This window comes from Xiphophorus maculatus, chromosome 7, assembly GCF_002775205.1.
Source record: "Xiphophorus maculatus strain JP 163 A chromosome 7, X_maculatus-5.0-male, whole genome shotgun sequence".
NCBI classification, from domain to species: domain Eukaryota; kingdom Metazoa; phylum Chordata; class Actinopteri; order Cyprinodontiformes; family Poeciliidae; genus Xiphophorus; species Xiphophorus maculatus.
Genome location: NC_036449.1, coordinates 24,461,745 through 24,734,593, shown reverse-complemented (window position 1 = coordinate 24,734,593; position 272,849 = coordinate 24,461,745). Strand labels below are relative to the sequence as shown.

At 36.2% G+C, this 272,849-nt stretch overlaps 1 protein-coding gene across 5 annotated transcripts; it reads right to left on the bottom strand.

Moving 5' to 3' along the window:
- Window positions 1-50,182: 50,182 nt before the first annotated feature.
- On the bottom strand, window positions 50,183-261,551 carry LOC102234947 (partitioning defective 3 homolog B). 5 transcript variants are annotated; one of them, XM_014469594.2, is made up of 27 exons: window positions 261,295-261,551; window positions 260,494-260,583; window positions 248,772-248,873; window positions 218,247-218,400; window positions 213,343-213,437; window positions 204,031-204,101; window positions 196,649-196,732; window positions 195,470-195,595; window positions 192,825-193,080; window positions 191,331-191,439; window positions 190,076-190,215; window positions 189,865-189,993; window positions 178,199-178,390; window positions 175,823-175,981; window positions 171,044-171,197; window positions 163,805-163,913; window positions 163,173-163,291; window positions 160,659-160,703; window positions 150,742-150,954; window positions 146,047-146,275; window positions 131,466-131,576; window positions 130,861-131,244; window positions 110,518-110,638; window positions 76,219-76,295; window positions 53,146-53,361; window positions 52,074-52,218; window positions 50,183-51,970 (listed from the first exon to the last, which is right to left on the bottom strand). In XM_014469594.2, the coding sequence occupies exons 1-26, from the start codon at window positions 261,340-261,342 to the stop codon at window positions 52,104-52,106; spliced, it is 3,648 nt and encodes a 1,215-aa protein (XP_014325080.2). In that variant the 5' UTR covers window positions 261,343-261,551; the 3' UTR covers window positions 50,183-51,970; window positions 52,074-52,103. The 5 variants fall into 5 exon arrangements, with proteins under 5 accessions (XP_014325080.2, XP_023192939.1, XP_023192937.1 ...); XM_023337171.1 differs by having other exon boundaries at window positions 163,200-163,291; XM_023337169.1 differs by having other exon boundaries at window positions 192,831-193,080.
- Between the last annotated feature and the right edge of the window lie 11,298 nt (window positions 261,552-272,849).

The window sequence follows — 272,849 nt, the reverse complement described above, 5'->3', positions numbered from 1 at the left end:
AGGTTTTGATTAGGCCATTTAGATATGTAAATATGCTTTGATCCGAATCATTCCATTGAAGCGTTAGCCTCAGCCTCAGCCTCAGCCTCAGCCTCAAATAGTTTTTCTTCCGAAATTACAATTTATTTAACACCAATCATCTTTGCATCAGCTTTGACCAGCTTTCCTGTACCTTCTTTTAAAAAAAAAGCATCCGCCCAGCACAATGCTGCTTAGTTGTTATTTTGGAGATTAGTAGACTGAACAGTGCCCCAAAAGAAGCTTGGGATATTGTTAAAAATCCTAAGTGTGCTTAAAGCTATATTTTGTTTAGATGTCTCAAAGTAAAGGGGTGGAATTGTGAAATAATTACATTTTTATTTAAGAAGATCACTCCTAATAATCTGTTGCCTCAACTTAAGTGTCTCATTTTGTAGTTTATACATTTTTGAGGAGGTAAGGGAGATTTCAGGCCTGGTAACCAACACTGAACTCCAGCCAAATATCTTCACTTTCCCCACTTTCCTTTTCTAAAGCACTACTTTTTCCCATCACACAAAATCCCAATAAAACATGTAGAAATGCAATGGAAACACTTTTTTTCGCATCACACAAGTCACATGAGCAAAAACCGAATGTTACTACTGGCAGAAACACAAAGAAGAAGACTACGGGAAGTGAAAGGAGGATGATGGCACGATATATTTTTTAATGACTTATCCCATGAACTTATTCACGTGTGATTTTAATCGCAATTTTAAAAATCTTATTTAATGGAAACACCACGATTGTTGAAGTGCTTTTTTCAACATAACCAAATATCGACAACATTTTGCAGACATTTGTAAAAGAAACAGTTTTTGTAGCCAATTATCTATCTTACAAAGTGAGGACATACACACGACTTCTCCTTAGAAGTGACAAATTGACGCAGAACAGTCCCTTATGATGCTAATGTTAGTGTTTAAGGACCATAAAATAAATTGAAATTACAAAACTAAAATCGCTCATTGGAAACATACCAATAAAAAAGAACAACAAATTTTTCAATAAAAAGGTTTTGCACTAGGATGTGGTGGTTGTTCTGCCATGTATTATATACATACATATACAGTATATATCTATTATAAATTTGCCACATTTATAATAGAAACACAACACATGCCAGCAAGGCAAAAAAAGAAAGAAAAAGCTTTCTGCCAAAGGCACATGAGTCGGTGGGAAACAGGATCTGAACAAGAGGTGGAGTAATACACAACGAGTTAAAATAAACTTGGTTTACATAATAAGGTGATGAGATTTGTTTCTTTTACTCAAAAGAGATCCAGAGTTTGCCTCTGTCATTATAGCTGCTCACACACTTGGTTTCCTTCCCACTGCCTGCTCCCGTTTCCTCAGTGGTGTAATGGAGGGAGTCCGTCAGTGGGAGGTGTGTTTTAGCAGCACCAGAGCTCTGCGGTCTGACAAACCCAACCCGCCTCGGCCCTAGCTCTGCCTTCCCAGGGCACACCCTGCTCACATCTATGCGCAGATGTACACACATACAGGCCATAATGACATGGCTGAACTCACCACTGACCACTCAGTAAAACAAAATCAAGACCTGCACCCAGATTTCGTGGGAAGAAAAGCCCTTACAAACTCCTTTATGACAGAGAAGATAATCACAAGATAGCTGATACTGTTTTTATATCGAGTGCTGATTATTTATAGTCTCTTGAACTTTGTGACACAAAATTTTCAGAGTGTGGACCGTGATATGTGATATGGTCCTCACAGTAAGACAGCTGATTTTACCATTACAGGACAACATTACAGTATTAAGAAGGTACAGCTATGTGTGATGTACCAGCCAGGTATTTTCTGGTATCTTGAGGCCCCGGAGCTATTTTTCTTTGACACATTACTGGAGTAGCTGTTAACTCATTCCTTGGGTCTCTCTGCTCCTGTGACCTCTGCAACCAGGCTCTCTCTTACTGTCACCCTTCTTGCTGCCTTCCATCCTGCCTCTTTGCACTGAAACTAAATCCACCAGGTCTGCAGGAATCTGTCAGGTGATGAGAGCACACAGAAGTCACATGATCGACGTAATGTCTGATGTCTCAGTCTCACTTTGAGAAAATGTTTAAAACAAGAGAAGTTTCTTGCTTTTTTAGTTTCTACCTTGAATGGAGTTTTCAGATTTTGAAAATACACAATATTTTCAGTGGCACTGAAATGAAATAATCAAAATTGCCTAAAATTGTTGTTTGGGTGTAGTCCAAAACTGAGCAATTCTACTTTCCACTCCTTTACTCAATGCTGACCTTATAAAACTGCTGCAAAACAAGACTTTCCAGTCATTGACATCTTTTCTGCTTTCCATGCAGTAGTGGGCAGGCTTTCCCAGAATTAACTAGTGAAATCATCAACATCCCAATTAAGGCTATCACACAGAGCTGCTGCTGCCCTTTGCTGTCAGCTCTGTATTTTAGTGAAAAACGCTGGCAGATATGGCTGCTAATATCCAAACTAAATTCTGATTAATGTTTAATGAAACATTAAAATTTTAATACCATTCATTTAGCTTTACAAGTCCAGTTTTCTTTAACTGCTCTTTCATCCTGACTCTTTCTATGGAGCTAAAGGAGGTAAAGCAGCTCTTGTTTTGTTTTCTGTGTGGGATTTTGCATGATGGAGTAACAGAAGAAAGTTCAGAAGGAAAATGATAAATGCTTTTCAAATAAATTTATTTTCTATGCCTCCTACTTTGGTGACCCTAAATGAATCCAGTTCTTGTTAGTTGCCACCTAATTTGGTAAATAGTCAAATTGTGGTATAATACAAACCTGGATGACCTAAGTCCTAAGAAGGTCGTTGAAGAATTTTAGTGAACAAGAAAAACACCAAGAAGGTCAGGTATAAAGTTGTGGAGAGGTTTGGTCATAAAATATCCAAAACGTTTAACTTTTATTAAGCATCAGTCCATCTATCTCTACCATCCCCATTGTGGCAGCATCATGATGTGGAAAAGCTTTTCTTTAGAAAATCTAGCAGCAGAACTTTTGTAGAAAATGTTCTAATTGCACCAATAAAAACATTTGAGTCCGATAGGCAGACAAGTACAGTGTGCTACAAAATTATTAAAACTCCTTACATTTTTATTTACATTTTGTCATATTACAACCACAAACTTCAATGTATACGGACATATGAAACTGTTTATGTTAATGAACAAAAAGCCATTAACACAAACAACTGAAAAAACAGAAACTGACAAAACTAACAATGCATGAAAATGTACTGACAACCAATGAAAATCAGACTTTGCTTTTGACTTAAGGTTCAATAGAATAATTGAAAAAATAAACCAACAAGCCAGACCTGGACAAAAATTATGGCAAGGCACATCAGCTCTATGTATCCGTGTAAAATACAACTTTTGAGAAAGAGTGCATTTTACAGAAAACTGATTAATCCATCACCTAACAATGAAAAGACATATAATACTGGTCAACTATAAAGTGAAAAGTCCAGGAGGTATTAATAGCCCTGCAAGACCCTGTATTTAAACTTTATCTTTTCTGGTTATCTTTACAAAAGGTTTACATCAGTTCAGACTGTGATCAAGATTCTGATTCATCATTACTGTGTTAAAGTTAAGCTAATTTAGCTGAACTTCAACTTTCAGCAAAGGGTGGGGAGAGAAATGAAGCCCTGTGGCATCTTAATGAAAACATGTGAGGGTGTGTTTTTAGCAGAGCTGTGAAACCAGGCGAGAGAAAAGTGATCCCTGCTTTGCGTCAAGGGAAGAACTTCTTGGTTGGCTTTTCATCAACTAAGACCGATTCTGTCCACACCTTAAGGACACTCTGAAGCTATTTGGTTCTCTCTGGTTTGACTCACACGATGAATGATCCCTTGATTTAAAATCTCCATTTTCATAATTTCTGCTTTCAACTCTTCAGTCTGTCTATTGTTGGCTGTGTTGGTTGTCACATTTTCACATTTGATACATTTTATTTATTTTTCTTTAGAGATGAAGACCTGAATGAACATTTCACTTGGGAGTTTAACTGTGGGAAGTAGTTTTAATAGGACGTCAGTGTGTGAACAGTTCCACTTTTTTAAAGTCCCGTTTTCTGTTTTTTCAGAGAAACCAAAATAAACTCCAGCAACATTAGTCCCTTTGAGTGAAACTCAGCACTAATTGCATAAAGTAGAAAAATAAAAGCTTCATTGAAGCTTCTTATTCCATCAAATCTTATGTACATTCTTATGAAATCAAAATGTATAAGCATTCAGAAGTTAAATAAACATTGACAAGAATCTTAGGTAAAACAAGATGACTTCTCTAAGTCTATGACACTGCAGCACAACATTAAGCTTTAGGAATCAGAAAAGGAAAGAAAACCACATGGAGAAGTTTGCAATCTCAGGGGAAACCAGCAGCTCTGCATCCATCATCCTCTCCTCATTTGTGCTTCTGCCTTTGAATAAATGTTTGTGCAGGTGGTTGAGTGTCACAAAGTCAAACAAAATTTCAGGGCATAGTTGGAAGCCGTCAGCGTGTTGGATATGCTTTTTTATTTGGGGGCCAGCGTGCACAGTAACCTGTTGACTTTGTGAGGCTCCAGGGATTCTGCAGATGGTGTTTTTTGGGGTCTTGCTGCCATTCAAAGTGAACACTTTTTGAATCTCTCCCACATAAACTTGTCTTCCGTAGTGGAAGTAAACTATTCTAAATGCAAATATGCACAACACACAATCACACTTTGTGAGGCCTCGTCGATAAGCATTATTACTAAAGCACATTCCACGGGAAACCGCAGGAAATGAGTGTCAATGGTTAACACGGGCTACACTGACATACTCAGAGATAATCGTCTCTGTGCCTGCGTGGGTCTAGAGCTCAGTAGTGATAATAGCAGTCCAGCCTGTGGAGACTGCAGGATGTCAATTCAGCTATTAGCAAGGACACCGAAGTGCCAGGAAAGGACAAATAAATACACAACAGCACACACACACAAGCGCATGTAGTTTGGACACAGTGTTATGGGATCCCAATAGGCTATCAGTGTGTGAGGAAAGTCTCTCTGATTTTAAGACGTAAGATATGCCCATCTTTAACTGGAATTTGTTGTTCGCCTTTTCATAAAAGACAAAACATACCATCTGTAATTGCTACATCTCACATTTTAGCCATTACAGCTTACACTCACACACAGCAGCTGAATTGAGGCTGGGATTAATTCATTCGGCGATGAAGTGAAAAGTAAGAGGGGGGGTTGACTTCAACCCCCTTGATGCCTTAGTTCTTTCACAAAACACAGAGACTGCAAAGAGAGGTCTTAATCCTATTTTGGAGCATTTTTGTGAAAGATGCCATAGTTTGAGATTTATTAATCTTTTATCCTCTTTAAAAATATATATATAAAGCCTTTTGGAATAAGAAACACTTTAAAATTTAACAAAATATGTAGACTGGTCCAACTTCTTCTAGAGAATTCTACAGGTACCTCTCAGTAATTTAAAATATGCTTTCTGATGAGGCTCATTTGTCATATTATATATATATATCTTTCAAAATAACAATCTTTAAGTAGGTATTAAATACACTTTTATTACACCCAAATTTCAGTATTAAAAATGTTATATTTTGTATGTAATAACCTAATGCAATGTTGTGTTTTCATAAGCTATTAGCGGAAAATAATCAGCAAACAATTAAATGTCTTCTGTTTTGCTTGCTTCTCCATCAGCCATTGGAGTGGGTGGAGCTCCACCCAAGTGGAGGTGGTGGCCCCAGGTGAGGGGCTGGACTTGGCTTGGGGTTGCTAGGTAACAAACTGTGACTCAACAATTTAGAGGTTTTTGATACTACTATTTGCAGATCCCAGTAATTTAAATAAATGAAATTTCCTATAATGTTTTTTTTATTTTATTTATTGAGATACACATGTAAACTGAGTTCAGAATCTTTAAAACAATTTGTGAAACCTTTAGTTATTAAAACAATCAAAAAATAAATACTTTTTTTGATAAAATTACCTGTTCAAGATGAATTCTGTCTCTTGTCCAGTGACTGCTAGAGTTAATAATCAGCTCACCCACTGACCCTGCAAGGATAAGCGGGTTTAAGTAAAAAGACTGTTAGATTATGATACATTTTTGCCTCATTCCAGTGAATTCAATGTCAGGTATTAGCTTATCTTGTGAACTAGATGCATCAATAAACCCCTTAGGGTTACAACATCCATTCAAATGGATAAAGAGGTCTGCAGTCCAGGGACACTGCACAATTAGAGTGTTGCATCTTATTGGACCCAAACAAGTATTTACAGTACAGACCAAAAGTTTGGACACACAGTTGTGTCCAAACTTTTGGTCTGTACTGTAGACAGTACGAAACTTTAACATTTCCACTCTTTTCGCAGTCAGTCTCTACCTCTGTTGTAACTGGAGTTAAATCTGTTCAGCTGGAGCAAGATTAAGGGTTATAGTTGGTGACTGAAGGACTCTGTGTGTTACCGCCATGACATAACAGTACCATGTGTGGATGGGCTTTACTTTACTGAAAGATAGCACCAGAGTCTCAGGAGGCACGATCCAACAAGAACTCTGATTTATTTCTGAGCATGAACATGAATAAAATACCCTTCATTTTTAGTCCAAGGATCCCAATTGTGGCATCACTCTAAACAGAGTTCTCTTTGCTCGGTTTTTAATGGCATCGCACAGAGGACAATTAACCCACGGTGCAGCTAATGCCAGTCATCCACATGTGTTGTGGGATGACACGGGGTGTTGGACGGAGTCCAAAACCTGTGTCAAGGTAAAAGGCACAGATGTCATGGTGTCCTAAGCCTGGTACACAATATGATAATTATACATTGGTGTCATTTGTCTTGGGTCACTGGAAATGTTTATGAGATGTGTGGGTACCATTATTTACCAACATCACTGCCGTGACGTCTGTACGCCTCATATACAGGGTAAAACTCCTTTGCTATTCTCATGATCGTGCAAATCAAATCATTCACACCAAATCCAAGGCTTTTTTGGTCAGTGGATGTATATACTTCACTTATGCTTCAGAATTATTTGCGGTCATATCCCAGCAATGGTTAAAATAGATTTGAAAGACCAACATCTTTCAAATGCCAGACCTTGGTGTTTGAAACCAGTGTAACACAATTCTGAATGGAGTTAGACAGATATGAATTATGGATTAACACAGTGCTGCTTGTCATGAGCTGCCCTGAATGTTTTTAAATGTTTCCCTGCCCCAACACACCTGATTCTAATGATTTAATTATCCCCGTAGAGGCTGATGAAGCCCTGTAGAAGTCAGTTAATAGCACATTTATTTAAATCAGATGTGTTGAAGCAGAAAACCTTGTAGACAGGGTCTGCAAAATCCAGTAGTTTTGAACACTGCATGGTGTGTTTCATATGAGACTCATTGCTCAAAGTCTTTTGCATTTTAGTTGATATTCAAATATTCAAATGCTATGAAAGGCAAGTTATTCAAAAGGGAAAATGTTAAAAATCCCTTTTTGAAACTTTTGAGAACTTATGCCTTAAATTACTTACAAATCTAACTTATGTTGTCTTTAAGTTGTTCAGATTTATGATGAGGGTGAAATTTTCACGTATTGCAAAATTCAAAGATACTTTATTTGATTGTCAGTTTATATAAAGAGAGAAAACTACAAGAAGAAAAAGAAGAAGAGACTCTAAAATTGCTAAATTATATGGTGCTGTTGTGATTCCCGAAAACTAAGTCACATCAAAATCCTTCTTGATCATTAAGTGAGAGAACCTTCTGGTAGCTCCACATTGCATTATCCAATTTTAGTTTTGAATGAAATAAATATCTAAAATAGTAATAAATTTAAGGTTTTGTGCTCCGCATTTGCTCTAAGGGGATTTAATTGAAAATTACATGATCCAAAGCTTTGTTTCATAATGCACTGATTGAACGTAGGCAGAGTTGCCTGTTTTCATGTACATGTTGTACATGTGGAGATGAAACTATGATAATAAAGTTAATTATTAAGAAGGATATGCTTTTTGGGTTAACAAGAGAAAGTGGAATATTATTACACTATGCAGACCTTTCCATGCTGACAAAAAAATTGTATAAGACCCATAAAAAATATTGAAATACCAATTCAGACAGATAACGTTTAAACCTTTATGACTTATGGGAGCTAGAGGTCTTTAAACAGGGCTGACTTTTTAATCCTTATATCAAAATCCTATTGTCTATAGTAATTTTTCCACTTTTTCATTAACTTTACTTGACAGCAAGAAGATTCTGAGTTCAAATCCCAGCTGGATAGGCAACTTTTTGAGAGGAGTTTGCATGTTCAAAAGTTAGACTGGAGAATTTAATTACCTCCTGACAGTCATGTGGATGGTTGTTTGACTTGTGTTTCTCACTGTTGGCCCAGTGATAGACTGTACGCTTATCCAGGGTACACAATACCAGTAGTGTCCAAAGTTGGGCCCTCAAGGGACAATGTCTTTCATGTTTTAGATGTCACCCTGGGTCAGCACACCTCAGTCAAATGACTGGTTAATTACCAGGCCTCTGGAAAACGTGAGGAAGTAATTTAGCCATTAGAATCAATAATCAATTATATGGACTGAGCTAGTATATAATGCATTTATTCCAGAAGTCTTGTATAGCACTCCAGATTAAGCTGGACTTTTACTTTTTTCCTTATTTTTCCCAGTGCTGTGGGTCAGGTAGTGCACAATAACACAATAAAATCCTGATTAAAATCTAATGCGTGTTCATTTTGATTCAGTGATTGAGTTTTTTGTTTCCCATTGTAAAATTTGCCAGCTGTTTCCATATTTCAGGTACATAAAGGATGAAAAATTGACATCCAAAACCTTGTATCAACAGATATCACCTGTGCCAACTTCATTATTTACTTTGAGGTTTTGTTGCTGTCTCCCACTCTGAGCTTTCCTGTCCACAACTACCTCGATCTGCAAGCCTCTTTCATCCCACACCACTTCCCTGCCTCCCTCCTTTCAGAACGTGTCATTTACACTGTGTTATTGTAATTTCTTTTTTCATCTTGTCTCTTCATCCATGTCTTCCCTGTTTTTCTCTGTGTGTGCTGATAGATAAGGATGTCCCCTCTTGATGTTTTACTCAGCTGGTAGCACAGCAGCAGCAGTTAGCAGCTTAGTGTTTCACAGTGGGGAAATGACGGGTTCTGCAGCGATGTCAGGCTGACTTTGTAACTACTCACGAGTCTTGTAATTGAAATTTTACGGTGGGTGGGAAATGGTTAATAAAATATTAAAACCCTCCAAAGAGCTGTATAAACATTTCAAACTTTAGACTCAAAACTTAATTTATATTACTGTAGATTGAGATTAAACAGTCAAAGTTGTTAGACAGTTCCAGTCAGAAGTTTACATAAACTTATCGTTGAACTTTGAGCTGCTTTTAGTGCGTTTAGGTGTTGCATAAATAAAATTGATTGATTGATTAATTGTTTAGCAAAAATGCTATATTCATTTTGGGCTTTTTCGTTACAGTAAACCATCTTAATGATTTTCAATTAATTGGGGGGTCTCTGCAAAATAAAAATAATTTGTATAATAAAAATGATTTACTATGCAAAAAAATACGTCAGCTCAATCTGCCTAACTAAAATCTGCAAATACCTAAAAAAAAATTCAAATTCAAAAATATTTTATTGATCCTAGAGGGAAAATAAATGTTTTGTAACTCATGTTAATTCAAATTTGGGCAGGAAATTTGAAGAAGTCTCTGACTAAAGACAGTTTGTTTTTCTATGACAAAAAAGCTATTTTCTCACCAGAAAGGCAGGAATGAAAGATTGGAAAAAGAAAAAAATCTTAATGAATGTACAGAGCTACTCCAAGCCTTCTGAGTAGGGCTATTCTCAAAACCCCCTCTAAAAAGCGGCTTAGAGCTGCCTATTATAATAGTTCAACACCAATTATGCCTTCATATGCATTAATACATATAGTAGAAACCATATTAGTGCTTTGAAATGGTAAGAATACAAGCTTATATGTGCTTTAGGGCTGTATTGATTATAATTAGCATGAATGGGATTTTTTATGGGTGCTAGCATTTAGTTTAGCACTAATATTTTGTTGCATTATTTTAAGATTGCTTGCAATATTTAAAGTTTTCTTATGTGTCAACAGCTTTGTAGTATCTATAAATGGGAACAAGAAAGTTGTTTTCCTTTTGCTGAAATGGTGTTTATATGTTAGCTGAACTGTCCAAAAACATTCAATGAAGCCAAAGAAACAACCTCGGCTGTCTGTGAATAATTATTGAAGTCTGTATATTGCTCATAGCTATGCTTCTGAGAATTACATTTCATTTAAGGCCAAATAATGACACAATTATCATTCCTATTCATTAATGACTCCTTTAAGGTTTATGTAAACAGAGTATTGATTCATCCTTTTCATTTAGGAGTTTTATAGGAGAGTAATTCACAGAAATTTTAGGTCACAGATGATGGCTAAATGTAACGTTCCACGTGTTTAACTCAAACCTCTCTAGACTAGCTGCACTTCATTCAGAGTGCTGCTGCCAAAATCATCTAAATTCTTACATGTACTGTAACTCCACAGGTAATGAAACTAAACTGGCTCCTGTTGTAATTTAAAGAGCATTTCAAGATTCTTGTTCTGACTGTTAGAGCTCGTCATGGACAGGCAGCAGTTTATGTCAGAACACTAAAGCATTCATCTGTCCCCATCAGGTCCTCTGAGGTTCTGTGATCAGGGTCTGCTGACCCTAAAAACAAAAGGAGATATAGTTGGGTTTTTTTGGTGGCTACAGGACTCTGGAGCTGTTTTCCTCGAGGATCAGTGGACTTTATGGCTTCCTTTTAAGCCATCTGAAAACCTTTTTAAATCCACTATTAAATCCACTTTTGTTTCTTTAGAGTTATTTGTGACGCACTTTGTGCTCTTTATCTCCTTAAGGGTGCAATATAAATAAAGTGCTGTTATTTACTTAAATTGCTTGAGCAAAAAACAGGCTAAAATGACTGAAAAAGCGGCCAAACCTCTTAGAACTATTGATAGAAATCATTTTAAGAGATTACTTGAAAGTCTGACTGCTTGGAAGTAAAGTGAGAAAAACAAGTGATGAGTGGAGACTTTCACATTTCTCTTAGGTTCAACTTTTTACAGCTACAGTACACGCTTTTTGGCAGCTGAAGTATCATGTTTACCACCGTCAGTCATTGTCTGACAAGATGGATTGTGAAGGCTGACGGGGTAAGAGTGGGGGGAAACCTTTTACAGTCCACTTTTCCCTTTGAGGCAATCTAGACTGTTCCCTCATCCCATTGTCTCCTATTGTTTTCTTCACCATTTGAAATTTTTAAGGCTCAGATTGGTTCAATGATTCAACCATTTTTCTAATAGTGAGCTAACATGCTGAATTTTAGTATTTGGAGCAAACTGTACTTAAGCGTCCTAGAAACACACACACACACACACACGCGGACACACACAAAAAAAGACTTCACAATCCACTACCCTCAAATTGGAGACAGTACACCCACATCTATACAGCCATTGTTAACAAGAAACAAAGACAGACCTATTTATGTGGAAGTCACCCAACTGTAACACTGGAGTTACAGAACAGCACCCAGAAAGATGCACTTTGAAAAACAGGATGCAAAACGTCTTATCCTTCACTGCCTAATGAACTTATCTCCACCAACAATCTGATGGAAGATACTTGGCTGTGTCACATTGTGTTTAAGGAGTGTATCCCTTTTTTAAAGCGCCCTTGTGTTTTATTTGTGGGTGGGGGCAACGTTTGCCTTAGGCGACACAAGCTGATAGCGTTATCACTTAACGACTTAACACAAAAACCTGCAGAGACAAGGCGGCATCTGATCACGATAAAATGAGGGGTTGGGAAACCCAACACTGATTAAATGGCCTCTAACCTCGCAGAGAACTCATTACACAGACTGTACCAAGGCAAGTGGGCTTGTGTGTCATGTTACAGCATCTGTCCCTTTTTTGAAACCTTTTATTTCATTTTCTGCATGGGTCTTTTGTCTAAATTGTCATTGATACAAACGTGATTTTTCAGATTCTCCCATTCAGTTCCTTCAACTTCCATACATTTCATTTGCTTCTTTTTGCTCTATCTTTTCACAGCAAAAGGAAGAGGAGTAGTTAGTGTGCCACCCCCTTTATCAATGCCCTCTGTATGCTAATCCCGACTGTAATCACACTGAATGGAGCTGACTGTTGTGTAATCTTGTAATCAGGTGAAAACATACAAGCCAACATGATGGAAATTAGGAGTTTGGTTCAAGACATTTTAAAAGTACAAATCTTCATGGTTTGTTTCATGATTCATGTTTTCACCTGCAGAACCTGTAGGTCTTATTACCTCCTTGGACTTTTTCAGATTTTATGTTTCAGACACTAACCACATATTTCTTTGGAAACAGGCCAACAAAATGCAGAGCAAAATTGTGAAGTTGAAATGTTTTTCAAAATGTTTGTACAAGTCAGAATGTCAGTAGTGGAATAACTATTTGTTTTAATGGACATTTCTAACTGATTCGGTCTCTCGCTATTGTGGCATTTGACTTTAATTTAATTTACCTAAGTTTTACGAGAATTCTAACTGATCTAAAAAAAGAGAAGCTTGGTCTGATTTAACTTCAAACAGAAAAAAGAATGTGTATAAAGTGTGTATATACAGTAAATGTCTGGTTTCCACTGTATCTGTTCTCGGTGACTTTATTCCTGACCCCCGATGGGTTCCTCTGTCTTCATAATGTTGTTGGCTTACTAAATTTCTGAGGCTTTCACAGAACTGCTGCAATTATATAAGATTTACTGCTATACTTCTCAGATTTTAATTTGTGTAAGGTTGCTGTCCTAGCATGTAAAATCCCAATGAAACACAAAAAGACCCATCAAAGGGTACAATGAGCTCCATAGGACATATTTTTGAGCAGGCCAGACTGCAACCTGCAGGTCTTATCATACTTGTGCTTGGATGACTCTTGGAGTTCAGATCCAGGGTTTACTGAAGCTCATATACAACACAGATGGCATTTCCATCTCCTACAGATGACTGGAATGAAAAATACTTTGACCTTTATGCAGCCACGAATGTAGGATTCGGGGAAGAGAGTTATAGTCAAAGGAGTAGGGAGAGTAAGAAAGGGGCAGGTTGGCAAAATCAGGAAATGTAGAGAGGCACTAAAACTCTACAAGGCAAGGCCTTGATAGTGCTGGATAAATAAGATGGATATCAGAAAAAGTATTTATCATGCTGGCGAAAAGAACACTTTTGGACTGCATTTAGTTTTAAGATTTATTGGCTGTCAAAACAAACGTCATATAGACTAACAATAAAAATAATAATGCCTCAGGAGAGAGAAAAACATTAAAATCACTCAAGCTGTACACATTGCTGCACGTTCCCAGCTACCTTGCACCAAATCCAGGTCAATTGAGTAATTACCTAGCTCATCCATGAAAATGAGTGTGAAACTTTTTAATTTGCTGTCCTTTATATTGGTGTGCATGTTGTTTCCAGTCTTTCTTTAAAACTATAACTAAATCTTTGATTTGCTGTAACAATGTTAATTTTGTTCTGTTTGTATCCCATCCTGTGTCTTATTCAATCAAGAATATTTTCAATTGTGAAAACTTAATGTTCACAAGTCCAAGTCAAGTCTAATAACTCAATAACTGAAATAGTTTTTCATTGGGAGCATGAAATTTTGTCTGTCCATAACACTGCATCTCTGTGAACTATATTAAGATATAAAAATACTTACATAAGTTATTCTTTTAAACTGGCAACATTTCTGGCCTGAAAAAAGTTGCTTCAAAAAGCTACAAAAGGAATATTACAGGTAAAAAAAAAAAAAAAAGTTACATGTGGTCATTTCAAGTCTTCCAATATAAACCAAACTGCAACAATGAATGAAAACATTGTTTTCTGCACGGAACAAGAAAAAAAAATCTGTGATCCTGTTGCAGACAGGATGTGATGTGTTACTTTAATATGAGCTCCAGCTGATGCTGAACTGCAGCTGCAGATTCTGAACAGCATCTCCATCTACTTTAACCAAAATGTGAAAATAACTAACTTGGGGGATTTCTGCTTTGATGGTGTGAATTACGGAGGGAGTTACCAGTAAACAAATGTATAGATGGGGCTGGATTGCTATTTATAGAGGTGGAAAGGGGGGAGGGAGAAGGAGAAGGGACCAGAAGGAAAGAATTGATATAATAATTGGAGTTACTTCCAAGGAAAATCCTATTTTCGCAGTCTGGCAGAGATAGAGGAATATGTGAGTGGAAGGAAGATTAGGGAGAAATGGAGGAAAACACAAATACTTGCTGAAGAAAATCCCATTTTTTTTCACAGTTTGGTGTAGGATGGATGGATGGATGGATGGATGGATGGATGGATGGATGGATGGATGGATGGATGGATGGATGGATGGATGGATGGATGGATGGATGGATGGATGGATGGATGGATGGATGGGTGGAAGAACTGAAATGCTTCCAGTAAAATCCTAAATTCCCAAAGTTGGCACGTTTAGCCAGCATATTACCATAATAATCCACCATGAGGACATAACCAGATTTAAGAATTAGCCCTTGCTTTTGTGAAAATGTGTGTAAATCTGACATCTCAACTACAAAATGAAGGACATTTTCTGAAAATTATGACCTTTTAGTTTGTAATTTCTTTCCTCTCAAGCCCTCAATAGGTCGTGGTGATCATCTGGTTTAAGATATCTTAAAACAAAGATATTAGGGTTAAATTTACAATAAGTGGCAAAGGTTCCCATCATGCCAGTTCAAATTTGTGAACAGGAAGAACAATTATACAGTTATAGAATGTATCAACAACAACAAAACTGGAAAATGTTTTTTATATTTTTGCGTTGCCTCTTTTATGCTGATATCCCTAAATAAAATTAAGTACAACTAAGAGCCTTTAGAGGTTGGTAAATTAGTCAAGTTTGTGTGCAATTTGCTAACAGGAAACATAAAGGTGACTTTAAAACCATAAGCTTTTATAGATTTAATGAGGGTTTTGTGTTGTAGTCAAACGCAGAAGTGCATTGAGTAAAAATCTGAAAAGTGTGGTAAAAAACCCCAACAATACATGGTTTTCAATGTTTTTACAAAATGAACCCGGAAAAATATGATGTGTATTCATATTAAAGCGCCTTTACACTAATGCTTGTAAATAAAATCCAGTGCAACTATCAGGAAACGTAAGAACTAATTATATACAGGAACGTACAGTTGCCCCCCTGTAAAACTGTCCCTGTGTTTCCTCAACAAAAAAAGAAGAGAAGGTGCAAATAATGGGTTTGCTATCCTGACCCACAAATGTAATTTGTAATTTAGCACTGCTGCTTCATTGAGCTAGTTCACTGCATCATTCACCACCCCCTTCCTCCCACTATAAACACACACACACGCCCACACACACACACACAAATGTTAGTGGACTCTAATTGATGGAGGAGTGTTGGCTGATGGACAGCGTCTGCGATGGGTCTAAGAAACATCAGGGGGGTCACCAGCTGTTTCATTTCCCAGACCCACTAAAATCTGTTAACGGATATCAAAACCAAATTGACACACAGACTGGCATTTGGATTTATAATGCTGTTACACAGGCTTGATTGAACACACACAAAAAAATGACAAACACACACGCACATGTACGACCATGGGAGTGTAACATGTGGCCTTGTCAGGTCACCTTTACATTGTTTACAGGAAGCATGAGTGACTTCTGGGTCGCAAACTCAAGGACCACTAGTTTTATTTTAGCATACAAATCTTTTGACAGAACAAAAGCTCAAAATTAAGAAAAAAACATTTACCAGTATATCTTCTTTAATACTTGAATGTATTGGTACTTTAAACTTAGATGTACAGTCCAAGGTTTACAGATATCAGTCTGCAAGAAATGAAGCGATCATAGCAAATATTTCCAGATATTTATTGAATATTTGTATTTACAGCAGAAAAACAGTGAGAATAACTTTTATTTATACATATTTTAGCAGACACTTGTCCAAACTAAAAAATACATATATCTTAAAGATTTATATGTTATTGCACATAGATGCTAAACTTTGCAGTTACATTTTCGGTATATGACTAGCTTTGACCCTCCAGCCCTTTTTTAAATTTCTTTTACATACTCTGTCCTTGTTTCTGAGATATGTACCCAGGAACGCTACACCTTGATCTGTAATGTGCATAGCTACATTCAGGTGAGGACAATGAGAAAAAATGCTCCAAATTATATTCCAGGCAGTTTATTTGCTAAAAGAAAAAGCTGTTGTAAAATAGAAATGGATCCCAGAAAATCACTCTAGTGTTGCTTTCTGATTGAAATAAAGAGGAAAAAACTGCTGAGTGATTTAAATATTGGCAGAGTAGAATTTTCTCCAGCTAAGCTAAGACACAATTGTGTGAAAAAAATTAGGATAACCCACGAAGTATAACATCCTTTTAAAGGAAATGATCGCATATTTTATTTGTCCCTGGAGAAGAATAGCTTTTAGACAAAATTTAATGCATAATTATATATTAAATAACACCATATTATATTACTCATTAAATAATATTTTATGTTATCTCATTAAATAAGAGCTAACAAAATTTGGTATTATAAAAAAGAAATAAGTCTGTTCTTTCTGCTGTAATTTTAAGGGTTGCTTTTATTTCCAAGTACAACAGGATTCAACAATGTCCTCAACATCTCAATAAGACCAATATTTGGGCTTTGAGTTTCCATTTCTGAAGCCTTTAGCAGATTTATTGGTACATGTTGGGTTGTTGTTGTGATGCAGGGTCCAGTTCTGCTTTAGCTTTAATTTCTTTTACAGAAATTCACATTTTCCTCAAGCACCGCCAATACATGGAAGCATTCATGGTGGATTATGTAATGATTAAGCTGCCTGCAGCAAAGTATCCCCAAACACTTCACGCTCCAAGCTTCTCCATTAATACAAGGCTTTTTTCCTGAAATATTATATTTCATTTATGCCAAACATGTTCTCTGTTGGGCTCTGTAGAAGTTGCTGTGTCTTCTATGAGAACTACAGTATATACACCTTCTGTTCAGAGAACACCTTGAAATTCTCCTCTGGACAACATTAAAAAAAAAAAAAACAACACCTCAGATTTAACAGGACCACTAATAATAAACCAGCATGAAGATGTGGAAGTGAAGTTCATCTAGAATAACTTAAATATTATGTATTTTCTGTTATCCTATCTTTCCATTGGACTTTTTCTGATGTTTATGAATGTAGAACAACACATAAGATGAGAAACAGCAGATTCAGTAAGTAACTCTTTGTTTTTAGGGTTCTTCTCTCACTCCAAAGGGGTTTATGAGGCTGTTATAAAACAGACAACAGACAAATGGTCAGCGCTGAATTGCATCTGCAGGGTCGGTTTAGTTGTCAACAGTCCTTCAGCTGCTTAGTTAACTAGTCAATGAGACGACCATATAGTCAGACAGTAAAAACCAGGTGGCCAGTGCAGTCTCGTCAGTTAAGAGAAAGTTTCCTTTGAACAGCGAGTCAGTTTTAGTGTTTCAGCAGCAAAAGAGGAAAACCATTATGAGCGGATTAAACGATCGTAAACCAGATACAAAACATGCTTCACGCACAAGCGGACAAAGTGTGTTTTCTTAGGCTTAAACAACAGTTAAATGCAGACATTTTAAGTTACAGTTTACCTCTCGCTGTGAACCCCCACTCCTGCTTGTCTACTCCATCAAGCTTAATGAGTTGTGACTATTAAAACACAGACACAGAGAATCAGGGAAACCATCAGGGATACCACTAAACCATCAAGCACAACTATCAACTATCCCCGGGAACTCTTACATTTACATCTTACAAGTCGAACTGATAAGAGTCAGACTGAGGATATGTTTTATTAATCAAAGAAAAGTAAGTGGAACATACAGCAAGAATCCTTTGACCAAACTGCACTTAACTGCAGGAATTCACAGATTTGAATGCGTTTGGTACGTACAAACACATTCAAATCAAGTAGCATAATGTCAAACTAAAATGTTTTCTCAAAATCCACCTTCAACTTGAGTTCATTATTTTAATGGCAGAAAATATATGTTAGGAAATAAATCTTGATCAAATAACCAATGGTGACATGTTTATTAACACAGCATTGTTAATACAGTGTAAAGCAGTGGTTCCCAAAGTGTGGGGCGCGCCACCTTGGGGAGCGCCTTGCCATTGCAGGGGCGCAGGAAGCGGTATGGTGAATGAAAAAAATACAGTTACACAAAAGTGTTTCACTGTAAAGATAGTTTGTAGTGTGTTTTGTTCCAACCTGAAGTGTGAATAAACTTCAGTGAAATTTGAAAACAAAATATGTGTATAGGTTTATGTCTGTTTGAATGATGTGTGTGCCCAGTTGATTTTTTTTTCTCTTTTTTTTCGGGGGCTTATTGTAATCCATAGGGGGGCCCAGAACCACTGGTGTAAAGGGACACCATCTGATCTTCTTCTATTGTATGTTCTGAACCATTATCTTTGACTCAGTGAAAACCCTTTTTTTCCTAAAGGTTCATGATGTCATGCAGTCGAAACAGGTTCCTAAAACTTTTGGAGAAGAAAAACGCCGAAAGCATTGCAAAACCTCTACCATTCTTGATATTTTTTCTTTACTTCCAACCTGATCCACCTGGATAAAGTTGCTGAGTTTGAAAATGAATGCAACAAGATCTGTACACCACACAAACACAAGGCAAACTCTAAATATGCTCAGTCACTGTTGTGGATTTTTACAAATGGCAGGTCTCATTCTTATAACGGAGCCACTCATGACACAACCAGTGACTCGACTCCTTCGCTAATCAATGACCAAAAGTCTGTTGACATTGCTAAAAATGCAACATCAGAAGACTGGAAAACCTTTAGAACCAAGACGAGCCTCACTTAGTAGATGCCATTGGAGAAGGGCCATTAATCTCACATGAAAGTGTCCAAAGCACAGTTGCATTAAACTCAACTTGTTTGCATCTGTCCTGGTAGGATGGAGCAGTTATTTTAAGGCAATAAGTACAAAGTTGCTGCAAAAATCTCAGCATCCTCGTTTTTATGAAATGTCTCTAAAAATGTTGGTAGCTCCAAGAATTATTAAAGCAGGATTTATTTTTTCTGTAGGGATTTATTTTGGGGGCTGCATTGTGGTCCTCGATTCGAAACCCTGCCTGGGTTTCTGCATGGAGTTTGCATGTTCTCCTTGTGCACACATGCCTTCTTCCTTGAGTACTCAGGTTATTTTCTTTTCTAATTGTTCCATTCATTTTTTGTCAGGGCATTGTATTTGGCCGTTTGATTGTTGTTACTGAACTTTATCCTGACTTATGAGTCATACAATAGCAAGAAAAGGCACATAGCTTTAGGAATGAGTCAGTCGCTGGCTCTGGTTTGATATCTCCATGTCTACATATCAGCACATATAATGTACCACTTTCAAAGTACTAGAGATGAGAACTTTCTCAAGACTATCCATGGTTTTTCAATCTTTTTATATTGCTCTAAAAATATTTTTCCATTAAAACAAGAGGTTTAATCTTCCAGGATTTGTCTTGCATCACTTTTCAACACTTTGCATGTTCAATTCTTTTATTAAAAAGGCTTTAGAAAACAGCGTGGAGTCATGTCAAATGTATGCAAAGAAACTTGTGCTTAAGTGTCTGAGCATATGCTTAAATAAAACTTTAAAGGTTGAGAGTTTGCCTTCCAGCATATTCATCATAAGTGAATTTGACATGTGTGGTTTTATAAGAAGGTATACTGCACAGCCAGTCTTACTGGTTGTCATCAAGAAGAGTGGAGTTAATGGTCCCTTTTCAGTCATACACCTGTTTCCATAAATCTGTCAGCAATTTAAGGTGGCGCTCAGTGAAAATGTTCCTTTTCTGTGGCCAGGAAATATGGATGTGTAGAATCACAGTACTCTCAACAGAAAAACGTGTATAACTTTGACATTTCTTCAATAAAACAAGCCCACTGATGGACAATTTAATTTTAAAGGCTTGATTGTACAAAACACTTACCTTTGTGCCACACAAGCCAAGTAATTACTGATACTTGAAAATAACCAAAGAGAAAGCAAATTAAACAAAACTAAGACAAAAACATCCTGGAATCAGTTTTTCAGCTCCAAACTTCTTGTTGTATATCAACCTGTTGCCTTTATTAAATGTTTAAAGGTGCTAAATAAGCATGTGGTGGTACTTAAGGAGAAGCAGCATTCAGTTTATATTTTCCAGTGATCTGGAACAAACTTCCAGAAAACTGCAAAAAAGCCAAAACATAGAGTACCTTTAAATCAAGGCTAAAAATCCACCTGCTTAGCATAGCCTTTGATTAATTATGATTGGAATATTGATTGATATCTTTAATGTATATGTGCATGATGATTTTGATGACAGCATTTGACTAAATGTAATGCTTATTGATATTTACTCATTGGTTACTGTGTTTACGGTGTAGCAAATTTTGAACTGTTTTGTTGCTGAAATGTGCTATGCAAATAAACCTACTTGACTTATGTTACTTATTAAACATCAAGTGATGTTTAAAGTATGATTAATATCCAAAAGGGTTTTCCATGATTCCCAAGCCAGAATGTTTAAGGTTTGATCTTACTGGTAGAATTCAAGATAAAACCCTTTAGAAATCTGCGTTTTCCTAGATTAAACCAGAAGAACTTCTTACCTAAGCACCCTCTGGGTCCTCAAGTTAGAAAATACTCAAAGGTCTTAAGCTCAGAGTTCTCCACAATTAAAAGTCCATGTTTCTGGTAAATTCTGAGCTCCAGGTCATTCCCCGTTGCTCTTTTTCTTCAGTCTGCTCGCTCTCCTACTCTATCACCTATCACCAAACACAACAGCGCTTCCCTCTGTGGATCAACTGCACCCTTTCTGCTGGACTGAAAGTTCACCTCCTCCTGCGCCGCCGTCTCCACAAGCTAATCCTGCCAGAAAACAGATCTTCATTTTAATAAATACAAAAATCCTGATTAGAGTCTGAGTGGTTTTCTCCATGTGGGTCAAAAAACTTAACCCGATCATGACTAGCCGAGTCAAAAAAAACCCCCAAAACTTGCCATTTTTATGCAGTTACAGCAATGCCTAAAATCTTAAATAGCTGGAACTGTGACAAACAAAGCTGGATAAGGACCAAAGTTTATGTCACTGCCTGACTCAGCAAAAAGATTTTTCTGTGCAGCCATAAAGAACACACTTTATCTGGAATAATGTACTTTTGGTCACTTTTTTGGCACTCCAGGTGAGTACAGTAAGAATAAAGTATAAAACCTTGAGCACTTTGTGTTACTCTTGGCTGTATGAAAATTGCTCCTGTAAATAAAACCAGGAGTCTGGTCTGGCAACAGAACACTAAGAAATTGGTCATCTTTTGCTTTTCATCAGGAAACATTAATGATTTCCCCCCAAAATTCTAGCCTTTTCATTTTCTACAAAATATGTATATATTCAATTCTCTGACTAAATTCACTCAAATTAAAGTTTAGATATTTCTAAAAATTTCCAATGTCAGATTATGCATCTGTAATAAAAGATTAATATTAAGACTTTAAACACAAACGTTCCCATTCTAGGAAATAATTGTCCACACTCTGTATTGTAATCAGATAAACTATTTAATTTTAACCTAGGATCGTGATTGTTTTGAGGTTATTTTTTAAATAATAACATATGTAAAACATGTGCCAACAGCAGAACATAATTTTGTGACAGAAGCGAAGCAGCTACAGTAGCAATTTATCATTAAACAAAACATTTTTATTGTAGGATTACAAATCAGCTAAAGTGATAATCATTCCACAGTTCCTGTGGAGAAAACGCAATGAAAGCAAATTAATTCAGTTTGATGTTTTTTTTTTAATCTTGATGCTTGGCAACAGTATTTACTAAGTGTGTAAAAATTTCCCATCAGCACACTTCACTGAGGTAAACTAAAACATGTTTAACATAATTGAACTTATTTGAACGAAATGAATTCATTTGGAATGAAACGACTGAATTGGGACAGGGAGAAACAACAAGTCCTCTGCAGGTGATGAAAAGCGAGTGCCAGTTTTATGTATTGTTAGGGCTGATTTCCCCAACAGCCTCCTGCAGAGACTCGTCGTTTCATTCAAATATCAAACGGCTCTGATGGAAAGCTGTTTAAAAGGTGGTCTAATTGTCGTAATGGTCTGCCCCTCTGTGCCTCCTGTACCCTCTCTCTCATGCTCCTCTCCTTTTACAGCCTCTTTCCTCTCCTTTCACGCTGCATTATAATGACATGTGAGCATCTTTCTTTCAGCTTCCCGCTCCTCGTTCATGGGGACGCAGGTTTGTGATTGACAGTTTAATAAGAAGGGCTTTTCATTTAGACAAAAGAAGAAAATGCATCAATTAACACCCGCTTGCAAACAGTACACACACACACATACACACACCACAAAGTTTTATTCATGCACAAAAGACACTCAATCATGCAAATAAAGCAGTTTTTTTTCTTTTTTCCATCTCAGTGGTGTCACAAAAAATGTACAGCTGAAACCAGATACACTGTACAGTCTAAAGAGGTAAATATATTTTCTGACTTCATATCATTGTAACACATTAAACCAGACTAAACTTTTCCCTTTTTAGGACTGTTAGGATCACCAAACTCACTTTGATTTTGATAAATAACAGAAAAATGTAAGAAACTTTGCCATTTTTTTTAGATTTAACATTTTACCATTTACTTTGGTAGGAATAGCTGTTAAGTTTGGTCAAACTTTGAGAGCTCACCAATTTGTTGTAATTTTGGCCCATTCATTTAATTTTCTTTATTGATTTACAAAGAGCTTTAAAACATGTATATAAAGAGACCAAATTTCTGTTTGCAGAACTGATGGAGTTCAGTTAGATATGTGGGCCACCTTGCTTGAACTTGCTGTTTCAGTTCCACCCACAAATCTTTTGAAATGGGACTGAAATCATGGCTTTGTGACGTCCACTCCAAAACATTGACTTTGATGTCATTTGGCTACTTTGTAACAAATTTGGGGGAATGATTAGGATCATTTTCAAGTTGGAAAATGTCACACCAAGAATGTCTGCATGTTTCAATTGTTATCTTTTTAAGCGATTATCTAGGTTCAGATGTGTATTATAGAGAAATAAGCAAGTATTATGCTAATACTTAGTAATGCTGTGCAGAAATGTAAGAAAAATAAAGCTTGTGTAAAGTTAGACTGCTGTAGTTTTCTCTTTCCTTACAGCTGCTCAAGTTATCAGATGAAAAGCAAAAGGGATATGAGGAACATCTTCTGCTTCCTAAATGCATGATATGCACAGCAAAAAAGGCCTGGTTATGTAATGGAGTCATCATTTTCAGCACAACAGAACAATCCTCTGTGTTTCTGTGTCACCAGTATCAGTAGTAACAAGGCCTCCAAGCCATTGCTTGAGATACCTGCTACATGTGCCAAAAAAAAAAAAATCACTTGAGTGTGCTTGATGAAAGAATAAAGAATGTCGGTTTTTAAGTTTTATGATCCATGATATTGTATTCATCTTTGCACTTTTATTGCAGATCAAACTGACCTGCTGGTCAGGTCAGGGCTTTAGGATGGGAGGGCATGATGAGTGTTGTAAAACAAAATAAGAAGAAAACATGAGCATCACTTAAAGAAAAAATTTTTTTCTGCTGTATCTTAAAGGTAACGTTGCTCATAATGTTGCATCCTAAAAAAGGTGACATTTATATCTGTAATAGGCCATAAACTCAGTATTGTAAAATTACAACTTACGTTTCATTAGAAATTTAACTATGCATTCACTTTTATTGCCAATTATAATTTTACAACATAGTGAAAAAGAAGCAGAGAAAATATCTGTCCTCATAAATAAGCTTCATTAAAAATATAAAATGAAAATGTCTTTTCATTTTATAAATGCATTGATTCTTCTTACAGCATATATAGAGAATTTGTTAAAAAAAATGTCTCTTTTGCACTGTGTGTTTATTTCAGGAACACACCAAGCAGCATTGCCAAGCAACCAGAGGTTACTATAAAAAGAGCTGTACTTTGGAAATTAAACAAAAGAAACCATGCTTGTAATAACACAGAAACAGCATGGTGAATGTTACAAATGATATTCATATGACCTTAGATAATAGAGTTGTCTATAATTACTCGTTTAGATGTCAGAGCTGCATTTGATACAGTCGATCACATTATAGATAAAAATACTCACCCGGAAACTTGCAGTTTGGAGCAGTATTTCAGTTATAATGGAGGTTAAAACAAAAGCAGCAGTACACAGCACTCATATTCTTTGTTGTTTTTTTTTTTTTTTGTTTTAATATACCTTGAGCTAAATGATGTTAAAATAATATTAATTAAAAATCATACAAGCGATTATAGATGTGTAGGTATTCATACCTGTGGAAGCTTTTTGGTCAGTTTCTTTTTATTAAATGAAGATTCGTGTAACACTGAACACTGTTTCTCTTTTATTTTCACATGTTTAGCTCTATAAAAAGTTACTGTACATGGCAATACATGAAACAGTGATGCAGAAAACACAAATGTGTAGGTTGGAGTACTTAACAAAATGCTCAATAAAAGCATTTCAATTATCAATAAGCAAACAGCAAAATTTGTAATTTAAAGGAAAAATCATATGTCTCCAATTTTAGTGTTTTAATTGAATCTGTGATCATTTTAGAATTCCATGTCATTGATATGAAACCCTGAAAATATCCAGGTCTATATCTTTTAAAGAATATAATGTCCTTTACTTTTATACAAGAGTAATTATCTCTCAGACTGTTTGGTTACTCCTAAAGTGGATGAGCAGACAGCTGCTCATCTTCCAGTTAAATAGGGATTATTCATCTACCTTGTTAACATGTGCTAGCACAAAAGGAGGAAGGATTGCATCAAAGTTTCAATTAAATCTTTTGACATTTATGATTATCTAAACCTGTGTCATTATATCAAAGAAGGTGTAACCTTTTGCTCATTTGAGGAGGACACGTGTAGGTGCTAATTAAAATCTCTTTTCTATTTTAAATAACATAAAGTCACACAGATGTGTACGCAGGTTTTCCAGTATGTGGATATAAATACAGAAGGAGCCAAAGCATAAGATAAACAAAACAGATGTAACCAGAAATAGTTCAAAACAGCACAAGACCAAAATAAAGTCCCAGCTCATTTTTCATCTACTCAGTTTCTCTCCAACTGTTTACTTTCAACCACATGGAAGCAGCTAGATCCACAGATGGAGGCGACAGTAAAGGGATGATGGGACTGTGCTGGTAGTTTATATCTCGATGAGCAAATTTAAACAAACAAATGAGCTGCGCCGGGCTTTGCTCACGGACTAAGCTCTATCTAATCTTCCTCCTGTAAGAGAACAAAGTCTCTCACAACTTTGATTCAAAGAAAAACAGCACATCCTGCTAGTAGCTAATGAGGCATCTGCAGTGTGAGAAATCAAATAGTTATCTTCTAAAATTATGGGTCGGTTTTCTTCCACTACCGTCCAGGGAAGAATAAGATGCTTCATCAGCAGCGGGCACCAACACATCAGCCCCTTTAGAAGCCAACGCCTGATCTTTCAACAGCACTGTTTACCCGCGAGTAACAGTGCTTTGAAGAATCACATAAAACAGGTGTTTGTGTTACCATGTATTTAGAACATACTTTTTAATGATCTGAAAGCACAAATATGCAGTGATCAATGTCTGCTTTGATTTTATTCACATTAGTGTGTCAGGGACCAGCTGCAGGGGGTAAGCGTTTCATTTCTTTTATCTTTCCCAATCCATACTTTTTAAGCTTTTTTATGACTATTTGTAATAGGTCTTCTTTTATAATCAAATTTCAGGCAAATCGTGCGCATCAAAAGCAGTTTATTACTCAACAGTCTGGTTCATAATCACAGGACAGTGGGGAAAAATTTACAAGACAACAAATCAAAGTGAACAGTAAGGCTGAATGTGTCAAAACATGTCATTATTCAACTGACTCTGTGTGACACATGAAAACAAGTTCTCCAATATTAAATTAAATATGTTTGCATTAGAGGTCTAATTTTTTAAAGATGTTTTGGTACCTTAAATGTGGTTGTTTACCAACACAAAGGAGTTCATAACTGTGAATTGAGTGGAAAGAAATTTACACATGGCTAAATTTCTTTTTTGCAAGCAAAAATCTGCAAAATGCATTTTGCATTCAGCCCCACTTAGTCCTTTGTAGAACCAAGTCTTTAGAGCTATGTCTTTACAAACAAGTTTATCACAAACTCTTAATTCTATTTATGCCTGGGCTTTGACTGGGATTTTCAGTGTCATTTTACCAGAGCACCTTTACATGCTTACTGTCTTCCCTACACCACTTGTGGAAAACTGCAAATAGGATTTTTTAGGGAATTGTTTGAACAGTGGATTTCTTCTTGTTACTTATCCCCAAAGGCCAGATTTGTGGATTTCTTTGATTAAAGTTCTTGAACTTGTGCTACACGTTTCTCCTGTCCAAAGGACAGTTGAAACCTGGTTTATATTGTTTTATAACCTAACCCTGTTAAATTTCTCCACACCATTATCCATGATGCTGTTTGCTCTCCAATGTTCTTAAGGTAAAACTATGAGGCTTCTACAGAACATAATTATAGTGAGATAAAATGAAACAGGTTGGGTCTATTTTCATATTAGGTGGCTTCTGAAGGCATTTGGTTTCACTTGATTTTATTTAGCATTATCAGAATAATACATTTGTTTCATTTCCCTCGCACAAGTTAAATAATTTAAAAAAACATGACAAGATGTCTCAGATGTCACTGTAAGAAAAACATATGCATGTGGTGTAAGTTTAGGTCTTTCATTTAAAGACATAACATTCCCTTTCAGTTTTGTGGTGCCCACGACTGTCCAGACTCTTTTTGCTCAGATACACAATCTGCTGTTTTTAATTCATGCACAGAATCCAACAGAACTCAGTTATGAATATTTTGTCCACGCACTTTAAGCCACTCCTGTCAACATCCATATGTCCATATTCTGAGTTGAAACTTTTCGGCTTAATTCACTAATGTAACGTATCTTTCCTCCTTCAGTTCATCTGGGCAGTTGGGGTGCACATATGTGTGTCTGACAGACTAACAGTACTGTGAGGGTGCTTTCATTAAGCCACTTCACACCACAGCCGGTCCACGTTGGAGGAAGGACTGAGTGTATGAAAAAAGAAAGAATGAGGCTGTGTGTGTCAGGAGGGTGAGCGACTCTCAAAGAAAACATTCAGACTAGAGCTGGTTTTGGGGTTCTTTACTTTTATTGTTGCTGAGAGGAAGTGAGATAAGAGGCGCCGCTAAAAGCTTCCTTACTCTCATACACTGTGTTGCTTGTTTATCAAACACGGTCGCTGTTTTTGTGCTCACGGTGTCAGATTTGTTTCTGTGTCAATGGAACAGAGTGCAGAGACGACAGTGATGGAGAGGAGAACTGTAGGAGTCACTTCAACATGTCAGCGCGACAGAAACAGGAGGAAGACGATGAGGAAGGAGGGACACCGAGAGCAGGAAATGAAAACAGAGATGAGCAAAGGTCGAGTGTTTGAGAGAGAGAGGAAGCATGGAGTACCGGCAATCCTTGAGCCCTCTTTTTATGCTGCTTCTCTAGAAGAAAAAAACTGTTTGTTTTCTGTCTCCTGTCATGTTGAAAACATTTAAAACTGACAGGAGTTTGTTTTTTTTCTAACATTTTTCTAGAGAGTTACCCCAAAAAATCTCATTGAAGCTGATTAACATTGTTCATAGCATACACATCACAAAAGAATTTAAGATACAATGAAACTAGGGAGGTACCAATCAACAATAACACATCTTGACTAAACTCAACTTCTGATACCCATTGCTGTTGTGCTGTTTCACTTTTAAGAACCGCACAGATGAGACCAAAATTAAACCTTTTAGCCTACATGCAAAACCCACTTTGAAACCTCGCAGCCTCTGCCCTGCCATCTGAATGTCTTTGCTGAAACTGAGAACTGTCAGACCTTTCAAAGGTTTTCCAGTCTGTCATTATCCAATTTTGGTGCGCCTGCATGAGTTGTAACCTTAGTTTCCTAAATTTGGCTAAAAAAAGTGGCACCCAGTGTCGTCTTCTGCTTCAAAGGTACAACCTTTCAAGTTTGGTGTTCTGGAGGCCTTCGTTGCAACAAGTGATTATTTGAGCTACTGATGCCTTTCTATCATAATAAAAATCCAGGTAGATCTGAAACAATCAGATCAGCAGGTCTTGCATCATGCCACATTTTAAATTTCCTTTCTTCCCCATTTGAACATTTGAAGTTGATGTCATGTGAGTTATTCGTGGGTGCAAACCATAAAAGAAGCAACGATGTTAATATCTTTTTCTAAGTTCACAAAGTTCCTCCAGTACCACAAAACTCCAATGCAGCTAGTTTCCAGCAAATAATCTTTCTATTTGAAACTAATAACTTTATAGAGGATTATTCAATAAAAAAAACACTTCTTAATGTCCTTTATTTGTTCATTTTCATAATTATGTTTACTGTATTAATCCCAGAGTTTGATCAACTGTGTATTGTATATAATGTAGTGCAACCTTCATAAAAGAGTGTGAAGAAAGAAAACAAAAGGCACAGATTGCTGTTTATATGTTGTTTCGTCTGTTTTTGTGTTGAGGTGAAAATGTCAAATTCATTTAAATTCTGAATCACTGTTTGGATTTAAGCAAAGTTAATGAATGCTTACTCCAAACTCGATCTCAGCATAGAGTAGAAACAGCTGAGAGAGATTAGCTGGAGTAGCTGGGGAAGAATAGCTCATTACGGTGTGTGTTGTGTGTGTTTATGATTATTATTCATGTAGAGTTGCTATGATACAACCAAGCCAGCTGGGGAGCAAGCAGCGAGCTCAACCTCTGTTGCCCTTCCTCATTTATTAACACAAAGAGAAATGCACGCAATCAAGACCCTGCACATACACACACACAATTCAGTAATCCGCACAAGCAACAACAAACACACAACCTCTTGTAACCTCCATTGTGTTCGCACTTTAAGACTATAGTAGCTGGATTTCCTCTCCAAACATCGAAACACAGAAACAAATCGAAGCAAACAAAAAAAGTGCTTAGATAAATATGGCTCAGATATTTTTTCCACTTCCCTCTGATATTCAATGGATTATTCAGATGAAATGTGTTGTGTTTTATTCTATTTCAACAATGATGACATTTGGCTTTAATATTTTATATTTGGGTGAATAAACAAGTGCTTTTTTTTTTTTTTTGAAAATGTAAGAGCCATAGTATGACACAAAATACATTTATGTATTGTTAAATATTCTAATTCAAGTTTACTTTTACTTTTCAGGAATACTGAAAAGTAAAAGCATTAATAATTTTACTGAAAAGTAAAAGCAAGTAATATTTCTGACCCTAACTGTTTTTATTTTAAAATGTATAATGGACAAAGCTAGAGAAGAGCATGGTTTTAAACATGGCAAACTTTGGTGGTACAAAATAATTGCTTAAAGTTCTTAGGCTTTGGTCTTTCCATAGACACATTTTTTAATATGATTTTTGTAAAAAAATAAAAATATATACAATTTTCAGTTCATTCATTTTTAAATGAAATAATTAAATAAATAAATACATAAATAAATATACATGTGAACCTCTAGGCCTCCAGGGCTCATGTCTTACAACTTTTAGGTTTGTGTCTGCTTGATCACAACTAAATCAAATAACTAAGTCATTAGCAGGACTCAACACAATTTGACACAGTGCTGAGGAGGTAAATTACTCATTTTAATCAGGCCTGTTGAAACAAAGATAAGTTTGAAAGTTGCAAAATACGAGTGCTGAAATGGAGTTTGACACTTCTGGTCCAAAGTTTACATATAGGCACAGCCACTTATCCAACCAATATATGAGGAGGAGGAGCTCTCGATTTCAGAGTAAACTCTCTTTTTAGTTGTTTTTTTTTTTTTTTAAAGTTGCCTTTGTTAATTTTGCATGGTCTAAAAGCCTTTTTATACTTGGTCACATTTTAGTGTAAGCCTTTTTCAGGGAATCAAACAGATTCCAATCAAGCAGGGTCTTTTTAACGAGGCAGTCCATTAGTGTAAGTAGTCCACCAGCCGTCAATCCATCATCAGCAGGACTAGATCCATTAACAACTAACACCTGAAGATCTTTTTGGCAAGAGCAGCAAAAGGCTTCACAAGTAACCTAGCTCTTATTGTCAAATAGCATCGAAGTAGATGGTATATTATCATTGTACCTGGAGAAAATAACTGTTGAAATGTATCATTAAAAATCTAAGATTAATTTGACATTCATGTCTATGATGAATGCATGTAAATGTCTTCTAATGCACTGTTTAGAGGTTGTAGTCTATTTAAGTGTCAGAAACAACCTAGCCCTGGCTTTAAACAAGAAAATATCCAATTTGATTGTCGCTCAGGTTTATAGCAAGAGGTTATATTACTTTTCTGTTTCAAAGCAGAACAATCCACTTCATCATCTCTAATTTCTTTGCAGTTTGAATTTCATATCATGCTGCAATAACTTAATACTGGAGGAAATAAGTGAAAGTTTTAGATTGTTTTTGTTTTTTTACTTTGCTGGTATCTGAAACTTTCATTAGAACTTATATATTTTTATTTATTTTAGAAATGACCAAATAATGTTCAAAACTTAATGTTCATGTCGAATATGTTCAACAACAAAATCAGATTTACTATTTTTGTCAGTCGAGCAAAAATCAGATAAAAGGATTGTCTAAATTGTATCATATTGCCAGTATTAAAATGCATGAAGACTCAATTTGCAACTAGTTCTTTGCTAAGTTCCATCCAAGTTTTAGCATTTGGCAATTAAAATTTCAAATAAATAATAACAAAACATACCAGTCATCATGATAAATATCAACTGATTATAGTATTATTTAGCAGAAGATCGGTTATACCTTCTGACAAAGCGTTGAAAAGAGAAAAAAAAGACAAATCTTGGCATCATCAACCAAATAGAACAGCAGAAAAACAGAAAAACAAATACAAGAATGATCAAAATGACTGCCAGATATTTGCAAAAGGTTCTTCTGAAGGAAAAATATAAAATAAAAAGATCTAACTTTGGACATTTTAAATCAAGTGAAAGATGCAGAAGGAGCTGGAAGGAGAATAGATGCTACAACTTTCTCACAATTTTGCAGTCCTACAAAGGATATGTCAGCTACATGTAACTATGACCCCTGCATGGCCAGCGACTTTAATAATTCCTACTTTGCTACTAAGAGCAATATTGAATAGACGACTATAAGGTATACGTTCAGTTTCAGGCACACTGAGCTGAGTGAGAGCAGAACAATGGTGGGAGACGGACCCTCCACAGGTGTTGATGACTGTCTGGGGAACATCATGGGGTTCGGTAAAGAGCAACAGTCCATGACCTGTCTGGACAAACGTGCACACAAACCCAAAACCCTGCAGTGACACAGCCATGCAGTCAGTGAGGACCTCATTATCACCTGGCTCCGAAACGCACCACTGACCGTCCAGGATCAACACACACACCTGGTGCAGGCGCTGGTGTCGGTTCAGCATAACCGGGCAGGATCTGAACCTCATCTCTGGTGCCCAAAGGGATCAGACTGTGTGGATTTGAGCGCATGTATTTGCAATAGAGTCGAGTGTGTGACGTTTGCTGTGAAGAATGCGTGAGGCTGTGTGTGTCTTCTTGTCTGTTGGGCCAGCCAAAACTGCCTCGGCCGTTGATACTCTCAGCGTCGAACACGCCTGAGTGAGCAGCTACAGGAAAGGGGAAATGAGAGGATTTAGAGTGTGACATGTTGCCTGCATTAAGAGAGACTTGAATGTGTGTGTTTGTGAATGAGTGCAGGCCGTATTTCCCTGTCAGGCTGCAGGGTAGCATGGGTCAAGGAGTGGGGCCGCATGTAGTCTGAGCGAGCGATCAAGCATTCAGTCTTGTCTCCTTGCTCCACTGGAAGTGTCGTGTCTGACAGGGAAGGTTTAGAGTTGTGTGTGAGCAGCAAGGCGCTACAAAAAATAAAAAATAAAAGGGGCAGAGGTAGACTGGATGGAGGAAAGTGCAGTGACAGAATAGTCCTGCAAATCACTTCGGACAAGCTTTGCTCGCCTCAAAATGAGAAAAACAACCAGTGTTGTAAAAAAAAGAAAAAAAAAACTGTTAACTGCTAATATACAGTACATAAGATAAGGAAAGATTTTTTTTCTGTTTTGGGTTGTGACATTTAGTTTATGTGTCAAGACTTCAGGGTGGATTCACACCAGTTTTGTTTAGTCTGCTTTATTCAAACTCCAGTTTGTTTGCCTAGAAAGTCCAGTTTGTTTGGCGAGGTGTGGATGTGCAATCAAACTCTGATGCAGACCAAAAAATCAAACTCTTGTTTGGTTTGAATGCATAATGCAAGCAGACCAGAGACCGCTCCAAAAGCAGTAAGCCGACTATGGTGCAGGGCATTCTGGGTAAATACAACCTCATAGTCCACCGACCTATGAGGTGTGAAAAACCCACATTAGATTCCACGCTATTTTTTAATAAACAAAAAAAAAACTCAACCAAGATGAGCAAAAAAAACAATGAAAAACTTAGTGCACCCTTCCTGCTTTCATTTTGTATAATTGAAAGAAAAGAAATCCAGGTGCTTTTAACATATCACCAGTAATGGTTAACATCTCTATAAAAATAGGAGTTTCGGTAGTTTGTTGGTCTGGAGCAAACAGGTGTGTTAACACAACAGCTGGGAAAAAAGAAATCAGCAATTACTTTAGAAAAGCAATCATTGCTGCTCACCAATTTGATAGGGGTAATATGTGGCAGCCAGCAAAAGAAAATTACAAATGAAAAACGTTTAAAGTAGCTTCTAGTATTTCCAGGAGTCAATGTTGCAAGGCATTTACATCACATTAAGACTGTGGCATTTCCTGATAAACTACAAAATAATTAGAAGCTCCATGTAAGACTCTAGAGAAGTTAGTCAGTGTGGTAAATATTAAAATCAACAATGGAACAACTACAAAATGTTCTCTGAATAAACGTCAAGATTTTAGGAGCAAAGTCCTTCAGACATGAGACCAAATACCAATGATATAAGCCCTCCATACTCACCTTGTTTAGGAAAACAAATATCAGTGGTGGAGGGGTGATCTGGGTTGGTGTTGTCGGTCTAGTGCAATGATTGAGTCAAGCTGAAGCAATTATGCCATCATGTTATGATGGCATCACATGGTGGCATCATCATGTGAAAGGTTGATGTCAAGAGGACAGTGACAACTTTGAGTTATTGCTGCTAAAGGTGCTTCTACAAGCTGTTGAATCATGGTGTGTACCTACTCACATAGCTTTTCCGTTTTGTTAACAAATGAAAGCGTGAAATTCACATAAAGTTAGATTAAGACAATTTTAGATCTGATTGTTTTTAAGATGCTATGACATAACTCTGGATTTAAAGAAGGCAAGGTGTATAGTAGAGACTCTGTGTTTGCGGGACTTAACAACCACAGTTGTCTACAAATAGCTGAGATCTGTTAATACTTTAGGCCTCATTTAAAAATGCTTATACCTGTCTAGTTTAACAACTCAAACACTGAAGATAACTTAATATGCGTTAATGCACAAGTGGAAACCATCTTTGCACTACTGTAGAAGCTAAGCTGGATTGGCCAATCAACAGCATATCAACTAGTATTACAACTATGTAGTTCAGTTTCCTAATCTGTATTTTCTTTTGAATATTTTGGATATGCTCCATAGGAAAATACATGCATAGGCACATTTTTTGTGAATAATTTAGAGTTAACGTTCACAGAAAAATCTGCAAATACTAAGCTGCGAGTAGGCAGGGGTCCACTGTACTTCATTTTTCCCATGACTGTTGCTGAAATGATCCAAAACATTGCATGTCAGGAGCAAAAAAAATGAAAAATGTCTCCCATCCCCTGTTGATTTTAGGTTTTGAGAAAGTTATTCTTTTAAACCGTATTTGCTTTAAACTTCCATCATGAGTGAAAATTTCTTCCTAAACAAGAGAGTTCCACTGTTTAAATGGAGTTTTCAGCAAAGCAAACATATCTAATCAATCACAATTGTAATGATCCTCCATTTGTCATCAGTGTAATCCATAGCTAGGGGAGCTTCAGGTGGAAATAAGAATGATAAAGAGGAAAAAGTGAAAATTGGAAGAAGGTCTGGAGCCAGATGAAGGAAAAAGAGAAACAAAGAAAAAGAGTTTAAGGTTCTTTGACGAATTGGTGGAGGCCGAGAGTAGAGAGCCTGAGGGAGCTGCAGAAACAAACGACACTGAAGCATTTATTTTCACTCTGCTTCTCAATTAAAGCAAACAGGCCACTTTAACGATGCTGACATTTCCAACAGCATAATGACACACAGAAGCTGAGGGTCCCTCTGAAGGATGGTAACTCCGCGTGTGTGTCTGCGTGTTTAGATGCACAGTCATATAAATGTGAAAATGAAAACACACTGGGTGATTTACACTTGCATTGTTTAAGGCCGCTCTCTGAATGCTGAATGTCAGTTGGTGCGGTCGCATTTTGCTGTGTGGCATCGGCGCTCCATCCCTCACCTCCGCAGCTCCTGCGTGGCAACGTTTGTCTAAACAGAACAATCTGGAAAGCCTCAGCGGGTCTGGCCCAGGAATGTTAACAGGCTGCATCGTAACATTACACCTACAGGGGCGCGTGGGTGTGTGAGCAGAGCACACTGAGTGGAGAAGTGAAAAAGGCAATAAAAGAGAGAGTCCAGGGAAGATAGCTGGTGGAGACAGAGTGGAAAGAAGCTGGAAAATCCCTCTCTGTGGTAACATTTAAAGCAAAAAATAAACTGCAGCCTAAGTGATTAAGCTATCCTCACCATTTGAAAATCTTTTCTTTTTAAGAAATGAGTAAAACCATAGGTTCAACTCCCTTATTGTGTGTCAGTGTGCTCATTTAATATCTGGAGACATGGTCTGTTTATGTGTCTTTGTGTGGAGAATGTCTTCATGAAGATGTCTGGATAAAAGGAGGTTACTCAGAGGGATTCCTGAGAGGCTGCATGTTTCATGTTTGAACAAGGAGCAGAACAAGTGTTGAAAAGAACCATTACATGTACATCAGCACACATTCAGTAAGATGTAAGAGCATTTGAACTGCACCCTTAATTGAACACATGGAATCTGTTTCTTCGTCGGTGAACAGCCGCCCTGCAGATGGAGGCAGAATGTATGCAAAGGGTGATTATGTATTTCAGTGCAACAAGGTCATAAATGGCTTTACTCCACTTTACTCTGGAAATTTTACATCTTTACTACTTTCATCACAAAATACCCATTACAGCATATATTAAACATATTATAAAATAAGCAAAATGCATTATAAATAAAGAAAACATAGGGTTATATCTTGATTATGTATTGTTTAAAGAGGACACACTTTACAAATTTGCACATTTTTGTAATTCCATGTGGGTCTCAAATGCTACTAAAAACAGCTCAAGTTCTTTAAAGAGCCACCCATCTTCTGGTGATAAGTTAATGTTTTCTTTTACTTATTTATTAAGTTAAATAATAAATAACAGCTCATTCTCCATTTTTGAGACAGAAAATGAGCCATTTCAAAACCCTACCAATTGTTGAGTCACAATCTGGTGATTGAGTCACAATCAGCCTGTCACTTAGCAACCCCAACGGAGCTACAGCACGTTTAGTCAGCTGGCTTTACCACTGTATTTGCTGTACAATGGCTGCTGGAAATTCTAAGTATTTTGTTGTTGGCTTACCATCCAGAAACCACTTGCTGCACATTCTTGTTGGTTGTGCAGGAGGCTCCACTTCTGCTTTTTAAGAAGCCCTAAAACACCTGATTTTGATAGGAGCTCAAAATAGTCAGAACTGACCAGACTAAAATCTCATTATCCAAGAATGGTTTTGTGCAAAAATGTAATGAACATGTTTTGTATAGCCTGCAAACCTGTGCTAATCTGTTCAAAGAAGCAAAATAGGTCACATTTAATAACATATCAGCCAATAAGAGATCGACTAACATGTAACCTTTGGGTGGCAGTGGGTAGCTAAGTCTGATGAAAACCAGATATTACCTGCTGCAGAGAGATGCGGATAATTTGTCTTCATCCATCTCACATGAATCTGTCTGTCTGTCTGTCTTTATCAGTTAGATAAGCAGTTGTTTTAGGAAATGGCTACAATTCTGAAATTCAATACATGACTTCCCTATGAATGGGATGTTCTCTTGACTTTCCTAGTTTTAAAACGTACTAATAAAAAAAATTTTTTTTTACTTCAGATGAATTGTTAAAGCTGTCAGTAACTGAACTAAAACATTTCTGAATTAAACAGTACAAGTTTATGATGATGCAAAAAAAAAAAAAAAAAACCAAAAAAACCCAAAACATTTATTTTCAGGTTTTTCCCAAACTTTGTCTGAGTGCCAATAAGTGTTTCGGGTCCTGCACTCAATCTCTGCTGTGTTTATTGTAGCAGTCCCGAAAGTTTCCATTTCCTAGATCCACATTCTGACCATGGTCCCATGTGTGAACCAAAGGCAAAAAAGCTATTCAGAGGATATCACGTCTTCTAAAAGTCAAAGCAGAGACAAGTCTGAGGAAGAAAATAGATCTTGAGTTTACAGGAGAAAGGTTGGTGTTAGCATACCTGTCAGGCCTGTTTACGTTTCCCCTGTCACCCTTTGCTTTCTGGACTCTGTCTTTTTAATACATGAGAGTAAATGTACGTCAAGAGTTTGTGCTGAGAGTCCGTGAGAAGTCTCAAATGTACATCAACAAACTCCAGGACACACATTAAACGTGTCCTTCAGAGAGACAGATGACACAAACGTCTTGATTTCTTGGAGATTTCACAGACATTTTGTCATCAGCGGTGAAACAAGTCTAGATTCTCCAGAATAATCTGGAAAAGCTCAGTGGGGTTCTCCTCTCCAGCTTGGTATGGCAAGTATTTAATGAAATAATAATAATAAATCTCTTGCACAGAATTTGTGTTCTGCATCTTTAAAAATATATAGATATTTTTAATTGTATCTATACAGTTTTCTTTTGTTCCTGGGTTCTCTTAAAGTATCTAGTTTGTGTGCAGCATTTACCTATATGGGTCAAAAAATGTTCCCTGCTAAGGAAGACCTGACAATCAGATATTAATGGACATACTGTTTATTAATCAATGACAAATGATAAGGGTAATCATTATTTAATGATTTCATTAAGTAGTGATTACACAAGTACAATAAATAAATTTTTCCATAGAGAATCCAGTTTGATCCGAATTCAGTTCAAATTAGTCCAATTATCTCTAATCCATTTGTATAGATATGTTTACATCCAAGTATGTACTGTATAGTTAATTCTTAAGTAGAATAAAGTTAAACAAGTCAGTTTATCATAAAGTGGTAAAAAGCAAAACAACAAAACCAAAAATATATTCTGCATCAGTTCTTCATCCTAAGAAAGCCTTGACCCCTACTATTTTGTACATTAAAATGTAAAAAGATATTTTCATAAACTTAAGGGAAAAGCCACCAATTTTTGGAAACATTTTTAGAGAAATGAAAAAAAGAAACATGTGTAACCATAATTATCATTGTGTGTATTTGGAGGAGGAAACTTGCAAACCTGAGAACAAATCCCACCTGTGAAGAACAGGGATGGAGTCATGCAGTCAGGATGTTTTGCTGTAGGAGGGACTGGTGCGCTTCAAGGAAATAGATAAAGAGGAATGGAAAAAGTTTCAGTTCAGTATTATAAAAAGAAAAAAAACTTTTGGAAAGTTGCCCAAAACATCTGAGGAAGTTATTTAGCTTAGAAGGCAATCCTTATAATAACTGAATCATTTCCTACTAATCATTCAGTTTCTGTATGAAATGTTTATTTTAGAAGGAAGATAGAAGTAGCTAAAGATTTGCCACCCAATCAGATTTAAAAAGGGAACCAGTGATTAACATGAAGAAAACAAACTACACATCAGAACATGATCCCAGCAGCAGTGAATGTATCCATGGTAGCTCTAGTTAGTAAATACAAGAGAAAATGAGACAGAAAAATACAAGAAAAACTGTCTACTTATTATTGGACAGACAATTTTAACATAATTCAGGAAGTTTCTGAATTATATTTTCCTTCCGTCTTACAGAACAATATAGCCACTACCATATTTGCCTGTAAGAACTCTAATAATGATATTGTGTTTAGTTAGTATGAGGTTTTCAAGGCTTGTAGCTTTGAACATTGCAGCTGAATTATACAGTTTGCTATCAGATGTGAGGATTTTGCCTCTTGTGATTTAAGAATCCTTCTTGGCAATGCTCCAGTGTGGATCTGCCAAAAGCTGAGGAGCTCTTCTCAAAGATTTTCTATGTGAAAGACGCCAAGGAAATCATTTCATTATGAAATTAAAATAGCTATGTTTTTAGACATACTTACACTGTATTTTATAAAATTAATTTTTTTATCAAATAAAAAATAAATCCAAATGTTTTCTTTTGGAGGGGTTGTTGTTTTCTATCATACCGGATTTATGTCACATTACAGTTTTCAGCTAAGCAAATATTGTAAAGACAAAATATAAGCTTGCAATGGATGTCAAATCCTAGAAAACTAATTAGATCCCTGTTGACTATGAAAACGGTTTCTTATTTGATAAGTGTTCCTAAATGATTAGTGAAAATCTAGTGCTATTAATTCACTTGTGGCTGATGTGTAACATGTTTCAGCATGGAAATAGCGCTCTGAGTGTACACAAGTGTCAAGAACTGTTGAAAGTTATAACTAAAATGGATTCTCAAGCTCTCTTGGTTTCAAACTCTTTATGGGCCCATTTTCTGAGACTCAGTTCCTAAGAGCAAAAAGTTGCAGCCTCTACAAACACATCTTTTATGTTGGAACTCCAAAAGCGTAGTTTGCTATAAATCAAGAGGCTCTAGTGCTGGTGTTAGTCAAATGTACCAAACCCTGCCTTTTTACCATAGAATACACTCAGGGCTTAAAGTTACATCACAACAACAAAATCAACATCCCTCACCTTAAACAACACTTTGGGAGATGATGCTAAAACCTGACTATATCTGTTTTTAAAGCTATAAAAAAAGATTGACTGAGTTTGTCCTCAACAAATACCAAAACAGTACAACATTTAGAATATATTATAATACAAATGTCTTCAGCAATCATGATTTATAGCTACTGTTTCTTTGCTTAGAATCACAGAAAATGCAAACTTTTCCTGGTGAAATGCTTCACTGCGGTCTATTTTCTGTTGAAATTAATGAGAGGTCGGTGGGAAACAACGGGGTCCTTATTCAATAATTTAAACAGCTCTGTTTACAAAATATGCTCTTTGCAATTTACAAATGGACAAAAGGACCTTGTTTGTTCCACTTGCTAAATGAGGTGACAGTTTCTCAGCCTGTTAGCTTCAAATTAAAGATCTGAGCTTTATACTGCAAGAACAGGCACAGAGCTCGTCAGCTCCCAGTGGAAATGGTTAGTATTTTCTGAGTATTACTGTATGATGTTAACGTTTCTCTGAATAGAAGGGACTTTTAATCATAGAAATAATACCGTTTTCTATTTTGTGCAGAATTTCAAAACTTGCAGCTGTTAATGAAAAAAGTGGCAGCAAATGTTCTGCATGTAGCCTACCTCTTTCACCTAATACATGAAAACAGATCTTTGATTTTACTTTTACATCCTCTGAATGCTGGATGTGGTCTTCCACCAGAGATGGTTTAGGAGGTTACGATGCTTACTGTCCTGACTGTCATTTACTCAGAGTTTGCTCAGAGTTGCACTTGTTCTGTCAGGAGGAACGGGTGCAATGGGTGAGGAAATGTATGTAAACTTCTGACTTTGAAGACTTTAATAAATAAATCTCTTCCAGATTCTTTTTCTCATTATTGTGAAATTTAGCACATAAAAATAAATTTGGTGATTCTAACTGACCTAAAAAATGAGATGTTTGGTCTGATTTAACGTCGAGAAAAGGTTTGTGGTTTCAACTGTAAATAATCATCTAATGAAGAAGAATTTATAAAGCTGTACATGAATGAACTGATAATTTTTTTTTTTTACAAGGAAAAATTCTGCCTTGATCCTACAGTCACTCTGACCAGGCTTTAGTTTGACTCCAAGTTTTATACAAATCACTTTCTCTCCAAACTGACATTGATTAGAAAAGCTTTTCCAGTGGAAAGATGCTGACAAGTGCTAAAATTTACAGAACCGCGCCTCAAACCAGAACCTGAACTCTCACTTTAGAGAGAGGGAACAAAGCAGAGCAAGAGGAAAACATCAAACTGATCATAATCCTGTAACACTCTGCATCCTTTTAACTCTATCAGTAGTCAAGCCTTTCCTTCATCCCTCATCCTGCATCCAAAGCACATCTTAGGCAACAGAGGTATTTATCACAAGACCCTAATACACTCTGGATATACAGAAAATCCAAGTATTTTGCAAAGAATTACTGTCCTGTAAGAAGAAAAAAAAATGGACAATTGTAGAGAGAATGACAAATGGACAGATGGAGGGAAGAAAGAGGAGGACAGTTGGAGGGTCCTGACCTGATAAGAACCCCTCACTTGGTCCATCCATCTCCTCCACTCTGTCCTTTACAGCCTTCCAGAGGATAACACAGGATCTGGGTGAGAATCTGTCCACCGTTTCCTGGTGCCAGCACATGGCACTCGTCAGTGTTGTGAGAAGATCAACTTTTGGCTCCAGTATCACACTGGTATCGACTCAATCCTGTACCCGAAGATGGACCGGCCATCTGGAGAGCTGGGAGAGTTAAAGGGATGAAATTGGATCTTCTAAACTTTCAACCTCAATCTGAACTTAGCGGTGACTACAGTCAAGATGGAAAACTTAGAGATTTTAGTTCCTCCAATTAGAGAAATTGTTCCTTTTTAGACATTAGAATCAACTTTGTACTTTTAGACAAAATGTAATTTCTTTCATTTTGCTTGGGGATGAATTTCAGCTTTTCAGACTGCTTATTTCAGCATTTAATATTATTATGTCTATATTTTAAAATACCAGTTGTATGTACTTGGCCAAAATTATTAAGAGAAACTTAGAAGCACTAGAGCTGTAGGTTTATCACATAAAATCTAACGTTTGTGGTTGTAATATGAAAATTTTGAACTTATTCAAGGGATGTAACTTCACAATTCTTAATTTTGGAAAAGTAAAGAGATACAAACAGAATAAGTTGCTAAAACAGAGAAGGGAGTTACACACCTGGTTTCAGGTGCAATGTAGCAAACCAGATTCTTTTGATGTCAGACTAGGCATCAAACTAAATTCACTCTAGGATTTATCATCTCTTGCTGCATGAATTCTTAATAAAACTAATGAAGGTTTAGGAGATAATGGATCTGTGGCCCATCTGTGTGCAATATCCTTTTCCTGCCATTCCTGTCCATCTACCCTCACTGCTCACTCTTCACACCTTTTCCCTTGTATCTCCACTCATTTCAGTTGTTTTCAGGATCTGGTTTTGCAGTAAAACTTGACATTGCTCTTGGAGAGAATGTAACGCAATGGTTTAACAACCAGTCAAAGATAACAGATGCAGAGTTTTCTTTCTTTTTTTTTTTTTTACTCAGAACTAAATCTTTACAAGAATCTTTTAGTCCATATATGTTTATACCCTCTTTGACTCTTTTCTTATTTTTTTGCCTCCAGCCAGTAGAGCACAACTCTTCAGCCACACTGTATAAACTCGGATATGGACTGAATAAAGAGCCAGATGTATTTTGGGCTGATTTTAATTGCTCATGTCATGCTGGTCCCTTTGCTCTGGCAGGCTGTTTCAGAATTGGAGGAGCCTATAGGCTCATGGCTGTGTCTGTGTGAAAGACAGAAGCAGCGGTGATCCTCAGAGGAAAGCTTTAAATTTAGTCCTTCCCAAAGAACCTTTTAACTAATCCAGAAAGTTTATTCACAGACTGGTTCATGCGGCATATTAAGGCCCTCAACTAATTCTACAACTTCGGTAAACCCCACAAATTTCAGACCATGATTATGTGATTGATGGATGGGATGTTTGTTTGTGTGTAATTTAGGAACTAATTTCAGGGTAATCAAGTCCACAAACCTCGTTTAGTGCAGCACAAAGTGACATCAAATTACTTTCATTAACGTCTCCCTTTGAACACGCATTAAGACGGATAAATCACACTTTGTTTAAGGAGTTGTAGTTGTAGAAGGAGGTCTACTGGAGCTCAGAAGTGTTTGTTAAAACAACAGTGATGTCATTTGACAAGCTAAATGTATACCCAGAAGGTTAGATGAAAATATTTTGCAGAATCTATACTTCAAGTCATCCCTCATTTGTTTAGATTTTGCTTCCAAGCTGCCAGACTGACAGATGAACTTTCTTGTTATATTTGAACGTGGTTGTGCTCAATACATCTTCAAGTTTCCTGGAAAGTCAATCTAAATTTTAATATATATATATATATATATATATATATATATATATATATATATATATATATATATATATATATATATATATATATATATATAGTTTGTGTTCTTTGGTTACTAGCCATCTAACTCTGGCATATAAATCTCAGTTTTTTGTACCCAACATCTTGCAAAGGTACCCAAGTGTTCCCACTATATTTTAATCAATACCAAAGATAGCAGGAGGCATGAAATAGGATTTTAGCCCCAACAAGGTGATTCTCAAAGAACTATTAGCTGAAAACAGCAGATGATTAACTGGAGAATGAGGCTTCTCTCAGGTCATGTACCAAGTCTTTGTTGTATTTCTCCAACTTAAATAATTAACTTGAAAAAATGTTCTTTGTTGATTGTTTTATTTCACACTCCATCACTAATGATTTCTATCTGGGCCATACTACTCTTAGGAAATCTGAGAATTTATGGCTCTTCATCCAACAAAAGTAACAGAGTTATATCCTCACTGGTGAAAACTGGCACAGCCAAACATTTTACATCATATATTAATACATTTATGTTCAATAGGAGTCCTCAGGCGCTGGTGTCCTACAAGTTTTTAATGTGTCCCTGACTCACCACACTTCAATCAAATGAATGAAATCTGAAATATTCAGGAGGTAATTTAGCTTTTTAAATCAACCAAGAGGCATTTATTCTGTCAATGTTGATCACTGAATATGGACCAGGTGTGAGGCTAGTGTCTCAGTGCAGTTGTAAGGGAACTAATGGGAACCGGTGAGAAGGAACGGCTGAAATCAACAAAAAAAAAAAAAAACATCCTGAAAATACAAAAAAACAGCACATGACTGACAGCAAACTGCTGTTTTTAATTAAAAACTTCTGTTTCACCCCATAATTCTGTGAAGGAACATTTCTTCAAGCTGGTCAAAGTTGACTGGAGAAGGAATGGAGTATATAAAAGACTTGAGACTGGCAACAGGAAATTGGCCCTAAACATACAGCCAGAGTTATAATGGGGTAACTTAGGTCAAACTATGTTCATGTTAGAATGTTCAAGTCAAAGTCCAGACCAAAATACAGTCTAGAATCTGTTAAAACTGGTGTTCACAAATGCTCTCAGACCAATCTGTCTGATCTTTAACTAAGATACAAAAAACAGGAGGAAATTCAGTTTTCTTAATGCATAAAGTTGAAAAAAATTTCAATTTAATTAAGTTCAGTTTATTCATTTAGCATCGATTCACAACAAATGTTAACTGCACACTGCAAAAAAAGGTTGAAGTTCATGCAATTTATACAAGTAAATGTATAAACAATCTAATCGTATGGGGAGATATACATTTATTTAAATAAATCACTGCCGTTAACTTCAGTCTATTTTGCCAATTGCTAAAAAGTTTTGGTCTCAGGAAACTGAGGCAGTTGCATCAAGTCATTGAATTTGCAGCAATCGCTCCTCCTGAGTAAACATCTAGCAACAGAGGACAGTTCAAAGCATTGAGGTTAATACTGGAGCAAATACAATCTAAATCTATAACAGGAGTGAAAAATGGTTCTGAATACAAAAGCACGTCTCACTGTTCTGATTTTTCATAGTAGAAATCGTTTATAAACACATTGTGTTTTAATAAAATAAGTTAAAGTTAGTGCGCGTATGGTGACAAAGTTTAACAAGTGGGAGTCCTTTTAAATGCCACTGTGCATGAAGAAACCCCCTCAACGTGGATCAATGGATCAAAAACAAATATAAGTCTCTCGCCTTCACTCTCCCCTCAGCCTGATGGGTGCAAGCGACGAAGACATGGAGAGGATGAGAGCGAGCGAGATGCCTCAAGGTTAACACCGGAGGAGATGCGTCTCTGTTTTTCTGGTGGTAGTGGGGGGGCAGAAGGGAAACAGCTGCCAGAGGAGTTTACCACCAGTCATTACTGTGCACAGGGGACAGAGGAAATGTAATTTTTACACACAGGCACTTAATAGGACGGGCTCAGTGTTCGTAATGCACTGTCCGTGACCCTGTCAGGATGTGAATCTGAGGACTGACACGGACACAAAAACAGAATTTACTGTCAGCAGTGCTTCACCTCTGTTCTCCAGGATGTTTCTGACACATTCATGAACTTATTCACACATTTTCCCAGTGTGTGAAGTGGAAGTGCTGTGACCACAATGGTTAAATTTCATCAAAAGTTGAGTTAGAACACAGATGAAACTTATTTTCCTCTGTCATTTTATAGCTATTTGCTATACATAAATATTACACTGAAATACAGAAGCTAAAAGAAATACTGTGAGCTAATATTGCTTTGAAAAGTGTATCCTAAAACTGAAGTTTTGTTGGGTAGTGAGAAGGGTGAGAGCGACCAATTCTCATAAGAAAGATTGTAGGCTTCATGTCTTGATGCTTGATTTTATATATCTACAGCCATTGAAGTGATTGGAAAATCGAATTTTAGTGATTTTGTGCGGTGTGCCAGTAATTTTACCATGATATTATAGAAATTAAAAAAAAGTTTATGGAAGAACATGTTTTATGCATACGAATCTCCTAGCAAGCCTCCTTTACCATATAATGTTTTTTTCTGCAGAAAACCAAAGTGCAAATGTAACTGAGCTCTGTTTTCAATTTACTTTTACTCTCAACAGAGTTGATATTTCACTCTGTTCTCACCGTTGATATTTCATAATTTGTTCAAACAACCCAGCGTGCAACATGTACCAACTTCAGCAATTCCTTTAATTTCCTCCAATACAAAAAACATTTGCTGAGTATAGATATGAATTCTGATGACTTTATGGAAATCTGACACTCTGCCTTGTGTTTCACTTCTGCATATCTACTGATTTATGTCGAACAAGGTCACAATCAGTCAAAGTGTTCATCTGAACTTTGGAACCCCTAAAAGCTCCAATCCCATCGTCGGGAGAAAGAATTTACATTAAAACTGTTGTTCTAAGAGATGAGAGTTCAACCAAATGTGAACCCTGCTTGTCTCTTCTTATTCCTGAGTCCACATTATGAAGACGACAGGGCTGTGTGTTGACACTAATTAAGGAGGGCTGAAGGTCTGGCTCTTCTAAGGACAGCCTTCAAACACAATGTGTACATGCAAAACAATCAGAAGTCAAAGGAACAAAAGGCAGCTGCCAGGCTTCCAGTAATAACCGTGACTGAACAATACCTTCCCAAAGAGACACAAACTGGCAGCTACTCATAATAGGAAATCCTAATTACAGAGGTTTACAATGCTTATTAAAATTACTAATAATAACTGCTAATAATTACAGCATGCCAGACCTGCCTTTGTAACAATTACACACCCAGTCAGTCAGTGACTCCTTCTTACAGTCAGTCAACCAGGCTCTTTGACAGTCTGTCAAATATAGTAAAGAGAATTTACAAGCACAAGGTCGCCGCAGATTCTGCCTGCACCATCTGCAGCCTCAGCAGAAAGCAAGACTGACCAGACGAAGATCTCCAGTCTCCAACCGAGCAGATTCAAGCTAATTCTAATCTTATTCGAGGGGAGCGGACTCTGACATGGTGCTCGGTTGGAGACTGGAGTCTTTAGAGATGTTTTCCTGGTCACTAAGTGTAGCTAAAGGAGACACACCAGATTATTGTCACTTTCTAAATGAAAATGTAAGCAAAAGTAATAAAAGATTTGAGAACAAACGACATGTAATCCTGCTTTCACATTGAAAATGTGTGCTCTCGAATTATGGCAGAAAAAAATCCCCAGTTCTCCAGTTTCCTGACCTGCTGAGACCGTGTTTAGATTATATTATATTAAAAGCACAGCATAAATGTTTTTCTCTCTCTATCCTTCCACCAGCTTTTGTTTGTCACGTACACTCGAAGCAGGGGCAATGTCACACTGTGTGTAAAAGAGCAATCACTGTAAAACAGGTCTGGCTGTCATTTAGACAGTTAAACCCTGTCTAAATGGGTGACAAAACATTTTAAATGAGAGAAAAAACAAAACGACACAACAGAAAAAAGCAGCCAGAGCTCAGATTAAAACTTTGAAACATCTTTGAAAAGCTGGAAGAGCTGTTGATCAGGACTAGTTTTCAAGACTTTTGTAGAAACAGCCCCTGAGGTCCAGACAAAACAAAAATCACAATCAGAACACTAAATGGCACACACACAGTTTATAGATCAACATTAGACCTTGGCAGGGACACAGGAGAATTTAATTACTTCCTCACTGTATCCCCATTGGCCAGGAAGTGTGGGATATGCTAATTAAGTGTTGGCAGATAAAAAGCTTCTTCTGCCTCTGTGTCTTATTATTGCAAACTCCTGAGACTGCAGGAAAAGCACCTTTAGTGTCTGACTAATAGGACAGCACCTACAGGTCCATTCAGCTGAAGAGAATGACCTAATAGTAACACAACTTTATGCTCAAAAAAAAAAAAGAAAAGAAAAACTTTCAGCTGCAATCAGCCTTTTCCATCTTCTGTTTCTAATTGATAATTAGTCTTCCATTAATTTGGGGCTAACATCCATCTCTTATCACAAAGGTACAATTTATCAGCAGCTTAAATGATGGACTAAATTAGGTTGGCAATGTTAATGAGTCACCTTGCAGCGTATGGGGGACATAAGGGAAATAATTTCTCCTGACTCATTAAATTAACTTCAGCAGATGTGCTGGGCATGCATTGCAGCTTAAAGAGCAAATGTTAACCATTAGTTGTTTTGTTTTTTTCCAAAAGGATGACACAAGTCTTTAATAAAGCATATTTTATTGCAAAAAGATGATATGCACATAAATATAAAAATGCTGATAAAACAGAAATTAAGTTGTTACAACATTATAAAATGAGATTTGAGATTTTTAGATACAAAGCAGTGTAATAAAAATTGTTATACTTCTAAGACAAAGAGGTTATTAAAACGGTTCCTTCATGCACCAGTCCCTGTAAAGGCAAAACCAGCAGTACCAGAACCCTTCACAATAAAAAACTGAAGCTAGTACCTTCAACTTGTGCAACTCATGTTTTCAAGAGCCAGACAGGATGCTTGACCTGTTCTTGCAAACTCCTTGTTTGGTTTTGTGCATTACTCGATGCAATAATTGAACTTTTGACTTTTGGTGTTAAACTCAACACAGCATGAACTGAGTTTGCAGCACATCTTGATTTAACAGCATTACCCAAACAGCCTGTGGCTCTGCTTGAATCCATGAACATTCAATATCATGACATAGAAATAATAGAAATAAAATGCTTGTGAAGAGTTACATATATGTGAAGTGTGTGATAGTATAAAATGAACAGAAATACACTTTAATATCTCATCTGGATTCACTAAAGTCCACAAAGTTAATTAGGCAGTTAGAGCTGAGGAAACCGTTATTTTTCTGTCTTATGCTCAATCTATTGGACAGTTTTTGTACATTGTACATTTTAAAACAACAGATTCACCTTAGAGTGTGTTGAGAGGTTTTATCATAAGTATATTCCAGAAATGATGAAGTAACATTAGGCTGAAGTTGATTTCTGCGTTGATTGTGTTTGTAACAGGCTGTTTTACAATGATTTTCTCATCTGAACTTACTTACTTCAAAATCTTTAATGACTACACGTTATAAATCTAGATGGCTTCCTGAGAATGCATTTATTTATGGGATCCCAGCCATAAAGTGGAAAACTGAAACTACAATATGGCAAAGGAAATTTAAACTGAAGTTGTGATGTGGCAAGTTAGAAATTAATAGAGTTAAATATAAATCAATGAAAAACAACATAAAGTTACTTTTTTAACTTCTTGCAGACAATGTACTGAGCAATAAAGTTTAGGATAGGAAACATTTTTCCTTTCTTAGTTGACTTTATGTCCAATTTTATCCTGGTGTGGAAAATAATTCCCAAATTTTCCAAAACTACATTATGAACATGTTTGCTTCGACGGCCTATCAGGTTAGACAATAACAGTTTAATCTACAGAAGGAGTATTATTTTAAGTTGAAGTAACAGTAGGTGCTGCTTAAATGTTAAAACTGAAAGAAAAAAACAATAGTCTCACAAAAATATTTCAGTATTTTGTTGTCTTCCTCAGAAAAAACCTGTAACTTTACCCTAAAAGCTAGAACAAAAATTTCACTGCTGTTCTTTCAACAAAATACTAACAATTTTACTTTTAGGATGTTTTTTTTTTACTTTTGTCAAAGTTGAAAGAAAAACAAAACAAGCGATTTCTTCACACAAAATGTCTACCTTCGAACTGCAGAACCTCACTTCTGCAACACATCTTCTTCAGAAAAATGTTTGTTTTCATTCATTATCCCACAACTTCCTTTCTTTGTAGAGACTCTGGGTCAAAACGCCTCTTCAACAACTCACAAACCCATTTTGTACCAACATGTTGTATTCCTAACCAGTAAACAAAACATTTTGCAGTCGTGCATTTTACCACAGCATGTCAGTTTGTTTAGTCAAGGTACTAGTTAAGTATTTTGATGAATCATGAGGATAAATAACCATAAAAATAATCAAGTCGCACATATGATTTAACTGAATATTATTTACTTTATATTTTTTGATCACACTCTACGTTTATTGATTGTGGTTTCTGTGAACTCCACTGAAATAGAGCTTACTAAGTCACAATAACACGGAGGGGCTTATTTGGGAACAAAAATGGAGAGAAAAACCCCCAGCAAAAGTACAAAATGACGAGTGTGTGAGATGACCTTTGACTTAATTCTGTCTTTCTAACATCACTTCTATTTCTCACTTTTCAGTTTTTACTCATTAGTTTCCAAAAATCCCTTTACCTCTTCCTTTCCTTCTTTCACACTTTCTTTCTATCTTTCTCTCTTACTCTAAACCTTATACGTCTGACAAACATGTATCCAAAAAAATTAATTAAATCTATATTTGGATGAAAAAATTCATTATTTTTCAAGATTTATAGTAACCTTCTCAGAACATTCACTGTATTGAGATTTAATCCTCAGTCTAAAACATAATCCAACATATATAAAAACATTTAGTATCAATTGCAGTTAATACTGCTGAGTCGAGTAGTGTGAAACAAAAATGTTTCTCTTGACTAACTCTCAGTAAATCAACAGGTCAGTGTAACTAAGAGAGGTAATAGCTCTGCATCAGCTCCGTAAAAAAACCCTACAAACAGGGTTGGCTTGATCTTAATGCAGTTGCTGAATGCAGATATTTGGAAGCAGGTGTGAAATGAAACTAAAGCAGTTTGTCCTGCAGTTTTACCACCAGACTGTACATGCAAGACAAGAGATACTGATAGTAAAAACATCAGAGTCCATCATACATTCAAGTAAGAGTTGGTTTAAATAAAGTTAGTGAAGGTCCAGATCAGCTAATATCATCAGAGGTTGATGCAAATGTCAAATTTGAGATTTAGCTGATTATTAATATTTTTATCTGATGTGAAATATTACTAAGTTTACCACTGAGCTGGAGTCATAAAGTTGGATCTTATCTAAATCTGTGCTAGAAAAGTAATTAAACTCAAGTTGACTGACAGAAATATCATTATTAAAAATGAAAAAGTGCAATGTTATTAAAAGCATATCATTACACAGGGACAGATTTCATACAGCTCTTTACTGTGATGTAACTTCAGGAGTCATAAAGAAAATCAAAAGGAATTAAAAAATTGAACGTCGAGTTAAGGAAATGGCTCAATGGCAAAAAAAAAAAAACATTTAACACTCTGGCAGCGCCCACACACAAAAACAATTTTTTTGAAGATGCTTTCGGCTTTCCTTGACTGTCAATATAGCCATATGAAAAACTAAGTACACTTTAAGAGGATTTAGTAGAAATTATCACTAATGATCAAATACACTTGATTACTTGATCATCAGAAAAATTAATGCTTTGACAGTTAAGGCAATGCCAATGTGAAAAGACATTTATTGAAGAAACTGAATCAATCTGGAAAGGGCTCTAAGCCTAAATTTTAAAAAGTTCATCATTCTACACTTAGGTTATTTACAAGTGTAAAAATATTTAAGGCAGCTGCCAGTCTTCCCCGTAGTGGACATTCCAACAAATTAAACTCATGTAAGGCCCTACAATGCTGCAAAAGAATTGCAAAAATCCACAAATTGGGATACTTAATGTAATATTACAAAAGATTGAAAAAGTATGGATGTCTGTAATGGTTTCCAAAGGCACCGTTTCTGTTCCATAAAAGTAATTGGCAGCTTGACTTAAGTTTGCAAAGTTGCATATGGTTGGACAACACAGCTTCTCAAATATTGGTCTTTGCATACAGTAAAATGCGAGTACAAATTGGCAATATTAATGTGTCACATTGCACAATTAGGTCCCAAGCACTGGAGTATAACTACAAGAGAATGGCTCAAAAAGTAAGGAATTCAAAATGCCATTATGGCCCAGTCAAAGTCCAGACCTCAATCTAATCTAAATGCTGTGAAGGGACCCTTAAAGAGCGCTGCGATGGACCCTGTCCAGGGTGTACCTTACCTCTGGCCTGTTGATTGCTGGCGATAAGTGACCCCACTAGGCATAAGCATATTGGATAATAGATGGATGGGACATTAATACATGTATTAAAAATAATCTTGCACAGAAGACCAGACGTCTCCGCCACAAGAAAAGAGACTGAAGTGGTCACACAAAAAATAACTACTGAGGTGTTCCTATAAATTATTGTATGGAGGGATGCACTTAGTTTTTGCCATGGCTGTATGTAATGCGCGGATTTATTTAGATTTTCAAAATTAATAGCAATTATTAATGGGATAAAGCTTTAAAGTGATTTTCATTGATGTATCAACAATTTTTTGAACCATTTTCTTCCATTTTCCATAATGTACGTACAGTATATCCTCATCACAGTGAATCAAATACTTCCAGTCACATTCAAAAGAACAGAAGTGGTTTTATGCACAGATCTAATAACACTGAAGAGTCTATTCTGTGTTAATCATCGTATACAAGATTCATTGTACTGTTTTTGTTTTCACTAATCTGTCATTTGAGTTACTTTGGAGAAGCACAGGAACCATCAGGACCAGTAGAGATTTAAACTGATCTTGTTACTTTTATATCTTTGATTGACTTAGACCTTTACATTTTAATATGTACGAAGTATAAAGTAATCATTTAACATGCAATCTTTTTGAAGCAATTTAAAATACCAAGCAGCCCCACCACAGACATTTGCTGGTTTTCATCAAGGTATTAATAGTAGAAAAAGGTGCAAAATGTTTGGTAGGTTTTGCACGTTTCAGTCTGTGGACCTTGTGGTGAAAGCAATCCTCTGTTTGGAGTTGGTTTGGCGTTGCGCTCCTTCTACATCCCCAGTATAACCATACTGGTCAGTGCTAGGTTCCATTTGGTGCCTGAAACCAATTAAAAACTCAAATTAAACAAGATCAGAGTCATTGTTATATTAATTAGTACTGAAGTGATTTATAAAAGGGAAAAAAATACTGCAAAAATTACCTGGACTTGTCATCGTCCATGTATGATCTCCTACCTGTACCCCCCACCCACAGTTCCACGTGCCATAGTGTCATACCGTGGTGCCCGCAGTGGAGGAGTGGGAGATGGCGGCACGTCCTGCCGCAAAGGTCCTCTCTGCTGGGAACTGAGAGCAGGAAATCATGGAAATTATGCAAAGAAAGATCCAACTGTCAAAATAAAGAAATGTACAATGCTGCTCACTCTGCTTTTACTCAGTCAGGAAAAAAACTTATATAAAAAATTACAAGTTCCAGAGTTGTTGTCACTGCTAACGATGCATTTAAAATGAATGTAAACAAACCATTTTTTAATGTAAGCTTTATATGTTAAGTTGATCAGTGTTGAAGAACTTCTAGTTATCCATTATTTTTTTCTCTTTGGTTTAACAAGAAAACAAAAAGTCATGAATTATAATGGTAGAATGGACCCCCAGTATTAATTGAGACCTCCTCTGAAACTCTAATAACTGCCTATTTTAAATGTTCAAACACTAAATGCACCTTAATATGTATTAATACACACAATGAAACAATCTTGACAAAACTGATTTCTAAAGTCTTTCTCACCTCCACTCTTGGGGGTTCAGCCAATCAACACCAAAGACCATAAAAGGCACAACTGGATTGGCTGCATTGCCTACTAAAGCTCACAGCAAGTCAAGTAGCATTGTTCCTAGGTATTGGAGCTTTCCAAGTTGCATTTTATTATGAATTTTTTACAAAACAAAAACTTTATGAAAAAAATTCCAAAAGGTGAAGCTATTTGGAATTGCGTTCTACAAAACAAATCCACAAGTAGGCAAATTTGCGAACAGGTGTGGGTTCATTGTATTCCACCTCTGAAAATGGGAAAGACAAGACAACATGTTCTTAAAATAAAGAAGATCTGTGTTGATCATACCAATTCAAATGGTTACAAGACAACTTGTCCAAATTTGGTCATTTTTACAGTGAGAGCAAAAATTAAAAAGCTAAAAGAGTTGAAACTGTGACCAACAAAGCAACTTGAGGACCTAAGTGTATGTTGTCACTCTATGTCTGTAAGATCTAACCTGGGGTGAGGGTAGTAACCAGGTTCAATCCCTCGAGGGTCTCTTGGCTGTTGATAAGGCTGGCCAGGCAGGAAGTTGGAGAATGACGGAGCAGACTGGGAGTTGATGTTAGAGTAAGTTGGTGACTGGGGGTACCCTGACTGGGCTTGTGGAGGTCCGGGGTAATGACCCGACCACGACTGCATTGGGTAGTCAGCAGGATCCATTGGCCCTCGTCTATAAAAAGAGAGTTGATGATTTTCTGATTATTTGGGTACTTTGCTTAGAGATTTTAGTCTTTCTACTGTTTCAAGTTTTAGTATTAGTTATTATTTCTCCTTTTGGATCTTCATTCCTGTTTATTTTGGTCATCTGTTCCTGAGAATTTTGTCACATATGGTCTTGTAATCCTAGCCACTCCAGTGTTTGTCTATTTTCCCAGTCTTTTTATTCAGCAATTTCCTTTCAGGTCTTGCCATCTCCCTGATTTACACATAGGTCTCACCTAATATTCCCAAATACCTCTAAGTTTTGCCAAAACTTATCCAGATACATTCAGCTGGGCTGTTCAACTGTAACCTTGTGTACTGTTTTATCCACTTGTTCTCTAGGTTTTTTTGTTTATGTTTGATTAAAACCTCAATTACAGTGTTCCTGCCTAGGTCTTGCTGGAGTTAGTTCAATTCAAAAAGCACAACTCATGCATTCATTGCACACAAAACAGTATTTCCAAGCATGCCTCTCTGTTAAGCAACAGTTCAGTCTTTTTTCTTTTTAGCACAGATTTGGTTAGGTTGAAACAAATATGGAAATTACCCTATATACATCTTTATGTGGTGACTCTTGAAGTACTGATATCCATCCATGCATCCACCCACCCACCCACTCACCCACGATATTTTCTAGTTTAATTCTTCTGTTTTTCCTAATCTATAGGCTCTTATACAGTGTATAACTTAGTTATACAAACTTCAAACAGTTTTACAGAAGATGAAAGTTATATAAACATGGTTCAAAGTAAGTGAGCTGTGTTAATTAACTTAGATTTACTCCTACCTGAGTGAAATCTGCAAAAATGACAAGGTTATGAAAGCCAATCAGAGAAATAAACAGGATTGACCTACATGACTCCACCAACTTGAACCCCCTGCTCAGCCTGAAAAATCACCGGCAATAACACAAATAATCAACCTACTGCTGGCACCATGAACGCCGCATTTTCTGCTTTTGTTTCTTTCATGATGTACCTTTCCACAAATTTTTATCAAGAAACAACCAGCAAATGGTAATAGTTCTCCTGTTGCCAATCTGCTGACTGTAAGGCTGAAATATTCATGAAAAGCTGCTGGAAGTGGTCTGCTGCGGACTGGGGAGGCAAGCGGCAGGCACCCTGACAAGCCAAGAGCCTGTTGCAGCCAAAGATCACATAGCAACAGAATATAAGTGACATGTGACAGTTTTAAGTGGGATAGGGCTCAGTTAACGCACGCAAAGACACCCCTTCACACACGTAGCTGTGGTAAACCAGTCTGGACTTGTTAATAGATATTAATGTCTTGTGCCCTGTGGAAAGCAAGTACACAAACATGTGCTCAGCACATAGCAAACATTATGAGGTATTAGGTTTTATCCCCCATCTTTCTGTCTCTCTCACTTAACGCCATTTGCCTCATTCTTTCTGGATCTACTCATCTGTCTCGTTTACCTCTCACTTTAAATTGCCTTGCGTGTGCGCTTGTATTTCTGAATAAATTAGAGAAGAACTAAATTTGCTTTGGCAAAATTGTAACTTTGAGTTAGATTACAATCATAAATTTCCAGAATTAACTTGAGCTATGGGTAATTACATTTCCTTGTAAGATGTACAACATGAACACATTTTTTAAATCAATTTTTGAGCGTTTTGAATTGATTCAGAATTCCTAGGACTAGAAATTGCAATTCTTTATAGAATGGCTTTTTTATGAAGTGGGAACTTCTAACCAAACACAGAAATGATCTACTGGCTGTTGCCTGGAGATATATTGTTAATCTGATCATGAAGGAGACTAAACAAAACAGATTTATACATAAATAGTTGCTGGTGGTCTCCATGCTGATGCCTGCGTGAGCCAATCTGGGTGGTCAGCTGGAGAAAGTGTCTAACTGCATGCCCTTCATGTTTCGGATGTCTTCTTCTGCCCCTCCTGGCTCCACATCCACTGTTAGCATACTTATGTGTCCATGAGCACACACACACGCACACACACCTTACATTTCTGCTGCTAAGTCAATTCATCTGTCCGCCTATTCGTCACCTGTCATCTGGTATCTGGCTTATTCTGCTCTACTTATTGGAACTCACTCCGGGTCAGCGTATCAGCTGGACGTCTCAAATTTCACTCCTCTCACAATCTGCAGCCATTTTGTCTACTCTTTAGCTGGAAAGTACCCCAACTTGTGACAGTCAGTTTTGCCGTCTTCAAATGTGTCCGTTTAGTTCTCTGTCGTAATTTTCTTTTAGATGTCTTATGCTGGCAAGTCTATCAGAGGCATATATGCCTGTGCTTATGTTGGTCAGGCAGACTGTCATTTAGCATTTTTTCTTCTAGACATGATAATGTCATTTAAGCAGAGATAAGAGCAGTGTAGATGTGATGAGGTGGTGAAGAGGGCAGGGAAGAGAGTGATAAAGAGGGAGTAGATTAGGGGAAGTAAGGAAAAAAATCAATTCAAATAGATCTTGTATAAATTTAATCAGTCTATAATCCCAATTGTATGAGATGTAAATATTTCTGGATGCGAATAACAATTAGTTAGATTTTTTGTAAGTTGACAGCTTTTTAAGAAACTGCCAATAAGTTTTTTCCCAATGTGTGATGATGATTAAAACACGATTAAGAAAATTGGGACAACTGCTTCTTTATTCAGTCCAGTTTGTTACAGAGTATCTTCATTTTATTGAATCTGCCTTGTACAACATGGAAGGTATAAGCTAATTATAAAGCATACCTTAAAATAATTATGTTTTTCTTCTTTAAATAGCTGTGTTTCCTGATTTGTAAATGCTCATGCAGAGTTAACATTTAAATAGCTTTGATGTGTGAAGTGTTTTGTTTCACCACAAACTGGTAGATCACAACACACGACTCTACTAGAGAAGAAATAAAAGCATGTTCAAGAATTGTGTAGAACATTTGGGCATGCTTGAAGAATACAATCTATTGAGATGAGACCAAAGTTTGGTTCGTTGAATGCCTTTGCACACACCATGTTTAAAGGAGAAACTGAACAAGACTTTCAAAAACACAATATGAAGGAGAGCTATGAAGTGGTACCATCATGATGTCTGTGGTGGTGTTTTTCAGCAGATGGCCTTGGCCATATTCACATAGTTAAATGACAGATTAATAAATGATCAAAAATAATGTCAATATCACAAAATAAAACCTGAGCAATGCATATGACTTTTTTTACCCAAGAAACATTAGAGTTATCAGTTCCAGACAATTTCATTTTATTAAGAATGACAAAAACTTTCTATAAGCATATTCACTTGCCCTTTCCCTGTTTTATTTATGATTTTTAGATTTCTTGGGTTAATTTCTGGATTTCCTAGCTTGTAACAAATGTCACATGTAAATTTTTTACTAATAACTTAATTTGAAATGGATTTGTAGTTGACATATTCAATCATAAATTTCCTGTTGTTGATGTTACCCAGAAAAACAGAAATAAAAACACTGATTGGTTAAAACTGTTTGATTTGACTCAGGCTCTAAGCATCTCCTCTCCTTCTTATGGAAACAGCAGGGTTTTTTTTCCAGACTGGAAGAATAAATGATTAATTTCATAAAACATTTGTCAGCATGAAAATGAAAACAACCATTGAAACCCCAGCGTGGCATGAAATGTTAAAGAAATCCAGTGGTAATCTTCAGAGAATCCACTGTAAATCCGGTGGCAAGTTTGGAATTCCTCCTCCAGGAACCCAGTCAGCACTGCACAGCAGCTGGGGATTACGAAGTAATGTGGATGGAACCCAGTACTCACATGCACGCACACACACACATACATACACAGATAAAGACGAGTATCGAAGAAGGAAAAAACACTTACGCAGACGCAGAGACTTAGAAAAACCTTTTCACAAAAACAAACACGCATTCTCACAGAGTTTCCGTTCAGGACGAGTTGCTAATCGTCCCCCTCTCAAACCCCCTACAGTCTGGAGGAGGCAAATTGGAGCACAGCTGGAGGGGAGTTTAGACCCAATGAGGAGGCTGTTAGCCTGTTGGTGTTCATGCGTGCATATGTGTATGCGTTTGGGAAAGACGTAGAGAGGAAGACCGAACGAGGGAAACAGATGTAATGAGTGAGAACAGCTTTCTGGCATATGCAACAAGTAGTTTAACGTAATTGAGAGAGTCATCAAACCAAAAAAGAAAAAGAAAAAAAAAAAATCGGCAAATTGAAAACAGTCCAAACAGAACAGAAAAGACATTGATGACTCAGTTTGAAGTGAAATTTAACTATGTAATACCTGTTTAAGGATGACTTCCTCACTGCCATTATTACACAGATACTGCTCTCATAAATCAGGTCAGATATTCGAGAGGATAATTGGGGGGAATTTCTCTTTAGGTCTGACAGTAATTGAGAGTAATGTGAGCTGCTCTAATTCCATGGTATTAGGAAGATTTTTGATGGATTTCAGAGGAAACAACGACTCGCTATGTTCAGTGCACCTGCCCCTCTCCCTCACAAACACATAGACACACTTTTGGAGCCCTGCACACAGCTGCTACACAACTGAAAAACACACAAGCTCACCCACACAATGTAACGCCATTACAGGGCTATTAAAAAAGTATTTACTTCCTAATGCTTTTAGTTTGGTCACAATTCAATTTTTCAGATCAAACTCTTTTCAAAATCAGAAAAAATAGCGGTTTAATAGAAAAATAACTGTTATTTAACTGATTTTCTTGGTTCAAATTCACTACACCCAGCCCTCTTTACTGTCAGAATTGTAGAATCAATAAATCACATAAGCAGAACAAGATGAAGTAGGTTACAACAAAGAAAGTGTTGCAGTATATCCAGGTCTAAAAAAAAATCAACAAAAAAAAAAGCAGCATTTAAAAAGTTACAAAGTCATTTGTAAGTGTTTGGGATTCCAGTCAGCAACAATGAGAGCCATTATCCACAAATGGAGAAAACATGCAACCCTACCAGGAGTGGCCGGGTCAAGCAAAATTACTCCAAGAGCGCATCAACAAAAGTAAGAACACAAACCATCAATTCAACATAAAGTAAACATTTTACAAATAAGAGAGAGAAGGTTGTTTAATGAGAAAACAAAAAGATGAAGTAATGATTTATTCAGAGAGTGGAGACAAGAGAAAGAAAAGTAAATAACTGTTGTGGGTGTAATTAGGTTATTTCTTTATTAGTCTGTACAGAACACAAAATAAAACCCGTGTTGTATTATGTTGTCAGATTTTCTGCCAGACAGAGTCACAACAATTTGAGGGATATGGTAATAAAACAGATTAATCACAACAATTATGTCATGATAATTCATTATGTATAATGATAATGAAGGTGCAGCAATCTAAAGTTATTGAAGCTAAACTAACTTTAACTATGTTTCATTGTCCTAATGCGATACTTAATTATAAAACTTTAATCAGAGAGATGGAAAGTCCAAAATGCAAAGCAATAAAACCTGATAGGAAAACAATGAGGGGGTTGAAGTAACATTATAATTACAATCCTATTTGTTGGTAAAAAAAATGTAAGATTTCCAGAGTAAAATTGATTGTTTCTATATGTTTAAATGTTGAGCAAGACCATCCAATCTATTTCTAAGTGCATTTTACTCCATAGACAAAGAATGGAAATCTTTTGGCTAATTAGCTTTTGTAAGGTAAAAGAATATTTGCCTCGCTGTAATACCAGACTGCAGTTTCTCATAGCAGACAGATCCATATATATGGTGCACTTTTATTTTGACTAAGTTTTAATGCTTAAAGTTTGTGGCTAATTTGGTTATTTTTCTAAGTGTAGTCGACACTTCTGAAAAGAAAAATCAAAACAAAATAAATCAAATTCAGCAAGTAAACTTTAATTTGCAACCAAATACTAACCAAATCCAGTTTTTCTTTTTTACTATTATTCTGATAATTTGTGAATATTCATTGCACACTCTGTGTTGTCCACAGGTAAAAGAATCAGTATATACTTTTATAAATAACTATACATTTTCAGAGTCTTTTTACCCTACTTTTCCTAATGACCTTCAGGGGCTAAGTAAATATGGTGTGCACAGATTAGCATTAAATAACATACATTTTCAAAATTTCAAAAAAACAAGTGTCTCTATTACTCAATATGTGGTCTTCAAAATCATCTCTGATTTTCTTTTCTTTTCTGAAATGTTGTAACTTCCCTTGGCCTGTCCTCCCAGCGGACAGATCAAATTCGTCCTACTTATGTGCTTCAGTTGGAACAGAAGCCAACTTTCAGAGCACAAAAGCCTTATACAATGTTCTTGGAGCGAATGTTGTAGACATTTTATGTTACAAACATAACATTTGCACCTTATAATTGTTAGGTTCGGTTAAAAACATATTAAAATTTTAGAAATAACAAGCAGAGCCTAAAATATCCAGAAAGAACCAGTTGTATAAAAAGACTGAAAAGTTTTTTGAACAGTAAAAAGTAGCAGAGCACCTGCTTTTCTACTTTTCACCAAAATAAAAAAAGAAACAAAACACTTGACATCTGGGAAACTTAATGAACGACGGCACTTCAGATTGGCACGCACACATGGAGTTTCTACATGGATGGATTAAATGTCCTGATATCCTTGCCAAAAGTCAAAGTTCTTGTCTGTACATGTTGGAGAAGGAGTAAAAAATTACTTTTTCTGTCAGCCTACTATCATATAAGGGACACTAAAGCCCACAAAAAGACCTCTTGGAGGGGTAAAAAAAAAAAAAAAACTTTTTACATGAAAATAAAATGATAAAAAAATCTCAAACTATTCCGAAAGTGTTTCACTAATTAGGTGACCTTTGACATAGTTTTATATAGTGATATTAGAGAAAAGGTTCCTGTGCCCAAATTCACACCATGCTCTTTAGATATTCATTTGTGATTCTACATCAGAATTATGTAACTCTGTGTCGTTTTACCACTTAAAATCCCAATAACACATACTGCAAGTAGTGTAGTGGCTACAAGGTAAATAAAAAATATATATATTAGAGTGAAAGGATGATATTACATTTTCTTTAATCTCAGAATTATGACTTTCCCCCCCTGAGAATTCAGACTTTAATGCAGATGGGCACCTAGCAGAAACAAACAAGCTTTCTGGAGGAGCATGTCAGATTTACTTGACCAATTAAAGTTAGATTATTATTATGATTTTTTTAAAGTCAAAATTCTGAGATTAAATCCAAAGTCAGGAGTCTTCTTCCTTTTTCAAGCTCTTTCAAGCCAATGTGTACAAATGAAAGAAAACACATGTGGAGCTCTAACTGCAGAGTCAGAACATCAGGGTTCTTCTTAATGGCATCTAGAAAATTTATAACTGTGAGGAGGAAGAGAAATGTAGACTACTGTGACAGATCAGAGCCAAATCATTAGGAGTGACACCCCAGAAACCAATGAGGCTCTAAGCTGTTTTTTATTTTTTTTATCAGTAAGCGGTTATACACTGTCTGGGTGTATTTGTTTATCATTCTGTTGGTTCAGCTGCTAATGTGGTTTCCATTGGTGAAAGTGTGTGTGTGTTTTCTTGGCCCCTGGTTTTAAAATCTCTCTTAACTTTTGACCTCATGGAAGTCACATGAAACTCCATTGGTTCCCACCTCACATTTAGAAGAAGAGGTTAAAGGCTAAGCTAGGGTCTTATCAACCTGGATTAGAAAACAAAGATAAAACATTCAAATGTTCAGCATCATTTGCTAGAGACTACGAGGTTTCAGTCAAACGCAGTCATAGGTTATTAGGAAATTTGACACAACTTGGACAATTTACCCTTAAAAGTTGACCTATTAAATCTAGCTGCAAAGAATTTCTCAAAAATTAAGATTCAACCTCTTCTTTTATTGTCTGTTAAGTTTTGGTTCAGTGTGTGAAACTAATAAGCAGTTTGCAGACAAAAAGTTGATCACTAACAAGTCAAAGACAAAGGAATGAGGACACAGGATTCTGAGTGGGGGCGAGAAAAGAGAATGAAACAGAAGAGAGCTAGAGAGACTAAATTTATTTAAATGCCTTGGCCCAAACTACTTAGCCCTACACCCATATGATCAACAAATGGTTTTATGAGTTGATTTTAAATTTGTAGGATAACTTGGCTCAAAAGATGTTGATTCAATGCTTTGACAACTACATTACTGTGGTGCAGTCAGTTTGATGTATATGTCAGATGTGCTCCTGCTTTAACACTTGCAGTTTAAATGGGTGAAACACCTTTTCTGCATATCATTAAGGTCTGTAGGAGTCTGCTACGAAACATTTTCATTCAAATATGTTAGACCTAATAAACATATGAAACCCATACAAAAAGCCCTCACTGGTAAAATAGATTATGTGCAGAAATGTGAGACTTTCAGCTGCTTCCATTCATTACTGCTGATGTCCAAATAAAGCAGGCTTTTGTTGTGTGATTCAGAATCTGAATCCAAGCAAAAATCATAATACCTACTTTAATGATGACATAACTTTACTTTTTTGAATTACAATATTTTTCACAAGTGGCCATTTGTCACTGATACAGTACAGGCAGACTGAAGCTCACCAAGCAGCATATTTAAATCTCTGGGTAGCTTGCTAGTCTGTTCCAGGTGAATGATTTTAAAAAATTCTCATGATTTCCTCCTCCTCATCACAAAAAACAATCACTGCTTTTTCTCCTGAAAGGAGGTGTTTTGTCTGGAACATTATCAAACTTTGGCAACTTTTGCTGGATCATGCTCGCTTTTTTAAACATTTCCCAATTTCGGCCATGGGACTAAACACAACTGAAAATCAAAAGTTGTAAAAATGATAATATAGTTACCATTTAAAGTAAAATAAAGCAAAGCAAAGGCCAGTATGTCTTATTTCCACAAAGAAACAACATTATATTTTAACTGCAACCACTTTGATTTATTGACCAAGAAAACATGAAAGATCTAAGTGGATATTACACAAACAATATTATGAAAGATATCAAAAATATAGTAACAGCTGATAAGCAGTACAGAAAACGCTTTGAGTAAAATAAAATAAAAATCAAAGAATAAGACAGAGCAAAAAGAATAGAGGAGTTTAGGTCTAAAAACTGAAGAGAAAAGGATGGTGGCTGCAAGCGAAGAGAAATTCAGCCTCATATGAACACCTACTGAAATTGATAGAAATGAAAGGACACAGATAAAGTGGATGAAAATGAAAAAGGAGAATACAAAAAGTAACAAAGAAGAGGGGGTTAGTGATTGAGAAGAGAAGAAAAAGGAAAACACAAAGTGTTGCCCTCCATAGAGCAAGCATGCTGAAGGTCAGCATCTGCTGAGAATAATGGGCACTACTTTGGAGGAGTCCACATGTGTGCAGACGCCTGGGTACTTACTTGTTCACATTTCAATGAAACTAAACTCCGTTCAGAGGCTCCTATCTGTCTTTGTCAATAAAGCTCTGTCAGGTAGGATTAATTCAGTAGTATATCATGCAGGAATTACTGGTAAAGGAAACCAACTTGATTACATTCCCCTGTGTACATAAGTGTTTATGCACCAGGTCTCAAGAAATGCCATCTTTGAATGTTTGATGATGCATAATTCAAACTAAAGCTGTGCTTTGTGGAGAAATGAGAACAAATGTTCTGAGCATATGCAAATGTGCAGAGAATGGGAAGAAATGGGGGAAGAGCAAATGAAAGAAGTGCACTACAGCAAGTGGTTAAACTTGAATGTATGATAAAGAGAGTAAAAAAAAGAGACAGTTCAAATTAGAGCACCAAAAAGGTAAAATATGAGGTGTCAGTAACACAAAAAAATAAGAAAAAAAAACACCCTAAAAGAAATGTAAAATCAAGGCAGGAGAGGAACCCATTAGAGGGAAATAAGAGGAACTGAAGGATGAGGGCCTTCCAGATGGTAAGAGACTGTTGCCTCGGAAACACAGAGAGGGCAGAACAATGGGGATTTGGAGTGGCGTTTTGTATCCCATCATAATATGGCCATGCCATTTGGAAACTGAGCAGAGAAGCTGCAGCTTGCACATTTACTGTGGGCACATTATTATGATCAACTCCTATAGGAAGATAAAAAACCAACATGCAACAGTTTCCTTTCAGTAGTGATTTTTAGTACATGTTAAAATTTGTAAATAAATTCATGCATTCATTTTGGATGTGTACCAATAAAAATATTTATGTTTCCAAAAAACATACAACAAAATTAACTTATCTGAAATGCACGTATAGCTCAGCTAAGGCTGCGAATTGCATGTAAAAATGAACCATAACCATCCATAGAAGCAACAATGAATCAAATTAGGGTTGACATTCAGTTATGCGAACGCCATACATTCCCAATTATGAGTGGAATAGCTGGTGGGTTCCTGAGATATAGTAAAATACAACACTAATTACACCATATCCTATTGAAACAGCAATCATTATTTCACATCTTGAGACCCTTATGCTTAATAGCTGCAGGCTGGGGACATTTTGGTCTGTCTGGGACTAAAGGATACAAATTGCAGCCTAAATTCTGATCTGTAAAACACTCTTAACCTGGAACATGAAGAGCACGGGGTGCATACTTGAAACTAGAATTTTACAACCCAAAGAAATGATGATAAAAAGATAAGTACTGTTATGGATTATGGTATTCACATGGATAGAATTAGGTGCCAGAAAAATATACTGCAGGTAAAATATTGAACACATCAACATTTATCTCAGTTTAAATACTTCTAGTAGGGCCGTTGACATAAAATGTGCACCAGATGTTGGCAACAATCCCAGCAATCCACACATATAAAGAAATCAAAGCACATTTGTCATGAAATGAAGTTATAGGGGAAACATTTAATAACACTGAAATTATGTATTGTACCAATAAAGAAAAGAAAGTGCTAAAAGAGACAAGAAAGAAGTAAGATGAGTATTCAAAAAGCATTTCTAGTGAATGGTTATCAGCTGGTAGAAATGATAAAACAGTTCTCTCCTGGCTAAAGAGTGATATGGTTGGTAAAAATGGACAAAAGAAAGTCTTACTGTTACACATTACATACAAAACATTACTTATCAATGCCATTTAAAATGTCTGAAAGATCTACTGAGTGAAAATCTTGAAGTGGATAAATTGACTGCTGATGTAAAAAGAAAATTCATGACAGGAGAGAAAGTCAATGATTATTCGAACAGTGGCCTCTTATGCACAATAACTGCACAAGTCTCCACTGCTGAAGAAAAATCATCTCAAAGATTGTTTCAAGTCTTCTGCAGAAAATTGGATAAACCAGCAAAAAACTGAGTATAGACTGGAGAAACAAGGTCAAACCTGAACTCTGTGGATCTCATGGCATACAACATCTTTGATAGTAGAAAGGTTCTGCATGTTACTCCAAAGTCACCACACCAAAAATGAAGTTTGCAGATGGGAACATCATGTTGTGCAATGTACTACAGTATATGGTACTGGCAGACTCCATATAATAAAATGAAACATGACCAGAAAATGTACTGAGACATTCTTGGAAAGAATGTGAAAATGAAATGAGTGTCAATTTCCAAGGAAGACAACAGTTCCAAACCCACAGTCAAAGAAACTCTTAGGTGGTTTAAGAAAAAAAGTAAAATGGCTAGAATGACTAAGTCATTCACTTGATTGTTTACAGCTGAACTCAAGGTTAGAAGACATGAACCAATTTATGCACTGTTCAGGTACATACATGAACAATGTATGCACCTTGTACACAGGAAATGAAACTACTTCATCTCCTGTAGTTTCCCATACAGGAGATGTCTTTAAGTTGTCACCACCCAAAAAAACTTTTCTATAAAGTATTTAATACATTTCTGTAAGTGTGTTCAATATCTCTTCTTAGTGTTTTTCCAATGTTCCACCCATAACTTAATCTGAGAACTAATACTAGTATGTCTGGATTACTTGAGTAGCTGACATCATTTTATGCCAATATAAATATGTACTGAGAGAAAACATGCTTTTAATACTTACTATGCTACTGTATACACAGAGAAATACCTCTATATTCACAGAGGTATATTTATTAATATAGTCAAGTTCGATAAATTATAGATTTTATTTCAGTAACCCAATATATTGAATGAAACACAATAATTTACACAAATCTCTATTTCTACTAATTACGATAATTTTCTGCTTACTGCTAATGAAAACTCAACATCTGAGATAAGACTATAATAAGACCAAATAAAAATTATTTTAAATACAGAAATGTGGGCCAAAAAAGACGTGTAATACCTGCTTATTGATTATTGTCACAAACTAATTTTAAATTAACAAACAAACCTCATCGGGACACATAGTATAATTTACTGAAATGTATTAGTCATATATTTAGCCATTGCAGCATGTTACTTTTCACAATGTAACAAAAGTGTAATTGGAGTTTTAAAAATGAATCTATAAGAGACACTTAACAAGCTTCATTTCTACTCCAACTGCTTTATTTTGTGTTTAAAAGCCGACTGCTGCAGAGTCGTAAAAGTACTTCATGCATTTTATTAACTACAAACTTTTGGAGGTGTTGAAGACTTTTTTTTTTGCTTCTGATATAGGTATGTCCTGAAGTTATGATTGTAATGCATAAAATGTTATCTGCATGCTCAAACACATTTAATTATCTAACTATACAATATAGCTTTGAAACAAGGACATTTCTTCTGCAGCTCTGAAACAACAGATGGTCATTAAACTGTTGCCAGATGTTAGCATTTTGCAGCTGCAACTGTTGAAATGTCTGAGGTGCAGCCTATTTCTATCGACACAAAATAAACAGGAGTGTGAGCACTAGAGTGTGCTCATATTCACACGTTAATAAACTTCTGTAAAAGAATCAAACTACTTTCTATACTGACGAAATGATAAAGAAATAACAATCTCTGACTTTCACAAAAAGGGTGATTTAATATTTTATGCTTTTATTGCCAAATACTGTTATCTGTAGACTTACTTCACCACAATGGATATTTGCTGTGCCAATTTTCCAACTATGTCAACCTTCATTATCCATGAGCAAAGTATCACGTAACATCAGTCCAGCTCCAAATCCACTAAAATGCCGTTAAACACTTTCCACCTGGGACCCTTAAAAACGTGTTTCCTCCCTCACCCCAGGGTCCTAGCATATCATACCCACTAGTCATGCACACCTGCTGGTCCTGCAACACATTATGGGTTGTAACCCAACATTTTAGAGACTATGATCAGATCAAAGCTCTAACCAAAATGCTTTAAAACAATACTGAGTGAACACGAGAACATCAAGAACATGATGGGGTCAATACCAGAAAAAATGGAGGATGGTGGTAGGGAAGCTGTCCAGAGCTGTGCTATATAGTTGTCAACTGATCCTGACTTTAACCTCTGCAATTGAACAGAGCGGAAAGAAAAGACTACAAGAACAGGGGAAACATCTGGGTTTAGAGCTATGCAAATGTTTAATCTGCTTTCAGTCCCAAATGAAATGACTCTGAAGAACTTGTGGCCATGTACTCATAGTACACTTTGATCAAGGTTGACAGTAACCAAAGAACACAGGGGAAAAAAAAGAGTTTGTAACTATTATTTCACAAGTTTGTATAGATCTAATTGAATATCATTTAATATAGCTTTATTTTACCCTCTCTTTTTTTTTTAAAGAAGTAGCTCCTGAGAGGGAGCGAAACAAGAATAACCCTGGAATTATTTTACTGTTGTAGACAAAGGAAATAAAGCAACATTTTAAATGGCTTTTTAGCTACTAACGCAACACTCAAGTTCTACAATAAAAGAAAAACATGAACAATTCTAAATACAAAAGCAACAAATACATGAGAAATGATCTAATGCCCAACTTGTTACAAAAATGATAGACTCTAAACATGATCTGCAGTTATAGAGTACATTTTAAAAACTTTATTAGGTTTTCATGTATTTTTTCATGTATCTCTCATTTGCATATTGCTGTTATACAGGTTAACATATAAGTAACGCATAAATCAAGATACTGTTGACTAACATGCTGAACTCAAGGTTTTTAAAAAAATTAACATCATTGTGATTATGTACCTTCATCACAAAAATTACAATTCACTTATTTTCTCAAGATTTTAGATAATTATCTTGTAGAGTCTAAAAACTAAACATTTTCCACAATATGTTTTCTTCTCCTCCTGCATGTAGCCTGAAAAATACTTAACTTTTCTTCTTTTTTATGTTTTACAATTACCCTGTATTGCACATGCTTATGGTTTAAACGGAAAGAGCTGATTTATGCTCTCCAAAAAGAAACACATTAAAGTGTGAACCAACTGAGGAAAAGCTGTTCCCATTCCTCATATAAAATATAACTTTCTCTGAAGCAAAAATTTCCCCTCGAGAAGTTCAGCTTTTGTTTAGAGAACTTCATATCAATCAACTTCCTTTTTTATTGTCATACTTCAACATGCAAATAAGAAAAAGACTGTGAGGAATAATTCTATGGATCCCTTGGATAACTAACAAACAATCAGGGTCTCAATGATTCCAGAGAAACACGGAAAAACAACCTAACAATGGGCTGGATTGTGCAGCAGTAGTAAAGTGGTCTGGGAAACTCTCAGGCCTGGATGGGAGGTCTTCTCAAGAGAGCAAGAGACTTTCTCATTTCATTTCTCTCCATTGGCAGGCCGAAATGATTTGAAAATGTCCTTTTCACCCCAAGTTCAGCAAGAATGAAAATGAGACATCAAGAGGCACAGGGAGCAACAGGAAAGAAAAGGAGTGATGTGAAGGAGACGGGCAGAAAATGGTGCCATGTGAAACAGAAGACTCAGCTTAAACAGCTGCAGCAATTAAAAAAGCCTGAATTAAAATTATAATAAGGAAGTGACAGTTTCTCCAGACCCCTAGAAGACAATTCTGACTGGGTCTTTTAATCTAATAAAAGCTATAACCAGAGCAAATTGAAAAAGGATGTCTTCCTAATCAAATTGGATCAGGAATGTATCTTGAGCTGCTAAATTATGTTATTGATATAAATCTACATGGAATGATAATGACTTCAGCTGAAGTTTAGTCAGTTTAGTGTACGGGAAAAATCTAATATTTTAGAGGGAGAAAACCTAAAAATATTGAAATTACTTAAATAAGTAATTTTTAAAGCCCTAAATGAAAACAAATAATAATTTCTTTTTAAGAAAACATATATATCATATACATCTACCAGGTGTATTATCTGGAACAATAGGGTCTGAAGAGATATCTTGAGCAATAACATGTTTTCTTTTGCTTTTTGTGTTTCCTCTGCCAGTTCAGATCATGTTAAAGCTGTAAGAGCTCTTTCCAAATGATCATTCTCCATGTTTGCTTACATGGAGGATGATGGTTATGACAGCTACATTACTATATTATAGTTCAATCTTCATGAGTACAAGATTTAGTGATTATGTCAAGAAAAAGTTTGATTTAAACAACACCTGCATGGTTCATGAATATAACGTGGACTATTTTGGTGGCAAAAAGATGATGCTGTGGCATTCCTGTACACCTCAGAGCAACAATGCCAGTCAGAAGTGGAGCAGAAATTTCATTCATTTTTAATGTGTTGCAAATTGCAGGGTTTGTCACAAGTGGTGATTTGTCATTGTGGAGAATTACAGAAAGACTGGGCATGTGATAGAGCACTTTTAAATCTCCCTATAAAGTGCTAGTTTGTTAAATCTCTACTACTTTCATAGAACATTTCTACTGACGCCTTCATCTTAGTTGGATAAATCTTCAGTATCAAACTAATTTACTAATAACTTATTTTATAAATCGTTTTCAAACAAAGTGCTGAACAATTATAAGGAGATAAAAAAACAACAAAATAAAAAAATACAATTTAAAAACATATGAAATAAGAGAAAAGCTGGAGACTGCTCTCTCTACCTACTTTCATATCTTGTGAGTAATTTTTTCTTTCACACTTTTTTACATGTTTCTTTTGAATGTCTCTTGGGCTTCTATTGATCAGGTCGTCAAACCTTTTAATGGAAATTGACATGTTATTACAAGAAAAAATGCAACCAGCAGAAAAAGCCCTTGAGGACAGATTTCACTTTGCAGACTGAAAACATGTGAGCTGATTCCTCTTTTTTCCTTCATTGTTTCGTTCTTGACGAAATCTTCAGAGTCAATATTTTTATGAGTATGCCTTTAAATAGTTAAGATCTGCCTGTTGTGAAATCTGTCAACTCCTGACCTTTGTCTGTTTATGTCGCTTTGTTCCCCCCTTTCTCTCTGCATTGCTATGTAATGAAAACAATAATGAGTGTGTGTGTTCGACACACACAGAGAAAGAATGTGCAAATGGGTCATGAATGAGGCACACATGGGGCATAACCTGCTAATGTTAGCCATACACAAACTGTGATAGCCATCTACTGACCCCAGAATAATTGAAATGAAACAGTGCACGCCTACACACACACAAACACACACGCAGATTCTGATGCTCATTATCAACATGTCCATTCCTGGTCAATGAGGTTATTTCAAACAAATGTACATTCACTGAAACACATTCAAAGTTCCTGAAGTTTAAATAATGGTTTTCTTTCTCATTAGTTCAATCTTTGCAGACTTGTTTAACCAGCTATTTAATTTATTGTGAATGACGGAACAAATATTCACAGCTCCTCAGAAAAATAAGGTTTATTGTTGAATAAGTAACGTATTTGGTGCAAGATTCTTAATGGTTTTGATGGAGATTAGTGAGATCTGTATTATGTTATGGAGGAGGATTTTTAAGGAGGAGTAGCTACATGGTTGAAAGAGATGAAGTGCTTTGCTGTTCAAGCAACATGGAGCAAAATATTTTAATCGTGGTTTAGTTTTTTTCCCTTAAAGTCACAGTATTGGAAATATGAGCAGTGCAGGACAAGTTTCTGGGAGTAGAACAGTGCAGCAGTGGGCGAAGAACAGATATTGATTGATATAGCTGTAATTAATAGTTCAGATTTATTTTTGTGTGCTGTACTCTGTGCGTTGCCCCTTTTGGCCAAGCTTCCATTGAAATCTGGACAACCTGACTTCATTTCAGAAAGATAGAATCTGCAGTTGAAACCAGTGATTGAAAAGACACACTATGTGAAGTTAAATCAGATCAAAATGTTCTTGTTTTAGCTTAATTACCAAAATAATTTGCTTCTGGTCAGTATTCTGTTTTCTGGCATATGCTAAACACAACAAAACAACTTTTTAAAGAATTTTGTTTCTGTAACTCTCCTTGAATTTAAAAGTTTACATACATTTGGTCAGTGTTTGGGTTAATTGTCTTTTGAACTGTATGACATGTGAAAGTTTTTGGTTTGGAGCCAATTTCAAACAGGTATTCTGTTTTTCTTTAGACCAGTAGCCTGCAACCTGATAATCTGGAAGCACGTTTCCGAAAAACCTTGCGGCTCTTAATGTATATGGCCAAAAATTATATACTGTGTTTTAAATATAAACGCAATAAGAATGAAAAGATTTCAGCATTTTTTTTTACCCCTCCCAGGGGTCTTTTTGTGGGCTCTAGTGTCCCTTATATGACAGTGGGCTGACAGGAAACGCGGAAGGAGAGGGGAGAAGACATGCGGCAAATGTCGTCGGGTCCGGGAGTCGAACCCGTGACGGCCGCGTCGAGGACTCAAGGCCTCCAAATATGGGTCGCGCTAACCGCTACGCCACCACGGCACGCCCGATTTTAGCATTTTTTTATAGTATCTTTAAGAAATATTTGCAATTATTTCCTCAGCAGAATGACTAATGCCAGAATTATTATTGTTCTTTTGTTTACATTGAGCAACAATCTATGTGCTTTTACTTTTAGATTTTCTGTACATCTTAAACATTTCTTTGAAGAAACATGCCAATTATCTTGTTGAGGCTTAGGGTAATTCTGGTTTAACACCTGGAAATCTAAACAGAAAAGCATTGTATATCTGTTTGGTTAGAATAAGCTGCATTAGGATGTAGCTTGGCAATAAAACTCTATGTTATTAGTAACTTACTTCTAAACAAACAATTGCAAATGACTTTAAATGTTTCTGGCAGTCACATAGGCAAAGGTATAACGTGGCAATAACTCTCCATTGGTTCCTTTGTTTCTAGATAAGGAACTCTGAGAGCAGGTACAATGGAACAAATGGGAAAATGGTGGAAAACATGGATGTATTGGTGAAGAAGATGGAGAGGTAATTTCATTTAAAGGCAGCGAAAGAAGATTGTGGTGGTTGACAGGTGAAGAGTCATGTCATTATCCCCATTGTTTTCATATATAACATGAAAATCTACTGTACATCTTTTAACTTTTACGTGAAATGGACTGACGTAAATCCATTTTGCGTAAAATGGAGCTTTCCTAGCTGCATTTTGTTTTGACTATTTTAGGTCTGCTCTATGACAAATCATGTGAATAGACAAATTTTCCATAAACAATTTGAAGTTACGTTTCACAGAAAATCTGCAAATAGGTCAATCCACAAATTACAAACAGACGCTCGTCTACTGTTTACATTTCTGTATATGAATTGGCTCTGTTTATCTTGTACAGTCCTTTGAGATGACGTGTTGTGAGTTAAAGTTATGTAAATAACCTGTGTTGAATTAACTCTAATGATGTATTTTAACTACCTTCAAGAAAGAAACTAAGTAGATTTGGGAATCATTACACTCACCACTAACTGTGTTTCAGTGTGTTTGAATTATTTGTTTTGCTCAATGTCCAATCATATCTTTCTAATTACAAACAGAAGAAAAATCAGAAATTCTGCAGCACTCTGTGCATGATTTAATAAGACACAAACACCAATGAGAGGGGAAAAAACAAGACAAAATAAAAAACAATCACATAATACTTTCATCTATTTAAATTCATATCCAGTTTTGATGTTTGTGGGAAGCATGGGGAGAATATATTCAACTTGAAGTAAGAAAATTTCAACTTATGGATAGAAAACAAACAAGGAATAAAACAATTAAGTACTTTTTCACAAGAAAAAAGTACTTAATTTGCAAGAATTGTTAGAGTGGTCTTAGTTACTAACACCACTCTAACTCAAACCATCAACAGTGAGGTATTCAGAAACTACTTTTTGTAATAAAATATATTCTGTAATAACATTTTATTGATTCATCTTTTTAATTTTAGCACTAAGCAATTTGGTTGCTTTACTCAAACATGTTTTTGAACATATTAATGCATTAATCTTAAAAACACTATGAGACAGAGTTGAGTTTTGTGTCTTCATTTTCTGAATGTGAATTCAGTAATAAAATAGTGAACAGTTTTATGAGGCAGCAAAATATTCACTTTACCCTGAAACAGACCACCTATCTATTTCAAGCAGTGACATTTGCTGACAGTTTATGTGGTGAAGCGCTGGCGCTTTGGGCAGGGAAACTTCATCCACAGTAGGGTCATGTTTTAATTTTAGAGCCATCAAAACCTTGTCTCCTATACACCCCCACACACGCCTACACACAGATAAATTCACACCAACTCAGCTTATGTATTCCATACTGAATTTAACTGATGTTGAGTCAAAAGCGCAGTGTCTGATTAAGTAACCCAAAAATGATTTATGTACCATCTTGGAAATAATAGAAATGCTCAAAACAGAAACTGTGGAACATGGCTTAGGAGTCACTCATGAAGTATACCGGTAGACATGCAGGCGCTAGATACACATAGCCTTCCAGCTATTTCTACTGTAGTCAGGTGGAAAAATAATATATTTTTATGAGGTCAACACCCTGGATGTAGTTACAAAACATGACTTACTATCTTGGAAGATGGAATAATTAATGTGTTAATTAACAGAGGAAAAAAGAAACTTTTGTTAGGATATGTCTTTATCAGATTTATCTAATTACTTCACTCACACAGAATGTAGAGCGTCTCTAAGCATAAACTTTATGTCTGGCCACAAATTCTTAATTAAATTTAGGTCTGACTTTGTCTAGGCCATTCTAAGATAACATTGATATTAGAAAATTTTAATTATTTATCAATTACATTTCACTTACTTCTGTATAAATACTATCAACTCAAAAATACAAAGTACAATATTTTATCAGCAAGTTCAACAATATTGAGCAATCCCTAAATAATCTCCAATGGAAATCCTTGTTTTTAACTGCCATGTATTTCATGACGTGTGTATGCCATGAATTGAGGCACACATACATAATTAAATCGATAGTTTTTCTTAAAGTTGAAATTCTTAAAACCAATTAAATGTTATTAATTGTCAATTTTTAACATATTTCTTAAAGTAGGTAATTAAATTTAAGTAAATTTAAGTGTGTGGAGCTCTTGATTGCTTCCCGGATTAATGCTAGAAGTTAAGCACAGTGGAGTGATTAGCTGTTTTTTGTTGTTGCTGCAGGTTGCCACTTCGCCTTGCTCAACTGGAGGGCGAAGTTGAGCAAGGTGCTACTGCACACCTCCGACTCATCCGCTTATCAGTGGTAGGCTAAAAGGAGCTAGCTGATGGTCACTGATCACCCAAGTGTTAACCTCAGTGCTGCTGCTAACTCTCTTTTATTTTACATGTGCTCCATGCTAGCGCTAATGTTTTTTTCCCTAGGATAACCCTGAAAGATACCTCCAATCTGTAAACATTCCTCTGTGTAGCTTTTGTGATTCCTCGGTCAGTCTCCTCAGGACAAGAACTTCCTGGATAACCACAACCATGACCAGAAACTCCAATGCTTCTCTCCACCACCATCCTCCAAACCAAACCTGTCCGCTATGTGCAGCTTTGTAATATAAATCAGACGTGTTTATGTGAACAGTGTCCTAAAAAGGCATTTTCAGAATTCATGTGTAAGTATGTTTTTCATGTTGAAAAACATACTTATACATGAATTCTGTGCAATAAAGTTATGTCCATACAGTTATCTAAAGAATAAGTAATAAATAGTTTTTTAGCGTTATCACAACAGTACTAAAAATATCGTAATAAAATTCTAAGTCTATATCATCCACCAATGGTTTTTATGCGCTTTCAACATTCTGCATATACATATTGAATTAAATAATTAGTTATTGCTTTTATGCCAGTGTGGTCATTGTGGAGAAAGATATAAAAGTGCAACGCTTGCAAAAAGCATCTGGCATCTGTGACTTGGCAGCAAAGACACCATAAGACCGTTTTCTGTTTTAAGTGTTGAACCAATTTCAAGACTTTTTTCTTTTAAATTAATCATTTAGCATATATTCATGGGCAAGGTCTCTCTTTAGTCAGATCTGGATCATAATGTATGATCAGACATCCGTGTGGATTTGGCTGAGTGTGTAGAAAAAGCAGCCCAAGTTTCTAAGTGGAAACAGAAATGCAGGACCTCTAAAGTATGCCAGCGTGTGCAAATGTGTCCAATTTCCCGAGGCTTTTCAGATACCAAAGCCAGACCTCAAAACTATCATCACTGCTCCCACCCCCATCTGCCAAAGCCATCACCCATGCAGAGACACCCTCCCTCTTTATATTGGACACACACACACACGCCCACAAACACTGACAAAAGAGGTGTGAAATACCCATCCCTCACTATTTTAACAGGGTTGGGAACTTGGCAATAAACTTTTTAATGTTCTAAAGTTCTGTTCTTCAGCTGAACTTGCCAACTCATTCTTACTGACAGACACAAACAACGACTAACATCTGTTAGTCTGCAGAGGTGTTGGTAGTTACCAGCAAGTACAACAAAATGAAAAGAAGCTAGAAGCAGCATTATTCTTTCTGTTGAAGTTCCTTTCTCCCCTGCTTGCAACGTGCTTTGGATACAGTAACTTTAAGTCTAGTAAGGAGTTGTTTAAATGCATTACTGCATCTGCCTTAAGTATGGCAAAAAAGGAAATGTGCAGCAAAGTAAGATATCACTTTGGTGAGGAGCAAACAAAGAAGAAGAAAGGAGTTGAAGAAAATAAAAAAAATGAAAATTCTAGCTTTGAGAAAGAAAGAAAAAAGTAGCAAATTGGGGGAAAAGAGTGACTGAAGGCTTTTTGTATGGTAATGTGAGACTGTCTTCATCATTAAACTGTTTGCATGCAGTTTTGAATACAGAAGAAGAAATAGAAAAAGAAGATAAATAAAAAAAGTTTAAAACTAGTTTCCATTTACAAAAACAGACCGTAAAAAGATAACATAGAATTTAGGCCAAACAAGATCTTTGAATGGACTTCTATCGATTTGTACCCTTCTGTACAACTGATTTCTAAAATCAAAAAGAAAGTTCGTAATCAAACTTCATAATTGTATTAATTTTTATCTCAAAGTTAAAAGATAAAACTTTGAGATAAGTTTTATCTTTTGATTCTTTTAAATGATTCTTCTGATTTAAAAGAATCATTGATTCTTTTAAATCAGAATCAATGATTTTGATTTAAAAGACAAGCATACAATCTACAAAATAAAGCTCAAGAAAACAAGAAAATAAAAGTTAGTTGTCTGTGCAAAAGCATAAAGTACCAAAATTAACTTTATAGACCATATCATAATGTCCTTGCTGTTGCAGATCATGTTCACACCATAATGACTTAACATCATCATATCTTAGATCTGTTATTACTGCTGACCACAACTATTAGACTAATGACTAAAAGCTACAAATGGCTCATTGTTTTCTACAATTCAGTAAGCTAGAATTGAGCTCATTTGCCAAGACAAAAATAATTAAAAAAGGCATTCAACAGGTTTGAAAAGAGTAGAGAAGGCTCCAGTGGTGGAGGTGTGGCAGGTTCCAGTGTGTGGGAAATTTAGGAAGAAAGGTTGTAAACAAAGATTAAATTAGAGGAAGAAAAATAAACAGAAAGGATTTGGAGTTTATCACAGATGGAGGGAGACAATTGTACCTTGGTAAGGAGGCATACTGGCGTTCCACCTCTTCGTATCGTGGAGTCAGACGGGGATCAGCGCCTCTGCCTGGTACCTGGTGGACAAAATGAACATTAGTTTGGAGCAGTAGAAACAGGAGCAGTAGATACCTAAAGTTGTGGCATCTTACTAGTACAGAATCTTGTATCAAACTCTATATTAAAGGAAGAACAAACTTTAAAGCTGGGAGCAGAAGCTTGTGGGATGCACAGTCATAAGCCCCTCATTTTCTCGATGTTTGGGTGTTTGTGATACTCTGGTAATTTAGGACCAAAAAAGAGCTCATTTTTAGGGATTTAGGTCTTCTGAGGTTTGTTGGGGTGGGGATAGGAAGGGTCTCCATCCAAGATTAGGTTACTTCAAAATATTATGTCTCTCTCTTTCTTTCACAAACACACACACACACACAGTTTCACATGAAGCGAACTGCACCTCATCTCCATACTGAAAGGAAAAGAGCAGAGATTAATCCAAACTGCTGACAGTTCAATCTGTCCTACCTCCTCTTCTCACTGGTTCTCACTTTAACCCTCATCATCTTGTTTTCTCCTTCTTCACATATTCCTGTTTTTTTTTACCCTCTCTCTTTCATTGAAGCACAATATTTCCCTCTGAGAATATTCCGGTCTATTCAGCGGGGAAATTCCAGCTTCGCTCTGCTTTCAAATGAAGTCGACTAAAGACCAAAACATCAACATACTTTATCTGGGCAAACACACACAGCCATACACAAAAAATGTTTTTGGTGCTCGTTAAATGCATTTTAATTTCACATTTGTCACAGTAAAACAGTGCTTTCACCCAAAATTTATATGAATAAGATTGTGTAAAATTTCCAAGTTGGACTTCATTTCCATCCTGTGTCAGAAATTGTAACAGTAATGTAACAATAGAAAAAGTAATTAGTTAGATTACTCATTAATGAAAAGAGTAACCGTTTATTTTAACATTTTATTTTAACCGTTTATTCTTATCACTGATTAACTAATCTTCCAATCTGAGCTGTGGATTTCTGCAGCTCTTCTAGAGTTACCATCGGCCTCTAGCCTGCTTCTCTGACTTTTGCTGTACTGGCATGTGACCTATATTTAGGTGTTGTTTGGTTTCCAGTAGAAGTGGGCAATGATTGTATCGTTTAGCATTTATCGCAATACATTTCTGATCACAATACATTTTAAATTATTGTTGTCACAATAAATTCCAATTCCTGTTGTTTCAAGCCCCACAAAATGGTTCCTAATATTCGTATAGTTATCACAATAGTATCACAAAATATCGTGACAAAATTTGAAATCCATGTCACCCACCTCTGGTTTCCAGAGTGAAAAGTTCTCTGAGAAATATTCAGAGCTTTTTCACCGTTTTCTTCCTGACCTATCATGTTCTTTGATCTTCCTGATGCCCTAAGCTCACCAATGTTTTCTCATAAACCTCTGAGACCTTCACAGTTGGATTTATGATGAAACAAAGTCATATCAACATAGATTCCTGAAAAAATATAGTTGTACGGATTACATTTAGGTGTATCAGAGTCAAGGGGTAAATATACATAAGCATGCCACACATTTCAAATTGAAAACAATGTTCTACTGTATTTACATTTCAATTATAATTTACTTTGTGTTGCTCACACAAAATCCATTAAAGTTTGAGGTTGGAATCCCAGCTCCAGAAAGAAGGACAGAGGGAAATAAATTCAAAACTACACAATATGAGGTGAGGTGTGTTGGAGACAAAAGACTGGAGCTATCGAAGAAAGCTCAGTGCTTTCTCCTTCACAACATGCTGAGATTTTGATATCAAAGAGCACAGCTATTTGCTCTCCCTCTTTGCCTTTCCTCTTCTATCTGTATTCAGGGGAACGACGCCAGGAGGCATATAAATCAGATTTGCTGGTCCTGCTTTCTTTTGAACACCTGTCTTTATAGCTTCAATATCTCAGGTAAAGAAACTGCGGGATATTAAGAGCGAATAGAGTTTGGAAGCTAAGGAATGAAAAGGCATTAAATGGTGAAGAACGGAGGAAAGAGAGCTGGAGCGAATGAGACCAGAGTAAAATGACTTACAGAGGAGGAGGGAAATTATGAAGTTGTTGAGGAGGGGCAAAGGGAGAGAAAGGAGATGAGAGGTGACTTATAAAACAAGAGAGCGAATGAGGTGAAGACAAGGGCGGCAGAGTGGGGAGGTGGAAAAGATATTAACGGCACAATTTAAACAAGATGTTAAAGGGGGAACTTGAGATGGGGAGAGACGAGAGGCTGAATGAGTTGCATCACGCGGTGGAGGCTACGAGAAACGATGAGTTGGTGAAGCAAAAGCTGAAAATACACGAAAAGTACAACAAAAAGTGATGTGAGAAAGATATATTTAACAAAAACCTGTTTTCATCTAGAAAACACCCATCAATTAAACACGTCAACACAAAACGTTCTCACAAATGTAAAACCCAGCAAATAAATTAGAAAAATTATATGGCTTTCTAACTTTTTCACAATGTTAAAAGAGTTGAGTGAATTTGTATTCAGCCCCCAAGATTCAGTACAAACGTTTACATCAATTTTTCCAAGTCTTTTCTCTGTCACTAAATCAATTTCAGGTCTAGACCAAAATAACAAGTGATGTTTTGGCTGCTTATTGATTAGCATACTTCTATGACGGATTAAGCAGGAAAACATTAAAATTTTAAAGGTAAGGATGTTGTTTTATAACTCAAAAAATATTAAAGTACACACACAGGCCACTTCCACTTTCTAACTAGATAACATCTGCAACAGGACTCTATTAAAGGATATGAATGTAAAAGAGGATTAATACAAAAGCATGCTACACTTTTAAGACATGTATTTACAAAAAGAAAATCATGTATTATCAGTCCTACTCTGTGTTTGACCAAAAATATGAAAACATTCAAGGAACTGTACAAAAAAGCACACCTTTCCCATCACATGCAGCCACACACACACAAGGCTACATACTGGTAGCTGTACACAACTCATCTTTACCACAGATTGAAAAAAAACAAAATCATAATCTTTCTGTTTCAAGTGCAGCTACACAAACACACAGCATTCCCTCTCTCCAGGCAAACACACACACACCTTAACACACTCCCTTTCACTCACAGAGTCCTGTGGCAGCACAGTAGTGCCCTGGTAGGGGTAATGGTCTAGTGAAAAACCATTTCACGGCATAGTGAGCAGAGGAGAAGCAGGGAGGAGAGCACAGAAATCAAGCAGAAGAGACTGATGCTGAGGGAGAGCACGCACACACACGCCTACACACACAGGCACACACACTGTAAGAGGGGCTCATCTCTCTCCTTTTAACAGACCCTTCAATTTACCCATAAAATACACCACCCATCACTTTCAGCACTGACACACTCCTACTGTTTCTCTCTCTGTCTCTCTTTTTTTCCACAGATACAATGAAACACAGACATGAAAGATCCAGAGTCCAGTCCCTTTCACTTGAGCTGTTTCAAGGATGTATCAAAGAACCTTAGATGGGCACAGAACATTTTGTAGATGTATACAGCTTAAATTAGAGTACTTTGTCCAAACTCTGAACTGAGTCTTCCTTTTCTTTGTGATTCTGTTTCTGGCACCCCTTCATTGTTTTCTTCTTTTTCTCCCCAACCGTCTGTGCTTACACCTCTCCCAGAGCAGACTTAATCATTTCTCTTCATTAACCAACCTCGCTCCAGCTAAATAAAGGGTTCTTAGGAGTGCTGTGAAATCGCTTCCTTCAACTCAGCTTATTTAAAATCTCTATCCTTCCTCCTGCTTCTTACTCAAACTCCTCTCCTGTCTCAAAATGAAGAAAGGAGCCCAGCAGACTTTACTCAGTAGTCCCCTGGCTTAGGAAAACTACTTTACTGAGCTATGAAGACAACCAAAAAGAGCTGCAAAAGCAGGAAGTCAAAACAAATTTCTTTCACATAAGGTTGTATAAATTAGGCCAAATTGTCTAAACTCAGAATGAGCTTTTTTAGGACCTCCTGTCACTTTAAATCCAAATAAACTGCTGCTGGCCATGCCTCCCCAAAATCAACGTTTACACTTGCACATGAAAACATATGCGCAATTATACAACTGTACATCTTTGAAAAGCAGAAATAAAGCCCAATGCACAACCAACAAGAATGCAGCAAGTGGTTTCTGGATGGCAAGTCATCAACAAAACATTTGTCTTTTACAGCAGCCATTGTACAGCGCATACAGCCGTAAAACCAGCTAACCAAACACTGGGGCTTAGCTTGGGTTGCTAGGTGATATTCTGGACTCAGCTGAGGTTGCTAGGTAACGGTGCAATTGTGACTCAACAATCTGAGAGGTTTTTGAAACTACTCATTTGCAAAACACCAAAAACCATAAAGAACTGTGGTATTTGAGCCTGCAGATTTGAATTTGGTGAAAAGATTGGCCAAAATAAACTCAAACATACTGCAAATTATTTTGTTCTAAACTCAATGAATTTATCACCTAGTAAATACAAATTGGAAAAACATATAGAGTAGAATAAAGTATTACAAGACCCAAATTAATCTCACATTCAAGCCCATGACGGGTGTATAAAAACCTTTACTCAAAATGTGTGAACTAAGGAATAAAACTAAATACCAGCCATATGTGATGAACTGTAAATTAGGATCAGTGTTGGGAACACACCAGAATAATAACACAACAATGACAGTTTCATCTCTCAACCAATCTTATCTGAGCAGTTACTATCCTGCTAATGTGTATCCATCTATCAAATTTAACTTAAATCATTTCAACCACATCTGCATCTCACTTTTAGATACCGATCTTTTAAATTCATTGTCCTTTTCTCCTTCTGTAAATCAAAAAAGATTTTATCCCTCTTCGTCCTTTCCCCCTGCTCTGTCTCTCACCCTCAGAGAGATCAATGAATAAGGGCTGTCTTGGTCTAATCTTTATTTATCAGTCACATCTTTCTGCTCTGCCAGTACTTTGGGCTGACTTAATTACACACTACTACCTTACTGTTGCTTTGTGCATGTGTCATGTCCTCTGTCATGTATTTAATGCCTTTGCTTTTGCACATTCAATAACTATTGGCATGCATATTGGCGTAGAAAGGAAAAGGTCACCCCAGTCTAATGAACTACAATATGTAATTTTAAGACAAAAAAGGGTACACCGCTTAACTACAAATTAACTCAAATGAGACAAAATGATTATTCCCTTGCTAATTACAGACACGTAATCAAAAATGTGTCTTTTCAGTACAGTATTTTTCATATTGCACAAAACATTTGAAAACATTAATGTCCATAAAGGGCTTTGAGATATGAGATAAATATACCTGTAAATTGACAAAACATTCAGCTTTATACTAAATTCAGAAACAGTAAGTTAAAGTCCATCCTTACTGTACAGGAACTAAAAGTAGCTATATTCTGATCAAATCTAAAGTACAGTGTGTAGGCATGAGCTGGTTATTGGTACTAATGTACAATTAAGCCCAAAATTATTCAAATCCTTGGCAGATTTAGAAAAATTAAAATAAAATGAGTTTACTTCAAACAACAAATTTATTTCCAATATTAAAGGGGACATGCATCTCTCAAAATATAGAAATAACACCAGTTTAGTTTAATTTTTTTTAAGTGATATGCCAAAAATTATAGATATTTTTCCTAGCATGACAACAGTCTAACTCTTCCTATAGTTGCTGACCAGCTTTTTGCATATCTCCAATAGTATTTTGTCAATTTACTTGCAGCAACCTACTGTATCTTCTTAGGAAGGCCTCCTAACTATCACCCTAATCTTGACCTTTTTCCAGAGAAGTCTGGATTCTGGCTGAGCTTCTCCAAAATGCTGGTATTATTTCCAGTCAGAAGAAACATGGTCAAATTAAAACCTAAATATTTCAGGGGGTATGAATAATCTGAGCTTCATTGTATATCAAAGTTTTGTAATGTCATAATTTCCAAACCACCAAATCTTTCTGTCACACTTTTTAAACAACAAATTTACCAAGGCATTTTATTTGATTAGCAGACAATAATAATAATAAAAATTAAGAAACAGCATAGGACTGACTATCTACAGAGCTATGAAATATACACTTGAAACTCACTTTACTAATTATGCCATACATATGATTTTATATCAGCAAGTGCCTTATCTTTAATGTCTCAGACTGGCATCAAGGGCTGAAAATCTTGACAAAGACATTTCTAAGTATAAGGGCATCAGGATGTCATTTACTGAACACGATCAACAGATCATTAGCCAAACTCTGCGAAGGATTCAGCTGCTGGTTAACACAATCCCAAAGGGGAAAAGACATCAGCAAGTATTTCAGAGGCAACTCTCAGCGTTCATCAATCAGGTTGTCTGATAAGGCCACTGAAAAACAGTTTGGAGTATGAAAGATCACTCATAAGTGAAAAAAAACATTAGAGGCAGTTGCCAAACATTGAAGGATTGGATGCCTCTGCAAATGTGGTTACTATTTTAAAGCTTAAAGTGCACAGCAGTGCAATCAGAAAGGTTGGAAAAGTTGCCAAGTAAAAGGCACTACTTTCAAAAACAAAACAGCAAAAGAAAGAAAACATGACACAATGCTTTAAAAGTGATGTTTTGCAAAGTTAAATCCAAACTCAAAGTCACAGACAGGTTTGGCCACACTGCAGCAAAAAACAAATCATATTAATAAAATACCTAGCACAAAGTGTCAGGTAAATATTTGAGCCTACTTAGCAGATAGAGGACTTAGACTACTTGGAGTCATTGATAAATGTCTTCTGTATAATGTATTGAAATATTTCAGTCTAATAGAAGGTAATCTGACACCTAAAGCTTGACTGAAAATGAGTCTATAAACAAGCTAAGGATTGAGAACAAAAAAGCTACGACGGAAAGTCCAAATACTCTCAATCTCCACCTGATTAAATGCTGTGGCAGGATCTTTAACGAGCTGTGGAAGAATAAACTCCAGCAAAGTGAATAGAAGTAAAAGTGTAATGAGACTGTAAATGCCAAGATTGCCTTTACAAGTTTTCCATATTTAGGGTCTTGGGCAAAACTCCTCATTCATATTGAAACCCATGCAGATTAATGACCTTATCTAAAACTAGTTTTTAATAATTCACAGGAATGGAAACAATCTGACATCTTTGTTCACAGTTCTGAAAATCCATATGATGGCTTAATTCTTGCTTTTATTAAAACCTTTATGTCAGCAGAAGAAAATAGTGATATTTAATCTATTTTTCAAGAGAGTCCTGGACAAGACAGACAAATGGAATCAGTTATAATTATCAAAGCCTGCATACACAATTAGCATTTATGTCAAAATAAATCAAGCAAATTTGTCAAAACTTTTCATACTGACAACAAGAGGTCATTATGGAACTGTACACTATAACCAACTGAACTTCTCACATAAATGTAGGCCTAAAGATATTAAGCAGCCCAAAGTGGCCATATAATTATAATAGATTAATGTTAGACCACAGAGATTTTGAATTGGAAAGTTTCCTTCCTGTTTGTGTTTAAAACAAGTTTAAAGCCTTAAAATGTGATTGAGCAGCAATAAAAGTGAGAACCATTTTGAGTGTTGAACAATACATTGCCTTTTCATCTGTGTAAATATGTAAGTTTTAAGTGTTAATGTTAGGGTCAACATTATTGATGAAGAGGATGACAAGTAGTGGTTCTAAGACAGAATGTTGTTGGTCTAACACATGATAATTAATGCCAACTGGGTGCCTAGAGAGAATAAAATGTCCTGTGTAAGAGGTCAGTAATAATTTAACTATTTACTGATCAGGACAGCCAAACAGGAAAAATATAGAATGACTTTATTATTATTGATTATGTAGAAAGAAAAGTAAAATCCAAGCCTTTGGAATTTTGTCCTTTTTTGACAAGTTTGCATGTTCTTTTTACACACCTCTCACAATGATAAGCATCCACAGACAATTGTTTTCATTTATTCACTAATGTCCTCCATCCACAGCCAACACAGTCGTTATTTATCCTCCCCTGTTCATCTAATACAGTACACCACTCTTTCCTCCATCCATTTATCCATTCAATCCTGCTACAGAAAGCAGTAATTGCAGCTGCTGGTGAAAAGCCCTCCATTTTCTCAGCTAATTACTTCAGCCTCTTAACAAAGTAGCACTAAAGCAAAGAGACTCGACAAGTGCCCTTACAAGAACATGCTTATTCACATTCACACACAAGTTCACCTATGCACACGCTAACAGCTATTCAAATTAGCTCTTTCCATAGTTCATCAGTCTTCTAATGAATCTGTTTTGACCAAACGGGTGAGAGTCACTCCACCATCTGCAGTCTTAACAAGTAGACCCTTGCTTATGTTGATAAGAAAGAGGCTTAGTTTTTTTTTAATGACCATCAGTTTGTGTCATTTTAAACCTAAAACACTATGTCTCAGCCATATAAAGAATATTTTTGAAAATATGCTTGTTTATTTTGTATCTAATAGAAAGATCAGTAGATTGGTCCCAGTTGGTGCTAGTTGGTTTCAAGAAACTGTTGAAAGGTTCATTAATTAGGTATGCATTATTTGGAAATCAATGTTACCTAATGTACACAGTAAACAAACAATCAGCAACTTCTAGTTTCTGACTGATAAAGTTATTTAAATGCTTCTTTGCAAGATCTGTACTGCAGTGAAAGCCAGTCCATCACGTTATGCCTTTTCTCATCTTACTATGAACCGAACTCTCTCAATACTGTATGCAAGGCAGAGAAAGACACTGAAAGACTCAAACAATGGGAACAAATGTGCTTATTTATTCAAAGTGCCAAAGAATCACCAATCATCTTTCCTGCAAAGCTGCCTCCTACTGAAATGTCAGCAAAGCACTAGAATAAAACGCTAAGAATTAACACTGGAGCACAGTTAAATGTCACGGCGGTGTTGAGCCTCTAGTACAATTAAGACCACAGAAGGTCAATTTTCCCCAAAGCATGCAGCTTAGAGCGTCCCTGGTGATTAGCGCCATTAATACTATTTAATGCAAAGCATATCCCGTTCATTTACTAGACGTGTGTAAGTAAATGGAAGCATGGCTAATAAATTTCTGTGTGTGTTCACATACAGATCAGAAAATACAACCAGTAATCAAATTAAATCAGCTTTTGTTAAGTGGGATTTGAAAGCTATTTGTTTGATGGCATCCCAAGCTTTCAGCAATCACTTTTGCTGAACTACGAAGGATAAACACTAAACATGCATCCAAAGCACTTTTAAGGATCTTAATGTTTTTCTAATATTTATATTAATAATCTTCTCAACTATAGAACTATAGATTAAGATTATCTATCAGGTGCTGTTTAAGTTTCTGAAATGGAACGGGAACCCAAAAGCCCTGAAAATTCAGTATGGTTGTTGCATTTAAAACATAATGAAAGTGGCAATAATGCTCAATAATAATTAATAATAATAAATAATAATTTGTTTGCTAATGTAAAATATGCAAATGTCAGAGTTTACTACAACAACCACGATTAAAGAAATACAAATTTGCAGCACCCGAATACATTATCTGACATGTTTTAAAAATGTCCAACTTGAGACGCTTCCAAGAACAAAAGATTTTGATAATACTGATATTGCATGTAAAAAGCTTCCTAAAAGGTTCTATGGGTCTCAAATTGTGAAAAGACCTAATAAAATATTTCATATAATTTACAAAACCCACATTTCTTGGATATAAAACCTCTGCAATTTTTTTATTGATTATCTTCCAAAAGAACATGGCTTTCTACTACTTTGTATAAAAAACAATGAAATCTAATTGACTGTCATCTCCTGTCGTGCTCATGCTCTTTGGTCACAATTCTGATCAAACGGTTAAAAAAAAACTCTGTAATAAAACTATGAAAACTAAAAAATGTTTTCTGTAGCAACTCCTTATGTGAGACTTCTGTCTGTGAGTGTGTAAAACAGTTGTATGAAAAACTGTAAAGTGATACTTCTTTGGGAAACCTGAGAGGTGTGTTTTTTAATTCCAAGGGAGCATATCCTGAAACCAGATCTGCTTTGACAGTCTACCACAAATGAATAACACGGAAGCCTGTAATTGCCTCTGGTTATTTATTCCCCATATGAGTTCAACTGACAGCAATAGCAAACATTTTTTAGTCTTTTCCTAAACTGAATGAAATATTAGTGGAAGTTTTATGAGTTCAAATTAAAAGAGATTAGGCTTAATTGGTAAAATTGTTTTCATGGTGGAAGCAACACTTTTAATCTTAAGTAGAAAATCGGGTGAAATTATTTTAACTTTTTCATAACAAGCATAGTGAATAATAAATGCAATTTCCAGTGTTCCTGGTAATTAATTTTAAGATTGTAGTAATTATTTGTGTAAAATCATTTATGGAGAAGAAAAGGGTTGGGAACAAAAGCATATAGACGTTGCGAGAGTTTTCCCCTCTCTTGAACTTTTTCACATTTTGCCACATTACAAACAAATGATTTATTTTATTGGGATTTTATGTGGTAGACCAACACAAAGTAGAGCTTAACTGTGAAGTGGTACTTTAAGGATCAGTAGTTTCCCAAGGAGTTTACACAAAATAGAAAAAAGTGTGATGCATTTTTGTATTGACTCCATCCATGGTTCGGTAGTTAATAACTCCATGGCAATGTCAATCTTACACAAAACCGGACTCAATGAACTAATGAGCGTAATATACTGTCAACGATTTTATTTAAGGGTTCTGAGATAAAGTTAATTTAAAATTTTTTATTTGTAAAATAATTTTAAAAAAAGCACTGTTTTGTGTTGGTCTGTAACAAAATCAGAAAAAGATCAATTATGTTTTGTCATTGTGACATGCCAAAATAGGTTCAAGTTCAAAGTTCAAGGGTGTGAATATTTTTGCAAGGCATTCTATTGAAAAAATTGAGTGTGCTAGGAAAAAGAAACACGATGGGGATAAATAAATGATAGTAAGAGGGAAGGTACAGTAAGGCGATGGAAGAGGGGATAGGATTAGTTTCTGCTGCAAAGCCCTGGGAAGCACACACACACAAAGCACACGCAGACAAGAAGAGAACACACATGTGAAGGCACACCATATTTAATGCCTACTATTCAATGACACAGACACAACGGGAAATTAATAGCACAAAAACAGCGCGAGTTAAAAACCAACACACATTCACACACATGCACACTCACACAGGTTTATCCAGTCCTTAGTGTTCTTAACAGTTAAGCTCGTCCTTGAAAGTGCAAGGTGGGGAGCTGATAAGACGAGCGAAACGGAGTGGAGGAGAGACTCGCGGGTGATGCCACGTACAAAAGGAAAAGGGAGAAAAATGAAGAGAAAGCGAGCTAGAAAAGTGCAGGAAGATAATTTGGATTCCTATAAGCCAAGCCCCCCACACTTCCTCCCTGCCACCCTGATAGTATGTCCCTGTACCTCTCCCCTTCCCACACTTCCAATATGTGCCTCCTTTCTACCCCAAACTTCCAGACTTAAAAAAAGTTCCTCCTTTGAGGATTAGCCGGAACAAAGGCAGGTGAATTCCAAGGAAGTCACAGAGACAGAAGCATAGGAGAATCAAAGGAGGTACAGGTTAAAGGGGAGACAATTACCTGACGAAGACAAGACATAATGGGAGAGAGAGCTGAGAGACAGAAAAGATGAGGGAAGGCTAAATTTCAACCTGCTTTTCAGTTTCCATTGTATCAGTGGCTTAAGAGGGAGAAGCACAGCTGCTTTTCAATTTCAGGATTTTTATATTTATTTATCTAATACTCTATGATATCTCAGTGAAGTATTAAGACCGAAATTACATTGCTCAGCAACATCTATACCGTTTGGCACCAGGGAATGTGTTTCAACGTACAGTCTGGATATGAGACTCCAAATGTGAGATGCATGAGTGTGTGTGAGTTTGAGATTATGACTGTGTGACAGTGGGAGCAGGTGGCTTCAGCGGAAGGTTAGATGGAGCTGTAATAGGATGAAAGTGGCACTCTTTCCTTCCGCCTCTCACACAAACTCAGTTCGTCTCTCTGACGATTGGCTCCAGTCAGGGGTTGATGGTGGCTGGGGAGACTTTTGTGCCTTCCTCATATATTTTTTATCCCATTTAATTTTATGAAAGTCTTGACCTCTCCAGTCCCACTGTCTCCTCAGTTCGCATTTCCCAGATTCAGTTTTTATTTCTTTTTAACTTTTTCTGTGCTTTTTCCCCCACCCGGCTCTGTCCGTCATGTGTTTATTCTGTTTATAGGATAGAACAGAAATATCATTTTATTGTCCTACAGCGGGGAGATTCAGGTGTCACAGCAGCAAGTTGATTAGATTTTCCACATTTCCAACCAAGCTAAAATATATGCTTAAACTCCAGCCTGATAAAGATATATGTACAAAATATGTAAAGACATTTGCTATCTCATAAGTTATACTTGCACATTGGAAAAAAAATCACCCCTTGTTTGAATCTATTAAAAAAGCATCTAATAGTTGTCAAGCAGACAACAAGATAACATATTTTGCTGCAGCTCTAAAACAATGAGCTTCAGATATTTTATTTTTACTTTCTTACCATCAACCTCACTAATGCTGGTGGCAAGATGAAGGAGGATAAATCACATTTACCACAAAATGTTTATACTTATTTTTAAGATTTTCAGTTAAAAATAAGTATATTTTTAACTGAATTTTTTTTAGTTAAAATGACATAAAAGAAAAAGGATCAAGAGCCAAGCATGGTAGTAGTATACCGTATATGTAAAGATATAAAAGCAAACCTCTTAATCATTGCTCTTAAATGGACAGGTTTAGGCAAGTAGGTCTTTTTGGGATTTTCTAACTTAAAATGGACTTTCACATTTATTCCACTAGGAAACAGAAAATTTTGGAATAATAATTAGTGGTTTAACCCTGGTCAACATGAAAATGTAAAATATGCATAGATTCAAAAGCTACAGTAATATTTAGTAAAAATAAAATGTCAAGGTTTTCTATAAATAAATCTACTCAAAATAAAAAAATTCAGTGAGACTATGTTCCTACAAACAAGGAAGAATATACTTTAACATTTTTCATACATCTTTAACAGCAATGTCCATAAGTATAGATCAGTTTAGGCAGCAATATTAACTGGTAAGTTAAAAAAAAGTGCATAAATTGGGAACAATTGTGATTGATATATAAACATATTCTCCTAACCAGTTAATGATGCCAGTCTTTACAAATCAACTTCTTTCTGCGTTGTTTTTTTCTTTACCCTAATCAAGAGATTATTTTATTAAAGAAAATGAATGTCAAAATAACTAATTAGCAGCGAGAAATGTGCTATATTTGAAATGACATGAAAGATAAAATTTAATATGATGGGGAAAAAACGATTTTTTATCTCAAACTCAGATCTTTTAATCTTTACATAAAATTGCTAACGTTTTACATTTTGCAGAGATGAAGTGATGCAATAACACAGAGCCAACAAATGATTAACATCTGCCTATGTGCTGCTTTCATCTGAGAAAAGATGACAGCAGGGGCAGCAAAAATAAAGAGAAAATGGGGACTAAGAAGTGTGGAAAATGGAGGCTGCATTTTCTTTTGTACTCAATGACATGGCAGGCAAAGAGTGAGAAAAAATCCCTTTGCTATGCTGTGCTTTCATTTACCATGTGGACCTGAGTACATTGCCAGATATAAACACATAAAGCGGCACATACACGAAGCACCGGCAGTGATTTGTTCTCACTGTGGTTCCTACCAGAAAAGAAATGCAGACAAATAGGGAATCTTTAAACCTTAAGCCATTCCTGGCCTACTTTTAATGACCCCTAAGAAACCTCCTCTGGTAAGAGCCAACTTTTAAATTTCTCAGAATTTGAAAAGCTGATTACTGGTATCTAACCATAATGAAATGCATGCTTTACATATTTCAAGAGTTATCTTTATAAAATGTGATGAATGCCTATTTTCCATAAAAATATATTAATTTATTTTTGGTGAAATTCAAAATGTTTCAGTTGTTTGAACAGAAGAACCAACACAAAAGCAGCTTAGATATTTAAACAGAACTAATATTATATAAGTATTTTAACCAAATCAGGCATCAGGCACTTGAAGCAACTAAAAATAACTAATAATGAGTTTCATTAATTGATTCAGGAGTGCTTAAGTTAGAACACCTCAGATACCAGGACTCTTAGCAATAACTTTGTGCGTCACTAATTCAAGTACAATGTCCAAAATCAGAAATAAGAAATCACTGCTTGGCACAAAGAAAGCAATTTTAAAAATCCCAGAAGAGGGAGTAAATATTTCTAAAAATAGAGCAGGAATCAATGTTTCAGGAGTCTAAAGTTTTTTTTTGTTTTTTTTTTCTCTGAAGAGTTTTTGCGGCGCTAGTGGCTCCTATTTTTTGTACAGTAGGCAGACAGGAAGGAGGGTGAGGAGAGGGGGGAAGACATGCGGTAAAGGTCGCCGGGACCGGGAGTCGAACCCGCGACGTCCGCGTCGAGGACTAAGGCCTCCAAACGTGGGGCGTGCTAACCCCCTGCGCCATCACAGCACGCCCCCAGGAGTCTAAAGTTAAAGGAAAAGTGGCTATGCTGACCTGACGAAATAAAACAAAAAAGGCTACCAACAATGTCCACCAGATTCCTTAGATGGTTGAAAATCCTCGACTGATGGCAAAAGAACTGCAGAAAGTCTTTATGGAAGCAGCCACAGATATCTCAGTTTTCACAGTAAGGCACCTACTAAAAGCTGAAAGGCTCCATGTCTACACTCCAATTTTTTTCTCTCAAGTACATAAATAAGCCAAAGAGGTTTTAGGATTCCTTACTGAAACTTTTTGGATCTATTGATCAGTGGTATGTCTGAAAGAGGAAGAATAAAGAATAAGCTGTAAAGAACACCATGAAGCTCAGTGATGCTCTGGGAATGCTTGTTTCCTCTGGCACTGGAAACCTCAATTTAATCAAGTATCAGGAAATCCTGAGGGAAAATGACATGTCATCCATCATGAAGCATGGATGCCACTAATGTGCTGGTTGGACCATGTAAACCTAAGAACATGAGGTTCCACAGGAACAGTACCAGAAGAAACTGGCTATCATATTTCCAGAAGGTCAAAACACCAAAAAGATGCTATACTAAGAGCAGTTTGAGAGTTGTTTGAGATTCTCATAGTATGATAACATTAAGTAAAATGGTATTAAATAGAAAAGAAAGTAAAAAAATAAACAAGTCAGTCAGCTAATAGCTCACCCTCTGTACTTTGAAACAATGTCACCCCAGGACCAATGACTAACACTCCTTTGGTTTCCACACCATGACTCTGTTTTAGGGCATTTGAAATATTATCAGTCAAATTATTTTTGGTTAAATGAAGGAAAAAAGTCTAGTAGCTGTCTTTCAGTTAGCAGACCAACGGTATACAGCAACAGGTAAGGGAGAGTTATTTACACAGGAAAAAATTCCTGTGACCCAATGGATTTTTCTGGCATCATCTTTAGTGAACATTACACCATCAAAATGGTATGATGACATTTTAGCAATTTTCTGTAACTTTGACCACAAAGTTCAAAAGATGCTTGTCATAAAAGGGTTGAAGAATTTTTGAATAGGATTTGTAGAAACTTATGGGTTATATTAGTTGTGTTGAACTACTTACTGTACATATATTTATGTAAACAACTTGCATTTCAGTATCAATGCTACTACTCACTGAAGGTTAAATAGTTAAGGTTGTTCCTGAATAAAAACACATCCCTGCACAGTTTTCAATCGATCATAAACCTTGTGCTTGGCCGAAGCATCACCTATTACTTAAAAAAAAAAGATAGGGTCATCCATCAAAAATCACCCAAGAAATGAAGATAGACATTTTTTTGCAGACATAAGCAATATGCTGTAGATTGACCGTGGCAAGGGTTTAGCTCTGGTCCAGGTGGGGTCAAAGGTGAGGTTGGCCAGAAAAGCTGAACGGGCCTAGAAAAAAGCGCCAAGGTTGGGAAAGAGAGGAAAATGTAAGAGGAGAACAGGACAGGGATTAGGATACCCTCCAGAAGGCAGCCACTTAATTTCCTGGCCAACGTGGCTATGATTATCTCCTGGGTGGGAATGGAACGTTTGATGTCCTGGGACCAGACTAATCCTTGGTGACTAACCTTCACCTCTCATTTCCTTTGGATTAGCTCCCTATCCACTACTTAATAACAGAAAAGTTGGAAGTGGATCAATATTAACCCACTATGAAGGACAGCAAGAGGGTAAAAATAAAAAAAGTCCTATTGTTTTGAAGTCGTGAAATTAACAGAGGTTTAAGTTGTGCAAAAGGTAAGAATTTTTTTTTTTTTGTATGGTTTGTTTAGGCAGCAAAAACAACATTAAGTTACTTCTAACACATCATTTTGCAACAATGACGTACTTTTAGGGGAAAAAAAATAACTTTACTAGAGGTCTGAGCAGTCATTCAGTGAATCCAAAGTGGTTCCACAAACGAATGCAAAACCAAAATAAAACCAGGAATAAAGAACATTTTTGACTTATGTCAACTCAGCAAAGCTTTACAATGTCAAACCCCTTGAACAAGTTGGAAAAATCCTAAGTACTAAAATTTACTGAACTTTACCACATAAAGCTTTCTAATAAAACCTACAGTAGATTAAATAAATACCCTGTGACAAAGTAAACAAGGTTTTGTGCTTTTGAATTCTAATTCATCACAAAGCCCTGGTCTCTGTCCTATAGAGAATTGTGGGTAGATCTGAAAAAGCCAGTGGAAGCAAAACCTGACTCAACAGTTTTGTCAGAAGGAATGATCCAGACCTCTGCAAACGTTTGTGAGAAGCTTGTGGAAGGGACTTTAACACATTTGAATCAAGTCATGCAGTTCATAGGCAATCCTACCAAATACTGAGAAAATGTATGTAAGACTGAATTTTTAAGACACTAAAATACATCTCTGACATACTCCTGCTGTCAATGTGGTAGTTAGTAAATAGAGGTAATATTGGTAACTCTAACTAACCTAAAACAAGAACAGATTGGCCTGATATAACATCAGACAAAGATTAAAAAAAAGTGTGTATTTGTGTTTTATGTGGTGTATATACAATTTTGGTTTCCGCTGCACAAAATAAAAAAAAAAAGCTACTTTAGATGTGTCATATTAAATAAATTGTCTTTTTCAAGTTTATAAATCATTCTGAATGACCATAACTTTATTGATTTCTTGAGCATAGAAACATACATCTCACAAAGACAATCAACTGTGAAATAGTTGAAAAGTAGTATAACTGTGATGGTGCTGCTGTGACAAAATGCTGTTCTTCTAAACTGCAGTCTGACATTGGACAGAGGCTACACATGATATTTTTGCAGATCTTTCGAATTTATTCCTGTTTTTCAGAATATATATAAATGAAACTTTTTCTAGGACATAAAAGGGGAAGCTTGAGGTGAAAAACTGTAAATGCAGAAGAAAAAACTAAAAACAAATTTAAATGGTTAATGAAAACTAATAAAACATCACGATCAATCTTTTTCCCCAGCTTGCTAAAAGACTAACAAAAAGAAAGAGGAGAAAAGAAAATCCTACATCCATTCACTTGTGCTTGCCATGGTAACCAGTTGGCTATGATAACTGGGCTGTTTGGATTAATAATCTGGTGAAGATGAAGGTGATTGAGTCCTTCCAACAATTAGGAACCTCATCATTGAGGGTTATTTGCAAATTCACACAAAAGCTGCAAGGACTTGCCACATGCACACACATTTTTATATTACCAAAATGCTGCAAATGAATAATTTTTAATAGAAAGCTGTTATCAAATTATGGTCAAGAGTTCTTGAAAATTAGTTTTTTAATCGCTTACCAGGATTTCTCAAGGGAGAGAGCATAAAATGTTGCCAGGTTACTAACCCGATATGACCAATGACTTGTCACTTGATCCTAATTCTGGCCAATGCCCTGTCTCCAACAAACGTCCGGGCCCCAGCTGGCCAATTAGCTCGCCTCTTAGCGTGGAGCTCAGCCAATGAAAAGCCCCAGGAGACTTCTGTTCATCTGAACCCACAGATGGGAGGACAGAGAGGAAAGGAGGGGGCTGAGGGTAGAAGTCTGTTGGGGTGTGCATGTGTGTGTGTGAGTGAGAAAGGCAGTGTGAGGGACTTGGCTGTAACTCCCAAACATTATTGAGACATCTTCAATGAAGAGGCTGGATGCTTCTAAGTTAGCAGAAACAAATCTCTCCTTTTTGAAAGAACCAACGGCTGAATGTCAACAATGGTAAAAAAAAAAAGGATAAAAATCCACATGGCTAAACCACAACATACCATATTTAATAGAAGAGTCATATGTGCATATAACTTTAAGCGAAAGAGTTCTCAGTGAACATTGTACCATTTAAATACTGTCATTCTGACAATATTTAAGAAGAAGCAAGACCAAGCCACTAGGGTTTCATTTTCAATTTAGTTTTTATTATGAAATACCAGATAAAGCAGAACTTCCAATACTATCTTATCTGAGCTTAAAAAGGACAAAGGGATAATTTCACTATTAAAAAATATTTTATAAAATGCTTTTCATGCTACATCATAAGAATTTGTGTTTCTGAAAAGTTATAATTTTACTGATATAAAGAAAAATAGTTTCAGAAAAATGAAAGGGATAGACAGATAATTAGTTTCACTGATTATCTGTAGAAAAAATTCCCAGCATTTCAACTGTACACTTGTTTCTTTATTTTTCATAAAAACAACACCAACAAATCCAGCATAATGTCTGCTGGTTAATGATGTCAGCAGACTCGAACCACTTCATCTTGATGTGAATCTAAGATGAATGGCGTTGATTCATTTTGTTATGCTATGTGTACCAAAACTATAACACCAACGATTTAACTTTCTTTCTTGTAAGCATGGGAAAGTGTAAGAGACTATTTTTATCCAGGTGACCAGCAGGGAGTAGCAACAAGTAGGTGAATGGATGGGACTGCTTTGCTTTTGATGAGTGAAAGTTTTGCTGCTTTGCATAAAAAGTCAGTGGATCAGTCTTCAAGATTACAGAGTTCTGCATCCCACAAATGTGCTTGTTGCCCAGGTAACGCAGCTTCAGATGGTTAGGTACCAGCTTGTGCCAAGCATTAAATACTGGCTCTGAGCTGTTTGTTTGTAAAATAGAATGCAAAAAATACACAAAAAATTATCTTGTAAAAACTGCAAAAATTATGGCTATTTGCTTTTTAATATTAATAAAAAATGTATAATTCAGAGGAAGATGAGAGAGATCAACAGTGCAAACGAGGTGGAGGCAGGTGCAATGCCACAGAGCAAAAAAAAAAAAAAAAAAGAAGAAAAAAGTGGATATATAGTACATGAAAATAGTTTTAGTTGGACCACATGTCTGTATTAAAAATATTGATATTATGTAATGTCTTTAAAAAAAAATGGATTCTGTTTTTTTATTAGCTTTACAATTAAGTTTTATTGGCAATGGGGATTTTTAAAAAATGTCCTTATCAATTTGAATCATACTTTTTGGACTGCTCATACTGTATGAACCTTGTAAGTAAAGCAAGTTCTTTACTTGCTTAAATGGTACAGCTTATAAAAATGATTAACTACACATTTGACTACTTCACCAAAAACCTAAATGAATATGTTGGTGTTCCAGCTGTTCCTAAAGATTTTACTCCTCTGAGCCTTGCAGCACTTTCTTCAGCAAAGACTTTAAGTCAACAATCTTTTTCTGTGCCTCGCCTTACATCTCTTGAGTTTCTTAAATCTCCTCATATTGTGCAACTCAGTGACTTTTAAAAAGGTTTCCCTACACTCCCTTCACCAACTGTTTTCCTTCCCTCTCTCCCTCAGCAGTTCTTATCTATCAGATGACTCACCTTATTTAGCATAAGAAGTTTTTCCCAGAACCTCAAGAGGTGCACACACACAATCTCTAAGTACACACAAACACACTTTATCTTTGCTTACTCATACATAAACAGCAGTATACAGTGTCTTCTCATGTACACGTACTTGAGAAACAACAGCTAGTGTGCCCACATCAACAAAACTCAGCAAAAGATGAAAAAATGGTGTTATATGTATGAACACAAGTTGTTGTCTGTTTGGCCTACGTTGCAGCAGCCACCAATGATAAACACAGTGCACCGAATCAATCCCAGGATTTATTTTGCTTAAATTACAGTAGACTCTCAATATTTGTAAAGATTTGGGATTACAACTAAAATCTGCGAATATCAAACAAGGCCCATGTTAGTACTGTCTATACCTTAATATGAGTTGACATGCACAATGGAAATGTTCTTGGCATTACCAGAGAAGACAATATCTACAGTCTTCCTTATTATCAGCAGAAAATAAAATGAATGGCAGTTCTTTACTTGCAAACAGTAGCCAACATGCAAAGTAGAATTGTACTCATAAAGAAATATGCGAATAGATGGGTTGTCTGCAAATGACTTAGAAGTTACATTCCACAGAAAAACCTGCCAATACATGAATCCATAAGTACTGAACTGAAAATAGATGGAGACTACTGTACAAAGTATTTACAAAGTTTTAAACTTGATTTATTTGTTATAAAACTGAAGAACATTTTGATATTTCCACAAGTCATCGTAATATAGTTCATTTTAAACCTGAAAAGCAGAAGCAGAGCGTAGGTGTTTGGCAGAATATAATTAAAAAGTGAATCCAGGAATCCAGGAATACCTCTGACAGATAAATTAAAACCAAAGTCTGAGGATTATCTTGTAGTTTCAGTTAGGCAAATATACAATGGCTATGTTATTTTCTTTCAATTTTATTGTTTCTTTGTTCATTTGTCAGTGAATAACACACTATTCTTTTTAGGCAAGGTGTTTTTGTCTACTCCAAGTTCTTTGGTGCAGCAGACTTCCTGAGGTTTTTAAGTTTAATAAATACAAATAAAACTGGTGTCACAATTTTGTTCAATAGTATCTCTTATGTAGAAAGGGATTAGCAGTATTTTTACTCTAGTAACAAATTACAGAAGTAGTGATTTGAGAACCTATTTAGTAAAGATTAATTATTACTTGTAGATCTTGACCCAAACCCTGGAGTCAGACTTTTAGGGATTTTTAAAAACAGAAGATAAGTTATGGCATGTTGACTCATTCTGCCTTTCTGTCTGCTTTCCAGTGAATGTGGGAGCATGAATTCATTCTTGTGTGTGTTGCATCTGCAGGGGTGTGTGTGTCTGATGTAAGCATTCATCCTTGTATTTTAGGGTGTGTGTGCGAGGGTGTGCAGGCGTGTGTGTGTGTGAAACAGACGTTCAGCAGTCATCAGACCAACCAGGCACCAGTTCCAGACAGCGAGGTCAGTCATTCACTAATCATATTAACATTCCTCCATAATGACCCAATGCAGAACTCCCCCTATTTTAGTCTTGTTTTCCCCCCTAATCCATCTGGCTCATTTACACTTTCCATTTCACTTTTTCCACTCCATCTGCCTTTTCTTGATTTTATCTATCTCAGCATCTCACCATTCTCTGCTCCCAGAGTTCAAAGTTTTGATTATTTGATCTTCTTAGACTTTTTTTCTATTTCTTTTCATTCCTTCCCGTTTTATTTTTCCAAGTTTGACTTCACTTTCTCCTCAAATTGTTCTCATTTCCTCATATTACACACCATTACACCTTGTTCCATCCAGCTGGCAGTACATACTCTGACACCCTCTAAAGAACTTAATTCAGATATCTATACTGAGTCAATTTACTATGAAAGATTGCACAAAAGATTCCACACCATGTTTGGCAATGGGACTGCAGATAACAAAACAAGATCACAACTTTAATGTGATTTAGACTATACTGATACTTTTCAAATTGGCTTTAAGCACTTGATAAATTGTTTTAAGAAAAATGTGCACGTGTTAATAGCAGATGTTTTTAAAAACAGTTAACCAACACTTTTAGAAAGAATGTCAAACATCATTAGGTGTATTTTATCACCACATGAGTCAGATGATGAGTGTGTCTGTTAGTGTGTCAGAATATCTACACCAACACCAGGTTTCTGTCTACACTTTTCCAGAGAAAAGCAAAAGCAGGTTGTGAGGCTTGGCGGGGTAGACCCAGACTCAGAGTGGTTATTTCTTGAGAATTTGCAGAAGTTTTTATGAAATGCCAACACGTAACTCCTTACTAAGAATGAGCACGCATACCTGCAGACATATTTCCATCACTTGAGAGACTCACAGACGTTCCTTGTAGAATCAACTTAAGAAAGCGCTTCTCACCATATTATGACCTTCACTCAGCCTCTTAGATCACTAAGATTGCTTGAAAGTGCTGGATTGTGCCAAATTTTTGGGGAAAAAAAATAAATCTGTGTGAAGGCCTTAATAATGTTACTGCAGCCGAGGAACCTTGTGAACTTCCATGAGCCACACTGCATGATGAAAACTGTCATTTTGTTCGCAGGCTCATGGTGTCTGTCCCTTCCTGTCAACCCACTAGCAACCTTACCCTATTTCCCTTATTGTTTGATTGGTCTGAATTTAATGGGTGTGTGCATTTATGCGGAAAACAGCACTGAGTCGCTGTTCAGACTATCTGTGCAAGGCGGGATGGATCGTCGAGTAGCACAGACAGTCAGGACTGTGGTTTTTCAGTCAGAGAGCAGATTTTGAGGAGCAACTGTTCGAGGGCGTGAAGAAGTATGTACGGAAGTATAAAACTCGCTCGTCAATTGTTTCCTCCTCTGAAGTTGTGAACTTGTAATAGTCATTCCTCCCTGCCATGACTGCTTTGTTTACTATCCTGTTGTAAACCACACACATGACAAAACACTATGACGTACACAGCAGCTGGAGGGGAAGCTTGGGTGTGTCTTGTGGACCATGAAAGGTCTGTGCAAAACAAACATCTTAACACCACATGACCGCGTATCGACAATTAGACGTGGGTCCAACCATGCTGGGCCCTTTAGTCTTTCTTTGGAGGAGGGAGGAAATTATTTGCTTGTGTGCAGTACAAAATCATGTAGGTAAAGGGTGTTTCTCTACACTTTGTTCAATTTGGCACATTTGGTGCAGCAATCAAATCTCAGAGTCCAGTCAGAAGTCAGCATGACCTCCAGGAATGTGGTTTCATATCCACAATTACAAAGTGTTTTTTGCTGATCACAAGTACCTATCACACTGAGAATTTAAAGTCTGGAGTTTAGAATGTCAGAGCTTCTCCTTGGCAAAGGAAAATGTTCACTTTATATCTATGCTCCAGTTTTGAAAGCTCACAACCTTCTTTAGTTTTCCAGCAATCAACTTATCCACAATTTTCCAGCGGTTTGCAGCAGTGGAACCAAATGTGTTACAACCAAGTTGGAGCACTGCCATTCTAATGAGGAATAATGACGAGGTAGTCTTAGCCAACGTGGCCAATCCTGAATCAAACTGTATTTTCACACCTAGAGACCTGTAATTTGTCCAATTCTACTTTGCAAAATAACATTTATATAAATATGTAGTCACACACCAACAGTGTATTTTGCAGAACCATTTTTTATCAGTAAAAATTACAATATTTTGCTGTATACCTACTTTGAATATCTACAGACTACAACTTTTACCTATTTATCTTGCCAAAACATCTCAAGCATAGACAGATTGGATGAATATCATGTGTCAGGAGCAATTCCCAAATTTAACTACAGATTCTCAACTGGATTTGAGTCTGAACTGTGACTCCACGTTTGTGTCTGTTTTGTGTCTTACTGGAACGCAAACCTATGCCAAAATCTAGCATGTCAGTTTTGTTGAACAACCATGTTTTTGTAGAAAGATCAGACAGAGAAACATTACAGGGCTATGCTGTACTTCTTCCCTGGTTGAGATCCTGAGTGGATGTCTAACATACTGTAAGTCTCTCTGTAAATGCTAGTTTGGGAAAATTTACACTGGTCCAGTAGGTTAACACCGATCCTATCATGTCTACTTTTCATGTACATTGACATAAACATAGAGCAGTGACATTAGATTGTTTGTAGAGTAAACACAAAGATTTTGTCAAGGAATGAATGTAGTACATGGGACCTTTTTTACGTTTAGATGCTTCACTTCTTATGCCCCTTTTTGTTTCTCTCTTTATTTCAATCTTTTTGTGCTTCGCAGCTGCCCTGTCTGGAACATCTGCCCAGTTTCCTTTCTGTTCCATTTGATTCAGCATATTTGTACTGTTCCTATGATCTTCATGTCCTTATAAGGACAACATAAGAAACAGTATTTGGATAAACTGTGTGATCTCACAGAGCTCTCTGACTGCAAAGAGCAAATTCATGAACACCGCACTGAAACTTTACTCATTGTTTTTTTAAAAGCTGCACCCCTTGAACTCTTTCACATTTTGTCACATCATAACTAAAAACATTAGTATATTTTAATGGGATTCTATGCAATAGATCAACGCAAAGTGGAATAAAAATGAAATAAGAATCAAAATGTATGGCATTTATATTTGGGTGCCCCTTAATTTAATACTTTGAAGAACCACCTGTGCCTACATTTCCAGCTGCAAGACATTAAAGACATGTCTCTGTCCGCTTTCAACATTGGATACTTTTTTTTTTTACCCAATTTTCTTTGGAAAAAAGTTCAGGCTCAGTCAGATGGGATGGAGAATGTCAACATACATCAGCTTGTAAGCCTTGCAATAAATTTCCAGCTCTATTTAAGTCTCGACTTTGGGACAATCTTCGATATGAATATGCTGTGATCTAAACCATTCCTTTGCAGTTCTGGCTGTATGTTCATATTATACCTTGTTTTATAAACTAATCTTGCTTTGAACTTCACCCCAACTTTCTCTCTAATCTTTCTGGTGCATTCCTTGGTCTTCCTGAAAGGCTGCACAATATTCGGAAAACATTCTGTTCAAAACTGTGATAACTAGAATTACAATTAACCCAGAGTCTCTTGATTCTGTCCTACTTGTATCATTGAATGACATTACTATCGTTTTACATAAGCTTTATCATATTGGCCACTGGCCAATTATACGTCATACATATGTAAAGCAACAATGCGTGACATATTAAATATAATATCAAACCAAATACTGCATTGAAGCAGTCCTTTGTGGTCGAGATATTGCACATACTGATTTTAAGATGTTGACTATGATTTGACATAAAGTGAAGCTCTACATTTTATGATGCAGATATATTTTTTAAATGTCTTTTAATAAACCCCTAAAGTATTCACAAAGCAGCTTGATTAATACCAAGATTACCAAGATTGTATAGGCGGATTTCATTTTGGTGTATCAAAGTAATGGGGGTTTGAACAAAATTGTTTGGCATAGTGAACCCCTGCCTACTGGTGGTCCAGTATTCACAGATTTTTTTTTGTGTAACATTACTCCAAATTATTCACAAGCTGCTAATTTATGTATTTTTCCATAGAGCATATTTAAAACATTAAAGGCAAAATATATCTAAGTGCAATGCTACTTGACACGCTATAAGTTGATGTTTACAAAGCAGCCAATGAAGGAACGGCATTTATTTTTCTTGGCACTGATTGGCTGAAATAAGGAAGACTGTAGATGTTAGCTTTTGCAGTAGTGCTAAGATGGTTTTTCACTGGGCATGTTGATACATATTAAGGTATATTTTCAGTTTGAACTATCAAAATAGTCAATTATAAGGATTTTTAAAGGGTGTCACAAGTATTTGTGTTTTTTAACTGTTGTAGTTTCTAGCCTACTAGGTGTCCAGTTCACACTTTTCTGAGTTTTATTTGTAAAACAGCTTGAAAACCATTCAACATTTTCTCTCCACTTTACTCTACTTTTATCACAAAAAAGACCAAATAAGTACAGAGAAGTTTGTGGTTGTAACGTGAGAAAATGAAAGGGTATTAACAGGTAAAGAGTATATGCTCATATGTGATTGAGGTTGTCTTTCTTTTCTTAGTTTGTCTTTTACCCATTTGTATCTCTACTTAACAGAAAACAAGTCTGATGCATGTTAGGCATTTTTTTCCTTTATGCACTTAGTCAGTTTTCGCATTCACTGAAGCCAACACAGGACTACAAGCCTTACTCTTCTGTTTCTGGAAATATGCTGACTTGTCACATGACAAAATTAAATGGATTCTTTTCCAGGAATTCAATTTGTACAATTGTGTAAAGTGTAATTCTTAATGTAATTGTTATACAAAAGGCTTTCTTAGTATAAAAAAGGCAGTGAATTTTAAAGAGGCTGCATTCAGATAGAGTGAAAGAAAACTGTTTTCAACATTGCTTTTGTTTTTTTTTCCAAAATATAAGCAATTGAGGTAGTAGGTTTAAAAAGTTAATATAGTCCATATGATATCATAATCAACCATTTGTGTTTTCTTGAATAACTGATTGTGTTAATGACTGTATGTTTATTACTTAATATGTGCATATGGGTATGTAAGGCTATTAATGCAAAACGAGTAAAATAATTACATATTAGGCCATTTTGAAACAATTCTCCTGCAAACCATCAATAGTGAAAATGTTTTCCAAGCTTTGCGTGTGCCGGCTGCCAAACAATGCAGTCTGGTGACTGGGTAAATGGTACAGTATTTTCCAGTAGATTTATGATCACACAGATCTGGCATTAATAACACAGTAGAAATATAGCCTTGCTTGGAACAGTGGAGGAAAACTGGAGAATATAACTCTGCTGTTCTCTCTTTAGTAGTTTTTTCTTTGTTCTGGTCCTGGCAGCATACACTGCTCAGTACTTCCTCATCCACAATGCCCAAATACTTTAGAGTATAAAGTATGCATAAAATGATGGACACACATGAAATGAGTCTTCTAAAGCATCCAACAAAAGCCTTTCAATCCCAATGCCATATTTAATGGAAAAACATGATGAACAAATAGGATGAACCTCTTGCTTAAGAGAGAGAAATAGGAAACAACAAGAAATAATGCTGGAAGACCATGAACTAAACAGAATATGATGGAAAACTAATAGAATGGAGGTAATGGAGAAACCCATGGATATTTGGGGAGCTAAAAAACAGTTTTTATGTGAAACATAAATGTCTCACTTAACCCAGCCGCACTCAGCTGCAAGGTTTACTGCAGTCTCTTTCTGCTAATAGAAAGTTGGGGGTTTAATCCCCTGCCTGTCCACCAATAAAACACGCAAGGTAGCCTGGCTTTTTCAGCTTTATAATGGCTGAAATCACATGAGCTGCTTCGAGGTCATGAAAAAAGGGTTTTGTGTGTGCACCTGTGTATGTGTATGTGAAAACAGGGATGGCAAATAGTTATTTTTTGCTCCCAGCATGAGAACTAAATCTAACTGCATGCACATTTTGTTGCAAGGAGAAAATGTATGGTTTTAGAGGCCTGTAGCATATTCATAAGGAACAAATTTACTGCATTTTTCTAACAAAAGGGTTTTTATTCAAGCAGAACCTGTGACTAAAACTAGCAGCTGTAAATTCCGTCCCACATGTTCTGTCCACCACTGCCAGCAAGCTCAGATTCTACACATTGTTATAATGGCTTTGTACACCAGCACACAAACTTTAATTCTAAAGGCCTAATCATAAATCGTAAAACAAGAGTCAATAGACATGTTAAAAGATGCAGAGATTTTCTTGTGTTTTATTTTAAAGTACAATTCATCAGCAGACAAATTTAGGAATGGCAGGCTGGTTTCTGAAGGAAAAGTCTACTGTCTCCACAATCCTTCCTCAGATGAAAACTAATCCATACTTTTGGTACAGATGTGAGGAGGTACTTAAATCTACCTGACCTCCTCCAGATATCATTTACTTGAAGATAACAAATTTAAACTTAAGATAAGGGAAGGAAAAAAAAAGTTCACAGAAGGTTTCAGTTTTAGTTTGTTTGCAAACAGCTTATAAAGGAGCACCATTTATTTCCCTTGCAGCTGATTGGTTGCATCCCCCAAGAGCAACGATAAGGAACACAAAGAATGTTAGCTTATGTGGTAGTACTAGAGTTTCCACTGTTACTATTAAAGAGGTCTGCATAATGCAAAATCACCTTTTTGAGCTTCATATCATACAGTTTTACTACGCCAAACAGAGATCCGAATTGTTGCTTTGAGTCATTCATGCATGTTTGAGGAATCTTTGAAAATCCCATGGCAGCCATTTGCAGGGGCCTTAACACCAGCTCACACAATGCGCCATGTATTTACCCAAATGTCTGCCTTGGCACTCCAGTCCCCAGCCGAACTCCAACCACACAGGGCAAGATTCCCCCATGCAGCTCCACTAGACTAGTGGCAGCAGCAATTAGCAAACACCTGGTGGAACTGCTGAGCGTATCAGACAAACTAAAATGATCCTCTTAACGGTTGCAAAGGACATCAATGGAGGCCATGGAGAAGCTTTGTTGTGATAACATGCTGAAGGGGGGAGTGTCAGAAAGACTTTTTAAAGAGACAGAGGCCAATTATCAGGTGTCAGACTGATAATTGACTTAAAAGTCAAAATTCTTTTAAGTTGTTTTTGATACAAACAGGATTTTCATAACTACTGGACATATCATGGTTCCTTAATTGTGGTATAAAATGTCACTATGTGCCTAGAAAAGATATAATACCCCCCTTTAAATCAGAGCGATATGTGTTTTAAGAAGAGGTCTCAAATATTCGCAGATTACAGCTATTCTCAGGAGATTGTAGTCTCTAACTGCTGTGTCCACTGCAGTGTGCAGCTCTAATTACAACTCTTCAGTATGAATTTGCTTTACTTATTTAAACATTTATTTACCCAGGAAAGACTCAATAGTTTCAAAGATCTGTTTGCTAGACTGAGAAAGGCAGTTGCATAAAAGCATTAACGTAAATGTAGAATAGTGAACATGTAAAAAAAAAGAAAAACATGGATGAAATACTTTTAGCAATGTATTAGCTTCAAATATCAATTGTGAAAACATCAGGTACTTTGACAATGAATAAGAAAGAGTGGCTGGATGGACATAAGTATGGACGGATGGACAGCGAGATAAATAAATAATTGGGCAGATGAAGGAGTGAATGGATTAACAGATGAGTGGATTTTTCCTTACTTACAAACCTCAAAACATCTTAAATATAAGACATTTCGAGACTGCGTAGGAATCCTGTTAGAAATATCTTATAAAGTAAACTCTGTTACCACCGACCTGCACTTTAAACTAAACAGTAATATATTATTGCACTCACAATGTGTTATTATGCTTCTGCATGGTGGAAAAACTGTGTTCATTGTTAGTCATGGCTCTTGGTTGTTTGATACTCGTGACTAATGTACCCACATACACACAGATCACGGCACTAAATTGTGTTATCATCCCAAGAAGGCTCTTTGTCTTCACTATACAAATACTCTGTGTCGATACCACAACGGTGCTGTCTGATTTAAAGCTTCTCTCGAGCTTTGCTTTAAATACTCTAATCAAGATAAGCCATGTTTTCTGTTAAATAGAGATTTTACTTCTATGAACTTCATGGAAACGTTTTACTGGCGACAATTTCAGGAAAACGGTCCAGTAAAAATCCTTTTGTTCTCAGAGGAGTTAATGAAATTCTCTAAACAATGAAATTCTATGAATATTTAAGCATGATGTAATTTTGCAGACATTTGAAAACAGAGTACAGGAGTTTTCCTTAATTCTATTGTGAATCACACAATGGTGTACCTCTTTCTTGCTGGTGCAAGGTTATAGAAAAAGTTGGACCCATTTCAAGGTACTGAAACCTTGAACAAAAAGAAACTATTACATGAGCCTTCACATGGAAAGTCTCCAAAACTGCAAAGTCATAAAAACAAGGAAGCAGACACAAAACAACATGTACACAAGGTTGTGTACACACAGGAGAGGACCGGACAAGGTTCTGAACGTAGAGGGATTTCAGTCGAGGTAAACAGGATGTGATACAAGATCCTCTGTATGGGCACAGAGGAGACGTTCATACATAATTCCAGTAGGGCAAAGAGACATTTGCAAATTGTATTTTAGAGAAAAACTGAAGAGTAATAAAGATCCATTCATGTGAATATTTTACACAACTGGAGGGGCTGCTGCATGAGATATAGTCCATCGGAACAATGTGGGTGCACACAGAGCCTTTGAGAATGGCTGACTCATTAATAACCATTCAGATGTTTTATTAAGTTGCATGAAGACAGCTATATGTAATATGTCCACAGATTTTGTTTTCTGGCTTTGATTCAAATATTAAAAAGTGGCCAATAGTTTTTGATGTTATGAGTTTTTTGAGCGTTTTCTGTTGGGAAAAAAAAAATCTTGTTTTTTTCAGTTGGTGGTGAAATGCAAGTGAATTAAAACATGTTGACTTCACAACTTGAGGAGAGAAGAAGATATTTTTTTTTGGCCTGGAAGTATTAAAGCGTGGAATTACAAAGCACTGTTGTCCACTGTTATTAAAAGTAATTATAAAGCGATGACCTGTTTTCCTTATTTGTTTTTAAATTCCAGCAGCTTTACAAGTTCAATTCAAAAAACTTTAATTCAAGAAAGTAAAACCTTTTCAAAATCTCCCACTGTACATACCTTAAAATGTTTGTAGAGCGAAGTTATAAAAGCTACTTCCAAGTTAAATTTTAGCTACAATACAATGCTGCTTCTTTGGGAACAGTTTACCACTGGAGAGCTTGTTGAGACGCCACAACAAACACAACATTAGAAAGGCAAATGCATGTGAACTGCTTGGCCTAGCAACTGTGACGAAGAGGATGGAGTCATCAGAGAGAAACTGAATGAGCTCAGTTGCTGTGGAGTTTGACAGGCAGGGAGAGAAAATATAGGATTTTGTCAAATTCAGCACAATCCCCAGCATCTGTCGAGCTTGGGGAGGCATATTTTTATCACTTAGCATGAGCTGTTGAAAGTAACTGCAAAGTGAGGCTAAATTGCAAGCCATGACATAGGCATTTGAGGGTTTCTCAGGAGGAATTTCTCAACCTCTCAAGTCATTCATTCAAGGTCAGGTTCCACCCAGGCTACATTTCAGCTTTGTGGGAAGGAAAATGCATCAGACTGAGGACTGACCTCCTCCATGACTTGTGAAACATGTGTTTGAACCGTGAGTTATCTACTGATAACATACACTCAAGGCCCTCTCAGTGACATTGTAAAGTTCTTATATAATTCCCAGGAAAGAGATGCTTTGTATCAGGTCTAGAAATAAACTAGTTTCACTAACCCTAAAGCCATACACAGTATTCAGCAGAAGCTAATGGTAAAGCTCTAAATTTAAATCTAAATAATGTATAATTTACATGAGGACAAAAATATTGGAGGGGGGGGAATGGAACTGCTGCGTAAACAATCTTTACCCACTTCAAAATAAGACCAGAAATATAAAACAACTATTTGAAGAAGTCTTCACAGTTGATGATGAAAATATCAACACAGATATTGTATTTTATTCAACTGACAGTTTACAAAACATACAAGTAAATTAGTGCTTTAGAAAGAAGCTAAGTGCGCTAAATACTTTAAAAGTTTGCAAAATAGCTAACAGAAAAAAAAATATCTAAACTATTAGCAAGCTAGTGGATTAGTGGAAGTGTCCCCACCACTGTCTGACAGTATAATAAAATACATTAACATACAGAAAGTCTATTGCTTATCAGACATTTTTGGAAAATGTTTCAAATCATATTATTTCAGTCCTTTGACAGAAAAAACTCGAAGGTGGGTGTAAGTAATGTAATACTATGACATCCTCCTCACAAAGCACTACATCTTCTTTCAAGTTGTTTATGTTTTGAAAATCACACAATAAAATGGGATTAGCATTTAAATGACTGTAAATGAACTATCTAAGTCTAAAGCACGTTTCTAGTCTAAAAACTCTACGAAAGCTGTTCTAGATAATTAAATCCTTCACTAAAAGCTGTGTCACACCGCCCACAACAACAATTGGCTCCCACAAAGTCTCCTCTATGTAGGACTGTGTGTAAGAGTGCGTGTATGTGACAACAGCACAGCGCCCTGTTGATTTAGTTCCCCTCTCCTTAGGGAGAAAGTCTGTTGTTGTCTTCCAAAATACACACATCCTCCCACAAGCACAGAATGCACTCACTTGGAAACAAAGTTGTGGTGTGGCTTTTGTTGCTTGATAATTGTTTTTAGGCAAACATAATTTTGCTAGCAGAGACAGCTAACCCATAACCATGAATCAATGAAATGGTAATGGAGCCACGGGGGAAGAAAGGCAAACACATTCAATATTCCGTGGCAACGTTATAGGAGGAGCTCACACTCTCTCTGTGATGGTCTTTATCTCTCCCTTTTTCGTGCACCCTGTCTGTGAATAACTTTCCATCACTTTAACTCCTCATAAATATTCTCTAAACCCTTTCCAAAAAATAAAAAGGTCCTAAGGAGAAGCAAACAAACCAATAAAAGTGAAATTGAATTAGCTTGCCACCAGCTCACTATCATAACCATTGTTTTTCCCCACTTCCCTTCGCACAGAAAGCCAGTCAGGTAAATAATCACTTTTGGTCTAATTACTAAATCAATCATCCTTAATGAGATGGGTTTGCTAGTTGCAGTGGTAACTGCTACTCCTATGATCTCACTTTCTATTTTTTTCTTTCTTTTTAATAAGTGTAAAACTTCAAACTGTAAAGCCGGATAATTTATTTCTCTAAGTGATTTAAAAGTTACTTTCCTTAAGTTACTTTCCTTAATCTGAAAGGATAATATCTGAAACTTACAAGTCTCTACAGGTAACCCTCACAGACTTCCTGGGAAACTTTTTGGGAACTGGACAGGACAATAAAATCATTTGTAACCTGGTAGTTTCTGAAACAAACTTACACAAACATTTTAATATTTTTTTTATTTTTTCCAAGACAACAGTGCTAATTACAATATTTAACCTCATAATATGTGGGTTTCTCAAAGCAGCACTGTCTGGATAAACTGTACTTCTTGATTTACAAGCTCAAACTGTATCCATATTCAGAGCAAGACTCATATGTAATTTACATAATGTAAGATAACACACAGCAAGAGTCATAAGCATGCACAACCAACTCGTTATTCTAGAGAGGCCTCACCTGAGTAAAACTCAATACAAACTGGGAGCTTAGAAGCAGAACTGATAAAACTAAGCTTCCCATTTAAATAATGAAAATCTCATTAATTACAAATGGTGCCTTTTAGGGCTGGGCAATCAATCAAACTAAATGATTAATCAACACCAGGGCTTTGCAATGGGCCCAGTTGTGTTCATGTAACACAACATGTTGGATAAATTAATTTTGTCTTATTCCAAAGCTCTTGAGCTGCCTTAAGATGTGTGCAACCTCAAGCTTCTTCTCATGAGAAGGTTTGTATTTCGTCAACTATGCAAACACCCTCTGTATAACACAGCTGGTATGAAATCTCTGAGTGCTAATACATGAGGTTTTTCATCCTTAAACCAACCATTAACAATGTTTGACAGCATGTGGAAATAAAAAGGAAGGATCTGACTTGAAAAACTCATTTTACTGATTCCACTGTGATACGATATCAGCTGGCTACAGAGAGCTAACGGTAGCTCCATCGGGAGGAATTAAATTTGGTTGGTCAGAAGGTAATTACTTTCATTCTTCGATTCTCCAAACTGCAGACTTTAAATGAATCTCTGCCTCTCTACAATATGCATTTCCTTCAAACAATAATTGCTTATTTTGATTTTATGAAAAAGTTACCAAGATTCGTCTCTTCATTAGCTTCCTAATGACACCTGGTGTGAGTGCAGAAGGTAACTATTAATGCAGCGATATTACTTTATCAAAGGCAGATTTCTTCTTTTCAGGAGTGACTCAGGTAGACTGTAGATTTGTGTGGATGTGATTATCAGTCTGTGATTTGAAAAACAATTCCTCCGGGATGACAAGTGACTCAAACCTCTACTTATCTTCTCTGTGTGTCATTCTTAGAGAAAAGCGGATCATATCAGTGTGATCGGCCCAATACCCACAGGAGCCGTTCGCATCAAAGAGCACCTGACTCTTGCCAAGTGATCAAGCTAAAGGGCCTTGATCACTTGGCAGACGCTGTAAAGCCGGTGATCACTCTGATTCCTGAAATGGAGTAAGATAGTACACTGCATGCCACTCACAGACAGTGGGATGGAGACATCCCAAAGATTTACAGAAGTGTAATTTCAAAACTGTGTTTTAGATAATCTCTAAATACTTTTTGTGTATTTTTTTGACCTGTCAGTGTCAGGTTGTGATTGTGCTACGTACCCTGTGTGGGTCGCTGTCGTGACCTCTGCGTCGTAGGTCCAGTTCTTCATACGGCGGCACCATTCCTTCTCGTCTTGCTTGCTGATACTCTCTTCTTAGCAGCTGGATGCGGTCCATATTGCTGCACAAAGACACATAATAAAATGCGTATGAGCACACCTTTGCAGGGGCAGGTAGATGTCCACAAGAAACAGATAAAGCCAAACACACACAGATAAACACATTTTGAGAAAATTGATAAAAATACATATTTACAAATCTCTTTGTTCCAGTTTGTCTGAACACTCCAACCTCTACATTTTGAATGTTCACTCTGACAGGGTGTCTCAATAGATTTTGTTTTCTGACATAGAGGAAGGTAAAGTGTTAGAACTTTACAACTTGTAGGTAGATTTGATTTGCAGGGAAAATCCCACACTGACTAAAAGTAAAAAAAACAGAAACAGAAAGTTGCTGCTGAAGTTTATTCAAGAAAACAAGTGCATTGGAGGAAAGTTGTTCCAGTAAAAGCTACTTTTGTATATAGAATTTGTTGTATCTGCAAGTCCTCAGAAAGTTTGGATATCATCATTCACACTGCAGCCGGCTATCTGCAGTATCTGCCTGGTGTAGAGTGACGTAAAAATCAAGTTTAAGTTCTGCTTTTATTAAAAAGAACAAAGCTAGTAGAGCAGTTACTGAGGCCTCACTAAATATGTTACTTTTGGGATAGCTGATCAACAGGTGTAGACAGTAAGTCTTCAGTGTAACTATGAATTATTCTTACGTTGTTTTTGGTTTCACTTTTCTGTGTGGTTTATGAATTGAGAAAGTCTAACTGTAAAAATCTGAATTTATTGTTTATATTAAACTACCAAAACAAACTATTTAAATTAATGATGGCAAAATGACATTGGTTTCCTGGTGTTGTGTTTTGACCAAAGTTGACATATTGTGGAAATTATTGTTGAACAATCATCCCTATGGTGATGATGCCAAAAAAGCCATGTGTTCATTCACACAGTAGTACATCCAACATCAACTTCAAAACTTGGACTGCAGGGATGAAGACTCCAATCCCTTGATCACTCTCACTGCCTGCATCTATTTCGGTTTCCTTTTTTCTTCCTGCTTCTTTTGCAACCGGAAAGAAAACAAAACCATCAATCAATTCATGAATATTCTCTCTGTCAACGCAGGAAATATACAGCATATCAACACTGAACTCTGGGCACCCTTGTGAGTCATGCACATGCACACATATCCACTCACCCACACATAATGAAAATGCAGAAAGTCATATCATACACATACAGTAAGAGGTCATATGCAACATTAGAGATGCAGTTTGCAATTTCATGGACCGAGTTGGAGCAAGAGGGGAAAATGCGCTGGTGGAACATCAGGTGATTTATGAAAAGTCTGAAAAATAGCAATATACACAAATGCAAAAAAAAACCAACAAAAAAAAACAAAAAACAGAATGGCTCCAGGATATTCTGTGAGCACAACAACGCCTTCTGAGGGATCATGAATGAATATTGCTCCGTGCTTTGTTTGTGGATATTTGTTTTTGCTAAATTGCCAGTAAAAAACATTCTATAACAAACTCAAATAATAGAAATTAAATATTCAGGCTGAGAAATCATGATCTGATAAGTGTATGACATTTTTTGTCACCATGCAGCTCAAATTTTACATTTTTAAAACAACTGATTGACATTAAATTAGACACTATGCTGTAGTTTAATCTACAGTGTATTTAAACATTGGACAGTGAATGAAGCTGAACAACTAGATTTAATAGCAGAGAGATGACACACATTGTAGCAGTAATTACATGCATTTCTGCTTTGTTAGTGGCATGCTTGAGAGAACAGGGAGGTAGAATCAGGGCTGCACATTTTCATATCAAATAACAATAAAAGAAAATCTAAACAAACTGTAAGGTAGTTAGGTAGAATAGGGACTGAAAATAGAAATATGCATATCCATGTTTGTATTTTCTGAGTTTTCCAAACTGAAAAAACTGAATTCTAGACTTTTCTGGATTGTATAAAATGTGTAGTGCCATTCATCCATCCATTTTTTTAATTTTCTCTAAACAAGTAAAAACACACATATTTAAAAAATATGCACACACATTTTTTATCACCATGCAGCTCAAATTTTACATTTTTAAAACAACTGATTGACATTAAATTAGACACTATGCTGTAGTTTAATCTACTGGGTATTTAAACATTCACAAGAGACAAAATATATAGTCTCAAAGAAGTTGCGTGCACACAGTCCTCGGTGTAAAAAAAAAAAGGATGCTGCATTACAGTGACACATAATCTAGTTTTTTATGCATGTGTGCATGTGAGTGTGTTTGGTCTTTCAGCCTAACAGCAAAGAAGTGTTGTGTCAGCAGTAACACAAAACATCACTCTGAAAGAATGCATTTAGAGAGAAATCAGATGGAAGCTGCACCTGATGACAGTGCAAAACATCTTATTGGGTCCCAATTGTTCCTTTGTTTTTTTTTTTTAATTCATTCGTTCAACAAAAGGTTCCAGTTGGTTGGTTACATTAAACATAAGAATAATTGAAAAGAAAAAGACAAATGAATATTGGATAGAATAAATTCCATAAGATTGGGAAAGCTAACATTTTAATTAAGCCATCCAGTAAAAATAGACATGCATCAGTGATAAATGCTTTTCTGTAGAAGACTCCACTTTGTCCTATTGTTATTTTAATTAATAACCTTTGAACAAAATGAAATAAATTTATTGGGAAAAAGTCAACCAAAAGAAAGATTCAGAAAGATTGAGATACAAAATGAAGTGATTATGCCAGTGTTAGAAAACATATATAATGGAGCCCTGGCATTGGCAAGATTATTAACCACAGTTACCCACAAATAGTTAAAATCTGGGAATATTTTGATTCCTCTTCTAAAAATGCTTATAAGTGACTATTTTAATAGTTCAAACACTAAACATCCCCTAATATTTTAATATGGACAGTGGAAACAGTGTACAACAAAAGCTAACATCTACAGTCGTTCTTATTTCCACACTTGGGGATACAGCCAATCAGTGCCAAGTAAAATTAACAGCACTACTGGATTGGCTATTTTGCAAATACTAACCAATAGAAAGTCAAAAAAGATTGTATCTAGGTATTTCAGCTTCAAAAGCTGAGGTGTTTTTCAAATATTTTAGATATGTGCAATGAAAAAATCTGCATCAGTGAAAACTCGTGAAAATGTGGAGGTTCACTGCATGGATCCTAAAACAGTAAAATTGATAGAGAGCTTTATGCTCGCTTTACTAATGCTGGACTATGTTTTTTTATTTACAGAAAAAACAAACATCTCTAAATACGGTTTCCCAAGTTTCCCAATAGCTGAGTGTGTCTCAAGTGATTTTAGTATAAACACCTGTGTCTGCAAGGTGCGTTCACTGGTTAATCCCATTTAAAGGCCCTTTACACATTCAAACCCATGTTACTGACACAGCTTGGGTATTCCTGACTGCTGCATTCTTTTCAAAAATACAAAAAGTATCTTTAGACATTGTTTTATTGTTTTACTGTGGTAGATTAAGATCATTTATCGGCTTTTAGAGCACTTAAAACATTGTCTACTTTCAGCAATATCTTGAAAAAATGTGTTTACCGAACACCTCCTCTTTCTTAACACCTCTAAAGCTACAACAGGCCTCATTTGCACTTGCACCTGTCCCATCTGGACAGAAATATAAACAGATTTAGCACTTGGTCTGTATGCCAGCGTCCCTTTTAGTAAGCTTTAATGGTGTTCACCACTTGTAAGTAGCTTTGGCTAAAAGCATGTGAAATAAGTTAATGCATATGTAAATATACAATGTTCCTGGGAAGAAGGTGCAATGCATGATTCATTTGGTATGCAGGGGATTGCAAATTGAAAATCTGGTACTGTTAGAAAACAAGACAGAGCAGCCACACTTATCATTTAATATCAGACCTGAAAGAAGGTAAATAGCTTTAAGTATCCTGATGGCCAGAAGACATTGGATACTGAATGAAGCTGAACAACTAGATTTAATAGCAGAGAGATGACACACATTGTAGCAGCAATTACAGTACAGACCAAAAGTTTGGACACACCTTTTAATTCAATGAGTTTCCTTTATTTTCATGACTATTGACATTGTAGATTCACACTGAAGGCATCAAAACTATGAATAACACATGTGGAAATATGCACTAAACAAAAAAGTGTAAAACAACTGAAAATAGCCCTTATATTCTAGTTTCTTCAAAGTAGCAACCTTTTGCTGTGATTACTGCTTTGCACAAACTCTGCATTTTCTTGATGAGCTTCAAGAGGTAGTCACCTGAAATGGTTTTCACTTCATAGATGTACCCTGTCAGGTTAATAAGTGGGATTTCTTGCCTTATAAATAGTCATGAAAATAAAGAAAACCCATTGAATTAGAAGGTGTGTCCAAACTTTTGGTCTGTACTGTACATGCATTTCTGCTTTGTTAGAGGCATGCTTGAGAGAACAGGAAGGTAGAATCAGGGCTGTCCATTTTCATGTCAAATAACAATAAAAGAAAATCTAAACAAACTGTAAGGTAGTTAGGTAGAATAGGGAATGTAAATAGAAGTATGCATATCCATATTTCTATTTTCCAAGCTTTCCAAACTCGGAAAACACTGAATTCTAGACTTTTCTGGATTGAATAAAATTTGTAGTGCCATCCATCCATCCATCCATCCATCCATCCATCCATCCATCTAGGCCTGTCGCGATAAACGATAAATCGATTAATCGTAAACTATCGACGTCATTTCAATTATCGCCACTATCGTCTCTTCCACCCTTTTTCTCTTTCTGTTGATGACAACGAATGAAAAAAGGCTCAACTCCGGTGCTCTCCACTGACCCTCCCTTCCTCATTTACTTAGTGTAAAGTCCAGCACACACAACACGATCTTAGAGCTGTCGGCCGATTGTCGGCCCATTTTCAAAACCTGACAGACCACACATTAGCCGACAGAAATCCTAGGTACAACGGTTCGATCGGGTTCGGTCCTGCTATGTGGTGTCCAACAATGGGCACAAAATAATGGCTACAAGTCCAGTGAACTAATTTTAAAACCAGGCTTTAATCAATGCTTTACTACAATCTACCTGCAATGCATGTGGCTAGTGTCAGCATAAAGTCCAGACTGAATGAAAATCATTAGAACCTGTTTACGTCACGTTAACGAAGAACAGCTGAAAAGTTACCGGGTTTATCAACTGCGGCAGCAATTTCGCTCCAACTCCTCCTCTTGTCATTTCTATATTCTTTGCATGTTGAATAAACATTAATGTTGTTTCTACGTATCATCTCCAATGTTCGCTGGACCTCTGGTTGCGCCGTGTCAGCTGTTTGGGATTCCCCTCCGTAATTTCCCCTCAGAAAGCACGGAGGAGAATCCGCGCTATCTGATTGGCTGCCTGTCACATTCAACAGGCTGTGTTAAGCTCCCAGTCAGGGAAAAACCCTGATTTAGATCGGAGCGGCAACGACGATCTACTGTAACACACCACACAATCTTAGGAAGACCAACGTTTTAAGATTGTCATAAGGGGAAAAATAGGAGCAAAAAATCATGTAGTGTGAACTATTGCATCAGGTAGTCGATGTGCCCATCTTCTCTATTTAAATCTAATTATTACTGAAGGGCAACATAATATACAGACTTCATAATCTGCACTCTTTTGGTTGAATGCAGTATTTATTTACACTTTGGCTTTATGTTGTTTAGTTTTTATCAAGTACAATTTTTGTTAATGGAGACTGAGAATCCATTTTGTTTTTGGTTGTTTTGTTTATTTTGTTTATCAGTTCCAGTGTTTAGTGTTCTTTTGAATATAAAGTGTATCTATCTTTGGCAGGAAATCACATGCATTATTACGACATTTCCATTAAATCAGTGTAAAAAGGTCTTCAGACAATATTATCGTTTATCGCAATAGTTTTTTGAGACAATTAATCGCTCAGCAAAATTTGCTATCGTGACAGGCCTACATCCATCCATCCATCCATCCATCCATCCATCCATCCATCCATCCATCCATCCATCCATTCATTTTGTATTTTCTCTAAACAAGTAAAAACATAAAAATATGCACACACACAAATGAGGTGTATTTTTTAAAGATTTATGACACAGCATAAATGAAGGAGAGCAGTCTTAGAAATACATCAAAATGGGCCTGCCGTGGTGGCGGAGGGGTTAGCGCGACCCACATTCAGAGGCAACATGGCCTCAACACGGCTGTCGCGGGTTCGACTCCTGGACCCGACGACGTTTACCGCATGTCTCCCTCCCTCTCCTTCCCCCTTTCCTGTCAGCCTACTTTGAAAAAGGGACACTAGAGCCCACAAAAAGACCCCTTGCGGGGCGATAAAAAAAAGAAAAAAAAAAAGAAATACATCAAAATGATAAACAGACTTTAAAAAAGAACCACACATATCTAAACATGTCCAGAACTACAAACATAGAAAGGTTATCAATTGGCTTTGGTTGAAAAAGGAATCTCAAATTATTAACTTTAACTTTACAGCATATTAAATATTACTCTCCAACTTTAGGTTATTTTTTACATTAATCAAAGTAAAGCAAATATTTCACGAAAGTAAAAACTTTTTCTTTCTTGGTCTCTTTCTTAAAGTCCCCCACACACACCAAAGGAAGCACAGCCAGATCAATCTCTGGTTCCCGCTCTGTCAAACCAATAATAATTCCATAAATGTTTAAAACTCCGAATGGGAAACTCGCCATAGCTGGTAATAACCCTGCCATTAATAATTAAGACCTCTGTTCCATTAATAACATGGTGACAGACGCCCAAAGAAATATCAGTATCCACTGCAAAGTAAAGAAATATGTCCTTGTCATTGTAATCTATAAATATTTACCACACTGGTTGGATCATTTTTTATCTGGAGTTACAGCCCTAAAAACTGTCTTCTGGCATATTTTAAATCAGCATTTGGAACTGACTCGTGATCACGGGACATGTATATTTAACATCCATTTTTAATGTTGTAATGTAAGGCCTGTCAAGCTCTCCAGTAAGCCAATCCATTCAGGAAAAATATAAAATATGTTGGTTTAAATTCCCCAAGAGATGCTTTATTTATTTTATTGCTGTTTCCCATTCACTATCAATACATTTAAAATGTATTATCAGCTTAGTTTACCCAAAGATAACCTCGTCCACAATTTAGATGTAGAGTATATATTAGCATCGTCTGAGTGGTATGTAAAGAAACATATGTCATGGATACAAAAAAAATGGAGATCAGGATAATATAGACATACTGAGAGGAAAGACAAGCAAGGTACATATTATTAGCTTCCCATAACAGATGGATTTGAGCTTGAAGGTTTAATAAATCTGACAGGAACTGGCCAAAGGCTGGTGTGGTCTGGTGTATCTGACACACATGCAGCCACAGTAATGGTTCATGCAGGGGATGGGTGCACAACAAACAGGGATGGACAAACACAGGTGATTTATCACCTCCTCCAAGAGTGACACGTGGGAAATATGTCACTCAGATTGTTGGCTCTGTCTGATTTATATACCAGACTGAAAGTGAGATTACAGCGTGCATCAAAATGAGAATCTAGAACCACACAATACAAAAAGGCGGAAACTTTTCGGAGTTCTTTTACTAATGTAAAGCGGCACAATGTTATGCCTCTGCTCAAGCTAGATGAAAATCCTGTTATTTTCTCAAGGTTCTTCTCAAACTTTTGGAAAACAATTCTGACTATATGTTCTCAGAGGGGAATTTTTGTTTTTTGCACATCTTGGAAGCTGCTTGGTTTCCTGCCCCTGATTTACAACCCAGGATCCAATAAATATATAAATATTTATCAAGTCTAGCCAATGCAATTCATTTGCAACTCATCTTAAGTCGGGTCACAGCTGTCAGCTACAAATAGCACAACTAGACAAGGTGATTTTCAAAAACTTTCCGAGTCAAAAAACCAGTCTATACCTCATCAGTACCATTCAACAATAGATGTGGTCAACTGCATCAAAAAACAAGTGATTAAGAGTACTAATGTATGTTCCTCTTGTTAATGTAACTCTCTGAAGCATAATTGCTAAACAAGATATAATCACCAACATCACTCCACAATAGTTCGATGGCTCCTCCTTGATGGTGTTATAGCCTGGAAATAAGAGCATGCTTCAAGTCTACGTCATGGATTTGTTATCAGCAAATGCACAACATTCTCCCTCCTTGTTAACAGACCAGTAGATGACCACTAGACACTGAAAAGAGATTTTCAAACTCCATCAGGCAGTTTATCAGTTTGCCCACAGTGTTGTTGGCAAGGTTTTCTGGTAAGGTTCCCCAGAAGACCTTACCATAACCCTGTAAAACTGCTAAAGGTTTTGGATTAATCTTATGAGAATGATTATTATTCAAGGTAAGGTCACCTTTGAAGAGAATAAACAGGAGTTTTTGTGCAGAGTGGCTGACCTTCAGAAAAACAAAATGTCCTTTTATTAGCACAAACTAATGATAGCTATTTGAAAAGAAAAAAAATCTATGCGGTTTGAAAACATAAACTGAAATTGATTTGAAAGCTTGGGAGATGCTACGTTCTGCTTGGAAATGATTCATAAAGGGTAAAAATTTACATCAATCAATTGAGGAGACAAAAGACTGCCCTACGGAGGACTTTCTCAACCTTTAAAAGCAAGGGCAAACTAGGACTAATCCTTATTTAAATAAGGCATGAATCATAAATCCATGTTTTCCATTTTGGACAATGTTCCAAACTGGAAATAAAAAGAGCTTAAATGTATTGAATTTTAAAAATAAATGCTAAACATTATGTGTTTTTGAATCTTTGCCAGTGCAATCAATAAAAGCAGCAGATACCCAATTTCATATTAACTGATGTTGACACGCTTTTTCTTTTTACACGTTAACAAACATCCGGTCATCTGTGTGTTCTCCCTGGTGTGTAGTTGCAAAGCAGAGGATCATTATCAGCTCTGTCTAACAAAGATGAAGTCGACCACAATAACAGACACAGGTCAATGCATCAGCTCTGCAGCCCGCTGTATCTTCTTTCTGCATCTTCCACTCATCTGCTTGGTCTCATATTCACAAACGACACCGGTTGCTAGAAACAAAACAAAAGAACTAAACTAATTAGAGTGAGAAATATCCCCTCATTTGCCTGCAAGGATGTGGGATTTTATTAACTTTATCAATTTCCTTGATGATGACTGTCTGAGTGAAGTAAATCTTCACAATTTGGAGATTCTCTGCAATCTATTTTGAGTTTTTCAGCAACTTTGATTTTTCTGTTTCCCTCTCTCTCCTTCTACTAACCTAATCATCTATCTCTACCTTGATAACATTCATCTCTCTATCCCTCCTACTTCATCTTAATCTCTTCATCATCTGCTCATCTCCGTCGTCCTGCCTCCGTCTCCCTCCCTCGTCTCGCCTTTCATCTCATCTTTTTCCTCCTAATCTCCCGAGCTTGTGCTTGGGCTCTAATTAGCCGACATCTCTACTAATGAAGTTTGACAACAAAAGACCACCAATGCTGGCAGGTGGGTCAGAGGGGAGGAAACAGAGGGGCGAAAACAGAGGCGGAGAGGGAAGCTTTGCGAAAGAAAGACTCTGTAACAGTGCGGCAGTCTTTTCGGTGTGAGCCCGCTACATGGGCTGCAAGGCCTCTGGGTTCCTTTCTTTTCTTCCGCAGGCTAACAGGAAGTGACACATGTTTTTAAAATGCAGCTGACAGGATATGACACGGTCTCTAATACAGCGTGGTCTACGCACGGGGAGTAATTAGCGCTCTATCGACTGCCATGACATCAATCAGACTAGCTGTCCAAATGTCGTACTCAAGAGAGGCACCCGCGGTGGCAGAGGAGGGTGGCATCCTGTCGTGATGAAAATCAGTGTCTGTGTGAATGCGGCAGGGACTGAATACTAACTGGCATGACATTATTTGGACAAGCCATCTGTATGTGCAGGCTTATACATACATATGTGTGTATGTCAGGCAGATTCAGAGGGAGCGCTACAGGTGGTCTACCCGCTGCCACTAAATCATGTGGGCAGCCTGTCTGGCTAGACTTTCCCCTTTGACTTAACAGTTGTGTGTGTGGCTAAAGGCCTGCTTTCTGCAGGTCTCAGCAAATAATAGCCTTCAACAGCAGCAGACTAATAGCTCTCAAAAGGTATGCACACTTGTTAAAATGCCAAAGGAAATGGGAGCAAGATAAATAATTGCAATACTTTTGGTGTGTGTAATGTGACATTTATTCTGTATGGTTAACTGAAATAGAAACAAATCTGTTAAAAAAAGAAGATGCTTTGTTGAAAGATCTCTTGATTCATTTTTGTCATTCTGTCTTTTTGAGTTCCCACAAACAATCAACTATAGATAATCTGATTAATGTAAACTAAAGCTAAGCAGTGCTAGCTGGATTTATTTTATTTTTATTTTTTTTACTTTTCCACATTTACATTCTTTGAATTTGTTCAAGTCACTTTTTTGGACCAGAAGGATATCACTAATGAAGAGCATGCAAAATCATGGCATATGGCACAAAACAGAAAGGTGTCAATATTTGGGAAAAGTTTGGGAAGTGGTGACATTTCAAAAACTGGACATTCCTCCAAATTGATTGAAAAGACGAGATTGAAACTGGTGAGGGGAACAGCATCCCCCACCAGAACAGCAGGGATTCCCAACAAGAACTGTTTTTGCTCTAGATGTGAGAATGTTCTCCTAAGTTCTGCATATGTCTGGACTGAAGATTGAATTTTCCAATGTAGTGTGGAAGACTGAAGTTACATTAAACAAAGCTTCAACAAAGTATTCATTTGAGTGTGCACACATATGCAACCACATTATTGAAGCTAATTTAAATTATTGTGATTTTTAACTGATTTATATGTTTCAATAGTATATTGAAAAGGTTTAAAAATGAATAATTATAGTCATATTTTTTAAGTCACAAAACCTGGCAAATAACCATGGGTTGCTAGAGGGTAGAGCACTGATCTGTAGTTCTATTAAAGTGGCTCTTTACAGTTTTTAATGTTATAAATAATAACAAATGCATGTTTTTGTTTTTGCAGTTTTTTAATGGAGTAATCATATTGAAGTTCCACAATAGACTGACACTAAAAATACTAATAATATGGTTTTAGATCTCCTTTTCTCTTTTTTAGACTGGAAACTATGGGCTATTTTATGGATATCAATTCACACAAATATTAAAATCCCATTAGAAGAAAATTTATCGAAAATGTTTTTCAAATATGAGGAAAAAAATCAAGCAGACAGATTTGACATAAAAACATTACTAATATTGCCAACTACAGGTGGGAGTTAGTCACTTAAGCTCAAACTCTTTTTTTCACATTTTTGCAGGAAATTTGCAGTAAACAGTTAATGCAGGAATCTGTTGATTTTGCACGAATTTCCGGAATCACAAAAAAAATCAGGGGGACTGACTTATTAAACACATAAAAGATGTCTTTTTTTAAAAAGGCCATTAACAAAGCTTCAACAAAGTAGCTTTGTTGAAGCTCTAAAAGAGTTTTAAAGAAGTGGAGTGGCACATCATCCTTCAAAGCAGTTTTTAAGTTTGCCTTTATTATAGGTGTGAAAGCATGAAAAAATAAAATGTTGGTTCTACCCCAATCCATTTGTCTGACTAGTTTCTCTGTAAAACCTGGTCATGATGCCCCTGAGCGCCTAATAAGAAGGCACCTAGAAACCCATTTAAGGTTCTGGAAAACACTTCACCTCACATCTGAATGTTTTCTTCAGGTCAAAATGAGCTGTGGATGAAGAGTGAACTCAAAAATGCTTTTGAATGAGGTGAAATGTCAAGAACCATGAAAGACTACCCAGTCACCTTCTGCTGAAGCACTTAAGTTGCAGTTCATTTTAACTTGAGAAACTGATGGAGATTTGAATTCTGACTGTTAAGGCGCCTCTTGTTTAGCACCATGTATCATATTTTTCTCAGGTGTTTTTTAAGCATTTTATTTTATGGAGAGGAGAAATTTTGCTAAAACAATGGAGTCACAATTATTTCATATGGGTGTAAGTCACAAAAGGCAATTGCTAAAAAAGCTGCCTCTCCACTCATAGAAAGTTGAGTGGAGAGAAAAATGTGATAGAAAAAGGTGAACTAGCAAGCAAAATCCAGAGATAGGTCATGCAACAAAGGATAAATATGTGAAAAAATACATACTATTAAGCATAATCTGTGATGCTAAGGGTCTGGTTTCTCTTTCAAAGGCCCAGTGAGTTTTATCAGGAAGCATGTCATCAGAGTCTTCGATAATACCCAACAACTTTAAATTTCTAAATTGGTGGCCTATGTCTGAAAACTGAAAATGGGTTGTCATCAGGAGATCCAGAGGTTAATGATCCAAAACATACTGTCAAATCAACACTAGAATTTTTCTACAAACACAAAGTCAACCTACTTTCGTGGCCATCTCAGACACACATGCAGTCCAACAGCTTGAAGAAACCGATACTGTGAGAAAAAGGTTGATTTGAGAAAATACATACATCAGTGACAGCTCAGGTCACTGTGGTGAGCTGTCAACATGATGCAAACACACACAGTGAGCCATATGCAGAATATAAAAATAGAACAGATGACAAAACAGTGGGAACTTCTATCCTGGCAGTGAAAAACAATCCAAATAGTGATATCAGGAAAAGGCAACCACACAGAAGTTGTGATGGTTTAAAGATGGATTACAACAGCAACGATTGGTAAAAGAAATACACAATTCATCACTATATCTGTAAAGTTGGCTAACAGCTTGTGGGGAACTACATGTGGCCCTGGAGATATGGCCCTGGTAACATGCAACCACAGTACAGGCACAGTCGTGCACTTGTCAGCGTTGCTCCTATAGAGTTAATAGGTTGCAGCCCTTAATGAAGGTTATGAAAAAAAATTGCATAACTGTTGAGATTTCTTATTACTCTACCATATTTTACATCCACATTCAGCCCATGTGAAAAATGTACCTCATCAAAGAGAAAGACTCTAATAAAAGTTCTTATCAACAAGGTTTCACACGGCTTCTCATTGAGGTAGTTGTAAGATGTCTTACAATGAGATTCATGTACTTTATTTTTGTAACTTGCTGCTGTCAGTAAGCCGCTGTCCCATTCTTTATCTTTCACGTATGATAGAGCATCTAAAACATGCATTATACTGGCCTTAATGATAAGAAATTAGGTGCATTATTTTTAAACATCACATCTACAAAGTGTGTGTTGCTTTTGATGTTCATCTGATTTCTATAGTGTATGTACAGTACATATACTTAAATAAAAGGAATAAAAATTACACTTCAACTGCATTATAGGGAATATGTTACTTAGGCCATGATATTATCATTTCATTTTACACACTCATTGCTTGATGAGCTCAGTCGTTTAAAAAGTTATCAGTTGGAGCCAGTTCAAGCATGAAGAAACTAAATTGTTACCGATGCAGACAGAGCAACTGCATAGCACAGCATGTGACTGTGATGCTAATGGGTTATAGATGTATGTTTTAAGTAGAGCTAACAGTATGTGCAATTTACACTTGCTGGACAATTGAAGAGAGCAAATTCTAAGTTGCTTGTTTGTTAACATAAATACAAATTTAACTAATCACTTGCCATCAACTCAATGCATTTAAACCTGGTGATAAGTTGCTGAACTCCAACCAAACATCAGAATAGGGAGGAAAAGTGGCTTCAGTGACTTTCACTATTGTACTATTAATTGTGACAACTTGAAATTCAATGCACAATCATCTGTAAGGTTTACAGGTCTCATGTTAGGTCTCATTTACAGGTCTCATGAAATTATGCCAATAACTCATTGAATCCATGTCATTAAGAAAGGCTGTTCTGAAGGAAAAAGAGGGCTGGACACAGTACTAATATCCAGGGAAACTGGTTCCCATCTACCACACATTCACAGGGGAGAACATGGAAACTTTATGTAGAAAGATTTCAGGTCAGAATTCAAATGCAAGACCTTCCTGCTGCAAGGCAACATTGCTACCAACAGCGCCACCATGCACCGCATAGTACTACCATAGTGATCAGTGATCTGATATGGAGTCTTACAGTTGAGATCATGATGCCATTAAAATTTTTGACATACTCAAAAAGTAAAATCCATGGTTCTCAGGTGAAGCTGGAAGTTAAGTTGAAAATAGATACCATACAGAAAGCTGATGGTGAAATGTTTTATTTCTACAGCTGCAGACTTCCCTACACCATAGGAATGCAAAGTAATTGAATACTGCAGTTTTTGGTAGCAGTATTCAATGTTATAAAACACTATAAAAGGGCAGAAAAACACTTACAGTGTTTTGTCTTCAGTCATGATTTTAGGTACAAAGAATTAGCAACGTAAAATTTGTCCGCTCTATAATTTAAGTAATACTCCAGACTTGAGCAAGTAGAATTGTGATGCAAAATAGAATGAAAGATGAACAAAGCTGTCCCTGAGTGTACATTTTTGACATATAAAAGTGTTATTTTATGAGTCCAAGTGTATGCGCCCATGTGTACTTTTACCATGTGCGTGCTCTACAGAGGGCGGATGTCCTTTGCATGGAATTTATTTTTCATTGAGAACTACTTGTCCAAATACGAGAGGCGGAAATCATAAATGAGAGGAAGAGAGTGCAACAAGGGGGAAGAGAGACCTAGAAAGGATCTATTGAAGGAAGGAGTGCTAAGGGGGGAGGAAGGGATGGTGCACACGAGTGCCTCTTGAGAGCTTTCTCTTATTAGGCAGGCTGAATCACACGCTTTGAATCCGGAAAACACACACTTTAGCCATTTTCTTGTCTTTCTCCCCATTACCTCCTCCCTGCCTCTACAAAGCAACCTCTTCAGATTCTTCCGTTTTAGTTCTTCCCATATTCACTACTTTTCACTCCTAGCATCTCAGTTTAGTTTATTCTTTACTTTTTCTGCCTTCGCTTCTATTTTTTTCATTTTAATTTGCTTTCTCCATCCAGGATATTCATTCACCGGCTCCTATCGTCATTCTTTGTGCACATCCTCACTTCATTGGCCTCTTTATCCCCTCTCATCTGTTGATTCATCCCAAAATCTCAATTATCCACTCCACAAGCTAAATTGTGACCACCAGTCTTATAGTTTCAATTTCCTTTTTCATTCATTTCTCTGTATCTCAAAATATGTCATGAATTTCTTTCTCCAAAAATCTTCTTTCAGTTTGTGTTCTGATCATTATTCATTTTACAAAATACTCCATTTAATGTTCTTTAGAATTAAATCATTCCTCTTCTCTTCTTGCCACTTTTTCCACCTGTTTTCCTTCTCGTCAAGTCGTTTAAGTATTGACAAATACATCTCAGACAGGTATAAATGTGGAGAAATGAAATGCATTCTGTGAAACATCTGGTCCCGTCACTACTTTGAGATATATGCGATGAATATCTTCCTATCATGTCCAAAAAACATTTGTGGGATTCCTGTTTAGCTTGTCAACAAATTATCTATGTTACAGTGTGTGGGAAAGCAATGCTAGAGGGTTATTTAGCTATGGCAGCCAATCTGTCTACGCCACTGAAATGCTAGACAGACATGAAACAGTATATCAGTCCATTACCAAGGTATCAAAAAATGAATTAGTTAAATCACCAGTGCTTCTAGAGTGAAAGAAAATGACCCGGCACCTACCAAGCATGGGCTTCAACCTTTGGATGACACTCAGTATGACCAATGTGAAATGCAGCTCTGAGTTGTTTGCAACCATTTTTAAATGTGTAGACTTATCTTTACGGATCGAAATACAAGTGTGTGGACGAATTGTTGCCCAGCAAAAGTAAATTTCATAAAAGGGGAACAGAATCAATGGATTTGGGTGTATTATAAAATCTTTGGAAAATGAAATACAATTCAATTATGGATCAAAAAAATAAAAAAATATCAAACTTCTAAAAAAAACAATATTTTCACTAAGATGGTCAAAAATTGGTTTGTTCCCAGGCATAAAATGTAAAAAGGTTGAAATGAAATGGAAATGCTTGGGTATAAAATAGTTGTGTAAGTCGGCAAAAAAGTGAATTTGCTATATATCCACTTAAAGGCATCATCAGATTACTCAGATCTTGAAGCATCACTGAATGTCTTTAGACGGACACATTCTGAAAAGCAAACATAAGTTATTAGCAAGGTTAACACATCCAAAACATCCAGTTGCATTAAATACTAAAAGGAATGAATAGTCTAATGTACTAATATTTTTTTCAATTAACAAAACCCATTTTTGTTCTAATTAAATGCAAAACAAACCGCCCCTACAAGGACCTGCTTTTACTTCATGCTTTTTCTTTGTTTCTTGTTCGCTGCTTATCCTTTACACATGTACTACAATGCCCCTCCTTCCTGCGCTGCCAACCTCACTTCACTTTGGTCTCTCAAGGCTGATTGTTTTCTAATTGGTGGAGTGCCAGAGGTCGTGGTTGTTATGGTAACCTGTGAGGGGTACTTGGACGGGTTGGCTGGTGGTGGATGGGTGACGGCGGGAGGGGGGGCAGCTGTTCGTGAAAACCGAGGGCTGCTCTCATCCAAGGCTTAGCGGGTCACTTCAGAAAATAGACTGGATAAGTGTTTGTGCATTTTCTCCTGGTGGAAACTGATTTCCATATTATAAAGACGTCTTAATAAGTCTACGATTCTCTTAAGAAATATTTGAGGCTTTAAATGAATGTTACAACTAGACTGAGGCTGGGTTTACTTATTCCTTTTGTTATCAAGTTGGAGAAAAGGTTATGGACTATATAAAGTCAATAATCAAAAAGACATTATCAAATTTTAAATTAATCTGATTATTTAAAAGAAACCAAAAACCCTCACTTTGTTTACATTATGAGTTTAGATGATGGGTTATTTTAAGGGTACTTCTAAGAAAAAAAACAAAAAATTAAAGAAAAACGTAAAAACATGGGAAATAATATGAAGAAGGTTACTGGCAGACAAACAGAGAAAGTATGATTGGAAGGGAATGAATAATGGATGCATGAATATGTAAACTCTGTATGAACTTTAAGGAAATTGCATTTTCTATGCGTGTATCTACCGATGCACACACTTTGCAACTCTGCAGTCTCAACAGTGTCCATTGAGAATAAAAATAAATGCTAAATTGATCAGCTATCACACATGAGGTGGAAAACAATAGTTCCTATAAGTTCTCCATCCATCTTCAGCCCCTTTTAAAGTAAACATAGAAACATTCACTGTGGACTCATACCAGATATTTCTGAAGATGTCAAGCTTTTGAAACCATATTGTCAACATAACAACATTTGATCAAGGTTAATTGAGCATTCTACTATGCATCACATTCTGTCACGATGCACAGGTGTTGGTGTTCAGTTAGTAGATCTTGTCATAATCAGTTCTTTATAATTGTCATTCGGGGTTTTCCATATAAGCTAAGCATTTTGATTTTGACTGCAGCAAGAGTTTAACTCTGCTATGTCTTTAAATCCCAGATCTGAGTTTAGACATAAAGAAAATTACAAGTAGACAACAAAATGTTTTTTGTTGTTGTTTTTTGGTTACATTACAAGCATTTACTGGGGTAAACTGGTTTCTTAAAATGAAAACAATTTTTTATCATCCTCATTATTATTAAGAATGATAAATGTATAAAGAAAAATCCCAGGAAGTACTTATTTCTTGTCAACAAAAATATTTGTTGCCATCAAACTGTTTATTTTTAAGTCTTCCCATAAACACCCAACAGTATGTTCACATACAATTAATTTATTTGTAGCCTGTCATTGCTCACAAAACACCTTTTTTCAGCATGTGGGTGTGCATTTTGGTGCACATGTCTAAGCAGCTATGCTTCATTGCTTTGCTAATGTACTGATGGAAGGGAGTCCTTGGCGATCCTGTTTATCTCTGTATCCCACATGCCTCCGGTGGCTCTGACCTCCGTTAATGCACACATACAGACACCGCTGCTGACACACCACCTTCTTTTTCCAGCCACATCGATTACTGTCAGCCAATACCTGGACTTCCTTTAGTCTGCATCATCAGGTTTCAGGAAGTGATGATAAATGAACAGCACTATCTGCCAAGACTGCCGGTCATGGTTAAATGACTCCAAAATCGAGACCTTCTCTGACTTTTGCTACTTCTTTTGAGGAAATATGGGCATCTTGGAAAATAAATACTGAATATTATAAAATAAGGAAGGACCTAAGCAACAAAGCGCCACCATGTCTACAAATAAAATCAAGAAAAATACCCTCTAATAATAAACATATCAGACTTGTTATAAAGTGCAAATAAAATAAAGTGCTTTCATAAGAAAGCATTTAAAAATGGCTGGGATTAACATACTTAACAGCAAATATCAGCATGGAAGCCAAAGCAAGCTGAGTACATTTACATAATCCAAAATACATGTAGGGAGACCAGGGATTATGGTACAAGAGTGCAAAACCCGGAGTTAAGGTCAAAGATGTAGATTTTCATAAAATATGTCCCAAATTCTTTATCCACATGTAACTTAAATGGAAATTACTATATTTAAACATTCATTACCTGCTAAACCACATTTTCTACCACCTTAAAATAAAACACGATCTGGTTAGAACAACTCTCATATTTACTATGAATCCCATAATCTATAGTAGAAGTCAAGGTCAAGGCATTGAAATATATACGATTTTGCATGAAGAAAACAATACAAGAAAGGCTGCCAGGAAACAGCTCCATGGAGGATGGAGCTGTCCATCAAGATGGCTGGCATCCTCACTTTTCTGATAGGTACACAAGGTGAGAAGGTGAGTGTGTGTTAGTTAGATGTACTGGTAGATGTGTTCCAGAATTAGAGAACTGTTACTGATATGACAAAATTTAAACAAGTAGGAGTATCATACTGACGTTTCAAGCAGAAAATTCACTCATTGAAAATTCACTCTCTCATCATACCAAAAGTAAGCTTTTGCTAGACAGCAGAGAGGAAAACATTAGCATGAATTACACTGATGAAGTGATGCAACAATCGACAAGTCTGGGTTCTGGTCACTTCTTTTTCTGTAGTTTGGATTAATTCATGACAAACCTATTCACCAACAATAATGAATCATAGAGTCATCTGCACAAGTACAACATTTCTACTTGTGTTTTGATATGATGTTTAAAAGTCATTTTCTATAATCTACTCATGTCATTTGTGCTTAATTAAAAAGTTGTGGTCTAAACCTATCCAAAATGAAAAAAAAAATGTACATGAATTATTTCATGTCAAATGACATGTTAAACTCAAACCAAAAGTTTTTTATTTCCACATACAAAATTTTACAATTGTCCAAGTGCTTATATTTTTAGACAGTATAAATTCCACATTTACCACAAGGCTTTCATTGATGTTCTTCTTTTATCATAAATGCAGTATCTAGTGCAAGACTTAAGAGTATTGCCCTAGAATAAGTTTGGCTTTAAAACACAACATTAACAGAAATCTGTAGAGAGATTGGAAGCTTTAATTGAGATTTTTTTTTAAGTAAACCTGCAAGATTGCAGAATTATTGTGTATTATGCTGACATCATAGGTTCCAATTAACATTTCCGCTAATCTTTTCTTTCTTCTTTTTTGTCATGCTACCCCCACCAGTTTCCATCAGCTTAAGGATCTGCGTCAGTAAATCACAAATTATAGTTTAACAGAAAAAAAAATTGCGCATGGAGATCTTGAATGCAACCTATGGAATATGGCAAACAACTTCTTTTGTTACACTCCGTATTACACATACTGAACATCATGAAGATATTTTTCATACAATACGTAAAGTATTTTGTTTACATTACTAAAATGGGAAAATCTGTCAATATTAATACTGTTAGTATTAATGATAATAACATTAGACATATTAAGTTATAATTTTGCTACAAAAATTATGCTAATTGATGTGAGGATTCTAAATTTTACCACTTTAATATAAACCAAAAATATGTATTCCCATTCATTGTTTTTAAATAACCCAGGCCACCATGTCTACTTAAATCTGTTAATAAAACGCAACAATGGTATTTCGTTATCATTAATATTATTATTTCATTTTTGGTTTCACACTATCTGTTTTTCAATCATCCGTTGGATTTTGTAATTTTTGTGTGTGATAAATATAGGAGGTTATGTGTTTCTATGAGCTTCAATTATCAAAATACCATTTCTAAAAAAAATGGTGACCTTGAAGAAAAGTGCTTCACAGATAAAGTCACTGAGACCTACCTGTCACTTGGAGACGCTGGGGAAGGAGTGAGCGGTGACGTAGCTCCAGAACCTCTAGGCTTGTTAACTTTGGCATACAGCCTATCAATGGGGTCATCATCGGGGAGAACTCCAGCATCGTTAACATGCTTCCCATGTCCTGGGAAGCTGGGAGGCCCCTGTGGCGAAGGCGAGCGGGCATGAGCGTGCTGAACTGAACTGTAGAGAGGTGACTGCGGCAGCGGTGGTGGCCCTGAACCCATCTCTCGGTCCCTGAAGGACTGTATCCTGGCATAGTTTGGGTCGGCATCGTCATCCTCAAAGTGTGGATATGCTGCCCCACCACCTCCACCCTGCTGGTCTCTGGGCAGTTTTTCCTGCAGCTCAGGATGCACAGCTTCAATCCTTAAAGAGAAACAAAGGAACAATTACTCCCTGTTACAGAGCAACAGTAAGTAATTTAGAAGGCTACTAATAATTCACAAACAAGAACTGTCACAAAGAAAGAGCTTTACCAAAAGCGTGCAGCGGAACAAAGTTGTTAGCAGGGAAACAGTAGAAAATCCTGTGATCAAAGAACAATGTGTGATAAGTTTGCTAATCATACTTTAGAGAAGGTTCTTTACCTTTCTCTTTCTTCTCTCATCCTTTCAAGCTCCAGGTCACTCAGTACGTCTGATTTTTGTCGTTGCACAGCGGCCTTTGCCTCCTTTTTCTCCTCTTTTTTCTTTCCAAACCTGGACACAAATAGAAAGTGAAATACATAAACAACATGTTGACAAATAATTATGTAAAAAAAAAAATCATGTCTATAATAAAGAATCATTTTATTATAGATGTCATATGATGTCTATAATAAAAGAGATATTTACCCTTTTTCTGCTTTTGCAAGTCAATCATGATCAACAAAATGTACTTTTTTTTTTTGTGCCAAAACCCAAGTAAATCAGCTGATTTACTCAAATTTCTATTGTTAAACTGTTGAAGATCCGTCATGTTGGGTGGGAATCAGCTGTTAACAGCCCTTTTCTGAAACTGTACATTTTATAACCTTGGTTGCCTGGGCTGCATTTCTTGCTAAAGTTTTCTCATTTTTGAAACAAAAGTTTATACAAATCTTATTCTCTTTATAAGCTCAGGTCTTGGGAGGAAATGTGTCATTCTAATCTCATTGAAAGTTCTCCATTCTGTAATTCAAAAGTTCAAATGTACAACATGCTTTAATGCTCTGCCTAAATGTATCTTAAAAAGCTGAGGCTTATTAAACTTTAGAGCACAGCTACGCAGCGGGTGCGACATACTGAATTGAGCCAGTCAAACCTGCTAAATAGTTAATATGTCCAACACGCCAACTGTGACCTTATAACACAGCTAATGTTTTATTTATCAAGTGAATATATTGATGAATTATCCTTCTGTCTACATTTCTGCTATGTAATACCGTGGACATTTTTGAAGTATCGCTCCCCCTGCTTATGTATTATTTAAAAGCAAATCCAGTGCTACATTACACTGGGACTGGCTTGTTGTTTTGGTTTTAATAAAAACAAAAGTGCACTTTGAACACTGGGGTAATAGGTTTCTTTGAAATGCCTAATGTGGACTGGGGGGTAAAGCCTATTTACCACCCATGGAGGAGTGGCTCGATGGGCAATGAAGGGCTCCAATCATCTGTGTGTATTAGCAGCATGTGTGTGTATTTGCCACACAGGGGACAAGCCTTACTTTAATTACAGCTACCTACAGAGCCTTACCCTTTCTTTCAAATCTCTCCTCCCTGCACTTACCACTCCTTTTGCCACGGTTCCTTTTCAAAATTGTCGCTTCTTTATAGCAGAGCTGCTTCTTTTCACTCACTTTCTTCACTTTACCTTTTTCCCATGTGTACATTAACTCACTTTTAACAAATCTTCCCACTCTTTATCAAGTTTTCCTCTCTTGAACTTTACCCTGACCTGTTGATAGCAAATCATGTCTAATTTGTACCCAAGTCTACTTCAATCTGTACCCTTCCAAAAAATAAAAACAAAAAAACTACATTATAGGCATTTGCATAATGTTTTACTTCTTTAGGTAATCAAGTAAGGTCACAGGTTTTTGAACTCAAGCTTCTTGGCACACAGACTGCTTCCACAAGCATCTGCAAAAGAATAGGTGCCTTTTAGCAGCTCAGGAACTTGCCAGACAAATACAGTGATACAACGTCACCGGTACAATAAGTAGAATTTCCTGACAACTAAATATTCCATAGTCAACTGTTTGTTGGATTATAATTAAACAAAAACAAATGGCAATGAAGGCTACTCAGCCACTACATGGTAGAGGTCACATCAGAAATGCTTCATTAATCCAATATGTAGAAATTCTTACAATCACAAACCAGACACCTAATTAAAAGTTTGTGAATATAGGAGAGAAAGAAAAAGAAAAGGATATTCCCATTAAAGAAATGCATCAGTATATAATTCACTGTGACAAGCAGAAGTAATCTCCTATGTTGCTCTGTTTTACAAAGTGGAAGTCTGAATCAGTTGCTGAATGAGCTCCTATATCTGTTCAGTAAATAGAGGAGAGAATGCGATGAGAAAGAGCTTAAAATGTCCTAATTTTGGACAAAGTACAGAGAGTCTAGTTCCCTTCCTAGAACTGTCTTTCTGAAAACTCTTTCTGATCTTGTTGATCCTACTGATGTCCTTGGCCCTCAGGCTGCTGCATCAGCTGACAACAGCAGACATGGTGGCACTGGAAACCAAAGACCCATAGAAAATGTTCAACATCTTCCAAGAAATTCTGAGTTACCTGAGTCATCCAGTTTATAATCCAAATACATCACCAAGAATTGTTCACCCTGTCTACTGTGAACCTGGCCCTTCTCAAGTCCACAAACAGTTCTTTTGTTTTTGCCCCAATGAACTCTAAGTGGTTTTTAACAAATATTGGTAGACAAAGTTGTTCATCCTATTATCACTTATGAGCCTAACTACTGCAGAGTCATCAGAACTTTTCCGTAGATGGCAGGTGATTTCACCAGTAGCTGAAATCACTAGTGCAGAAAGTATAGAGGAAAGGATAGAGAACATAAAAATCACAGAATAGGGCTCACAGATGCTGGGGTACTTGTTGTGTAGAGGAACCTTCAGTAAGGTCAGTAGCTAAAGACATCTAAAGTTCACGTTTGCTAAGAATAAGTCATTCCTGCAAAATCCACAACTCAATTCAATATGCAGGGTTTCTTTGAATTATTTTCAATGAACTAATACTGAATTTGTATTGTATTATAATTTGAACTGAGGTAGACTGTATGTGGCTGGATTTAAATCTGACCATATGTCTGGATTGCATATGATTGAATTGGAATAATTAGAATTTAACGTGGACTAGCGTAGATTTGTTAAAACTGTAATCTGATTTGGTTTGAGATGATGTTTGTGGTGAAAAAGTACCAAATAAAGGAAGTGGATCAAACTAAAAACAATACAATATGATAATGCAATCACACTGCTGATCAGAGATAACACTTAAAACCAGTTTAAGTTCTCAAATAGGAAACTGAAAGCCAGATAATGACTCTTTACTGCAGTGTAATGAATGATCAGTTTCTGCTGAGGTTTCAGATGCTACAGCCAAAAATTGGGCTTAAAAGCATGAATCCCCAAACCTTTACTGTCTTATGTGAACAATTCAGGATAGTGGTGGCAATAGTAAATCGATGTACAGAGTGCTTTCTTGGCAAGGTTGAAGCCTCATAATGCTGATCAATGATCATTCGAATGCCACCGCTTACCTGATTATTGTTGCTGACCATGGCTATCCTCTTGTGGTGACCATTTACCTTATTATTGTATGTGTATAGTATGAAGATAAACCTGAAGACTCTGGTGGTTGGGTTAGTGTTTCTGTGACAGTTTGTTAAGTGATTGTAATTATTCATTGTTCTAAGTAAAAAAAAAAAACATCTCTTCTTGAAGTCTGTCCTTATTTCTGCACTTTTTGTATTCTGCAGCATTTACTGTGTTTGAACGCAACATTACACAGTAAACAGATTTCACCTAAGGTACTAGATATTAAAATATTAACCATTGTCTGAAATGTCTTTTATAACCATTACTGCTTCTTCCATCAACTTTTTTCCTTTTTTTTTTTTTTTGAAAGAGTGTTTGTGACAGGAGGCTTTGGATAATAAATTCATGTGATTTTTTGCTTTGAAACTTATGAACCTTTATTACCTGAAAAGTGTACGTTTAGACAAACAAAAACAAAACATTATTGTTATAAAATTATCCAAAACCCATATTTGGGTCCATTGTAGTTAACTGTATTTTGTACTACAGTGGACCCCTGGTATTCAAGGAGTTGGTATCAAATAGCTAAAATCCTCTAATATGTGGGACTCCCATCAAAATGCTTGTTACGAACCAATGTAATAGTACAAATACCAAAAATACCTTAATGTACATTAATACACCCAGTAGAACTCGGTCTAAACGCCATCGGAAAACTAACATCCACACTTACCCTCATCTCCACTATTGGGACTACAGTCAATCAGCATCAGCCAAGAAATTTGGTTCTGATAGGAATATGGCAGTATGAAAACAAAATATCAATAATATATCTTTTCTATTTTTCTTTGTTTTTCATTTTAAAAAAAATACCTGTCACTCTTCTTTAAATTTAGTTGAGAAATATTCCTGGCTGGAAGCTAATTTTATTCCAATTTGATTATTATAATTTGAACTGTTACTAACAGTTCTGGTGTTTGTAATGGACATTAAGGACAATGCTTAGATCTGTTCTGATAATGTTGCTCATGTCTGGTTCTGGGAAACTTTTTATATTCCAATTTGTTAATTGTTGGGAACATTGGCTTTGACCTGAAATGAATATATGTCTCAGCAAGAAAAATATATAATTCTTGTCATGTTTGCTTTTTTTAAATAATTTCTTAAAGTTGTTAGAGCTGCCTGACAGCAGGTCCAGTTTAATATTCTTTCATTTCAAAGATCTTTTGTCCAACAAGAACTATTATTTGAATCACGTACCATTAGAAGGACGTAACCACTTCACAAGTCTATGCGAAAGAAGTGACTCAGGATAGACTAATTCACCTGTGGTTTTCATTTTCAAGTTCTTTTATTCCTCTCAGTTTAAATGACAGATTAAATGTGAAGCCAGAGAGGAGAAGAAGTGGTCATACAGAAGTGAACCAAAATGAAAAATGATTAATAAACAACCACTTCTAGCACAACAAGACCATCCAGAACAAATTTACACATGAGAACATCATGGCTCAAACACCATTTCACAAGGAATATGAGAGTAAGATTAACAGATGATTAGCAGCCAGTTAGGAAGAATTTATTACCTCTTGTCCTTTCATTAGAGGGAACAGAGCGGTGACTAATGAATACTAATAAGCTAAAACCACAATCTGCGTAGAAGGCTTTTTATTAGGGGAAAAACATTTAACCAAGCTTCTTAGCGCCTCTCCCAGCAGTAGAAAATGACATGACAAAGAAATATTTAACAACTAACTTGTATTTTTCCTAAAAACTTATAAAACTACAAAAGGAAAGAATAAAAGCATACAGTGTACTATCAATATAAATATAAAAATGTCCAAATAACTTAAATAATAACAATTACATATTTTTGTAAAGTGTATTAGGATGAAAAAAAAATCTGAATATTCAAAGAAGTACTTTCATGGTTCCCTGCAGTTCAAGCTTTAACAGCAAATAATCATGATGAATCAGTTATTGAAATAATCAACTAATTTAGCAATCGATTAACCATTAACTGGAGTATGCTGACTCAAAAAAAGGCAAGTGTTTGAGTCTGTATACTCAAAATATACAGACTGAATCAGTCAGAGCAGCAATTAAGCCAAACTGTACAAAAGATATATACATTTGTTATTTAAGATAGAAAAAAAAAACCTTCTTTGTCTGTATAAGAAGGTTTTTACAGTTCTGGGTAGTTCTAGCTTCACCTGGTACAAATTCCTTTCTTCAAAAAAATAAAACTAATAAATAAATAAATCTGCTATTACACTATGATAATGTTAAGTTAAGCAGAAAGGGCTGAGCTTTGAAATTGATAATATTGATATTTGTTTTAGCTGTAGATGCACCCTTTGCTAAAAATGGATCAAACATTCACTAAAGGAATTTTACTTTATTGCATTTTAGGAAACAAAATCCTTATTCTCTTATTTCAAATGTAAAATGAATGGTTTATTTGCAACCTTTGGTGTATTTCTAATATTGTATGAAATGGCTTAATTGGTTAAATGAAAAAAAAATTTTCTGAATTTGCCCAATTCTTTATCTGATTAATCGATTAATTGTCAGAATAATCGATTACTAAACAATCATTAGCTGCAGCTCTAAACTTATACAAACGCTAAGAAATTTAACAGTCAAGCAAACAAGTCTACTTTAAACCTTGCAAAAAAACATGCACATAGATATGAATACTTAGCACACAAAGAACTGACAAATGTGCTTCTGATTCGTCGATGAGGAGAAAACTCACTAACAAGGAAAATTAGCAGGAACATCTGTGACTCTCACTTCAACCATTATGTTTATTCTCGTCCCTTTCTCTCCCTCCCTCGTTCTGCTGCTGCTTAGACACGCCCTGCATTGCTATCATTGGCAAATGGATCCCAAGGGAACGGGTGATTGACAGACGCGTTGCGATGCAGAGCACATGTGCGCACACCCATACACACAAATGCAAATGATTGGCAGGCACGACATCAGACTGTGACACCCCAATGGCTTTCTGTCACCATGCTTGATTGGCAGAGTCCTTCCTCTGTTTCAAACATGTGCTCTGTCATTATTAGGCGACAACAGGCAAAGGTTGGTTGGAGGAAAGCAGATGATGCAGATGCTTTCCTTAAAGTGTCTACATATTGTGAAGGGAGAGAATTTTTGAGAGATCTTGGTTCATGTATTATCCATTTTTAAAAGTACAAACAGAAATGTCAAGCTTATATTTTTTTAGTGGTTAGGCTTTAATATGGAACCTGAATGAACTACAGAAAGTACGGAAGTGATGCACAAATGGAAGGAAGCATGGAAGTGTAGATAAATAGATGGATGCTTTGGCAGATGGATGAATCAACAGCAGCAAATGTTCTGATTTCTGAATATTTTGGTGTTTACAAATCACAGGCAGAAGTGGGTAGTGACCAGTTACATTCACCTGAGAATTTTTATGGTGACTCTAACCACCTCTGATCACAAAGTTCATCCTCTACTATCATTTGTCAACAGATGGCAAGTTTCTGAGTGTGAGTTAATCTCTGATTTTTCAGGAAAATTATGTTCCACAGAAAAAAAAATATCCACAAATAGGTGAACCTGCAAACACTAAATCACAAATAAGCGAGACTTCACTGTACTTCATATTCCAGACTTTTCTAAACTTTTACTCAAACCTAGGATCCAAGACCATATCTTGAAGACTTATCCAAAAATGGAAACGATTTACATCAAATGCTAAATGCATGATTCTATCCAGGCTGAAAAACATAATTTAAATCAAGTTTAAGTCTTTTCTGCACTTCTCTATTCCCATGTAGATTCTAAATCTATCCTGATTCTGAGAGAAAGTACATTTACATTTTTGTTTTCTGTAGACAAATTGTATATCTTTCTGGACAATAATTTTACAAAAATAAAACTTATTCTGTGCAAGCAATAGCAACTTTTATGTAAATAAAAATACCAAACAAAGATAATTAATTTGTTACTGATATAGACAGATGTCAAAAGAAAGAACTGAGGTGGCAATGTACAATAAGATTTTTTTTTTAATATATTTTATTTTATATTGATGGTACAAAGAATTAGCCAGAAAAGTAATCATTTTCTCTTAGAAAAGGTTTCATATTTTTCTCAGTGCTAAAACCACCATTTACATTTAGCCAAGCCATATCTGCACCTGTAACAGTTACACTAATGCGGCACCTTGCGGTGTCAAAACTCCAAGAGACATCTTAGTTCAAACACAGATAGAGGATAACCAATCACAAAATATTCATCAAATGCTGAGTGCTGCACCATCAACAAAAGGCCATTTTCTGCCATCACCATTTTCATACATGCTCAAAAACACAGAGACATACAGTATCTACAGATTTGGGCTAATATGCCTCGCATGAAGCTCAACCATTACGCGGCCCACAATGGAGCTAGTCAGTCCTAATGGGCCCCACCGTGGTGATGGGCTAATAGTCCCAACGATGGAGCACTTTAAGTCTAACAGAGGTGCTGCATTAGGACTGGTAGGAGAGAGTAAAAATAGTGGGTGAGGAGCTAGAAGGAAAAATAAATGGTAGAAGGTTAGAGAAAGTATAATTAGTCACCAATGAGAGGAAAAGAAAGAGAACAGAGTCAAGGCTCAAAGGCTCCTTTGCTTGGCGGCTCCATTCATAATTATGCCGCTTTCTGGGTTTTACGTTTAGCTGAACCAGTAGCACAAAAACATACAGATATGAACATGCAAAAATAATAATAAAAAAAAGAGTGACAGAGTGAGCAGTAAGAGCAGCAGTGCTTGATTATATGCTAGCAGGAGACCAAGCATTCATTATCATAGATTCACCATAAATTTGCACTATTTTAAAGCCGAAAATGAGCGGCGGGCACAGATATTTGCAATACATTGCAACAACACAATGCCCTGGCAGGAGCGGCGGCCATCCGTTTATCATTGCTGCCAGACCTTGTCCTTTCCAAGTCTAGGCCTTATTATAATTTGTACGGAGGACTCTACTTCATTGTGCCTTTCATGTCCACCGAAATGCATGAGTCAATTATTAATGTAATATCTGATTAACTAAAATACATCTAAGAAATGTATTAAAACTTAAACTTTTAATCTGAACTAAACAGTAAAAAAATTGTAAAAGGGTCACATAATTGTAGCACAGTTTGGAAAGTGCAAAAACAAACCTCCCATCCCATGAGCAAACTATATAACAACCATCTGACTGTGTGACCAATCATGTTTAATCATCATATGAATATTCATCATGGTGGGATGGTAACCATGGAGCGAGCACACACACACACATACGCATACAAATACACACGCAGATGATGGGCATATCTGATTGGCAGGTGGCGACAGTTCAGATGACAGAGCCAGCTGTCCACATTAAAGGGCATTTCAAACAAACATTTGGAGTCTGACTTTCATGGCTCAGTTGAAAATTAGAGTTGGGAACCTTTTATACAAAAATGTGAACATTTATTTCTAAGAGTTGCTTTTTTGTCAAACTATAAAAGGTTCCATTAAGTTATCCAACCTTCCTGAATTTAGTTTTTTTTCAACAGCCTGTTTAAGGTCATGCCATAAGATCTTAATTGAATTTAAGTCTGTACTTTTACTCTGGTGTGCTTTGGATCATTGTTATGCTGAATAACTATAATAATAACTATAAATTTTGTCCTACAGAGCAAAATTCATGGTTTCATCAGTTTGTCTGTGTCCTGAAGAAGACCCAGACTTTTCATGATTTACACGTCCATTGAATCAGAGCTAATAAAATCTCAGGGTGGGAGTAATTGTTTTTTTTCCCCAGGATATTTAGGTTTTTTCTCTTAAAACTGAATAGCAACAAATCTTAAAACAAAATTTTGTGCTTATTCACGTTATCTTGGTTTGATATTAAAACTTGCCTATTTATGTATAAAAAATGTCAAGAAAATATAAGAAATCTGTAAAGTGATGAACACTTGTATGATTTTGAGTTCTTTTACCTTTAACTTGGAAAATGTAAATAAGATAAAGAAAAAACTGCTTCCTGGGTGTTACTGTAAACAAACAGAAATAGATGCCATCATTGTCAACATAACAGTTGCGTTTTAGCATATATTCCATAAGACCAAGTACAACTGAGTAAGGTTGAGTAATCTATACTGCCACCCCTCCAGACCATTAGGCCAATCAAAGGTGCCCTCAGATGAATATGACAAATCAGCAGCTCTGCCTGGATTGAACTATACTGAATAGGTCCAATTTGCTTTCTCAGTCTACCACCATTACATGCAATCAAATGCAGATACGGGAGCAGGAGCGGAGAGGAGCAGATGGAGAAGAAAAATTGGAATGATGCAAAGATTAGGAGAGGTGGGTGCTGACAGACAGAGGGAGAGAGGGGAGGCGAGGTATGATACCGAAATATGACTAGAGAAGAGAGGAGGATTGAAAGGTTGAGACCATCAGTAGGCTCTTATCGAGACACTCTTATGGTGATGAGTGATGAGGTGTACAGGAAAGGTCTAAAAATATCACAGGATGTCATATATGCTGTCTTACAGTGCTTGTGGCTGAGTGTGATGGAAAAACAGGTAGTCAGGAGGAAAGATGGAGGTGTATGTTCGAAGACGGAAATGTCATTTATGCATGTAGCATGAGAAAACGGTCATCAACAAAAGTGGTTGGTGGTGCTGACATTACCTATTTTGAACACTGGAGCACTTAAAACCTCCTAAGATGATAAGCTTTAAGTGAGGGGAGAGAAGAAATACACCTCATGGTATGTCATGTAATTCAACTAGATTAAAGAGAAAGAAATTAATGCAGGGAGGACAAATGTATACATTAGTGGTGCACAAATCACAAAAAAACCCAAACCTCCAAGGCCTCAACAAAAAGTCTTTATGTGTTATAAAGTTGACTTTCTTGCTTATAAAATGGAGATAATAAACAATTAAGTTATAACATTTCAAATTAATATTTCTATTTCTTCAGTTTACTGCTGATCTTTTTTTTTTTTTTTGTCATTTTAGGATTATAACCCAACTCAGGGGTCTGCAACCTTTACAGTCCAAAGGTATGTTTTCACCAAATGTCACATTGGATTTTGAAAGAAGAAAACTTCTCATTTTTGATGACTACTGTATCAAATCTCTTGCAATTTTCAAAGAGCTAATGTTTTATTTTTGTTTTTAGGTCTTACAATAAATAAAAACATATCTTGTTAGAAAAAAAGAGGATGATATTTCCTTTTATGGGATGGTTTGGGAAAATAATGCAACTAAAAGGCACATAGTCTCTCACCTAATGGGATGAAAAGTAGCATCTTTTAGGAAATGGATAACTTGTTTATGTTATTAGTATTTAAAATATTAGTTGTTAGTCTGTGTGGAAGATCCAAAAAGCATCTTGAGGCACTGGTGCAGCAGGTTTCAGACCCCTGATCTAACCTTTTACAACATTAAACATTAGAAAATATAAAAAAATAAAATAAAAAATGTCTATAGTAGTATAAAACTGGTGCCACAATAAAGGTATGTTTGAAAATGTTTCTTAAGAGTCCTTAAATAAGCTTTTAACTCATGTCTTTGACTATCATGCAGCCATTTTTTGCAACCAATTTTTATAAGTCACAGTTTATTTGCGAGAGCATGGCTGGCAAAACTGAGTTGTATTTTTCACTCTTTGCAATGACATTCACAGCAAAAAATAAAAAAGCTGCTGTGGTGTCCTATCAGCGTGATGTGACCTGAACTGCAAGCTGCACTCAGCTGAAACACGTGTTAATGAATTTTGTGATGAACAAAGTGAGAAAACTTGATAAAACTGTAAACAGGACTTTCTGTCAACAATGCCTTTCCCTTTTCCAAAAAGACCAGATGTACGGCGGGTACAGCTAATACGTGTCCTATCAATCGGTTCAGCCATCTAAGCTATGGGTCTCTGCAGCTTATTCAGAGTTGCCAGGCACATTTCTGCTATCTCTCTGATCAATGCTCCCCTTGCGTGACCTGTCAGTTTATGAGGAAGGCCATGTTTCGGTCAGTATGCAGCTTCAGAATTTTTTTAACTCAGAATATGAATGAGAGAAACTATAAGAGAAAGAAGCAAATACTGTTGCAGAAAAGCGCAAGAAAACTTATTCAATTAAACTAAATTTACTCGCATTAGTTTAATTGTCCAATATTTCACTTTAAATAACATGTAATTTTGAGATGAAATCACTGTGATAAAAAGGGACTTTGAAATCTGGAAGTGTTTTTCTGTGTTCTGGTTCAAACAGATTGCTTTTGAAAGCCTGTTTTGAAAGGCTGCAGCTATATTTTGAGTATCAAATTGCATGCAAGTGTTTTTCTTAAGATCGGTATCTATGTAATGGTCATGTGAAAACCCACTTCAAAAACTAGAACAGTGAACAAAAGAAACAGAAAAACTGTTATGGGGTAGTTTTTTTGTTTTTGTTTTTTTAAGTTGAAAGCGCAAACTGTTCATTGAAACACTCTGCTCCATTCATGCTGTGTTTCTATGAAGGCTGCATTCACACTGCGAGATAGTGTTAAAGTTAATAACACAAAATAGCTCCCGCAGATAATTTTCACCACCTCTTAAGGAAACTGGGGCACCACTAAGAGTAGTCCGCCTGTACCTGGGAGCAAAAGATAAAGCTTGACAAGGGAAAAAAAGACCTCTACATTTATGTCGTCTCTTTAGTGTGAGGCAGAGCAAACTGTGCACATAGTTTTCCGTGACAGACTTTATGGATACGATTTTCACATTAAGAATAGATTTGCTGTCAGCTGGAGTCAGCTTGCTGCATTGAGCACAACTTACAGTCCACTAAATAAAAACATTCTCCTGAAGTGTCCTTTGTGTTGAACAACACCCAAAAGTTGAGAAAATTTAAAGGGGAATGTCAGGGCAGGGTCCCTGCAAGGTTGGAACACTGAAACCAGAAGTTTACAACTATTATAGGAACACATTGCTCAACAACTTCAAAATCGATCTATAGACGGCGGCATCCGTTATTGCTTCCATAAACGGTACTCTGCTGTGTGACGTCTTTGTTCTTTTTCTGCACAAGCGGTTCACTTTCAGGTCGTAAATTGTTCCACCACAAGATGGATTGCAGGTGAACTTAATTAGTAGTATGAATGACCACGCAAACCCCCCCAAAAATTGGAATTAAGCATCAAGATCTGTTGTATGAACATAGCCTGACTTATCCACTCTGAAGTACTGAATTTAACTTCACACAGTAAAACAAGGTAACTCGTTCTATTTAAACTTCTGGATTCAACTGCATATATAAAGCAATATAGAAAAAATACTTTCAGAGAGCTTACAAGAATGTGTCTCAATGAAATAAAAAGTGATCAAAAAAAATGTCTGCCATTATATGAGGCTCCAAGGTAACCAAACCACAACAGGCAGGTTTCACCAAAAGCTGCTAAATTCAGTTTTTTTGACTCAGAAAATAAAATACTTAAACAATAAATTATTAGTTTATACACAATAAGGCCTGCTTAATGTATTTAACTTTACAGTTGAAGTAGAGCTGGAGGATATGAAGAAAATCTAATATCCTGATATATTTTTGCTATATCACGATACACAATATATATCACGTTATTCTTAAATGAGCTCCAATGTTATTTTAAACTATACTCTTTGCAGGATAATGTCACCCAAGCAAATTTCCACCCCCATTTCCCTGCTAGACATACATGTAAGCTCATATAAAAAGGGATGAAGTATTTTCCTATGAATTATCTACACTAAGACTAGATAGCAAGGTCAGAAATAAGTTTTAACTAAGAAAAAAATAGCGAGGGAGAGAGAAGTAGGTCAGTTATGCTTGACTTTGACAAACAACAAATAGATGTGCTGTGGGAAAAGACCTACACACAAATTGACAGATCAGTAAAGCAGGTGTTTAAATTAGCTAATCAGCCACCGCTGTGTTAGCGTGGCTAATGGCAGCGGTGGCTAATCTACCACAGTGATCTCCTGTTAATAAAAGCAAAATACACATCAAGTCTAAAAGCATAAAACTGTAACAAACTGAATGTTTTGTTCTATGTTAGGGTAATGTTCGAGTGTTTTTAGTGCTGAATCCTGATACATAAATTTGCGTTGTTATCAGTTGCTATAGCAACATGTCTACATACATAGTTTTGAGTTATTTTCCCCATTGCATAGCACTAAATGAATCCTACCTACAGCACCAGGTTTCACTTTAATGGACTACTTTTTTTTTTTTCGAAATAGTTTATTGGTACTTGGAACATATTAAACATGGCATTGCAGGTTATACAGAAATCATTTCTCTTAAATACAACTCGTCAATTACGTTAAACTAAAAGAAGATAAGAACAAGGATATTAAAACAAAATCTCTGTATGTTAAAAGTTGAGCAGGACCGGGGTGACTCCTTACTTTAACGGACTAGTTCTGCGGTGAAATAAATTTGAGGAACAACCTTTTGCGGCAATAGTTTTATAACATTAACTCATTTTGTTCGACATCCTCCATATAAAATTTGAACTACTGCCAGATTATTGATCCAGCGCTATTTCTCTTCGGAACTAGACTCTTCAGTTACTGTCTCCTTCACAACTCACCTCAAACTCTCGCTGTCACCATGTTGTTTGTTTTCTCCACACAGAGTGATTGGTAGAACATTTTCAGGTTGGGAGGGGGAAGGACTAGTGATGCATTCATAGGATATCAGATAAACCATACTCGCAGTGAATTTGACGGCGAAAGTTTATTATCTGAACGACAATTTATACTCAATGGTTACAATATAGCCATTTTAACTACTGTAAATTGAAAATATCGCGATACATCGAGTATACTTGATACATCGCCAAACCCTAAGTTGGAGCATAAGGTTACTGACTTTATAAATATGGTTTGTTCAATTTGAGTGGATTTTTAGATATATCCATCATTCCCAACAAAATAAGTCAAACTTTTTTTTTTCATTTTTCTTATGAAAGCATTTAAACTGCATAAACAAACACAACGAACCAACTAAGTCAAACATTAAGAAACTATCTAGTCAACCATCTCTGAACAAAAGAGAACTAACAAGAAATTGCAACTCAGAGATCCTTTGCAACTCCAACAAAAAAACAAACAATGTCATAATCAAAGTAACCTAAAGCAACAACAAGAAAACATGATCCATGCCTTCTGGAGATCTGTACCTTGCTCAAAAGGACATTTAAATGTTGAGAGAAAATGCAAACGATCAATCTTCATCCCTGTGACAGGTGATTGACCGGTCTACCACCTGAGCCAGAGATCTCTTTAAAACATTCTTTAAATGAAGAAAGGATGGTTCAGCTTAGTGCTGCTCCATCCAGCTGAGGCTGGAAAAAAGTAAAGAAACTCTGTCAAATGAAAAAAAATCCAGCTACTCACCTCAAAAGACCAAAGCCTATTTTCTTGCCCTTCTTTTCTGTTTCCTCTGTCTCTTCTGCTTTCTTCTTCTCCTTTTCTTTCCCTTTCCCTTTATTCTTTTCCTTCTTCTTGGTTTTCTCTTTCTTTTTCTTGTCTTTTTTGGTTTTCTCTTCTGTTTGATCAGCAAGTCCCTGGCGGGACGAACTACTAGCAGGAGTGTCACGGCCTGAACTCAACTCTGAACCTTCATCTGCAGGATTTAACAGGAGGAGAAAAAGACGGAGACAGACGTGAGTGGATTGAAGAACACTGGAAATGGCAGAAAAAGTTGTTAACACTTCAGCAGTTTTGCTCGTATTATGCCCCACATAATCCCACAGAGTGACAAAAAAACAATCAAGGCTATGTAATGGTTACCACAGCAAACATAATAAACAATTCAAAGAAAAACTGATTTGCACTCAAGTTTCTTCACTCCACATCTTGACGGGATATTTATCAACCTCACAGTGAACTAATTAACTCAAAGAAATAAGAACTCAAAGAGGTTCAAAGAATGAACTACAACGCCTCATTAATTCATCAGCAGGCTGAAGCTCTGGCCATGCATAACAATGATCCCTCACACAAACACACAGCAAAACACGCCGACTATTCATCGGACGGAAAAAGATGACCAAACTCAAATTAGATACTTCAAATTGGATCCAATTTTGTGTGGATATTAACTTCAGGTTTAATTACGTAGGCTGTCTGTTTGTAGACTGTAACTGTGTGTGTCATTCATGTGTTTTCCTTGCAGCAGTGTGAAGCAGCGTGAAACTCTGAAAGATTTTAATGACCAAATGTGTGATCCATTTAAATCTAATATCAGTGGTGGGCGCTGCTAACTGGCAAGTTAGTTATGCTAACCCTAAAGCGCTACTCATAAACATTATTTAGCACATATAACACATGTCAAAGACACGACGTGTTATATTTACCTCTACAGGGTAATGAAAATACTGTATAAAAAATAACAATACAGAAAGTTGACTTCACATCATAAAATTGACTTCTCTCAAAATCTTCTACCCTTTCCGACACTAAGGCTCCAAACTGCATCACTTCCTGGTACCCATGCAGATTTTGATATTTTTTGGAGTCAGAGATGTTCAAAGGAAAGCATCTCAGATTATGATTGGATGCTTTGTAAACAAAGACCTGTTAAACAAACAGCCATTGAGAGGAGTCATCCTGGATAAAGAGATGTTAGTTTGTTGCCATAAAAGCTGATCAGATTTTGTGAGTTTGGCTGATGATCTTACAAAAGGAGGAAAACATACAGAGCTAACCATGGCAGAGCTGACAAACTTGGAGCAACATTTGTTTTCAAAGAAATGAATGAACTGGACGATGAACTTGTTTTAGTAGCAACAAAAGAATCTGTAATTTATTACAGCCTTGTAGCTTTGATTGTACTGCTCAATCAAGTATAAATCATTCAACAGTTTCTCATCATCTTGTGCTATTTTTTTTATAGCTTAAACAGTATCTTGTAACAAATGTTGTCGCCACTGCAATGTGGAAGCAAGGGGTCAATTTATTGGTGCTCAGCTCATATGCTTGCTCTCAGTCTGTGTCAACTGTTCTCATTTAGCTCTGTTTTATGTTTAAAGGTTAATAATAATGGTCAGATGTTAGATTATTGGCCAAAGGGGTTTGTATTTTTCCATAAAGCATGAGCTACTCTCTGTTTTTTGCAATTTTGGTTGTAAGCCTAATCTATAGAAATCTCAATATTAAGTGAAACTTTGGTTTTGGAGTCGGTAGTTACTTTTATTACTGGATTATGTGGAAGGAACGTTACAAAATCAATCCTGCTCTTTCCATCCATTTATTCATATATCCATCTACCTATTTACATTTCTTATTTCAAATGAACATTACTCACAAATCTGACCCACATTGTCTTCAATGCGCATCAAAGCATGTAATGGTTGCAATTTCATCACATAAAAAACAAACGTGTTTAAATCGGTGCAGACACGTTACTAAAGCAGCACAAAGCAAGGGTAAAACTGGCTTCTGGTCAGCTGTTCTGAGAAATCCCGCGAATCAAATGATGAAACAAATCTGTGACAGCTCTGTACAGGCTTACTGTAGCTGCAATGCAGAGCCATTCTATTTTTTTTGTTTTAATTTCTGAGCCAAATGAATGCAAAAGGATTTGAGCTGCAGCTGCTGTCTGATTGTATATTGGTATTTTAACTGCTCCCGACCTCAGAGTTTACTTTAACACAGTGCAATGTGTCTGTTGGCTTCAAGTGACTTTTTGGAGTAACTGTATAAGGACTTACAGCATTTATGGGGTGACAGATGGCATCTCAGGAAAAATGTTTTTGTTGGGTTGAAAACCCGGTTACTATGGTTCATTTAAACAAGCTGGAGTGACAAAACTACAAAATACTGATCGACAGTGAGACTTGCAGGTGCTATGCCATTGCCTGCTTGGCTTGCTGATATAAACAGCTCTGGTGACCCTTGTATTAAATGCTCATCTAAATTGAAGTATAAAATATATCTTATTAAAACAAATTTATGTCAGAATCAGATCAGTATTTTCACAAACCATGGGGACCTTTCTGCACTGAAAGTAGTAATATGTGAAGATGTCATGCATTCTGGCATATATAACACAGTGCTGTCCCTGACAATACATTTGGCAGTTTAAAGTTAAACAACAAACACTTCTTTTCAAGAGAAAATAAAATGTGAAATTCAGCAGATGATGCACAATTAAAGTAATTTTAAAACCTACTAAGCTTATCTGACAACAAAGTAACAGTCTATCAGACATGCATAATTGGAAAGAAGAAATAAATACAAAGAATGAAAGATACTCAGTGCTTCACAAAAGTGCACTGTGTCAAATGTCAGCAACTCTGAAAGTGCTGAACAGTTAGAAAGACGGTGACAGATGTGGCCACTGCATGTGTGGTGTTGACATGCCCTATTACTCTTATCCTGTGTGAGCGTAGTGATCTGAAACAGGCCGACTCATTACTGTGGTGGTGACTGATAAGAGTTAGCTGCTAATAATGCAGCTGGGAATTGAATATGTGTTGATGTTTTGAGGCATGAGGCGCCTGCTGCAAGACTCTTGTCACACTTTGTTGGAGAAAATGCGATCCAGGAACGCCTCGCGCGTGGAGGTAAGCTGAGAATGCATCAATCACCGGGTGGAAAAATTCACCTAAAGGCACCAAAGATGAATGCGAGCGATTAGATGCAACATTTAAAGATAGAAATCTCTGTTACTTTGGAAATGGGGACCTATGAAGTACTTTGAAAACGCATCACAGAGAGTGAAGTCGAACAGCTTTTCCCATTGACAGTAAAGTTAAAGAGCAGCAGCAGGGAAGCAACAGTGATTAAATGAATCAGAAGCAAAATAATAATAATTTGAGTAAAATGCATTATATTATTTTCTGTATAATTTACATGTTCTTCATTACTTAGTAAAAAGTTATTTTTACTTGCCTTTTTTTGGCAAAGATAAACTTATTGAAGATAAGTTGCGGGCTGAAGATGTCTCTAAAATCTAGAGTAAAATTTGAACATTTTAATGAAAAAACAGCCTCCAATAGTGAAAAGCATAGTGAAGGGGAGATAGATGAAACTGATCTCAGACAAGGTGGAATTAAATAAAATAAATACAAAAGAAAATCTTGTGCAAACATTGTCTTGCCTAAACAGCTGAAAATGAAATCTCGATTAAACTGTGATTTGATGTGGTAATTTGCAAAGTCTGAAAGAAAAGCTTCCTTCTTTTCTAAATGTCCACGTCACTGTTGGTATGATGTTTTTTAGTTTCAATCTCATGTCAACCGTATTTTTTGCTGATGGATTCACAAAGTTCTAATGATGTGAGTAATAGATCAATAATGATAGAAACATTTCCAAAATACTCATTTTAAGTACCAAAAAATTGCATTATTAGTCGGTTTGTTACAAGCTTTTCTTTTTTTATTGTGACATATTATTATCAAAAAATGTTAATTTTATTAGACATTGTGAGTGATATGTAATTTCAGCATATTAATGCTGAAGGCACATATTACCCAATTATTTAAATTATTATCAAATAATCAACATCAAATAATACTACATTATTAACATTTTATTATCAGCTGTTACTTTCAGGTGACACCATACTTAATAATTTTGTAATATTTACCTGTTTTTAATTTTCATTACCAAACAATTAGTCCACTAATAACATCTAATTAAATGCTGCTCTGTACATTACAGTATCAATTACTCTATGACCAACATCAAACTACAAGCCATTACTACCAATTAATTTTGTAAAATGTTTGTAATTACATATTTTTTATGGGAAAATTACATTTTTACCATCAAAAACTTTTTCACAGTTGACGTCTTAGTACAAGCTGTTATTACAAGGAAATTTTACAGTAATTTTGCTCTTACGTATTGTACAGTGACAATATGTTAATGTAAAATTTATTACATGTTACAAGTTGGTACTACCAGGTTATTATATTTAAATTATTTTGGTAGTTGCATGCTACAACCAAATTGTTACATTTTGTTACTAAACTATAACCTTATTATTACCATGTTGTAATAGAAAGTGATTCCAGTAAATATTGACTGTGGAAGTCCAAAACATTACGTGGCAAAAAACACATATTGCCACATAACTCTTACCATCGTCTTCAGCTGGGCCATCATAGGATTTATCGATAGCTGCCCTGAAGCTCTCATTGCATCCTCTTCCCCTGACCATATTTGGGCGAGGGCGGTGGAAAGGGAGCATTTCGTTTTTCTTGTTGACCTCTGACATGGCCGTCTGGAGGCTCTCCAACGAACTGGACTTCTTCAAACCAAGAGTTGGTCCGAGTTCGACAGGCGTACATGGAGCTGGTGGAAACCAGATACAAGTTGTTACAGAAGTCAAAGAACTCAAATACATTGGGAACAAAAATGCAAATGTTTTGTTTCAGTCTTATGCCATCAAACATCCTTGCAGTATATTGCTCTGATTAAGGTAAACGCATAAGTTGATACTGAAAAGAACATGACATGGCTGAACTCTGGAGAACAGAGAGCAGAAAAAAAGTCTGATGTACTGAAATTTACAGTTGTTGGGGTTTTGATGGATTCCAGGTTGGCTTCACAGTTGTTGCCTTTCTATCCATCATCTCAAGTCTGGTGTAGGGAAAGACGTATTACTAAAGGAGGGAGGGATGAAGCCCAGAGGTTGATGAAGAGCTTTACGATGACAGAAGCATGTTGGAATTATTCACATGATAGAAACCAGACATGTAGTGGAGCTACACTTTCAAATATAAAAAAACACAGTTTATAACGAGTGAAAAAAAAAAATCTTTTTAATTAATAAAATCAAGTTTTGTGGAATGAAGCTAACAAAGAAGGATAAGGGCGACAGGACTGGCACCATGCACCATGTACAACAACTAAGACACTGATGATATCCGAGATAGGGAAAAAATGGGCAGCAGACACAGGGGGAGAGCAAATTAAATTTCCTGCAGGGAATATCACCAGGGAAAACCCTGGTGGCAAAAAGGAGAGAGGAGAAAAATGGAAGACGAAAAGAGGAAAGCTGGGCCAGCTGCCAGCTCAAAATACTAGTAATCCTCTCTCACAAACACACACACACACCACACTTTGGATTCCTTGCTGGCTCTAGCTTGTCGATATGATGCCACTTTGATTCATGATAGCTAAACTTGCATCACTTTAGCTAATGATTCCCTATACACACTGATGGTTGTGTGTGTGTGTGTGCATGTGTGTGTGAGAGAGAGAGAGAGAGAGAGAGCTCTGGGAGTGAAGGAGATGAGATGGCTGATGTGACTTCCACATCTATTTAAACAACCATTAACCATAGAATCGCACAAAGAGTAATAACAAACAGTAAAAGTATGCACATGCATAATGCAGGCCTGCTTCTCAAAGACACGGACAAAGGCCACAGAGTGTGAGGCCCTCATCCATAAACACACTCCACATGTCACTCAGAGGCAGGCTGCTTTATTAAATACCAAAGTGACTTCTAAAGGCAACTGCTATCACCGGGTTTTATTTAAGGGTATCGGAGTAAAAGAGCCTGAATACAAATGCACACTAAACTTTGCTTTTCTCTATAAATCTTTGTAAACAATGTTTTGTTCATTTTTTTTCTTTCCATTTCACATTTATGCATTACATAAACACAATAAAATGCATTGAAATACAAGAAGTAAAATTTGTTATTTGTAATATATGTATGACGTTTTTATTTAAAAAAGGGTTCAGTCCTCAACAGATCAACTGTGAGTAAATTCAAAAATTCCCAGCATATGAACTGACTTCTGCATCTAAATCCAGAGAAGGATTGGGTTTTTCCTCACAGGTCACGTGATGGTAAATCAAACATTTCTTACATTCTGACACACACAGGGAGATCGTTGACCATTCACTCACACTCTCACTCTCACTCAAACATTTCTGCTGTGAGAAGCAGGATTTGTGTCAGAAATGTAATTACTGTGGCGCAACTGCAAGAAGATAGTATTAAGCAGCTTTTAGAGAGAGGGAGGGATGACAAGAAAGACAAGAGTACCAAAATGGTTTTGGGGGAGATCGGCAGAGTCAGAAAGTGGGGTAAAGATCAACAAAACTCTGAAAGATGGGTACAGAAAAGCAGAGACACTGATCCTGGGAATGTACAGATGGGAGTGATAATAGGGCAATGACAAATAGAAAAAAAGGGAAAAGAACAACTACAAACAAAACATAAATTAAACATGAAAAGAAAGCCACAAAGAGAGAGGGAGAGAGAGAGAGAGTGAATGCCAAGTGATCCCAAAGCTACTTTGTTGGCAGAAAAAGCAGTGGGCTACTTTCAAAGTCAAAATTACACCAAGGAGCAGCTTATCAGCAGGCTTCAGCTTACAAAGCCAGCAGACTTACCAACAACCCCAACTTCTGGAGCACTAAACACACGGGGGCCCCAAATAAAGACGTAACTATTTTTATCTCCTTCACTATAAATGTGCAGTAATAAAGAGAGAAGATTGGTGTTTTAGTTGGGATAAAATTCAGCTGCTGTTGCTTTCCCTAGAGTAGAAATCCCTCAGCGTTACAGGCTAATATTTATGAAATACATCACATCCCTTATACAACCCAACCCAGTCGTGGAATGTTCTGAAAGACATATACACAGAATTCCTCACATAATAAACAATGGAACTATGTATTCAGTGTAATGACATGGCTGTTTACTTGAAATGATTTAGGTGTAAATATTTGACCGTTTGCATGTGTGTATCTGCTGTGTAATGATGTCGGATGTGGAGAAGAGTTCCTGCAGTGCTTTCAACTTCCAAACATAAATCAGGTTTGATGTTCCACATGCCCGCATTATAATTGTTGAAGCAACATAACGTATTTAAAAGGTAAAGAGGCTACCAAAAAACTTTCCTTTAAATTACAAATTCTGCTGATTTCAATGAGTTAGATTTCTAGAATCACCCACTTTTAGCTTTTAATTATTGTAGATAAAAGGAAAAAAATGGCCAGAGTAAATTTTTGCCAAAAAAGAACTTTTGAGATTCATTTCACATATTTTCAAGAAAAACACTTCTTCAAGAAGATTCTTCTTCTTGTCATACATTGAAAATAAAAGGACAAATTCCTAACTTTACAATTGAGTCATTTTGCTCAGATTTTGAGAGAGGACTTTAACCAGAAATAGCTACCTTCATTCTTAAACAAGGACCACTTGCTTTTATTGATTTTATTTATTTATATTTTCTCCAGAAAATAACTGATCACACTGATTGAATTCCAAACTGCTAATATTTTAGAAATTCACCTTTTAATTAACAAGTCGACTGCAAAAAATCTACAGCATGTCATGGCTGTTGGGTGCATTGGTTTGCTATTATGCCACCACAGCTAAAAAAAAAAACAACAAAAAATACCATCTATAAATATAAAAAAACAGAAACACCGATTGATCTGGTTAGTGATGTCGGACTGCTATTATTTTGAACACAACTATGCCTGCCAGGTAATTAATCACGATCTCAAAGACCAGAAGAACTGTACATTTATTCTGAAGATATCGACTTCCCTCAAAATATTATCTGACAGTTAATTGAGGGAAACGAATGGCCTTTCTTCCTCTCAAACTTGATATAAAATAGGGTCCAGCACATGTCAGTGATCACTACATAAAACCCAAGAGAGATAAATGACTGTGCCAGCAAGAAACGACAGCACTGACCATCTTCTGATTACTTCTCACCTTTATTAGCTTACTGGGGGAGATGGATAAGGGTCAAAGGCCATTCAATATACAGAGGAGCGGCCAACCCTACGCAGAGAAACAGTAATACATCCGCATGTGATGAACACACAACAAATGCCATGGAAAGAGCACGCAGTCTGAGAATGCTTTCAGGATTGAACACCTGCATGCGCACAGGCCCATAATGTACAGGGGGTGAAATGAAAAACACAACTGCTTAGTTCAGCTGTTTGAATTCTTTATCTAATGTCGGCTGTGAGGAGCTAATGTGTGCCGGAATCGTGTAGTGTTTGACGACACAGGCGAACAAATTGAGCTGCACTCCCTGAGACAAATTAATCCATCAATCCGCATCAGTCCTAACAAGGTGGCTTTCAGGTTAAATCCAAAGCTAAGTCTGCGAGAGCCAGAGAGACCGGGAAACAATGGAAACCAAGACGACACCAGAAAAAAGAAAAAAAAAACAGAGAAAAACGGAGATGCGGAAAGAAATGAAGACACAATCGCAGAAAAGGAGGAAGAAGAAGCGGGACCAGGAGCAAATGCAGCTCTCCAAAGACACAAATCTGGCAGCGCCTCATCAGTGTGTGATGCTTTTCAAAGTCAAACATCCACTGGGGACGGATTCAGACAATAGGCTGCACAGCGTCCCTCAGCATCACATGGACCCCCTGACACATACACACAGAGAGATGTTGTCCGTCCTATAAGCTTCTCTGCCTGTTTGCCAGACGCTAAGCCTGAATGGCGTTGGCAAAGAAAAGAGGGAGTGAGAGCGAGGCAGAGACAGATAGAGCTGTCAGAGGAAGGAAAAACTGAGAATACAGAGCACTACAACAGCAGCAGATGAACACTGCATCCATTTAATGCTGCTTTAAAGCATTATAAAAACTTGGCTAGCATCTACTCACAAGTACAGACACATATTTGAGCAAGTGGGACTGTGTTGGATGAGAAAACACACTTAAGTGCATTAAAGTAACAAGTGAGGCTATTTAAACATGTAAAAAAAACTGGCCATCCTGGTCAGCAATTTGGCAGATTGCTAGACAATTTCAAAAGTAAATATTGTCCAATATTTTCAGAGTTTTCAGTTAAATTCTTGGGCCATTCACTCCTTGCAGTTAAACACAGGGGAACGTTTTTAAGATACCAAAAAAAGAACCTTTTCCGTGAATGATGAACTATGCAGGTGTAGTTTTGTATTGGGAGGTGTAAACATTTTTTACTCCTTAAATATCATATTTTCTGTAAACCTTTAATTAGGAATAATGAATATTTGTTTATAAATACAAAATCTAAAACCCAGTCACTCTTGGTAAATATTGGTGTTATAAAGGGATTGCATTCAAATATACTAATATAAACCTTACTAGAAATACTGATTAAATGTACTGAATGCAATTTTCACAAAACTGATTAGCAGGAAGTCCATGACCTTATTTATCAGTTCCACAGATGTAATAGGCAAGAAAACTTATAGGAAATAGAGAAAAATAAACAGACTTAAAAGTTATGACCCAAAAAGAATAGAAAGTATATCTATGCAGAAGCAGGAGAGAATAAGCTTTAGACGGTCACAACAAAATGTATTTAAGCATTAAAAAAGTGGATTTTGCATGATGAGTCCAAATCCCTTTAAGATTTGAACCGACTCTGAACAAATTATGCCCTGTACTATACTGTAAGAGAATTATCAATCTCTATAAAACCGTCTGAAATTAATGCTTTATTACTCTGAAAGCATGTCTGAAAATCATAAACAAAATGTTATCTGAACTATTTCCCAGGGTACTTTTTGTCTTGTTCACAGGGTTCAAGTTGTCTTCAATGAAACATGATGCTGGTTTAGAAATGAATTTATGAACAGGCAGAGAGAAAGTGAAGTTGTAAAGTTTGCAACACTTTTTGACATAGGTTTCATTCATTGTATTGGCACTGAGATTTCTTAGGGGTGTCTATATTTTATGAAGAAATATGTAGCATCTAAATATGAAGAACATATTTAGAAATTCAAACTTTAATCGTCTTAAGCAATGGAAAGAAAGGAATAACTGGAAACATGAATGTCTTTTCTACTCCAGTTTATTTTTCCACACTTACCCAGACTTGGAAAGTACAAAAAACAAATTAACAATTTTTCCAGCGAATTTAGGACCATGTATGAACCTTGTATTTGTGATTCTGCCAGATATTCATTCCTAACCATTTGGTCTAACAAGAACACATCTTTCACACACTGATTTGAAGGCGTACAAACACCAAGGGGTGCAGAATGTCTTACTCACTCAGAAAAAGAAACACAGCTGCATTTGTTTCACTTATGTCATCTTAGCAGGATTTGTGATGTTCTAGTTGAAAGGATTAAATACAGGGTTCCTGCACAATTTCCATTTCAAAATTACACATTTTTCTAGGCTGGAAGTTTCAGATATTTTAGGTTATTTTGAGACTTGATTTAACTATAATAGCTTATGACTGATGGGGATTTTTATCTCTGTGCTCTCAGCAATAAAAGCTGTATGAATGTGTCTGTGGATTTTCAGTAAGAATCCAAATTTTGTGAGTTTTACTAAAATCGCACAAGAAAAAGTTACTAATCTGATTATCTTGCAATAAAAAGAACTTGATAGTCTAAAAATGTCATTATCTTGAAGTAGCATTCTTTTTTATTAATTTGTTGCATCAAATACAAATTACTGTCCATTTATCTTGAGATAGAGATTTCAACCTTGGTTAAGTTGCTATAATAGTATATTTATAACATTGTCTCAAAATAAAATCTCAAGTGAAAAGAGTTGGATCATAGTCAATATTTTGATGTAAACTTACACCAACATGATGCAATCTTTACCTCTTTGTTTTGAATTCAGGTGCACAATCAGTAATTAGAATATCAACGAAAAGGTTTTATCTTTTTTTGCAATCAAACAAAAAAGGGGAAACTATTATGTTTTAATAATCTATTGTATGGAGAATGAAATATTCCAACCTTTTATTTGTGTTAAATTGATTTCATCCATGTACGATGGGAAAAAGACGGAATCAAACCCACAACTTTCAGATTGCGAGACAACAACTTTTCCCACTGAGCTACAGTCACCCACTCACCCAGCATATAGTTTGTCTGTTTCTCTAGGACAGTCTTAGAGAGAAAACAACCAAAATGAATTTCAAAGACCTGAAAGAACCTCTTCTTTTTTTAGCCGTAAAATTATTTCATATGTTTCCGTTTTCAAAGCTGATTTGATTTCTCTCTGCCGCCGCAAAGACATGAGGAATGACTGACCACAAAATCAGTTTATTTAGACTCCATTTCATTGTATCTAATTATATTTTATAAAAATCTACAAATGAAAGTTTCCAGACATTTGTTGAATCTGTTTGGTTTCTAAAAATGCAACTTTCTGAGTTCTCTTTTCCACAAATGCAGACACATTTTAAACAGTTCCCAGTTTCCACCTATCTGAATCTTAGCCTTTGGTAAATTATATTGTGAAATCTCCCAAAGTTCATATTTTCCACAAGATGATGAAGACTTTCCATTACCATCGTTAAACATAATGATTGTTACAGAATGCCCGGTGGTTTCTTGAGGTGTGGAAAGAGAAAACCATTGCTGGAAGTGAGAACAGCATTCCCAGAAGTCATTGTCTCACAATCGCATATTTTCCAGGATTCCACCCCATATTGCCGTCTTTTATCTGATTCCCGGAGCAGCCTGACAAGCACAGAGCTACTGGATGTGGTTGTCTCATAAACAATACAATTGTGCAAAAAATGTCAATGTAGGTCATTTTACCTTTTTTGCTGTGTAAGAGCAAGCTTTTGACGTTTTTCTTTCAAAGGTTTTTTTAGTGTTTGGGGTTCAGTATTAGTGTGATTTAAGCAATAAAATCCCCTTAACTAATATAACCTGTTTTAGTCCTAATTGATGGTGTATAGGAAGATTTCTCATTTACAGTGAGCATGCTATGATGGGTCAAAGGAAGATCTTTTCAACCCCACTGTTGAAGGAAACTTAATGAATTGGTTCTAATTACATTAGAAAATTGTCTGGGCTATAATATGAAACTGCTAAGAACAACTAGCCTTGACAACAACATGCGCTACCTGCAAGATTTTTGCCATGAGTCAAATTAATAATGAAAAAAATTATCCAAGAGCCATATGGCCACTTGCAGAAAGATTCATAAAGAACAAGAATTATAGACTTTTATGGTCCACCCACTGCACACAACTCCACTCAGGAAGAAAAAGCAAATTAAAGATTATTATATTTTTGCTGCATAACATCTAACCAAGCAAATGAAACATTTAAGAGGATTTAGTTAGGTTAGACCAAATTTTAAACAATGAACTACTAATTGTTGGTACCATGAAAACATATTCTGGTGTCTTGAGAAAGCAATAATGCCAACTCCTAACTGCGAGAAGAAAAAAATTATAGAAGTAAACGTTGGAGCGTCATGTAGCTCAGTGGTAGAGCAGGAGCAAAACATTCAGAGGCTACAGAAGCAGCAACAGTCCTGGGTTTGATTCCCGGTCACTGATCTTTTACTGCATGTCTGCCCTATTTCCTGTCCAGCTACTAATGAATAAAGGCCACTAGTGTCACAAAATCCTATAAATTTAAGAATGTCAGATGTTTTCCAGAAAAAAAGAATGGGAAGTGAGAAGAATCAGAGAAAAGAAATGTTTTTGTTCTTTTCTTATCCTTGGGACTTGGAAATGCTAAAATCAAATTTCATATATTTTGCAACTTTTCAGGAAGAACAGTTAATCTAGTAACTACGGTTTGATAAATGTGATTTAATTTGCAACAGCAACCAAAACTGATCAGATCTGTTTATATTCAGTGGAAGAATTGTTTGAAAGGGATATATTTTCTCCCATCTATCAAAAATATACAAATGTTGGAAAAATGTACTGTAGTCCACAGCAAAGTAAAATAAAGCAAATTAAAATTAAGAAATCACTGGTTGCCTCAGGACAAAAATAAATAAATACATAAATAAATGTGGTCATGCTCCATAATTTAGTCACACGGTTTACTCTAATTACAAGCTGTCAGGGAGAAAAAAAAGTAATATTCTCCAGGTATCAGAATATAAAACACATCATTAATAGAAAGAGTTTCATTTTACACCATTTAACAGCCTAGAACACAGATGATAAAAACTAAGTTAAACACATTTTCTGCATGTTATCAAAGGCTAATGCAGAAAGAGTTCACATCTAAGCATTTTCTGTGCTGCTCAGTTTTGCATGATGTTCCTTTGTCTATCTATCTAGCAGCTGCAAATAAGCCCAGCAAGCTCTGAAGCCAGGCAAGTAACTAAAATATAAGAAGAAAGAAACTTTTTTGCAGAGGAGAACAAAAAGTCTTATGTTTTATGGATTTTTGCAGTAATAAAATAAAACTCAGCTTGGCTTTATTTTTCCCCTACATTTTCTTCTTTCATGCTCCTTACATTACCATGCCGGCAGCCTTACAGAAAGAGTATGGCCATAATAAAAGTGTGTACCACCATGTCTAAAACTGAGGCGTAGCTGAATGCGGGAAACAAGCTGATTGACAAGAAAAAAAGGTGGCATGCAGGAAGAGGGACCCATATTGAGTGCAGCGAAGAGTGCTCTTACATTCAAGTAGCTACAAATGAAACAGGAGAGACTTCAAGGCAAAGAGCAAAGTTTGAGATCAAACTTTTAAAAATATATACGTCTGTAGGCTCCTAAAGCAAGAGCTCTTGAAGAAGCATCAGCCATGTGTGCACCTGAGCTTTCCTTTGAGATGAGTGTGTCCTTCCATAATTCATCCATTTCAATACATAAAAGTGTCTGTCGCTGTCACAGAGAAATGGATTCTCTCTTTGTACAACAATTCTTCGATTTCATTTCCATATGAATAACAGCTTGTGCCGCTCATGTAATTTGCTTTGTCTACAGCAGCAAGTCATTAACGGGGACAGAAGAGACCAGATGAAAAAGCAAATATGAATCTGTAGATCTGACATAAGCATTGGAAGGGACATTGATTTACGCTATCATATTGCAAATGACCAATCTTTCATCACTGCAGAGGATTTTTTGTCCAATTTACTAATTGGAAAATTACTTCATTACTTCATGAGACAAATGTGGACAAGCTTCACCTGTTGGACAGTTTGGGAGACTCTATTATACGTTGGTATACAGAAATTATTTACTAAACTGCTGCAAGGTATGTACGTATAATACATTATATTACAATATAATTCAGTTTTTCTTTTAGTTGCAGTTGAACTAAAATAAAATGTCTCACCAGAAGTGCTTCCATCCAGGGATCCAATGTTGCTCTCATCTGCCACTGAAAGAAAAAACACACACAGAAAACTGACATTAATATTAAGTTAATGCTGTGTTGATCGCAGTTTCTACATTTTATTTTTCTCTCTTGTTTATAGCATCTGTTACTCCTGCTTAGTTCATCATTCTCTACCTAACGATTATTCTTCATGTCTCATTTTACAAGATGGCCGACATGCTACCCTTCTTTCCTGTAATGTTAAGACGGCTTCACTGCTACTGAAACACTTTTCCGTCCTCCCTTCAGCCTCTGCATCATTTTTCATTCATTCTGCCTCCTCTCACTCGCTTTTAAGCTGCTGCCAACCATGTAACCCCCTATGACCTTTTTAACCTTTAACCTCTTGGTATCATTTTCAGTGTTTTCATTTTTCTTTAGTCACTCTCCATCCGGCTCTGCGCTCCTGACATAGTCGCTGCTTTGATCATCATTCCTAAAGGTAATTACCCTCTAAGTCCATCACATTGTTGCTCCTCCCACCTTTCCGGCACTGACTGGTAGAACTAAACCAATACACACAACAATGACCACTATCTTTAAAAGTTTTATTGCGTTTGGCTGTAAAATAAAATTAAGACCAACAAAGACAAAATAAGCTGACCCATACAATAGAATCTAAAAGTGTTTTACAACATCTGAAACAGCATGAAATCTCTGTTAAACTGCGTCCTGGTAAATTAGTATTGTTTAATTTGTCAGAGTGCAAAAAAAGCACTTTGTGTTCATTATATTTCTTGCAATGAGCAATATTGCCTGATTATATTGGTAAAACATTTATGGTGTTATTTAAAATCCCAGAAAAAGAAAGAAGGATCTTGTGGTCATTAATGTTGTTTTGGTGAAATAGACAAAAGTGCCTACTGATCATATGTCCATATCTCCTCTAATTACTGGTGAATGTAGCAAGTAATCATCTTCAATAAATGAATACTTAGGTCCAACTCAACCAACTTACTGTTTTTTTTTAATCTTAGATATAGGCATAGCCAAAGCTGGTGAATTTGAATGATTACTTTAATTATAGCTCAGCGAGCTAAGCTTGCTGCTAATGAATTAAGTTTAAAATGTTCTGCACAGAATTAACTTTTAGACTCTTTAAGGCATTCAACTTGTACATCAAGAAAGAAATATTATTTAATTATGGTGGCATCTGTGTGCATCTGTGTAACCGATATTTTACAGTTCCGATAGTCAACTTTTTTAATTTGAAAAGACTGAAGTGCTAATGAGGCAAATCTTATCTGATTTGCATATGCTGATGAAAAGGCACTTGTGCATACAATGAGATATTTTCTGACTGAAGCTAAAGTTAACTGTGTTTAAGAGTCGAGAGGAGATTTTTATAGTTCATTTTGGAGTCATTTTAAGAAGATGCCTGTGTGCCTCTTATAGCCTCTTATATTTCTACATTGTCCAGAATTATCATTGCAATAATTTAAATAAACCCGTGAAAGTAAGGATGCTTTAATTGCAGCATCCTTACTTTGGTGATAAAGAATATGCAACATATTAGTCTTCACTTTACTTTACAAACAGCTTGGTTGAAAAGTGCTAAAAAAATACCTCCTTTCTTTACTTAATCTGACTAAATTTAGAGCTATGACTAGACATTAAACAGCTATACCAATTTACACCAAAACTGACTCATAGTAAATCTGCATCTAAATGTGTAAAACAACAAAAGAGGTTAAGCGAAGCCCTGAAAACGTATCATCAGCATGGTATTTGTGTAGAAATGAATGTTGGTGCAGTTCACATAAATTTCTCCCTCTCTTTTGTTCGAATCCACACGCAGACACGCGCTCACATCTGGCAGCTGAGCGAAGTCGAGGAGGAGGACTGAGCAAAGTGACATTTGAAACAAAACACTTTTGTTGCACTGCTGCGACCGCTGTCATGTTGCGCTGATGTATGCAAAGGAATAGACGTTAAGTGTGCACATGCTCATTTCTGAGCTGACTTTTTAACAATAACTGAAATGTCACTCAGCACTTGCACGAGAACATCAGCAATCAGGGAGCAACAGGTGACAGAGATGTCAGCAAAAGCGTCATTACGGTGGTTTAAAGTCGTTGTTCTGACATTTGGTTCAGAAATAAAAGACCCATCCTGACATTTTCTTTTAATTTTACACCAAATATGAAAATTGAACTAGGAACGGAGAAAGAAATTAAAACATACAAATCCTATCAATTATCAAACCACTGACAGTGTTATCATCTTTCTGGTAGAGATTTTGACAATAATGTGAGTGTGTTAGTAATACAACAAACGCAAAAAAGCACAAAAAATTAGATAAGAAGCGGTCAATAGATTCAAAATGTGTGTATATTAGCCTGCATTGATGTCAGTCTGCATGCAGTTTGTGCTGCCAATGCAGCAGGCATGCATCAGCAGGAAAACTTTCCAAATGAGGATGAGATGCATGCGGCCATCATGCAGAACAGATAAACAAGAAAATCACCCCACCAGTGTGATGCTGGTTTTGAGTCGTACCCAGGTCCATGCTTTTAGAGGCTTTGATGTGCTGGAACTGGTTCTGGGTGGGAGACTGAGGCTGGGCCATGGGGGATGTCTTAGAGCTTTCACTGCAAAAGATGAATGAGAAGGTGGTTAGACAGCTATGTAAAAGATATATATATACATATATATATATATATATATATAGAGAGAGAGAGAGAGAGAGAGAGATAGGTGTTATGATTCAATAGCAATTAAGTATATGTCACCTATTGTTTTTATCCAATACTATCTTTTTCCACAGTTCATGATTGTAATATTTTTCCAAGTTGTTTTCCATTGGCATGATGAAGGTGCTTTGCAATATATTTTTTTTAATAAATAAAAACACAAGAAAAAACAAACAAACTCTGAACTCAAATTCTGAAATGTAACATATTCCTGGTGACCTTAAATTCAACCAATCAAAAAATATGTTTGTCTTCAGATTGAATCAAGACATTAAATGTAATTTTCTTCCATGCAGAGAACAGGAAGCCGATAAAAAGTGATTAGTAAAGACAATAGTCCCCGCTTGGGTTTAATTATCAGACAGAGTTAAGCTTTTTGTATGAGAACTCTGGTAGAAAGTTCAAACACACCTTTCCTGTAAGAAGGAGGGCTGATTAGAGCTGCTGATCTCCACATCTTGCCCATACAGCACTCCCTCATCTTCCTCCTCGTCCATGTGAAAATAACTCCCATTGGTCACTGAAAAGCAGAAAACAAAATGTGATAACCTGGATTAATACAATAAAGCCAACCAAAACAGATTTTTCCTACCTTTGGAATCAGATTACGCTGATGTTTATGATAATAAATTGTATTTCCACAGAGAGAATGTATGAAGCTGATGCTCTGCTGTGTCACAGCCGGGATAAATATTTATATCTTCACATTTAGCTGAAAGTGTATTTTTGGTGATTTGCTTTGAAAAAACGCACCCAAGGGAAGTGACTAGACAAGTCAAGGACATAAAAAAAAACTATAAAATGAATTATGAAATGTGGACTATTCAGCGAGAAAGAAAACAAACCCATTCCATGACATTTTGTTCCCTGGGTATCAAAATGATGTGACACAAACACCCCTTTCTCTTATGCACTGGTCACTGAGCAGGATGAACTACACATATTTATCTTGCCATTATGCACATTAAGGCAGATAATGAGGGCGGTAAAATATCCCCCAAAAAACCTGCAGCAGAATGTGGCGTCCAGGGGTCACCAAGTCTCCACGACGGAAATTAGATGGTGCTACACGCCAGCTGGTTGTTTTGGAGGCATGTCAAAAAAAACATCTTTCTTCCTTACAATAGAAATAAAATGTGTGGATTTTATTAAATGCTACAGGGACTTTAACTGCAGTTGTGTAATTTGGTCAGAGTCACTAAAATTATGTTTTTTAGCAACAAACTAAAATCCCTACCTGGTGTATTTCATACCAGGTACGTCTGGTGTAAAATACAGGACCTATGAAAAGTATTCACCCGAATGTTTTATCATTTGTATTGCTTTTACAAATCAATCATGAGCAACAAAATTTACCGTTTTTACTGTGCATTTCATAGAAAAGTAGCCAAACTGTCGTTATTAATAATACGATAGCATCAACAACTATCTGGTCAAACAACAACTAGCCTGGTGTTCCAACCAGATAGTATAATTTTCTTTTAACATCATTTACAGGCTTCCTAATCTGACTGGGAGCTGTAAAACAGAGAGAAGGACATAAAAACTGAGAGAAATAGTTCTGCGACCTGATCTCTTCCTCACAATAAATGAATGAGGGGAGGTATTTTAAACTTTATGCAAATGGGTTTTTATTTTAAAGGCGACTGCAGTGTTTCTCTTTTTGGGTAGTATGTATTTGAACTGATGTCATCTCAACTTAAAAAAAAAAGTGATGTACAGTTTTATATTTTGAAAATATGTTGACAGTTTATCATTATTACAATATAATTGTGTAAATTAGTAATATTTATAAGTTTGTAATATTTATTGGTTGTCTGTTCAAACTGTCATGAACACACAATTTACATGCCAATCAGATATTGAGTCTGTTGGTTGGAGTCTCACTGCAGGAGAAACACAAGCATAGCACGGATGATGGCGTCCAAGATGTCAAAGGTTAAAGTGAGTGTTTTAAGTAAAAATATTGCAATTTGGAATGGTGCGTGGCGAGACAAAAAGCTGGACCGCCATATACAGTAAAGAGGCCATCAGCTATCCAGGAATCATCTCCTGACCTCAGGAACTATTCTGCATGTCTTCCTCCCTATTCTGTTGGTCATTTCCTGTCTAAATCACTATGATTTAAGATAATTTGTGTCACAAAAAATCCTAAATAGAGAAAGAAGAAAAAAAAGAACCTGTTTAGTTTCCCTCTTGCATTTATTAATTGAAGTCTCATGTAAAATGGTTCTGTTTGTGGAGGACACCCAGATGTTCACAGCTCGATATCAGACTTAAGAAGTGAAAACCCTGTACATTTACATTTTTTTTAAATCACTGAGCTTGAAAAAGATATATTTTGGGGTTTCTTCTTCCCACAGTCTAAAAGCATGACTGTAAAGGCTCCAACATACTAAGGCGTACTTCCCTCTACTTTGTTCCACGCAGATTTGAATTGGACTCAATGTGCAAACGTAAATTTTTACGACATCATAAATGTTTATCCCTCATGTTGCCCTATGAGGAAATGAAATGCTGGCCCCCAATTTGGAGGGACTGTGAAAAGACAAGACAGTTGAAGATCCCGCTTTGTGTATGCTCCAATTTTGTGAAATATTGAAAGAAGAGAGTACCAGTAATTGTGGTACCAATGAATTATTCTACCTGATTAAATAAAAAAAATCTAATTAAATGTTAGATATTAAGAAATATTTCACATGTGCAATTTTTCTGATGCAACAAAAAATGAATTAGAATGTTTTACACATCTTCTCCAGGAAATATGTTTTTGAACACTAGAGAGATGGTCCACCAGTTACAGCTTCTGTTTTCATTTTTTTGTCTCTCAAATATCTGATCTAAACAACTACTTTAATCAATCCATCTGGCAACATAATAGCCTGTGCTGTACTTACGCTCCATACCCCATAAACACAACAAGAGCACTACTGTTGGGCTTAAAATCTATTTTCCCGCATTCTAGGCTCGGAGTGCTTCCAAAACGTCGGCAACCTGGAGCTCAATACTGCGTCTGAAAGCCTCCTAAGTGGGGCTACTGCTGCTCAATAGAACATGAGTGAAAGGTGGGTGAAAATAGACTTGCAGCACAGCGGTAAGGTGCTAGTTTGAGTCCATTGTTCCAAAAAGACTTACATGAGATGTAGTTTAAGGAAGGCTGAAAAAAACTTCCATTATGGATCTAATGGAAGACATAAACACAGCCGAGTCGGAAGGTTATCGGTTATCCTCATCGTAATTTATGCGTAAACCTCTAGCTGCTTCCATCATTTGGGGAAACAGGGTTTTTTGAGCCACATTTGAAGCTTATGGCCTATAAGACTTTAAATTGCCTACACTTTATTCTGTTTTGAGCACTGTTTGTAAAATCTGCCAGTACTTAGTTCTTAGAAAAGTTAAGCGACAAAAGTAAAAAAAAAAAAACGATGTACAGATGAGCAAAGCTAAGTAAAAGAAAAAAGGAGAGATGATGAAAAGGCAGCTGAAGATGGAGCAGATGTTTCACACTGATATGGCTTTGTCTGGGCTTATGACAACTTGATACACAGACACAAAATCCTCTCCAGTGCCATTTACATACAGTCATCACTTCTCAGAGTGCATTGCTGCTGCACAACACAAGCTAGAATTACTGCACATCACTTCGCTGAATGCCCTTTATCTGCTTGCATCTGCACACGTGCGTCTGAAAGCAGAGACGTTTGGAACTGCAGGGGAAGACAGGCATGTCTGAAGATATCACGCCGCCTTCATCTCCATCCCTTCCTCCCTCTTTCCACACTAATCACCTGCTTTATTTTTCTCCAGCTCCTTTTCTTGCAATCTGATATTTTGGCTGCCATTTATCTCTCTGCTCAGATCTCCCATAAATCATTTTATCTCCCTCTCAGTTTTCAGCTTTTTATTCCCCCCCTGAACTCCCTTCCTTCTCCTCTTCACTGCTAGCACCTTAATCAGCCAAACTGTCAAAAACACATTTTTTATTTCACCTCACACGCGCAGAAATCTGTTTTCACTGACTCCTGCTATTTGAAGAGAAAAGGCATTTGTTGTGGATGATAGATCAATAGCAGTTTTCCCCAACAGCAGATAGACAAATTGTCTTATTCTACACTCAACTATTCCTTTCTGTCAGCTGTGTTTGTCTGCAGCTAGTCTGTTTTACAAACCATGAAAAAACAATGTGGCTTTTTTGGATTTTAATGTGAGGTTGTGCTGGTCACCAGCGGATTTAGTTTAGCTTGAACAAACATGTACAAATGTCTGCTTTTATCCATAATCCGGTTTGAACTTAACAGGGGGTTAAGTGTACACACTTGTGTTAAAATGCCAGGTTTTTACGATGAACAGTCATTTCAAAGACCTTCTCCACAAACAATGAAATAAATCACACCCAATTCCACTGAAAAACAAATATACCTGTTGGAAACAGTCATCTTATTTTCATTTTTTGTACATATTTTTAGGGGATTTTTCAGGCTAAAGAAAAAAAGTCTTCATCTTCAGATACCTTAAGGTTTTAGTCCAAAATTGACTTGTATTTGGGACTGTTCATGACTGCTCACATTGATGAAAGCCCCAGACACATCTGAAGGAAAGTAACCTTATATTATAAGTTTGATTCTATTAGACCATAACACAACCTCTAACAGTCATTAGCACATTTTAACAAGGCATAGATGTTTTTTTTGTTTGTTTTTTATTTTGCAAGTAAAGACCAGTGTTTTGAAATACTACTCCATAGTCCAAACTAATTAAAAATACAGTTGTTATTTTGTGTGTGTAAATCTACATGTTGTTTTGTTGCTGGTATACCTGAATTTCCCACTGAGACAATATTTCATGTTATTACTATGTATTTCTATTCTAATGTAAGTTACATGATTTAACAGCCAAATTACAAAAACTGAGAACAACAGTTGAACGTATTCAAGCTTATACCTCTCTAATGGAAAACAATAAAACAGAAAAACAACAAGGGGAAAAAAGTTAAAGCAAAGTATCCTAGTAACAGATATAATAAAATGCAGTCAAGGAGATAAATAATTATTGAAATCTACAGCATAAATACATAAATAACACATCTGCATAAATACATATGTAGTGATTCTTTATTCTCAATTTATTCTTGTAAATAGGCAGACATTAAGGGAAAAAATAACAAAATATAATTCTAATTTGGGCCTTAGTGCCAAATGAAATGAATTCAGAGTATGAAACAGTTCATTAGCAGAGTAAAACACTGGCAGGCACAAACACACTAATGCACAAAGATAAACAACCAAGCAAGCAAAATAACTCAGAGAGCCTAAGATATGTGTCTACTGTACACAAACACAGGCTTAGAAATGCAAACACACACCACCATATTCATCCAAATGACACTATAGCTGAGGTGAGTTTGAACAGCGAAGTGTATTCAAGGTCAGAGCTGTTTGCCGGATTCAGTGTAAACACACAGACAAATAAAACCAACACTGTCTGATACTGGCCAAAAAATCCCTGAACCAACACACCCACATGCACACCCCCACACACAACGGAGACTAACACGACTCAAAACAAGCAGAGATATCATGCAGGACCAAAAAGGCACACTTTCATACAAACAAGCAGAGAGAACAATGACGAGCGCACAAGCAATGGAACAATAATTTACATTTATATCCTAAAGACTTACCACAACAGCGCTTAATAAACCCTAACCAACTGTTCTGAAAAAAAAAAAAGCCAACACGTCTAACATTGTGGGAATCTGTTCTGTTAACTTACTCTGGCAAACAAATGTATATCCACCAAAACATGAAAAATACAGGAACACACAAAAATACAATTACACATGATTATTACACACAAAACACAGGCAAAGAAGCAGCTATAGTGTGAGAATATGACAGAAAGAACATTGAGCAGTTAAAAAATTTACTTTACAATGTAACTGTTCATCAGATTTGTCTACAGCCACTGGAAAAATAAAGAATTGAGACATTTTTTCTGACTTTTTTTCTATGAATTATTAGAAAAAGTCAGAGTTCAGATTATAATCTCAAAATTCTGAGAAAAAAATACTGAAAAGAATCTGAAGTCTGAGATTAAAGTCTGAACTCTGAGTTATGAGACTTGTTCTCAAAATTCAGAGAACTCTAATCTGACTTTTTTCTCATTCTGAAAATAAAGCAAAAAAAAAAAAGAGTAATATGTAAACAAAAAGAAAGCCTGGAATGTAAAATGAATGAAAGAGTAACAGAAGTTATTCCTTTATTTTTCAGCAACTGTTTTTTTATTTTACAGTGCTAATGTTGCACATTTTTGATTTACTTAACTTCTTCAATATAGTGGGAAAAGCTTCAAAACAACCACATTTTTTTCAGTAACAAAAAAAATTTAAACATTTTCAGAAAGTAAAACTGCTTGAAAATCTAAATTATGAGACCAGACCTACTTGGAATGGCTGTTGTTAAACAAAACTCCATGTTATTTTGTCATTTTTAACAAGCACATGGCTTCAGCCGAAATTCCAGTTGTTTTTCGCAAACTCCAGACATTTACGTTAATCTTGGCTAGACAAAAAAGCTTTCTTTTCCTGCCATCCCTCTAAAATCAACCACTTGGCTTGCAGATGGTATCTAATAGTTGCTTTGGAAACCCTGTGGTAACCCCATTATTCGACTCTTTGCTTACATTTTCTGACTTAAAAGAAAACTTTTCCTCCCTCACTATATCCCCGCCCCACCATGTGGTGGCAAGATAAACTCAGGTCTTCATAATTTCTACACTGTGGGTTGTGATGATTGAATGAATTATGTTTATGTGCACTAGGTGGCGAGCATGAGTTTATGTGAATGCATAAATGTAAAGAATAGGATGACAGAAGGAGAGAGTCTTTTGTGACACACCTGTGAGAGACCTATTTGAGCAGATCCATGAAAAAATACTTTAATAAAAGTGTTTGATCAATACACGACGCCTGGTCATTATCAAACACGAATATAACATGGGTATGCATCTGAAACAGACAATTAGTTAAATCTACACAGGGCTTCTCCAGTGGCTTTAAATGTAGAAGAGTAGAAGTAGAATCATTTAGGTATGTGTACAGTTATATTTCTCCCACAGACGCTGATGACTTTATTACGGGAGAACAATGCTCAGTGTAGATTACTGTAATTAAACCTGTGGTGAGGCTATAATTACTAAACAAAAACCAGCTGATGTGTTTTCATTTTGGAATTAATGCTGCCTTCAAATGCAATTTAGGAAGCTGACTTTAGCCCAAAAGGTTTTGGAAGGAGAGAAGAATAAAAACCCATCAAATTACATAAAGAACTGATTCTGATACCAAAAAGTAATGTAGGCATTTTAAAGGACGCTTTGTAAGAATGGACAGCATAATAAATATCAACATAAGGTTATGCCTACATTTGGTTGTGTGATTTCTCTCAAGTGTCTGAAATAACTTCACTTTCCTAAAGTTCTTTTATGGTTTATTTACAGTTTGTCTTTCTCACATATTGAAAAGATTTTTGTTACATTGCATGAATTCAGTCCTTTATCTGTACTAAATGTAGATAAAAATGCATTAACCTCAAGCTAGTTTATAATTGGGTTGAGTGGAAGAGAAAGGACAGATATGAAAAAAGCTACACTCACCACTGGAGGAATAGATGGGATTGGACACCTGTGTGGGGTGGACAGAGTCTGGGGCTTGACTGACGAAGCCTGTCTGACCTTTGAATGGGCTGATAAGTCCTGGTATGCCAGACGAACTGTCAAAGGAGCGATTGGGTGACACCTCATATTGATCCTAAAAGGAAACATAACAAATATTACTCAGCATTTCCACAACAGCATTTATATGCACAGACACAGACAATGTACACAGATAACTACAGAGGATTGCTAATAAAAATCGGGGCATGTTTTTTCCCCTAATAAAATAAATGTTAAAAAATTAAGCTTATTTAATATTGTTCAAAGAAATAATAAGTGTATAGTATATGAGTATTGTTTAAATTGTCTGTTAAATTCATGTTGTGTGAAAAAAAACTCAAGGTAACTATTTTCAGAATCAGTGATATGCAAGATAAAGCCAGGCATAAATAAGCTATTTAAAAGAAATAATTTTCTGTGGCATGTCTGCACTTAATTCAGGCTGCAAGACAGCGAGAGAGAGCAAGACTTTCATCAAATGTCATGCAGGCTGAACATGTCACTGCAAAGCTGGTGGTTGAATTTAAGAAATTTCAAACTTATGGCTAAGCTCCAGAGAGAAATGTTTAAGTAATGTTCGCTATGCATGCTAATTTCTAAAATAAGATACTAAAGCAAGTTTAGAAGTCAGTAATCATTTTGTCTGTCTTAATATAATATAATAGTAAAACCATTATTGTTTCTCTCACACAGTCATGTAATGTCATCTCTGTCACAATTAAAGACAGGCAGAAAGACTAAAAAAATTACAGGCTGTTTGTATGTCTTTAGTTCTTAAAAAGAAATCAGAATAATCTAAAGTCCATATCCGCAGGGTAAAGTCTGGAGTTTGAAAATAGGCCACAAAATTCTGATTGTTGCATCTTTAACTAGATGAATAGAAAAAAGCTTCTTTTAGTTGTCTGTCTCAGCAGGATTGGGAAACTTTAAAAGTAGCCAGAGGACAGTGGAGGACTCTTTTCCCACGCCCCGTTGAGTTGGAAGCATCTTCAGAAGTGCTTCACTTTTCAATGTTTGTGTGGCACTAACCATCACACCGACACCTTTCTCCTGCTTGGAGAGCCCTCTGAGGGCCCCTCTAATGCTCAAACAAAGAATGGATTACACTCTTGGTGTGTTTTTTTTTTTCCTGACAATTTCTTTGGGGAATTAATTTGCATTTATTTGTCTTCTGTGTGTGTAGAAAAAAACTGATGTTCATTCTCATTAATATGCATCCATCTGTGTGTCATTTTGAATTTGTAAAACAATGTGGTTGTGTTCCTCCGTGTTGGATGAGCTCTCATCTCAAACAACAAAGAAGACATAGCAGTGTATGTGTGTGTGTGTAATAAATCCTCCTTGTCATCCCACTCTTGACCTCGCACTGAACACTAGTGGCTAGCGCTTGAGCAGCCCCTCCAAGACGCATCATTCTTCAGTTTGGTAGACATCCCGTTGGCCCCCTCCCCAGTTCTCCCATTAACCTGTGATACGGTGCAATCAGATTTCTCTCAAGAGATAAATGGTCTCACAGCAACCACAAGAAGTCTATAATTTATTAGAACACTGGGTTAAAAAAAAAAACAGTCAAAGTTTTAGCAAACATTCCTGGATTACATCAGATTTTTATTATTATTATTGTGTTTCATGAACCCATGAATGTGACTGAGGAAGTGGCAGCAAATTAGCTTACTTCACAGATTTATGCAATTATTGTACTTTCCAAGTTTCTTTTAAATAACGATGCTGACTTGGCCTTAAGCATCCAAACAAACTCATACAAGAAATAATGAATGAATTGAAAGTAATTAGGAGAATTACACTTCAAAACAGGCTAGAATCTAAAATAATGGACCTAATCATAAAAGGTTAGGTAATGCAATATATTTCAAAGGTATCCACATAGTTCTAGTAAGAAAATTAAATGTCTAGTGATTTATTTAATTTGCTCTTAAGAGAGAAATTCTAATGCAACAAACAAACAGCATCTAGAGATTTTCTGTAATCTACTTATACATTTATTCAATTCAGCCAAACAGGCTCAAAGATACCTATATACATACGGACAGGTTATAGTGTTGTGTCACCATTTTTTCTTACCGAAGTCTGGAAGAAAACTCCAAATTGTCACTGAAAAGAAATTGATTGAGGCTCATGGCTGCCATGAACTGGAAACTATGGGAACACCAGCATCACTGTTCACAATAAAGCCACTTTTACATTCCCATCTTTGGAGAGAATGTAACATCTGTGATACAGCTACACATATGGACATGTCACAGTTAACCATAGACATATCTTAAAGTCAGGTGAGATAAAAACTAGGCAATATGGCCACAAAGATGCATATGGTGCCAGCAGCATTGTGCTGTATTGCTGCGGTACTGGTGCATTACACTGAGTGGACAAAGCACATCCAAGTTTTTTATCTTCTTAATCTCAAAAAGGCTAATAGATGACTGGAACATGAACCCAACAGAGTGCTTCTACAAGACAGTCATCCCAAATGACACATTAAAACTTGATTTGGAAGGGATAATGCCAGATTACTTTTAATATTCTGGAAAGTCCATTCCAAAATCCCCAACAGAATGCTGTTGAAAAAGCTTTAACTGTGCAAAGTTAGATTCATTTCAAGAAACAAACTGAAATAAATGAGAACTACCATTCCTGATAAGAAGCAGAGTCAAATACCCAGCCAGAGATACAAGGAAAGCTTGTTGACAACTGAAAAGTGTGATCAAGTTTAAGCCTGTCACAATAAGAAATAAATCAATTAATTGTAAATCAATTAATCGTATTAATCAATAATTTCCATTTGCATGATTGTTTGTTTACCTCGTGTCTCTCTCTCTCTTTCAACTAAAGACCGGATGACAGAAGTCTGGTGAAGTGATCTCAAATATCCAAGTTTGTGAAGGACATTTTATTTGTTGTTTCGGGTATTTTGTTAATCTATTTTGGATATTTGAAATGTTTTCCAATTCCAGAAAATTAAAGTTTGTTAGAAATTAAAGTTCATTGATCTTTGAGAGGGTGTATTTGAATAATTATGCCATTTATATTATAAAACTTGAAAATGGTCTCAAAACAACATTACCGTTTATCACAATAACTCCTGGAACAATTTATCATCCAGCAAAATATATTATCATGACAGGCCTGTTGAAGTTGCAACTTGCTAAGAAAATTTCACCAATTATTAACAGTGGGGGTGTAGGAACATATCTGAATTTAGAATATATGGCCATCAGTTTATAACATTAAGCTGAAACACACTTGAACGTGACAAAGAAATCTGTAAGGAGTAAATTTTTTCACAGCACTGTAAAAAGATGGAAAGGGATCATTTGTCCCTTTGCTACTTTACTATGGTACCTGTTAGGTAGCAAAACTCTGTACATTTAAATTGTATCAATAGTAGACAGAGCTAACTCTATCTGTTAATTCTAATTGCGTATTTGGTGAGAATGCCAACTCTGCATTTAGTATTTTTCCAGGCAGTCCTGCGAGGGCCTATTCACCTGGCTGAATATGAGCAGGAGGCTTGTGCAAACAGACTCTGTGGCCTTCTAAAAAGGCATCAGCTGAAAAGAGGATGAGATTAAAAGCTTTTTTTTTCTTTCGACTCACAAAGAGACACATCCGAGTCAAGAACACTTGTATAACGAAGAACTCAGAGACACGAAATTTGAAAGGCTGACGTGTAAATGCTCCTTTTGCTGCTGATTCTGGTAGCAGCAGAAAGCAGAGCAGAGACTGGAGTCAAGAATCAGAAGAATGGATAGCAAGGCTGAAAGGCTTGTGCAGAAATGGAGTATTAAACTAAATTTTATTTTCTTAGAGCTCGCCAAGGAAAAGAAAAGACCACATGTCGAATCTCCTGATCCTTTGCACATATGTTGACATTGCAACTACAAACTTCAGCAACATTTAACATGAAACATTTATTGGAACTTTATGTGATAGAACAACACAATTAAGTGCATAATTGTGATGTGCAAACTGAATTACACATGGTTAAAAATGTTTTACAACTAAAATCTGAAAAGGGTGACATGCATTTGTGTCTAACCAGCTCGCCTTCAGAAGTGCCTGGAACAGCTGACCTGACTGTAATTAGGTCTCTGTATAAAAAAACAGCTGTTCTGTAAAGGCACAAAACAGCATCCTGGAAACCAAGGAGCACACCACACAGTCCAATCTGCATGAGCGTAAGCATCAACTTACAGATAGACTTGCAGTAAACACTGAGATTATTTTATTTAAAAAAAAAAAAACATTCAGATTAAAAAAGATGGTAATAGAAACTACAAAGTCCTCGTCTCACTTTTTGATCGGTTAAAAAGTAGCATTGTGTGGATAACGCCCATCAGCTACAGAGCATCAGTCTGTTCAGGAACAACCTGCCCCTTGAAATCTGTTCTGCAGAGACAGTACAGTCTTTTAAATCCTGCTTGAATCCTGCTTTCTATTTTCCACATTTCCTTGTTATTCTAGTTCTTCTGGATTCTAATCAAAGCCTGCATGGTGGTGCAGTTGCTATCACTGTTGTCTTGTGCTAGTTTTATCGTGGAGTTTCATGGTCTTCCCATGTTATTGAAAAAAAAGGAAAAACAGGTCTTTTTTGGGGCCTGTTTTTCAATCACTTCTAGCTAATTGTTTTTAAAGTAAATTATAAAGCATCTTAACCAATGTTTTTTGCTGTGAAGTTAGCTAAACTAAGTACCAATGTACCTTTAAATTCCTCAGCACCACCAACTGAATCATCCCTCTAACGTTTCCTTCCTGCGACATCGATCGTCGGAGTGTCTCCATGGCTGCATGGTTGGAGCGTCCCAGCAGTGACTCTCCATTTACGGCGATGAGCTGGTCATTGATATGCAGCCGCCCATCCTGTAAACGCACGACATTTTATTTCAGACATATCAATAATCAAAAAAACAAGAAAATTCACACCTCAAAGACCAAAACACCAAAAGTCAACACCAAAAGATCACATGGCGCAGTATTCTCATGCACATACTCACCCTTACTCCCATGACTAAATGACACAACTCAGCCTCCACCACAGTGACTCCCACTGTTGGACATCTCTTAAAGATTATTCCCAATGCTTTCTAATTAAGTTATAAGGTCTGTGGCACCAACAGCTGCAGTCAGAGTGGTTTAACGTGTATAAATTTGCTTGCCTTTTTGTCTTAGCTGTTAAGAAGCATCATCTGCTTCCTGATGAGGAAAAGGTCAGAGGTGAACAGAAAAGGAGCAGAAAGCCACAGGGAAGAAGAAACATTTGAAGTGACCCAGTGAGACCATCTGGTAGTCAAATGTTTATTTTCTGCTTTTTATCTCCATGATGTTACGCTTTGATCCTTTAAGCCATAAAGTGCACCTCAATGCAAGTGAGGCAGTAAGAGACAAACCATATTTACCACTGTAATATAGAGTTAGTTAAGTATTTAGGTAAAGCATCTAACCTTGAAAGTTTTCACATCTTTTTACACACAAACTTCAGTGAATTGAATCAGGATTTTATTTCAGAAAACAACATAAAGCTATTGATAAATATGCAGAGGAAGGAAAATGATACAAAATTTCCCTTTTTTATACAAATTCCTTTGTAACCAATCTCACCAAGTCACTACTTTCTATAAGCACTTAGAATTATAGCTACGGGTCTTTCAACCTTGTCTCTACCGGCTTGCAAAAGGATTGAAGTTTAGTCACACTAGAAAAAGAGTAACTTTGAAGTGTTATCATGAGTTCACAATTTAATTTGGCTCTTGACTTTGACTGGGACATATTCAGAGAATTTGCTTTGACATAACCATCCTATTATAGCTCTGCCTTTATGTTTAGAGTTATTGTCCTGCAGGAAGATACCCTGTGTCCCAGCATCAAGGATCCACCAGGATTGGCCTATATTTAGCTTCGTCCATCTTTTCTTTGGGGTTGACCAATTTCCCTACCCCTGTTGAGCACAACTTGATCTGAACACCATGTTTTTCTGTATGGATTATGTGTTGAGGCTGTTAGTTTTGCTCCACAGGGTTTTCCAAATAGGCAAAAAGGTTCTGATATATTGTCATCTAACATTTTTTCTACCTATGTCCACTACAGTGGACCACCAGTATTAGGGTTAGGTACCACAGTCACCTGCTTTAATATGCAGGCGACTGCATATTAAGTATACTTTAATATGCATTATTTTGTACAGTGGAAACCGCTTTGGGACAAATGATCATATCTTTCTTAAGTCTACCCTTAGGGTGTTCAGCCAATCAGTGCCAAGAAAAATGGTGCACCTGAATTGCTTACTTCATGATCGCCAACCAATAGTGTCTTATGTACCATTGAGTTTAAGTATTTCAGCTTCCCAAGTTGCTTTCTTTTTTTTTTTACAATATTTCAGATATGCTCTGCGAAACCATTTGTGAATAGGTGGGTTGTCTGCGAATAATCTGAAGCCATGTTTCTCAGAAAAATTTGCAAATACTGAACCTCAAAAATAAGAGGATGGCCTTCTTTCAGGAATTTGTCACTCACACACAAAGGCCAATCATCATCCTGTTAACAGACTCTCTCCTCTGAGCTGTAGCTACTTGCAGCTTTGCTGGATAGCCATGTCTTTGAAGGTTTGCTGCTGTTATACTCATTTCATTTTCAAATGATGGACTGACCAATCTAGAGTAGTTGTGTCAAAGCTTGGGACATTGTTTTATAACCTAACCCTGCTTTTAAATTTCTTCACAGCTGTTCCCCTAACCCATCCTCTGTGTTCCTTGTGTTTCATTTTGCTGTTCCTATGAGGTTTTTTGCACGGCTACAAGTGAACTCTGGTTAACATTTAATAAAATGGATAGTAACTGTGCACCCCAATTTTACTTAGATTTTTGAAAAGCATGTATTCTTTTATTTCACTTCCCCACTTAGCACTACTTTTTGCTGGTTGATCACAAAATACCAAAAATATGTTGAGGTTTGTAGTTGTTATATGACAGAATGTGAAAATCTCAACAGTGTACAATTAAACAAACAACACTGTTGCAAGGCATCTTAAACTGAAAGATAATAAATGGCTTTAAATTGTGTTTTTGATTAACTGGATGTCACCTTGTATGCAGCTCCTCCATGAATGATGGATTTGATGAAAATTCCCAGATCCTCTCCCGTCTCCCTGGACTTGTTTCCCTTCAGGCTGACCCCAAGTCCCGCCGAGCCAGTGTCATTGAGGGGAACCTCAAACATCAGCTGCTCCTTCCCGTTCTCCAAAACCACGCCACGCAAACGAGACAACTCGTCTTTCTAGGGGAAAAAAAGAAGAAAAAGATCCTACAGATCAGGTGAGATGCATTAATGATATGAGGAGATGGCTGAAAACTGGGTGACAGAGTTCATCTTATTGGACGTGAATAGTCTCCAAAAGCTAAACTAAAAGCTTTTCCATTTTCGAGAAAGAAGCACAGGGTGCTTTTCAGCTAAATTTCTCTATGACTAAAAAACGGTCTGAAGAATAACAAGTCTAAAGAAGAAGAAAAAAGCCATTTGGACTGTCTGCTTTTATGCACCAATTTCTCCCTCTTTCAGCTCAGCAATATCAATAAAAGTTCTGCATTTTACAAGAGGTAATTGAAGAATACAGCCAACACAGAGAGCCTGAAGGACAAAAGCAGAGGAGAATATAAAAGAGAACAATTGTAAACCTGACAAAAAAGAAGAAAAGAACCACAGATGGATTGTTGAGGTAAAAAAAAACAGACAAACAAAAAGATGGTGAAAAACACCATATCATTAGGGCAGCTGCATGGCACCGAGTGTGGGACACAGTTAAAGGAAAAAAATACTCTAAACAAAGAAAGTGTCCAAATAAAAGTGTGTGTTTGAAGCCTGTGATGGCTCAGCAGGAGAGCTGTCATGGTTTCAGCTCATATGGAATATATTTTTCCAATAAGACTTTGTTCTTGGATAAATTTTGTAATTTTATTTGAAACATGATTGTGAAATGTTAGAAATAAGTGTTTTGTTATATTTTCTAAAATACCTTCCAGTCCAACAAAACTGATGGAAGAAAACAAAATTTAAAATTCAAAACAAACCAAAAGATCACAAAACAAAAGATCTCTGACACACTTTAAGATCACTCTCTTAAAGTGTATCTCACTTTAAGAGAGATACACTTTCTTAAGAGAGATACATGGTGAGAATGAATCTCAACATGTCAACACGGAGATTCGTTCAACAAATCAGAAAATAATTTGCAAGGATTAAACATATTTTCCATCAAGCCCACATTTGTATTTTTTTCTTGGTCTGATATAATATTCTGTTGTTTTTATTGGTAGATAATTATCATGATCAAGAGAAACAAAGGTCCTAAAACATCAGTCTGTCTGAATAATCTAAATAATGTGCTTCATTTGGGAATGATGTTACTTTTCAGTAATATTCTAATTTAATGAATGGGTCTGCATCTTGTTTGTATTTCGGAGTGTTCAAGTAAATCAGTTGACATTTGACAGTGGAATGTGTTCCCTCCCTGCAAACTAATATCCAAATGAGGAAGAAATGATATACGTGCTATCATGGTCATTTTCCAAATATTATCTGGCCCCTGACCTCCTAACTGGTATTGCGCTCTAGGTCGCAGTCCCACTGGATAACTAAGATTGCTGGAGCTATGGTCACAAACTAATAGCTGGAAATAAATGTGTTTCTCAGAATATTAAATATCTATAATAAATATCCATTTGTCCACATGAGTTTAAAAATAAAGCATATAGGCTGTTGTAGGACAAGAAAATTTTCCCATAACAGTGAATTTGCATAGTGTACTTAAGTGTATTTTGTACAAATTTTGGCTTTATTTTTGCTTTACAAATATTAAATGATTGAGTGTGTGGTGTAGATCTTCTTGATTTTAAAATAAGTTTTGCATTAAAGTATTATAGCTTTGCACAACTTGATGAACTCTTGTTTTTTGTCCTTTGCTTTGCTCTTACATATTTACTAATATCAAGGTGCAAAATTTAACAACATTCAGTTCAGAGGGAGGTCTAATTGGTTTGACCAACAGAAGGAGTATTAATTAATTTAATATTGTTTTATTTTTAAAAATAAAACAATTTGAGAGTAACAAACATGAATACAAAAGTTGCAACATATTTGTTATACTGAACAAAGCAATGTACTTGTTTTCTTTAATTTAATCTAAATTCCTGCAGCTGTAGATTTGTCAGTCTCACAGACTGTCAATATCTGTTTATGTAGCTGTCAATAAAAATGGATGAATGCAGTATGTGTATGAGATTGTGCATTTTTGTGGGTCAGGAGTGTTGGGTTTAAACACTGCTGTTTGCCTGTGGGGATTGTAGGTTTAACAGCGTTAAGCCGACATAAAGTCCTCAGCTCTGCAGAAAACTGTTTTCCCTGCTGGAAGAATAACTGACTGTCCAGACCCGATAGGAAGTTCCCCGACCTTGGAGAGAGAGAAAAAAGAAAAAATAAATAAACTGGTGGAAATGTTAGCCACGCTCTGCTTATAATTGCAGTGAAAACTCTTTCACTGCCTGAAACTTTTTTACAACATCCATTTTATTTGTTTTCTGCCACTTTTATTTGGTTTTACTCCCATCCTTTGTTATTCATGATTTTAAGTTCTCTTAAGCTTAAAAGATAACAAATGCTAGAGCAAATTCAACTTAAGCAAGGGTACTCAGAAGAGCTTACATGATTTCCCTTCATATGAAAATACATGTTTGGCTGATGAAAATCTATTTGCATACAGTAACTGAGCTTTAATAACTTAATTTTTTACTATAATTTTGTGGGAAATACTTCAGACCTGTCTATTTTTTGGAAGTCTCTGCAGTAAAACAACTTGGCTTGACTTAGCATTGACCTTAAACAAGTCTTTGTTTTTTCATGGAACATTAGACAAGCACAACATACAAACCTTTAACTCACAGAACACTTTCATAAAACATTTCTATTATTCCAGCTATGCAGCTGTGATAGGAACACATTTTCTGTGTAATGATGAAAGCACAAACTGCAGTGAGCCTCTGTATTTCTGTTTCCATTCGTGGCTATAAAAGGTGTTTGATTCTTTGCTACATTAACTCTATCAAATCCACCCAATGACAGAAAAAGCCGTTTGCACAGATGAACCTTCTCGTGCAGGTCGTTTAACATTTAAATGGGTTTGCCACAATGATAGATCTACAGGAGGCCACGCTATCAAAGAGACAGCTCAGTCGGTGAGTGAGTTTTATTAAACAGAGCCAGAAAACGTGCAGTAGAGAATGATGGAAGGACGCATTATGTGAAAATGAGTGAGAACACTCAACTACTTCACCTACATCACCTCTACAAGAGAAATGAAGTGTGAGATGGAGAGAGACATAGAGAAAGACTGGATGACATGAGAAATAAGAAGAATAATGATTATAATTTGAGTTGTCAGGATAACATAAGGGGTCTACTTAAACATAGTTTTGCCATGGTATTTAATAAAATGCCAATGTTAAAAGCTGCATTGCTATAGGTCATGTCCAAAGGTTCAGGCACCATAATAAAGCAAAAATAATCAACTTGGACCATGTCAACATGGACCAAAATCTGAGAGGAATGTTTCTGATTCTACACTGAATTGAGGAAGGTCTGAGGGCAAAAGGCGGTCAGAAGCAGTACTAGAAAGGTGTTCAAAGGTGTGGTGAGTGTATATTATTTCTGACCTTTCAACACCATATCCCAGAAGAAGTGTCTCTGGGAAGAGGGATGTCTGAATTTCCTTCCTGGACTTGCTACCTCTCTGACCCATTCTTGGACTAAGCAGAACATAACAGCTTCCCATTTCTGAAAATTACTGTCCAATCACTGACCACTTGAGACGAGTTCACAAAGTGAAATGCCATCAATAGTTTCTCGAAATGGCCGGAGTAGTAATGTTACATAGTTTTAATGTTAAACAAAGCATCTGCAGTCCTACAGAGGCTGGACGACGAAATAAAATTACATGTTAAAAATGAAAGGCTTCTGATGTTAGTGGAGATGGTGTCATGATGTTGCAAGACCAGTTTCTGCATTCTACAAAACAAAACATTAAAGGCTGCACAGAATGTCAAGCTGGACTCCAAAATGGTGCAAAGTGTTTGCAATTGGACAACAAGCGTAGTAGGGCAGAATTGTGAGAAAAATAAAAAAAGATCAATGGATTCTGCTGTAAAAAGCACAGGCAAATGCAGTTGTTACAATCTTAAAACCACAGGCTTGTGTGCAATTTGAATGAAAACTGCCATATAAAGGGCTAATTATAATTGTAATATTTAAGCATTTATTGTTACAGAAAAGGCTGATATGCAGTCTTCAAACACAGCCTGCTAGACACTATTCGAAGAGGTTGACTATTTTCCTTCACTTTAAAATTCCCCTTTACGATTCCACAAGGTGAAGTCAGGCGAGGTGAGGAAGGGGGTTCATCTCATTGTACTTTAAGGTCTTTACTGGCTTTACTGGCTTGCTTTGATGCATGTAATTGAGCATAATTGAGGAAATAAAATGCATGCCTTCTTGAGCAATGCTGACTTTTTCTGGTACCACAGTTTGAAGGAAGTGTCTTCTAGTTGCAGTTAAGGAACATGACATGGCTCTGCAGGGGAGTGGCTTCTTGGTAGTTTCATATCTGATTCTTCTGGATCTTTCTTTCACCCAACATGTCTTGCATCCCAGTTGATTGTATGCAACAGGTTGTATATTTAGGATATAACCTCCCTACATAAACAAATGCCACACCTAATACGTTCAAGATGAATAGGTATTGAAGTATGCATAACTTAGAATTTGAAAATATAAATAAAAATGACATGGCCAAAAGGCTTAGAGAGAGAGACTTAGACTGACTTTTATTGTCATTTTGCATGCACAGGGTGTATACAGAACGAAATTTCGTTGCATACGGCTCAGGACAATGTTTTGAGCTTCCAATGCTGTGAGGTTACTCCAGAATAAAATAAAATACAGTATAAAATATGAATATAAATATAGAATATAAAGTGCAGGAATGACAGTAAAATATAAGTTATTTAGCTCTGTACATGTGCAAGGTATAAAGTGGCTCATTTGCCTAATGATTTTACACATAGTATTTGAGTATCAAAACTATAGTTCAGTACCTAAAACGTTTGAGAATCCATGGTGCAATCTAGTTTTGACTTCTCTAAGTGCTTTGCATTTCAAGCTTACCCCTATAAACAGTAATCATAATGCAAAAAAGTTTTGAAAATACATATTTTCTTGTTTTCACAACTAAAGGTAGCACAAAACCACAGCTCTGACCAGTGATTTATTTTATTATTTTGAGCAAGAAGCCCATATGCTGAGTTTTAAGAACATTTTTGTTCAACCTTATTTACTTGGCATCATTAGGTTTTTGTCCTTCATGAAATGGAAGACTGCATAGTAACCCTGTAAGGAACAAGCACAGACCATACATACGAAACAATGAAAGAAGGGGCCTTGTGAATCAACACCTATAACCCACCTTGCTGTGACAGAAAGTGCTCCGTAATGTCTGACTACTGCCACGGTTTCATATAAGCAAGAAGGAAAGTTGGAAGTATATTTTTCTGATTCCGTTGTCTACAAGGAACAACTTACAGCAAAGCTAAGTCTTTGTCTCTAAGAATAACAGCAGCATTGTGAAATATCCAAGCTGATCCCCTGAGGTGTGCAGTCGAACCTGACGTTGGCGACCGTTGGCGTCTCTCCTGTGGTCAACGCTTTAAGACACAACAGTGATGTTGGACGATAAGAGAATGAAGGAGCTGAAAGGCCCTTGATAAACAGCAGAAAGACGTGAGATGAGACAGAAAACCACAGAAGAGAGATGTGATACCCTTCTTGACTGCTCTCCACTGGGATGATGGCAGCTCCTGCAGAGACACCAAGCTGCCAAGTGTGTGTATGTGTGTCTGTGTATAAACAGGTCTCAGAGTGGTGTAACAGATGGGGGATCTACTGTAGTGACTGTGAGGTCACACTGGTGACAGTCTCAGTGCGATGCACTCTCTCACACGCACAAAGAAACAACAGACTGAGGGGAAGAAGCACACCAATGCACAGGCTTGCTGGTAGTGATGGATGAGGCTTAATCAGAGTAAAGAAACTGTTCAATACAGTTGCCTTGTTAAGAACATGCTCCGTCACCAGTTACTAACTGTTTACTGATTTCATGCCAATGTGAGTGTGAGGAACATCTGGCACTAAAGATTTTTTTTTCTCCTTTTGTTAAAATAGGGACAGAGAGAAGAATAGATTGGCAGAATAGGAGGTCAAAAGATGACTAACAAAAAGCCCATAGAAAACAAATGTACACATTTTTGCAGACTAATTAAAAAGCAAAGCAGAGCTGTAAAAAAATATATATTTACTATCTTATTATAAATGTGTAATACTTTGTGATCATGTCAGGAGAGTTCAAAATTGAAACAAACCTACTAGAATGGATCAAACTAGTAATGTTCAAATTCAAAATGCAGAAAACATCCTTTTTGCTTTGTAAAAGAACAAAATATCAGTGTCTGATCACTGGATTGGTTTATACTATGAAGTTCTGGATGGATCGACACTAGGCAGTATTAACTAGATATGTTTTCTTTAAATGTGCCCTGTTTTATACTGCTCTTTGATTCATTTGGGACAATAGAAAGTTTGGCGGTTTTATTTTTTTAAGTCTTTAGGTTGGGAATGCCAGGATAATACATTTTAGTCAAAGCAATCCCTGTAATGGAGTGATTAAGGTCACAAATGGGACATTATGGACATCTACGTCACTGGCCTTACCCTCTATTCAAGTTAGAGCTTAATCTTTGGCTCAGTGCTGCCCGGCGATCCAAAATGTCTAAGAATGCAATATAAATTTTATTGGTCACATGTACCATGATGTGAATTGATGTAAAATGGCTTGGGGACACAACTCATACACACTCATCAGGTCCTGCATGACTGACCACGGTGTACTCATTTTTGGGGCGTTTTTAAAAAAATTAATAGTATGTATTTTTAGGTGCCATTCTCTTTGTTCAATTGATGACAGATCAAATTTTGCCTGCGACACCACACAAAAAGTTCATTAATGTGAACTGACCCTGTAGGAACATAAAACATATATGAAAGAACAACAAAACATAAGAGGGGAGGAAAAAAAAGACATGTTTGAGTTATCTGCAGGCAGAAAAGAGGATATTTGTGTCGAACATTAGTTCCGAACCACTAGCCAACTCAGCAGGCATATCCCTGCTCATATGCAAAGAAAATCACTGCAGAAAAAAAGGTTTCACACTGTATAAACGAGCAAGTGTGCGAGTTTGTGATGTGTTTAGCCTACACACAGAGAGCCAGCACAGCATGATGTATACTTGCTATACCGTGGACTGTGTATGAATATGCTGTAAGTCACAGATCGGCAAACTGAGTGAGAGCCTGATTGCATGTAGAGGTGGTGTAACGTCTTTGTTCTACAGCGAGTACAGACATTAGCAGACAACACCAGATGGTCGGCTAAAATGAGACAACGGAAGAGGGGGTGGAGAAGAAAGACAAGATCATTCCATCATTTCCGCGACATTCTTCTTCTGCTTCCCTCCCGCATAAACACAAACAGGTACAAATACGAAGAAAGCAGAAGAGCTTATTCGTGTTTAAAGTCTGTAGGAACAGGCTTTAAAAATGCTTTGCATTCTGTATCAAACAGCAATGTTACAAATGTTATAAGAGTTAATGAAGACTCGAATAAAGCAGCTTCAATAAAACCTCTAAATTATCAGCACTAAAATTTACACATAGCTCAATAATTATGGTAATAGGTACCCAAGAAGATATTTTCATTTTTAAATACAGGCTGTATAAGTCAACAGCAAAACCTCAGAGTTTGTTGAGAAAAAATGTTGACTAACTGTGCAGACCTTTAAGTATTTATATTGCTGAAGCATCCTTTCAGCTTACCACATACTGACTTATGAGCCTTCACCCACTGTTTTCCAAATTATCCAGATTTGAGGAAAGTTCTTCGTATGAGCCCACGGATCTTCTGCCAAATTTAGTTCAGGGCTTTCATAAAATATAATTTTCTCCAGGTGAGGCTGAAATTGCTCCTCCATCTCGAGCTCTCTAACAGATACTTCAAAGCTTTGGGTCAAAATTGACTGGTATCTGAAACTAATTTAAACTTTATTGACTCTATAGGAAAGAAGACCCAAATCATGATGCTGCCACCACCTTGTCTCCCTGTGAGTATGTTCTTTTGATAATGTGTTGTTTTGAATGCCAAATGTACATCTATGTGTTCAAAATGTTCCAGTTTGGTTTCATTGTACAAGGTTTTGTCTTGCAACTATATTTTTTGGATCAGACGAATACATGAAATTGTTATCAAATGCAGAACGTAAATCTGGTATCATTACCAGACTTACGGCAGCATCTCTGACTAATTTGTGCCACATCTTCCATTTTGTATTTATGAAAAATAGATTGTGTAAGTGCAAAAATGTGTTTGTGGATAAAATCCACCTGTCCTCAGACAGGTGGATTTCTCTGTTTCTCAGAGAAATCAGGTTTCTCTGTGACTGACAGCCGATGTGAATGCAAATAGAGTTTGTGTTTCAAAAAGCATTCGTTTAAGATTGTACAAATTTACCAAATCCAACCAGGTTATTACATTATTTAAAATTTTTATCCAACAGATTTGTTTGCTTTTAAGATACATTTTATACTAAAGGGTTAAAAAAGCTATTATTGTCTTGTTATTTATGTCAACATTATTATGACTTTTTAAAGGAGGTGTCCACTGAATATTCATGTCAGAAACCACAACAAACTTATGCAAATATCCTTCAATAGTGCACAACCAATTCACAATCTACTCATTAATTAATGAATCAGCACATGAGCTATGAACTTTTAATTTGAAAATAGGTTTACACAGCTTCAGAAACAGACAACAGGAACTTAGAACAAAGCTTTACCCATTGTAAAGCTTTGCCCATGGGGCAGAGTGAGCTGTAAAGTTTTCTGAGAAAGGCAACACTGACATTTCAGGAAAATATGTCTACTATAAACAAAGAGTAAATACAAGACATGGTGGTCTATATAAAAACAACAGCTATGGCTTGCAGCACTCCAGCATTGCTTGCCAATTAGTTTTATAGTATTTGGTGAACTGAAATGCAGAATCAGAGTTGAAAAAAATCTGGCATTTTTGTATACACCCAAGAAATGCATCCTTGGCTTTCACAGGCAGCAAACTATCCGAGAGTTCAGACATGCACACACGATCAAATCCTGGATACATTAACAAATTATACTAAATGTTAACACATGCTTGCACACTAACACTTCACTGCTTTTCCTGTCTGCAGACACAGAGTTTCCTATGGGGCTCAGAGTCACATGCACATGTTTGTGTTTGGTCGCCTGGCAGCAGTTGAGGAAACATCAGTCGACAGGAGCGGAAAGAGGCACAAAGGGAAGAGGCATAGAGAGCAACTTAAAAACAGAATAAGACACATTTAGGAAGAGGAAACATAAACCACAGACGTGAGTTATGGATAAAGAGAGGAGGCAAATTTAATTCTTCTAATCAAATTTTGCCCCTAAAAGTTTAGAAAAATAAAATAACTTTTTATTGAATAGCATATTCTGCAAGTATGCACAAGTAGAAGATAAAAATTACATTGGAAAGTAGTGAAAATTTGAGACAATTATCAGCATTTTCTCTTTTTTTTTGTGATGGTAAAATCATCCAGTTCCATAAAAAAGACATCCAGGGAAGGGAAGCATTAATTGATCTTATGTTTATTTTTCATATTTGGAAATATAAAGAAATAAGTGGTTTTCACTTTTATTTTAAAGTGAAGAAAGAAAGACTGTCAACAGCAACAAAAAACTACAGACCAAGTGTCACTGAGTGAAATAAAAATCTGATCCCACAGGAAACATGTCATGACACGCATCACAACCTTAAATAGTCAAGTTTCCAAGTGTAGCCATCTTTGACAGACATTTCCACCCAATCCCACAATAAGACAAAGGCTTTTTGAGGTCACCATGTGATGCCACAAAGGCAAACTGAAATTGTTAGGTTTCCCTGGCTTTCTATATTTGTTTGAAGATTTAGTAAGATGTTCACATTTAAGACAGAAATAGAATTTTCCAGTTTCAAGTTGGAAAAACTCCTAACAAATTGCAAACCTGAAAGAAGAGGTAACTTCTTTTGGTTGTTTTTTAACCTGACATTAAAATACACCAGCCATTCATAGAAAAACTATTTCTTCTACATTTTTGATTAGTTGTAGTTTTGTGAATCTTTCAGACAAAACAATCCATATGTATTATCAGTAGTAGCTCTTAGATTGGTTAATGAGTAAACTCACAAATCCACAACTTAACCCCACTGGTCAGGTTGAAAGATGAAGTTTTTATTTCAAGCTGTGACCATATTTGGCCTTCCTCCGTAAGCCCTCAATGCTGGTGTTCCATTCATCCCATTAGTATACCGGTCTTAACCAGTACCTTTAACAGAAGACAGCCTCAAAACATAATGTTTCCATTTCCATGTGTGACCAGTGGAAGATCTCACTTCTATATGTTATTTCTCTTTGTAAACATGGTAGGATGAGTTGGAAGACTTCAATTATAGTATCATCTAACTGCAGAACTTTCTCCAAAACCTTTAGTGAATGATTCAGATGTTCACTGACTCTAGGAAGGCCTTTACATGCTTCTTCTTTAGCAGACTCCCATGAGGATCCATTCATCTTGCAGATGAGTGGATCTGAAGCTGGGATTCAGTATAAATTCATATTTCTTCAATTTCTCCAAATAATTACACAAATATCAGTCACCTCTCCAAACTTCTTTCTCGTGGTTTCGGAGTCCATTCCAGCCTTGTTCAAAAACCCAATCTTGTCCTTGAGATCACTTGAAGTCTCTTTAGTCGTTCATGTGGTAGCAGGGGATTTTAAATGGGAAGAAATTGATTTTATGGGCAAATGTGCTTTATTTCCATAACAAGATGAAATAATTGATTGACTGATTGATCAGTGTGCCACATGGCCACATGGCCAATCTGTTGGAGCCTGAATTCTGGCTCATCTGGAGGGAATCAAATATTTATTTAACTCAATGACACAAATCAGATTATAACCTTTATGTATTTCGTTTGGACTTTTGATTTATTATTTGGCTTTCCACATAATATAATGTTACTATCGTGAAGGAGAGACAGATAAAGAGAAAACTATCATTAGCAAAGATATGTCATTTTGTAATTGGTGAATTAAAATAAAAGGAACACAAGGCTACATCTTTTTTTTTTACCAAAGTGTGTGAAATTAAAGATGTAAAAAAGCTGTTTGTTAGAGCAAGAACTGTTTCTGATATGAAAAGTCAGAGAAAAGTGAGGAAAAATAAGACCAGAGAGAAAAAAAGATGTTTATTGAGAATATTAGAACAGAGGTGAAATTTAGCATAATGTGTGAAAACATTTGCAGAAAGAAATCAGACCTGAAGAAATTTTCTAACCCTTACAAAGAGATTTGTCCATAGCGGGACAAAGCAGTGGTTCATTACTGCAGAATCAAGCCAAATTTCTTTGAAAATTCAAATTAAACAAAATTACTGGAATGAATAAGACACTAGAGCCTTTTAATTGACTGGTGATTCTTCAAGCCAACAGAAAATCTTGTTCTGCTTGCTGCCATTTTAACACTGGGACTGGTTCTTACCATTTCTCTGGGCAGGAACATCTCATCCTGCCGTAAAACCACCAGGGACACAGTCTCTCCCTGACGAGTGCTGCGGAGCATACACACCAGCTCCTCCTGGCCCACCCCGGTGATATCCACACCGTTTACCTATGCACACACATATAAGAAACTTGTCTCCAGCAGATTTGTTGAGGTATAACAAAAACTATTCGGGTAAGCTTCGCTATACCTCCAGTATGCGGTCTCCAGACTGAAGCCGTCCATCTTTGACAGCAGCTCCTCGTGGCAGAATGTTTTTGACTAGAATAGGACCCGGGCCATGTATTGAGGAATCCCTGGTTACGACAGTAAATCCAAGACCTTCGGAACCTACAATCACATCCACAGAGAGATGCAGAAATCTGAGCTTTTCTCCAAAGGTCTGAATATATTTCAAGAGGATTTTAAGGTGAAAATCAGAATTCAATGTCCCACACACAGGTACTTTATTCTGAGAGCTTAGGTGTAGTGTTGTTGACTCAGCTCCTGACTCCATATAATGTACTATGTCTGTGTTAACTTTAAGTATTGGAAGATTGAGTATGTTGCTTTAAATCCTTTAGATACAGGTGCAGCAACACATCTGCAAGCATTAAGGGGGTTCAGGAGAAGGTCAGAAAGGACAGCAGGAAGAAAAAACTAGAAGGAAGGAAAGAGGAAGCCAGGAAGAAAGGACAAATAGATGAACAGATAGATGGAGAAAAGGAAAGAAGTGGATGAAAGAAAAAAGAGGGTTCAGGTACAGGTCAAAAAGGATGAGAAGAAGACAAGAGTCCAAGTGAAATCAATGAAACACATTTGAAACATAGAGCCAATGTTCTGGAAAAGAAGAAGATAAAAACAAAATGCTTAATCAGAGAAAATATGTGAACATATAAATGTGTATGAAAGGTCTCACACACATGGCTGTGAGAACAGAAAAAACGTTGCACACAGACACAGGGACTGGCTGTGTGGTTTATAGACCTCATTAAGTCTGGTCTCTTTAGCAGAGCCAAGTCAGCAGTTTGGGCTGCTATGAATTCATATCAGCAGAAATGAACAGATCAATAAAGACTTAATAGACCCTGAAGAGAAGGAATGTGGAAGATGGAGAGAGGAAAGCGACTTTGCCTGATAGGTTTACAGAAACAGGAACAAATCCATATGAACTGGTAAGGCAAACACCATGCCAAGTAACAAATTAAAGATTTACAGTTTTAAATACATTTAACTAAAATGAAAAAGGCAAATCCCACAAACCAAGGAGCAACATTAAATGCTGAATGTTTAACTGAAAACGGCCTACAACAATTTAGTCTCACTGCAGGATCTTAACGCAGTGAATTTAGGTAAGCTTATACTTTCACCCACTCCCTTGAATATATAAAACAAACGTTTTAACATTATGCTTCATGCTGTAATGTTTTGTACATATTCAAAAAACAAACAAAGATGTTTCCAACCTTTCTTTAAGTCGATCCGCAGCCTTCGCCCTCCTCTTTTATTGGACACTAAGCTGGAGAGTGCCGCACTTTTCCTGTGGAGAGGGCTATCACCTCTCTCCTTTGGACTCTACATTAAGAACATGCAGCTTTTAGGGGACAGCTTCAAACAAAATACATATAACAGTAAAGCTTCAATGTTCAAAAAAACAGCTAAGTTACAAGGTTTCTGCAGGTTTTGTCAACTCAAATTTAAGACTTTTTCAGACCATTAAAACCATTATGAATAAAATTTAAGACCTGTATCATGGCAAAAATGTACAAAATAATATTGTATTTTTTATATAGTAGTCGAGTTGGAAAAGGCGAATATTATCCAACCAATTGGCAATAACTTACACTTACCAATGATAAATACAAAAAAGCTAGCTAGATAGGTAGCGAGGGTTTGTTATTAGCTACTTAGCAATAGTCTCAACCACAAAACATGATGATGACATCTGTGTGCAGCTCAAACTTTTGCCTGACAGAAATGTCCAATGAGAAAAAGTAAACTACATAGAACATACAAGAATAAATAGTTCTGCCACAACAAAATTTGGGCTTGTGATATATAAGGTCAACTTACATATTTCCTAATAAATTTAAAACATTTTAAGACCCTAGGATGTGTGAAGACCCAGAGTTAAAAGCTATTCTTCAAAAACTCTCCTTTAATCATGAGATGTAGGTCTGCCTGGAACCAGAAGTGCCAAGAAAGCCTTTTTTGTTTATATGCACACAACACCCTGGATGTTCTGGATCATAAACATTTTTTTAAAACTGGAAACTGGATAGATGAATAGAAGGAATGGATTCTGTCTTTTCTCCTCCCTTACAGAATAAACTTCCAGATTTTTCCACACAGTTTACAACAAAGTAATTGAATAAATATATCAAACACAATGGTTAAAATAAAAAAAATGAAAATGTGTAGCTCCTCAAACTGTTTATAGGACTGTACAGAGTTCCTGCATGACCAACAAAACTTATTTTTAATAAACTAAGATAATAACCTGTTGCTAAGAAACTGTTCCCTCTAAGCCAGTTGTTTTTCAAATGTCAGCCAAGTAACCATAGTGACGTTGACGACATGGTTACATGTGTTTGGGTTTTATGAGCTTTTTAGCTCAAGGAAGAAGGTGGACATAAGGTAAAAATAAAGTGGAACTTATTGCTTTTTAAAGCCACAGGAAAAGAATGAAAAACAAATAAAATATAGTAATAAATACAGAGCATAGAGAGAACTAAAACTTAGATCATGAACATTACATGATGGTGGGTGGAAACAGACCTGATGAAGGTGTTTTATCTTGGCATGAATGCTGTTTGATATCTGTGCTGTCTGGTTGTTGGTAAGTGAACTGTTGTAATTTTGCTGGATTTTTACAACTAAATTGTCATATCCCTTTAATGTTGTTGAGGTATTCTTACAGCATACTTGAGTGTTTTTTGTATAACTGAAGCACAACTCACACTAACCGCTTCAAGAATAGGAGTTTCTTCTACATGACGTGGAGTTGAATTCTCAGGAGGTTTAAACACAGGTTTGGCTTTGACTGGTGGCGGTGGATCTTTGGCCTTGGTGACACGAGGGCTGCTGTTCGGAGCCGTACTGTTGACACACAGCTGACTGATCAGACTTTTCTCATATCGCTCTCTGTTTGACGAGGACAAAACTTCCAAACGAACAAGCGGGGACCGCATTGCCTGACGAAAAATGTCCTGAGATCTACAAAGAAAAAGAGGAAAAAGAGAAAGCAAAAAAAATAGTTAAGTTTGGCGAATGAGTTTTTTGGGGGTTTTTTTTTTAAAGAAAGCAAAGGAAGTTAGCAGATGCAGTGATAATTTCATCATTCATAATAACATCCAAAGAGTACTTATCAGTTTCAGACAAGAAAATTAATTATACTGTGGGAGGGCATAACTGAATTAGGAGAAAAAAAGAGATTCAGTTAATAAATCTGATTACACATGATTAATTTAAAGAATATCCCAGATCCTTGGTACTTAAAACTTTAAGAAGTTTGATTTCTAACAACTACAAGACAGAATATCAAGGAAATTATAGTTTTAGAAACCGATCCCTTACAATTCGACTGAAACATCATCATTATGTGTGTAAAAGCTTTCCTTTTCCTCCAGATGAATTAGTAAAGGCTATTTGCAGGGCTTTTCTTTTTTATCACCTTCTCTGAGCTCAAAACCAGACAGCCACAACACCTGGACACACAGCCATTAGAAACTCATAAAGAATGAAAAAGATCATTTTGCAGGGAATTAATTTAGATCAGATCATGCTAAGCAAGTTACAGACACTACGGTGTCAGGAGCAATTGGCAATCAGCATCATTCACCGTAGATAAGCAATGGAGTAAATCCAGTTAATTAAAATTTCATTTGATTACACTCCTGTTGTTTTCCGAATAGTTTATGATGATTAGAGTCGACTTTGTTCAAAAGTCAGAAATGAAAAATTCCTCCATGAATTTGATGGAAAAATGTGAAACAGTGAAACTTTGGAAAATTGACAATTCATCTAAAGTAAACTACTATGTCATTATATACAGAATATTTACATTAAGAGTACAGTCATTTTAGCATCATGGAAAATCAAGTGTCTTAAGGCAATACTTTGCCTTATAAATATAATCTGTGCTGAGACACCATTACAATCCATACAGTGTATCAATTTTAACGTTACCCTGTGACAGAGTCTTATTCTACAGCAAAGAATAATTTGCCACAAAGAAGCTAACATCTTCCAAAAAACTAATAATAATTTTCTATTTACAAGGAAAAAAATTATATTTTCTGATTTCGAAACTGTATAAATGTGCAAGAAACAAAGTGAATTTCCCATTAATAAATGCATAAACTACATTACAGTCAGGATATTCTCTGACATTATAAAGTCAAAAATGTGTAAATAAATAAACAAACAAAAACTCTGCAAGGCCTCTAAGATTTAAGTGTTAAAATTAGGAGGTGAGAATGAAAATATTTTGTAACGCTTAATAATCTTAGTAAATTTCTAATATTTTTTGTTCATGCTAATGTCAGAGAATATCTTAGTTCTAAGGTCAGACATGTTTGTCTCAAATCATGGAACATTATCTTTTTTTTTTCTTGCAAACGTGGAAGCCATATTTGTAAGGTTGTGAACAACATCATCAACAAAACACTAGAAGTTGAACTGTAGTCATGTGACTAATTTGTGGTACTCTCTTTTCAGTCCATGGAAAAACCATTTGAACACAACACTCACTCTGCATGAGCATTTATTATTAACAACTGCTTTTGCAGTGATTTAGATTGTATTGACAGTAGAATGAAATTAGATATGAAAGCTGTGTGTTTTGTTATGAGTATGGAGACCATTGTGCTCAGATGATATCACTATTATGTCTGATTGAAAAAGGCGTGCAGCCACATTTGTGTGAAACCGATATTCTAATCAGGCAGCCTTGATAATAATCTGGCATGGACAACGGCCCTGTGTGCATTCACACAAACTTTGCTGCACAATGCTACAGCTGACTGTAGCATTCAGACTTGTTCTGACAAGTCTGAACAAAAGTATCAGTGCTCTATGTTTGTAAGTGCAAATACAGTTTAGATACAGTGCAGGTGGATCTTAAATAACACAAAATGTTGTTTTTGTTCTGTTTGATAGATTTTTGTGTTTCTCAGGCAGACAAACTACATTCAAAATCCTATTTTATTAGTCTAACATATATTTTGTATAACATATATGACCATGTGGAATGAATCTCTACTTATGGAGTGTTACTTTTAGCTATTGAATGACTGAAATAAGTTACCATACAAGTAATTTATTAAGATGCACATTTATTTATTGAACTAGGACTCCTTAATATCTGTGAATCCTAAATTTATATTGCTCAATTTACTAATAACAAAAGGAACTGGTTATCTGTGATGTGAACAAAATTTGCACTCCAGACAATTCTCCTTATATAAACTAAGAAAGTTTCCGTTTCCGGCATTTATGTTAGGCATCTGTGCTGCTTTCTTAGAAAAATAAAAATATGCAAAGTTTTTAAATCAAACAAAATGTTAGCCTCTGAGGAAAAACAGCGATAAACAGCTGCACTCACTGGCTAAATGTCTTGTCCATTAGGTCAGTGTTGTTGATTTTTACAATGCACTCATCCTCCTGGAACAAACCCTCCTTTCTTGAGCGGCTCTCTTCCTCCACACCACGGATATACAGACCAAGAGACCTGTGCCAGCAAGAGATACATAAATATGAAAAAGCTCACATTTTTCTTTAAAGCATAGCATTAATAAAGATTTGATAGAAAATTAAAAGAAAAGAACTCAAAAGTGTTTCACTAAGACTTTTTAGAGGTTGCAATCAATAGGATATGTTATGGTCAGGGCTCCTACAACAAAAAATCCCAGAAGAGTTCTGAGTTCTTTATGGTCATTTAAAATGTAAAACTCTAAAGTTCACCAGAAATTTATGGGTGATATTTACACACAGTTAGGTTTTGACAAAAAGAATCATAATAATAGTCACAAAAAAGGAGAGAAGCAAGAAAGAATAGATAGGACACAATAGAAAATGATACAAGAATGGACACAAGCAAGAAATAAAAGAAAAAAGGAATAAACTGACTAGACTGTTCTAAACTGTGTAGCAGCAACACTAAAAATTGTGTTTTCAGTGCCGAAAAAACACAAACACTAAGCTAAACAAGGAACAAAGACAGTAGCAGGTGAGTAGGCAATCAAGCACACCTTCCAAAACGCATGTGTGAAGCGAGGGATATTGCAAACATTATCTGAGCAAAAGTAACATGTGGTAAAAAGAAAATAATAATAAACAAATATATCTTCATAGAGGAGGTGATACTAATCTACAAATAAAGTTCAACTACACAAGAATAAAAAAAATCAGAGTACAAGAAAAGTGATTGTAAAATGACGAAATGAAACTGAAACAAGGTGATGAGGAAAGGAAGGAACGGACAAGAATGTGTTAAGAATGAAGATTATAAGAAGGACAGTGACAGGGTCCACAAGAGTCACGAGAACAATTATTCAAAACCATCATTCTGTCCTTTAGGAAGTTTCAAAAAAAAGAGAAAAACGGCACACAGTCCTTTTTCGTTTTGTTTTCCTTTACTTGGTAGTTCCCACTGTGTCTGCAGAGTTTATGTACCGTACTTCCAAAAGCTATTTTGTGTTTCATTGTATATCCAGAATTAGATCTTATGGGGATGTGTGCTTTTTCAGAAGAAACAGTGTGGATGAATGTACACAAAACTTACCGTCCGCTGAGAGAAGAACAGTAGGGAACAACATGAATGCCCAGAGGATTGTCCTCTCCCTGGATCTCCACCATTCTGGTTAGACTAGAGAAACACAAGTAGATGGTAGATACAAAGACAAAGCAGATAAAAAAGTATTCAACAATAATTTTATTAGACTAATGCTTTTTGCCTTTTGAACAGCACATGAGTTTCAAATGTAAAAAGTAATATGAATGTGTACACATTAAAGTAATGGTCTTCTAAGAATTTGTTTTTCAATATTTAGGACTCCAAGCAAAAGAGGACAAAAGGTAATTTGCAAATGTGAGAATATGACCATAGCCTTAAACTAATGTGTGCAAAAGCAGATATATTCACCCTTTTTTTTTCTGAATCCAAGCTGAGTTTTATGTTTCTAACAGCTAAAATTAATCTTCCATCATTGGATCTATGAGTCCACTCTCAGTACAACACTGCTTTTATGCAGTTTATTAATTCAAATCACCTACTGGTTTGTCTTCAGGCATTCATTAAGATATAAACATTTAAATGCTATATTTTTCATAACATTCATTTTTTGTGAATGCACAAGTTATAAACCGCAGAGAATTGTCTTGACTATTGATGTAGGTAAAATGCTTTCCAGATTAAATATACATATTTAATTTGGTAAATAAGTATTTGGCATTAAGTATTTGAACACCCTGCGACTTTGCAAGTTCTTCCACTTAGAAATCATGAGGAAGGGGTGTCTGAAATTTTCATCTAAGGTTCGTGTTCATTGTGAGAGACAGTCTAAAAATATATATATATAAAATCCGGAAATCACAATGTATGATTTTTTTTAAGTTTGTTAGTGTGTTACTGCTGCAAATAAGTATTTGAACACCTGTGAAAATAATGTTAATATTTGGTACAGTATCCTTTGCAATTACAGAGGTCAATCGTTTCCTTTAAATAACTTTATAAATGCAGTGTGTGCAGGTTTGCACACATTGCATTTATAAAGCTATTATGGTAGAAAAACAGAAAAATGTTTTGAATAAAAAAACAATTTTTTGAAGAAACATCTGTGCCACTATAATAAATTAGTACAATACTGTTAGAATCACCAGTAGCTTAACCCACTCAAAACAGTGGGCATGACAGTGGACAGGAAAACAAGAACATTCTCCTGTCCACAGGTAGAATCTGGTAAGCTGTTCTTACCACATTCTTGGTGATGTTGAGTGATGGTGAATGATGGTGAGGATGGTGAGTGAGGCCACTGCCTTCTCTCATTATCCTCAACAACACTGTCCATTTCCGGTTCCTATGAACCACATTTCTCATCTATTATTCGAGATAGTAATCTTTTACAGACAATTTGAGTAATAAACTGAACTTAATGCACTGTTTGATAACTAGGGTCAATTAGAAGGCATGTATGATTGGTTTAAGTTTACTTTTTTGTGAAGTGTCTTGAAATGATGTCTTGTGAAATGGTGCCATCTAAATAAACTGAATTGAATCGAATGAAAGCAAGACAGAGATCACATGTGCGCTGGCTCCGATCTAATCTCAAAGCTTGTGTCTCTTGAGCAAAAGTTTGCAAATTGTTGCACTCGATTGACTTTAGATTTCCAATGAATGCTAATACCGTACTGAAAATATGCTTTTATGAAGTACTTAATCCGTGTCTGTGGATGCAGGCCTCAGAGAAGGGAGCGCTCTACTCAATTCAAGCCTAATAAAGGCATAGACCACAGTGGATGTATGTTTGAAGAATATGTTTTGTGCCTTTCTTCTCTGTGGGTTTCTTCCTTACTTTGAATCTCTTAATGTCTCTATGTGTGGTTTGGATTATTCAAGTGTGTCTCTGCTTTACATCCTGCCTTTTAATGTGTGCGCGTGCTAAAGTCTTTGTTTGTTTGATTGGTTTATCTATCAGAGCACAGCCATTAATCCTCTCGTGACCTTCTCTCTGCTCCCAGTGTGTATGAAGGGGTGTGTGTGTCAGTGTGTGCCTTTTTAGCAAGTTTGTCTAAACTTTGTTTTGCAATCTTTCATTCATGCTAACAGTTTATTTCATGTCTGCCTCTCCCACTCTAGCCCATCCATCCATCCCTAAATCCCCATCAATTGATAGCACTACAGATGCGGATAAACTCCAGAGAGGGTTACTGATGATTGTGGGTGGTGACTGTGGAGACATGCAAAGTATGCTAGCATGTTTCCCGTCTCTCTTTCTCACACACAGACTCATAAATAGGCACACAAAGCTGAAATTGCCTCATCACAGCTTAGTAAATTTACATGAGTACAAACAGCTGCAGACATGACCGTAAAGCAGGACAGACGTTATTTTACACTCTGATTCTGCAAGTTGGACTTTTTTTAGGGCTGACACAAAACCGGTAACTAGTCTGTGACTACAATAATACTTACACTATCCAGGCAGTACAAGCAACTATTACTAATTCTTCAATACCCCAAGGACCAGAAATAAACACCAAACAACATTAAGAGGAAAATGAAGTAGTACCATGGACCGTCAAGTGAACCATAACACACATTTTATGAATTACTAATACTGTCATCGCTTTTGAAGCATGTCAGTGCCAGTACAAATCTTGATTTTGAGAACATGATAAAGCTCTTAAATGTGTAAGCAATGAAACCCTAAAAAAAATACCAAACTTATTCCACTATAAACTTACTCAGTTTATAGTGTAGTGGTGTTAAATATCTAAATGCGATTATCTGTCCAGTACACTGTAACTAAAAACATTTGTCAAGTAATACCAATAGTAGTGTACAGAAGTTGTATGCTTCTTCAGTCAAAACAAACCATAATGCACTGCAGGCAGAGTCAAACTAATGCTAATCTTAACATGCTATTGCTAACATTCCAAGCTATTTATTGTTATATTAAGAGGTCTTGAAAATGCCCAAGTAACTGTCATTACTGTCACAACTGTCACAACTCTTACGCACATTGACTCTGTGTCAGCCCGAGCTTGAGGATTTGAGTGATTATTAAGAAAGTGGAAACCAAAACCACATTTCAAGTTTATTTTGGTGATGTCTACATCATAGATATGTCAAAATATTGACATATTTTCATTTTACCCAACTCCTCTTTTCTGATTAATTAAATTCATGTTACAACTCAACATTTGCTTGGAATAAGACATTCCAAGCGTCACACTTGGGTAATAGTTATTATTTTCATACAGAACAGTAAAAAAAAAAAGAGCAAGAACCCAGATACTAGCAGCTATGATAAGTTCCCTCCATAGGGTAGCTTAACTCAGTCTTGTGGGAGCTGCTCGTTGTTATAAGTCCATTGCTGTGGTTTAGGCATTGGATGGACGGATGGTTACTACTCATTGGCACCTTGTTGTTGTGGTCTATTTTCATCACTATAGTGACATGAGACGTTCATGTATTAGGCAGAGCCCTAAATACAGGCAACACATCCTTAAATCACAGTGTCAATTTAAAATAATAACTGAAAAAAAGGAGGTAGGAATCAGAGAAGCTTTAGAAATGAAACAGTGAGTGAGGGAGAGAGGAGGCGCTGAATTAATTAGACAAGGCTAATAAAAAGAATTATTATGAGCAGGAAAATAACATGCACCCCTCCCTTTATCTCTTCCCGCTGCTGCGCCTCTGATCTCCACCTACTACACACAAACACACACATACACAAAAGCAATTGAGATCCATCTGCATTTCCTTTTTCTTCCTTTATATTTTTTTTGTGAAAGATGTTTGACAGGCTGCATCAATGCAAATACTGAAGTGGGGTTGAGAGAGGGAGCAACAAAACGGGTGAGACTTGAGAAAAGAGACACGAAGCGCAATGAATGAATAGGAGGGAGAAAAAGGAGCTGTATGCACAGAGAGCAGGACAGAGCGAGGCAAAGAGAGATGAAGAGAGCAGGTGTTCTCTTTATCCAGCTGCCACTTTACCGATCCTGCCTATGAAAGACCGAAACACTGAAGAGAAATGAAAAAAGAGGATATGCATCACCAAACCACTCTCTTTGCACCAATGCATTTCACTCGCTCATTACTATTCTTATCAATGTATTTCTCTTTTTTATGGCTCTCTAAGTGCACAGATGTAAAGATAAAAGTTTGCACAAGACTAAATGTTAGTAAGAAAATATACAATACAAAAACAAATACTCATTGCAGGAATTGACTAAATAATTGAGAGCACATTATTACATTATAAAAGTTTTATTTTGAGTATTCTTTCATTCAAATCTTCTGAAGAACCCTTAACTGAAAAAGTCGAGGAGAAATGCAAGCAACAGAATTGAAAATTAACAGACTGGAGCACACATAAAGAGAAGAAAATTACTAGATCCGGGTTTAAGTATAACCACAATAAGATCTTTTATCACAGTTGATGACTAAATCTATTAAAGCACAAAACACCAAAGATGTATAGCTGGTCTCAAAGAACAAAATGCTTTTTAAATCTTGTTTGTTTTGTGCAACCAGTGGAACCTATTTACCTGTTCACCTCTCGCCTTCTAAATCACCTTCAATACAGTGCCTGACTCACAAAGAAATATAGTGAAAACGCCATTTCAATAAACCAATTTGAAGTAAATCTGTTTCCCTGTATGAAAAAGGCCGTTTTGATTTATGCGTAATGAGTTCTTTGTGGCACATGTGGTGTGGTTAAAATAATGATTAGCCATTACTGTACGTTCGAAGGTGTAGAAATACTCTCTCGCAAACACAAAGGGGACCACAGTGTGCGTGAAAACAACGCACACCACACAAAAAAACACACATTTATTTAACTCCTGCTTTGCTGTTCTAGTATTTATGACTACATTCCTGCCTTCATTTTGGACTTTTTTTTGTGCAATTTCAAGGATCGTTTCCCTGGTGACCACAAAAACCATTACATCACTTTTACATTACTCACAGCTGGGATAGTTCTTATTAGATTAGACTATGTGTGCGTGAAAGGATATGTGTAAAAAGAAAAGTTAGAGGGAAAATGACACAAATGGGAGTTGGCAACTACTTTTGTAATAACCTTTGTATTTTCTACACTGTACTGCTCAGTAACAGAGATGGTAATGGAACTGAAAAGGTTTCTATTTAGTTAGCTTAGCTATTGATTTGGCTGTCAGAATTGTCTATTAAGGAAACAAATAAGTTGATAATGGCACAGCAGAAAAGTAGGGGGAAAAAATTGCTGCGAACAACTTTCATAGATAGTGCTGATATGTCTGTGTCCTTCTTTGAGCATGAGATGATACATAGGAAGACTAAAGAGGGTCTCTGTGAGGTAAGTTCAATTCATTACTCAAATAATCATAATATTGTGTTCAATAAATAGTTATTTATTCACAACTATTTTATTACAGAATGCACGTAAAACATCAAGACAAAACATTTTTATTGATTGAGCTCAGGGTGTCAGACGAAAAAGGGATAGCAAGCATTAGCATGAGCTAATCCGTTAGCAGCAGTAGTTTATGAATTCAGCAGCTCAAATCAGAAACATTTACAACTCAACAAAGAAAAACCAAATACAATTGAATTTGTTGGAAATAATCTTAATTAAGGAATGACATGAAACTAGCAAAATGTCAAATATTTATAATAAAACATTAAAAAAAAAACTCAAGGAAAACCCTTAGGTCTGAACAATGTGGACACCTAAAGCTTACAAATGCAGCTTATATTCAGGCATGCTCAACAGTCTGTAAACTATGGCAAATGGGCCACACTTGTTCAATTTTAGTGAACTGCAATCCAGAATCACACAGCATTTTGGGGGTTGTAGGCAAAGGAATGACTTTAGCTCCTCAACCGCTCATAACCAGATAAGCCAAGTTGGTGGCATTGACTAACTCACTCTTTGGTTACCTAGCAATAACTTGTTGAGTAACTTGCACAGCATCAGTTTAAGGTTTCACCAACATGCCATATAACTGTTTAAAACGAATCAACAGCGAGGAGTGAAAACTGTGGATAAAAAAGGAAAGGTCACATCACCAGTTTGGAAGTATTTCAGATATTTAAAACCAATCAATAATTATCGGCATGGACTGATATAAATGCCATGAGAATCACACTGACGCGGCAAATTTGTGTGCGTGGTCCAACGTTTCCTTCTGCCATGTGTATCGTGCGCGTATATCAGGTACAGGTTTTGACTGTGCCTTCCGATAATACCCTGCCAGCCTCACACGCACACTTCCTCAGTCTCTTTCATTGTTGCTCAAAACGTCACTTTTGTCTCGCTCTTGAGCTTGTGCTGTTAATTTCATCTCGCAGCAGTCCAGTCTTTGAAAGATTAGAGCCGTATAACAGCTGCATCAAAGTGCTTAGAGCGTATGAAGAAGAAACGGTATATAGTCCGGAAATGAGATACATTGCATCAAGCTCAGTTTCTATGTTTAGGTCAAGTAATCTAAAGAGAACTTATAAAGCTGTAGAAGTAGGCGTTTTTGTATTGGCATCATTTTTTTAAGAATAGAACTAGACCAACTCAAAGGCCATATGACAATGTAAAATCAAAGCTTTGCCAAGTGGTAGAAGGAGCACTTCAATTTTTGCTCTAACAAAGCTAAAATGAGAATATCTGACATGTGACACAAGGTGCAAGCAAACATTACAGCCGCACTCTGGTTATTGTTAAATAGATTTTCTATAGTTAGTTTCTCTTTTGTAGCACATAGTAACTGCATGACTTCCCCTTGTGTCTAAATGTAGGATCCAGCTCCAAAGAGCCTTGTGTCTCTCATGGATAGGAACAAAAAAGCCCCTCAGAGACACAGGGCATCCTGCAACCCAGAACTTAATTAAGCAACATTCATTAGTTTGTGCATTTAAAAATAGCAGATGCAACTGTGTTTATCTTTGAGACCATGTGTTTATGGCAGTCTAAGCATATCTTTGTGCCTTTTATGTGTGTGTGTGTGTGTGTGAGCCCCTGACCCTGTTTTGGCAGTCTTTTGTAGTTAGCTAATGATGGAGTTTTTAACAGTAAATATATCTCCAACAGCCTTGATCTGGATTAGAAAACAGCTTTAATGAAGAGAAAGTGGGACAGAGGCACACTCATGAAAACCAATGAACATGGATGTTGCACAAACAAAACCTTCTCATTGGACAAAAACACTCATTTCAGACAAACAAACGTAATGGTTTGGCACATTATCGGGATAAATTACTAGCAAAGCAGATGAAGACAAAATCAGTACAGATGAGGACCACAAGAGGATTTACAGAAAGAAATCAGCTGAAACTCTTTTGATAGTAATCAGTTTTATCTTTTGTTTTCTGTGCTTTCAATCAGAATGCTTTTCTTTTTTTCTCCAGATCAAAATTTTAATTTCTCATTCATCATTGATCGATGCAGAAAAAAAGGCACTGACCTGCCACTGAAGATGTTTTTGACTGGAGCTCGTTCTATCCCTCTAGGCCCCTCCACTTCAGCACCGGCTGCCTGCAGAGCACACACACAAACACACACCCCCACACACACAACATGTGTCTTATTAGTCAGCCAGTGGCTGGGAATTTTTAACACTTAACAATAGCAGGGAATCAGTCAAAAGAAGAGATTACACAAATTTTAAGAAATGTGACTGAATAAAAAAAAAAAAGATGTAAGCAGCTGCAAGAAAATCAAAGAAGCTCCAGTGTTTTGATTTTAACCTTAATGAATTTCGTTTGAAATTCTGAACCCAACAGTTAAATTTTTATAACTAAAAATTGACTGGAACACAAAGGGAGAAAAATAAATAAATATGTGAAGTGATGAGAAGAAGATGCTAATTTGATCAACAGATGAAGCACTAATTAATTTTTGAAGGCAAGCAGACGGTCTTGTTAAGCAGTAATAAATAAGAGTATTAGTGGGCATGGCAACCAAATGTAAAAGGAAGAAAGGTATTATTTTTCCACAATATAGTATGATTTATTACAAACCAATTATAGCAGTTCTGAAGTCAATCCAACATATCTGAAACATTTATTTCTTTTATTCACTTGATTTGTTATATACGTAGCTCCCTCTCAATAAATTAGATCATTAAAATACTACTTTTAATTATATTATTACTCTTATAAAATATTATTTTTATTACTTAAGTTTAAAAGTAATAAAAAGAATGGTAGAAATGTGGTCTCAAGCAAATGGAGCTGATACAGTTAGATAAGATTTTCAATTACAAATTCATACCTTCCAGAATGAAAGAAACCAGCTACAACACTGGATATTTTTCTTTTATTAGCTATGTTTTATTGCTCTTGTTTTAGCATCACAGTATCTAGGGCCATAAACATCCAACAACTTTTTATGTACTTACAAATTAATTAAACTTAGCAAATACAGTATGATATTACGATACAGAACTCAAAAAGAGTCAACCCCAATGGTTAGGAAATTTTTACAACTTCCTTTTATTAGGATAAAATTGAGCCTTTGTCACCTCTGTATCAGCTCCTTTGATCTGATCATTTTAAATGTAAAACAAATTGTTGAAAGTGCAATATGGCTATTTCAACTTTACAGCGGCACAAAGATTTTTGAATCAAAAAGATCAAATAAATTCCTCTGCAGTACAAAGATAAACATGCTTCGAATTATAAGGATATTTAATTCATATTAGAAATTCCAGATTTACACATAAACAAATATGCAACTATCACAGGGTCATCTCAGAGTAGGCGTACACCCCGGCCACACATTTGCGTAAACATATGGAGGCGAACACACAGGTCAATAAGGTTCTGTGTTAGTAGATGCCTCTAATGGATTCAAAACATGACCTTCAACCTTTTACCCCCGCCATCCTACCCACCCATATGACCCATTCTGACAACTTCAGAAGGAAATATCAGAGAAAAGAGAAAGAATGAAACAGCAAACTGAGTCAAGAATCAAATACACAGCAGATGTAAAGAGATGTAGGAGGGCAAGATGAAACCTAATAAAGACCGACGGCCAGTGCAGTAAACATATGTTAAAGATTTAGTGGATTGGAAATTAATTGGTCTGGTCTGGCTGTTAATGCTGTCATTTGAGCTTAATTAGTAAAAAGATGACAGGTGACATTAATTATCCCAACCTCACTGTCATGACAGTCACTCATATATTAATTGCAGAGCTACTGGTGCTTAATTGTGTGTCTCATTTAATGAATGAATGCAGAAATAGTTTCGCTGCATCATTCTCTCTATGAAAGAACAACATATTAATTACAAAGGCCAGCAATGCCTGTAACTTATTAAAGGGCAATTTAAAGCAAGTAAATGAATCTGAACGAACAAATGTGCCTCATTATTCACATAAACATTTGAGCGATTTCATAAAACACAGACCAATTACAGTTACTGAACTTCTTGTAGAAAGGGCAGCAACAAAAGTTGCACCTTGTACAAATTTTTGTGTTAAAGATAATACATTGGTTTTCAAATTAAGATAAGAGCAATATTAATATCATTACATGTTGTAGCAATTTGTACACTTTGCACCAAAAAGTGTGGCGTAGGATGGTGAACGTCTAAGTTAATTTTAATGGTGTGAAGAAGGTAAATGTAACAAAAGAAACAAAAAAGAGACAACTACTTGCCCCAGAAAGCCTCAATGAATTGAAGCAAAGTTGTAAAGAAGAGTGGGCAAAAAAAAGTACTCCACAATTTTGAAGAAAACTAAGACATACAAAAAACCAGTAGTTCAATTTTACATGCTATGGGAGGTTATACAAGATATTTTATTATGGAGTGTACCAAACGTTTCCTATAAAAGTACTGACATATGCCGAACCCTTCATTTTCCCAATAACTATAACATAAAGATAGAGCGCCACGGTAAACAAACCATGGGTTTCACCAAAATGTAGAAAATAGGTATAATAAACAGAGATTAAAAGACCTTATACTTTAAGAAAGCAAAATAAAACCAAATTAAATAAAGATTTATGTAACATACTGAGAGGGAAAGCTATGAAAAAAATAATACATCATCTGTCAAGATTTGACATCTTAATCAATACCTTTGAACATTAGTGGCCCTCCAAAAACTGAAGGACAGAAAAGCAAGATTTTCATTTTTACTCTATGATTAATAATCCTGCGTTAAGTAACTACTGCTCGTGTATAATAAATGGGCTGCAAGCATTTATTATTCTTGGTCCAATTTAATAATTGCTCAAAGTGGATAAAAAGACCAAACTATTAGTGATATTACTAATTAGTAAATGACCAATCAGCCAAAGTGTTCCCTGAAAATGCTCCAAGGGCAAGTATGATAAATTTTGGAATGCTGGCTTTGCATTTTTTCCATTTATACTGCATGCATAGTTTCTATTTGTATGTTTATCTATATGAAAGTCATAACCTGAAGATAAGCGGTGAAAATATGATTAATGAATGAAATGTGTTTATTTGTAGTAGTTTGCACCTGAGTCACAGTTTTATAATAGATGGTAATAAAAAAAAATATTTGAGCTCCATTGTCTATTATAACATATTAAAATGTACAGAAAGGACTGTTTTTTTTAAATCAATGTCACAGAGGGCAGATGGTATAATAACCTTGCAGAAAAGTTACATCCTGTCATTGTAATGCAGTATTAAAAACAAAGCTTTATCACACAATCAATATCTTTTACTATTTACAGATTCTAATAAAATCAATACTCTGCTAAGCTTCAAATTTCAAATTGTTTTATGCAAAAATGCAAATGTAGATTGGATGAAATAATGTCAACAGCAACCATTCAGGGTAACACACAAGTCAAGTACATGCATATGAACCACCCACAGAAACAAATGCAGGTGTAGCATGACAAATAAGTGCTCTGCTGCCTTCTTAGCCCCAAAGGTACTCTGTGCATAAGTAACAACTCCTTGTCTAACTATCACATTACCAACCACCTTGTGTATCTGTATTTCTTTGACCTTACTTGTGTGTTTTTAAATCTACAATACGATACAAGCAAAAATCCCTACTGCATTTATTTGCAAGTTTAAACAAGAATTGTTCGGACTGTAGGACTTAATCTTTTAGAGATTAAAACTACGTAAAGTAAGTTGCAAGTGAGTAGGAGAAAAGACAGACAGAAAGAAGAAAGACAGAAAATTACTGCAAAAAGAGTACTTTCTTCCCTTCTCTGCTCTCACCAAAAGGCCAAGTGACAATTTGAACAATTACCCTGGAGCCATTACCTCTGCTGGAACCTGACTGGTTGGGAACAGCCAGATGAGTGAGTGAGTGATGGGTGTGTGGGAGGGGGTGCACATACCAGGATGTGGATGCATGAGGTAAGGGAGAAAAAGTAACAGCAAGATAAAAAAAAACTTGTATAAAGAGAAAAAAAATGTTTTTTATTTATTTACAGCAGATGCTTCTCCAAAGTCATTTACTGCATCGACACTTATGTGGTGGTTGTTACAGCACAGCAGGTGTGAGAGTGAAAAGCAAAGACAGCAGGAAGATTTGAGACACTGAAGGCCATCAAGCAGGCAGAAAGCTGTTGGAAAAAGAAAAGAGACTATTTTCTTTTTTTGCTTTTAAGTTTTAATAATTAGACAAATTTTAACAATTTAACAACAGTTTTATAATAAAACTCTGACTCAGGTGCAAGGTACTAGCACCTTGCACCTGGGGGATATGAGGAAAATCTAATATCCTGATATATTTTTGCTATATCACGATACATATCACGATACTCTTAAATGAGCTCCAATGTTATTTTAAACTATACTCCTTGCAGCATGATGTCACCCACACAAGTTCCTGCACCCATTTCCCTGCTAGACTTAAATGTAGCCTCATATAAAAAGGGATGCTGTGTTTTGCTATGAACTGTCTACACTATGACTGGATAACAAGGTGAGAAATAAATTTTAACTTAGAAAAGAAAATAGCAAGGGAGAAGGAAGTAGTTCAGTTATGCTTGACTTTGACAAACTTAACATATAGATGTGTTGTGGAATAAGGTGTGTTTTGGTTCAGCTTAAAAATAAAAAGGCGACCAACACACAAACTGACAGAGCATCAATAAAGCAGGTGTTTAAATTAGCTAATCGACCACCGCTGTGTTAGCGTGGCTAATGGTAGCGTTGGCTAATCTACCACAGTGATCACATATTAATAATCGCAAAATACACATCAAGTCTAAAAGCATAAAACTGTAGCAAACTGAATGTTCTGCTCTATGTGGGGGGTAATGTTTGAGTGTTTTTGGTTCCGATTCTGGTTTTGAATCCTAATACCTAAAGTTGCGTGGCTGTCAGTTGCTATGGCAACGAGTCTGCATAAAGCCAACAGAGAACAGAAAAAAGAATGAATGGTTTTGAGTTATTATTCCCATTGTATATCACTAAACAAATCATACCTACATCTCCAGGTTTCACTTTAACGAAATAGTTCCGCCGCAGCAGCGTGGCTATGAATGGCATGTAAAAGAATAGTCTGATTAGGCGGTGAAATAAATTTGTGATACAACCTTTTGTCGTAATAGTTTTATAACGTATTATGCAAATTACCTCATTTTGTTCAACATCCTCCATATAAAATCCAAACCACTGCCAAATTATTGATTCAGCGCTGTTTCTCTTCGGAATTAAACGACTTTATCTGATTCCTCTTCAGTTACCGTCTCATCCACCTGCTCTCGCTGTCACCATGTTGTTTGTTTTCTCCATGCAGCGTGATTGGTAGAAAGTTTTCAGGTTGGGAGGGGGAGGGACTAGTGATGCATTCATAAAGTGTCGGATAAACCATACTCACAGTGAATTTGACGGTGAAAGTGTATTATTTGAACGACAATTTATACTGGATGGCTGCGATATAGCCATTTTAACTATCGTGAATTGAAAATATCGTGATAAATCGAGTATACTCGATACATCACCCAGCCCTACAAGGTACCGCAAAGTTTTGCTAGCAACAGTAGGTTTTAGATCCACAAAGATGAAGCTGTTGGATTTAAAATTCAAGAGAGCCACAACATGTTTGTTCTAGAAGATTAATGGCTACTCCTATTGAAAAACATATTTTTTTCCAAATATTAATGTGTTTTTTTTTTCTTTCAAGATAGACATTATGTTTTCACATGCAACATGTTTGACTAGTGAAAGGCGTTGTAAGAATTAGTGCTAAGTTATTAAGAACCAAGAGTTCAAAGAAGGATTGCTGCAGAGGTGTTGAAGGAAAGTTGTAACTAACAATTGGTACGCCTACTGGCTGGTTTTGAGATCTTCCTTTCTGCAGGTTCAGTTTATGTTTGAAAAGTTATTTCTAGATGTTAATAAATAATATTATTAAACATTTCATTCAATTATAAAGGATTTCATTGTTTTGGATTCTTGTTTGACAAAAGAAAGGTGAATATTGTGTTTCAAATTCACAATTCCTCACATTCATTGTAAATTTTGTAGAAAAACACACAACCTTACTAATAATGTTTTCAGACAATTAATTCATGCCATCACTCTATAATTTAGAGGGTAAGAAGTCAAGGAAATTCAGGTACCCCAAGGTCAGAAGGAGAAGGCAAATATCATTCACCAGTGAGTTCTGAATCTCTTTCCGGTGAGACGTAACTGGAAAACCTCCATCAGAATGCATCTAAATCTCCTCCACTTACTCCCTTTAACATGAAGGCGTTCAAGCTCTAATCTAAGGTCTCAAGGAAAGATTATGAAGATTATTTCTAAGATTAAGCCAAGGTGCTATAAGTACAAAACTCATTTCAGCTTCTTGTGTCCAAGATGTCATTCTTTTGGTGATTATTAATATTTCATGACTGCAGGTAAAGGCTATACAGTAAAAAGGACCAGTAAATCTTTTCCCAGTTCTTTCTTCTACACAAAAGTCATTTTCAATTTTACTTAAGCATCTCACACTGTCTTAGACTATATTCACACCGGAGGTAAACATGCTAAATTTTTATAAAGAATCAAGAAAAAATTAGAAAATGCTGTTGTAGGTATGCCAAGCCAAAAAGTGTCAATATAAGACTGCCACAGAACAATGCAAAAAACATAGAACACTAAAAGGCACCAAATTGGTTAATTGTAATATTGAGGCCCATGCGGGTTAGAGATAGAGATAAAGCTAGTACCTCACAGCTTAAAAAACAAAGGCATGGCTCGCAAATACTTATTGAAACATGAAATTGCCATTTTAAAATGTTTCCACTCTGGGACCCGTTTTCAAAAATTGTTTCTGGTCTTCCAAACCTCCAGATCTGTGTGGACGCACAACCAAAATAACAAAAAACCTTTGTAGTTACACCTAATCCCGTCTCTGTGAGGGCTGGGCCACAGGCTTTGCAGAAAAAATAGCAAAAAAGCATCTAAAGCCTGCAAAGAGTTTTGTGACATAGACTGTATGTTGAGGACAAACACACTTTAAGGTTTTACTGATGCTTGTTTTCAACATAACTCCACTTATAGGTTGCAGATCTGAAATGTAATAGAACTGGGGAACAATAGGTAATTTATAAGCTCTAGGTTACCATTAGTTTTCCTGTGTCAATTTAAATGATTTACTAGTTTAAGCTAACAGCTAGTTGTAAAAATGCACACCTTTATGTAAGACACTCTATTAAATCTAATTCACATTGCAGTTAACATGGATTAGAGCTGGGAAATGTTGATATAAAAGAATAAGGCTGTAATGCTCACACCTAACATAACACTTTAGCATGCTGTGTACATGCTGCACTTCTCAAATACTTGGTTGCCCTGAGCAACATTAAGTAGAAACACTGACCACCTCTGAGAACCAAACATATTCCCTAAACAAAATGAACCTTGCAAACATGTCATTCTAAGGGGAATACAGACTTATTAAGAAAGGATGTTTGTCCAGTAAGGAGTCTCGAGGGAAGAAGGCTCATCACTCAACAGTTCAATCATGCATAGAGTTAATTTAAGCGGTGAACTTGAGAGATCTTCTGTGTTCAACAACAAAAGAGGAATAAGAAACAGTCACACCATCAACAGCCACCAAAACTACATCTCTAACCAGCTAAATGCCTGTGTTAGTAGATATTTTATTCGAGGTAGGTATAAACGTCAAGAAAATTAAGACATTCTGAGTACAATATAACTAATTATTATATAATACTAATTAATGTATATAATATGAAATATTTAGGTTTAAATTCTTTGAGGACCTTAAGAGTTATGTCATGATTCAAGAAGCTGCTGTTTTGGATGTGCCAAGAGTAATTTACTCAAGACCACAATTTCTAATCGGCACTTTATAAAAAATAAAGTGAACTTGGCTGAATGTTGTTTCTGTTCAGTTTTGTACTTAAGACAACATAGGCAGATAAAAAGACATCTTGCACTTCACTAGCATTGAAAGTAGAGAAGTGAAACTCAGCTCAGCAGTAGTAAGGGAGGAGCAGATGAAGCTAACAAAAACTGTGACCTATGACCTTTGAGAAAGTCAGAGATGGCCTCAAAAGATACAACGGGGGTAAACTCTTGAGAGTCATCCATCTTCATTAATGGAGCCTGATGTGGCAAAATGTGTCTGAGAAGAAAGGAGGGGAAACGAGAGTCAACATTTACCCCCTCTCTTTAACCACATGTATCCTCACATGTTTGCACTGAAAGGGAAACTCCTGACCTGTGTCATTGTGCCACTTGAGGATTAAAATCCTGTTGCCCGTCTGGACCATTAATTCCGCAGTACACAACCTGCTAGGTTAAGTTTAATATATCCATGTTTTTAATTTATTTTTAACTCCACTGGACAGGAATTAATCACCACTCGCAAGATTTTAACTGTAAAAGACTCCAAAAACAACTTCACTCAACTTAAGAAAGAGTGTTGCAAACTTTGAAACTGAGAACAAGAATGCTTTTCAAGTAAAAGGGCAAGAGGTCACTAAAATCAAAGTATTTATCCCCTTGAGAATCTTAATATGCTTAGCAATCTGCCTATTAGATTACAAAAGCACTGGAGAGAGTTCATAGTGATAATATATCAAAGTAAATCAATATCTCCAAAAAACTAAGAGACCTCTACAAACAGAAAAAATATGAGAAATTTAATCCTGAAAAGATTGGTTTAAAGACTAATTGAAAGAGACTGCATATTGTTTGTGGAAGCCAAAGTAGCGTAGCTCTAACAGTTAAATTGTTAGAATTATAAACAAAAATCAGATGAGAGTAGACAACCACTTTGAAGATTTCATCAAAGGTGCTTCGATATGACAACTGTTTCCAACAGGTAAGCAAACTATTCCTGTACTATAACTTCACAAAACCTAATTTAGAAAAAAATGACTATCCCTTTAAAAATTATCCAAACTACTACATATTAACGAAGGAATAACCAGCAGTGTACATGAATACTAAAAAAGCAGACAATCATAGATTAGATTATCTTTGGGGAACAGGGCTGAACGTGTAGATCAGTGATTATTGGAAGTGCTGAGGATTCTGAAGTTATTTAGCGCCTTATTACATAGAACAAGAGTTTCCTGTACCCAATTTTACTACCCTATAAAATTGAGTACAGACAAAACACTTATCATCCATTTCCATGCATTCACGTGCAAATAATTGAACATCGGCTTGTGTTAATTAGACTCTCCATCATGTCTTCTAGGTTTCTTATTAACATAGACAAATTTAATTTATTTACCATGCATGTAAATACTTTTAAGCTCGTTGATATTTTCTTTATTATTACCACAACTTCTGAGTCTTACCATCACAGTGCTATCTTCATTGTAGGAGGGTTCAGTCTCTGTCGTTTGGGGGTTGAGGGCGGAGTCACTGCTGCTCCTCACCAGCAAGGGTGTGTCTGAAAATAAAACACACAAAGAGAGACAAACTTATATATATATATACATTAAATACAAGGAAAAGCAACAAAGGCTTTGTGATGGCCTGATCACAGGCTTTGTGATCAGGCCATCACAAAGCCCTGATCTCAATTCTATAGAGAATTTGTGGGCAGACTGGAAAAGGCGTGTGCAAGCGACTGAATTACACCAGATCGGTTAGGAGGAATGGGCCAGAACTCCAGCAAACTAATGTGAGAAGCTTCTGGAAGGAATGAAGGAAAGTCAATCATCACTGACACTAACTTCTGATTTTGATAGTAACAAATACATTTCTGACATAGTCCTTCTGTCATCATTGTGGCATTTAGCAAATACAAATAATTTTGATTATTCTAACTAAACTAAGACAAAAGTTTGGTCTTATGTAACTTCAGACAATGAGAAAAAGAAAGTATTTTTATTTGATGTATGTAAACTTCTGGTTTCAACTTTAAACTGAAATTAGACCCAACTCATTTCTTTCTAACAACCACAGAAAAAATACAATCTGGCTCAAAAATAGGCCAACAAGATGTTGCATTAAATTGCTATTTATTCAGTGACGTGTCCAGCCTAACTCCTTGCTTAAAACAAAAACATGCAAAGTGTGCAAGATATTGTACTATTTGAACCAAAACCTGTTTTCAACTACAGCATCTTAATCAACTTAACAGCCAGCCAAATTTATGTATGTACTGTATGTAAACATGTATAAGTAACATACAAATCCCACAACCTCACACTGAATGTTCTGACAGCAAATGCTGCAGAGGTGACAATGTGCGGGAAGTGTGAAAAGTTAATGTATTATCTGCTCACATCCCATCGGTGAACACACTGTTGTTCATGCATCCAAATGGCCAATAAGTGGCTGATTTGTAGATTTGTGTGTGCAAGTAGGTAACAGATGATAATGGCTCTTTTCTTCACATCTCATCGGCCCTCTGCATAAAATCATCATTTACCAAAAACTGATAAATGGAACACACCGCGCTGCCGCTTGTGCTGCTGATGGGGCTTTGGGGGAAGAGTGAAAATGAGAGGAAAGTCAACACTGCAGAAAGCTAAGCAAATAAATAAGATTTAATATGCTGTGGTTTTTACTATGATGCGTGCTGTACACTCTAAAGATCCACCATTCCCACTCATAGGGGCCATCAATCTATACATATACATTAAGAACACTGTCATGTACTCGCCTAAAGCTCAATTGGGAATATAATGGCAAAGGTGGTAGCATGGGTGGAGGGAACTCTACACTGTTAAAGTACTCTGAAGACATACCAAATGATATTTGTAGGGTCATATATTGATTATCACAAATGGACCCATGGTGCTCTTAAGAACTACTGGGTGATATGGATTACATCAAACCTCTAATCAATTCATCTCCTCAAAGGAAAACAGTTACAGGGAGATGGTTTGATGGACGAGATAAAAGGTAAAAATGAAAGATGGTTATTTCAGACAGACTATTAATTTTTGCCGTATGACATGCACAGTACCTCAGTAAAGTGTTCATATTCTTAGAACTTGAACTCCTTTTGAGAGTTTCAGGCTACAGATGTCAATGTAACTTAATTTGATCGGCCAAAACACTTGTTTTCCAGATTATTTTTAAAGGCAAATATTTTAAGCATGCTCTTATTGTTATTGGACTTCCCTGAATCAATACTTTGCTGAACCACCTTTGTTGCAGTTACATTGGACCCCCCATATTCCTAGGAGTTAGAGACTTGAGACCCACTCTAAAGACACTTACTGTTGCCTATTTTAATTGTTCAAAAACAACATATAACTCAATATGCACTGATACTCACAGCAGAAAACATCTTTTCCCTACTGCAGAAGCTAACATCCAAAGTATTCCTTATTTCCGCTCATGGGGCTACAGCCAATTAGCGCAAAGGAAAATGAAAGGGACTCCTGGATTGGCAGCTTTGCAAAAACCAGCTAATAGCTTGTCAAGTACCATTACACCTCGGTATTGCATCGTCCCAAGCCGCATTTTGTTTAAAATGTCTTTTTTATGTTCTACACTCAAACCAGCAATCTTGTATATGCAGTACAACCCCTCTTTTTATTGATATTCATGGATGTAATAGTCCACACACTGGAAACTAAACCATTCTTTTTAAATGTTTAAGACTGATTAATGTTTTAATAAGAAACAAGACATGTTAAAATGACACAAATTAAATACCTGCAATTAAAACATGGAATAACTGTTTTGCAAGCTTGAAGTGGTTTGGTCTATCTGCAAACCTGGTTGTTTATGTCACTCCCTTTAATTTATAACTAATTTAAGTTGCAGTACACTATGATGGCAAAGAGGCCTCATAAAGAGCCACCATCATGAAGAGCCATCTTCTGCAGTTTAAACTGTTGTGCTAATTCCGATTTTTCTTCGATTGTTGGTTTTTGATGTCCCTAAAGTTCCTCAACTCCAACAGCATGTCATGAAAACACACATGCCAAATGATGCTGGTGAATTGACTTGTTTCATGTAAAAGGACAAAGTGATCCATTATGGTGGATTCATGGTTGCATGTTAACAGCAGAAGTATAATCTCAAAGGGGTTTTAAATCTTCTGCAGCCAATAGTGGCAGATTTGATCTGCAGCAATAGCCACTTTTTAAAGGCTAAACTTCAGTGAGCATTGTACATCTGAGACAATAGTATAAAAGATATCTCTGGCCATGTTAACACCAGAACTTTCCTACAGAGAAAAGCATGGGTGGGGTGGAGATGAAGATAAGAAATGACAAAGATTGGAAAAAATAATGTGAGACTGTCAGAAGGAGAAATTATGAGCAGCAGATAACAAGCTGCTGAAGACGGAAAGAAAGAGCCAACTTGGACTGAAACTCAAAACAGACAGTTACGGAGGCCTAATCCCGATCTCCTTTACACAATCATCTTGACAGTCTCTAGAGTTCTGTTACCTCCAATCTTACCGCTAATCTTTGCTGACAGGTGACTGTACTGTAACAGACTAAACTTCCCATCCCAACAGTCTGGACAACCCAGCAAGGGTCCCTGTTTTGATTTAAGACGTTTGTACTTTAGTATTATAAACTTTGCCTTATATTCTGTTAGGTCTGTTAAAAAACAACAACATAAAAATACAATATATTTAATTTTAACATAAAAACAAATGATAACTGATCAACTCTAAAAGGAAAATAGATACATCCAGTCAATATGATGAAGGATAAAAAATAATTACCCTGCTGATGGAATGCAGCTTCAGAATAAATGTTGAAGTGAAATAATTTACTTTGGCTGGTTGTAAGAACACAAAGCCTCTGATTAACATAGCTTCTTTTGTAACGTAAAGTTTATTCAAATCTGAATGACAACTTTAAGCCCCCTTCACAACCACATATACAATAACTCTAGTGAACAAGCACTCGACTTGAAAAAAGACAGAGGGCTGTGAAGAAGTGACGGAGAAAACCAAACAGAGACAGACGCAGTGAGAGAATAAAGGTCATGCAGAAAAGTCTGGTTCAGGTAACACTGAGCAGACACAAACACCGGTTTTTGGTCTGCAGCCTGACAGAACACACGTACTTCCTGTCTTCCTCTCCTCATCTAACTCTCTTTGGCCCGTATTTCAATGGCACAGCTTCCAACATTCTGGCCTCTGCCATCTTGCCTTCATTAATGTCCCACCCATCACATCCTGACCTTTGACTGTGCTGGAATTCAAAGTTAACAGTATTTCTCCAGTGTATCAAAAACAAAAGGCTCTAATACTATGCTTGCAGCCTTGCAAAAGAAGTTATACTGCAACCTGTAACCAAAATGTTTGTGGGGGTTTCTCTTAGCTTTTACAGTACCACAAAAAGCTCAGCCAAGCAAACAATGTTAAACATTTTACATTAAAGAAATCAAATTCTCATGTAGATCTTAGTAAGATTGTGTAAAATCTTACAAAGCAAATAAGCCACCAGCAAAATGAAGACACTCATATCAGTTGCATTTCTCTGATGTTCTCTCTAAATTTATTTCTCAAGCAATGAAAGAAGTGCTCATAATCAGAGGAACATATGACAAAGACCTCAAATTACTGTTTTAAGTGAAAGAAGTTAAGGTAGAATTAAAATTATATCAAGTTAAAATCTGCTTTTTAACTCTTCCACGATTTTACCACAATACTGAGGAGGAACGTAACACACACAAAAACACATTTCAGTGCAACCCAACCCCCAAACAAAAAAACCCATGTGGGATCCAAATGACGGCATCTCTTAAGACCGCAGGACGGATAACTAAAATATTTTAGATTTTGAGGTTCTCTCGACTCCTAAATCAGTTGGTATATCTTTATTTTACTTTGACTTTTTCCAACATTGCTCTGGCTAGTTGCATTTTTTTCTTTCAAACTTTTTTAACTTGCGTGAAATTCTTAATTTTTTTTTAATTTGTTTAATCACCTTGTGACTGACAATATTTTATCTTGCTTTCGTCCTATCTCATCTGATTGTAAATATCTAACCTTATATCATCTGTGGTGTGGAAAATATCTGAATGTGTTGCAATATGTTGATTTCACATGTTTGACCAGTGATTAAGAGTTGCTACAGCTGTTGTTGAGATGCTATGACAAATGGTAGACAAATGGTAAAAGAACAGATCTATGTCCGTAGAAACAAAATCCTGCATAGCTAGAGTTTTAACTCTTGGTAAATTACGAGTTTGAAAATGTATAACTTGTTTTTTATGCCACTTTAGGAAATTGTAGAGTTCAATGTGGGTCATTACAGTAGAACAAACTTACTAGATTTGAGGGCTGAAGAATTGACTTCAATCTCTCCTCCTGTGATTGGCTGGAAAACAGAAAGTTCAGCTTGGTGGAGGTCAGGGCTCGGGGTCAGGCTAGTGTCAGCCACACCTCTCTGCTGGGCTTCCTGCTCCTCATACACCGCCATCAGCTATAAAAACATGTATAAAACAGCAGATTATTATTAATCTGTCTCACTCAGAATGTTAAGCACTTTAGCTCAAAACTCCATTTCCATATCAGGTTTCTAAACAAAAAATTCAAGAAAAACTAGCTTACAACGAGAGATATTTTTATTTTAAGGCACAAGCAAACACCAAAATTGTCTTTACTGGTCTAAATTTGCAATGAATTTATAAATGTTAGGATAATAAACAACCTTAACACGAACATACAAACAACTTCAGTGTTACCTTCTGGATGAGGACGCAATAGAGGACATCTAAGGAGCCCAGCATTATTGTGATAACATGTGCACCTGGTCCTAACTAGCAACTATCTCCATTGATGCGCCTTTTGCACGTGTGCTGCAGCCTGCTTGTGCTTTACCATGTTATATAGTGGAATCCCTGTCTATTGAGGATTGCACTGAGTCTGCGTTTAGCCTAACATAGCAGAGGTTGTCACCACAGTGTTCGAGGGGCCTCCATGCTAGTGCTGAATAGAACTGTGTCTGGGCATGTATCTGTGCGTATAGCTACATTTGTGTGGTGTGTATATAGTGACCAGGTATAAAGAGAGGCGAGTTTGCCAGCAGAGCCAGAGGTTTCCTGCTGCACCGAGATGTGTGAAAAATACTCTTCTGCATTCATGCTGTTCCTCTGGCTATTTATGCTTCTAACTTTGTCCTCGTGTAGCACAATCTACAACTTGTATTGATCAGGCCACTATGCGTACAACAGATCTGCCCTTCCTGTTCAGCACAGCCTCACAAGGCAGAGAGCAGAATAGTATCGAGTTACACAATATCGCACCTTTCTCGCCATGTTCTCATCCATATCTCACCAGTTATTCTCTCAGACTCTCACACATCCATGTTCTGTCACCCTCCCCACTTCCATCTGTCTAACACAGATTCATCTCATTGTGCTCTTCCATGTCTCCTTTTATAACAAACCGCCTCTGACATTTTTCTGAGCTTTCTTTCTTTCTTTAAAGCTTGCATTTCTTTCAAATCACCTTTCCATCTTGAAACCAGGTCTTCTTTTGTTAATACTCCATTTATTCCCTCCCTGCTCTTTTCTTGCGTTATTATCACACGTCTCTGTCACATTCACTCTTGGAATATGAAATCTTGCTTTGGTTATGTAACTCAAGTGATCTCCATTTGATAAGGATTAGTTGACCTCATCCTGCCTTATATGACAGGCTTCTTCAGTGAAAGCTGTGAACACTTTCACTGTTATCCAGCTGAAAGGCACAAAAACAGCAGCTACTTGTCACAGAGACAAACAGGGGACACATGAGGACAGAAAAACGTACTGTTTGCCATAACAAGTTAAAAGAGATTGACTTAAATCATCTTTAAGTGTGGTGTACATTTGCATTTAGTCATTTAAATGTTCAGAAGATGTTGTTCTGGTCTGATAAGACCAAGAATGAACTTAGGATATTGGAAAAACAGTGTGTGGCAGAAAACGAACTCTCCCTGAACACACCTTCTCCATGGTGAAGCACAGTGGTGGCAGTCATTTTGTTGGCATGCTTTTGTTCAAGTGGAACGTGGAAACTAGTCAGAGTTGATGGTAAGATCAAGGGAGCAGCAAAAAAAAAAAAAGCAATACTGAAAACAACCTAATCCTTAATACCTGAAAGTGGGATGAGGTTTCATTTTCAGCCTGGACAAGAACCCTAAACATATAGCAAGACCTACAATAAAATTGCCCAGAGCAAAGAAAATTCATGAGATCTAATGAACCAGACCTAAATTAAATTGAGACAAAGTGACTGAGCCTGAACTATTTTACAAATAATAATTAGAAGGGAAAAAAATTCTAAATGTGTAAAGGTGGAACCCAAGTCCGGTATTTACAGATTCACCAACTTCAAATTATTGGAACATATCTAAGAAATAAAAAAATCTTGACTCGCTATTGGCTAACGTTTGCAAAGCAGTCAACCCAGAAGCTTCAGTCTTTTTCTTGGGGCTAATTGGCTGTATCCCAAAGGGCAGAAATAAGGAAGACTGTAGATATTCGCTTCTGCGGTAGTGCCAAGATGGTATCCACTGTGTATATTGACGTATATTAAGTCACATTAAAAAGTTCTATCATAATTTTAGTCTATAGCTACGATGTGTTATATTCCCTGATATTAGAATAAATTAATAAAAATAATATTTTATTGAGATTTTAGACACCTGTGTGCATGTCAAACAAGCAAGGGATACATAAACTAATTTTAATTATTAAATATAATATTGTTAAACAAATAATGCCAGTTAAAAAGAACACAAAAAGACAAAAAAAAAATACAAGGGGATTTCAGAAATAAACCACATAAAGGAACAAATGTGTGAAAATGTCCAAGCAAACCTGAAAGGGCACCAAGTCTGTAATAAAGCAGTGATGATAAGAAAGGGTAGACAATCAGATGAGATGGGACAGAGTTTTGCCTTTGTTCTGTTCAACAGGACTCAAAGACCTGCCACACAAAGCGACAATGCAACTTCAGCACATGGGGAAGATTAGGCTGTGAGACAAAAAAGGGAACACTGCAAAAAGTCAAAGCAAAAAAGGAGAGAAAGAAATGATAAAAGAACATGTAAGAGACAGGGACTGAGGGAGAATTATAATGACAGTAATGAGGGAGAGTGACAGATAGGCTGTACTGTAAACCCGTTTGCAATGTCAGACAGTAAGAGCAAAAAAGCCAGCCTAAAAGTAAAAAAAGAGTGTCTGAGTGTCACTGTGTCAAGAGCTAGAGCGTTGATGTGCCCATTTTCTACAAAATCAAACGTGACATGCTGTCCCTTGTGTCTCTGTTCCTCTCTACAACGTAGCTTTGCAGAAATTTGCTTCAGTAGCTCATATTACAGTATTTTAAGAAAGACAAAACATATTCAACCTTTTTATCTCATACAATAACATTAGATTTATATGTAATGCAGTCATAAATTGGTTGAGGTCACTTGGATATATGAAAGCCAGATGAGATGGGCAACACATGCGCTGATCTGACCAAAAACTAATGGACCTATGCCTGCCTGAAAGCTCACACTTTCATTATGAGGTGATAAAGCAGTGTGACATCATCTGAGAGGGTTAACAGATAATGTCACAGTGCAGTGGATCATGTTACCTCACAAAAGGAGTATCTTGGGCTGTGCTCTAAACTTAACCTCTAGAAAAGGAGAAGATGTCTAAAGTGAGATCACCCTTCACAGAAATAATTCAAAATTTGAGAAACAAACAGTTAGGTTGTAAGTGGAACAGTCACAGGTATTTTAGACAAAAAAAAAATACTTGCTTAGAATAGACATATGCTGACAGATTCACTGGTATTTTGGTCGAAAGGTCCATTTTCACTCGCTTCTGCAAAAACTTCATCAATCCACTAAGTTGTTTTAAAGAAAATTTAACCTTCCCCTCAGCAAATCTGTCAACAAGCACAAGCACTGCTGACTCAAAGATGAAGAGCTCTGTGAAAATCTGCTATTTTTCTCCTTTTTTTCCAATTTCAGCCTTCCGTTGAATCAAAATTTTTACTTTGATCTTGCTGCTGACAAGCTGATGCAGAAATGCCTTCATCAACTTGTTAGCCTCACCACTTACAGATTTAGGCACTGGGAAGAGTGTCAGACAAGTTATCTGTGTGTTTTGAGTTCGACATGGGATGCTACTCAGAAATGTTTGAATTTTTGATCATTACAGTAGGCTGTAATGATCAATGGGTTGGGTTTTTACATGTATATTTTTAAGCTTTGTTTCTCTACAGAATAATTTGCTTAATTTATAGTATGTACTGTAAAAAAAATAAACACTCAACTTTCCAGAAAAATGTATAAAAACATCACTAAGCAAGCTTCCTTAGCAATGACCGTCTGTGGCTTACCTTCTTGTGGACTGAGTCAAAGACTCTGAACACCTGTCAAGTCAGCAGTCAGATAGCCCATTACAAGGCCAGAAAAAATAACATTCCTGCTTTAAAGTCAGAGTTTGTTGCTCCATTCCTGCTGTATTATTATTTTATTAACTTAGTTCCCGTGTTTTTGAACCCTGATTAAAACAGCAACATCAATCTTTTTCATCAAAAAAAATACTACTTTAGGCTGCATACACTTTTAAACAAGTGGCTGTTAGAGATTCATTTAGTTGGCTCCTATTCTTTACACAACACCAAAGCAGCATGTAAAGTTTAAGATTTGAGTACAACCACTTACATTACCATCTTTTTTCACATAAAGTGCTTTTTATTCAGGTCGATTATGGCTTGATTGATTACTTGAATCAGGATCAATAAAATACTACAAACGGATCCATTCACTGAGCTTAAAGGCAGCCCATAATTGCTCTCTCTCACATAAACACACACACACACACACAGACTAAACAATCTTTAATTAAATATGCTTAAGCTATCTGTACACCACTGACCTTTGATTTCCACTCAGGACCACTTACCGTAAAAAAATCTATGGCATGCAAGAGGGTGTGCCTGTATGTGTGTGCTTGAGTACTTTGGCATCTTATGGAGTCAGCAATATCCTTGGCAGTGACCACTTCATCACCATAGATTTAACATCAGCGCTGCACATGACAAGCCTTCTCCAAAGAAGCAGGAATATGCATGCAGTGTGAGAATCTGCTATTTTTAAAGCAGGCTAGAACTTTTACTGCTTCCTTTGAGTGGAAAAATAAGAAAAAAAGAATCAGAAAAACACAAATTTTAAGTCATTATTGCAAATATGTTAATTTTCTGCCATCTTAGACTTAGACTGACTTTATTGTCATTTTGCATGCACAGGGTGTATACAGAACGAAATTTCGTTGCATACGGCTCAGGACAATGTTTTGAGCTTTCAATGTTGTGAGGTTACTCCAGAATAAAATAAAATACAGTATAAAATATGAATATAAATATAAATATAGAATATAAAGTGCAGGAATGACAGTAAAATATAAGTTATTTAGCTCTGTACATGTGCAAGGTATAAAGTGGAGACCAGATTTTAAGTGCAGTCCAGTTAAGAGTTCAGCAGTCTGATGGCAAGTGGGAAAAAGCTGTTTCGGAACCTGGTGGACCTGCACCGGACGCTGCGGAACCTCTTTCCAGAGGGCAGCAGGGAGAACAGTCCATGGTGGGGGTGTGAGGGGTCACTGATGATGTTTCGGCCTCGGGACACACAGCGCTGGGATGAAATGTCCTGAATGGAGGGAAGGGGGGCCCCGATGATCCTTTCTGCTGTCCGCACCACTCTCCTCACGTTCTTCCAGTCGGAGGCGCTGCAGCTTCCACACCACACAGAGAGGCAGCTGGTCAGAATGCTCTCTATGGTGCTTCTGTAGAACGTCTTAAGGATGGGCGGGGGCAGGTGTGCTCTTCTCATCCTCCGCAGGAAATACAAACGTTTCTGTGCCCTCTTGGCCAGAGACGTGGTGTTCACAGTCCAGGTGAGGTCGTCCTTGGCGACGACCTCACCTGGGTGATGTACACCCCCAGGAATTTGGTGCTCCTGACCACCTCCACAGCCGAGCTGTTGATGAGCAGTGGAGCGTGGTTGGGCCGGTTCTTCCTGAAGTCGACAATCATCTCCTTCATCTTGTCAACGTTCAGGATCAGGCTGTTGTCTCTGCACCAGTCCACCAGCTGCTCCACCTCCTCTCTGTAGTCCAGGTCGTTGTCGTCTCTGATGAGGCCCACCACCGTTGTGTCGTCCGCGAACTTCACGATGTGGTTGGTGGCGAACCTGGGGACGCAGTCGTGTGTCATCAGAGTGAACAGCAGAGGGCTCAGGATGCAGCCCTGAGGGGAGCCTGTGCTGAGGGTGATGACATCGGAGGTGTGTTGTCCGATCCGGACTGACTGAGGTCTGTCGGTGAGGAAGTCTAGCAGCCTGTGCTATTTCAGATGTTCATTGTACTTCTGATAAAAAATTACACAAAATTATAAAAAAAAAAAAAAAAAAGCGCTATAAATAAACTCTGATAATCTGAATATAATGAGTTGAAGACAGCAAATGCTTGTTTCGGGTCTAACACCACAGAGGCTTCTACCCTGATGCAACTGTTCCTCATAAGAACGAAATCAAGTCTGATCACTCAGGAACACACACACATTCACGCACACAAGTGATACAGGATGGGCAGACAGCACCACCTAGCCCGATACAACAGAAACTGCATCTGAAGTGTATCACAAAGACATTGTAACCCCACCCCCATCACAAAAGCACATTTCTGCCTTTTATGGTTAATATAAGTCATCTATCTGTTTCCTATTAAGCAACATGAACTGTTCTGAAGCAAGAAAAATGGCAAGCTGAAATATTCTGATGTTCCTATCAACCTTGCTTTAAAGAACAAATAACTATCTGGAATGCCTCCACGCTTTGTTAAGTAGGTAGTATGTTAAAAAGAATCATTTTAAAAGAAATAAGCTGTTTTTACAGACCCACTCAGCTCTTTCTATCAGGCATTTTATTCCAAGTTTAAGAATGCTTGATTTGTTACATGGTTGAACTGTCTAACATTCACCACAAAAGTTACAAGTGGAGTGTAAATCTGAGGTTATTTCAGCATGAAACTCTCTAATATTAGGATGAGGAATACTACTTTTAATGTTCACCACACTTCTGTGTGATGACCATAAAAATAACTGCAGATCACAAAGAGAATATGAATGAGCCCTGAGGCAGGTGAGTTATTCTACATGAGGCTATAAGATGCCCTCTTTGTGTTTCATCAGCAGATATTCCTGCTTAGCCCCATTTTTTCCCCTCTGGCTTCACTTTGCCTTTTCTTTTTTGCTTCCCATCATTTCCCTTCTTGCCTCTTTTCATCGCAGGTTCTCCAAATCATTATCTTCCTTCCTTTGGCTTCCTTTTCCCTGATACTGTTTCTCTCTTTGCCATTTCTAAACTTCACAGCAGCTTCTCTGGTCAACTGCCCATCTCTCAAAAGACCTAAACATCTTTAATAACAAAAATATAGACTTTTCGAGTACGGATGCCAATATATTGGCTTTAACATCAATATTGGCCAATGTTAGTCATTTTTTGACACATAGGTATCGATCCAATAAGTAAAAATGTGCCAATATTAAAAATCAATATTTATTCAGTTTTATTGTTGTTTTTCTATCTGGTTTGGGAGACACAATGGATGGTTTGGTCATGTGGTGTTGTTTATTCACAGTTTTAAAAAAAATTAGGAAAATATATATAACATGGGTAAATATCAGTCATAACAGCAATACTAATATTGCATATCAGCCCAAATTGTCACATTGGTGCATCCCTGTTTTCATGCTCCTACTGTCTTGCCATCTCTGTCCGTTTTTGCCCATTCTTTAAAGGATACATACAAAAGTTCTCCATTTTTAAATATATAACCTGCAAAAAGACAATGATTGAATGATGGATGGACAGACGACAATCAAATTGATGACAGGTGACAGGATGAATAGATACAACCTTTAGATGACTTTTGGAAATAGATATTTCTCCATATTTATGCCGACCTGGACAATTTGGAAATCGTCCAGGAAGAATAGGTACAACCTTTGGATGACTTTTGGAAATAGACATTTCTCCATATTTATGCCGACCTGGACAATTGACAATTGTATAGGCCTATATATATATTTTTTTATTCCTGTTCTCCTGACAAAGTTTCAGTCCTGCCTGACAAATCAGCTAATGTAAATCCTCATGTTAAAGCACTTTGCTCCATTAGTTAAACCACAAAGCAACAAAGAGCTTATTGATTAGGACATGAATCTGATACACTCACTCTCACAAACTCGATATTCTATTTAATCTGACACAGTTATTTCATACTGTTTAACTTCCAGTCCTGCTTAGTCTGTTCTATTGTGTTGTTTAAATCATTTCAATTAAGAAAATGAAATACAGCATGTTAAACTTCTGATTTATATTTGATTACTAAATGGAAAATAACATTTAGAGCCCCCGCATACTGCACGTCATAAAGACCTTTACAAAATTGCTACAATCGAAGACAGGGACGAAAATATCTACACACTAACACAGAAACCATCTGAGAATCACTACTCAACCATCATCGATTGGTCATTTCTGAAATCAATAATTGGGATGGTGTTATCCGTGTTTGGAGAATATGAATGAATGAAATTCACCTGCTCAGCAGTTTCAAGTCTGCATTGGAGCATGTCTGCATAGCTTTGTCTGACTGTGTTCACTCACCCCTTTATTGATCTCCAGTCACCTTAACTCTCACTAGAGCATGAGAAATCCAGACAAAACAGACAGGAAGAAAAAGATGAATGGGCAACAGAAACGATGTGAAGAATGAGAAACACAGACATAAAGCAATGACAGTCAGCTTATGTAGACCACAATTAAAATACATTCAGACAGACCACATACAGGGACTTACACTTGCATAAAATGGATTAGTTTCTATTCAGAAAACCAGCATCCCACACACAATCAAAGTATGTCACTTTCCAATTGCTCAGTCTTGCTAACATGTTTTTTTTTAAATATATATATATTCCTGATTGCAGGAACATGCACATACTGTGTCCTCACATATAGCATGCATTTATGTTGGTGTATATTTGACTGTCCACTACTATCTTACCGAGCCTGAGTAGACCACACTTGACCATATGGAAGAGAATTATGGAGACACAGTAGCACAGATGGACACAGTCTGTCCATATTCTCAAAGATGTACAGCTAACAGGCTAGATGACAGCACTCATTACCAGCAGAGCCTCCAACAAGAGAAAACCGCAGAGGCAAAGACAAAATAGATGGAGCAAAACTGGCAATGTTACATACAGTTTAAATCACAGATAATGATTGGCTTCATATTAAGGCTGAATGATGTCTGTCGGGGGGGAGGGACAAAGTTTCGTACCAGTGTAAATATGCAGTAGACTATACATATATTTGTACCTTCGTAAAGATGTGCAAAACATGTTAAACTAAATATATCTTTACCTCCAGCAGCAAACTCCTACTGATGATTTGGGTTTTATTTTAGTAAATTAATTCAATGGGAAGTAAAGTCAAACATTCAGAAATAGCTGTTTTTAATGCAATAAAATCCACAATTATTTCTTTGGCACAACAAAAAAAAAACTATGAAATTTTATTAAGTTGATCAAATTGACTTAAAAATCAACTTTTAATTACTAAAATGCAACAGAATCTTGAGATAATAAACTGCCTCAATATTTCTCAAAGTAAATTTATTTTGCCAAGCGATATCGTGTTGCACTCAGAATGTGACTGCATCAGATGACATGACTATGATTAGATAGAGGGATGGATAGACAGACGGACACTTTATTCATCCCCTCAGGGAAATTCAGGTGCCCAGTAGTCCAAAAAGTGCAATAAAAAATACAATAAGAGCAACAGTCTAAATAAACAAGGGGTATTGCACTAAAAAGCTTAAGAAGCATTATTGCAGTACTATAGGAAACAGATGGCAGTCCAATTCATGAGCTTCTTTCCTTAGCCAAGGTGTTGTGCATCCTAATGGCAAAGTGGACAAAAGATCTACTGAGCCTCTCAGTCAGGCCTGAGAGGCTGACACTTCTGTTACATTATTACATCACATTTTTGTGACACTATAATCCGTATGACAATCACATGTCTTACAGATATTGTGCAGACCCATTTGGGATTTTTACTTTTTCTACACTGAAGGGCTATTTAATAGTCTTTCAAGGAGTCTGGACTGGATTTTACCTTCTCTTGTTCAAAATCTGAAACACCAAGACTTCACCAAACTAAACAGAGATAATGCTTTAAAAGAGATCATAACAAATACAAGATGTTTGAGTGAACAAAACAGGGAACTGTTTTGATGTTCTCCTGGCATCAGGACTCCTATAGCATTAGATATGCAAATGAAAATTGAAAAAAAAAAAAAAAAAAACATCAAACCCTGGACTGGTTTAATCTACACTGATTACAGATTCTTTCCCAAACACATTGCTAAAATCTCTTGTCTTGTATCATCTCTTCCACTAACCAGACTGCATCATTACATTCCTATTAATTATTTAGTCATGTTTAATTTACCCTAGCCACTCTCCAATGTGGGATGGATGAGAGAATTGGCCATTGTTTAAGATTTCTGTTGACTGAAGTCAGAAAATGGTAACTCAACCCTTTGATACCCAGATAAGAGTTACTTTTTGTTTGTCACAATGAAACCTCAATTTGTTTTTCTGCACATTCTAATTGATTACCTGAAATGTTATGGATTTATTGACATCATGACACATGTTTCAGAGCTTTCTGAGCCATCAGTGTTCACTTCTGTTACATCAGTGGAATCCACAAAACTTAATTCCCCTGTATCTTATTCACTCAGCTTTCTTTCCCTTGATTCATTCAACCTCTCCTTTCTCTTCAACAACTTATCCATTTCAATTGGCTCTCCGCTTAACAATGAATGTCTGAGTGCCTTTTTAAGTCGGATTTGCTGCCTGTCAGATTTGACTGATTACCCACACATCAGGTACATTGGGTACAGGTTACCCACACATCACAATCTCACATTAATGCAATCATGGCTTCAAACTCATATAACCACAAAGTCCTTAGATGGATGCTATCTGAGGATTACCCGGTGAAAAGCTTAAGTAGTGACAGTTGTCAGCTGATCTGACAAAATCTGAATCTGATCCCAACTCACATGTGTTATTGCAAATGAAAACAGAAACACAGTTCATCAATGCTTAAACATATTCACTTTCTGTATTTTCACACAAGAATAAAATCAAGCCACAAATGCTTTTGTTTTTCCTTGTGTGCACTGCAGTGCTAAGTCATCAAGATTATTTGTGAAAATGCAAACATTAGCAGACATTTTTTTATCATCAAATTATATGTTTGTAATACCCATGTAGTGCACAAATAGTGTGGCAATGTAGCACCAAATCTTTTTAAGCATTTACTACTAATAAATTAGGTCAGTAGTGTTTCTTTTAGCTGGATGGAATATAGTTAGAATTTTCAAAACGTCAAAATTATGCATTTATATTCTGCCCTCTTTTCATGGATGACCCAAAATAAGATCCAGTGCCCACAACTGGCATCACAATTCAACCACTGAGTAAAGTCTCCACCTGTCTGCAATTAATACAGTGAATAGCCTGCATTTGCCAGGGTTATAGAACACAACTGCTCTCTAATAGCTGAAATCAGCAAATACTTGAAACTCCTTCAAAGAATGCTCATGACTGCCTATTTTGTTAGTTCAAGCAATAAATATAGCATAATAAACATTAATACACATGGTGTACTGTCTTGGCAATACTGCAGAAGTTAATATCTATAGTGTTCTTTATCCAGCCAATCAGCACCAAGGAAAATGAATGCCACTCATAGATTAGCTGCTTTGCAAAGACCAGCCAAAGATTTTCCTGCACATTGTAAGATCTGCTGAAACTTTAAAAGATAAGTCAAGAGATAAGGGTACAAGTGAGGAAGCATTCTCAAAATATAGGCTGCAACACAGTTGGATAAAGACATCTGGTCATCTGTAATGAAACACAGCTTCCTTGCACCAATATTAGGACATAGTTAAGGGAGAAATATAAATTGTGTTGCTGTGTTGGATGGACAGATTTGAAAGAGGGCAGGATTCCATCAACTATGTGAATATGTCAGAGAAACAAGCTGAGATTTGTTCTGGGGGGGTCATATGTGTAGGTCATCTTTAATCTGTGTAGCAGTGTCGCAATGAGCTATGCAAGCAAATGACTGTTCAAAGATTAAATACAGATTTGTCCTTTTCATGTCCCCCTTTAAAAGATACAGATGTTAAATTTTAGATTTTGACTGGATATAGAGAGCCAACATTAAAAAAAATCTTCTGAAAGTTCTGAATTCTCAGAAAAAGTCACCGCAAATACCTCTGACCTCTAATTAGCTTCAGATGTATTCCTCACTCTGACACTTAATCCTAGATTACATTTCTCCCACCCCTCCATCAGAATGTCTTACCACCACCTACTCAAGGTGAATGACGGAAATTATGTGATGCCTACTCATAGAGCTGATGATCTCTGTGTGCATGCGTGTGTGTGTGTGAGAGGGGGGAGGGGGGGCTGCCTGTGGTGTGTGTGTGTGTGCATAAAGGTTAGGCAATTAAATGAGCCTGTTATCATCACTCAAACATTCAGGGACAAGTTCACTCTTTATTAAGCTCTCACAGCCCAGCACATTACTCTGTCAATGGATTTAAATCTTTCCACTAACTGCTAGTGGGTATGCGTGCGTGCGTGTGTGTGTGGGGGGGGGTGCATGTGTGGTGACAACACATATTCACACAGAACAAATCTTTTTAAAACACACACACTGTACTCACATGGACCTCACATGCACCACATTAAACTGGTTTACTTTCTCAAGAGGTTGACATAAGAGGTGGTCCTTCTAACATCTCTAAGATTGAGGTGAAGAGAGAGGCTCCCATCCAACACTGTGATTACATTAGCCCTGAAAACAGATGTTATCATCCTTTCACAGTGCTACGAATCAAATCAATCTCGATATTAAGTGATGTGTGCATAAGGCGCAATCTTTTTCAATACAGATTACAGGCCACCAAAACACCAGAACAAAAAATCTCCAGATGAGGTTCAGATTAGCTTTCAATCCATAAGGTAGATTTTAGCAAAGGTGGAATGAGTGCAGAGCTTCCAGCAGCACAACACATAATACCCTTAAAGGCTAAGGTGAATATAGCTTGGGGTATTTAATCGTTAAATCAAGAACATAATTACCCCATTTCTTCTTTGAATGTGTAACCAGAATGAGACTGTCAAGTCATCAGGGGCTCAATGTAAGAGATTTAAAGATGAGATCCTAGAAAATTGACTCCTTTGTGCTTCTACAATCCCAGTTGATGTGAGTTTTCTTGCTGGAAAATAATTATTTTGAGAGCAACTTTTGATACTATGATGTACTTTATAAAATAATTTTTGAACTAAGACGTATTCAAATTTTAAAGATGGCATTGAAAAAATCTACTTGATATGATTTGAATTTACAAATCAAGGTTAGAGAAAGAACATGTTCTTAATAATTATTAGTACCTTAATAATCATGTCTGATGAAAAGTTACCTTAGATTACTTTAGAAGTTGAATCTAAATGGAACCTCGGTGACATTACATGTACTTAATAAATACAATTGTACTTTGCAAAAGTTGGTAAAATTGGGTAAACCGATCAAAGTACATTCAGAAATGTTTGTTTGCCAAAAAAGTTTATATTTTGTAGTACGTGTGTCTATTATAATTTGCAAAACTGTAATACAATTGCAACTGTTATTGGTTGGTTTTAACAATTGTGTCGTATGAGGTGCATATATTTTGCTGAGAAAAACGCTAAAGTTGGACCGAGACTTCATTGGCAAAAAAGGCATTTTTAAACAAAACCAGAAAGTGAAAGACAAATAAAATTTTATCAGGGCATCCCTTTGATACAGTAAATGGGGTGACACAATTTTGTTTAGATATAATTTCCTTAAAAAATTGTAAATAACTATATTGATTAAACAACATTTCCTGCATTTTTCCTTTCTTTACTACTAAACAATGTCTCCACCACTTTATTTTAAGATTAGATTCTCATTACGTATTAGTTTACATCAGGGCTGGGTATTAGAATCCATTCAGCAATAATACTGTACCTATTGTGATATATAACACACTGCAATGACAATTATGATTCAATATATATGAAGCTATAATAAGATACAAAATCTTCAGATAAGCCAAGAAAAGTTTATGCTCCAACAGTCTGAACACCGAAGGATGCCACAGAAGGCTCTTAGAGATTTTCTCATTAAGGTAATCCATTTTAAAGAATATACCCACTCAGGCATTTATTTAATAAGTCATCATCACAATGAATCTATAATGAGGTGGACTTTATTGCACAAATTAGTCACATACACACAATTTCACACGGTGCCATCTATCCACATATTCTTGGAGGGTCCCAGGTGCAGATGTGTTTTTCTTAATTAAGAGTTAAGGACCATAAAGACTACAGGCTTTATCCTTTATTATTCTCTTCATTAACCCCTTCACTCTCCCTGCTTGTTTCATTTCAGTCTCTCTTTTAACCCTTTCTCCATCGTTTCAAATCAATGCTCCATATCCTGCTGTTAGGCAGCCACCTCATGCCCATTTCACAGACTGTTACCATTAACCCCACATTTGTCTTTATTTTACTCTCTCTTCTGAAGTTCTGTAATTACCACCCTCCCCCTATCTTGCATTTTATTCACTCTAGCAATTAACCCCTTTCTCTGTTGCAATGTCCTCTTCTCCTTTCATATGCTCTCCCAGATTGCACCTATCTATCTCCGTCTCACCTTTTAACTGTTCTTGTTCTTGTCATCTCCCTCTCACTGACTTTCAGTCTCATCCTTGCTCCAAGCAGCTTCTCTTTGTCCCACAAATGCCATTACTCAATTAACCCCCCCAGGTTCATGGTTAGGGGCCAACATATGTATCAGGGCTGAATCACATCTGTCTGTGCTTTTGACAAATGAATGGTTCACACACACATATATGCTGGCACTCCAAGGTGTGACTCAGAAATGATTGGATTCATTAGGGGAAAGGGTGAAGGAAAGCGGTACATGGCAAACGGGAAGGAAGGGGGTGACAGAACAGGGAGAAGCCAAATCATTACTAAACGCTGGTGGAAGACTTAGAACACGGAGGCCCCCAAAAAAGTAAGACAGGCAAGATACAAAGATGGGTATTACTTAGATGCATTAACAGACTGGCAGGTACTTTTAAATAAGACAGAGCGAGCGGAAAAGGAGAAAACATGAGGACAAATTGGAGACAGCTGAAAGGCAGCACAAAGAGACAGCAAAGAAAAGACAGAAACAGGGAGCACTTAACTTCATTATGGCAAGTTCCCACTGTTGTCGTCCTTTTATACTGCCATAATGAGCGAGCTCTCAATGTAACAGAGAGATAATGATACATAAACCAAGTCTGGATGACCTTTAGAGAAAAAAATCCATTAATTGGAAAAAAAAAAAAAAAATCAAGGCTACAATGAATTTTTCCAAACAGTTAAAGTTAATTTAATCTAAACATGGATTTCTTCTAATGGGAAATACATTTTGTTAAATTAGGTTTAGAAAATAATGGTATATTTTCTGCTTATTATTATTATTATTCATTTGTATAATTTTTCACAATTAATTTGCAATAACCTTTTACAAACATTGCTTAGGGGTACATCAAAGTTTGCACATTTTATGCATTTTTACAACTTTGATTTCAGAAGAAGAAAGTTGTATAAATTCAGGATGTGAACAGTTAGAAAGTTCAAGATCTACATCTGTGGTAGAGATGTTTTTGTTGTTGTTTTCTATTCGGAGCTGGTGTCCATCTCCAGCAGTCAATTGGGCAAGAGACTCTAGACAGGTTGGCAGTCCATCGCAGGGTAACATAAGACACACAGGACACACACACACACGCCCCCACATACACCCCTTAAGGATACATTACCCTAACAATCTTATAATAATAATAATAATAATAATAATAATAATAATAATAATAAACATTATTGTTTATTGCAATACCTTCTGGGAAATTTAGCGTCCAGCAAAATTTGTTCTTGTGACGGACCTAGCCAACAATGCTATCAACTACTCTACTGTGCAGACTGTATTTTATACAAACTAGTTTTATAATTCCTATTTTAAGAATAAACCTACTTATTTATGTGGATAACACTGCATTTCCATTTCCCATTGTTCATAAAAGTGATAACTTTTTTCTACGGGATACTGAGTTAGTGAAACACTGCTACACACACCTTTTGCATGTCAGATTTTTCATATTGCATGGAAGCCAATTCTACTGGAATTATGATACAAGACATTGATGAACAAAGAAAGGCCTCACTCCTTTGCTTTACCCATATTTATCGTATTGAAATTCTATTTCATGAAATTCTATTATGTTCTGTAAAAATTTTAAATAGTAGAGTAATGTGGCTGAACAATGATTCCTGTATCTTTATTGCGTTGGATAACTGGCAATGTACCAAGATACATACCATATCAGCCACAAAGTCAAATAACCAACCCTAGTGTGTATGAACTGGTTAATATAAAGAAAGATTATATTAAGACTATAAGTAACTAATTGCATGAATAATCAGACCCTATATATACCAGTGCATCTGTACACATGTATCCATACTCGCATACACACACACCCAAACACAAAAGGATACATGCATTTAACAGATGGCTGGTGGTTAAAAGAGTGTGAATGATAAAACCAGCCCACTATTCCTCTGCTTTGTCCATTATTCCACTCCACTGCTTTTAAAGAGTGTAGGCGTGTGTGCGTGTGTGTGTTTGCGTGTCCGCACATGCAAAGAAATAAATCTGTGTGTGGAGCTTTCAGCATGCACCACGAATCTGTGTCTAAGTGAAACAATCTAATCACATCACAAGCATCATAAATGAACAATATTAAAGCTAAACTACCAAAGTAAAGCATTAAAAACAGCTATTTAATTTTTGCTCCATACTACTTTATTGTCTAAATTCGTCAAGTGTGACGAGTTCCAGGCAATCAAAGTAATGGTGCATAACAGGCCTACTCAAAATATGCCTCACAAGTAATGTTGTATTACCCATCTGTGTACGTAATCATGTGAAACATGGCGTGTCTGTAACATATGAGGCTGTGTGACATTAAAGGTTATGTTTAAAAAGATTGTAATCTAGATGGTTTATGATGCGTGTGAGCTCTTTTTGTTGGGTGTGCATGTATGGAAGAGATGTGAAGGAGGCGGCAAGTGTCGCTCTGCACTTTAATTATACGCACTTCATTCACACATAAAAAGACCTTTCACATTGATAGAAAAGAATCTAGTTGCAGTCATCCTAATTGTGTCATGTAACCTAACTTGTGAATAGTTTTATTCCATAACCTGAAGCTAAGAGTCTGAGTGTTTGGTAGGGGACAAAAAACAGGAGCAAAAACGGAGATTAGTAAAATCCCAGTCTAAAACTGCAATTGTTTTTCAGAAACATTAGTTGTAGTTTACCCAAACATGATAACAAAAAACTGAGTTTGAAAGATTGTGAATCTTATCACAGCAGTAATGTATTTCCAGTCCTATTTTTTCTTCTGTTTTTTTAGACTGCTTATTACATTTTCTTTTATGTATTTGAATAACCTTGTCACAGACTTAATATGTTTGCACAATTACTTGGACTAAATATATAGAGAAAGAAAGGTTGGTGTGATTTTTAAATTTTATCTCGTTTAGATTTAATGTCACCCCACAAAGAGCAAAATGTTTTACTGAAGGCTAAAATCTTGTCTTCAGACATAATGCTCGGTGTAGATCAAATGCTAACTTGCTGAAAGCTTCAGTCTATATCCACTAACTAGAAGTGTTGAACAAACAATGAAGAAGAAAGAAGCACAATAGTTTTAATCCTGTTTGCATCCCTACAAACAGATCATTGGCTTCTATAACTTCAGCAATAAAATAAGACCTAAATAAGTGGTAGGTCAAACACAAGGTGCCATTCATTAGACTGACTTATCCATTAAAATATAGAACTGTGATTTAAAATAGTCCTAATCTATGCAATAGCAGTCATGAATAAAATAACAGTAGCAATCAATATTATACTATTTTAGCAGCAGTGACTATTACTGCAGCTTTAAATTTTAAATAAAAGCAAATAATATCATGCTATGCATTTTTATCTAAAATGTGCAAATACAATGACATATGGAAACATATGCTATTTTTAGTCAAAGTAATCATAGTGTGAACATTTAACATCGGTCTATGCTTACACTGGCAAAATGGAATTAAACTCTTTATTGTCTCAAAAATTAGCCAAAATTAATATTCATTTAAAACAAATTCTATAGGAGAAAAGCTAAGTATGCAGTAACACAGTTAGACCAAAAGATTACACCAGTAAATGTGTAGTAAGTGTCTGGGTCTGAGAAAGTGCACAAAAAATATCTAATTTGCATACACAGCTTAAACCTTACTGTTCTTCTTTTTTTAAAAGTGTTTCTGACAATTCATTATTTTTCTCTAACAGACACTAGGAATTAAAATAATTTAATCAGTAAATAAATGATAATTTGGATATTTTTATCCAACTTATTTTAAGGATAAAAATAATTTGAGGTCCCTGTGATTTTTTAAGCAAATATTTAAATCTGTGATAATGAGGAAATTATTCAGGTCATGTTCCCTGTTAATAGCCAGCCATTTTCCTCACTCACTTCTGTGCTCATTACCTCTTTTGTAAAGTTTACCACCACCATGAAAATGAAAACTATAGCCATTAGTGGAAAAGGAAAACACACCAGCTGTTGTTGGCAACAGATGCTCTGAAAAAGTTTATAATTTATATCCGTCTTTCAGTCCACAGAATGCCTTTGTAACTAATAGCATGTGCACACATTAATACTACAATGGGTAGATGGAGTAATTCTTCACACAAATGAACCAATTAGGACCTTTAAAAAATCCATTTAGTAATCATGACTGAGAAATGATCATGTGAAAGTTATTTGGCCTCACACATTCACAAAGAACTACATTCGAAGAAGTAATTTGGCCAAACTAATCATTAAATACAGATTGATTCCTGTCATCTCTGTTAATGTGAAGATAGATTGAAATATCTTGGACAATTCTCATTTAAGATCATTTTGACTTAACTTGTTTTCTGTCTTCAAACATTTAAATGTTTAGTGAACCATTTATCACATCGGGTGTTCACTTATGAATATGAATCTACGTTTCCTGCTGCAATCCACAAACATTACCCCAACAACAAAAAGCCTAGAAACTTTGGTAGGTTTTATTTCATATTTTTTGATACCTTTTGTCTGTTTCACCTTCATACCTTTATAATTATTTCCTTCTTCCAATTAATTTATCTCAGTTTGCAAAACAAGTACAAGCCATTACAAATGAGATGATTACAACCCTGGAAGGGTTATAATGTCCATAATCCTCCCTTTCTGCTCTCTTCATGCCCACACTGATATAAACTTCACAATTTCACAAGGAGCAAGAGCTTGAGCAACAGCAAGTTAAACCACACACAAAAAATTTAAGTCAAAGCATTGATAAGTAAAGATGATGTGCTTGTAATGTCATTATTCATAGCTGCTTGTCCTGGCATGACAAGATAATGAAGACAATAGACATCAGACAGTCAGTCAGTATTTTACTGGGTTCTGAGGCAGTTAATGATTAGGCTCTTACCACATTTGATGTGTGTGCGTGCATTTGTGTGTGTACCACTGGTTGATGTGTCAACATTAATTGAACCATGACCTAGATCAAAACAATGAGACTAGAAAGGGATTAGAAAGACGCGTCATGTGAAATACTGAGAAAGCCATGATTTGTGTAGGTGGATTCTGAGTCGTTCGGCATTTCATAAAAACATTATGAGCCCAGACTTAGTTCCAGCAAATCCTATTATTTATGTAGGAATTCCAAGTTAGACTTAACAATCATATTAGTATTCTAATAAATGTTATTAAATTATTTTTTCCAGTTCTTTCACACCTCTCTGTTAAATATTGTAAAGTTGTACTTGTTATTTATCACTATTTTTTTGTTTGTTATTGTTATAAGTTGCTTTTATTTAGAAACAAAAGGGTTATTTTATTTTATTTTTTATTTAACTATGGATGAGCTACCCATGGTTAAATCTGTGTTTCTCTCATAGATATATGCTAGGTGTGCTTTTGCTGAATACAATATATATGTTTATTAGCATAAAACATAGTCCCAGATCAGTACTTCTAAGTATTTTTTATAACAGTCAATTGCTACTGTTATTAAGCCTGGTTTTGATAGGGGTTTCCTCATGTTAGAAGTGTTTCTTCAATCTTCAATCACAAGCATGATCAGGTTGACAAATTACTTCAAAGTCAATGACTCAATATAATATCATCTGACTATATCAGTAAATTGCACTGGAATGGTTTGGACTGCTCCAAACGTAATTTGGAGTGATCTATATAATTCAATGTGAATTGGTTATTTCTGTCCTGTAAAGTGCTTTAGAGACATTTGCTGTGAATTGGCACTATTTAAAAAAACTGATCTTCCTTGAATTGGACTATGTGCTGTATAGGCTTGACTCAAGGCTCAATCAGTCAAGCAAAAAGGTTTAAAATAATGTTTTCTAGAAATATTACTGGATCAACATTTACATCCTATGTTGATTTCAGGATGTGTTGGATTGTACTAATCATTAAAGATGCTGAATAGTCATTTCAAACAAGTCAGTATTTATATGTACTAAATTAGATAACTGATCAAACAAAAGCACATGTAAATTTTATTTAAAGAGAAAAATAAATTTGTTCAAAGTTACACTTCTTTACCCACAGACACTTTCAGTTCTAAAACTTTTGAAATTGTCTTCCTCTACTCTTCTTGCTGTTTTTGTGTTATTTCCTAAGCCTACTTATCAATAGATCTTTGAGGGCAACTTGGTTCAGATATATTTTCCTTTCCAAGTGAGAAATCAGGTCACAAAGGTTAAGTGAATGAGCAGGAAGGATAACATCTCTTGCTTTACTTTCTCCTTTCTCGCTCAGGCACACACACATAACCGTATTATAGTCACCTTTGACCCCTCAGCCTTTCCTGTGAAGTGGCCAACTGGCGAGAATAATATTGACCTTCTACTAAAGAAAGCATTGCTGCTTATTGCTTTCACAGATCGCACTGGTTTCATTTAGTGGATATCACACTGTGTATGCACGGGGATATACAAGAATAATGAACGCTTCAATTTAAGGTCTTGAGTGGAGTGGCTCTGAAAGAAATGGCCTAGACTGCTCTGCAAAAATTACTGATCAACTTGTTAGGCCAATTTCATTCACAATGAAGTTTTGAGACATTAAAACATCTTTTAGACCTCAGTACGTTATTGAGGAATAACATTTTCTTACTGGCCATCAAACAAGGTATAGGATACCAAGAACTGCAGAAGCAACAGCAATACAATGTTTAGTGTCTAACTTTTTTCTCAGTATTAAAAAGAGCCCCATAGTATTATGCAGCAAAAAAGAGGCAATGAGGATTTCTTAAGGCTAAGTATGAAATGACATTGCAGCAAAATGTCAAGCAATATTATTAAAAACAAGGTTTTGTTTTTGTTTTTTCTTTACCCCACAGCTGAAATAAACATCCTCCCGCCTCATTAAATTTTCATTTGCCACCAGAGACCTACTACGGACCATAAGTCCAGCTATTGGATACCAAGCAGGGCTCAACATTAATGGTTTCCCTCTTTCAAATAGCAGTTAAATTTTGTGTCAGGGCACATCAAGCATCTTGCATAGCTGTCTGAGCCATCAAGCCTAAAAACTTTTATATTTTTTTCAATTTATTTCTTTCTTAGGGGGGGGGGATATTTTAAGTTTTCCAGTAGGTGTTCATGAAGCTTTTAACTGAGTTTAACAAAGGATATTTATAGCTTGTGCAACCTGTAGCCTGCTTAATTGGAGAATTTGATATAAATGGGAATGCGTCTTTAACATCAGTAGTGACAAATATCTTAATTTGTCACTGATTAATGACTTCAGTCACACTGAAGGGATTTTGTGCATGAACAGTGTGTTTAAGGTCATACTACAGTATCTAAATTGGTTTTAAGACAAAACTTTAAACATGGCCTCTCCAAAACATCCACCTTTTTTGAGTCATTCAGAAGTGCCTTGCTGTTGTCCTTTGGACTGTTGTCCTGCTGCATAAACAAAATCTAATTGGCCTTAAGCAAAGCAGCTCCAAGCCCTCCGACTACCACCACCAATTTATATAAATAAATTATAATTCCAATTATTTTATTTAGACTCAGAAAACACAAGTTACTAGTACATTAACAGTGAAATGCAATCTGTGACGTGTAATTTTGTACACTTGAGGTCATTGTTAAGTAATCTTAGTCTTGTAAAGAGAAGATCACTTATTCTCAAACATTAAATAATTTATTAACAATGGGACTATTTTGTTTTTATATTTAGTATGGGCACATAGGTGATGTAAAACCACAAAATAAGCATTAGGTCAGTGGTTAGTTTATATTAGTATTATAACGTGGCTATGAAAGTATTTCTGTGTACCATACACAAACATTTAGATAAGGCTTGATCAATATTAACTCTTCTTAGTCCTTCAAAAGGGTGTAAACCTATTAAAACCATCTGTCTACTATACATGTGATTTATATAATTTCACTGCAGTCATTTATGCATTCTGACATTTTTCATGTTGTGGTAGTTAAATGTGTAAGATGTCATTGGATTCCTCATGTGAATGTGGCTGGGTGTAACCGGTAGTCCTTGAGAAGGGTAAAGGAACAATAAACCTTGTCTTTCTTTAGCACTTGAAATATCAGCCATTAGCCAAATTGTGAGTTATATTTCGCAAAGTTCTTTCCTCAAAGGTAAATCACACAGACAAGGGCAATCCATCTATACTAAAAGCTAATATGTAACACAGAAAGTATTTTAAAACTAGTACACCTTGTGTAAATCAGAACCCTCAAACTACAAACAGATTTTTACTTGCATTATAAAAACATAAAACAAAGAACAGAACCTTTTTTCCTCACTCTCTGACATGAAATCAGACCAGCTTTAGATCAGTAAGGATTACATTAATTATTTATATTTGCTAAATGCAAGAATGATGAGTAAAATAATCTGTAGACTTTTTTGTAACTAATTCAGAGGTTTACCGTATTTTCCGCACTATAAGGCGCACCACATTATAAGGCGCACCTTCAATGAATGACCTATTTTAAAACTTTTTTCATATATAAGGCGCACCGCCGTATAAGGCGCATAGAATAGACGCTACAGTAGAGGCTGGGGCTACGTTAAGCATCCATTAGATGGAGCTGCGCTAAAGGGAATGTCAACAAAACAGTCAGATAGGTCAGTCAAACTTTATTAATAGATTACAAGCCAGCGTTCTGACAACTCCGTTCACTCCCAAAATGAATAAACAGCTGTTGCTTCCTCCACTTCCGCACCATTGATTCGTTCATGTTAAATTCTCTCGCTGCTGCTCTATTCCCGTGTTCTACTGCGTGACTGATCGCCTTGAGTTTAAACTCTGCGTCGTAAGCGTGTCTCTTAATAGGAGCCATTTTGGGGTCTTTACACAAACACAGAAATTCAAATGAAACGGCACGCTTCGCGCAGTCATATATCCCAGCATGCACCGCGCGCTTCTTCTTCTACGGGGGAAAATAAAGTCGGCGGCTGCTTACTGTAGTTGCGAGACCTGTTGTGGCTCAATATTGGTCCATATATAAGGCGCACCGGATTATAAGGCGCACTGTCGGCTTTTGAGAAAATTGAAGGTTTTTAGGTGCGCCTTATAGTGCGGAAAATACGGTACATACATTTTATTAGTATTTTTTCATAAAAATTGCCTTTCAAACTTAATGACTAAGTATCATATAATTCAACAGGTTTCTCAATAGTTCATTGAAATTCTGCAGGGAACAAGTCTTTTCCACAGCAAAATGTCTACAGAACATGATGCCGCCACCCCACACTTCCCAAACAGGATAATGTTCTCAAGCTTTGAAAGTCTTCTCCCTTTTCCTCCAAATATAACAGTTGCCATTGTACTATCATTAGACCACTGGATATGTATTCACAAATCACAAAATTTTGTTCCTGAGTCTACTTACAAAGTGTAATATGGGCTTTTACAGTGCTTTTGGTGTAATGGATTCTTCCTCATTAAGTGGTCTTATAGCCCATGATGCAACAGGACTAGTTTAACTGTGAATCATGTAATTATCTTACCAGCTTCTGTCAGCATCTTTGCAAGGTATTTTGCTGTAGTTCTGGGTTTGAAGAGGACATTTGTGCATTTTTCACCAAAACATGTTCATCTCACAGTCATAAAATCCATCTCTCTCCTGAATGAGATAATGGTTGGACACTCATGCAGTGCTTATAGAGGAATATACTGTTTTAACAAACAAAGTGGCAGTTTCAGGCATCTGGATTGTACTACAAAAAAGTTTAGTTTTTTTAAAAGGAATGCGTAACTATCTGGTTTCAACTGTACGTCTTTCTGATATTTTTGGTACGTTTTATGTCACATGACTTTTCCTTTTTGTTTGTGGTGGAAAATGACTGTAGGATAAAAATTTATGTTTTAATAGTAACAATGGCAGCTAAGCAGGGTGAAGGTGTGGTTCTCATTGTAAATACATAATGATGTGCTTTGAATTTTAATTGTATTTGTTCACTAAACCTAAGATTGACTCTTTCTGATCAAGACTATGTGGCAATACCCCTGACCATAATTTATCAAGCTAACAATGTTTCTCAACAACCTCTAAAATGCTGTTAACCTTTCAAACAAGCGCTGGTTGCAGCAAGTCAAATTCTAGATGCAGATGAGATTAAATAAATGCATTAGGAAATACACTTCCAGCAACATAAATAAAAAAAATGCTGATGGAAATCCAAAATTTCTGCTTACTTGTCAGTTTCTGTGGCATAAAGCTCTGAGTGGGCTTCGAAAATAAAGTGCAAAACATTAAGGTACTGGAGAAAAAAGGGGTTAGTGGGAGTGTGTGTTGGAGGGGAGTGTCAATGTATGGTGATCTAAAAGCAAACATGTGAAACATACAAAGGAAAAATATAAAAAAAACTGGTATAACCTTGGTAAAAAAGAAAGTCAATATTCTTTCTGTTTTAGGGTTTTACACATCTGGACATCTGTACTTTACCAATATCTCAATTTGTTTAAATCTAAACTTATGTGAACAGAAGCGATCATTAACTGTCTATTAAAGCAGAAACAAAAACTGGAAAAGGTCTATGTATAAGAACTGGCACACATAGCCAAAAATCTGGGAAAACAAAACAATTGGTTGGCGTTTCGACCTTTCATCCACACAAAAACTCTGCCTTACATCACTAAAAATGATTACTTTTGAAAACTCTGCCCAAAGTGGAGATTTGAGAAAATGCTGTATTTGTGTTTGAGTCTGTACATGTAAGTTTTAGGATCTCACACATCAGGTCACTGGATGGCTAAAGTTGGTAGAATGTGCGCATGATGTACAGAGGTTACAGTCCCTGACGTAGTTGTCCTGGGTTCAATTCCCATTATCTGCTATTTACTGCAGGTCTTCTCCATCCCTCCTACCCATTTCCTGTCTATTTACTGTAAAACAAAGGTCATTAGAGCCTAAACAAATCTTTAAAAAATAAAAACAAACAAAAGGATCCCTAAATCATGATCTGCAACAAATAGTGAGGCATCAACATCACATCACATGTGCAATCATTGTTATTGAGTTGGCAGTGTAATGAATTAAGGAAAAATTAATGCTAAATCAGAGAGGTGCAGATTTTTACATTGGCCCAGATGCTATTTGCTTGCAAGCCCAACTGTTCCGGTAAGTTGAAGAGGAAAAGAGAGAGCGCTTGGAGGTCAGCTGTTTTACTCCAACTCTCCCCTCCAACAAAGAGGCACAAATAAAATTGTCTTGCCTTCACCCAAACTTAAATTGACAGATGGTTGCACATTTTCCTCTGGACTACTTAGGGGTACCAGGGAGTTCATGGTTAATGCAATGACTGGAAGGTGCCAAGGTCCTGCGTCCGTTAAACAAGCCATAATCACCAACCACCATAACCCTATTCTTTTTCTCCCACCTTGTTGCAAAGAAAATTTCCCTAAGGGGACAATAATAAAGTGATACTTACACTGATACTGATATGCTGACTGTATGCTGACTAGTTAAGTTATTTGGTCCAGGTGTATTGGACAAGGGATGTCCAATACACCTGTTCAATTTGTTTTGACATGGCCTTCTAACTCTACCCAGATTGATAGACACCGAAATTAACTATCACTGTGGTCTTCAATTGGCATTGTGCTCCAGATCAGCAGACTTCCAAAATTCAGACATGCTGATGATAAACTAAACATCAAATAACTGACCAAGCAATTTAAATGCACCTGATTAGTGGCACCTGGGTGCTATCTGTACTCCTAAAACATATCAAAGCAGGAAGAATGCAAATAGATTTTTACTCAATGTTTCACTATGGTTTTGGTTTTACTTGATAAATAACGACATGGCTAATTGATTATTTATGTCACACACTCAAGGTTCAGATTTCAAAGTCTGGTAAAGGCTATTTACTTTTTAAGAGTATTAAACCATTTTCATAGAAAGAGGGATTATGTTCTTTTTACTTCAATTTATTTACCACTTACTGTATCAATGCATATCTGATACCATAGATTTTTTTTAAACTGCATTTTGACCCGTGACTTTAGCAGACTTCAGCTCTCCTCTGTTTTTCTTATGATCATAAATCCAAAGCCAGGCAGACTGCCAACAGTAAAACACTCATCTGGGATCAGGAACCATTTATTCATTTCAGCTCAGTAATACTACGAGAGCCTGGCTTCAGAATTCAATGAATATTTCACTTTCATTTTATATTCAATCTCTGGTGCTCAGGAATGTGCAGTGCTGGGTGTCATTTAGTGCATATTTCTGGTTTGTGTCAGTGCATCAGTCTTGCTTATGATGTGTGTGTTTTTCAGGAAGTAGTTTGCTACTCATCATTTGATCCACACATTACAATGTGTTTGTTTTTTTAGGTTTGACGTGCTATATTTGATTCTGGTGCTGCTTTTAGCATTTCTCCCTAATGTTATTTTTATTTTTTCATAAAAATAAAATTATATATATAAAAAGGATAGCTTTATGCTAACTGCTTTCTCTTTTAATCATGTCCAGAAAGATATGGTTAATATATACATACATATATATATATATATATATGATTTAACATGATTAAAAGAGAAAGCAGTTAGCATAAAGCTATCCTTCAAAAATGTAAATTTATGGAAAGTAGGGAAATATTAATACTAATTTTTTTTTTTTTTTAGAATACCTTCTCATTGTTTTTCTTCTTTAAAAGAAATCAGTACTTGGCTACATCTAGGCTCATCTATTTAAATCATCTATCAAAACCGTACAACTGGATTTGATGCAAGTTGCCCATTAAAACTTTAGAATAATTTAGAAATATATCACAACAATACTATGTCAGGTGTACACAACATATGAAGATGTACTGCATTTTGCGAGGAGAGACTTCCAGATGCTCCCATAATTCATACAATCGATCAAAATAAGTCTTACTCCTCTTACACCATTTGTCAGACTACAGAACCAAACACACTTATTGGTATGCACTAAAACAACAATAAATCAAATTCACTTTTTACTACTATAGCATTACTACACACAAAAAAACATTTGAAGAACCTTTAACTAAAGCAGAATATTTTTATAAATAAATATTTTTTAGAATGAAAATAAATGGTGTCACAATTATTAGCAACCCTAAAGGTTCAATAAAAAAATAACATTTAGTTATTTATTTCAAACTTGATCAGGGAAACTTTTAATCAGAGATCAATTAAATTTAAATATAAAATGAAACAAAGACCCATTTCTCTTAGTCTTTCAAAAAGAAAAAGCAACATAACCTTTCGTGTTATGTAAATATGTGGTCATTAGATTGTTATAAATAGCCTTTGCTCATGTCTAGACACCAAAACATAACTCAGACTTTTAAAATAACTAGATAATAACAGAATGTAGTTTTTAAGAAGACAGAGATCAGATTTTGTGTATGTAATAAGCTCCTTTAGTAGAGAACTGTCTGTGTGTTCTTAAAAATTACAACTTGAATTTAAATCAGCAAACATACTGGCAAAGACAACACTTTTCTGGATTTTAGCAACTGTTTTTGCAAAATAATATTGCATTAGTTAAAAGAATATATATTTAAATGGGATATGATACTATCTTATTGTCCAGGTGCAATGCCAGAAGAAGACAAAATTATATACTTTAAAGAAAAGCAAATGTTCCAGATCTCAAGAGTCACAGCCGTTTGTGGAAAAAACAATTGCCCATTCCTCCTGTAAGCTGTACAGTTTCATCAAAAGTGGAGCTTTAGACACCTCTGGATAATAAAGCATTACAAATTAAAGCAAAGCATAAGTGAAATCTTGCCATCAGCATGAGTTCAAACTATTCCTTGTTACCCTTAAAACCATGGCAACAAGTTTTTGTAATACATACACTCCCAGCTCAGATGCTGTTGAAATATTTTGCTCTTAAAAACTTCATAGAAAAAGACAGTTGTTGAATTAAGAAAAAAAAAGAATCTTGACTCATGGTTAACAAGAAAGAGAAGGCTTCTGTGCCTAAAGGTGCTTAAGGACAGAAAAAATCCCAACATTAGCAACTTTGATATTAATTAGTGCAGAAAAATTCCCCATATATTCAACTGAATTTAGACCCCCTTAAAGTGTGAGGCAAGGACACAAAGATACGTTGAGCAGTACACTTTATAGCCAGCAGGTTCCTTGGCTTTTTTAAGAAGTGACCTAAATGAAAAATTCAGTTCACCATAGGAACCAAGCTCATTAAAACGTGTTGACTCTGTTTAATTTGAAGAGCCATACAGTGAGATTCATTTGATGTCCTAAGCCAGAAAGTCTTTCATCCAGGTTGTTTATCACATTATACCATACTCTATGACAGAGCTCTCAAAAATCTGAAGAGTTAAGAAAAAAAAACAGACACATTCCTAGAGGGGGAATTAAGAAAAAAACTAAAAATATATGGATTTGGTTTGCCTCAAGTAAATGGTAATGGTATTCCCTTCTGCTGAAGGCAAGTTAAAACCTTTACCTTTGAATTTTGCTAGAGAAGCAATATTCTATCCGAGGGAATAGCTTGTGGGCTATAGCAGCTCAATAAACTGCAGTGTGAACATGCATACATTTAAAGTCCAACACACAAAATATACTGATAGCTGCATATACACTTTTCCTTCTTTACAGTGTATTAAGCTGTCTCAGTGACTACTTAGCAGGTAGGCATTAAATGTATTATACAGACAATTCAGACGTATAAAGTATTTGAACATTAATGCAGGTTTTTCTGGAACTGTGTAGACGGTATGAACAGCTTAGCTATGTAAGCCTGTTTTGACATAACCATCTGTTTTTTGGCAAATAGACCATTTAAAGAGTTCCTCCACAATTTCATTTCAAAAGCCCATTTTTTTAAGTTTTTATTTTGCCCCTCCAGGGGGTCTTTTGTGGGCTCTAGTGTCCTCTATATGAAAGTAGGCTGACAGGAAAGGGGGAAGGAGAGTGGGGAAGACATGCGGCAAATATCGTCGTATCCGGGAGTCGAAACCGCGACGGCCGCGTAGAGGATTCAAGGCCTCCAAACATGGGTCGCACTATCCCCTACGCCACCAAGGCACGCCCAAAAGCCCATATATTTTTTATATAGGCTCAGATTGTCAGTTTTTGGCACATTTTTAATACAAATGTTAAAGTTCACAATTAATTTATGACAGCTATTTTAAGAGTGGTCTAAGTTGAAATGTGTAACATGTGAAAACTGGAAATGGGAAGGAAAAATGGATGGAAAAAGGGTGGGAAAACAGATGTTTGAATGGCTAGAATTGCAAAAACCAAAAGGCAACTTATTTTGGAATATTCAGACATATATCTTGTGGAGTCGTGGTCATGGGGTGATGGTAGAATCTAAGCACAAGCGTCAAACCAGAATGCCAGTCTTTATTTAGTAAATCGGAAAATTGTTGTAAACAACTAGAGTAAAAGAAAAGAAGGAGGAATAATAGGAGAGGAAGATGAGGAAATGACAAAAGGACAAGAAGAGCTAATCACAGGTGAGTAGGTGCAGCTGGAAGGAGAGCAGAATGGCAGGGTGAGGGGAAGGGATAAAACCTGAAAAAGACTTCAACATTAAACTAAAAGAATCACTAAACTCAGGAAAGGAGTTTAGTGATTTAGTGAGTTTTCTAAATCACTAAACTCCTTTCCCGAGTTTAGTTTATTCCTCGTACTGAACTAATACAAGGAATAAACTAAAATAAGATGTAAACAAACAATCACAATCATAATTGAAAACCAAAAGTAAAAAAAGAAATATTCTGGGAAAGGCAATACTTTGCCATACTCATTTTCTTTTCCAAACATTTACAGACCCATATGATAATAAAATCAAATTCCTTACCTTTCAAGATTTCAAGAATAAGAAATTGTATAGAAATTGTAAATTTACATTAATAATTAAGGACCATTTACATAATTTGGATGTTAAAATTCCTTCCTTAAGAAGAATAATTCACACAATGCACAAATTCTGCCTCACAGCTTCCTTACCTTGTCTTTGTCCTCGACCAAATCACTGAGGATGTCATCAGGGTCCAGTATACCCCCGTCACAGTACTCAACATGATGGGTTCGAACGACAAAATCTCCCTCCTAAGATAAAGAACACAACTGAAAATCAACAAGCTGCAAACAATTGATATCTGCTGTTAGATAATAACTGAAATTTTATTTTGTCATTTATTTAGCTTTTGAATTTCAGATATTTTTAAAATCTCATTAGTTCTCCTATAAAGTCCCATATATTTGTCAATTTCAACCACGGAGGTCAAACGAAGAAAGTGGAAATAGCCACCAGCTATCTTTTTTTCCAGGTGCACCGTCATTGGTGTCAGTTTATAGTCATAATTCACAACTTTTGGTCCTTTCCACTGTTCTTGAGTGGAAAGTTGTTTGTGAAGAAAGGTTAAATGTGCTTAAACAACTCATTCATCTGGCTGTTTGCCCTTTTAATCTTTACACCATAGTTAATTGGTTCATATATTTATTTAAAAAAAACTGCACATAAATTGCTCCTTAACAATCGGCATCAAGACACATTGAAACTGCTATTAAGAACTGTTGCTGATGTGCTTAAATGCTTATAACCGCCTATTTCAATAGCTCAAACATTAAATATACCTTAATATACATTTAAATGTACAGTGGAAACCATCTTAGCACTACCAAAGATGATAAGATCTGCAGTCTTTTATCTCTACTATTGGGAAACAGTCAATCAGCGGCAAGGAAAATGAATGGTGCTTTTGGATTGGCTGTTTTGTAAATGTCAGCCAATAGCATGTCAAGTAGCATTATCCTAGGTATTTCAACTCCCATTGTCTTTCAAATATTTTACATAAATCATAAAAATAAATAAATAAATCTGTGATTAGGTCAGTTTTCCATGATCAAATGGAGTTACATTGCCCTAAAAAATTGCAAACAGGTGAATCTGTGAAACTGTTAATAGGTGGGTATGAACATAATAACTAATTTTAAATTGAATAATACAGGTTAGCAAAAACACAGGTTTTTCTTTTGATGGAGACATTAATGCATAATATCTCCACGCTGTCAAGTGGCCAGACTAAACATGTCAACGTACGATGAAAGAGAGAGCTGCTGCCCTATATCTCTGGAAGCATGTCACAAATATTTCACTGAGGCAAAAAGAAACTGTCAGCTCTTGAAAACATCATTTGTCTCCTTCCAAAAAAGAATATAGCCAAACTCAAACCATCCACACACAACCTTATCTACTGCCTGCAAGCTTAAACAGCCTTCTCTTCTTGACCGGCCTCCCCTCGGTTCCCTTTGTTTCCAACCTCCACACATCTTCCACATCTTTCTCTAGGTGCCTTGTACAGATTACGACTCTCGCCTGGCCCATTCTCTTTCCCTCCTAACCCCCTTTTCTCTGCTGTGTTGGGTCTGTGATTAATGACACCGACACAGAACTGGACAGCTGACTACACAGAGCTAGTTGTCGAACAACATATTGAGACAACAACAACACGGGCGCATACACACACCCACATCCTAAAAGCCGCACACAGCCTACAGAAAGGTATCCATCAAAATATTACAGGGAGCTGCTTCATTAAATCTTTCTTTCAGGGTCAGGTGCAAGAAACAGAGGAGCCACTCTGTGTTCCTGTACATGCCTCTAAAGGCCAATCCACACAGAACGCAAACTTAACTGTATCTTATTTCACAGAACTAATTTAATTTGAGCACACAGACACAAAACTGAGAGTGTTACAGTTATGACATATTGGTTCTGGCAGGTACATGTCGTGTCGTACATATCTTAACGTTGGAAATATCAGCTTTGTTATATCTAATCTAAAGATGACACATTGTCTATATTACGTTGTAATTGCCATAAAAGGGAAAATATTGGGTCTTATTACATTTTTTTTAAGTGTTCTGATGTAAGTGACCTTGCTAAGCAAAACACTAACTGTGTTGGAAAAGTGAAACTGCACATGATCTACAAACACATCATTCCTATAGAACACAGGTGTCAAACTCCAGTCCTCGAGGGCCGCTGTCCTGCAGTTTTTAGATGTGCCACAGGTACAAAACGCTGGAATGAAATGACTTAATTGCCTCCTTCTTGTGTAGATCAGTTCTCCAGAGCCTTAATGACCTAATTATTGTATTCAGGTGTGGTGCAGCAGAGGCACATCTAAAAGTTGCAGGACACCGGCCCTTGAGGACTGGAGTTTGACACCCCTGCTATAGAAGAACATAGTGGTGGTAGCATCATGCTGTGAGGGTTTCTGATTAGAGCTGATGGGATTATGAATTGGGCAACATACAGAGCAGTCCTGGAAGAAAATTAAAATGGAGAAAACATGGAGCAGAAGTTTTTATTCCAAGAGGACAACATCCCTAAAAATACAGCTTCAATGCACTGGCTTATATTAGAATGGTCCAATCAAAGCACAGATTTAAATACCTAACTTCTGACTAAGATTCAGTCTTGCAAAACACTTTCAGATGTAATTACATTAAAAGGTAGTTCTACTGACAAAAAAGGGGGTGAAAGAACACCTTTTTTCATTTGTAAGATAATTAGAAAATTATTTGTCATTTTCTTTTCTCTTCACAATGATGCAGTACTTATGTGTTGGTTTAGAAGAGACACCGTACATTTACCACACATACTGTGTATACAGCTCATCCAGAGAAACAGAATTTACTTGCAAAAGCACAATAAAAAGGGGGAACTAAATAGAACTAAATTCATTGAAGTTAGTTGTTGTAAAGTGACAAAATGTAAAAATGCATATAAATATATAGTGTATTTGTATATCACATTGCATGTTTAACAACTTGCAATAAAGTACTCCCACAAGTTTAACATAATCTCTGTCCACTCCAACTGCATTTTCACCACTGCAAAGCATTTCACCAGTTTTTGTTTTACAGCTCGTTGAAAGTGGGTTTACTTAGCTTCTCATAATTCCTGCTTTCCTTTCCAAATAAACTGCAGTGTGCTACTGTGAGGTTTGACACCAAGCCAGTTTACACATCATCAACACTGTCAACTGGTAGTACCTGGCATATGTTCAGGTTTTTTTAAATTTCAGAAGAATTTTAAAGCCCCACTCTGACACTGACACAGCTGCATCGGCAATATTACATAACTTCACATTCTCAATCCAGCATCAACATCAAACGGTGCTTACAAAATCTACATATTCATCTTGACTATCCTATGACAAAAAGACATTCTAAACATAAAATTATTCTTATTCTCCAAAAAGAAGAAGTGAGAAGAGAAGGTTGGGCACTTTTCTGTAACAATTTTCTGCAACCTGTATGGGTTTTTTTACAATGACTACATATTGAATATATGTTTATACAAAGAGAACAAAACTTTAGAGGAGCATAATAACTTTTCTTTGTTGCTTTAATCATACAAACAAATTGATCTATTTTGCAGGTAGACTAAACACTATAGCAAATACTGTCTGTATTTATTATTCTTTGTATATTGATCAACCACAAAACTTTTAATTAGCTCTAACTTCTAGCAACATAAAATTACAAGGAAAGTTCACTTTTCTGTGTACTGAAGCTGAGTTTTGCAGGCACTAACCCGCTTGTAGAGAACCAATAATGTTTTATCTCCATGAAGCAGTGAAAAATGTTGTGGCAGAAGTTATTTGCATTACACCAACACCCTCATTCCTTTGGTGACCTGCAACTGTTTTTAGGTCATCAGCCGCCCGTTTGAATCTCTTCTTAAAGTAGGAAAGGCACAGAGCTAAAAGTTGAGAAGTTAGAGGGTGATAGCTGGAAGTGAAGTGATCTAGATTAAAAATGTATCAGAAATCCTAATTATAAATAAAGAGGAAATAAAAAGATATAATGAAGTCAAACGTCAGAATCATACATAGATCGATCTAATACAAAAATAAAGACACGTCTTTGTAAATGAAATTTTTGATTTTAAAGTGCAGTTTGGAATTTTACATTTAGAATTCGTCTTTTTGAACAGCTTGCCCACACTGTCTCCACGAATCAGATTTCCTACATGCCATGCCTGAGAAAGCTCAGTGTGACGGCTGATTGCAAGCTACCACATCCCATCGTGTACAGTAAGGTTGGTGGTAGGTTGATTTAAGAGAACGTTAAAGCACTGCTCTGTACCTAAGTCAACAGAACAGAATGAGGAATTCAACACATTCCTGCGGTTTGTCTGAAGAAAATCGGGCACGCGTCTCCTCCCTGCCTCTCCCTCATTCTCAAATATAATTGCCTGTGACCTGGAAGGAGCCAGAATGTTTTACAACTTTATGAGCTTGTTCTTTCAGGTCTCTTCTTCATTGTTTAGTGCAACTTAGTGGAAATATTGTTTACCTCTCTTCCAAGCAAATTTCTTTCAGCAAAAAGATGTTTTTAAAGGGATATTTGATGTTTACTAGTTCATTCTTTACACATTTTCATAACATTTTAAAGGAGGATAAAGCCATGGCAAAACATAAAGTACACACATTTTAAATTATATGGTTTTGGTCTTGCCATTTTTTTTCTTACAATTCAACACATAAATAAGAATTACTGATCGAAGTATCAGTAATTTGATCACAAAAGGTGGTCATGGCTTGTAAAAAATTAGAATATTGATCGCAGGTGACTTTCTTCATCCAACTTCATTTGTGATGTTTGAAACATAAAACTTCAGTATGAATGCATACTATACCTTTGGATAAAGGTATAGTATCCAAAGGTATAGTATGCATTTGGATACTAAGGCATATCTGTAACCTCCCTAATTTTAAATTTAAAAGTGTGAAGGTTCAACAGATGTCGGGGTGTGTTTATTTTTTTTTATGTGATCAAACAAAAACAATGTAGGAAAAGTACCCTTATGTTATATCTATTAAAAAACATTGATTTCGAGTAGATCAGTCTATTGATAAATTACCCAAAGTTTGTTTTGTCTGTTAATATAAAAGACAGTGTTCCTGCATACTGTTTTACTGAAGTGTAGTCTTTTACAACAAAGATCACTCTGAACCACATTCAGTAATGCTGCAAGTTATAAACAGAACGACAAAGTAACGATCGACTGGTTTCATTTCCCACCTAATCACAACTGAATTAGACACAGTGAGTTCTGTTTTCACAAATTTTCAGAACTTCCTTTTAATTAAAACCTAGGACAACTGCAACATTCAAAACACAATCAGTATTTGTTCACATTCGAAAACCCCCAGGAACACACTCTGCTGTTTCATCAAAGTCAATTAAGAAAGTCCGTCAACATTGTAATAACTTCCTGGTGACTCCCCGTGAAAACAGTCTCCGCTTATTTCTTTTCTCTCCTTCCTCCCTTTCTGGCGCCTCTTCTTCTCCTCTGTGCTACGCAAGCTAGCTACGTATTTGAAAGACTCATTGATTTTCCCACAGTGACCTCTTTGAATATTACTGTTTGAAAAATATTATTATTTTTCTCAATACAGCCACACACTCTTCCACAACAAATCCGCATTCATAAATCAAGAGTGATAGCTCTAGTTCCAGAGCTGTTTCTTGGAAATAAATCATATAATTACAGGTCAAGCTGAACTGAGTTGACTGATAAATGTAACATGCTGTTGTTGCCTTATAAGAGTATACAGACTACTTTGAACATATTACTTTAGTATTAGTCCCTCACACTATTTTCTGGTTGTTTTATGGTGAAGGTAGCCTATGTAAAAAGAGCTACATTTGATGTTTTAAGCCCCAATACCTAAAAGTATATTTGGCACAAGAAAATCCCCAGAACAGCAGAACACCAAGCCCACAGTAAAATATAGTAGTGCCTGCATTATGCTCAGGGCTGTTGAAAACTTCTGATGAGAAGTTTTCAAATCAAAATGAATTGAATCATGAGCACTTCAAAATATAGCTAAATGTTTTGATGCAAAATATTGAGCTGTCTTTTAGACAGCTAACTGTCTCTTCAGTTAAATGTTTTAAATGTAATTAAATGTTACACTCAAAAAACTCAAGTAGAAAAAAAACACAGCAAGTAATTGGAAACAACTGTAATGTTTAAAGGAAACAAACCTCTTCTGAATTCCTTAACAAAATCCTTAGTGAAAATATTGCCTGATTGCCCAAATTTTAAGCTGCAATCTGTAACAAAGTGTGTCAAATGTGATGCAGCCAAAAAGGGTGCACCCAACTTTATTGTTGGTAAAACAGTTAGCCGACCAGCTGCAGTGCAAAAAGTTGGTCCAGAGTCATGTAAAACTGAATAAGAAGGAGCTTCATAAATATTAGTTTAAGGTTGCAAACAAGACTTAAAAGCACCTAAAATCAATGTATTATTTATTTTATTGTGACTGCATCTTATATTTCCAATCCACGGCATGCAATTCAAATTTATTTAAATTTGTGCTGGAAACATTAAGATTATGAAAAATCTTCAAGTATTTGAAGTGCGAGTAAGAAAAGTGAAACTGGGGATATCTAACATTATTACTTTCATGAAATGAATACATTTTCCAGGTCAAACCAAGTGTCACCTGAAAAAGCCTACACTTGGAGAAACACTATGTCCTTCAGATTGGTGAACCATTTTCAGTAACAATTTTCAGGAGCAACAGCAAACACTTCTTCAAATAAAATAATACAATTTCCATTAAGCAATATTATTTTAATCACAACTGAATTGACTAAAAATATCAAATAATGTTATTGATATATTTAGACAAAAGCCTGTTGTGGGTCCCATTAGAAATGTTAAAGACTTATTTTAGGATTTTGCAGTCTGTCATCAAAGGTAAACTTGCTTGGACAGCCATTTTGACAGTTATTTTGAATATCATTGCTAACCAGAATCATAAGATGCTACAATCTTATGATTAGAGAATACAATTGTGTTCATTCTCCCTTTTAGCGGTGAAGAATTCCACCAAGCTAAATGTCTGAGGTTTAAACTGGACAAACCCCCTCATATGCAGAGTAGTTGTGTTTTTATCATGTGCACCTAATGTGATATGCCTATATGTAAATGAAGCAATTTTGAGTTTACATAAATGTGGAGGTGTCCAGATTTATGCCTCACCAGAAATTTTCCTTTTTCATTACATAATACTGAACATTGAATATGTTCTTCTTTTTTAATTTATAATACTTTAACGTCTCTGTACTCTTAAAATAACTTTCAAATAGTCATATGCTAAAGTAGGTTAGAATAACACAAGCCGTGCTTTATACATTTATTCACATCATTATACATGATGCGTAGTAGCCTGCAGTTTGAAGACCAAGACATTTCTAAGCTAAATAAAACAAAATAGCAACAATAACTACATAAATGTTTTTCTATGCTCATTTCAGAGCTCATTTTCAAGGACCCACGCACTTTTCAGACTACTTAACTAGATTTTGCTTTCCTCTGTTAAGCAATGGCTTCTCTTTAACAGTTCTGAGAACTCTTAACAAAAGAGCTCATAAATGAGCCTAAGAGTGTCAATTTAACAGTGATGCACATGCAAGAAAGCACAAGATAATAAAAATGGTTTCAATACAACACTGAACTCACTAAGTAGCATTAGGAATATGGGGGGAGGGAAGACTGAGGGTGACAGACACAAAGCAAGCAGCCTCAGTGAGAATTTTAAAATGTGATTTGCAGAGCACTGTGAAGGAAGATTAGGGAGACTGGACGGCTTTACAACACAGACACCCCAGCTTTCTAATCCTGAAACACATTAACAGCAATAATTATACAGCTACAACCGATTAGTGTTGCAGAAAAATGACTGAGTGACATGAACAGGAAGGGGGTTGGGAGCACATGGGGAAAAATACATGGAGAAGAAATACAAAGAAAGACATAGTAAAGACGGACGTGATGAACCGATTGAGAAAAACAAAATTCCCAAGGAGTCCAACAAGAGACGGAGGAGAAAGAAGTGTAGAAGTCGATAGTCAAAAGGTTGTGAAACGAAAGGCAGAGAAAAACGTTATGCCAAAAACTATGAATATTTATCTTAAAATTCATCAAAATTATGAGGAATAAAAGAATAATAATGTTAGGACTTGCAGGAAGAGGATTAATTGAGAGACTTACAATGGAAGGAGGGAAGATTGAGAAATGAACAAAGAGAACAGCAAGCTCAAATTCATTCATGGTGCAAATCCGGGCCAAATAATTTATTTGACACACGTGGAAAACAATGTGTTTAAAGATTTGATCAATGGAACAGAGAGGTACAGAAAACGCATGCAGTTTTCACCTAGTCTCTCAGTGAACATTAAGATCTAAAAGGTGCTTAATTAAGTCAAATCCAACAAAGTCCAGCACAACAGAGTGTGTGCTCGTTTGTTTTTCAGTTTCATTTATACTAATTTAGAGATAACAAAACAGTGTCCTCTGTGTTTCATTTGAAATTTACAAAGTTAACAGATGAATTTGTAACTAATCTGCTACACCTCTGCTGGTTTTAGTAGGAAGAACTTTTTAAATCTTCATAATGAAACATTAGTAAGTTGCTTCACTTACAGTGGACCTCCAGTATTCAAAGTATTACTGTAAATACTTGAAAGCCATCAACCAATAACATGCACAAATGAATGAAAAAAATTTGCAACTTAATTGTTACTAAATGTAAATTATAACATCACAAGGAAAATATAAAGTTTAGACTTTTTAAAAAGCAACATGTAGATATCAAATTTAGGACTTTTTACTACCATATGGATCCTCATTCACACCAGTATGTACACTATAGCAAGAGTGGTGCAATGATGGACTCAGACCTGAAATTTCAGAGCCACATAAATACAGTTACAAAGTCGGCCTTCTATCACCTGAAGAACATTTTTATTCTGAAATGACTAATGTCCCAGCAAGATCTAGAGAAACTCATCCATGCGTTCATCTTTAGTTGCATTGACCACTGCAACAATGTCTTTACAGATCTGCTAAAAATTCAATCAGGTAGTTGCAGCTGATCCAAAACCCTGCTGCTCGCATTCTCACTAAAACTAGGAAGATAGAGTGTATCATCCCAATTTTAAAGTCCTTACACTGGTTCCCTGTAGCTCTGAGAATAGACTTTAAAATACTGTTGTTAGTTTCTTTCAAACCACTCTGGCCATCTGGTTTTAGTCTACTCTGCGTCCTCAGAACCAGGACCGAACATGGAGAAGCAGCATCACCTCCTATGCTTCACAAATTTAGAATGAACTTCTGGAAAACTGCAAAACAGCCAAAACTCTGAGTTCCTTTAAGTCAAGGCTAAAAACCCACCTATTTAGAGTTGCCTCTAAATAACTTAGTAACTGGAACATTGATCAACATATTTGAAGTGTATTTGCTTTATTATTTTGATTTTGAAAACACTTTTTTGGTAAACTGTGCTATACAAATAAACTTGACTTGACTACTAATTATACGGTGCACAAGTACAACCAAATACACCATGTTTTCATTACCTTAATGAATGCTATCACCCTCCCTGGCAAAGTTTGAAGGACACACACACTGTACACTACAAAAAACCTCTTGTCACAGGATGTTTAATGCCATGGCAGGTTCAGTGTCCACTATAATCAATAATGACTAATCGCTAACACTTTGTGAGCTATAGAAAGCGAAAATGAGCTACACAAATCTCCTTCCATTTGTTATCAGTTTGCAAAACCAGTTGGTTTACGGATGTAAAAAAAAAAAAGAAAGCCTTCCTAGTTCTATATGGAACTGAGCCATTTCATTAAAGGGGAAGTGCACAAAGAGGAAGCGCAGTTTACCTGAAGGGGAAACAAAGCTTTTAGCTGTGTGTGCACGGCACTGTGGAAGGTGGAGAAGAGATGTACTGGTGTGAAAGATAAGAATGATAAATGAGAGCTGGGTGGGCTGAGAGGGTGGTATATGGATAGCAGATTAAAAGGCAAAAAAGGTGCAGAGCACAAAAAAAAAAGAGGAAAATGAGGGCATCTCTCCAGTCAAAGTTTCCCACATACACATACTGCTTCGACACATCTCTCCTTCAATCAAAACTGAGCCTATCTATCCATAAGGCTGCTGTGCTTTTTGAATAATGGACCCAATATGAAGCAAGTCACTGAGATGATTTGGTTGTCTGATGGAGGTCATGGGGTTCCTGCCCTGAGAGCAGTGCAGGGAATCAACAGCAGTCATAAAGGAATCACAAGACGGAGTCATTTGCATTTTACACTCACAACTAAATTGGAAATGACTCGTGTCTGCTCCTGTCTGGGCCATCCCGATTCATATCAGATACGCTTTTAATTTTTTATACAGCAGTTATGGAGAACCGGACCTCCGTGGCTTTGTCTAATTTCCCAGGACTTAGGGCTCTGAAAATCTTATGGTTCTTTAATGATATAAAAATGAAAGCGCTTTTGGATGATTTTCTTATGTCTTTAGGGACGTCAAATGTTATGAAAGTACTTTTTCATGAAAACGGATCTTAGCTCTCTTCTGTCATTCTTCATGGAACTCTTTGCATATTATTACAAAATAATAAAATAATGAATAATCTGTCTAGTTGATGGCTGAAAAGTCTGAATGTCAGAAAGAAAACGCAAAAATTGTTCATGGTTTTGTTCATTTTCACAAACACACTGTTCCATCTGGTACCCTTGCCAAAGTTGCTAACACAGCTGCCTTTTAAACACTGAAGAAGCATACCAACGATTTGAAAACACATCATTTTAAAACTCATAAACCTTTCCGTCTTCCTGACCCTACGACTAAAATTTAATAAGTTGAGTTTTCTCTAATTCTATTGAATAGAGTACTGCAAGATTTCCTACTCTTTACCTGCTGCTACACACTGACAGTCAGCTGGGACGTTATTAAAAAATTCACATGACGGTGATATTATCGCAAAAAAATTGCAGTGTCAATATTTTTCTTTTCCCTTCTCTCTTTTTTAACTAGACTTCACATTTTGTGAGCTTTAGCAACCTGTATGTAGTAATCTGTGTCAGGTGTGAATGTCTACCTCAGTGGGACTTTTTTAACTTTACAGCATTAACACATACTGACAACAAAATTCACAACCGTGGCTTTGTTTTGCCTATTCTGAATGTTTACTGCTTTTGAGATACATGCTATAACATGTACAAAAATAGAGAGAAATCTGTTTTATGGCACCATTAAAAGGGAGTGTTCAGAAACACACACATTTATAGTGGATAAATAAAAATAAGCCTGAACTATTTGAAAGGTGTCCCATACAAACTTTGTTTAGTGTTCTAGTTTTCTTTTTACTGCTTTGTTAATATGCTGACATATAATGCTTTTGGAAAGTAGTTAAAAAGGTTCATAGTTATTTTGAGAGTTGTGCTTGTTTTGAATGTGAGTGAAAACTTTTTTCATTCACATTTTTCTCATTAAAAATAATTGCACCACCTTCCACCTACAATTTTTCAAGATCCAAACACTCTATTCAACTGAATAAAATGTGTATTCAGAGGTTCACTATTTGGAAATATTTCTGGTTGGACAGTCAAGTTTGGGAAATGAAAATAGTGTCAGCCACTATTAATATGTTTTTACAACAACACCTTACCTTATACAACTTATACTACAGCTTTAAAATGTTGTGTGGCAATACAGTCATGAGAAACCATGGTACTTTGACTCAATATTATCATACAATTATGATCTCACACCGGCCCAAGTCAAAGCATCACATTTGTCAGAAATGGAGATTCATACAATAGTAAAAGTACTATTAATTACCTGCTCCAGTAGTTTCCTGTATCTCTGGGTGGCTTGCTGGATAAGATCCCTCACAGTCCATCCATCCTTGCAGGGCACGACTACACCTGTCTGTCCAAAAGTTACTGTCACCTTCATCCTGAAACACTCAGCTTTATCCGAGAATGTGTAACAGACGAAAAGGAGGTAAGATCCAAATTGCAAAGTGCACCACAGACAGGTTTAGGGTTGTGATTAGGCACAGAAAAACTAAAAATTAGTTGGCAGAAAAACAGGAGTGGCACTGGGCTGCTTTTGTGTAGCTGCACAGATAAATCCACAGAACTCAGAGCAACTTCTTTAAAAAGTTTCCAAAGTGAAATGCCATTTGATTTAACAGGCAGCAGTCAGCACATAACTGCAGAGTTTTAATCACCATGCAGTGGTCATCTCGGTGGGCACCTCCTCCCTCATCTCTCAAGTTTTGCAGATGCTGCTGCTCAATTACGTCAAAGCATAAACTAAGTTTAATGAAACGTAAAAGTGCTGCGATTCTTTCATGATCGGAGCTCAGAAACAAGAGGTGTGTCGCGTTATTATTCCTCTTTGCGACTTTACCAGGTTCTGATAAAAAAAAAAAGAAGCTAGCTGATTAGCCTGATACTAAACCCTGGCCCCGGCTATCATAGCTAACTGACGATGAAAGCTTTCACATTTAGACATTTTTTTTTATACTCACGCGTCTTTTTCTACAACTGAGCTTACACCGAATCGTTTTGGTGAATAACAAAAGTTTCGCATCGCGCTTAGCAAGCAGCTCCTGTGCTAGCTAACGTTAGCCACCTTAGCTGAACTTTGGAGGAGGGAGGGATGCAGTCGCTCGGGCATCATTCCAGAAGTTTTCCTCTCGCTTCGACTCAGCCGTTTGCATCTGCTTTATCGTCCAGAGATACGACAAGGAAGCGCGGAAGTTATTAACCCGTCCAGTGACCGGTCGCGAGTGAGCTGAACCAGCGAAGAAAGAGAACTTTACTGAGTTGGAAAAGTTTTGGGATTCCTCCACAGCCCCGTACGTTCCTGACCAGTTTCTGACCACTTACTCCGCCGCCTGTTGCTGTCACTTTCTTAAAGGGATAGCGCCGCAATAATAAAGCACACATAGCAGCGAAACAAGAACCCAATATGTTTTAGTAACTTACTTATGTTACAAAAACTGTTTAGCATGATGTGGTGAACCCTTCAACTGCTGTTCTAATACTTTCGCAAGTTAGTACAGCATGTATGCAGCTTTGAAGAAAGTACAGTTGAAGTATAAAAAATGAACTATGTCAAAATGCCTTTATTTACAGACTTAATTCCAGTTTCATTATTAACAATATTAATAAAAAACTATTTCTGTTTATATGCACTGAAGCACTAATTTGTTTAGATGATATCCTTTGTGTTCCTTTTATACATTAAAATGTAGATTTATTGTTCAACACGATTGAGTTGCTGTTTTTTAGTAATTCAACGAGAATCTAGATTACAAAAAGTATTCATACCAATTGAACTTTCCTATACTTTATCTTGTTACAGCTACAAATCTTAATGTAGTTTTGGGGTTACTGAGATGGGTTATCAACCATCTCAGTAAATTTCCATCTAACTTTTAGATAGGGAGTGCATAATCAGGCTCTCACTGGTCTAGTCATTGGTGGGAACACTAATAAAGGTGATACATCCTATAAACTATGTTTTAAATAATCTGCAGTCAAATTCCTTAGCAAATACAGCTGACAGTGTTAGTAGTTACTCTGAATTTATAACATATCTTTATTTGTTTTGGGGGGGGGGGGGGGGGGGGGTGTTACCTTTCTTTATACAGGTTGCTTCATTAAGATCCAAAATCTTATTTACAAAAGAGATTTGTTTTATTCAGTAAGATCTTTTTTTCCCCTCACAAATTATAGGCTGTTGCAAAGTCCACAAAACCTTATATTTACTCATTTGAGTCTTTTGTTTAATCAGTGCATTACATGTGCTGATAGTAAACATCAGCATATGTACTGATGTGCTGATGTGATATCAGTATCATACAATATGATATTGATATTGCGATATCAATATCATTGATTTTGCAATGATAAATTGCAATATCATTATTGCAATGATTGCAATAATGTTAAATTGGCAATATGCCTTGACTCTCTGCTTCAGCTGCAAAATTGAGGCAAGTATGATTTTTTTTTAATTCCAGACAAAAAATTTTATATTTTTCATCTAAACTTGATTACTGCATTCTACAGCTCACATTTTTTCTCTAAAAAATGTACATATTAGGCAGAATCAGTCTTCTCAGATTTTTTCACGAATCTATTACAATAATGTAAACTACAACACTTTTATTTAACAAGTGTTGAAAAGTTAACCAGACATTCCATTCTCTGGCACTATTTCAAATGCTGAAGCTGTATTTACAAAACATCCTGGCTTTTCACTGTTTGGTTCATCTTCAAAGGAGGGAATCCCTCCCTGAGAGGAGGAGTTCGACTTTGTAATTAGCAGCTGAACTGCCTGCATGTGTGGATCTGCTAATTCATTTGAGCTAGGTTTAGTTTCTGGGTCACTGAATTGCATTGCTACTAATGAACCCCAGGGGGGAGGGAGCATTGTGCATGCAAGACTTTTTTGCTCTCTTTTTATCTTCTGTGATAAAGTTTTAAAGTTAGAAGTATGCATGAATTATGATCTAGCTAATGATTTTTAATTAACTCAGAAGTTGGGGAGGAACATTAGCTTTTTATCAATACACAGCGTAGGATGTGTTTACAATATTTGTCTATGGGAATAATTTATTTAGATCGCTTATCATTATATTACTAATGCAACTGCTGAAACACTGAGTGAACGATACATGAACTGCCAAAAATCATAAATATTTTTACTATGCAATACTGAAGGAAAATGTAGGAAACACCCATCATGGCCATGGAAATCATTAATTTGGGGCTTTACAGTATTTGATTAAACCATTCTTTTTTGGTCATACAAATAGTTCCAGTGTAAAATCAGGTGCTCCCGTTAAAATTTACTATAGATTCTTCTTCCGATCTCACACAGTGGAAATTATTCATACAGGCTTAAACACACACTTCCAGGCCCATAATATTTGATTAAATGTCTCCTGGCAAGTTTATTTGAATAGCACCATCCATGCAAAACTCTATTCAAAGTGCTTTATGGGAATTCAAAAGACAGTGAAACAAACCCTAAGTATGATGCCTCCACTTTGAATGTCTCACTTTTATTTTTCCAAACATTTTTTTTCTTTTGTTATCTCCAGATAGGTGGACTACCATCAAATAATGGTAAAGAATTTTGCTTTTAAAACAGGCCTGTTTGAAGAAATATATACATATTTAATTTAAGCTACATAAAACATGACATCTTATTTGTCTTTGCATCAAGGAATGACACCCCCATCCCAAACACAAAATGGTTTAGCCATCAACAAAACGTCTGTGTTCATTAATAGAGTTTAAAATGGAGAGAGAGGACAATAAGCAGAATCGGTTTGTCCTCCGTTCTGGATCAGGCAGTTTCCATCACTTTGATATACAGAAACACGTCTCAAAGCTGCAGGTGCAACTTCTGCAGTTGGTCCCCTCTCATCTCTATGTCCTCTCCTCTAATGGTGCTAACACAGCAGTTTCTGCCAGGGACCTCTTGTGTATCTTTGCTAGTGGAAGTAATAAATAGAAAACATCCAATAGGTAACGTTTGGAGGCTGTTAAATGTTAATGGCTGTGCTGTTTTGTAACTCGCTCAGGATTGATGTTAGTACATGGCATGTATTCACCGGCTGTAAATGAACTGAAGAGGTGAGCGGCTATAAATTAAATGAAGATGCAGCTGTGGACCCTCAGCTGATGAAGGAAGCTTCAGCCCACTTATGCTGTATGATTTGGAGCTTAAACCTAATCTAATAAGAACCTAAAACACAAAGAAATAACAACAATATTTATGGAAAGCCACAAGTGCCACAGTTCAATGCTCTAAAAAGTTCATAAACTGATATTAATGGATGTGTCATTTTTCTAAGTAAACTGGAGATGTATGCATCAAACTAGTGAATCTGTGTCTTAAATAAATATATTTTTTATTATTCAAATCTGTAGTATTTATTTTATAAAAATTAGTTTTCCTCATGGTCATGTGCTGCAGAAAATCATAAACTCAGACATCCAGCAGGGCAAAAACATGCTAGAACCAACATAGAAACTCATCAGCTGAGTTTCTATGCTGGTTAACCATTCAGAAGTTTGGGTTTTGTTGATGAAATGTGCAACAAATAAACTTCATGCAATTTAATTTCTTAAGTGAGACTTTGGTAGTTTATGCAAGATAATTTTATTTATTAGCAGCAGGGCTATTCAAAGTATTTTAGATGATTACAATACAAACAATTAGATTGCTGTGGTAAAGGAAAGTGATGACAGGTTAAAAAACATAAAACTATTCAAAATGTTATTATTCTCAAATTTAATTATTTCAGAGGACTACCAGTTACGACAGGAAACGCTGTCAAAAAAGTATGTCAAAGATCAACTTCATTAGACATTTAGTTAGATATTATTGGGGAGCATGTATATATCTGACCCTTCATATTAAATACAATAGAAAACATTCACAATAAATTCAAGATTATAGTTTTTAAAAATATATGTGAAATTGTACCGTGAATCCACTGTCATTTCAATGCTTGGGCCAAAGTAGAGAAGCCCCACTCTACAAATAAAATGTTGAAACAGAACAGGTAATGCATTCGCATGCAACAAATAAAGATCAACATCACCAGCAAAGGAATAAACAATCAAAAATAAATAATACATATTGAGAATATGTTTTTTATTTAAAGGAAAATAAAGCAATTAGGGTGATTTACAATAGAAATCATGATACAATTTTAAAATAGATATTAATATATATAACATCGACCACAGTGCTAATGATCAGAGCAAAGAGAAGAGAAGCGGAGGGATCTTTAACTACTAAAAAAATGACTCCAAATCTGAGGATTCTTATTTTGCTTTTCTTTTTAATTGGCACAGTTGTGTTCAGACCCTACCCATTTGATCCATCTGGCTTTTGGTTCCCCCTCATTGCCCCATATGGTATAACCCTAACCTCAGCAGTGTTTTGTGTCATGCGTCCTACATTATGAGCAGTTAGGATACCACTGTGAACATGCTAGAAATTGAACGCTCCCCTGCTGTTAGGACAGGTGCATTCACTCCCTGGCTAAGAAATCATTACGTTAGTACAAGATGGAGGGGGGGCACAGAGCATCGGGGGGAAATAATACAGTATACATCAATGTTATTCTGAGTTTAAATATTCCTAATGGGGCCCAGGATGTAGATTTTACACCAGATGTTGGCAACAACCTAGTAAATCCAACATACAAATAATTAGGATTGTGATTTTAATGTGTTAATTTTGATTAATTAATTAATTCAATTAATTAATTAATTAATTAATTACATGTACCTGTGTTGACTCTTAGCGGGTGACTCTTTCCAGTTTTCACCTTGCATCTTCGCTACAAGAGGCTGCAGCCTCCAGCAATAACTAAAGGCAGAAAATTAAAAATAGCTTTGGCTCACCTTTAGTCAAACGGAGTAATATTTTGTGAATAGTTTTCTAGGGAGGTTCTATCACTAAAAACTAATTTCATTGAGAGGACAGGAGCAGCTACTTGATAAATCCACATATAAAGGTATAAATCAGAAATCTAATCAACATCAGTCATGGTCAAGCCTTTGCTTTAGCACACAGAGCCTGAACAGTCCAGCGGCTTCAGGATTTGTAGCATGTCAGAGCTTTAAATCTGATGTTTGTTGTGACATTACCTTGCTCGCCCAGCAGTAGCAATGAATTGTAATGACTGTAATGACCCTTTCTTAGTAGATGAAAGGAGGCAGGATGGTCAACCACAGCAAAGCAAGAAGGTTCAGGTTTCTAAAGGGTGATTGCTATCTAGTTAGAACATTTCCATCTGGAAACGTTGACTTTTTGTACCAGAAGGGGGAGACAAATCGGCTTCACCACAAGGTTTTTTAGTATCACATTTAAATTGACAAACGCTAACCTAAGAGAGGGGTTTTAGAGTTTCTTAAATTAAGATGGAAGATGTTTTAATTGATTCTCTTCCATTTTTTGTATATTTCTTAGATATATAAATGTTTCTTTAGAAACTGTAGGTATGACAATACCAGTCTGATTTGCAGAAAGTTTCTTTTTTGTCTTATAGGATGATGGTATTCAAATGTTTAACCAAAATTGATAACTTTAAAGTACTCATGGGTGACAATGGTTTTGTATTTTAAATTAAAAATTCTGAAAACTACCATTTGTGAAAGTTTTACTTTTATGCCTGATCAGCCAAAAGCTAACATACAATAATGAAAAAGAGAAAAAGATGCTTATTAAGAGAATAATACAATAGCCAAAGACCGTATCTTTTAATACGGTCTTATATTAGGTAAAAATATACCTTATTTATTTATTTATTTATTTATTGTGTGTCTGGTCTCATTTCCAGTACTTGGTTGCCAAATTTATACCAGTCTTAATTTTTTTTGTGGGTCCTGCATGACCCAAAAGGGTCAGATTTTGGACAACTCTGCCTTGGAGAATAAATGATGATTTTGTCTATTAACTGAGATAAGTCAGATTTCTTACATATTTTTTTACGATACATTGATGTTATCTTTTTTTTTTATCCTCCTCTTATGTGACTCCAAGAGACAAAACAAACAAACAAACAAACAAAAAAAACATAGCATGAACTGATGTAATTAATTTTGTAAGTAAACTATAAGATATTGTTTTGTGCTGATCTGTTGTGCTCAGACTCATTTAAGGATAAAGTTCCTGTGACCTGCAAGTATTCTGTGAAACATAAGATTCATTTTTGTGCAAGTAAGACAGTACGTTAAATCTCTTCAGCAATAAAAAGGGATAATGTCCTCTTTCCTTTAGAATAACATTTATTTTTCATTTTGTCACTTGACATTGCTGTGTTGACTGAGGTGAATTTAAAACCTCCAGATCTCCCCTATACATGTGAACAAAACAGTAACCTGACTTGGAGCTCAACATATTTTATGTTACTAAAAGATTTTTGTCTTATTTCTTGCAGCCTGGTCTTGCATCTGAATGTGTGTGTGGGTGTTTGTGTGACGGTGGTGGAGATACTGACAGATCAATAGTTAAACTTGTCAGCAGGGAGATTTCGATCAGCCACACTCCGTCTGTCTATACCCATAAACCCCCAGTCCCCTGTGCACACATAGCCATAGAAATGGTCAAGCCCAACATTCAATTTAATAGTGGAAAGAATAGCATGTTGTCAATAGGTTCCTCCTGTTTCCTGCTCCAACATGCACCTACAGAAAATGCTGTATCCATTAATTCACAGAGCATTGCAATGACGTATTTATAATTAATGAAGTCTGATCATTGTTACATATTCTGAGATCTCGCTTCCAAAATTCAAACAATATTTGACTATTTTCAGTCTAACATTTATTCATTGCATAAGCATCATTACTTTTTGAATCTCTATTGAAGATATTAATGTCTATCTTTAGTTTTAAGTCAGTGGGAAGAGAGTTTCAGAGTTTCAGAACCTTAAAGGAGAAACTAGAGTGTCCAAAGAATCTGTTAAATTAGGAACAATACACACTGACAGAGTGTGAGTAGAAGATCTAAAAGTGCTCTGTCTGATGATGAGAGCCGAAAACAGTGGCAACACATGACTGAACAGTTAAAAACCAGTTTCAAAAGACTAAAATTGAAAATAAATAAATAAAATCAAGAAGTAAAGTATTTGTGTCTTTGTGGCCTTGTTTTAATTGAGAAACAAATTGAGACAGTTTTCTATGGATGGATAGAAAAATGGATGGAAAGAAAAGATGTCAATGTCCTTATATCAGGGACTAGTAATGAGCTGTCTGTATGTCAAATGTACATTAAACCTGTTTAGGCTACAGATGGCATATTCATTAATAGTAGAAAACATTACATTGTCCTTAGCTTTGTAAAATTGAAGAGTAGATAATATATGAGTAAATTAAATAGGTTGTGTAAAAATGCCGAAAAGTTAATGTTGTTAGGCTATGTTGTTAACAGGTGGTTATTATGATCAAAGGAGCTAAAATACGACCAAACACCTGCAGCGGTGCACACAAAAAATGAAAACCAAAGCACATTTTGACTTTGCATCTTTCTTTTTCACTGTGTTTTAAACAAAGACACACACACCTTTGGCTAATAATTCAATTAACACACTGTCACTTCAAAAACTGTAATTCCACATGTCTCTAGGGAGGATAATGAAGCAACAGATGGTAATTGATACTGTATTTATGGAAAGCTGCTTTAAAAAACCTAATTATGTGTATATAACAAGCAGAGAACTGTTTCAACAGACCCTGAAACCCATTAGTTGTAGAGATGGGGATGTGTGCGTAGGCAGAACTTTCATCTGTATATTCCAAACTCCATTGTTAGGGTGAGTTACACTGAAAACAGAATCTTAAACAATATGAGTGTAATTACAAAATACAGCTTTGCACGTTACCACCTAGACATATTTTGTGAAAATGTCTATTGGAAATCACAAAAGCTGTGTATATATGAGAAGTACTTCAATAGATAAGAAGTTGTGGCTGTTGTTTGTGAGTGACATTGTGCACTGATCAGTGGAAGATGGTGGCTGGATCTGCCATCTGCTTCTCAAAACCAACAGACACCTATCTCTCCACATCCACATCAACACATTCAATCTTCTAAAGTTACAAGAGAAAATACACAAATTTGGGTAAAAAGAAAAACATTGTTTTTTTCAGTGGCATTATATTGACAAAAAAGGATGATGAAATATCAATTGAAATCCTCAGTGGTCCATTAAATGAGTGCGCTTGGTTATATCAGCATTTCAGTGCAATAAAAATTTGATACGAGCTGATGAATAGGGCAATGGATTGCAAAGCAGTCTGACTGAATTGGATTCGGAGGAGCTGCGGACCAAAAGACCAGTTGGGTTCATGCCCTCTATCTCCTTCTTCACACTTCTACAAAAAATATGACATTTTCAATGCATGAAGCAATTTAATCTCTCCCTCCTCTATGAAAACCCCGTAAACGAGCATCTGTGAAATTACGAGGATCAGCCAGAGATTGGCCAGCGTGCCGATCTTGCTTCCCTCTGTCTATCTTTGCCTCTGTCCTGTCTCCATCTCGACAAAATATAAGATATTATCAATGCATGAAGCAATTTAATCTCTTTCCCCTTGCACTGTCTCTTATGAAAACGTCTGTAAATGAGTGTCTATGATATTAAGTGGGAGAACTGTCTGTTTTCTCTAAGGTCATTCTCTCTTATTTTTCCTCCTCTCTCTGCTTCTGTGATCAGTCCTTTTGTCAGAGGTCAGACTTCTTGTAGCAGCATTTTGCCTGCCAAACATACCTTATTACCGTATGTAAATTCATTAATTCCAAAGCCATAACCACATCATCCTCATGCTTTGACCTCTCTTATCCAGGCCTTCATTTTCAAAGCACCCACACATCCAATATCACATCCTATGCCCCTATGCAGATGAGAAACAAATGAACATAAAGCCGAATGTGCATAGTAAACAAGTGCATAGTAAGTCAGCAAGTAAGTAAATATAAAGAAAAAATACCTCCTAAAATATAACAAGAAATAGAAAGAAACCAAGAAATACTGTACAGGATCAAGAATAAGACTGCAGCTTAGGAAGATTTAAACAAGGCAATGAATATAAAAAATGATAGCAAAATGACTTCCCGAATGAATGAAATCCCAGTATTTCAGAAAACAGACTATGATGAAGGCAAAAACATTCTTTTGTTATGTTAAACACCCCATCTCACCAGAAATGTCTTGCCCTGCTTTGTTCATCTGAACATTGTTACTGCGAATAATAAGGGGGATTGACAAAGACTCTTGCTTTGGATTAATCCCCAGGCAGTTCAAAGAATTTTTGCATCAATGCATTGCACAAAATGCAATGCATTGATGCCCCTAAGCTGCACAACATTATGTACATGTATCTCTTGATATCCACCTACAATACTTTAAGAGTGTGACGTCTTAAGCTGTCTCAGAAATGGCAGTGAGAGCGACAACTCAGCCTGAGCAAACCTCTGCTTCCTGTTTGCAAAAGATACATTGTTTTTCATGGGTTTCTGAAGATCACAGCAACAAAACTGCTGTGCAGTTTAACCACGTGGCTTTAAAAATGTCTATTCTACACGTCTTACACGCATTCTTTCATGCTATTTTGACAGGATTTCCTATTTACAAAGTTGGGAAATGTTGGATAAAAGCTAAAATTAAACCTTACACTGACTTACTAATGATGTATCATTTGTTGGACTTTAGTGGGATACAGTTGTTATCACATTTGCTGTGCAACAAGAAGATCCAGAATAACAATCATAGGAATTTTCTTGTTCTTTTTGGATGCATGTGTTCTCCCTGGTTACATTGACTTCCTCCCATGGTCCTAAATACACTAGTTAGGTGTATTTTCTATGTTTAATTGCCCTTTTGGGGGAGTGTGTGTAAAACACGAATGTGTTGGCTTATTCCATCTGCTGCCTATTGGGCCTGCAGATAGGCTGCAATGACTCCATGAGTGCCAAACTGTCATAGATTGTCGTGGATGTGTATTTTTCCTGTAATTAAAAGGAACGACTACTGCTTACACCATTATCCCCTTTGAACTTTAATGAAATCAAACCTAAATCCAATAAAACAAGTCTGCATATGAATTGTAGAAACCAAGCCAGATGTTTACCGCAAATATGGCTAAAAAGATAGAAAAACCTAACAAGAAGAGAACATTTTTATACCAAGCAACCTACCACTTTTAAAAAAGTATATATATATGACTGTCATGAACTGCCTCTCCTGGTCTCATTTATAACTAACATTTTCTGAGGGAGTGAGTTCTCTGAGCCAAATGTGCTTTACAATTAAACTTATTTCCCTTGACTAGTGACAGGTTTGTTGATGAATACTGGAAACATCTGAGCCTTTTTGGACCTAATCTAAGCAAGTCAAGGTCTGGGCATGTCTATAAAAAGAGAGCTAAAAAACTATGACAAAAAGAACATATATCAACGAAGGAACCTTTTTTTATTGTATAGAAAAGGCATTTGGCATTCAAGTGTGATTGCAGCCTGGACTCATACACACATATCCACGTTCAAACAGCACACTGACCTTTCAGATCTTTTCACATTTCTGATGACTTGTTTTTTCTCTCCGTCTTCTTTCCTTTCATTACAGAGGTGTTTTTTCATTTCCCTTCCCCCGCCCCCTCTAAGGCTACATGTGGCTGTATGGTAATGAAAACATATACATATGAAACCAGAAGAAAGAAAGCAAGAAAGAGAATGCAAGAAAAAAAACAACATATTTTATAGCAAAATTTCAGTAAATAATAGAAAGAGGAATGAATTAGGGCACCCTCATATTTCACCGTTATATAAAATGTCAAAATATCAAACAAGTATCATATCAAGTGGCACATGCTTTAGAAAAGATGTTCAGATGCGTCTCCAAACCCCCTAAAATACTAACACAGAAGAGTCTATCTTAAATTATGTCAGTTATCCTTTATTGAATAAAACACTGTTAATTTTGGTGTACCTGTTTTAAATCACCTTCCTTTCCAGATAAATTTATAAAAAAAGATTAGACGTTTACATGTAAATGTCTCTCTTTTGTTTTTTGAGGATTTTGTGGCCACTGTCTAATCTTGTTCAATCTCTGGAGAAGCAAGTGATTTAACTACAGATAAACATCAAAATTACCCTTTTTTTTCTCCCATCACGATGATATGAGAACATTTCTTTTAAAATAACATAACATTTCTTGGGGTGTCCTAATTTTCCCCATGAGTGCACACTGAATCAATGCTTTAAAAATATATATTCACAGTTTTAAAATTAAATTGCAACACTACATTCAAGTAATGTAAGGTTGACAGAACCCTCTGCACATTTTCTGTGGAAGTCCGACCCTTGAAATACATAGGTCTACTTCAAAAAGACCAATAACACTTAACATATAAAGAATGTGGCCAACTTGTTCAAATGTCTAATCTGAATAGAGATCTTTTTTTTTCAGCATTAAATTGACCATATTTTCTTTCAGGGACAGGTTTTGGCTGTCTGCTGTGTAAATGAAGCACAGTCAGTCATAGATGATCACACTGCATTATTTGCTTCATTTGTGCATCTGCTATCTGCTCTATATCTGCATTAGATTTATGTAGCAGACTGCTCCGATGGACACAAATATGTTCATTCAG

Coding starts and splice junctions, on each gene's coding strand:
- LOC102234947 (XM_014469594.2), bottom strand. CDS start 261,342: ATGATGCCCGAGCGACTGCATCCCTCCCTCCTCCAAAGTTCAGCTAAG. Junction 196,733..204,030: donor AAAAACATCTTCAGTGGCAG/GTCAGTGCCTTT, acceptor GTGTTTCTCTAG/TCTAACCAGAATGGTGGAGA. Junction 160,704..163,172: donor TCAAAACCAGCATCACACTG/GTGGGGTGATTT, acceptor TTTTTCTTTCAG/TGGCAGATGAGAGCAACATT.